Source organism: Mus musculus, chromosome 1 (genome assembly GCF_000001635.26).
Source record: "Mus musculus strain C57BL/6J chromosome 1, GRCm38.p6 C57BL/6J".
Lineage (NCBI taxonomy): Eukaryota > Metazoa > Chordata > Mammalia > Rodentia > Muridae > Mus > Mus musculus.
The window spans coordinates 120,562,687-120,804,387 of NC_000067.6; the positions used below are offsets into that span (position 1 = coordinate 120,562,687).

At 45.3% G+C, this 241,701-nt stretch overlaps 1 protein-coding gene and 3 long non-coding RNA genes across 25 annotated transcripts; 2 read left to right on the top strand and 2 right to left on the bottom strand.

Annotated features, from left to right (window-relative positions):
* Positions 1 to 6,741: 6,741 nt before the first annotated feature.
* Positions 6,742 to 9,591, bottom strand: Gm41939. Its single transcript, XR_878467.1, has 2 exons — positions 9,553 to 9,591; positions 6,742 to 7,120 (listed from the first exon to the last, which is right to left on the bottom strand). It is a non-coding gene; the product is annotated as a predicted gene, 41939 (long non-coding RNA).
* Positions 9,592 to 39,800: 30,209 nt separating this feature from the next.
* On the top strand, positions 39,801 to 45,305 carry En1 (engrailed 1). Its single transcript, NM_010133.2, has 2 exons — positions 39,801 to 41,235; positions 44,187 to 45,305. Exons 1-2 carry the CDS (start codon positions 40,347 to 40,349, stop codon positions 44,501 to 44,503), a joined length of 1,206 nt encoding a protein of 401 aa, NP_034263.2. The 5' UTR covers positions 39,801 to 40,346; the 3' UTR covers positions 44,504 to 45,305.
* A 419-nt stretch (positions 45,306 to 45,724) lies between these two features.
* Positions 45,725 to 54,076, bottom strand: Gm34352. Of its 2 annotated transcripts, XR_387333.2 has the most exons (5): positions 53,925 to 54,076; positions 52,398 to 52,523; positions 51,597 to 51,715; positions 50,879 to 51,017; positions 45,725 to 47,618 (listed from the first exon to the last, which is right to left on the bottom strand). It is a non-coding gene; the product is annotated as a predicted gene, 34352 (long non-coding RNA). The 2 variants fall into 2 exon arrangements; XR_003947972.1 differs by having other exon boundaries at positions 51,597 to 52,523.
* 2610027F03Rik lies at positions 51,968 to 200,881 on the top strand. 21 transcript variants are annotated; one of them, XR_001779381.2, is made up of 10 exons: positions 51,989 to 52,053; positions 54,536 to 54,694; positions 56,701 to 56,786; positions 98,626 to 98,810; positions 100,698 to 100,892; positions 116,232 to 116,433; positions 117,014 to 117,463; positions 125,915 to 126,088; positions 126,357 to 126,511; positions 127,423 to 127,718. It is a non-coding gene; the product is annotated as an RIKEN cDNA 2610027F03 gene (long non-coding RNA). The 21 variants fall into 21 exon arrangements; XR_878468.2 differs by lacking the exon at positions 54,536 to 54,694 and having other exon boundaries at positions 51,968 to 52,053; XR_878474.2 differs by lacking the exons at positions 54,536 to 54,694; positions 117,014 to 117,463 and having other exon boundaries at positions 51,968 to 52,053.
* The last annotated feature ends 40,820 nt before the right edge of the window (positions 200,882 to 241,701 follow it).

Here is a 241,701-nt window from a genome sequence, read left to right on the forward strand (position 1 = left end):
CACAGGCTTATGATCTCAGCTCTCTCAGAGGTGGAGCAGGTGGTTGGAGGGTTCGAAGACAACATAGGCAGCATCATGGTTTTGAGATAGGGCTTCCCATTGGCCTAGAGCCCACCAGGTAGATTAGGCTGGCTAAGCAGTGAATGGCAGAGTTGGAACTGTCTCTGCATTCCAACATTGAGATCACAAACACACACCTACACACCTAGCTTTTTTGTGAGAATTTTGAAGATAGGCTTGATTTTGTGCAGAAAGCCAGCATGAGTTCATGAGTGCCACTGCCAGGTCATGTCTAGAACATGATATTTCATGGCACTCTTTCCTTATTTATATTTTAGGGAAAAATAACGCTGTTGGAACCTTGAAAAAAAGATTTGTATTTTGGTTTGATACATGCTGCCTATCTTTAATCTCAGTGCTCAGGAGGCAGAGGCAGTTGGATCATTGTGAGTATGAGACCAGCCTCTACATGGAGTATTAGAGGCCAGATAGGGCTGTACAGTAAGACCTTGTCTAAAATAACAACAGCAAATGTGTATTTTTTTAGTTTATTTTTATTTTTACTTTTTATTAAACTAAGAAAATTTATTTTAACATATCCAAATCAGTACTGACATTTTTGTCATCAAAATAATTTGTAATAGTTAAATGCCTCTTAAATATACACAATATCTTCTGAAACTAAAAGTAATATGCATTCAACCAGTTTTTAAAAATCTATTTAGAACATTAAACATGATAGAAATGGGGAAAAAAACCTGTTATGAAGTATTTTATGAAAGGAAACTCTGAAAAGTTCCTAATTAGACAGAAACCATTCTATCTCCAAGGAAGAATACTCAGTGTAACTGTGGCTTCATAGAATGAACTGGGTAGTGTTCCTTCTGTTTATATTTTGTAGAATAGTTTGAAGAGTATTGGTATTAGGTCTTCTTTGAAGGTCTGATAGAACTGTGCACTAAACTCATCTGGTCCTAGGCTTTTTTTGGTTGGGAGAATTTTAATGGCTGCTTCTATTTTTTTAGGGGTTATGAGACTGTTTAGATGGTTTATCTGATCTTAATTTAACTTTGGTATTTGATATCTGTCTAGAAAATTGTCCATTTCATCCAGATTTTCCATTTTTGTTGAATATAGACTTTTGTAGTAGGATCTGATGATTTTTTAATTTCCTCAGTTTCTGTTGCTATATCTCCCTTTTCATTTCTGACTTTGTTGATTAGGATGCTGTCTCTGTGCCTCCTGGTTAGTCTAGCTAAGGGTTTATCTATCTTGTTAATTTTCTCAAAGAATCAGCTGCGGGTTTGGTTGACCCTTTGTATAGTTCTTTTTGTTTCTATGTGGTTGATTGCAGCCCTGAGTTTTATTACTTTTTTCTGTCTACTCCTCTTGGAGTATGTATTTGCTGCTTTTTGTTCTAGAGCTTTTCGGTGTGCTGTTAAGCTGGTAGTTTATGCTCTCTCCAGTTTCATTTTGGAGACACTCATAGCTGAGTTTTCCTCTTAGCACTGAATTCATTGTGTTCCATAAGTTTGGGTATGTTGTGCCTTCATTTTCATTAAATTCTAAAAAGTCTTTAATTTCATTATATTTTCCTTGACCAAGTTATCATTGAGTAGGACATTATTCAGCTTTCATGTGTATGTGGGCTTTCTGTTGTTTTGGTTGCTTTTGAAGACCAGTCTAGTCCATAGTGATCTGATAGGATTCATGGGACTATTTCAATCTTCTTGTATCTGTTGAGGCCTGTTTTGTGATCGATTATAGGATCAATTTTGCAGAAGGTACCACGAGGTGCTGTGAAGAAGGTATATTCTTTTGCTTTAGGATGAAATGTTCTATAGATATCTGTTAAATCCATTTGGTCCATAACTTCTGTTAGTTTCATTATGTCTCTGTTTAGTTTCTGTTTTCATGATCTGTTCCATTGATGAGAGTGTGGTGTTGAAGTCTCTCATTATTATTGTGTGAGGTGCAATGTGTGCTTTGAACTTTAGTAGAGTTTCTTTTATGAATATGGGTTCCCTTGCATTTGGAGCATAGATGTTCAGAATTGAGAGTTCTTGGTAGATTTTTTCTTTGATGAGTATGAAGTGTCCTTCCTTGCTTTATTCGATATTAGAATGGCTACTCCAGCTTGTTTCTTGGGGCCATTTGCTTGGAAATTGTTTTCCAGTTCTTTACTCTGAGGTAGTATCTTTCTTTGACACTGAGGTGTGTTTCTTGTATGCATCAAAATGTTGAGTTCTGTTTACATATCCAATCTGTTATTCTGTCTTTTTATTGGGGAATTGAGTCCATTGATATTAAGAGATATTATGGAGTAGTGATTGCTGCTTTCTGTTATTTTTGATGCTATTTTTAATGTTTGTGTGGCTATCTTCTTTTTGGGTTTGTTGAAAGAAAATTACTTTCTTGCTTTTTCTAGGGTGTAGTTTCCCTCCTTGTGTTGGTGTTTTCCATCTATTATCCTTTGTAGGGCTGGATTTGTGGAAAGATACTGTGTAAATTTATTTTGTCATGGAATATCTTAGTTTCTCTGTCTATGGTAATTGAGAGTTTTGCTGGGTATAGAAGCCTGGGCTGTCATTTGTGTTCTCTTAGGGTCTGTATAACATCTTCCCAGGATCTTCTAGCTTTTATAGTCTCTGTTGAGAAGTCTGGTGTAATTCTGATAGGTCTGCCTTTCTATGTTACTTGACCTTTTCCCCTTACTGCTTTTAATATTCTTTCTTTGTTTCGTGCATTTGGTGATTTGACTATTATGTGATGGAGGAATTTCTTTTCTGGTCCAGTCTATTTGGAGTTCTGTAGGTCTCTTGTATGTTTATGGGCATCTCTTTCTTTAGGTTAGGGGAGTTTTCTTCTATAATTTTGTTGAAGATGTTTACTGGTCCTTTAAGTTGGGAATCTTTGCTCTCTTCTATACCTATTATCCGTAGGTTTGGTCTTCTCATTGTATCTTGGATTTCCTGAATGTTTTGGATTAGAATCTTTTTGAATTTTGCATTTTCTTTGACTGTTGTGTCAATGTGTTCTATGGTATCTTCTGCACCTGAGATTCTCTCTTCTATCTCTTGTATTCCTTTGGTGATACTTGCATCTATGACTCCTGATCTCTTTCCTAGGTTTTCTATCTCCAGGGCTGTCTCCCTTTGTGATTTCTTTATTGTGATTTCTATTTTCATTTTTAGATCCTGGATGGTTTTGTCCAATTCCTTCACCTGTTTGGTTGTGTTTTCCTGCAATTCTTTAAGGGATTTTTTTGTGATTCCCTTTTAAGGGCTTCATGCTCTTTACCTGTGTTCTCCTGTATTTCTTTAAGGGAGTTATTTATGTATTTCTTAAAGTCCTCTATCAGTATCATAAGATGTGATTTAAAATCAGAGTCTTGCTTTTCCGGTGTGTTGGGGTATCCAGGGTTCACTGTGGTTGGAGAACTGGATTCTGATAATGCCAAGTAGCCTTTGTTTCTATTGCTTATGTTCTTGCCCTTGCTTCTTGTCATCTGGTTATCTCTGGTGTTAGTTGGTCTTGCTGTTTCTGACTGTGGTTGTCCCTCCTGCAAATCTGTGTGTCAGAACTCCTGGAAGACCAGTTCTCTCTTTTGGAATTTGGGTATATACAGCTATGGCACAGGGTCAGCTCCCGGGGTGCAGACAGAAACTGTCCCATGTTGCTCCTCGGTTCCTGTGACCTGAGGGCTCCAGTCAGGTCCCTCTGAGCAGAAGTGATGTTCTTACCATCACTTACAGGCTTATCAGCACTCCTGGGAGACCCACTCTCCCAGTGTCCCATGTTGCTCCTCGGTTCCTGTGACCTGAGGGCTCCAGTCAGGTCCCTCTGAGCAGAAGTGATGTTCTTACCATCACTTACAGGCTTATCAGCACTCCTGGGAGATCCACTCTCCCAGTGGTTTTGGGTAAGGCTTTTATCCACCTCTTGGTACTAAGATTCAATTTTAGTACTTGGTACTAAATCAATGTGATTTTAACTGGAAACAGGAAATACAGGGACAGTCCCTGGAGGGCCATCATCTGCTTCTTGCATGATCTATGCTTTTCTAGGTCCTTCATCTCAAAGTCCATAGCACACAAAATCCGTCTCCTGCCTTACTTTTTAATGCATTTCTACAAACAGCTCCACCTATAGGCATGAAAAACAAAAACAGTACAAAGATAGAGAGTAAGACTATTATGGTCCAGGTAAGAGACTCACTCCACAGAGTGGTAAACATAGAAGGTAGGGAGTCACCAATTGCTACAGCATTGGCCTGGATAGGGAAGAGTCAGGGAGCACAGGGCTGGTAGACACTCAGCTGTGGTTTTCAGTAAGACACCTTTCAACTCACCACACACTACGAGCCTTCCATCTAAAAGAAGCCTGATTGCCCACCCTTTTGGTGTGTGTGTTCTCAGGTGTGCACCTGTGTGTGCATAGCATGTATATGTGTGTGAATATGGAGCTCAGAGGTTAGGTTATCTTCTTCAATCACTTTCCACCTTGCTTTATGAGACAGAATCTTTCAACGAACCTGGAACTCATTGATTCAGCTAGAGTAGCTGGCCAGCAAGCGTGAGGGATCTTCTTTCTCTGCCTCCTCAGTGCCCAGATTGCAGCAGAAACCAGGAAGCCCATGACTGGCTGAGCCAACCCCCCTGCCATTCACCCTGTAGTCTTCCAGGAACCCCTTCCCATCCCAGCTTCCCCAGCCCATCCCCGCTCAAGCTTCACTTCTCATCCTCTGGGTCACAGTTAAGAAACTACTCACTGGAGGGCCCTGTCATGATCTAAGCAACAAATCCAGGTCACCTCTGAGATTTTCCCCTGCACATGCTCCAGCCCCACCTCACCCTACAAATCTTCCAGCTTCATCCAGGCTTTCATTGCCCCCTCACTCTGCTGGCCAGAAAGCCACGTGAAGGCAGAAGGTCTATAGTGGAGCTTCCTAGTTCTCCACTATAGATCTGTGCCACCAGTAAGCACTCATTGGAAGAGAACTGTACAATGGCATCATAGCCACTCTTTGAAGCCAATTAAAGCATTTCATTACAGGGGATGTGGAGATGGCTTAGCCAATTGAGAGCACTTACTGCTTCTCAAGAGGAACTGGAGCCGGGCGGTGGTGGCACATGCCTTTAATCCCAGCACTTGGGAGGGAGAGGCAGGCGTATCTCTGAGTTCGAGGCTAGCCTGGTCTACAGAGTGAGTTCCAGGACAGCCAGGGCTATACAGAGAAACCCTCTCTCGAAAAAACTAAAAAAAATAAATAAATAAAAGAGGAACCGGGTTTGGTTCTGGCATCCACATTACACCGCTCACAATCACCTGTAACTCTAATTCCAGAGGATCTGAAGCACTCTTTGGCCTCTGCAGGTAACTCACCTACATGGTACCTAGAAACATACATACATATAACAAAAAATAAAATAAGTTTGCTTTTTAAAATTCTGTTTCAGAAATATACCCTAATTTGACTACCCAGTTGTGGTGTATTTTGAGAGTTGCCACTGGTATCAATCTGTTTCCCTGTTGCTGTGACAGAATGATTGAGGGAGGACAGGGTTATTTTGTCTCCCAGTTTGAGGGGACCGTCTATAGCAACAGCCACCTCTGTTGTGGCAGCAGTGTGCAGCTGGAACTCCTCAACAGCTCACATCTTGACAGACAGGAAGAGAGGCCCAACTAAAGAACTCCAAGGCCCACCCACCGGTGACCTACTTCCTCCAGTGATGCTCTGTCTTAGTTAGGGTTTTATTGCTGTGAACAGACACCATGACCAAGGAAACTCTTATAAGGACAACATTTAATTGGGGATGGCTTACAGGTTCAGAGGTTCAGTCCATTATCATCAAGGTGAGAACATGACAGCATCCAGGCAGGCATGGTTCAAGCAGAGCTAAGAGTTCTACAACTTCATCAGAAGGCTGCTAGCAGAATACTGGCTTCCAGACAGCTAGGCTTATCCCACACTCACAGTGACATACCTACTCCAACAAGGTCACGCCTATTCCAAAAGGGCCACACCTTTTGATAGTGCCACTCCCTGGACCGAGCATATAGAAACCATAACAGGCTCTGCTTCCCAATGACTCCACCTCAAACAACATCACCCATTGATGACTGAGATTTCAAAACAAGAGCCTGCAGGAGAGATTCCTCCTTCACTTCACATCAGCTTTCTCTAGTTTTATGAATCTAGAATTACATTGAGAATTTTGCAAATTATTTGGGGTGAGCTCTAAGACAGCATCTTGAGCTAAAATTCCTAGCAATGATGTTGCTAGGTCCCCCACACACATATATTTAAATAGGGTTTCAGTTACACTGCCAGTATCTGAGTTTGAAAGTCTGGCTTCCTAAAGGGTGTTCATGTTAAGTTACACTCTTGTTGCTGTACAAAATATCTGGCAAAAGCAGCTTAAGAAAGACAGGGTTAATTCTGGCTCTCAGGTTTTTTTGTGTGTGTGTTTTTAAAAGATTTATTTATTTTACTTATGAGTCCACTGTAGCTGTCCTCAGACACACCAGAAGAGGGCATCAGATCCCATTACAGATGGTTGTGAGCCACTATGTGGTTGTTGGGAATTGAACTCAGGACCTCTGGAAGAGCAATCAGTGCTCTTAACCACTGAGCCATCTCTCCAGCTCCCTGGCTCTCAGTTTTAAGGGATACAGTCCATCATGGCAAGAAAGTCACAGCAGCAGAAACTTGAGGGATCCCAATCAAGTCCATAATCATAAAGCAATGAAGGCATTTATTCTGGGTTCACCTTTCTTATTCTACTCTTATACACTTTAGGACTCTATGCCTAGGGAATGGTATTGCCTACCATGGGCTATGTCTTTCCCACTTCAATTAAGACAATCAAGACAGTCCTCGCATAGTCATGCCTGCAGGCCAACATGACCTAAACAATTCTTCATTGGAACTCTTTTCCTGGGTGATCCTAGATAGTGTGTGGACAAGTGAAGCTACTTATCACAGTCCCTGTTGTTTTACACAGGGTATTGGAGATTAGTGTTAACCATCTTGGAGAAACTTTTCCTGTCACTGGCCTTCTGAGGAGTTACAGGAGTTCACATCTTTTCCAGAGTACCTTGAAGAAGCTGTTGTTACCTGGGAAAGAGGAAGTTCTCCAGTCATCAAAGTGTTTGCTGAGTTCCCCATCGACCCCCACAACCACCAAGCTGGAAGGCAGGGTGCATCCATTTAACAGAAAGCTAATAGAAATAATTATAAATAATAAATTGACATTATAAACATGAAAATATCTACTGTCTAATTATTGTGTGGCTATGTGCAGAATGCTTTCAAAGTCCCATTTAATTCTCAAAACAATCTACCGAACCCCTGTATTTATAATATATATATATATATACTTTTAAAATTATTTTGTTTTTGTGGGAAGCCGCAAAAGCCATTACAAGATGGCACTGGCTACCACTGGCCACTGCCCATGATTATGGGTAAACAACCAATGTGTGCATGTGCATAAGAGTTATTTTGCTGAGTCACTGCCTGGCCCGACGCATATTAATGAGGTATTGGTAGCATAGCCAATCAGGTATGGACACGTCACTCCTAGGCCTATATAAGCAGCACCATTTCTGGGCTCAGGGTCTTTCGCCTATGCAGTCAATGCTCTCCCAATAAACGTGTGCAGAAGGATCCTGTTGCAGTGTCGTTCTTGCTGGTGAGCCAGGGCGTGCGCAAGAAGTGGTGCCGAAAACCCGGGACAAGAAACATCTTCAGGCACTAGCAAAGACCCCCTGCTACAGGGAGGATTCAGAACTGCATCTGAAGGAGTGGTTAATAAAGTGTTCTCGCAAAACAGACTGCTGAGAAGGATCCGGCGTGGATGCAGAACTCTTCAGCTGGAGAACGGTGGTAATGAAGTGTTCCTGCAAAACATACTGCTGAGAAGGATCCGACTGTGTGGATTCAGAACTCTTCAGCTGGGGAACGGTGGTACCGGTAAATCTCCCAAATTGATCCCTGGGTTAAAGGGGGATATGTTTTTTAAGAAAAAGGAAAAGAAAAGGGAGGAAGAATAAAAGGAATCAGTGGTAAAGGAAAGGAAATAGTGAAGGAAAGGAAAAGGGAAAGGAAAGGAAAGGAAAGGAAAGGAAGGGAAAGAAAGGAAAGGAAAGAAAGAAAGGAAAGGAAAGGAAGGAAGGAGAGTGTTATTCGACGCGTTCTCACGACCGGCCAGGAAGAACACCACAGACCAGAATCTTCTGCGGCAAAGCTTTATTCTTACATCTTCAGGAAAAGAGAGCAAGAAGCAAGAGAGAGAGAAAACGAAAACCCCGTCCCTCTTAAGGAGCATTCTCCTTCGCCTCGGACGTGTCACTCCTTGATTGGCTGCAGCCCATCGGCCGAGTTGACGTCACGGGGAAGGCAGAGCACAAGTAGTCATAAGATACCCTTGGCACATGCGCAGATTATTTGTTTACCACTTAGAACACAGGATGTCAGCGCCATCTTGTAACGGCGAATGTGGGGGCGGCTCCCAACATCTCCCCCTTTTTCTTTTAATAAGAGCAAATAGGCCACCCATATTAATGAGAGTGGAGATAGAGGTCAAATCCCCAGTGTGTAGGTAAAGGAGCCATGTACAGGATTAGCTCTTAGGCTTACAGGCTTTTACCCAGAGCAACCCTGACCTGCTCCCGTGTCGTTTTACCTGGGGGAAGGGAACTAGGACACTGAACCTTCATGAAAGATGACATGTCTCCCTAGAATAGGCTCATATATGCCGCAGAGCCTTTCCATTGCAGTGCTTAGCCTTGCAACTCTCTCGGGCTGCTGAAGCACACTCACTCTATCTCGTGCAATGAGACTAGCCTCGTGAGATATAAGAGCTGAGTGGCCAGCGACCTATTGCCTAAGCATAGATATATCAGGGGAAGCTCCATGTTCTAGTCCTGCAAGCGCCTGGGCAATAACCACCTTGTCTCTCCTAGTTTGGGCCTTAAGCTTACAGACCAATCAAAGAAGCAACACTAATCCACAGCAAAGTGTATCTCCAAATAATATTAATCCCACCCATTTTTTAAAGAAAGAAAATGCTGAGGAGATCCAATTGGGTAATCCTTTGGTCAGGGACAGGTCCAAGCGCGTGGAGTTGACCTGAATGATGGCAAGCCTCGAAGGGTCTGTTCAAATTCAGCCATCCAATTCTGTAACATATACTGAAAAAGACTTTTTGACAAATTAGCTGCCCTAGTAAATTTAACATACTGAATGGAAATAACACACAATCCCGGAAATTTTTGTTCACATCCCTGCTGAGTTATTTGTCATAATACATCTAGTTGTATCTGGACAAGATCTATGAGTTGATTAACCAGCATGAGACCTCTCTGTATCTTGACATTAGCTGAGGCCTGTTCATCTATGACTGTAGTCACTGAGGCTGACAAAGTGTTAATGGTGTCAGTCATCTGGACCTGTCCAGACAGAACCAAGGCTGTCTGAATTAAGGCCAAACCCAGTTCCCAGTTAGTGGTAAAAAAGCAGGAGAATACTTGAGCATTATACATCACCGTCATTGGGAGTGGAAATGTCGACATTATCCCCCAACGCTGCTCTCTCTTCACTATTGACGCCCTGGACATCACCAAGACGAGGGACATCAGTATTCCCTTGGTCAGTCTGGATTTTTCGGGCGAGTCCCTCTGGTAACCAAAATGGGTTGTCTTCATTCTGTGGGAAAACACAGATAGCTCCCCTGGATCTTATCAAGATAGGATCCGGGCCATACCATTTATTATCAAGGACATTTTTCCATTTAACCATCTCATTGGGCCTATCTGGCTCTGAACAATGACGTTCAGCCGCAGTATGGCCATGAGCATCAATATTTAAAAAATTGAGTGTAAAGAGTGCCAAAGACACCGACACTCTTGGTGCTCGGGGTACAGCCTCCTCAAAAGTTCCCCTCTTCTGTTTTATAAGATAGGCTTTGAGGGTGCGATGCGCACGCTCAACAATACCCTGTCCTTGAGGGTTGTATGGAAGTCCAGTCAGGTGGGTCACGTCCATCTGACGGCAGAACTGTTGGAATTTTTGAGACGTATAAGCTGGTCCATTATCAGTCTTAAGGAGTCTGGGTTTCCCCCAAGCACTCCATGCCTCAAGACAATGTTGAATCACATGTGAGGCTTTTTCTCCGGTTAACGGAGAAGCAAACATGATGCCAGAACATGTGTCAATGGACACATGGAGATATTGAAGTTTTCCAAAGGAAGAAACATGTGTAACATCCATTTGCCAGACCTGTAGAGGTCGAATACCGCGTGGGTTAATTCCCACATGAGGAACTGGCAAGAACTCACAGCAGCTTTGACATTGAGTAACAATGTCACGGGCTTCTTTTCTTGTCAAGGAGAAACGACTGCGTAATGTTTCAGCCGTCACATGAAAATTGTTATGAAAATTTCTTGCAGCCTCTACCGGGGATGATAGGGCAGCAGCCACCACTTTAGTGGCCTTATCTGCCAAATCATTTCCCAGAGCCATGGGGCCAGGTAGGCCTGAATGGGCTCTAACATGAGTAATATAAACAGGAGATCTTCTAGATAACAAAACTAATTGTATCTGCTGAAAAATATTGGCAACTCTACTGGAAGGCTTAATCACTCCAGCCACTTCTAAAAGATTTACTGCATTAACCACATAATAGGAATCTGACACAATATTAAGGGGTTTTAAAAAGGTTTTTAAAACTTCTAAGACCACTAAACATTCTACCACTTGAGGTGAATTTTCATTATATTGTTTGGATACCACTTTACCATTAGCCACATAGGCACCTATGCCAGTTTTTGATCCATCAGTATATACCACAATCCCCTTTTTAAGTGGGTTTCTTACTGTTATTTGTGGAAACACAACAGATTGATTTTGGGCAAACTGTAAGATTGGATGTTTTGGATAATGGTTATCTATTTTTCCTGAAAAGGAGGTAACTAAAACTGCCCAATCATTAGATGCGGCTGCCAAGGTTTGAACCTGTGCAGCGGTATAAGGTACAATTAAAAGATATGGACTTTGCCCAAAGTGGGTGATTGCTGCTTTTAGACCTTTAAGGGCAAGCTGTGCAATTGCATCAGGATACCAATCTATTATTTTAGCTGGGGATACGTTTGGATGGATCCACAACAATGGCCCATTCTGCCACAAAACTGCAGTTGGCAATTGTGCTGTCTTAAAGACACACAAACTGAAAGGCTGCGAATCCTCAATACGTTGTAATTGTGCATTCTGTAAGGCTTTTTCCACTTTTTGTAAGGCCTGGTTAGCAGCTAGAGTAAGAGTCCTAGGGGAGGAGATATGAGGATCTCCTTCTAAAATACTAAACAAAGGCCTTAACTCAGCGGAAGGAATCTTTAAAAAAGGTCTGAGCCAATTAATATCTCCCAACAGCTTTTGAAAATCATTTAAGGTATGGAGGTGATCTCTTCTTATCTCTACCTTTTGGGGCACAATCTTATCTGGGGACACCACAGAGCCCAAGAATTGTCCTGTATCAGAAATTTGGACCTTTTCTGTGGCTATCTGTAAACCCCACTGACTTAAAGTTTTAAGTAGAAAAGGATATGCCTTTTGTAGCATGGTAAGGTCTTTATGGCACAGGAGGATGTCATCCATGTAAAGGAGCAAAATTAAAGAGGGGAATTGTTCCCTCATTGGCAAAAGAGCTTTTTGCACATAAAGCTGGCACATTGTAGGACTATTGGACATCCCCTGTGGTAAGACCTTCCATTGATACCTCTTATCAGGTTTAGCAGAATAAGCTCTCTGACCCGTTAACAAGTCAAAAGTCCAATCTCTCTGCTCTGGAGTTAAAGCAGCAGCGTTTGCTCGGGCCTGCGCCTGTGCCGCCTCCTGCCACAGAGCTCGCCATTCCACATATTTGGCCATACTAGGGAGAGCGGCTTTTGCAATCATTTGCCAGTCGGCAGGAGTTAGTGCCATGCTGGCAAGCCTGTCTAACTGCACCAAGGTAAAATTAGCATTGATTCCATATTTAATCTGCACATATTCTACCGGAGCGTGGACACGCCCACCCTCGGCTCCTTCAAAGACTGGAAATGCCTGTTGTATTTTCCTTTGTTCCTCTCGGGGAATGAATGAGTCTGCGCACTGCCTTTCTGCGCACTGCCTCTCTGCGCATTGCTGACGCACTACGGGCTGACGCACTACGCAGGGCGGGGACTCCGCATAGGGCGGGAGTGCACCTGGTAGCCGATTGCCCTGAGGCCAATTAGCAAACTGGCCTTCGCCAGCCGCTTTTGGCTTTTTTCTTGAATGACTAGTTAGCACTTTACTTGGCGGCTGGTATCCTTTTCTTTCATAATGAGCCGCTTTTTTCTCCCAGTCTGTTTCTTCAGAGCACAGGCTCCTTCTCCTAGAGACCTCCGCTAATTGATCTTTTTTCTTCTCCCTTTTTCCTCTTTTTCTTCTAATCTCTCTCCAGGTATTCCTACCTAACCTTAACTTTTCCTCGGGTTCAAGACCCTTGGAAAGGCCTGTATACTTACCGTTTCTCCTTGTTCCTACTCTCTCTCTCCGCTTTACTTCTGATAGACTGTCCTGAATTTCCTCTAGAATTTTTAGCCCTGCCTTAAGCACTATATAACATGTGAAAAGGAACAAAAGGGCTCCTAACACTAGAAAAAGTTCAAGGCCAAACATACCTGGTAAAGCCATTTCTCACTTCCGTTCCCCAGCTGATGAGTTCTGAATTCGGCAGTTGAATCCTTCTCAACAGTCTGCTTTACGGGAACCTTTATCACCGTCGTTCCCCAGCTGATGAGTTCTGAATTCGGCAGTTGAATCCTTCTCAACAGTCTGTGTTACGGGAACCTTATAACCTTGATTCGCAGTTCTGGTTCTGGAATGAAGTATCCCTCCTGCGCCAGTCCGGAGTTTTTTCTCGTCCCGGATTTTCTCGTCCCGGAATTCGGCACCAATTGTTATTCGACGCGTTCTCACGACCGGCCAGGAAGAACACCACAGACCAGAATCTTCTGCGGCAAAGCTTTATTCTTACATCTTCAGGAAAAGAGAGCAAGAAGCAAGAGAGAGAGAAAACGAAAACCCCGTCCCTCTTAAGGAGCATTCTCCTTCGCCTCGGACGTGTCACTCCTTGATTGGCTGCAGCCCATCGGCCGAGTTGACGTCACGGGGAAGGCAGAGCACAAGTAGTCATAAGATACCCTTGGCACATGCGCAGATTATTTGTTTACCACTTAGAACACAGGATGTCAGCGCCATCTTGTAACGGCGAATGTGGGGGCGGCTCCCAACAGGAGAGAAGGGAAAGAGAGAAGAGAAGGAAAGAAAGGATTGAGACGATAAGGTTCCCGGCTTTGGGACAAGTTAAGGTTCATGAATTATGCTTTTTTTCTCCCACTGACCCTTTGTGGGTCGGTCTGATAGTTTTGGTCTTGTTTGTTCTTGTTTGGACTCTGTTACTGTTTGAAACTGTGTGTAGAGGCAGTCAAGACAGGTCAGAAAATCCTTACAGAGCAACAAGAGAGTATGTCGGAAGAGGAGAAGGGCTTAAAAAGAAAAAAGAAAAAGAAAGGAGACACAGTGTTATCAGGTGGACAGAAAGGACAAAATAAAAGAGCCGAGGTGGAGGAGGAAGGTGAATTAGCTTCCGCACCCCCTCCCTATGTCTCCTCGGCAGCCCCATATAGAGGGACCTTCTGTTCGGAGGTTTGGAGAGAGATTAGATTCTCCTTGCTGGGATGTCCTATTTTCACTGACCAAGCAGGGCAGAGATATCATGAGCCTCTAGATTTCAAAATAATCAAGAATTTGGCTGAGTCTGTACGGATGTACGGCTAAACTGCCTCCTATATTGTGGCTCAAGTAGAGGCATTGAATAGACACTGCATGACACTGTGTCTATTGGGCAGGCTTAGTAAAGGCATGCCTTTCACCTGGGCAGTATTTAGATTGGAAAGCCTTCCTTATTGAATTTACAAATGAACAGGCAGCGGCTAACTCTGCTGCAGGAAATCCAGCATGGGATAGGGATATGCTGCTTGGTTAAGTTTGCTTTGCACAACAACAGACAGGATATCCAGTGCAGGTGTTTGAGCAGGTGAATCACATTGCCATAAGGGTGTGGAAATCATTGCCCACTGGTGTTGACGATGTTGCAGAACTCCAGAGAGACAATGAGGCACTGAATCAGGTAAGAGAGGAGCGTTCTCAATTGGTTTGGGAGAGAGGGTCTGTTTGTGTTTCCCCAGGATCACGACAACAGCTGTGGGTCCCAGAATGGCTGACCAGAGCAATTCAAAACAAGCAGAGCTATGAGGAGGTGGATGTTCCTGTGGCTGGGGGTGCTCCCGCTAGTGAGAACTGAAGAGCTCTGTGTTCCTGAAACCATGCCGTTGATGCATTCGGGTGTTTCCTCAATTCTTTACATCTAATGCCAGATTTTAAGCCTTAATGGAACTCGAATAGAACCCATCATTGTTGGCAATTTTACCTCTTGGCTTACCTCTGCATTTTCTTACTTTAAGGAATGGGTGGGAGTGATTTTGTTTGGTGCTGCCATATGCTGTGGACTGGTGTTCATGCTCTGGTTGTTATACAAATTCAGAACCCAACAAAAACATGACAAGGTGATTATAACTCAGGCACTTTTAGCTATTGAAAATGGCGCCTCCCCTGAAGTTTGGTTATCTATGCTCAAGAATTAGTCGGCATCTGAGTTCTCTGCTCTTGCACCCCACTGATTTATGGATCCATTGCACTGGGATGAGAGAGACTCAACAATCATTGATCAGCCCTTGCACATCGCTGAGGTTTCCTCATTGCATGCGATAGGGTGATCATGATTTCCCCACTAATTCATTTTTTGGCTGGCCTCTTTTGTAGAGTTCGCCCTAGGTCATTTAGCAATTACTGTCACACAGCATCGTGGTATCCAGAGACGGGCAACTTTCCTCGTGCACAGACCAACCTAAGACACGGGCCCGGTGGCGATAGGGTTACCCTATGACAGGTAAGGCTGTGACATTAGAGGAACGACCTAAAACAGGAGCCACGGCGGATGGACATAATTGCACAGGCCTAGTCCAGCATCATTTTATTAAAATAAAAAGGGGGAGATGTGGGAAGCCGCAAACGCCATTACAAAATGGCACTGGCTACCACTGGCCACTGCCCATGATTATGGGTAAACAACCAATGTGCGCATGTGCATAAGAGTTTTTTTGCTGAGTCACTGCCTGGCCTGACGCATATTAATGAGGTACTGGTAGCATAGCCAATCAGGTATGGACACGTCACTCCTAGGCCTATATAAGCAGCACCATTTCTGGGCTCAGGGTCTTTCGCCTATGCAGTCAATGCTCTCCCAATAAACATGTGCAGAAGGATCCTACTGTGGCGTCATTCTTGCTGGCGAGTCGGGCGCTCACATGTTTTATTGAAATGTGTGTAAGTATATGTTCTTGTGTATTCACTGGTACCCAAAGAGGCCAGAAGAAGATGTTGGATCCTTTGGAGCTGAAGTCATATGCATTTCTGAACTGCCCAGTGTGGGTGCTAGGACCCAAACTCAGGTCCCCATAATGGAGCATCAATAATTTTAGTCACTGAACTGTGTCTCCAGCCCATAATTAAAAAACAAACAAACAAAAGCAAAAAACAAGACACAATCTCATGTAGCCATGGCTGGCCTCAAGCTCAATTTATAGGCAACTTCTGATTCTTCTACATTCATTTCCTGACTTCTGCGATTACAGGTGTGCACTATCTTGCCTCGTTTTAAAACATTAAAAATAAAACTCAGGGCTTTCTACACCTTAGTCTACATTTATAGCCTTGTATGTGTGTGGTTTTTTTTTTTTTAGTGTGTGTGTGCATGCACACATTAGCATGTGTGTGTAGAGTGTAATGTGTGAACACAGGCTCACACACAGACGTTGAGTGTCCTACTCTATCTCTGTCTTATTCCCTTGAGATAGGGTCTCTTACTGAACCTGGAGCTAAGTTGGCAGTCTTGGCGATTCTTGTCTCTGCTTCCCACAGCATCAGGGTTGGAGGTGCACGAAGTCATGCCCAGGTTTTTTATGTGAAGCTGGGGATTTGAACTCACGTCCTCATGCTTTCACAGCAAGCCCCCTTACCAAATGAGTCTTCTCCCCAACCACTTCTACTTATAAAATGTTGACAAGTGTGATAAAGCAGTAGTATGAGTGAAAGAGTAATGTCCTCACCAGATGTGCTGGAACAACTGGAATCCTGTGCACAGACTTTCCTAAGCCTTGGGACTTCCTCAGAGTATCTGAAATGTAACTAGACATGAATCATAGGCAAAACTACAGTAGCTGGTAGGTTAAACATGACAGAAGAAAATATAGGAGGCACATTGTGGTCTTGAGTTGGTCGAGAATTTCTTTAAGAAAATGTAAGAATATATGGACCATAAAAGAAAGAGTCAAACTGAACTCGATAAGGGTATATATAGCTAAGGGCCATATATACGTATACATATACATATACATTGTGTTTATTTACATATATATATGTGTGATATATATTATATATTAATTTTATATATATAATCACTTGCCTAGCATGCATGAGTCCCTGGATTTGAACCAAAGACCAAGAATAAAAGTGTCTTCTTTTTTAAACGTTTTTTTCATTATTTGAGAATTTGTACATGTGTATAGTTTATTTGGATACAATTCACTCCCATTTCCTCTCTTGTAACCCCCACTTTTCCTTTCCAACTTCACGTGCTATTTTTTTAACCCATTGAATCTACTGAGTGCTGCCTGCATTGCATGGTGTGGAGCCATCTATTGGAACAAGGGTAGCTTCTTAGAAGTCAAACCCCTGAAGAGAACCAATTCCCCCGGCCTCTGCAGCCATGGATTACCAATAGCCTTTCTTGTGTATGTAGGGGGAATTGCTTCAGATGCTCCCGGACCTGTTTGGGTGGCTTAATCCTGTGCTGGTTTTGTGCATGTGGTCACTGCTGCTGAGAGTTTGTATGTGCAGCTTCTAGCTCATGTGTTCTCATATCCAGCAAATACTGATGCACTGTAGATAGTCCCTCCCTCTTACAGTCTTCCCTTTCATTCTGTGATGATCCTGCTCATTGGTAGAAGAGTTATGGTAAAACTGTTCTGTTCAGAGCTAGCACTACACAGTTTCTTACACTGTGTGTACATCAATCACTTGCAGGTCTCTGATATTGATCACCAGCTACTTTAAAAAGATGCATCTCTGATGAGAGTTGAGAGATGGTACTGATCTATGGATAAAAGTATGAAAATGTATGGAGTAGTTTACTACTCCATCCGTTTGGCAGAATGATAGTGTTAGGCTCTGCCCTAGGGCATGTGACCTAGCCAGTCACAGGTGTTTGGCCCACTCAGTAGAACAAGGCATGGGTTCTGGCTTGTGGAACAGCCTTGAAATACAATCAGAATATATTTGGTTACTTCTATAGCACTTATGCCACTATTTCCCAGTAAAGAATATCTTGCCAGGCCAGTTGATATTGTAGCTTACAGGGTTCACAGCTGGGTAAGATTATTGGGTGCAGAACCTTGCAGTACTCTGAAAACTGACTGGAGGGAAAGAAGCTTCCAGGTCAGTGCCAGCCCGATTTCTCTATGTTCTAAGACTCAAGTACACGTTGTCTTCAGCAGTAAGGTCTTACTGCCCAGTCCTGGAGGATAACCTACAGCACTGGCAACAGTCTATAATGTTAGGGGGCAGACTATGGCATCCCACTGAACAACAACTGGGAAAGAGAGAAACACCTGGCACTAGGCTTTTTTTTTTTTTTTTTGATAACCAATGAGAAAAACAAACCAGAGATTGGTAGTGCACACCTATAATCCCAGTACTCTGGAGGCACAGGTAGGCAGATCTCTGTGAGTTTGAGGCCAGCCTTGATCTACAGAGTGAGTCACAGTATAGCCAGGCCTGCACAGAGAAATCCTGTCTCAAAGAACCAGAAGAGAGAGAGAGAGAGAGAGAGGGAGAGGGAGAGAGAGAGAGAGAGAGAGAGAGAGAGAGAGAGAGGACAACTATGGTCATTCTCTGACATATAGTATGTCCAAGGCCATCCTGGATTACATAAGACCCTGCCTCAAAAAATACAGGAAAGAAGAAGGGATGGAGGGAGTGATGGAGGGAGGGAGGGAAGCTACTGATATGTTTTAGCATGATGGAGTCTCGAAATAGAACCCCTAAGGAAAGAAATAGGGCACGAAATGCTGTAGGCTGTATGTAGTACCATTAACTTGAACTAGAAGAGGCAAAACTGTGGGGACAGAAACTGAAATAAAGGTGGTCAGGGGCTGCTGGTTGGAGATACTGATTGCCAGGGATCGGGAAGAAACACTGGTGTTTTGAACAATTCTTACCTTAACAGTAGCCATGGCAGCGCACTGGCTACTTACCACAACTTGCAATGCACTGATAAAGCTCATGTGTTTGGCCATATATGGTTGTTATGGCCAACTAAGCTATCTATAGAAGAGAAGGAGGAAGAAGAGATGAAGAAAAGGAGGAAAACTTTATTCCTATAATAACCCAGAAACTCATAGAGGGATGTCCGTGTGCACCCAATGAATGCTCCCTGACATTCACAGCAACCTTATCAGTTACAGTGTCCACTGGGTACCAAGCTAAATGTCCATCAACTGCAAAATGCCTTACAATGTGGGGTAAGTGAACTGTGCCGCCAGACAGAAGAACTGGTAAGGATGAGTGAGCCCAAACCCTGTGAATCTCAGGACTGAGAACGGTAGGGGTAGGGCCACCTCCCTGCTGAACTCTACCTGCTCTGGAACACTCACCATGACCCCCACGCACACACTGAGGGGACCATGACATTCAGTCACCTAGCATAAAAACCTAGAGCTCCCCATGCTAACGAGGTATCTAGATAGGCCTGAGTGTTCAGCCACTGAGCTTCCCTTTCTAGACACTCCTTCCCACAAAAGGTATTTAATCTCTGGGTCACCCTAAGCAAGGGATATGCATTCGCATTTGCCATCAAATAAACCAATGGGAACAAGGAAGGATGGGGGTGGGGAGCTTCATTGTAAAAAACTCCACCTAAATCTCCTAGAGAAGGCCTTCTCTCTTGCAGCCCCTCTGAACTCTCCGCACTCACTCAGGATCAAACCCTGTTGACCCCTTCCTCGCCTCTGCTTTCTCCTTCCTACCTGGCATGTGGATGCCCTTAGGGGACACGCAGACCTGGGACCCCCATTCTGACTTGCAACTGAGTGTTAGTTGTGCCTGGGTACACAGGAGACTGGGAACCAAAGTAATTACCCCAGACCTCACTTTTTCCCATTCTGGGGAAACACAGACTGAGGACCCCCCATTATGGACACCCCCCCATTATGAACTGTGGTCTGCCTCCCTGAGCAGCGGGCCAGGGGAACTCCAGGCGCCCCAGTGGCAGGGCAGACAAACAGCCCCGGCAATACAATGTGTGCACTTTTCTGTCGCACTAGAATGCAGGAAAGCCCTCCTTGGTGGTGTACACCATCCCAGCTGGCTCTCACATCCATAATGTGGCAGTCACTCAGCACACAGTGGTATGTGTCACATCCTTACAGTCACCTGAGCTGAAGATGCAGGCAAAGCGAGCTTGGGTAAAGGAAATCTAAATTGCCCCAATTGCACTGAGGTGAGGGGAGCCTCCTGGGGTTGTAATGTTGAACCTCCACATGGAGGTGGAGCTTGCCAAAAGTGCACTTTAATATATGTTGGACCTCACTGTGAAGGCTCTATGCCCCAATATAGGGGAATGCCAGGACCAGGAATGGGAGGGTTGGGGAGCAGGGGAAGGGAGGAGGGGATAGGGGATTTTTGGAGGGGAAACTAGGAAAGGGGATAATATTTGAAATGTAAACAAAGAAAATATCTAAGAAAAAAAGAAAATAATATATGTTGGACCTCAATAAAATTATTTCCTTAGATGTGTATTCAAAAAGTACTCAGAGATGGCTCAGAGGACAAAGTACCTTCCTCAGAAGCATGGGGACCTGAGTTTGATCCCCAGAACCATTATAAAAGCTGAATACAATGGTGTCCTTGTAATTTCAATGCGGGGGAGGCAGATATGTCTGCTGAGCAGATCTCTGGATCTGCTGGTCATGTATATTAGCTGCTTAGTGAACTCCAAGCTAGTGAGAGACCCAGTGCCAACAACAAGGTTGACGGTGCCTAAGGAGAAACACCCAAGGTTAGCAACATCTTCACGCATGCACATGAACATATGATATGCACCAGAAGATATCTAAAGTCATAGAGATAAAAAGATAGATAGATGGATGGATGGATGGATGGATGGATGGATGGATGGATGGATAGATGGATAGATGGATAGATAGACAGATAGAAAGATAGACAAATAAATATGTAGATAGGGCAGGTTTGATGTTTACAGAGTGCCTAGCTCTGTAAACCAGGTTTTTGAATTCAGACATAGCAGACAGAGCCGGGCACAGGTTTTTATCTGCTCCTTTGACAAGGAAATGGATATGACAGAGAATACACTTGGCCTCCATAGAAGTGAGGACTTGTTCGACAGTTGCTGCCAGAGTTGGGAAAATGACGATCTGTGGGATCACAGTGCTTCTTGTGTTGAACGTGCTAATTACAACCCTTCCTTAACTGCTCAAGGCACCAGATTTCCCAGCCCCTACCTCCAAGGGAGGCAGATATGTCTGGTGGGCAGATCTCTGGATCTGCTTATCAAGCATATTAGCTGCTTAGTGAACTCCAAGCTAGTGAAAGACCCAGTCTCAACAACAAGGTTGACAGTACCTAAGGAGAAACACAAGGTTAGCAACGCCTTCACACATGCACATGAACATACGCACCAGAATCTCCCAGACATCTACTTGTCACCTGCCAGCCTCTAGACCTGAGACCTGGGCTGCTGAGGGTGGGCTGCTGGTTATTCAAGGCTGAGGTCTTTCTGCTGTATCCTTGAGGACAGGAAAGCTTACTGAGGTCCTGAGTCCATTCCTCATGGTGCAACTCCTTACTGAAGGTAGATCTTAGCCAGAATGGGTGGGGCATGACTGTACTCCCTGGACTCCAAAGGCTGAGGCAGGGGGATACATCCCATCTTCAAGGCAAACCTGTGATATAGTGAGACCCTGATTCAAATAGAAAGAGAAGAAGGAAGGGAGGGAGGAAAGAGGAGAGGGAGAGAGTTCATCTTGATTGAAAACCTGACTGGATCTAGTCACACTCACTTAGGAGACAGACCTCTAGGCGTGTCTATGATGGGGTTTCCAGATGTAATTAACTGAGGTTGGAAGTCCCTCCCCAGCACTGTCCCATGGGCTGGGGTCCCAGACTGAATAAAAGAAGAAGGTGAGCTGAGTGACAGCGTCCATCTCTTCTGATAGTGGATGCTGTGTGTCCAGCTGCCTCAGTTACCTGCCACCATGTCTTCTCCACAAGGATGAACTGTATCCAGTAACCGTGAGCCAAACCTTCCTTCTTCCTTCTTAAGACCCATAGTCAGGTATTTTGTAACAGCAACAAGAAAGTAGAAAGGAGAGAGAAAGATGGGAATGGGGCGGGGTGGGGTCAAGAAAGGAGAAGAATTTGAACCCTAGAAGAGTGAATTCAGTAGTTTAATGTCTCATTGTGGAGATTCTGGGTGCTGCTCATGCATATAGCTTTTTAATTAAAAGAACAATTGTATTCATTTACTGTGTGTGTGTGTGTGTGTGTGTGTGTGTGTGTGTGTGTGTGTGTGTACCACAGTATGTGTGTATCCCAGAGATCGACAACAGGTCATCACGCTTGGCAAGCAAGTGTCTTCACCTACTGAGCCATCTTTCTGGCCTATGGAATCTACTTTGGTCCACTCGGAGATCTAGTTTAGGAGAAACGGAGAAGGAAAGACCCTCTCTTTGATGGTTATCTATATTCTCTTGTCGGTGTTCTTCCAGAAACCCCTAGCTGGAAGTTGAGGCTATAGCTCAGTTGGTGTGAGCTAATTTGAGGCTGGAGAGATGGCTTAATTGTTTAGAGCCCATAATGACCTTGCAGAAGATCCGAGTTCAGTTCTCAGTACCCACATGAGGCTGCTCACATCGGTCTGTATCTTTCTGGCTTCCAAGGCCAATGCATTCATGTTCACCAACTCACACATACACATAAATTTTAAGGTGTACCAACTCTTTGGGTGATACAGAAAAGCCACCTAATTCCTTCGAATCTCGGGCCTCTCATTCTAAAAGCACCAGGAAGCAGAGGCTCATAGGTAGGAAGCTGGAGACTTTGAATGGACCACTTGTCCTCAGAAAATGCATGGGTCTGTTCAAATCCCCATACATTCCCAATAGGTATTCGCAGCGCTTGACAAGCCGCGGAGAGCAGGCTGACACTGTGGTTGATAGGCTTGATTTTTAAAGATTTATTTTATTTTTAATTATGTATGTACATGAGTGCAGTGCCCATAGAGGCAAGAAGAGGAGCAGGAGATCTCTCTCTCTCTCTCTTTCTCTCTCTCTCTCTCTCTCTCTCCCCTCCCCTCCCCCTCTTCCTCTCCTTTTAATCTGAATACAGTTTTCCCCCACTCTTTACTCCCCCAAATTCCTCCCCACCTCCCCTCCCATCCAGATCTAATCCGTATCTGTCTCTCATTAGAAAAGAACGGGCTTCTAGAAGATACCAAACAGCAGAATAAAATATCAGATAAAATGGAAAACATCATATTGAAGTTGGATATGACAAGCCAACAGAAAAACAAAAATGCACAGGAGAAGGCACAAGAATCAGAGACACACCCATTTACACGTGCAGGTGGCCCATAAACTGAAAGCTGCAGTATGTATGCAGGGGACCTGGTACAGACTGGTATAGCCCTGTGCTTGCTGCTTCAGTCCCTATAAGGTCACATGAGTTTCACTCAGATGTTTTTAGAAGGACTTGGCCTCCTGGTGTCCTCCATCCCCCTGGCTCCCCCACTTCTTCTGCTTCCTTTTCTGAGGAGTTCCCTGAGCTCTGTAGGGAGAGACTTGATGAAGACATCCCACTTAGAGCTGTGTGTTCCAAAGTCTCCCTGTGTAATATCTGGCTGGGAGTCTCTGTATCCGTCTGCTGAAGGAGGACACCTGATGGCCAAATCTCTCTCTTAGGAATCTCCCTCTCCCTCTCCCTCTCCCTCTCCCTCTCCCTCTCCCTCTCCCTCTCCCTCTCCTTCTCCCTCTCCCTCCCCTATCCCCCTCCCCCTCCCCCTCTCTCCCTCTCCTTCCCCTCTCTGTAGTCTCTGGTTCTATACTATGTGACTGAACTATCTAGACTCTGGTTCTTGGTCACAAATGTGCTCATAACAGCTGAGTGCCTCTCAGGCCACACACTGGCATTGTTATGTCCCTAAATTTACTCACTTGTAGTTGTAGCTGGATATATAATTGACATATTTTGTATTATCAAATAAGCACAGTAGTGCATAATTTGTGGGATTGTTGTGGAGGACAAACTATAAAATATATGCAAAGACTTGTCATGTGGCATACACCTTTAATCCCAGCACTTGGGAGGTTAAGGCAGGAGAATCTCTATGAGTTCAAGGCCAACCTGGTCTACAGAGTGAATTCCGGAACAGCCAGGGCCATGCAGAGATACCCTGCCTCAACAAACAAACAAATACATGTAAGGAACTGACCTCAGTAAATGATAATGAAGATTGTATTTGTGAATAATGTCACATCTTCAGAAATAAATAAATTCGGAATTAGACGCAAGAACACACAAACATACACACACACACAGCTTCTGTGTGCCAGGTTCCATGTTGTAAATATGGCGGTGATGAAAGGAAGTGAAGGGAACCGAGGGGTGAGTGAATGTATTATAGTGACAATTGCAAGAACCCGACCACCTGCAAGTGCCTAACGATTGGTGCAGTATCACAAAGTGGACACACGATGGCGCCAGAAACCATTATTTGGAAGTCAGTCCACTAGGGTTCCCAGTTTCCTCTGAACTCTCCTATTAGGGAGAAAATGTGACTGTAATTCTAAGCTGCCCATGTGCATTCCTATCAAGAGAAGGAAACTAGTGGTAAATCTTTCAGATAGCTGCAGAAACATCCAGGTTGACCTAGGGACTGAGAACTATGGCTCCTATAAAGAGGGGACTGCTCTAATGTGCATGAAGTTCTGTGTTCTGCTACCAGCAGGATACAAAAGCAGAGGTGGAGGTGCGTGCCTTTAAGCCTAGCACTTTGGAGGGAGAGTGAAAGGATCTGAAGTTCAAAGTCAACCTCTATTACATAATAAGTTTGAGGGCAGCTCAACTGGGCTACATAAAACCCTGTGTCCAAAAATAGTAGGATTGGTAGTTCAATATGTAATGTAAAGGCTCTAGCAACCACATTCAGGAAAATAAAAATAAACATGGAGCTAATTTGCATAATGCCTTGTATTTAACTCTGAATATGCAATATGATTCTGTTAGTGTGTGATCATATACAAAACATTGAAGTATTCTATGTGCGTGTATGTGTGTGTTTGTGTGTGTGTGTGTGTGTGTGTGTGTGTGTGTGTGCAGGCCAGAAGACAGCTTCAACTATTGTTCTTAGTCACTGTCCACTGTTTTTCTTCAGTCTATCATTGGCCTGGAACTTGCCAGGCGGGCTGGCCATCGAGTCTCAGATATCAGGCCGTCTCTGCCCCATGAGAGGATCATAAGCACACACCACCATGACTGGCATTTTTACTGCATGGGTTCTAGAGGATGGAACTTGGGTCCTTGTGCCTGCAAGGCAAACATGTTACCATCTTCTCTGTCTCCCCGGTCTGCAGCTTGTTGATTTGCATGGACTGCTAACTCAGTTTCCTCTAAAGCCCTTCCCCCCCCCCCCCCCCCCCCCGCGCCTCCGCCAGGAAGTCGTAATAACGCGCTATTACCTGACGGAATGCTTTTGGCTTCCAGGCCCCACCCCAATGCCAAGGAGCTTACAGTGTGGAAATGCCTACATTCAAGAAGAAATCATTTTTAACGGCTGGTATTATACTGAGAGCTGGAGAACCCGGCGGTGGGGGTGGGTGGCACACTGAAACAGAAGCCTCCAGAACGGCTTGATCAGAGGGAAATATGTTTCTTTTTTTTTTTCTTCCCTCTTATTGAAAATAGATTTTTTTCTCACATAATGCTTCACTGTGCTGCGGCGCTCTGTGTGAAGCTTTGCCAAGTAGACAGAGAGGCCCTTAGAGTCTGGATTCCCCCTCAGAAACAACAGATGAGAACTATCGTGGGCTGGGCACATCTTTCTCAGTACAGTGCCTGCCTCACATGCTGGCTGACCTAAGTTCCATCCTCAACAGCACACAAACCCAATGTAGTGGCACAGACCAGTGTTTGGAGAGGGAAGGTGGGAGAGTCACAAGTTCGAGGCCACCCTCAGCTACAGAGTGACTTGGCTTGCTGGTAGTTCTAAGCTGCCCCATGCACATATCTGTCAGGAGAAGGAGCGAAAAGTCCCCCAAATAGCTGCGGAAGCTTCAGGACTTACCTAGGAACTGAGAACTAGGGCTCCTATAAAAGGGGGTGGTCTAAAGTGCATGAAATTCTCTGTTGTGTTACCAGCAGAAGGCCAGCTTGGGCTCCAGGAGACTGTCCAAAAACAAAAAAAAGTGATACTTTGAAGGAGTTGTTTCAAGTTGAAGCAAAGTGGTAGCTGGTTTAAACTGGGAAACTGCATTCAAAGCTGCATATACTCTTCTGGAATGGAACCTTTATACCAATTTTGAAGGAGGGCGTGTCCACACAGGGCTGAAAAAGCTGAGTCATCTTAACAAACTAGAGAAGACAAAAAAGAGGGAGCCTTGAGCTGAGGAGACTTGCATTTGCAATTGTTCCCCAAGTCAAAAAGGGAGACTGGGGTGAGCCAAGGGTGAGGAGCCCCATTAAAGTGTGGTGGTTACTCTGCTAGCCCTCAGAGGCCCAGAGATTTCTGGGTGGAAATTTCCCACCTGCCCCAACCCCCCCCCCCCCAGCCTCTGTGGTGAATCATGACAGTCATCTGCCCTCAAAGCCCCATTGGTTTCGGCAGGCACCAGGGCCCCAAACCACCACTCGAGCAGTGGCAAAGAAGCTTCTAGAGAGAGGAGAGGAGAGGGAGGGGTGGGTGGTGGAGGGAAATCACCTCAAGCCTTGAGGCTTGGAACTTCATCAAACTAGAGAAATGTGATGGGTGGTTAGAGGCGTTTCCAATCAAAAGCTCCAGAGAGGAGACTGGACGAAAGAGATGGCTCAGGGGCCGCTCTTCCAGAGGACCTGGGTTCAGTTCCCAGCATCCACAGGTCCACTCCCAACTGTCTGTAGCTCCAGTCCTAGGGGATCCAACATTCTCCTTTGGGTGTGCATGTGATGCACAGGCATAAATACAGGCAAATCAGCCATACACATAAAATAAAGCTATAAGGAAAAGAAAAATAGTTCAGAGAAGCCAAGTATCTTAGGAAGTAAGTGTGGGCTTAAATCCCAGCACTCAGGAGGCAGAGGCAGAAGTGCAAGGTCAAGGCTCTCCTGAGCTACATAGCCATCTTGCAGGCAGTTGGAGCTGTATAGTAAACAACGTAAGGAAGATGAGAGTAAAGGGCAAACCGATTTGTACAACACCTAATACTTAGATGTCAAAGTGGCTGGGGTACAGCTCAGTTAGTGGTGGGCTTGCATGGTAGGCATGAAGGAAGTTCAGGGTTCCATTCTCAGCAGAGCATAAACCATATGTGGGGGTGCTCACCTGTGATCCCAGTGCTGAAGAGATAGAGGTAGGGGGATCAAAGGTTCAAGGCCAGCCTTGGTTCCATACATTTTGGAGCCAATCTGGGCTTCATGGGACAGCAACTCGAAAAGAAAGCAGGGACTGTGGGGCACAGCTTTAGTTCCCACACTTGGGAGACTGAGGCAGTCCAACCAGATAAGTTTGAGGTCAGCCTGGTCAACATAACACATTCCTGGTTAGTTGGGACTATATAGTGAAACCCTGTCTCAAAAACAAGGGGGGGGGAGGGAGGGAGGGAGGGAGGGAGGGAGGGAGGGAGGGAGGGAGAAAGTAAAGAAGGAAGTAAAGAAAGGAAGGAAGCAAAGGAAATGAAAGGGAGAGGGAGGGAAGTAGAGAGAGGAGGGTGGAAAGAAGAAAGAAAGAAGAAGGAAATGAAGGAAGTTGAAGAGATAGCTTACAAACTGGGTGCTCCAATTTCTCACCCACACTGTGAGAACAGAGAGGAGTTCGAAGAGCTCTGATCTGGTGTGAATGTGACTGAAGCCACCAAAATGTACCCAGAAGAACACAGGTCAGGGGTCAGATGCAGCCATGTCCTGAGTGTCCCATGTTGCCTGTGCAAGCTGTCATCTAGCATTCTTCAAGACCACGTCCACTCCCCCCAGCCCTGCTCACACCTCAGAGAAGCTGAGAGGAGTTCAGAGGTCAGGGTAGGAAGGAGCCTCCTCCCTGTCTCCCCAGAGCCCTTCAATCAAGTCATTGCATCCTGGTGAGGTAGAGGCAGGAAGGGGAGGGGAGGGAAGGGGAGGGGAGGGAAAGGGAGGGGAGGGAAAGGGAGGGGAGGGGAGGGAAAGGGAGGGAAGGGGAGGGGAGGGGAGGGGAGGGGAGGGGAGGGGAGGGGAGGGGAGGGGAGGGAAGGGAAGGGAAGGGAAGGGAAGGGAAGGGAAGGGAAGGGAAGGGAAGGGAAGGGAAGGGAAGGGAAGGGAAGGGAAGGAGGGAAGGGAAGGGCAGGGCTCAAGGCTGAAGAAAGCCTAAAGCCCATGCCCTTTTGGCTTGCCAGCAACTTGACTTGACCTTCTTAGAGGGAAGATCGAAAAGTGGGATTATCTGAAAACCCAAATTTGCACAAGGACCCAGGATCCCAAACAACAGGTCAAGGATACACAAAATTGGAGGCAAGTAGTATCTGAACCCCAAACCACAGGGGCTGGGGAATCAGTCAGGGCTCACCTGGTCCCTCCTTACTCTCTAGTTGATGTTTCCCCTAAGTGCCTAAGTGATCTGTTATTATTGTTATCAATAATATATTGTTAACCATTCTGTTATTCAATCCATTATGTCTCTCCAGCCTATATTAGTTCAGGCTTATAGGCAACTGGCTCCAGGGTCAGAGGCTGCAGTTATTTAGTGAAGAAAGCCAGGGTCCACAGTGTTACCTTCCAGGCAGTTTAGGGGTGGAGCCTCCACCTATGCTGAGCTCAGCCTCAGAAGAAGCCAGGCTCCCCAGGCTCCTCCTAAGACATATTTGAGCTCAGCACGAGGCTCTCTGTGAATGTGCTTCTTAGAACATAATTACCACCATCAAGATTATTGTTTGAATTAGGCATTTACATGACACTTAATATTTCCAAAGCATTGTGCTCCCATTTAATTAGTTTTTCCTTGCGACATTCCTGTCGCACCCACACTTGATAGCTTGGGAGACTGACAGACTGAAGAGATAAAGAGTAAACCCCGATGGAGTGGGGGCACACCCTGTACAATCTCTAGCTTCTGGCCTCTCTGGTGACCCAGCCAAGAAGAGCCACCCCCCATCTGCATATCTCTCACCCCAGCCCCCAGCCGCCTGAGGTCAAGGCGGAGAGGGGAGGAGGGGGGCAGAGTCTCTTCCCAGGTAGATTTTTGGCACAAGGTCCAAATACCCTTCAGAAAAAGTTCAAGTTCATACCGCAGACACCCTCGGTCTCTTTCCAAACCTTTCTATTAAAGGTCCCTATAAAATTCTGAGGCTGTGATTCCCAAACCAAGGAGTCTCCCGGAGGAAGCTTTTAGCGTCTCACAAGCCTAATGGGCCTGTTAAATGATGGAGCAGGGCAGGTCAGCGCTGGGCTCATGAGACCTGAGACAGATTTCTCTGCCTTGAATCCAAGCAGGATGTTCAAAAGTCCTGAATCGGTCTCCTCCCCTACCCTACCCCCACCCCCTCAGCTCTAAAGCTTCCTCTCCCCCCACCCCGCACCCTCAGATCTAAAGCTTTCCCCCTTCCTCCCCACCCCCACCCCTTCAGCTCTAAAGCTCTTTCTCTCTCTCTCTCTCTCTCTCTCTCTCTCTCTCTCTCTCTCTCTCTCTCTCTCACACACACACACACACACACACACACACACACACACACACACACCCGCACCCTCAGTTCTAAAGCTTTTCTCCAATTCTCTGAAGGAGAAACTTTATGGAAAGACAGCCGAGACGCTACTCTGTGGGGCCCACCACCCAAGGACGGCAGCAGCCCTCTTCTGTCCAGCTCTCCACCATAGCTAGTAGCCTCCAGCCTTTTCTCTGCCCAGAAAGCCCTGAACCCTCTCGGGTAGCAGAATAGAGAAAGAAGCTCCACCCACACTGATTCTGGGTTGATCCAGGTCCTGGGAACAGATGGGGTGCCCTGAATTGTGTAACCTGGGTCTTCTGGTAAAGCTGTGCCTTGGTGTCATCCTTGCTTGCAGCCTGAGTGTCTTTTCATCCCTATCTCATGCCCACTCACCACCGGGAGGTCTCCAGGCATCAGGTATTCCATGCAAGATGCTGACAGACAAATGGACAGCTGCAGGAACAAGATTGTCCAGAAGGGTCTAGAAAGTCTAGATTCCTTTGTTGTTCAGAAACCCATTGGGAAAAATCTGGGTCCTGGCTGTAGTCCTGCAGTAGGGAACCCCACTGTGAGCTGGGGGGTCTACTCAGAGGGAGTATTTCTGGTCAACCCACTCGCAGCCCTCAGGACCTCTGATCTTGGAGGCCATTCGCAAGAAAAGAAGCAGACAGCAGTGTGAATGGGGAAGGGAGTAGGATCCGTGTTTGTGCCTGTGATGGATTGGGGAGGTCCCTGGCCCATTGTTCAGTCCTGTTCCTGGAGCCTACAATGGCAGCTGGACCTGTGAAAAGAGGAAGGACTAATGACTTGGAGAGATGAGTCAATGACCTTGGAACCAGGATCGTAAGTCCTATCACTGGCATGGGTCTGCAGAGCCACATGTCCCCATCTGCATGCCCTTAGGCCTGGTTATGTCTCTCAGTCAATTTCTGCCACTGTAGACAGTGGGTCTTGTACTGTTCTGAGGTATGTCAGGCCCAGAGCAAGCCCGGCCTTACTGGTTAGTCTTCCAAAAGGAGTGATAGTCAAACCGCCCCACCCGTATGCCTCTCCTGTCTCTCATCTCTAGGCCTCTCTGTCTCCACGTTCTTTCTATCTTTTCATCTCTCCTCTGAGCATGGGTAAAGAAAACCCTCCTGTCGCTCACAGAGGAAGGTGGGGCATGAGTGGCAGTCTCTGGGTTCTTGATGGTTCTCTGTGCCCAAGCTCGAACATCCTTCTTCCATCTGCTTCGTCTGGGTTCTGAGGACTGCAGGGAGTAAATACCAGCTGCTCTTGGGTCCCTTCAAGGCTCCTCTTAGTCACTGCTGATCCTAAAGTGCTAAGGCTGCCATCCGGGTGGTTTGTAGTGTCACAAGCCGGGTGTAGAGGACAAGGACCACCAAACATAGAGATACCACAAAAACTCAGCCAAAGAGTTCTCTGTTCCCTCAGGTCTCAGCTGGTGACCAGGTGGCCACTGTGGAGGACAAGTGACCAGACTTCTGGGACCCACACTGTATCTAAATGAGACCGGAAGTCACCATCCTCAAGCTATGTGATGCCCACAATCTAACCCCTATGGGAGCAGAGCAGGGGGTGGGGGGAGGATGGAGAGCAGGTGGCCTCAGAATGGAACTCTCAGGGTTGGGGAGAACCTGACAGGGTTCCTCTACACTGACAGTGACAGGGAAAGTCCCAGGTTTGTGAGGTTTTAAAGGAGCCTCCCTGTGAAGGTTTTGTGAGCAGGCTAGCCACCCCAGTCACCCTGTGCTTCAAATCTAGATCTGACCTTTAAACCAAAGCTACTAGGTCTGCCCAGGGAGATTCTGTCCGGTTAGTTGCTGCCCAGAGCTCCTGGAAGGGGCATCCCCGACTTCAGCCCCAGCCACACAGTGCTGGAGTCCCTGGGTCCCTGCTGGCGCGAGCTGGTGCCACTCTCAAACTTCCACAAGCTCAGCGCTGCGGTCATACTTGAGCCTCCTTCCCACATCCTATTTCTAAATTTTGATAAATCGGAAAGGGGAGAGAAAGCAGCTTGAGGCTTGATGCATCCTCCCTGGCTCTCTGCACTCTCTTTTCTTCTGCTCCCTGTCTGTCTAACAGGGATCTCATGACCTCAGAGGGTGGGGGCGGAGTAGGTCTTTGCTCTCTGTCTTGCCTTGGTCTCTGCCAGCCTTGCCCTTCTGACTGCCACCTGGGCGGTGTCTTCTCATTTAACCCCCACCCCCACCCCATAGCCATTGGGTGTCCATAACAAAAGTCCTCAGTGGACATCGTGCACAGTCAGCAAAGTCCTGTTGCATTAAAACTAATTAATCTAGGGGCTGGAAGATGGTTTGGTGGTTAGAGAGCTGAGTTTGGTTCCCAGCACCCAAGTTCAGCTATCACTTGTGGCTTCAGCCAGGGCATCTGACACTCTCTTCTGGCTACTGCAGACTCCACTCAGATGGAAGCTTGGGGTAACTGCGAAAGCTCTGACACAATTGGAATGGTTCTACATTAAATATATACAAGAGATTAGAGCAGAAAAACAGGAAAAAAAAAACTAGACACATGCTGGCTATATAATAATGTTTGAGGTGAGTGTTTGATTCAAAGTCAGGATTGGAAGCAGATCTATCCACTCCACTCCTCTGCGTTTGGAAAAAAAGGAAAGGGAGACTCAGAGACAACTGGTGTCACCTCCCAGGTCACACAGCACAGCTCAAACCAAGTGCAATCTATTGTCATTTAAGAATTTTTAGGGGACTCTTTCCCTCCAATTTTGCCTCTATTAGATGGGAAGATCCGACAGAAATCATTTTTTTTCCAGGGAATTTAGTCTTTCTCTTCTCAGATATCAAAAGCCACCTGACTCAAACTCAAACCCTGGCTCACAGCCGCGCCCGTGCAGTTCTCCAGATGTGTCGACAGGTGGCACATTTCTCACAGGAAAAAAAAAACCACACATGGCAGGGAATCCTCCTCCCCTCCCCTTCGCCTAAGGGATGCCCTCCCAAAAGCAGAGAAGGGGAGGGAATTCTCCCACTGATTACAGAAAGGTTGGAAAGCCTAGACCTTAGAAGCTGGGTTCTAGCTGTACAGTGTGGAGAGTTTTCACGGTCCACCTTAACAGAGGCCAACGAATATCTTTCCAGGAAGGCTAGGCTCACCCATGGGAGGTGTGAGCGTCCCTCAGCTAACAAACTCCCCTTCCCAGACCAGTAGCTATCTCCCTCATCTGCCAGCCCCAGCCTCCTTGGGTCCCCTTTTGTGTGGAGGAGGGGAGGAGAGGGAAAGTGCGTGCCTTTTCAATTGTGGAGATCATTGTCCTAGAGGTAGGTTGCTTAATCTGTCCATTGATTATCGACTTTGCCTATAATATTTGGCTTGGCTGCTTTGCTCGCTGAGAGATCACACTCTTGACTTCTTTGAATAATAATTTTGAGGTTTGGGACGGATGTCTTAGGTGGCCCAGGGAGGGGTGGTCTGGGAACTTCGTGGGGCCTGCCTTTTACTCCTCTACCCCCATCTTTCTCCTTTTTGACATCCCCCAACTCCTGGCTCACTAACTACCATTCAAGTCTGGAAAGTTCTAGTACCGCTGTAAAAGAAGGGACAGTCTTCAGAGGATTAAAGAATGCCTCCTCCCCTTGCCCGCATCATCACCAAGACTGGCCTAGCTTCCACTAGGCACACATGGGAGAAAGTGATAAACTTTGAGGAATGAATGGAGCATAGGGTCCTTACTGGAGACCACAGTTCCTTGTCCTCTCCTGGGACCTAGACCCAAAGACAGTCCAAGGCTCCTCCTGGCAGCTAACCAGTGCTTGGAGAGCCCTGGGGCCAGTGGCCTCCTTGGGGGAGGTGACTTATGTTCTCCCGTCTCTGAGTGTCTTTGAGCCTACCCAAATCTCCCAGGTCTCTTCTGCTCTTGACCTTGGAATACACTGCCTAGCCCTCCACACACACAATTCAAGTCCATCGTTGCTGAGTTGAGTTTCCGTTAAAACCCAAAAAGTCAGTGACTGTTTTAATCTGGATTTAAGCAGCCTCTTTGCAATTTTCAAAGACAGTCATAGGGGAGCTGGGGAGGAAAGAAAAGTCTAGGCCTCCAGCAGCTACTCTGGGTAAGGGGTCCAAGGTCCTTGCCTGTTCTTCCATGGGCTTCTAGGGCTCTCACTTACAGATAACCTCGACACCCTCCTCAAAGTGCACGCAAACGCGACACCCTCCTCAAACTGCACGCGAACGCGTAGAAGCGTACAAGTGGAGATCGTTCATTCCATTCGCACAGACACGCGCAAATCCTGCTTCTAGCCTATAAAGACATGGACCCATTGTCACTGCCCACAAGCATAAACCAAGCACAACTCCTCGAGGTATACACTTTCATACATGTGCATTCAAACTAAGTCCTTTATGATGAGAATCACACACAAACACACCCCAACACCCCCCAGTTCTGCTGGAGCAGGCCAAGCAGAAAGGTGGTCCAGAAAGGTCTCCACAGTGCAGTGACTCTGACCCAAGTGAAGGAATTGGGGCGTGGGGAGGAACCCGAGGAGACCTCTTTCTGACCATACCCCTCAAGTTCTTGAAGCTTTTCTTTCCTGACGTGCTCACCTCCCAAACAAAACTTTTCGGGTTTCCCAGCCAGTAACCCCTGCCGCACCGATCTCTAATGGACAGACATTGCGGTTTATCCAGCACCTTGCCCGGAAAGAGTTTCCCCACGCTGCAGCTCCGGAGGGTTTAAGGAGGCTGCGATTTCACCGCCGGCCTGTGGGGAGGGAAACGGGAAGGCGCTGGCCTGGAGCCTGGTGGCGTTGGGAGCGGGTTCTCGGATTTCTTCCTCCTTACCGGTCAGTGGGAGAAGAGCCAGAGACGGGAGACAGCCCACGTCCCTATGTGTGCTGAAGGAAGGAAGAGGAAGACAGACCCCCCACCTCGACAAGGAAAAAGAACACGGGCTTTGCAGTCTTCCTCACTCCCCCCCCCCCCCTTTCCCCTCTTTTTCTCGTTGATTTTTATTTATTTATTTAATTTTTGTCTCGGACTTTCGAGACGGGTCTAGACCTCTGCGGGAGCAGGAACCGATACGGGGGACTACGGCAAACCCGGAAGCTGCTCTGGCCCCTCCTCGCTCACTCCCACCCCGCATCCTCCTCCTGCTTGCAAACACTCTAAGCACCGAACCGAGCCGGATCCAGGCGGAGCAGTCACTCGGACAGGTGGGGACTGGAGTAGGTCAGTGGGTCCCCAAACCTTCTAAGGAGGGGAGAAAACTAAAGAGGGAGGAGGCCAAAATAAAGTGTCAGATGAAATGTCTAACTAAATTAATTCTAAATACCCCGCCTCCGCGCCACAGAGAGGAGTTGAGTCCAAATTGGAGTTTGGGTGCTAGGGTTTGGGAAGGGTTCTGTGTAAGAAGACAAACGGGAAGCCTGATTAAAGAGACATATATATTAGAGAAGTGTGCGGAGTCTCCTTGATTTTAGGTAGTACTGGCTTTAAAATCCTCCGGGCTGGCACCAGTCTCGCTGAATGGTTCAGCTCAAGAACCATTTGGGAGGGCTTGGGAGGGGGCAGGGATGAAGACTCTGTTTTCCGTAATGGGAGCCTAAGGGCCCTGCATCTCCACTCCTTCCTCTGGCTCCTTGCTCTCGGAAGTACAGCCTGAAAGTCGGGAGGAAACCCGCTAGCAGCGATGGGCTGGCTGGCTTCAGCGTTCCCAGGGACCAAGCAAGCGGGTGGGCAGTTGGTCTAGCTCCTGGAACTCGGGGGCCCCAGGAGACCCTTTGGAATGAATGTTAGGGAATCAGTACCCCACCCCACACCTCCATTTCCCACAGTCAAGGAAATGGCATGTGTATGAGAGAGAGAGAGAGAGAGAGAGAGAGAGAGAGAGAGTCCAGAATAAAATGTCTCCACTCCTGCTGCAACTACTAGAGGTGGTTGTGGTGGTGGGGATACACCCAGATAATACTGGCATAGTCTAAGGTGACAGCCCCACTGACAGGCTTTTTCTTGAGCTTTCTAGGAAAACAGATTGGGGGTGGGGGTGCGTTTGCTCACACACAGAGAAGGTAAAAGAAAAACTATCACCTCAAAGCCTTCTCCACACCCACCCAGGACTTTCCCGAGGCTTGCAAACAAAACTTCCTCTCCTCATTTCTTGGGTTAACTGAGAAATTTATTTTCAGAGATTTGGCTTCTGAGACTGCCCCCAATTCATTGGCTTCCTCCCACCCCTTGTCTGCCTCTTCCAGTGCCACTCTTGGCTTCTAACAAAATTCCTGAAGACCCTTAACCAGTACCCAAGAAATCCCCCTCCAGCACCCACCCACCCCATATTGTCATGCCCTCCAAATGAAGACCGAAGCCCTGAGCGCTAATTGAATTAGTCTATTGAAAAGACTGTCAGGTACAATCACGCGGCTAGAGGCCTCACATTTCCCAAGGTCTATAGGCTTTGGGGACCTGCAATGTATAGTCTGACCTTCTGGCTCACGATAATGCCCGCACTTGTACCAGAAATCTCCCTGCATTCACTCCCAACAAAACCGCTGGTCACCCAGTCCCCGTAGGAAGGCTGCACGCTATTGTGTTGGGACAACTCATTCATGTCCCGCACCACGAGGCCCCACCGCCATCTGATCTACACTGGAAATGGGATTACCACCGTGTGCAGGCAACACCACCTACTGCAAGCCCACTGAGCTCTGATTCTGAGCCGAGAGGCTTGGCTTTTAGATTTGCACTCACCTCTCCCACCTCCATTTTAAGGTGGGAACTGGAGGGACCTCTTAACTTGTCTCAACACAAACAAAATTCAAAACTCGTTAGAAAACCCTTCCGAGTAGGAGATTTCCCTTTCTGAACCATCATGCAAGGAGCTCTCAGCAAATGCGTTACAATTCTCTGTAGGCATTGGTGAGGCTGACTTGGGCCCAAGTCATTTGAGGAGCTCCTATCCTCCACAGAGTTACACACCAACACACAAGTAATGCATTTGGAGACTGGGTTTTCCGTGGATGGCTCTCATGCACACAGGGGAACAGACATGAACACAAGCACATAAATGATTTGTGGCTGTTTACCAGGTTGGAAAGAGGGGAAATAGATACACTTTCTTAGTTTTCACCCTTAGAAAAACTCATGTCTTCCCTTTGTCTGATCTCAAAGTTCCCGGCAGCTCTCCCTTCCCTAAGCACACATGCACTTTTCCCTCTGCTTGGCCAGATGTCTTTTGCATGGAAGCCAGAGTTGAACCTCTAGGAATGGAGGATGTTCAGGGACTAGGGAGGGTTGGAGGGTTTAGGGGGTCTCTGTATTCAGTGTACCATGCTCCCCAGCCCAGGGGGGGGTTGCGTTGGGGGTAGGAGGACTATCTTACACTCTCATGCATTTTTTGGTATTTGGAATTAAGCAAAAATCCTTTCCTTCTTTGTCGTTTCTCCCACCCCCAGTTCATTTGGGCTAAATATGAAAAGGTGGCAAGGGAGACAGTAAGTCTATGGAGGAGGTAATGCCCAATCCGTGGCCTTCTGTGGGGGGTGTCTCTTGCAGGGGGTAACCACAAAGCTTAAAACAGCAAGGCAATGGAAGGACATGCTGATCTCCATTCCTTCCTGTACTTGGGACCCCAGAACTGGACCCGTTTGGAGCAAAGGGCTGCATTCCATTTCTGGTCGGTTCCCACATCTTCTTCCTGCTGCCTTACCTGTCTGCCATCCTGGCCTGAGCATTTATCAAATGGCAAGACATCCTCAACTACCAAAAGGCAGAGGGGAGTATCTAAAAAACACGAGTACTCCAAGGCAGTCACACTGACATGCACCCTGCACACCAACACCAAGCCCCTTTCCCCATACTTGAACACACCACTCACCCTGCCCCCGCTGTAGCTTCTCACCCACATGCCAGCCCTGGGCTCCGAGATCTCTGGACCCCTCACACAAGTGTCTCAGCCAATATTTGCTCACTCAGCCTGCACACACCTCTCGCCAAGGCTTGCCAGGACGTCAGCACAGGCACATATAGTTCCCAACAGTGTGTTCAGTTTTAGGAGGGAGAGGAGGGCGTGGAACCTGGGTGGGGGTCGTGGAGCTCGGGCGACAGGTCTAAAGGAGCATCCGTCTGGGGCTGGATCTGGGGGGTGGAGTGGGGTACAAGCCACTGCGCTGCAGAGGAGCATCGCCTAATCCAGCCGGAGCTCGTGGGCCGCGGGTGCATTTATCATCCTATTACTGTAACAAATCCGAGCTCTACTACATGAAAGGTAAAATGAATTACCGACGTTAAGCCGTCAATAAAGTCATTTCTGTAAATGGTGTCTCCAAAGGGCCGCCGCATTATTCAGCTGGCTTTATCAGCTGGCTGGAAATTACGTACAGGACCGGGCCGCGCGGCGCGCGGGGCCGCTCACTTTGATTAAACGTCTTGCCAGTGCTATGTGACAGAGCTTTTGACCAGGGTTTTATTCACAGGCCTGTGATGAACGCCAAGCTGATCAGGCGGAATGAAGAGTAATTAAAACCTATAAATTATCTTCCGCAGCCCTTCTCACGGCGTCTCCTGCAGGCGAGATAAGGCGTCGAGACCCTATTTACGGCGCTGAAAGGGACCGCGGCGCACAAAAGCTACGCGGCTAAATAGGATATTGATAGTGTCCTAATTAGAATTTAATTAAGTACCCACGGTCGCTTGTGGGATAAAGATTTCAATTTTGCGAACTTAAATATAAATAAAAATCCCACCCCTATTTCGGGGGGAAGGAGTGAGGGCAACTGGAGATTTCGGGGAGCCCTTGGGTTAGAAGCAGAAGGTAACCCACAAGAAAGCACAGTAGATGTGGAGAAGCCTCAGAAAGTTGGAGAGACCGCGGTGGCCCCAGAGACTCAACTCTGGAGAGGTTCTTGCCACCAAGCCCCAGCCCAGTCCTTTTTGGAAACCCGGCCCAGAGAAGTCGGGAGATTCTCGGCTGAGCCTGAGAGGCAGCCAAGCAAAAGGCGAATTCTGTTCTTCGTCCAGGACAAACTTTGCATCATTGCTCCGGTTAGACTGGTGGGTTTGGTTGTATGTTCTTCCCAATCTAGCCTCTGTGTAAATAAAATCTTACTTTTTTTTTTTTAACTAGGGGTAGAGAGTGTAACTCTTATGAGGTAGTCAGAAACTATGACATTTGGGGATGGTGATCAGGGAAGTGTAGTTCTGCCAGGATCTCCAACAGGACATTGGGTGGGAAAGGCCTCCTCTGTGGAAGGCTTTCTTGGACTGAAGGCTTCAACAGTCTATTCGTACCCGACCCTCCAAAACAGCTCTCCAGGAAATCTCTCCGGCGTCCAGCATCACCCTTCACTCTCTAACCTGGGTTGAGGAAAAACTTTTGAGGTATTTCACTCGGGAAAAGAGGAAATGCCCAGAATACAGCAGCGTGGAAGCGACTGGAGGCGAAAGTGCTCAGGGCCCCACCCCAAGATGCCCAGGAGTGGGCAGCAATTCCAGCGAATTCAGCTTAGAATTAGGGTAACCCGTTGTTGAATCTTCAGCCGGCCAAGGCAAACATTTGAAGCGCGGTAGTTTTATTGTTCTGATTTTTACTTTGCAGGGAAATCTAACACAGAGGTTTCACTGAAGTTGAAACCCAAACCTAGGCCTTGCAAGGAGGCACATCATGTCGCCTGGCTTAGGTGCTCTTCTGAGACAACTCTACCGGGCTAGGGCAATCCGGATTTCCCTTAGCCAAGGAAGAAAAGGGCAGAATGCACTAGGGCTCTTCTATGGCCTCTGGACGTGGCTCCACAGCGTCCGGACAGCTTGTGGGTGTTGGTGATCCAGACAGGGAAGGGCATAGTTACGAATCTCTCAGCGACAGTGTGGCTAGCCACTGACACAAACCAACAGTGCCAGCAAGGTGTAGCAGGCCTCTTGGGTTTGCCATTAGTGGGAAACAAACGACACCTCTGAAGGTAGCTAGCCCTAAGTCTTTCGCTCATGCCCGATCTCTTGGTTTTTCACACACACACACACACACACACACACACACACACACACACACACACACACAGAGAGAGAGAGAGAGAGAGAGAGAGGGGGGGGGGAGACAGAGAGAGAACGTGGGAATATAAGAATATAAACTAAATCGGCGACCGGGGATGGGGAGGGGGGTGTATGGTATCCCAAATCCCTGCCGCTTCTCGTTGTTCCCAGCACACACGAACCCATAGTCCTGTATTTCTCCAACAAGTTGTGGACTTGCTTCTCTTATCTGTCTACATCCCAAATTCTAGCTTTCTCGGATCTCTTCATGCCCTCTTCAGTCCGGATCTGAAGGGGGGAGGGGCGTGGGCACAAATGGGGGCAGGGCAGGCCGGACGTACGGGGCCTGAGCCTCTGCACCCCCTCTCCACCCACGGCCGCCGCCCCCGGATTATTTATCCGCAAAGTCCCGCGCGCGCCCATTGGGCCGAACCCTGAGTGTCAGCGCGAGTTCTGGCTCGCCATTGGTCTCACACACGTGCGGCCCTGACTCACGTGCTTCCGGTTTGAAGGCAAAAAGTGTGCCTGGGTGATTTTTTTTTTTTTTAAGCGAGAGAGTTTGTGCAAAGATCCGAGCTGTCAGAGATTTCAGGGGGGAAAAGGGAGCCCGGCACTGGCGGAGACGCGCTCTCCCTGCAAAAAAGCAAAGACGATTAAAGGCGCTGCCAGCCTCGCTCTCTGGGCACAGCTGAGCGTGACACTGGGGAAGTCAAACCCCTCTACTGCCTAGGAAGATGGCTAGACTTTAAAGATTATTTTTTTCCCTTTAAGGAAAAAGTCTCGGAGCTTTAAAAAAAATTCCTTTTTCTCTTTTTTTTTCTCCCCTCTTTTTTTTTTTTTCTGAGCCGTGGCTTATCCCCCCATTAAGACCAATCACTGAAATCTTGTTGCTGAAAGAAAAAAAAGAAAGAAAGAAAAAGAAAAGAAAATAATAGCCAAGTGTCTTCACTGTATCTGGATGTCTACAAATTAGAGAGAGGGAGAGAGCGAGATTTGCTCCACCAGAGCGGGCGAGAGCCAGGCCAGACGCTCGCCTTTCTTTTTTCCGCCTGCATCCGCCCTGTGCCTTCGCTGAGGCTTCGCTTTGCCTTCTTCCTCTCCGCGCACCCCCACGGGCCCGCTGGCAAAGTGGGGTGGGGAGCGAGGCGCGGGGGGCGGGGGCCGGCGCCGCGGCCAGGGCTGCCGGGCGGCCGAGCATGGAAGAACAGCAGCCGGAGCCTAAAAGTCAGCGCGACTCGGGCCTCGGCGCGGTGGCAGCGGCGGCCCCGAGCGGCCTCAGTCTGAGTCTGAGCCCAGGAGCCAGCGGCAGCAGCGGCAGCGATGGAGACAGCGTGCCGGTGTCCCCGCAGCCAGCGCCCCCGTCGCCTCCTGCGGCACCCTGTCTGCCGCCCCTGGCCCATCACCCGCACCTCCCCCCGCATCCCCCGCCCCCGCCGCCGCCGCCGCCGCCGCCACCGCAGCATCTCGCGGCGCCTGCTCACCAGCCGCAGCCCGCGGCCCAGCTGCACCGCACCACCAACTTTTTCATCGATAACATCCTAAGGCCCGATTTCGGTTGCAAAAAGGAACAGCCCCTGCCTCAGCTCCTGGTGGCTTCGGCTGCAGCCGGAGGAGGCGCAGCAGCAGGAGGAGGAAGCCGCGTGGAGCGTGACCGAGGCCAGACTGGTGCAGGTAGAGACCCCGTTCACTCTCTGGGCACACGAGCTTCGGGGGCTGCCTCGCTCTTGTGTGCTCCAGATGCGAACTGTGGCCCACCCGACGGCTCCCAGCCCGCCACCGCTGTCAGCGCCGGCGCATCCAAAGCCGGGAACCCGGCTGCTGCGGCGGCCGCGGCCGCAGCAGCGGCTGCAGCGGCAGTGGCGGCAGCGGCGGCAGCAGCCTCGAAGCCCTCGGACAGTGGCGGTGGTAGTGGAGGCAACGCGGGGAGTCCCGGGGCGCAGGGCGCCAAGTTCCCGGAACACAACCCTGCGATCCTACTCATGGGTTCGGCTAACGGTGGGCCGGTGGTCAAGACTGACTCACAGCAACCCCTAGTGTGGCCCGCCTGGGTCTACTGCACACGCTATTCGGACCGTCCGTCCTCTGGTGAGTACCCGAGCCGGGATGTGCATATGTGTCCAGGCCATGCTCTAGAATTTCAAGCCGTCACGCCCGGGAGAGTCCAGTTTGAAGCTCCATCAGCTTCACGTTTTATTTCTCTTGCCCCGGGTCCTAGTCACAACCGATCCTGTGCTCGATTCTGCCCTGCCATGTTGGCCTATTCGACCAAGGAAGTTACAGCTATTGGCACGCACAGGAGGCTCCAGTTTTTGTCCTTTGATTTTACGAACTCTGAGCCCTGAGGTCATTTTTGTATTTTATTTTATTATCTCGAAGAAAGATATCTAATTACTCATTGATCTATTTAGTAGGGAAAGGGCGCTTTGAGCTGGCGGGAAGATAGGCCTAGTTAGTGACTTGGTTCTGCGTCTACCACCGTAGTCCTGTCCAGAACTGTCTTTAGCCAGGGAGATGAACCGGAGAAATATTCTTTGCCGTGTGTTTTAAACAAACACTATGGATATTATACTGTGGAGAGTCCATTTGCATAAAAACAGATATGGGAGAGACAGAAAAGAGAAAACCTCCATCTCTTGCGCCCAGCCCGGGAATGGGGAGTCAACCCGCGTGGGTAGAATGTAGAGGAAGGCCCTAGCCAGAAAGGTGAGTAGCCTCTGCTCGCTGGTGCTGGCAGGCCGTGGGAGAGCAAAACAAGCAGGCTACTGGAAGATTTGAAATCTGGACCATGGGCAAGGGAATCAGCGTGTGCCTGGCAGGGCTCCCCTGTCCCTTCGGCCTGGGTTTCATTCTTTTACTCTCTCTCCTTCGCAAATATGCCCGTTAATGGCTATCTGCGTGACTTAGGACAATTCTCTGCTTTCTTTTCCTTTGCTGGAGCACCTACCTACCCAAGGTCAGCTGCTGGGCCCTAGAAGAGGGGACTCAGGCCTGCTTCTCCTTGCACAGAGCGGGCGTTTCTAGGAGGCCAGCGCCGGTCCCCCGAGGAGAACAGCAGGGGCTTGGGTCCAAGGTCAGCTTTGGGCCAGGCAGGGGGCCGGGCAAAAGGTAGCCACAGGCGCCCCACTGCTGGCTGGTGTCTTGCAGCCTTGCTGCTTCGGGCTGGGTGCGGATCGATGCGCGCTATCAGCCCCCGCCATCTCGAGCCCCGTTATTGACAAGTCGGGCTCCCTGAACCTCCGAAAAGCTGCTTTGATTGACTCGCCTGATGGATAGAGTGATTGAGCTGTCAGGCTGAGTGGGTCGGGCCGGCCAGGAGGCTACGATTTTATTACAAGTGTCCGTGCCTCTGCACACAACAACAACACTACAACATGCTCAGGACGCACCTCCCGCAGCGGAGTCTCTTGGAGGATGCGCACATGTCCTGGGCCATCTCTGCCTGCTTGCCTTATGACTCATCTAAACCCAAGTCTTGCTCAGGAGCAGGCCTTGTCTTTGTTCCTTGCTCCTTTTCTTTTTATAGACCAGAGAAGGCAGGGACCAGATACTTCTCCAAAGGCAGTTAATGTGGAGGAGTGACAACTTAGACGTGATTCCTACAGCCAGTAAGGCCTGGACTCCTCCTCCACACACAGCTACTGACCCTAGGTGCTGGTCGGCTGCTCCATCCAGTTACTCAATTTTTCCAGTAACTAGGTTTGCACATGCCAGCAAAGACCCCTCTCTCAGATAGTTTTAGGTAATAACAGACAGGTCAGGAACGGCCTCCATAGCTATCACTGAGGCCAGCAGTGCCCACATCCCAGCAAGAGTGCCACGAAGCAGGTTTCAACCCTCCAGCCAAGGTCCAGCCTAGTTCTCTCTCCTTGGCTGGACCCCCATACCCACCTTCCACATTAGCATTTGAGAGAGGCCTCATTCTCTTGGAGAATGGCCTTCCTACACCCCATCTTGGGGTAATAGCACAGGTCCCCCCCGCTGTGATTGTTTCTTTCACCAGCATCTCTTGGTCCTTGTTTTGCTTCTGGGTGGGGACAGCAAGGGAAGGGTTATCACCAGCCATGGGCTTCCCAATTTGTTTGTGTTACTTCAAGACTTTTGCACCCTGAAATTATGCAGGCAGGTTTAGAAAAGAGATAAGAGAACCTCCTCCCCCGCCCCACACCATGGAGAGGAGTCCTAAGGGTCCTTCTTTTTTTTCTTTCTGACATCAACCAAGAAGCTAAATAGAATGTCCCAGGCTTAAACTCATAGACCAGGGGCAGCAGTCCTAATAGGAATGGGCAGGCAGTGTCCTGCTTCGCTACTGAAAGAGCTTCCCTCAGGTCGAACAGAAAGAAAAGAAGGCAGAAAGGGATTCCTGATTCTCTGGAGTTGGGTGATTTCAGCTTCCCTGTTCTCTCTGAGGTCAATGTTGAAAATCAGGTAGGCTTCTCTCTCTCTCTCTCTCTCTCTCTCTCTCTCTCTCTCTCTCTCTCTCTCTGTGTGTGTGTGTGTGTGTGTGTGTGTAGCTTCCCAAGAATAAAGTGAGAACCAAAGTAGATCAGAGATCAGCCATTCTTCCCAGGGCCTGACCTTACTGATGTATTTATTCCAGGGCTAAGAAGACATTCTGGTTCAGTGATACCCTAAGTCTAGGTTATACCTTGGGACTCCAAGAACTCACTGTATCTTTAATTGCTCCCCCAGCCCTATTTTGTTGTTGTTGTTGGCCTTCTGGGCTGGACAGTACTGGGAGCTAGGTCTGTTCTCCATCTTTCTTGAATCGGGTGGCCCCTGCAGTCCCTGCCAGTGTGCTTGTTTGGTTTCCGAGTCCCTCCTGCAGAGGGGGGCCTAGAGATCTCAATGGTGTAGAGAGGGGCTCTTTGATGGAGATAGCGGACCCAGCAGCTGGCCTCTACAATCGCCCCGGAAACTCGGGATCCCCGCCCGCGGTGTACTCCACACAATTTTCTCAAGGCTTACTCTGCCCTCTCCCCCTCCCTCTGTTCCTGACCCCCTTCCTCCCCTCCCTGGCCCTGTCCTCCCCGCTGCAGGTCCACGCACCAGGAAGCTAAAGAAGAAAAAGAACGAGAAGGAAGACAAGCGGCCGCGGACGGCGTTCACGGCCGAGCAGCTGCAGAGACTCAAGGCGGAGTTCCAGGCAAACCGCTATATCACGGAGCAGCGGCGACAGACCCTCGCCCAGGAGCTCAGCCTGAATGAGTCCCAGATCAAGATCTGGTTCCAAAACAAGCGTGCCAAGATCAAGAAAGCCACCGGCATCAAGAACGGCCTGGCGCTGCACCTCATGGCCCAGGGACTGTACAACCACTCTACCACCACGGTTCAGGACAAAGACGAGAGCGAGTAGCTGTGGCCAGCTCCGGGGCCCGCGGTCCAACGGCGCCCGTGCCACCTCCAGGCTCCTCGGGGCTGCCGCTTCACCAGCCCCACGCAGAGACGATCGCTATGGAGGGAGGCATCAATCAGGGCGACAGAGAAAGCGAGCAAGAGAAAGCAATCCTCCGAGTGGACATTCACATAGGAACAAAACGGTTTTTGAAACGGGAGTAAGACTCGGACAGGTGCTATGGGGGAAAAATAAACATCTATTCTCTAACTCACTGTATAAGATGAAACTGCGAATTCCTTAAAGCTCTATCTAGCCAAACTGCTTTCGACCGTGTATATATTTAATTTCAGGTAAGGAAAACAAATATGTGTAGCGATCTCTATTTGCTGGACATTTTTATTAATCTCATTTATTATTGTTATAATTATTATAATTATTATAATTATTTTTCCCCTCCTCCCTACCTTGCTGCACCCCCCCCCCCCAGCCCAGTTTCGTTTTCGTTGCTCTTTTCCTTTGAATGTTTTTGCTTCTCTGGGTACCTCCTGCACCCCCAACGCTGGCCCTGGTTTCTCTGGGACTTTTCTTTGTGTGAGTGTGAGTGTGTTTCCTTGTGTGTCTGCCCCTCGCCTCTTCTCTACCCACCCAGGATTCTTCTATTGGTCTTGTCTATCCCTCCCGTAAATCCCCTTCCTTTTCTGGAGACTCCTTGAGAAATACAACCCCACAGACTGCGAGACTGAACCGCCGCTACAAGCCAAAGATTTTATTATGTTCAGAAACCTGTAGTCTGAAATAAAATGTTCACTGTGTTCATGAGTTGCTGACTGCCCTCTTCTTTGTGGGATGAGAAAGAGCCCATCCAGGTACTGTGTGGCGACCACCCTGGCTGTACAGGGTGGGAGCAAAACCCTGGGAAGCTCAGCTATGACTGTAATCATCACTGCTCAACAAATGTTAGTGTGAAAGGGAGTGTATGGCACAGGCTGTCCAGGTTTGCTTTGGTCTGGAGGATATGCCGAGTCCCTGAATGTATTCTAGGCGACCCCAATGTCAGAAAGTCCAGTCCTTCACTGCCCTTCCCCCAAAGGCTCCAGCTGGCTGCTTAAGCTTGTTCAGGCTCAGCCAACTGAGTCCTCTTGTTCAACCTGCTTCCATGAACAAAACTATACCTCTAGGTCTTTTTTTTTTTTTTTTTTTTTTTTTTTTTTTTTTTTTTTTGTGAAAGTCTAAGACTAGAGGCCTTACCAGGGCCTGCAATGGTGGCAGACTGTTTGCAAAGCTGCCCAGCTTTGGCCCAGAGTCTCTTCACCTCTTCCTTTGGGCATGGGATTCCCCTCCGCAGGTAGCTAGTCTGATTTGATGCTCGCAGGGCTTCACTGTGTAATAGTCTCCTCATACTACAAAGAGGAGGCCCGTCTGTGTGAAAAGCTGTATCTAGTGATCCTGTTCAGGGGGTCTGGAAGCCCCCAAACAGCCAGAGGCCTACCTCTCCCTGACCTGAAGCTTCAGTATAGAGGTTCCTTTTCCAAATCCAGCAAAGCTTAGCCAAATTCCTCATTTCAAGGAGAGGAGATTGTACACAGAAGATCCTAGGACAGGCCAGACACTTGGCCAACCCAGAGAACCCTCTGGGGAGTTGTCAGTGAGTGGGACAGACTCTCCAGGACTGACACCCCCTGAAGCTTTCAGAGGCTAAGACTAAGAGCCTATTTAAAGGTTCCCATCTCTCTTTTGTTTAGAATTTTATACACTATAAATTCTACTCTCCTTTTTTTCCCTATATGCAAGATGCATGTAACATGTAAGCAACTATGTATAGGTATGTACGTAAATGTGCCAGATGGGTGTCCATACGTTTGTGTGCACATGTAATAGTGTGCACATCATGGTGAGCCTCGGTTCCCGGCCATTTTGTTTGTATTCTGCGTGTGTTTTTGTATTGTGCAGCTGAGTGGTTGTTACGCTGCAGGGTCTGACACATTATTGGACATTTGTGAGTTCGGGGGTGTCCGTATTTGCACTAGTGTGCATTTGCGCATCAGAACCCTTGTCTAGTGTGTTTGGGACTTGCATGAATATGGGGACCTTTCCTCTAGAGTTTATTTCCTGATGCCCCCTCCCCCAACAGGATTGATTTTTGGAAGAAATGAGAATGGTCCAGTTATCCCACTCTTTTCTTGAAAAAGTCCCCGAAATTTGGCTCAACATCCCGTTTCTCACCAGGGAACTAAAAGTGCTAGGCTCTGTACCCCAGGAAGAGTCCCACACTGTCTCTGTCTAAGGGCTTGGGAACTTGGGGTCCAGGGGCCTGGAGAGCAGTTGGAAGTCATTAAACATTCCTATGGGTCTCTTATGTCTTACTGTTGTTTTGGGGGTGGTGCCTGCACATAATTGGTGTTCAGAGGTGACTGGAAGCATCCGTCTTGACAGTGGTGCTTGGCTTCTTGAGGTTTTGCTGGTTGGCCTTCAGGTGAAGAAGTCCGAGGTCTGAAGTGCTGGCCAGCTCAGAATCTGGAGCCGTCCCCACCCCCAGCCCCCATCTCCCTCTCCCCAAAGGACAGAAAGCACATGGGGATGTGGGTTCATGGCTCTTCTACCTCCTCCTTTACCGGCCATGGCCCCTAACTTAACGGAAGCATCCACTGCCACCCATTTCAGGGGCTAGGACAGAGGCAGCTGCAGGAAGTGTCCCATTCCCGAAGCCCTCCTCCTACCACCCAGAACAAAAAGGCCAGAGACAAGAGATCTCCACCCCCTAACCCCAGGGACAGCAAAGGCCACTAGTCCAGCTCCTGGGTGTGTTGGCTAAGCCTCTGATGGGAGCGGTATTGTGATGTAATTTGATTTCTTACCCATTATCTCTCTTTATCTTCTAATCACGTGGGCAAATAGAGTTTTCTTCATTGTTCGGCAGCAGAAACCGGGGCTCTGAGAACTTGGAAGCTTTTTGTCCTCTGAGCCTTCGTCTTTTTGGAGCCCATACTTCAAAGATTTGGCCAAGGCCTTGTAGTCAAGGTCAGGACCGACCTTCCTCTTCTCTCTCCTTCCGATCTGCAATTTTCATTCTCTCTTATTGGGGCAGCGAAGAAGGGGAGGACGGATCCAGTCAGACCTTATTCAGGCACCCCTTCTTTTAAAAAGAGAGAAGGAGAGAGTAATAATGATCATAAATAGGCATTGATTTCTCGGATTTATGGGGCTGGCTTGGCGAGCTGCCTGTGTATTAAGTGGGGGGGGTTGTATAGCTACATCGAGATAAATACTTGAGCTGAGTACACCAACCCAACTTCCTCATCTTCTCCTTTTCCTCCCCCTCCCTTAAGGATTGGGATTGAACCATATACTTAAATCTTCCTCAGCCTAGAAGGAAATACAAGCTGCAGGAGTCTAAACAATATCGATTTCAAGATCTCTTTTTGAGGGCAAAGGTCTCTGTTTCCTCTCTTTTCCTACCAGGGTGGGGGGAGGGGAGGCAGTGGGAGGGATAGGATGAAGATAGGGAAGGAGAGCCTGCATGGAGGCAAAAGTCACTCGGTGAACATTCTGCCTGTGCACACGTCTGCAAGTGGACTAGCTTTGGGCATTTTGACTTGTATGTTGTGCATATATTTATTTAGGCTAGGGAGGCGTGTTGGATAGATAGGCTCCAACGGATGCCTGATTCCCAGGCCTCTATATGGGGCTGCCCAGGGTACAGAGGAGTGGCTCTGGCTACCATAACCCCATCAGTCACAAGAGATGAAGCTACCTGGCAGCCAGTCAGCACCTCAGAAAGTTCCCTTCCCCCATATCTCTCAATGAGACCAAAGTGCTGAGACAGGGGTGAGCTCTGGCCTCTCCACAGCCTGAAGCTAGAGGCACCAGAAGAGAACCTACCCCGTGCTAGACCTTCTCTGGGGTGGCCCTGGAATTTTCAATGGCCAGTTGTGTGTGTTCCAGACAAGCCATTCATCTGGTGGTAGACATGATATGATTTGCTCGCCTATAGGCAATAGGAATGGGGGCAAGGTTGCGTGGGTGGGCAAGATGGGCAGGAAGGCCATGTATCCAGCAGAACCTCCCATTTGCTGCACAGCCTGGCCTTGTTTAAGCTGAACATGACACTGTTCATATTAAAGACCATAATGGTCCCTCTTGGGGTTAGAGCACTGTTCCATTGCTCTTGACCACTGGAGGTTCAAATCTTCCCTTGACCTCTAAACTCATCTAAGAAGACTCCTACACTTGAAGACTTATAAGAAGGAGGCATGTCCATTGCAGTGCACTATTTTAATCCTAGCACTCACAAGACACAGGGAGGCAGGAGGATCTTTGTGAGTTCAAGGCCAGCCTGATCTAAAGAGTGAGTTCCAGGCCAGTCAAAACTACATGGTGATATTCTGCCTCAAAAATAAATAAGTAAGAATAAAATAATATAAAATATATAGAGAGAGATGGTGGAGGCTCTGGTTACCTTGGCCCTCCATCCCCCCAAACACGGATAATGGAGCCCCAGTCTGGGAGTAGTTCTCGGGGATGCTCAAGTACTTAAAGGCTTGCTTTATGTGTGAAAACAACCCATTCTGAGAAGGAAAGGGCACTTTTGAGAAGCACAACAAGCAGGAGGTGAAGCCCTCAGATGTGCTGTCTATATCCCATCAGGAGAGTGGTGTCAGTGGACAAGCAAGCAGGACACACATGCAGCTATCTACACATGCAAATGCATATGTACATGTATGAAGTGCATGCATGTCAAAAGCAAATATACTTGGTTCTTACATTCAGAGGTGTGATCACAGCAGGTGCAGAGACACTACCAGGGCACAAGGTTCTGACAAACACCTGGGCCAGCGAAACACCACAATACAGGCACTTACTGACACACCCAAGTCCCAACTTGTAGGCTTTGCTCCTAGCCAGGATAGAAGACAAAGGTCTCTTCTAAGGGCTTCTGCATGGTTGCCACCAGAGAGAACTAGGACTGAGAGAGATGGGTTGTTTGGGAGTCAAGGTTTTCAGTCTCGGACCCCTACTAGTAGCAATAGCACAGTGGTTGTGGGACTTCCTGGAGATGATGCTGGAGAAGCTGGAGGCAAAATGATGTGTTCCAAGCAATTTCTTAGAGAACCTGGCATGTAGCTGGCCCACACAATTTGCTTCAGGAATGTGTTTCCATCTTCAGCCTTTGACACCCCCTCTCCAGGTGGAAGAGGTCTCCTACACTATAGCAGACTTGGAACTGGGGTGCTTTGAAGACATCTGGGAGGATTCTAGGCTGAGAGGAGGAACACTCACCCAAGTCTAACCCTAAAGAGAATTCTCTAGCTGCAGACTCAACTTTGGGCAGTGGGGGTAAATTGAGGTGGGAAGGGGGCACAGAGAAGGTGCCTCTTCAACACTGCAGGGGGTGTATAAATCTACCTACTGAAATTTAGGAACTAATACCAAGAATTTTTTCCCCTGTCTCATGCAAACACATCCATCCCCATAGTGGGGATGGATTGGGATGGAGGAAGGTGGGGGTAGTAGGGTAGAGCTTCATTCCACGTGGTGCCTAGAAACCAGGGCCTTCTGTGTAGAAGAGAAAACCCAACACTCAAAAAGCACAAGAATTTTTAACTTCCTAGGGTACTCTATTGCAAATGGCTGGGATTCCTGACAGATGACAAGCTTTTCCATAGAAGACTCTGTTTGGCCTTGGAGTTAAGGGAACCCGAGGGGACCCCAAGCTCTCCTGGCCTTAACATCTTTTGTGTTGGTGAGAAGCATCAATTACAGGGATGATTTCCAGATTTCCACCGCAAAGCACATGGAGGACACAAAAGCTGTGACCTACCAACCTCTCAGCTGGCCTCTCCTTATCCTTCTCACCTCTTTCACATCTGGACATCTGAACATCTGGCAGGTCAGAACAGATGCAGAGAGGGAGCATAGCAAAAATTTTAAATTATTGTCAATATGCTCACTACTTCCTGGTGGATGGTTGAACACATCTGACATTCATCCAGACAGGCACATGTCTTTGAGATCCTTATCTGTGTATCTGTACCTATGTCTGTATCACCTTGTCCAATTTACAGATAAGAAAATGAGGTCAAGGTCGTCTTAGGAAGGTCACATTCAATCTCGTTGAAGTTTACAACGCTGGGCCTCCCCTACAGCTGAACTCTGACATTTGATAAGGATCTGAGGTGGCTGCTTTTCTGGGGCCTTCGATCTTAAGTAGGAGGAGGCTTCATTGCCTCCTTCAATCTTCCTACCTTCCCTAGATAGTAAGGAGTGCAAGACCCAAGGTCTATATTAGTTTTCAAGGGAATCCAACACTTGCCATCCTATTTTCTCTTCCCTTTGCGTTTCCACCCACATCTCTCGCACCTGAGCCTGGACTAGGCCGAAAAAGCAGGTACTAACCCAGCATTGTATTCCTTTGGCCATCCTCCAGCCAGCCCCGCCGCTGCCTGCGCACCCACAGTCCTCCGAGAGAGCTGCGCAATTCATTTCCGGTCAGCACAGACCAGGTCGCAGGCCTGGGGTCACCTCTCTCCTGTACCTGGGTGAAAATCAAACCGTTCGGGAGTTCCATTGAGGCCTCTGAGCGCACCTGTTATCTCCGCAGGGAGCCCCAGATCTATCTGTTCAGCGCTCTCGCGGCAAGGGCCCTGACTCTGCTGGGGGTTCTCTGTGAAAAGTCCCCCGCGCCACCTCTCCTACGGTTTGGGAGTGACACTCAGCCAGTCTCCATCCTGCCCGCCTCTCCCAGGCTACTCTTTGTAGGTTTCAGTTTGCGTTTGCCTCGCTTCTCTCTGCTGCTCTTTAAAGATTTAGGATTCGGTCCCTTCCTGGTTCCTTCACCCCAAAGTCTCCACTTTTGCAGCGGAGGTCTCCCTGTTGCTTTGGGACAGTTACCCGCCCCCCCATCTCTGGGACTGGGACCCCGCTTCCTAAAGTACTCCAGAAGGAGAAGGACTGAGTGTTCCTTCGATCCACAGTCCTCCCTCTCCATGGTTCACTTGGCCCAGCTCTTGATTTTGCTCAGCTGTCTGTATCCAGAGGATGCTCTGGGGGTCCAATTTGGTGACAGTCGCTCCCTCCCACTCCCGGTGTTGCTAACGTGTAAGGACTCGCTGACCTTGAGTGCAGACAGGCTGACCTCTTACGCTTCTTCGCAGCCACCCTCAGCCCTCAGTTGACTGTGTGGAGAGGGGGAAGTGGGGAGGTGGATTCCAGTGGGGGCTTCTAGGGGCCGGCCTGGGGATAGTGAGAATCACCTTTGTAACCGTACCGCCGCAGCCGCGGATGCACGAACCGGACCTGGGGCGGTCCAGGCCTGGAGTCAAATGAGGGAGGGGGAGGGCTGGCCTTCAAGACTGAGGAAAGTAGACTTTATTTGTGTTGTTGCTTCAACACGTCCTGGATAGACAACACTCCACATTCCCACCGACATTCCGCGGCGCCCAGTCCCCTTGGCTTCTGACTCTGCCCGACCAGGGCTGGGCCCCAGTCCTCTGCCAGCCTGAACTCAGGGGAGTGCTTGCTCTGCGTTTGATTGGGGAAGTGCTGTCAACTCAGCTTGAACTTCATTCTTGGTGAGCGTTTCAGAAGTCCTTTTTGGGGGCTAGGGGGCGGTGAAAGTAATAAACTCCCTCTGCCACACTAGCCTCCTTTTGTGCCAGTACAACTTGGCTGGGCAGAAACTTTCACATTCCCTCCCTTGTTTGAGCGGAGGTATCCGGCCAGTTCTCTAGTGCCTTCACCGGGCTCCAGCTTAAGTCTCCCTAGAGTTTCTTTACAACCAATTTATCTTTGCGGTCCTTCCTTCCCCGAGTTACGCCCACCCAGGTCCTACAGAGCTTCCTGGGGGGTGCTGCCCTTTTCTGTGGGTTTCAGAGCCTGCCTGGGTCCTTCCATCTTTTGCTCTCGGCGGACTGACCGCTGGCCTTCGTTCCTGGGCTTTCTGGTGTTTTCCCCGCTGTCCGAGGCTGAGGAAGAAGATGGACACAGGAGGGTGGCTGGACTCCCCCGTCAGGCCTCTGAATTTCTTCAGGGATAATATAGCCTTGAAGTAAAAAGTTGCGTGTTTGTTCTTTCGGAGACTGGCCTGGAACTGAGATATCCCAAATATCTAGAAAACGCTCAGGAAACAGAGACTAGAAAGACATCCACTTCCTCGGACCAAGTTCAACCCAAATCGACAAATATTCCCTGTGTATCTTGGTTAGAATTTAGACATGGTGGATAGAAGTCCCCTAATCCCCCCCCCCCATCTTCACCCTGTACTGACAACTTAGCTTCTCCCCCCACCACAAAAGAAAAAAAGAAAGCAAAAACCACTACCTAGAAGGAAAAAATAGCAAGTAGCTGAGGGAGGGGTTGTTTGGACGAGAGGAGGCACCTAGAAAGGGAAAAGGTTGCTGCAGCCTCAGCAGTGGGCAAAAGAGCCTCTGGAGATGGCTGGTTTCTATTCCTTCTGGACTGGAGACCTAGGAGCTTGCGGGCCTTAACTTTTCTAGGTCCCTCACTGTTCCCACAAGCTACATTTTATAACTTTACTTCCTTCACTCCAGGCAGGGAAGCTATGAGAGTGTTTGGATATGGTCCACCCATCCCGGCAACTCACATCCTGCCTGGCCACCCTGTGAGCTTCCCCAGGATGGAGTAGAGACTTTTCTCTTAGAGACCCTCTAGGGCCAGAGTGTCGATGATCATTACTTTAAATTAAAAGTCCCTCATCCCTTTCTGTCTAAGCTTCAACTTAGTTTCAGAGAATGAAGCATGAAAGCTTTGATAGAGATTACCAATGCTTCATTTATTCCCGCAAATGGCAAACACGGCCCAGGAAAACGGAGCCTCGCATGCAAGCTCCTTGTCTTGGATCCTCAACCATCTCAGCCTTCACAAGCTCATTTGGCTGTGAGACGCACTGGGCAGGGAGAGTCTTGTACAGTGGGCTTCCTCCACCCCCCACCCCCAGGGAATCCTACCGCTTAGGGCTGAGACTTCATGCTGTCCTAACAGTGTAGCTGTTGAGACCAGCCTGAGAGGGTAGGGATTTGGCACCGGGGAAGTGAGGGGGAGTGGTTCAGAGTGCACCGATCCTCAAGAGTCACTAAATGGTTATGCGACTGTGACTAAAGATTCTCACTCTAAACCCACCTTATCATTCCCTATTTATGGGGGGAATCCATGGGAAATTCCTATGTAGTGTATGGCGAGCTGGAGAGGGTCAGGAGACCACAGTTCCATTTCTGACCTATTAACATCCCATCCCAACCCCACATCAGCCCCTGGGACTTTATACTTGCCTATAAGATTGAAACCAAGCGCAGGGTTTCCTCTGTGGCTGACTTTCACCCATTTCACGCAGACCACCCTCCAGGTCTGGCACACTCCACCCCACTCAGAAAAAGTGCAGTTATTTTGGACTCAGAGCCTTTGAATCTTGCTATACAAAGCTCACCTTGTGATCCGGGGTAACAAAGTGTGCTAGGACCATTTCACAAGATAGGCATCGATGGAGCCTCCAGGAGTTTAAAAAAAAAATGTGAGTTTTATTCTTTTAGATGCAGCAGGGAAGTTTGAAGCAGGAACAGTTGCCTCCCTGGTGGGAGATCAGCCTCAAATTCCTTTGTGACACTGTATTATTAACTTCCAAGTAGGCAATGACGTCTCCACATTCCAGCCACCTGGAAGCCCCTGAAACAGAAAGATACCTTTGGGGGAAGGTAGTCAGAAAAGATAAGGGGCCCTTCTTCCTGTCACCTTAGCCAGCTCAAAGGGCATAACCATTGTTGTACTTGAAGAACTAAGTTCCATTTTCAGAACCCAATTTGTTTTTTGTTTTGTTTTGTTTTTGTTTTTTTTGTTTTTTTGTTTTTTTTTTTTTTGGTGCGATGGCACATGCTTGTCCTATCCTTGTTAGGGAGACCCAGGCAGGAAGATCCTTGGGTCAGTCAGCTTAGACTGCTTGCCAAGTCTTAGGCAAAGTGAGAGACCCCCTCTCAAAATAGCAAGATGGACAGAACAAGATGTTGATGAGCAACAGCTGAAGTTGTCTTTTGACCTCCACAGGTGCCAGCACACGGGTGGCTGTACTTACCTACACACCCCATGTATCTCTCAGAGAGCAAGGTGACCCCATAGAGCCCACAGGGGTCTCATCATAAAAGAAAGTGAGCCATTTGAAGTGCAGAGGAGTACCCAGCTCTACACTGGGGAGGAGGAATTGAGGTAGGGGCGGAGGCGGATACCTTGTGGACTCCTGGAACTCATGCTCATTTTTGACTAATTACTCACTAATTACATCATGAAAGCAGGTGAAGGCAGTTGCCACGAAGCTTGACCACCTGAGTTTGATCCCAGGATCCCCACAGAGTAGGAGAGAGAAGATCCCATGTCTACAGGCATGTGTATACGCACACAAAAGTGAATGAATAAAAATGTAACAACCCTTTTTTTTTTTTTTTAAATACTTTCCTGCCATTTTGGATTGATGGTCTGCAAAATCAGAGGAGGAGGGGTTTTGAAATTTAATTAACAATTAAATGAGTAGTTCATGAGGCACAAGAACTACTGGCCAAAGAGGGGAACTGCAGATTCAAGGACCTTAGAGATGGGTTTTGCTTTTTCTTAATGCTGTTGTTTTGGCTGTTCTAAGAGGGTCTTGACATGTGCCTGTATTTTGGATGCATGCATTTTCTGGGGCAGTGTGGTGAGAGGAAGTCCTCAATCCTTTCAAATCTAGAAAGTGCCCCTCTGTCCAGTGCTGGTGATACTGGGCAGTGACTTGAAAACAAGTTGCTTAGAGGACACAGTTCAGACCCTAATGCTGCCAGTGGAGAGTGTTCCTGTGTCCTCGTGTCCTCGTTCCTTACCCAGTTGCTCAATGTGGCTGAAAAGGAGTGCTTTTGAGAGGCATCGTCAGGATGGGCGTCAGAATGGCAAGTTCTGCAATTGCTTGCCCACCTCCGCTAAGGCTTTGACGCTTCACATGACACTTCCAGATGGTTTCATGAGTCAGATGCAATTGCAGTCCCTGTCTAGGCCCTTGGACTGCTGCACAGCTCTTAACCTCCATGAGCTCAGAGGCAGTGCCCATGGGACCTTGGTGGGTTCAACTGAGTTGAATTTGAGATCTGTTAAACAGAAAAGGAAAAGTGGGATTTTGGAACATCTACCTTAGCTTACCAAAAGCTTCAAGGGCAGGGTGAAACTCCAGTGTTAAAGTGCTTGCCTAACATGCAAAAAGCCCTGGGTTCAATCCCCAGCGCCCTGTGGACAGGATGAGCTGGCACACCTTTGTATCTCAGAGGTAGAGGAAGGCATGCTTAGAAGTGCTAAGGCTTCCTCAGCTACATAACAAGTTTGAAGTGTGCCTGAACTAGCCAAGATCAGGTCTATAACTAACTAACTAACTAACTAACTACCTGCTTTGGGAGTAAAAATTTTCCCCCAGTTTCTTCTGCACATGAACTACTGGCCAAGGAGGGGAACTGCAGATTCAAGGACCTTAGAGATGGGTTTTGCTTTTTCTTAATGTTGTTGTTTTGCCTGTTCTAAGGGGTTTTTGATATGTGCCCGTCTTTTGGATGCATGTGTTTTCTGGGGAAGTGTGGTGAGAGGGAGCAGTTGTAGGTGCATTTCAGGCATGTAACTTTGTTCTGATGTCTTATGAAATTCATAAAAACCAGAGGAGACACTGGTGAAGTTATTCCTGGTCCTGTATTGGTTTTGCGGTTCAGTTACTATTATGAAAAATACTATTCAAAATAATCACGAGCATGCTGGGCATAGTGGTGCACACATTTAATCCCAGCACTCTGGAGGCAGAAGCAGGCAGATCTTGGTGAGTTAGAGGTCTGGTCTACATGGTGAACTTCCAGGACAGCCAAAGCTACATAACAAGACCCTGTCTCAAAAAACAAACAAACAAAAAAAAACTAAAAAAGCCTCCATAACAACAACAAAAATCATAAGCATTGCATTTCTATATGAGCACAACCTGGGTAGAAATTTGAAACAACTTACTGGTCTATTTGCTGCTATTGTTAAATTACTTCTAATAAATTTGTCATTGCAGTTTGTAAAGCTTATGTTCTTGGAATTCTCAGCCTTTTCCTGGGATTCTTTTATGTACAGTCTATACATACACACTACACCATTTCTAGTGGAAATAACACCATGACATGGCACACAGTCATGGCACTATTGAAACTGCTCTCCCTCATTCTTCCTAGACCAGACTATGGGCATGAACAAAGTGGTGGCCAGAGTACAGAGTGGACCCCGAGCCACCAAGGTCTAAGAGTCTGGCAGTATGTAGGTAAGAGATGGAACTCTCTTTTAACCATTTTCTTTTGCTTGTTTGCTTGTTTGTTTTTTGTTTTCTCTGGTTCTGTACCTGGAATCTATATCACTTTTAAGCTAGGCAAGTGCTCTACCGCTGAACTACATTCTCCACTCTGTAATTTTCTTTCAATACAAAGTGGGAACTGGAGAGATAGAGCAGTCAGTAAGTTCATGCCTTGCAAGTGCAAAGACCTTGGATTCAATTCCCAGAAGCCACATAAAAGGGAGAAAGAAAAGAAGAAATAAAGAAGAAAGAGCCCAACATGGTGGTTTGTGCTTGTTAAGTAATTCCAGTGCTAGGGAAGTAGAGATGGGTAGATTTCTGAGACTCTGGCTGACCAGCCTAGGTAAGTAGGAGACTAACTTTAGGTAAGTAGGAGACAGGAGACCCTGTCTCAAGGAAATACGTGGTGACAACTGAGAAATAACACTGGTTATTGTCCTCTGTTTGACACACACACACACACACACACACACACACACACACACAAAGTGTGTATATGTAGCTCCTACACCCATGCATCCCAGTATACTAGAGCTTGCAAGTACATGTGCCTGAGCATGCATGTGCTCTCGTTTTGTGTGTGTGTTTAAAGTCTCTTTCTTCTTATTTTATATGGCCAAAGATTTTATAGAAGGGATCTTCATACTTGGGAACCTTAGGCTGTGAACTGTAAGCCTCTTTTGGGGGGTCATGAATTTCACACAGAAAGTCTAGACACCCCAACCATCAAGCAGAGCAAGCCCCAAGACCAGCCAGAATCATGGTGAAAGGCTAAGAGTGATCCTTGGATCATCTGACTCAGGACAATCAAGCGTCATTCTAATCCTCCCCCCTGCTTCTGAACTTTTCTATAGTTTTGCCACTGATGTCCAGAGAGACATTGAATTGCTGGGGAGATGGGTAAGTTGGCAGCATGCTTGCCAGGAAGGTGTTAGGATCTGACTTTGGTCCACAGTGCCTACAGACATACTGATGTCTGCACTTCTGTCATCACTGCAATGCTGTGATCCCAGTGCTGGGAGGTAGAGACAGGAGGATTCCTGAGACTCTATGACTAATCCAGCCGAATCGAAAGCTCCAGGTTCCATAAGAGGTTCCTTTTTAGAAATAAGTGGAGAGGGACTATGGAAGACACTTGAAGTTGACTTCTTGCTTGCACAGGTGCATGTACACACACAAACACACACATGAACACACAGAAACACACATACACATGAACACAATGAACACAGAAAAACATACACAAACACATACATACACACTAACATACATGCACATATACTAAGGAAACAAGTTATCCTACCATAGGACCATCTAAGCTTGCTAACTCTATATTCTATCTATCTATCTATCTATCTATCCATCTATCCATCTATCTATCCATCTATCATCTACCTATCTTCCATCTATTTATTTATTTATTCCTCTAAGTGGGGGAAGACATGAGAGGCAAAAAGGAAAGAGTTTCTGAGAGACCTAAGGCTGATCTTTTTTTAAAACTGGAGTTTTTGCTGTTTAATAAATAAAACTTGCTATGTCAGTCTGGGAGATGTGACGTTCACCTGAGTAGATGAAACATTCATGAGAGTAGCCTGGGGGGGGGGGGATGCTTGGGGTACAGTTTCCTTCTGCTCCTAGAGGAGATTGTAGGGAAGCAGGTGCCTTAGCTCAGATGGTAGAGTTCCCACCAGGCCTGGCCTTGGGAGAAGAACTCAAACTTCCATAAGGATGGGGTCCTTATCTTTTGGTCCTTTGTGAGCCTGTTGGGGCATCAGGAAATGAACCCAGGTGACTTGATGGGGAAAGGAGGAGAGGGGTGACAAGTTCTATCTGTGCTCAGTTCTATCTGTTTTCTTTTCCTTCTGTGCTGTCCCTCACCCTGTGCGACTGTGAGTACAACTAGGAAAGTATGGCCGGCAGAGAGAGAGAGAGAGAGAGAGAGAGAGAGAGAGAGAGAGAGAGAGAGAGAGAGAACTGCCTGTCCCGTCTGTCTTTGTCCTAGGTTGGGAAGGCCTCCTGGTCAATAAATACATATTAATCATGTGAGGGAATTGACATGCAAATGAAGGGCACCATTGACAAGCCCTAGATGGCAGAGGGAGAGCCCTTGCAGCTGTGGTCCTGCCTGGAGAAGCCAGGGCTACGCCTGGTGATTGGTTAGGTGTTTTTTTTTTTAGGGGGCAAAGCCTTCTTTTCCACTAAGTCTGTAAAAGGGGGAACTGGCCCTAGAGGTGTCTACAGGATCTTTTGCCTACACGTTTCTTAGCTCTGCCAGCTCTCCAGATTTTTTTTTTTTCAAAAATTAATTAAAGTCTGTCAATGGCAGGCCACCCTTGTGGATCGCTGTGTCTCTCGGCCCAACTGGAAATCTCCAAAGGTACTTTGTTCTTGTGATCAAAGAAAAGTTGAGCCAACCAGAAAAAGAGTTAAAAGCTTAGGTGCATTTTTTTAGAGGGACGCTTGATAGTGCAGGAATAATTATTACCTGCCATTGTGAATTACTGCTTATAAAACAGCATGCTGTGTATTGTTGTGGCTCTCTGGAGCAGGTACCTCCAAATAACCTTGGTATAGGCAGGACTACGTTTCAACTCAGAGTCTTCAGAATGCCTAACACCTGTGGGCACAAATATTTCATATTTTAACCTATTGTGGTAAACTGTGAATTTGGTGCTGGGGAATTATACATACAGAGCCTGGTGTTATAAAAACAAAAGAGTCATGTTGTATTACATACCCAGCAGGTCATTGTGATGAATACAGTTACTTTGCTCATCAAAATCATGGGTGCATAAACTGTTTTTTATTTTAAAAACACTGATAGTAGACTAAGTTGCCATTTAGGTTGAAATAGAAATGTACAGGGTTAATTTTGTCCACAGTCAGCCTGGCTTCAGTGTTCTGCTCAGGGGTATGGATGGAGTTTTATGGTTTAGGTTTTGAGTTGTGTCTGTGGGCTTCTATTATCTGGTAGACATGCATGGTGACTTTAGAATGGCACCATGAGCTCTTGGCTTTGGTGATGCGCCTTGGTCTAAGGATGTCAAAATGGGTCCTGATTTGGTAAACACCTGGGCCATCTGGGCTTCTGGCAAGTCAGGTCCAGTAAAGCCTTTTGTGGGTGTTCGAGCTGGGCCTGGTGCCTCTCATCTTTTGTGGTCTCCATCTAATCTCACCTAATGCTCTGCAACTGAATATTAGACATTGTTGTACAACACAGTCCTGACGGAAACACATAGGAATGTAGATATGGGAGGACTGTATTCTTCCGAAAGGAACAGTGACAGCAGTAGTTGTAAATTGACTGTCTACAGTCATGTGCAGACCCAGCCTGTTATGTGTTCTGGGTTATGTTAATCCTAATCAAGATACTGGCTTGCGAAAACACCCTTGTTTTCATTTTAAATCTATCATGGTGTTCTTTGATAGAGGTGTGTTGATCTCGAAACCCCACAGTCTGTTCAAAATTCAGACACAGACTCTCCTAAATTCCTTCGACCAACGTATGATGCTTAAAGCATTCTGCTAATATTTACCTAGATTCTAGATGGATCGAGGATTACCTGGAATTAGAATGCAGCAAACCTGTTGTCTGTTGGATTTCTCTGTGTGCATGTTTGTGTGTGCACACAGGGAAAGGAGCTGCTACTAGAGATAAATTATTTAACATGATTTTCCTGTATTGTGGAGAGGGAGGTTGGGCCTCATTTTTCGGATTATGATTTGTGTTATGAAATGCTTATCAAATGTTTTCCAAAGATTAGTTTAATTTTAATTAAATAAACCTTTCTCAAGAGGAGGCTCCCAACTCTTCCTGTACCCAGAGGCTAACGTACTTGTTGTTTTTAATTATTTTGTGCTGTTACCCAAACTGCTTTGGGTACTCCTGCCCAATTAAATCAAAGGCCCAGGTTCCTTATGCACAATATGTTTAATATTTAATTTTAATTAAATTAATTAAATTGTTTATTTAATTTTATGTGCATTATTGTGCATTGAATAATGTAAAATTCATGGGGTGGAGAGGTAAATCGCAGCTTCTCCAAACAGGCCCATTACAAGGTTTCTAGGAAAGTTTGAAGGGGAAATGTCCCAATGCCAGACAAAGTGAACTGTGAGCTACTTTCCCAGTGTCCTTCAGCTGTAGCTTCTGGAGGCTGGGTTTGTAGGTCTCCTTCTCCCGCTGGAGCTGGCCTGCCAGTCTGCAGATGTTTGCAGCTGCTTGGCAGACGCAAGAGTGTAAGTGTGTGCACACTGTTGTCACTGTGGTGACATTGTCTGCCTTGCTGAGCACACAGCCATCAGCACAGGAACTCCTAAGAATGTCAATTTTTTATTTTATTTTTAAAATGTTTACCCAGAGGCCTGGGTAAAACTTTCCATAACATCTTGCCCTATAGAAACAATCTAAGCCAGCAGGTTTCAGAAACCCTCCCAAGGCTGAGCATAAACACCAGCAGGTATGTTTTGGGATCTCACCTTTGGCCTGGAAGCAGTTTCTTCCACTTTCCAGTTTCCATCCCAGTTTGCTTGTGTAGGAATGTTTGTATGTGCACAGTGACCAGCTTTCTGTTTTTCAATGGAGGGGATAAACTGCCAGGAAACCAGCTTCTACAGAATTGGGAAGCAGAGAGACGCAGACACTAAGATAATGAAAATAAAGAGCCCCTTCTAATACTGCTCACTGTTCCGAAACTCACACCCGAGCTTGTAAAACACAGGACACTGGAGTCAGGAGTTCTGACGTGCCTGAGACGAAGGAGCCACTGAATTTTCTCTTTCCTGTTTTCTGACTTAGCAATGACTTAGAGTTATCACTCCCAGCATGACCTGGCTTTTGGGTTGTCTGAGCCAAATTTCTAAACTTGACCTCACGTCACGGAGTATTCGCTGGATTTCTTTTCATCTCGAGGGTTTGTGCCCCTTGATCACAGTTGAGTTCTTACACCTCTCCTCACTCTGTACAGTTTTTGATGAAATAGATTGAGTCTTTGTGGGTGCCTCTTGCTTATTGAAACTTGTTAGCTACATCCAAGGAAAGTTGATTAACTCGGCTGCAGGCGAAAAAAGACAGAAAGGGAGAAAAGAAAGAGGGAAAATGGGGAAGAAGGAAAAAAAGGAGAAGGAAGTAGAGAGAGAGAGAAAGAGAGAGAGAGAGAGAGAGAGAGAGAGAGAGAGAGAGAGAGAGGAGAGAGAGATTTCTTGGGCTAAGGTGCCTGGCTCTTCGAAGAGCCCTTCTAACAGAGCAGAGCTACTAAAATATAAACGGCTTTCTCGTTACTGCAGTTTATTTTCCCCCCAAGGCTGGTTTTGTTTCAGTAGATTAAATATTATCATAAAAGTAGCTGGTGATGCAGTAAATTAAAAATCAAGTTGTGGAATATTTTGCAAAAGCCTTTTATTTATTTTTTTAAACTTCTATAGCCCTTAACCAGTCACGGCAAACATTAGCTTAAATGCATTTTCCCAAACAGAACTTTTTTGGCTTGAAACAAGAATTTGGAAAAATTCAAATTCAGTTAGACGCAATGGACCTAGTGAAAAAGCTACTCAGAATTTCTTGAGAGTAAGGGTAGCGAGTATGAAAAAACCAACCAAACAAGCAAGCAAGCAAGCAAGCAAACAAACAAAAACCCCACAGAAATCTTCAAGCCCCCTAGATCACCGTTGCTTTCCATTTAGCCTGCACATCTGTAAACTCATGGACAATTTTAGTGTAAAACATAAGGCTGGCAAGCTGTATAGGAAATGTAAGTATGTGGGGACAGATGGAGCGGAGTCCCGGGCAATGCTGTGTCACCACATTTAACATCAAATTATGAATTAAACAAGAAGAATGAATAACAAATTAGGATTCGCTTAAGCCTAGCTTTGTGCAGCCGGACAATGAAAATTTATTTGAATGCTATTCCTTGATGATGTTGCAGAGCTTTCCCCAGCAGAAGATACCCAGTGAAGACAATTATTGGAAGTTCATCTTCTGGGCACATCTTAGAAACCTTTTGATGGCAACGGAAATGTCTGTGCAGATTTAGATTTTCTAAACCCTCCCCTAGTCTACTCAGTGACTGCTTCTGCTTCAGAACTCCCAGGGTCGAGGGGATTTGTTGAGCGCGTTCTGGCGGGTGCTATCAAACAGGTTAAAATTGAGTTTTGGGGGAAGGTTTTGTTTTGAGTGTGTGTGAGAGAATTATCGAATACTTGACTGCCTAGGACTTCTGCAGCATGTTAAGGACTGGCAGGCTCCCTGGACTCCAGCTGTTTGCTAAAGCTCACTTTGCAAAGCTAAGTGCCTTTTCGCAAGTCCAGCTGCACGCCTCTCACCTAGATGCAACCTGGAAATCAGGCACTCTGGCCTCCTTAATGCCTTCCCCACATGCTGAACCTCAGGCGAAGAAAGGAAAGGTGTCTGGGATATGAACCCACAGAACAGACAAGTTTGGATATACTAGGAGCCATTTCTAGTGTTACTGGGTGTGAGGAAACTTCTCAAGCCACGAATGTAACTTATGGTATATCAGCACTCGGTGTACTGAGACAAAACAGAGAAACATAATAAAATAGACAGTGATATACAACCTGCTTGGACCTAAGGAATTCAAGGAGAGTCACAAAACGCTGTCCAGCATGACTGAGGGTTCCATGTAGGAAGACGTTATGCCAGAGTAATGCTCTATTATGGTTATTATTGTTTACAAATTGTAATTTTGGGGAGTTGCACACATGCCACTGTGTGTGTGTGCGTGTAGGTCAGAGGACAGGTGTCAGGGATCAATTTTTCTTCCTACCCCGTGAGTTGGGGATTGAGTTAGGTTGCCCGGCTCAGGGGCAAGCGTCTTTACCCATTGAGCCATCTCTGTGGCCCTTAGCATTATCATTATTATTAATAATTTTTTCCTTAGATTTTCAAGAAGTTAAAAAGATGGTTGTCTTGATTTTACTGCCCCTGTGTACCGTCTGTCACTGCTGGAGTTCTTTCTCCAACGAGAGATGTCTCTTTCCAGGAGGAGTGGCTGCTGTGTAGCTCACCGAGCACACTCCCCTGCAATCCTGTCTTTTGGATCTCACACACAAAATCTTGTAGAAAATAAAAGTAGTCAGGAGATCCACTCAGTCAAAGACTGCTTTTCTAGCACACAGAGAGTCCTGGATTTGATTCCCGTCCCATTGTGAATTTAGTGTCATGGGGTTAGGAGGATCAGAAGTCCAAGGTCATTTCTTGGTTTATGGATTTCAAGGAGTGTCCCCAGGACAAATAAGACCAAGCCTCATAAAGAACGAGAGAGAGGGAGAGAGAGAGCATAAGATGAAAGAAAATAGTAGTTAAATATATTCAAATAGTACTTTGTAAAATTAAAAAAAGAAAAATTCCAGTTTGGTCAAAGAATAGCCTTTGCATTTTTAAAAAAATTAGGCAGTCCATTTCTCACCTCTTTCTTCCTCCTGGCCGGGTTGCTTCTCTACAAAATGAGCATTAGCGATAATATGAACATTAGTGTGCTCTATGTGTGTGACACCTTTGAGACTTTTATAAAAACTGGGGCAAAACCTGGAGCCTGCTCTCTGTCCCTCAGCCTGGACTCTTCCCCTCCCGTCCTTGGAAGATTTGAGCAGCTCCAAGGCCAGCCTGGTGTCCTCTGTGGTACCGTTCCATTCCGTGCCCTTGAGCAGGAGGCAGCTAATTTCCTGCCTTTGGTTTCATTTCAAAATGGGCTTCGTTTTGAGGAGTTGGGGGCTAGGGAGGTAGAGAGAAAGGAGGGAAATATATCACCCTAAGCAAAACCGTTTGGCAGAGGTCTTCAAGGATGGCCGCCCCCCTCCTGCAGCTGCCTCTGCCCTACCTGCCCAGGCCCAACATGCTAATTACATTCAGGCTAAAGGCAGCAGCAACTACCTGGCTGCAGCCCAGAGGATATTTGATTTTATTTACAGATGAGTTGTTCCCCCTGAAATCTCGATTGTTCTGGAAGCTGTGACAGAAGGCAGGCCAGCCTCCATTTTCGGCAGCTCCAGCTTAGCTGCAGCAGGACCTGCCTTAATTAGCTGTGCCATTCAGAACAGAGCCACAAGCCGGCAGGCCTGGAGGAGGGGCAGCCCAATATCCTAAAACCTGCTCCCTGCCTTTTCCGTCAGAGGGGACTCTTTTTAAAACAATTTATTTATTTATTTATTTATTTATTTATTTATTTATTTATTTATTTATTGAGACAAGGTTTCTCTGTGTAGCCATGACTGGCCCAGAACTCATTCTGTAGATCAGGCTGACCCTGAACTCTGAGATTTGCCCCTGCATCCCAAGTGCTGGGATTAAACATGTGTGCCACCGTGCCTGGCTCAGAGGGCCTGGGTCAACTCTAGACTCCCCTTGTGCTCCCCTAGTAGGACTCCCAAGTTCCCAGTTCACACCTGGGTTTGTGCCCACCCTCATCCTTTCTGCGTGCAAGGATTTCTTCATATACCCTTGTTCCTGCCAACTGAAACGCTGTAGACTTTCTTTAAAAATCTTTTTTTGTTGTTGTTTTGTTTTTTACATTTGTTTGTGTGTGTGAACGCTCATGTGCAGGTGCATACAAAGGCACATATGTAGAAATCAGAGGATACGGAAGAGAGTCAGGTCTCTCCTTCAGCCATGTGCTCTGGGGATCATACTTAGGCCACCAGGCTTAATGACATGTGCCTTTACTTAAGAGCTATCCTGTTGCCCCTGAAACTATTTTTAAGAGTTAGTTTGCAAGTGGGCTGGGGAAGATGGCTCAGTGTGGCGCTTTTTCCATACAGGCATGAAGACCCAAGTTTATCTCCTTAGCACCCACATACGAAGCCACATGTCTCCCACTCCCAGTTCTGGGGAGCACGGGTTGCATGAAGAGACACTGGCCAGACAATATGGCTGAGTCTGTGATCTCCAGGTTCAGTTTGAGACCCTGTCTCAAACAACAAACAACAACAACAACAACAACAAACCCCACAATAAAATGAACATACAAACATACAAATGAACAAAATCAACCAACCAAAAAAACCACAGAAAAGTGTAGCACCACTAAGACCTCTGGCCTCCACATGCATATTCACACTTGTGTATACACACGTTGTACAAATGTATATACTACACACACACACACACTTCACAGACCATACATATACTCTCCTTCGAAGACATGAAAAGGGTCTTGTCAGTTTATATGTGAGTCTCACTTTTGCACAGAACATCACATTTCCAAGTCTGTGGTCATTCCCTTTCTTCCTCTCACTTGGCTCAATACTTTTCTGCTCTTTTCCAAGCTTACATTCGTCCCAGGAGAGGAACTTGCCGGTTTTTTCAGAAGAGTACACAGGCTACCAGGAGAGTTGTGAAAGAGTGCTCAGAGTGAAGAAAAGCAACATACCAACTCCCAGGTTCTCTCCCCCGGAAGGGAACACAATAAATGTGGGCCTGAGAGTTCTGGGCGGAAGTTGCGTTCATGTAACTTTGTTGCCACCAAATCTGACCTATCTCATCCCACCCACCCCGAGAACCAGCTCCAGTGGGCGCTGGTGAGCTACCAAACACTTTCCCGAGAGGCTATGGTTGCGTTTCAAAGCATGTAGGGCAGGCTTATGGGACTCAGAGGAAGCCACCTTTTAAAGGATAGCAGAGATGCTGAGGATGAGGAGACAGATGCGGATGTCATTGAACTTCTGGTCCCTGGTGCTCAGAATATAGGCACGCACCACCATATCCTGTTTATTCTGTTCTGGACATAAAACCCTGGACCTTGTGCATTAGTTGACAGCAGTCACTCTGGCAATTGAGCCACATCTCCAGGACAAACAGGGATGGAGAGAGCAAGTCACGAGGGAAGCAGACTACTCCTCGACAGGCTTGAGTGAACATTGGCAAATCAGGTGCTCCCAATATGATTGTGGGGAGAAAACTGTGATCGTTTGAAATTTGAAATATGGTGTTCAGGCTCTGGGGAGATGGCTCAGTTGGTAAAGTGCTTGCTGTACGGGCATGAGGACCTGAGTCTGGACACACAGCACCCATGCAAAGGAGAGGATGCTCCAGTGAGCGCCTGGAAATCCAGTGCCGGGAGGGCAGAGGCAGAAGGATCCCTGAGAGCAACTAGACAGACTAACAGCTTCAGTGAAAGGCCCATCTCAGCAAACAGGATGGAGAGCAGATGAAGGAGATATTTGAAGTCAACCTCTGGCCTCCACACTTACATGCGCGCACGCACACACACACACAGACACACACACAGACACAGACACACACAGACACACACACACAGACACACACAGACACACACACACAGACACACACACAGACACAGACACACACAGACACACATACACAGACACACACAGACACACACACACAGACACACACAGACACACACACACACAGGCACATACACACACAGACACACACAGACACACACAGACACACACACAGACACACACACACAGACACACACAGACACAGACACACACAGACACACACACATACACACACACAGACACACACACACAGACACACACAGACACACAGACACACACAGACACACAGACACACACACAGACACACACACACAGACACACAGACACACACAGACACACACAGACACACACACACAGACACACACACACAGACACACACACACACACACACACACACAAGTCCGCACACACATGCGGAAGGGGAGTGGAAACAGAGCTCGCTAGAATTTCTCCTTCAATCCATTGCTGGTTTCCCTGGTTTGGACTGTTTGATTTTGAACTGTTGTGTTGCCTCTTGTTTCTCTACAGTGCTTAACATGGCTCTGCTTTAGCCAGAAGGCAGGTGAATTCCCCTTTTCTCTGTGTGAAAAAAGAACCCTTGTATATGCAGGGCAAGCAGCCTACCACTGAGCTCCACCCCACCCCTACCCTTGGTTTTCTTTTGGGGGGAAATGGTGTCTCAGGGAAGGGCTTGGATGCACAATGCTTTCAAAGGAAGGAAGACTTTGGAGTTAGACTAGACAAAGAGAGCTATTCATGTGAAGTTTAGACCAGCTGAGGCCAAGTCGCAGGTAGTCACTTTGGGAAAGTGTCCTAATTTTACCTTTACTGTCCTAAAACACCCTGACCAAAACAATTTAGAGCGGCCAAGGGTTTACTCAGCTCTCAGTTCCAAGTTATAGCCCACCATGTGGGAAAGCCAGGACAGCCAGGCAGCTGCCATCCCCCCTCCGCCCCCCCTCCATTCTATGCAATTCTGGATTCCTAGGTTAGGGAATGGTGCCACCCACAGGGGACTGTATCTTCATCAGTTAATAATCAAGACACCTGCCACTGGCATGCCCACAGGGCAACCTCATCTAAATAATTTCCCCCCTGTAACTCTCTTTTCAGATAGTTCTAGACTGTAGTAAGTTGACATTTTAAACGGATCATCAAAGAAGGGTAGGTACATCTCCTGGGACAAGTTCTGGCAGCTCTAACCACCAGGCTCATGAAAACAGGATATTATTTTTGTCACAGATCATTACATCGGGATCTGGGGACTAGAGACAAGTCCTACCTCCAGCTTTGTGACCTTTGAGTTGAACTCTTGCCATCTCTGTGTGGGACTCTATTAAAGGAAAGGCCAACCAATCAGGTTGACTAGTAGGGTTGACTGGACAATTCCCTAGTGTAGTTGGAGTCCTGGTTCTGAGGGAGGAAGATCACGTGACGAGCTTTAGCTTCTGTTCTCACCTCACCAAAGACACCCTGGCCAGTTACAGGATGTTTCCTTGTCTTGAAGTGGAGATGCAACAGACATACCATAAGCTTAGAAGGGCTGGCTGCTAATCCCATGCATCTTTGATTAATACAAATGGGAAAATGAATTTATTATTATGCAATGAATATTTATAAGGTAAATAGCGTTTATCAGATACCAGGCATATTGTTGGTCTTCAGTAAATTGGAGTCATTATTAGCACTGATATTATAGATATCCTGGATGGCCAACGTTTTAAAAAATGTAAGCCAGAGCAGAAATGTTGCCTCATGATGGGCAAATGGTAGGTGTTCACTGCCATGATGGGACTACTTTCTAAGTCTTCCCAGGAAAGACTGATGGAAATATGATGGTCTCAGACTCCTGGGGGCCAAGGCTTCCAAACCACGGTGAAGGGGTCAGCTATTCACTATGACTTCTGTGCTTTAAACAGGAGGCAGAATCTGAAGGTCTTATCTGAAGGATTCCCTCTACTGAGAATGATGGCCCTGATACTGGCTTCTCTTTAGCTCATAGCAGGCTTTAGCTACCACACGACTTGGGCAGGATCCGGGGAGTCTGATAGTGGAGGGTGGAGGGATACCTTGATGGATGCAGGCTTGGGATTAGAATGTGGGTTGGTGGAAAGGGTCTGACCACAGCTGGGCACTACATGGAGAGGAAAGAGGGAACCGTTGGGGTGGTGGCTTTGGGCTGACAGCAACAGACTGAGTTCCTATGCATGTCAAGCTAGGAGAGAGCTAACCTTCCTGCAGCTTTTGCCCAGATAGGCAGTGATGTTAACCACCCTTTTGGTTCCATGGTTCTAGGTACAGTAGACCTTTTTCTGTCTACAGTTGGCAACCTAGTCCCTTGCTTTCCCTCAGGAACAGTAGTCAGTCCAAGGGAAAATCTACAAGAATGCTTGTCCTCTTCCTCCTCTGTGTGTGTGCCTGTGTGCCTGTGTGTGTGTGTGTGTGTGTGTGTGTGTGTATGTGTGTACACCCATGGAGGACAGAAGTCTATCCTCAGGAACTATCCACCTCTTTTTTGGTGACAAAGTCTTTCACTGAACTCGGAACTTACCAAGAAGGCAACTGGTTGACCAGTGATCCCCGGAGATGAGAGCAGACTGCCAGTGCTTGGCTTTTTAATACATGTGCTGAGGATCAGACTCAAGTCCTCATGCTGACACAGCGAGGACTTGAACAACGAAGCTACTCTTCCAGCACCCCTCCTTTCCTTTAATATTCGCTATTAAAAGCTATCAAAAGCAATCATTACATTTTAATTTAAGAAGAACCACCCACAGCATAGTCAAACCACACAGCCATTGGAGCTGCCCTTTTCCAAAGACACTCTTTGTCTTGCCCCTGGTCTTGTTTGCTGATGTGAAACTGTGGATGCCATATAGTCTGGAGCCTTCTGTTTACCTTAACATCGATGGTAGAACATCTTGCTCTGCATTGTCTTCATTGAGCTCAAAACCATTGAGAGGCCATTGTCATACTCTCAGAGGGTATGCTGTGGCATGGCAGGTGCCCCCATCATGGGTGTGCATCCTAGTTCCTTCTTTATACTACCTCTGGTCACTGAGAAGTCTGAAGATAGGCAAGGCTGGGGAATACAGAAGAACTTAGAGACCCTTTGGGCTGGAGAAGCCTGGGTGCCAATAGGAGATTAGCTAAAACCCGGGCACCACTGAACTCTAAAGGTGTGCCTCTTTTGGAGCTACCTTGTGAGGGTGGTGTCCTGCCTGATTTATAGGATTTAGGTGGAAGCCTGCTGCTGATGTTGAAAAACTCAAATCCTCCACGAATCTCAGATTTGTCATGTGTAAAATGGGGTGCTGGTACATAGTTCTTGAAATTAGTATGGGATTAACTGAGATAATGTTTAAAAAGTGAACACTGAATAGATACTGGCTTCCTAGAGTTTCTCCTCCGAATGCTTGGAGAAGTTCTTATTTTTCTTTACTATGATTTTTAAAATTATGAGGGTATGTGCACATGAGTGCAGGTGCCTGCAGAGGTCAGAAGAGAGTGTCAGATCCCCAGGAGCTGGAGTTGCAGAGGGTTGGGAATGGCCGGAAGTAGGTGTTGGGAACTGAACTCAGGTCCTCCTCTGAGCTATGTCTCCAGGCCAGTGATTTTTGCTGTTGTAGTTTGTTTTGTTTTGTTTTTGAGACAGTGTCTTATGTCGTTCTGGCTGGCCTTAGACTCGCTATGTAGCTATGACCTTGAACTTCCCCTCCTTCCCCCTCCTGTGCCTTCCAGGGACTGTGCCACCATCACCCCTGGTTTTGTAGTACTGTCAAGCAAAGGCAGGATGCTGTGTATGATAGGCAAGCACCCCACTGACTGATCTACATCCCCAGCCCTTGTCTTAAAAGACCCATCAACAGTATCCTGAAGATGTTGTTTGGGCTTCAATCTTCTCAAAAACTCACTGAGGGTGCCTTTGAAGTGGCCTGATCATCTTTGCCTACTTTCTTCCCAGGGGAGCCACTCCTGAACTCCACCAGCAACACCTACAAGCAAAAGTATGAATATTATAGTGGTTCATAGTGACATTCAAAAGGTCCTTTCATCGCCACCACACTCCCTTTCGGGAAGAACTGTCTTCTCTCCTATTTTCCAAGCCTCTCCCAACCTTTCTCTAAAGTAGTGGGGAACTGGAAGTTAGAGATGCAGAACTCAGTAGCCGACTGAATAATCGAAGGGCACTAACAGGGCCTCGGGTTGGTAAGGTGCTGTGCTTGCACTGGAGACTAGGAAGTCTGGAGGTGACTACCCTGGCATGTTTGTTTGTTTGTTTTGTTTTGTTTTTTCGAGGCCGAGTTTCTCTGTATTGCCCAGGCTCCCCGGCTGTCCTGGTACTCACTCTGTAGATCAGGCTGGCCTTGAACTCAGAAATCCACCTGGCTCTGGCTCCTAAGTGCTAAGATTAAAGGCATGGGCCACCACTTCCCGGAATAACCCTGGCGTTTAAAAAAAAAAAACCCAGATTCTGTGTTCTAGACTTGCTCAAATCTCCTAATTTGGAAAAACCTAGAATGGTCTCTACCAAGCGTTCTGTGGAAGATCTGCCTCATGTGAAATATAAGAACCCTGTAGGTCCAGGAGAGCTTGGACTCCATTTTAAAGCTAGATACCTTAAATAGTAAGAATGATTGTGTGTAGGGGGATAACTCATTGAGTAAAGACAAGCTGTCATAGAAAACACAAGGTGACTTGGGTGGCAAAAAGTAAAATAAATAAATAAGATGAAGAGCGGTAAGACATCTCACATTAAACTTTGGTCTCCACATGCATGTGCCTATACATATGAAATATGAACACATATGTACACATATGGAAACACATACCACACCCCCCCACACACACATACACGAACGAATGGATGAGTGTGAACAAGGGAGATGACCTCATTAAAAGTGTCAGGTAGCTGTGGGGTTTTCCTCAGACTTTGTGAGGTTCAGACAAGAACAAATGGATTAATCCTGACAGCAGTCATTTGTCAAACATCACAATGACAGCTGTGTCACCTACATTATTGCTATGATTGCAAAGGAGGTAGGACTGTCTCTTAGAGACATGGGGTGACTTCTGAAGGTCACCTTGGGAAGGAGTTACAACTACAGTCTAAGTATCTCAAGGCACAACAGTGACTGAGTATGGAAACTGAGTCCCTTCTGTGTATTTATGAGAGTTCAAGTTTCTTTGAGAGTCATCTAGGCCTCAGTTTCTTTATCTGTGAAGCACAGAGCTTCCTGGTGGGACTGTTAGAAGACTTGGGGAGAAATGTTTGTGCATAGTGAGTCCCCAGTCAGTGACAGTGAGCAGGCTGCTGCTGTAAGAAAAGGTCATGACCATTCTCTAGCCCAGAGGATCACAGATGATAGGTATGAGGGTTTTGGATTTGATGGTGTCACCATTGACAACCCAGCTCTGAAATTCTGCTTTTTAAAGTGTGTGAGTAAGTGTGTGTATGTGTGTGTGTGTAGGCCAGAGGCTGTTCTCTCTCTCTCTCTCTCTCTCTCTCTCTCTCTCTCTCTCTCTCTCTCTCTCTCTCTCTCTCTCTCCTCCTCCTCCTCCTCCTCTCCCCCAAGACTTCCTCTGTGTAGCCCTGGCTGTCCTGGAACTCACTCAGTAGACCAAGCTGGCCTCAAGCTCAGAGATCAGCCTGCCTGTGCCTCCCAAGTGTTGGAATTAAAGGCGTGCACCATCACCTCAGTTTTTGAATCAAGGTCTCTTATTGAACCTGGAGTTCACTAATTTGGTCAAACTTGCTTGACAGAGAGCTCTGGAGATCTGCCCGTCCCTATTTCCTCAGCACAGGGATTAAGGCATGTGCTGCTGTGTGGATTTTTACGTTGTTTCTAGGGACTGAATTCAGTTCTTATGACATCTTCCCAGGCCCCCAAGTCTGAAATTCTGGAATGGACTTTGAGTTTCAGAATGGACAGTTGACGTCCTAGAACATTTTGCTTGGGAGGCAGAAGGATTATTCTGCCTTCCCCAGGATCCAGTTTAGCCATTCCTGGCACCTGAGACAGTGGTAGGAATATCTGCCTCCCTGTCCTGTTAGAAATGGCACCATCATCTGTCAGAGGAAGGGCTTGCTAAGAAGACTGTGGGGACACTCTATGTGGACAACCAATGGGGGCTGCTGTGGATCAGGTCCTAGCCAACCCTTATCTATCCTTGAAGCAGGCAGGAGAGCAGGCTCACACTCTGCAGGACTCAGCTATGATGACTCTTTGCTAGGACTTCCAAGATCCTGTATGTAGGAACAGGCTCCATATGGGGGTGGAGGTCCCTAGAAGGCAGCTAGGGCATGACTGAGGGGCTAAAGAGCATTGCGAGGGCCAAGAGAGGCACCATGCAATGTAGATGAGGGCTGATCCACTAGACACCTAGAGCACAGAGTTGGACAGTCTTGATGATAGTAAAATTGCTCAGTAGTGACACACTAGGTATATTAGTAAGAACATCGTATGTGCCAAGACTTTAGTACAAGCCATTAATTCATGTGAGAATATAAAGCAGGTAGGATTATTAACTCCATTTTACAAAAAGGGAAACTGAGACAGCAGGAGACCTAACCCCGTGCTTTAGATTCCAATGTTAATGCTCAACAGCTTGCCTTCATTCACAAGGTGTGATCTGCAGCTAGAATGCAGGCTTACCCAGAAGTGCAGCTTTTCCTTCTGGCTCTTTGTGATCGGTGGAGTTAGGCGTGGTGATAACATACCTTTTAACCTCCTTGGACATTTGGCTTCCTGTATGTGTGGAGGGTGATGATGTATCTGGCAAGAGGACATTCTCTGAGGGCCCTGCAGTCTTCAAGCAACCCTGCTCCTCTTCTCCCTGCTCCCTTTTGGTGTGTGTGCCTTTTGTCCATTCTCATGGATTCATGGGCAAACAGGCTTGTAACTGCCTTAAATGCATCTCAACACATAGCTCCTCTTCTCAAGGTTGCTCTCCCAAGGTGAAAATCCACGAGTGTGTCACTTGGAGTTATTTTACCCAAGAGGAGGGCCAGGGAGCTTTGACTAGACCAGGGTTCAGGGCAGCTTAGTGGGAACAATGACCACGTGACCACCTCTCTGTTTTGCCCCTGGACATTGAACATACAGTCTAATTCATTGTCTGTCTGTCTATCTGTCTGTCTATCTGTCTATCTGTCTGTCTTTCTGTCTATCTATCTATCTATCTATCTATCTATCTATCTATCTATCTATCTATCTATCTATCTATCTAGCTTTCTATGTATTCATTCATTTATGGAGCTGAGGGCTGTACCCAGGGCCTCACATGCAATCACATGCACGACCATTGAGCTATATTCCCAACTCCCAAACATTCACAAGTTTGTGTGTGTGTGTGTGTGTGTGTGTGCGCGCGCGCACGTGTGCATATTCATATATGTGCCTGTGGAGGCTAGAGGTCAACTTCAGGTGCTGTTTCTCAGGCTGTTGTCTACCTCGTTGCTAGAGACAGATCTCACACTGCATGGCACTCTCTAACGACCCCCAGGATCTGACTATCTGTGCCTCTTAGTACTGGGTTACAGACACACAGCATCATTTCCAGATATATATGTGATTTCTGGGGGTCAAACTCCGGTCCTTGTACTTGTGAGGCAAATGATTTACTGACTGAGCATTGTCCCAGACCCCAAATGGGCACAATTTTGGTGGAAGGTTTAGAAGTCATCGTCTTATTTAAAGCGGATAACTCAAAAGGTAAAAATGCTCCCATCAACCAGATCTGGGGTTGGGGCAGGGGACGCTTACATTTTGTAAATGGCCTTCCTGTATTTGTTCTCAAAGTTTGCAACTAGTTGGCTGGCCTGTGTATGGAGGTCAGAGGAAGGGCTCAGCTGTTAAACTGGGGACAGGGGGATTTTGATATCAGAAAATAACTGATGAAATAGGCTGTGGCAAGAAGGGAAGGAACGCTCCTGCACTGAGGTCCGGGTTGTTTCTGAAAGGCTGGACAGGTGTCCTTTACTAAGAGAAGCCATCCTGAAAGCCAGGAAGGGGTCCTTTGTTTCTGGTAGCAAGCAAAAAAGTGGGAGGGATGCCAGGGAGAAATGGAAATTTCTCAGGGGAGACGTGCAGAAGGGTCTGAGGGAGATGAATGTTGTTTTGGGGCTACAATCGTCACCTCGGGCCCGCGTACAGGTGACTATTTGCTACTGCTCAGGTCCTTTGGAGTTCACTATTTGGAGCCAGTCCTCCAAATTGACATTAGTTATATTATCTACGCAGCTGAAACAAAGGTGGCTGTCTGGTTTTTTTATGTGTATATTGTATATGTGTGTATGTATTTGCATGTGTGGAAGTGTGAGAGCAGATGTTTGTGTGTGTGTGTGTGTGTATGTGTGGGCACATGTGCATGAATGGGTGTGGAGGCTAGAGGTCAATGTCAGCTGCTGTTTCTCAGTTGTTTTCCAGCTTCTTGTTTATTTATAGAGGTCTGTTTGGTTCATTTATTCTCTCTGTGTGTATGCATATGTGGTGCAGTACACATGGGAAGGCCAGAGGACAGGCTTCTGGGGAGTGGATTCTCACTTTCCACCTTGTCTTGAGGCAAGGCCTCTCTTGTTTCTGCTGTGATGTTTCATACACGAGCTTTTGGGTGGGTTCCCAGAAGAGTGAAGGAACTAGAGATTCAAGCCATTGGCTTTTTTAAAGTGTGGATTTTAGGGATCAAACCCAGGTCATCGGGCTTGCTAGAAAAGTGCTCTTGATAGCTGAGCCAACTCCCTGGCCCTCCATGTTAGATTTTTGAGACAGAGCTCACCAATTGGTTAAACTGGTTAGACTTCAGGTATCTTCCTGCCCTCTGCCTCCTTAGTGCTAGGATTACGGCCTGTGCCATTACACTGGGCTGTTTTCATGGGCGTTGGGGATCAAACTTGGGTCCTCACAGTGCACTGCAAGCATTTTACTCAGTGATCCAGCTCCCCAGCCCCCAAAGTAGGCATCTTTCTACATGCTTATTGGTACTTTTTATGTTTCATCTCTCAAAATATTTGATGGAGTCTTCCGCAGTAGTTCCAGAGGCAGAGCCTGGGGGTCCTTTAAGGATACATGTGGGGTGAGTTGTCTAGAAGCTTGGGTCATGGAAGGTAGAGGTTGAGTGTTGACACAGATGTCCCTCAAACAATGTGAAAATCAGAACCAATTTTGGAGGTTGTCTTTTGTCCTCTATAGGTACATCATTCTTACACATGTGAATACACACTCACATTTCACACACATATACACACAGAGACACACACACAAACACAGGCATGCAGGGAGAGAGAGGCATGCACACACACAGACATACACACACACACACACACACACACACACACACACACACACACACACAGAGAGAGAGAGAGAGAGAGAGAGAGAGAGAGATCATACACTCTCCATTCTCCAGCTATTCTACCCTAGGAATTCTTCCTCTAAAAGTGTGCTAGAGTACCTACAAGGATACTCACTAAAGGACTGGGGAAAGAGAATGTATGAAGACACAAGAATTCTGGGGGCAGGAATTAGGTACATGTGGGACAGACACAGGGCTAGATGCCATGCAGACACCGAGAAGAGTGAGAGAGAGAGATGTGTTTGCATGAGTGGGGGTAATCCCTAATATACATTGTTAAGTGAAAAGTGGTTACAGGGCTGTCAAGATGGCTCAGTGGGTAAAGAGGCTTGTCACAGAAGCCTGATGGCCTGACTTCCACATGGTGGAAGGGAAGAATGGGCCGCTGCAAGATGTCTTCTGCATACACTGTGACATGAACCCACCTGATGTAAGAGGGAAGGTAGTATAAGAAAAGATAAACACTTAGTGCAGATAACTGAGAGTCAGTGACCGGCGTGTCTCCCGGCCAGTGTACTTACTCTGCAAGTAAGCTTGGATATGCTTCCCAGGGAGGTTGGCAGCCATGAGGTAGAGGCCTGAGAACGAGCCTGAGGGCTCAACAGTCTGAGTTGTGGGCCACAAAACACTGGAAGTGTGGAGAAAGCATAGCATTCAGAAGTTTTGAGGGTCTTCCTCCCCAGATACCATGGAACTAAGAGAGAGTTGCAAAGCACCAGTGGCTTTGAAAACAAACCTAAGAGTGAATGGACTCAGAACCTGCTTACAAGGTTCTGTTAGTCTGACTCCCCACTCCCCTGCCATTCCCTCCTCCAGGAGGTCGCAGTCCCTAGCATACAATCTGTGAAGCCTAGGAGACCACTTTGGCTTTATAAAATCTCTGGACTAGGCCCCAAATGGTGTTAGCAGCAGCTTCTCCCACCAGGTGGGGCTGGCGCAACCTGGCCTTTCTGAGGTTGGAGCAGGTGGGATAGCCTTTGCAGCCATGTGAGGACTTTCATTTGTTGGTTTCTGATTAGCCCAATGGAGATAGTTAGATCCATCTTGCCAGGCCAATGACAATCCTTCCTACGCATACCTCCAGTGCCTGGTGCCCTGTGGTGTCACAATTGCTATGGCAGATGTTTAAATTAATTCATGGATTCTGGGCAGGTAGCCTGAGTTTGAATCCCAGCTGGGCAAATTATAGTCTCTGGAACTTAGGATAATTTTCTTTACTTTCTGTGTTACATAAACAGTAAAAGTGGGTTAATTGTAGTCAAGTGCTCAGTCAAATTGTGAGGGCTAAAAATGAGATATAAGTAATGCCATAAACCATTTGGCATTGAGCCTGACTTTGAGACAGAGATAATATTAGCTACTATTCTGTGACTCTGTGTGTGTATGTGTATGTGCATATATGCATGAGTGTTTATGTGTATGTAGCTCCACATGTATGTGTTGGGAGGGTGTGCATTTTGGGTTGGAAGTCAACCTTGGGTGCCATCCAAAAATTATCACTGTGTTTTTTAAGGTAGGGTCTCTCGTTGGTCTGTAGCTCACTGAGTAGGCTGGGGTGGTAGGCCAGCAAGCCCCAAGGGTCCTCCTGTCTCTGTCTCATCAGCTCTAGGATTATAGGTGAATTTACTATAATTATCTATCTCTATCTATCTATCTATCTATCTATCTATCTATCTATCTATCTATCTATCTATCTATTGTGTTCTGTGAGTGGGTCATAGGACAATTTGCAGAAATTGTTGTCTCTTTCTAGCATATGGGTTCTAGGGATTAAATTTAAGCTTGTCAGGCTTGACAGCCACCCTTAACTGCTAAGCCATCTTGTCAGTCATACCCAGCTTTTTCTTCCTTTCTTCTTTTCTTTTTCTTTTCCTCCTTTTTTAAAAAAAATGTGGGTTGTGGAGATCTAATGCAAGCCCTTTTTGTTAACCAATCAATTTACCTCCCAACCTCCCATTCTTATAATTTTCTTGAAACACTTGAACATGTAGCCAGTCCCATGCTGATTTTAAGTTAAATTAGGCTATAGACACACAGAAGAGATGCTGGTATTGCCATTTCCAGTGTGGTGATTTGGGCTTCCTGGACTTACAGAAACAGACAGAACACGTTTAGTTAGGCCATCACTTTCTTACAGGAAACTGTTTCTCATCTGGCTACTAACCATGAGGGACCTTGTAATTGAGGACTCCCTGGAGCTTCTTTTGATGAAAATCCTGTTCAAGGGACTGAAGAGATGCTCATAGGTCAGCTGAGTGTTTGCAACACAAGTATGAAGATCTAGGTTTGGATCCCAGATCCAGAGCTGGTAGCAGACACAGAGAGGTGCATTTCTTGGGTTTATTGGCCAACCAGCCTAGCTGAAATCATAAGCTCCAGGTTCAGTGAGAGACTCTGTTTCAAAAGACAAGGTGGAGAGGGCCCCCAAGGGGATAGGAACTCCACAGGAAGACCAACAGCGTCAACTAACTGAGACCCTTGGGGGGTGGTTCTCAGACACTGAACCACCAACCAAAAAAGCATACACAAGCTGGACCTAGCCCCCTCACATATATAGCAGATGTGCAGCTCGGTCTTCATGTGGGTCCTGGACAACTGGAGTGGGGATTGTCCCTAAAGCTATTGCCCAGCTGTGGAATAAGTTCTAGCTGGGCTGCCTTGTTTTGCCTCAGTGGAAGAGGATGTGCCTAGCCCCACAGAGACTTGATGTGCCAGGGTAGGGGGATTCTCAGGGCATGCTTCACCCTCTCAGAGGAGAAGGGTAGGGTGAATTTAGGGAGGAATTTTGGGAGGGGGCAGCGATCAGAATCTAAAGCGAATAAATAAATGTTTTAAAACGGGGAAAAATGAAAAGTACAGTCATTTAATAAAAGATAAGGTATAGAGAGATTGATGTTGATCAAGGGCTTCTATATATGCCATTCTTGAGCTTGTACACACACACACACACACACACACACACACACACACGCAGAGAGAGAGAGAGAGAGAGAGAGAGAGAGAGAGAGAGAGAGAGAGAGAGAGAGAGAGAGACTGAGCCCAGAGATCCTGTTTAGATCATTGAGGAACTTGGAGTGTTTGGAGTAGCCCAAGAGGCCAGAAAATTGAATATATAAGACTTCAGTGGAAGTGTGTGTATATGTTCTCCCTATGGGGAAACTATAGACATTTTCAAGCTACAAAGTAGAAACGGAAGGGGAAGCTATGCTGAGGAGTCTGAATCAATGTGGCCATATTTCTTGGAAGGTAACATGATGAAATAGAAGAAAGTACGGACAAAAGACAGACAGAGCCTCTAGCAGAGGTTGGCCCTGGCAGAGGATGGAGAAGGCAGATCTTAGGGATCTTAGCAGAGGGAGTCCAGGACGGGGGGGGGGGCAGGTATTGAGGGTGAATGCTGGCTCAACCCTTTCCCCACATTAGACCTCTGAGAAGGGAGGCACAGAGACCGAAGACAGTCCACAGAGCCCTGTGTGGGGCTCAGTCAGAGGTTGGAGATGCATTACAGTTCAATTTGTAGAGGACTTGCCCAGGATTCAGGAAGCCCTGGTTTCCTCCCTAGTACTACAGAATCCTGGCATCGATGGTGCACAAGGTAACCCCAGCACTCAAAGGTGGAGGCAGGAGTGTTAAAGCTGTGGTCATCTACCACACAGAGAGTTTCAGGCCAAACTGCGATACATGAGGCCCTGTCTCAAAGTAAACGAGTAAATTTAACAAAAGGAAAATAGAAAAAGGGGAATGTCAGACTTAGTCGTGGCTTCCTGCTGTTAGGACACTGGTTAGAATTCAACGAAATATTTTATTTACATTTATGTGTGTGTGTTCTCTCCCTCTTTCTCTGTGTAGGTACTCTCTCTCTCTCTCTCTCTTTCTCTCCATGCATGCACACATGCAGTGCCATGGTGCATGTATGGAAATCAAAAGACAACTTCCAGGAACTGGTTCTAGAAATGTTGGGTCTGAGGATGGAACTAAAGTTGCTGGGCTTGGCTGCTGTCTCAACAGCTGATTCATTACTTTTCATCAGGACCTTTCCTGTATTCAACAAATTGATCAGGCAAAAATCCAAAAATGTGGCCATTTTCAAGCCTGTTGTTTGCTTTTCAATGTTTGTGGTGCCCCCCGCCCCAGAACCCTTCTCTGTGTGTGCACGTGCGTGTGCGTCCTCTCTGCCACCGAGTTCCTTCCGCAGTGTCTGGAGTGTTTTTAGGGTGAAAATCTGAAGGGCTTCCCTCTGCATATTCCTGGTCTCTGCAGCCTCTGCAGATCTTTCCTCCATTACCACTTGCATATCGAGGAATTTGCTACAGTAAGGTAAGGGTTTGTGAAACAAGCTTTATCGGGATCAGAAGGCTCCTGGGCAGAGCTCTCCAGTATTTAGACTAGGACCACTCTTCCTATATCATTGGCAGACAGTTGAGCATGCACGCCGTGGTCTGCTGCTTAGCGGGCAGAAAGCCTGGATTCCATCCGTTGCATGGTCTAAGCAGGTGCAGGTGTGTGGTCAGTGGAGAGCCTAGTAAGGCATCGGCCAGGGCCTACTAGGACAACTGACACCTCTCTACCCCATCTCATCGCGGAAGTGCAATTGAGTCTCAGTGTGCGGGCAAGAGAAGAAATGATTTTTTTTTAAAATTTACTACAATGAAATCTCAGCTGCAGGAAAGCTAGGACCAAAGCTTTCCTCCCCCCCCCGTCCCCCCTCCCCCGCATCCAACTTAACATTGTAAGCATTTTCCTTACAGCCTCCCAAAGTTTAAATATTAATTTGCCTGTAATTGGTGGAGAAAACAAACAAGCAATTAAAACCGCTACAGAACTGACTTTCTCTTTCCCGTGCCTGGCCCTTCCCTTTCATTTTGCTCCCACCGCCTAGAACTGGCTGTAAGACAATAGGACCCCAGGCTGTGTGGAATTCTAAGCCCCGCTTGCCTTAAAGCTACAATATGGATTTAATTTATATGCAAATGAAAGCAATAAAAAGGCAGACACTGTAGAAATTATAGGGTTCCCCCTCCCCTCCTTTTCTTAGGAGAGCACAAATCCTTTCTCTCCTCTTCCTAGGAAGACCTAATTATTATTGGTTCTCGCCACCCCCCCCCCCAACTCTGGGTGTAAACTGGGCCGTTTAAGGAAAACAATAGAATATTGGAGCATTCCGGGAATTTCACAGTCTGACTGTCTCCCCCCTCCTTCCCCCCAACAGGGCATGCTGGGGTTCTTCTGTTGACCAGCAGAACGCAGACCTGATCAAAGGCTACCGGAAGCCTTAAGTAGACCAAAATGGGGGCTCAAATATGCTAATGGCTGAGCTAAATATACTTTAATCCTGTTATAATACAAGGTAACTTGGAGGCAGGGAATGGGCCTGGTGGCTTTAGCCTGGATGGAGGGGCCCTCCCGGGGCACCCCTGTGAGTGTTGAATAGAAGTTGCTTCCTATTCTTTCTCTGGTTGGGGGTGGGGTGGGGGCTTCCTTCCTCAGATGCCCACACCAGCCCCGCCTGTCGCGTTTACAGAGTGTCAACAGTTGGGTGAGCAAACCTCCTCAGTGCTTAGATCAGTATCCTGTGACCTTCCACATTGAAGCACGCCATTCAGCCAAGCCTTCCAGCTGTTGCCTGAATGGGCGAGAGGTTTTTTTCTCATCTTCTTCTTTCTTCTTCTTTTTTAGAGTAGGGCATGGCTTAGGAGGACACTAGGCAACAGTTTTAAATTAGAACTTCCCCACCACCCAGAGCCAGGGGGAAGCCTAGCTACAGGGCTGGCAGATGTATTTTGGAATGGAGCTAAGCAGGCCTGGAGGGAAATGGGCTTCTCAATTCACTTTCTGGACCCAACATCAGTCTTCCTGCAGCCAAGGCCTTAGGCCACACCTTCTGGCAGCCTCAGCCTTATCTACTTTAGACACAGTTTGAGTTGGAAGATCTATGTCAGTTCTTACAGAGCCAGGCCTACTGCTGGTATCAGAAGGTTAAAAAAACAGCTCATATTGAGGCCTAACTTCAGAGTCAGGAGCTCAATTCCAAAGTGGGGGTCAGAGGAGTGGGGAAGGGGCCCATACATCTGTCTGTTTAGTCCAGATTCCATAGTGGATATATAAAGGTGCAATGGTGTGTTTTGGGTTGCCCGGTTTTGTGAGAACCTCAGCATGTGACAGGCAAGCTTACTTGGAACCCCCGCTTTTGCTCCTGTTTGTGCAAGGCTGTGTTTTTCCGTCTTCTCTCTTTTCTCGTTCATTCGCTGTTCCTCTTCCTTCTCCCTTCTCTCTACTCCAATTGAGCCTCCACTAGAATCCTGTAAACAGAAGCCTTCAGGTGCACTTCGTTTGGAGGTTGTTGCAAATGAAAGCCTCGGAACTGGGACATGAGCTCAGAGACCATTGCTCCTTTCCTGTCATTAAGGCCTTGCCTTCCTGCTTTGTGGAGCTAGAGAAGACTGTCCAGCAGGTGTTCGGGGTAGTATGTATGGACTCAGGCTCCCCCGGTGCTTCTTCTTTGTCCTGCTTGGCAGTTAAGAATATTACCTCAACAGTACAGAGGGGGGGAACTTGGGGAAGAAAGGAGCCACAGGCATAGAGGGAAGTTTGGAATCTGACCCTGGTTCTACCACTTACTGACATTTGGGACAAATTCTTAACTCTCCTGCCTGGGATATTTAATCTGTAAAATAAGGGAGAAAGTAGCTATCTCAGGATGTTAGGATTATGTATGATAATCTTTTCCCGGAAGCAGCTGTTGACAGGTGACTCTTTTAGGACTCAACCTTGCTCCAGCAGAATGTCATTTTTCTGGTCACCAAAGAGTCCCTTTGGTACTTTCAAAGTCAGCAAAGGGGATGATAGCTGGGGCATCTGTTTGATGTTCTTCTGCACGGGCCTCTAGCCCAATATTTTTTTTTTCTTCTTTAAGGCACTGATGTTGCTACAGCCTAGCTCAGGTGTGTAAGCTCTGTGGCTCACGATGTGTCTAAGGTTCTCTCTGAATTCTCTTTTTTTTCTTTTTCTGTGTTTCCTTTTGAATATCATCCTCAAATCCTGCCTAGAGTTAAGATGTCCTGAAATCTATGGGAGGTGGTAGTGAGGGAGTAACAACTCTATACAAATGTCTTCTGCAGACAACATGTTCTATTTCTTGCTTGAATGAAACATCTACCCCTGGCAATGGATCTCGAAGCTCAAAGCACTTTTTCTGTTCTTATAATTTATAAAATCGTTTCAGTTATGTAGTGTTTGTTTCCGAGTCAACAACATGACTGAAAAAAATGTAATCAACATTAATTTTTGTCAGAATAAGTTGGGGCCAGTCTCAGTTGAAGAAGTCAGTTACCTGGGGCATCTCACACTGCCCTTGCTGATCCCTCCTAGCTGTAGCATTAGGAAAATAGAAACCAGTTCCTAGAGGTACAAGAACCCCAAACTACCTCCAGCACAAGGCTCCAGACCCATACTGAATCTAAGGGTCATTCTAGTAATACTTTTGTCAGGAGCAAATTGTGAAACGATCTTTGTCCCCATTGTGGACAAACACAATATTATCTTGACTAGAGTGTGGTCAAGATATATCTTCTGGTTCACTTCCAAAATGCCATAGCTAATACATCAATGGTGATAGCATCTACTGAGGGATTCCTCCACTTCCTTTATTCAAACTCTTCGTGTCTCACAGGTTCATTAACATCTCCCCCCTCCACCGTGTCTCATTACTATCTCATCAAACATTTATTATCACTTCAAGATAGATAATTAAAATTTTATACAGTTATTTCTCTATATGACAATCCAGCAGATTTCCAAACCTGCCTCAGCCACCCCAGCACTCAACGGGCACCCTAACAATTGGATTAGAAAACTCACAAATTTTCAATTTGATGTACAGAAATCTTCATGACAATATCTAAGATTCATTTTTGGATGAAAGTTTAGACGTCTGGCCAGACAAAGCTTGTTCATCGAATAAATAGTTGGATTCTAGTGATAATATTGTAAGAGCCACAAACAATGTCTATGGGTGATTTTAAGGCTTCCACTGGATTTGTTAGAATTGAGTACTCCCAGACAGCAGAGGCAATAAATGTAAAAAGATTAGTGGAGAATTACCCTTTCCAGATGCCTGTTACATTTAGGATTAGAGGTCCTGATACGTGTTATATATTACACAAACTGCACAGAGCGTGAAAGTATCAAGTTCATCAAGAAGAGGAAAGGTCTTTCTTCCCTGGAATTTAAGAATGGAGGCTGGTTTTTTTTCCGGCTACTTACAGCTTGGAAGAAAATTTCCGGATGGTGGGAAGATCCAGCGTTAACAAGAAAGGCGACCTCTTACTCTTCCTGGGCAATTTCCCAGTCTAGACCCCGAACATTCATCTGATCCCAAACTCAGTCCCAAGGGGCTTGGCTCGAAATTTATCAAGTCATACGTACTTGGTTTAGGGAAGGCACAATTCCTCATTCCATTTTTTTTTTCTACCAAAAAAATAATCATTGCCAAGCTCCAGGAAGTCTGGGGTCTCTCCATTATTTTATTTTTCATAAATAGGCAAACCAGAGACTTGCCCATTTAGTTCTATTTAAATTAATGCCACTGATTAATGCAACTTTTTCTTTAGGGAAAATATGAATGCTGCCCTTCAAATACGTCTTATCCAGTCCAAAGAAGGAGGAAGCTCTGAGTTACCAAGCCACAGCTCTTACTTGATGGAAATCCCAGTCTCCTCAGGCCCTCAAGATCTCGGGGATCTCAGGCTGCCCTCAAACTCCTTCTGTTATTGAGGATGACCTTAAACTCCTGACCCTTCTGCTGCTGCCTCCTGCGTGCTGAGGTTACAGGCTCCTGCCACCATGCCCGTTTCACGAAGTGTTGGGATAGCACCCAGTTTTGTGCATGCTAGGCAAATACTCTGCTCCATTTTCTTTTCTGTGTGGCTTTTGGTTCCCTAGTAGGATGTGTGATATGCACTGGACAAGTGGGGTGGAGGTTGGATAGGTGAGGCAGGGATGTGAGAGGCCAGGGGCTTACTGTAGTCTTGACTTTTGATAGGCATTGTGCTGCCCTGCTGGCGAAGGCACTGGACTTGCCAGGATTTTGGAGGAGAGTTTTAGCAGATGCTGGGGAGGTGCGTGGGTCTGTGTGGGAATAGATGGTTATGTATGGCACATCTGACGTCATATGTTCAGCACTTGACATAAAATCTTTTCTCCTAATCACAGGGTCTTAGCAGCAATCATATACCCTAGCTACAAGGTTTTTTGTTTTTTGTTTTTGTTTTTGTTTTTATTCTTCCTCATCGTATGTGCTGTGCTCTCTCTCTCTCTCTCTCTCTCTCTCTCTCTCTCTCTCTCTGTATGTATGTGTGTGTATGTTTGTTCATACACATGTGATGGTTAGAGATCAACTTGATAGTATCCCAGGAGATGACATCCTTGTTTTGTTTTAAAAGTGAGCTAGCTTGCTTGCTTGCTTCCTTCTTTCCTTACTTTCTTTTTTCTTAACTATTCAAATTGCTAAATTATACCTCTCTCTTTCTTATCTATCTATCTATCTATCTATCTATCTATCTATCTATCTATCTATCTATCTATCTATCTATCCTCTATGTGAGCATGTGTACCACAGCATGCCTGTGGACATCAGACAACTTGGAGTTGTTAACTGTCTTCTTTCTCCATGTGGGTTCCCAGGGGTCAAACTCAGGCCATGAGATTTGGTGGCAAGAGCTGTTATTTGCTGAGTCCTCTCACTGGCCCCTCACTTTAACTGCTTAGAAAGGTTCTCTCACAGAATCTGGAGCGCACCATAGAACAAGACTGGCTGGCCAGCTTTCCCCAGGGACCTGCCTGTCTCTGCCTTCCCAAGACTGGAATTACAAGCACATTCTGCCTCACCCAGAGTTTTACATGGATGTTGGGGCTCAAGCTCAGCTCCTCATGATTGCTTATGGATTACGCTGTCCATCTGGACCAGTTGCTTACTTCTGATTGGAGACACAGTTGAAGTTTGTTGGTGTTTTGTGAGGTCATTTTCATTATAAATCTGTGACATAGACAACTCTGAACCACCTCGTAGGATGGAGAAAAGTGGGTTCCAGAATATTCTAGGACCGTTTGGGACGGTGTGGGAACTCAAATGTGTCCATCCCAGGACCTGCATTTCAAATGTGACCAAGAATGGTTACGAATGTGGCTCAATACCATTATTATTATTATTATTATTATTATTATTATTATTATTATTATTATTGCTGGTCTCCATTTTTGTAATTTTAGTGTGAATTTAAGATTTTTTGATACGTTTATGTGTGTGTGTGTGTGTGTGTGTGTGTGTGTGTATGGCAAAGAGGTCAGAAGACATCTTTTAGGAATTGGCTCTCTCCTTCTACCATGTGAGTCCTAGGTTTGAACTCACGTGGTAAGGTCTGCTCAGCCATCTCATTGGCTCTTTATTTTAAACTTTGTAGATAACAATTTTGTGTTTGCAATGTCAACAATTTGGACATGCTTAAAAGGTACCTATTCTTCTCTCTCTTTCAAGTTCATGTAAATGTTATGTATATTCATGAAAGTCTGTTTGACCTAGGACAGTCCTGTCATTGCTTCACTGGATCTACGTGTTGTCTTGCATCTTGGCAAAGGTCTGTAGCAGCAGGTGGGAGAACAGGGTTAGAACTGGAAATGATGGATCCTGACTGAGAGACAAGATAGGGTAGTGAGATCCATGGCAAACATGCAGACTTTGTCTCAAGGGGCCATGGCACATCCCTGAGAATTTGACTTTCTCACTCAGATTGCAGAGGGACACCCCAAACGTTTTAAGGTATGTTTCCATGTCCTTCTGTCCTCAGGGGTCTATGAGTTTTTTTTTCCTGTAGTCAAGATTAAGTTTCTGTGTCTGCTGTACAGATCTGGCATCTCTGGGGACACAGTGAGCCAAAGAATAGCTCTCTCATTTTAACTGGGGCCCGGAGACTAGAAACTGAGGGTCATCCAGACTGGAACAGGAAGAGCTGCCAGGATCGTATAGCAGAAGCAAACGTATGCAGTGTTCAGCTTGCATTCTTCCTTAATTCTCCCTTCGCTGCGGTGGTGTCACTGAGAAATGTACTACTTTGCAAGCCAGACACAGCCTAATGTCAGGCAAATCTGAGCTTACCCTCACCCCTACCCCGTTAAATTGGTTTGATCAGCCTGGTGGCCTGGAATGTCTGAGGGCTTTCGAAAGACACAAGGGCATTTGTTGGGGGGTCTCGCATATACTCCCAAATTTGACATGGCTCAACAGTTGCACAGCTCCTGTCTGCCTTCAAGACAGACTCAGCTCACTGCCCAGCCCCTGACTCCTGACACAGGACAGTTAAGACAGGCTGACCACCACTTCCTAGCTCCAGGCTCACTCCTTAAAACAGTGTCTGGTTTAGAATAAATTTCTCATTTAAAAAATGGAGCCAGGGCTTGGGGGAGACAGCTTAGTTGGTGAAGTGTTTGCCCTAGAAGCATGAGGACCCAGGTTTGAACTCCGGAAAGAGAGGCCAGATGAGATGGCTACTAGTTGCATTAACAGCACTGTGGAGTGGAGATGAGGAGAACTCTGGGACCCACTGGCCAGCCACCCTCCCCACTTTGTAAGTTCTAAGTTAGCCAAACACTGTCTCAAAAACAAAAGAATACAAAGTAGAAGGTATGTAGCACCTTGAGGTTGATATCTGACCTCCACGTCACTTGTATACACATGTACAGGGACATACATGTGTACCTACCCACACATGCACACACAACTAACTAACTAACTAACTAACAACTAACTAACTAACTAACTAACTAGCTAACTAACTCACTAACATAGTGAGAATTTCCATGGAAAGTAGCATATATAGAAGTATGAGATAGAATCTCCTTGCATAGCTTATAGATCAGGCTGTCCTTGAACTTGAGTGCCTCTCACCTCATTCCTCCAAATGCTGGGATCACAAGTGTGCACCACTGCACCTGGTCTATGGATGATTTATTTTTGTTTTTGTTTTTTGAGACAGGGTTTCGAGAAAGGTGTAGCCTTGGCTGTCCTGGAGCTTTGTAGACCAGGCAGGCTTCGAACTCAGAGTTTTGCCTGCCTCTGCCTCTAAAAACATTCTATCTCTGAAAATATCTGCACAAAACTCAGAAATGAGGCCAAGATGAAAGCACAGATATGGCACATCTGTGTGTATCATATCTTTACAGTGCACGGTGCTCCAGCAAAACTGTTTGTAGCTCTAACAGTGTCAATGAAACACACACACAATCACACACACACACACACACACACACACACACACACACACACACACACACACCACAGAAAGGCTAGAGAGGTCTGGTGGTTCACACTAGAAGGCAGGGACAGAATGGTTGCCACAGTCTGAGGCCAGACAGTGAATTCCAGGAGAGCCAGAGAGCTAGAGTGTGGTTCTATCTCAAATCCCAAATCTATGGCTTAAGAGATAGCTAAGTGGTTAAGAATGCTTGTTGCTCTTTCAGAGGACTAGAGTTCTGTCCCCATCACCCACATTGGGTGGCTCACAATTGCCTCTCTTTCTAGCACCAAGCTTCTTCTGGCTTTCATGTGCATCTTTATGCACATGTACACACACGCACGCACGCGCACACACACACACACACACAAGTAAAAAAATAGCATAAATAAAAACCCTTGAACCCAACAAACAAACAATCCTTATCAAAGGATAAACCTTATCAGCGACACTATGTCCCAAACTTGGAAGGATCAGCACCTGAGATTCTAAGCTTCACCTTGATGCTGTGACACAAATAGATTCAAAACTTTCATGAGTGTGCACACACATAAGCATACACACTGCACACACACACACACACACACACACACACACACACACACACACACATACACACACACATTATTAGTTTCAGAGTAATGTAGTAGAATACATTTTAATGTTAGTTTAACTTTTTTAACATTTAATTCAAAGTTCTGGTTCTAAATTCAGCTTTAAAAATACTTTGCTTTAACGAATGTGGAGCCAAGAAAAGAATCTTTGCAAACTCGCCGACCCAAATGGGAGAAATGCCCCGTTGGCTGTGCTTACTAAATCAAGATGCTCATAAAAAAAATGCAGCAATTATGCTCAGGATTTTACTGAAATTCATCTAGTCAGCTAGTCGGTTTCCATCTTCCTTAATGTCAATTTGTATAAAATAATCAAAAGACATACTTTAACACATGGGTCTGAGAGCCACTGAGGCTCTTTTTCTGGAAAATGTTTAAATAGGTTCAAAATTGTTTCCAAGTTTGGAAAGTGTTGTGAGCATCAGAGCTGTTTCTAAAGGAATAATATGTAGTCGTTCAGCAGACAGAATGGCAGAGGCATGGAGATGTCTCCACACATCTGTGCGTACACATCTTCACAGCACATGGTGCTCCAGCAAAACTGTTTGTCACCTACTGTTAGAATATCGTTTCTACCTGGAAGGGAAAGATATTTTTAAAAATTAGAAATATGCCAACTCTAGTATTATAATAGCCCATTTCTCCATAGAAAATCCTCGGATATAGAATGTGCATTTTTGTAAAACAGAAATGGGTAGTTCACCTTAAAAATCAGTTACTTTTCTCCTCCCTCCCTCCTTATCCTTTCATCCCTCCCTCCTTGCCCTCTTTCCTTGCTTCCTTCCTTCCTTTCTTTTTTCCTCTCCCTCTCTCTCCTCCCTCCTTACTTCTCTCCTTCCTTTTCTATCTCCTCCCTCCCCCTCCCTCCCTCCTCCCTCCCTCCTCCCTCCTTCCTCCCTCCCTCCCTCCTCCCTTTCTTTCATTTCTCATGATAGACCTATACAGCCCACACTGGCCTCCGACTCACTATGTAACCAAGTATGATCTAGAACTTTTTATCCTCTTTTCATCCTCCTGCCTCTGTCTCCTGAATGTTGGGATTTTAGATGTGTGCCACCACACCCAGTCCATGCAGTGCTGGAGATCATATCCAGGGCTTTGCTGCTGTACCTTTTATTGTCCCCTCAAACTCTGAGCCAAAATAAAGCCTTCCCAAGGCTGCTCTGGTTACGTATTTTGTTGCCACAAAAATGTAATTAACATGTTGGTGGAAAGGCGGTCATTGTGATGAGTGCATGGGCACTTTATGGAAGAGAGAGAGAGAGAGAGAGAGAGAGAGAGAGAGAGAGACAGAGAAAGAGAGAGACACACAGAGAGAGAGAGACAGAGAGAGAGAGAGACAGAGAGAGAGACAGACAGAGACAGAGACTGAGACAGAGAGAGAGAGAGAGGGGAACATGTAGTGCAGAGACCATAGGTCAACCTTGGAAGTCATTCCTCTGGTGTAGTCCATCTTGTTTCTTGAGACATGCTCTTCTACTTGACTTGGGACTTGCTGCCTTGTCGATGCTGGGCCACCAGTCATCCTTGGGGACACACCTGTCTTCTCATCCACAGGGCTGGGATTACAAATAGTGCCATCCCTGGCTTTATTATGCTTATTTTTAATTAACCTGGGGTTTGAGGCTCTGAGTTTATATGCTCATGATCTCATGCTTACATGGCAAGCCTTTTACAGATAAGGCTACTCCCCTAACCCCCATCCTGAGCCCCACCAGCCTGCTGAATCTAGTGAGTGACAGGGTCTGACTGCGTTTAGCAGGTTACTGTGGCTGGCATATGGTGGGGTTGAATAGAACAAGAGAAAAAAGTGTCAGGGTGGACACAGGGGAAAAGAATTCACACATTGGTGATGATAACTTAGAATAAGATTCTGCACACAGAGATATGAGAAAGATGCATGCTATGACAACCCTAGTGGTCAGTATCATGACCATAAATATAGAGATAGTAGCAGGGACTGTATGCCTTTCAGAAACATACAACCTTTTGACATTATGATGTTGTAATTGTAAAGTTTATGCTGGAAAAGTGATGTGATCAAATGAAACAACAACAACAACAACAACAATAACAACAACAACAAACCAAAAAGCCAAACAATCACAAGCTGGAGAGAAGATGGCTTCGTCACAAGTGCTGGCTTTGCAAACATGAGGACCTGAGTTTGTACCCCAAGAACCCACACATCAAGGTGTGGTAGTTTGTCATTTTAATCCTAGCACTGGGAAGCAGGGACAGGCAGACCCCCAGAGAAGGAAGCCATCCTAGCCCATCCAGGACAATGAGAAACCCTGTCGCAATGAATGGCACATGTGCTGGGTAGTTTTATGTCAGCTCAACACAAGCTAAAGCCATTTGAGTGGAGGGAACCTAAGAAGATGCCCCTGTAAGATCAGACTGCAGGCAAGCCTGTAGGGCATTTTCTTAATTAGTGATTGATAGGCAAAGGCACAGCCCACTGTTGGGTGGGACACCCCTGGGCTGTTGGTCTAGGTTCTATAAGAAAGCAGGCTGAGTTAGTCCTGGGGAGCAAGCCAGTAAGCAACACCCCTCCATGGCTTCTGCATCAGCTCAGGTCTCCATGTTCCTTCTGTTTTTGTGTTCTTGTTTTGACTTCCTTTGATTGTGAAAAGCCCTTAGGAAGTGTGAGCCAAATAAACACATTCTCCCCAAGTTGCTTTGGTCACGGTGTTTCACTGCAGCAACAGAAACCCAAACGAAGACAGAACCTAAGGAACTACATTCAGGATTGTTGTCTGACCTCTATACACATCCAAGGGCACCCTCACATACCTGTGTACTTACATACACTTGAACACACACATTACGCATACACAAACACTCTCCAAATCTCATAGTATTTTAAGCAAGTTTATGATTTTGTGTTGGACCACATTTATGGCATAGCTTTCTTTTGTCACATGTGACATGGTCAGTGGTGCACAGGTTAGACACGCCTGCTGACCGTCTGTGGGGTGATGCCTCTTATCCACCCATAGAGCCTGCCAACATCTCTTCAAACAAAACACTCAGTGATGTCACTTGGCCTCTCGGAATCAGTGAACACAGTTCCATTTACACTGTAGAAATGAGCCAATGCTATAAACCAGGGCATGCTGTTTCCTGGAGAGCCAGTTGTTAAACATTTACTAACCGATCACTACTAACATGCAAGCTCCTTTTACTATCGAGCATCTGAGGGCTCCCTCCCAGGGTGTGCCACACTGTGGCTCAGGGATCTGCTGCCTAGTCAGTCTCTCCGCCTGAGCTGGCAGCACTCCATCCTTGAGCTGTGTGTGGTGCATCTGGGCAGCTGGTGAGTACACATTCTGAACACACGGTGATTCAAACTCAGCAAACATTAATAAGCTGACACTGTCTGCTGGGAACAGCGCCTGGCACAGGGCGGCCGCTGGGATGAGCTCCGTCTCATCTTTTCTCCTTAAACCGGGACAAATGAACCAGATTCCAAGAAAATAGGTGCCAGGCCCCAGGGGAATCCAAAAATGAAGAACGAGTGAGGTTTCTGGAAGATTTGAGAGAATAATTTTTTGCAAGGGAGGAGGGTGCTAAGGGTGAGTGAGCTTTGGAGAATGAACAGGTCATCAGAGAGAAAAGAGAGTGGAAGGAGGAATTGCTGGCTAGGAAAGAGCCCAGAAGCAGGAAGGGATGAGACACGATGTTCTAGTTTCAGTAGTGTGATAGAATCCCCTGATAAAAAGCAGCTTAGGTGAGGAAAGGGTTTATTTGGCTTACACTTCCAGGTCACAGTCTTATCTTTGAGATGGAAGGAAAGTCAGGAATCTAAAACAGCTAGGCACATCACATTCACAGTTAGGAGCAGAAAGAGAATAAATGTAAATGCATGCATGGATCCTTGTTTGCTTGTTTCATCTTAGCTCACTTTCCCCTCTTATATATGGTCCAGCATTTACTGCCTAGGGAATAGTGCTGCCCACAGTGGCCTGGGTCTTTCTACTCCAATTAACAATCAAGACAATTCCTCCTATACATGCCCAAGGGGTAACGTGAGCTAGATAATTCCTTATTAAGACCGTCTTCTCAGGCATTTCTAAGTTATGTCAGATTGACAGTTAAAAATAATCAGTACACATGGCTTTGGCATAAATAACCTAGTGGTTTAAATGTTTGCATATGAAAGCATGCATGTGTATGCATCCTAGAGGAGACCTTGAGAACCATGGTTGTTTGTAATCAGTTGGAAGGAGATGAGAGTCTGAGTGTGCCAGAGGAACAGTGGTATGGCTAGTTAAGAAAACTATTCTGGAGTGCCATTTGGCTTCTGTATCCCTATATGCACTCCAATATTCCACAGACAATTTGGCCCATGCCATACACAGGAGCACTGCTGTTGGCTCTCAACAAGCTTTCAGAAAGAGGTACTGTGCTGACTAGTTGTTATCTGAGACCACTACGATGACATGGGATGATATATATATACATATAAATATATATATATCTCAAGGCACTGGCTACACTGATGCATTAGTAAGAATATGGCCTCATTGCTCCATATGAACATGCACCCAAATATATACAGACATCCTCAAACATGTGCCCAAACATGCAACACACACACACACACACACACACACACACACACACACACACACACCTAATCTGCAGAGCCAGGGTGTCAGTGGTGAGAGGACAAAGAGTCAATTCCAAAGTCACCCTCAGCAGCCCTAGGAACTCCTCCAGACTATTAGAGACCTTGACTTAGGCCAAACCAGAATTTAAACCAGAAAAGAACTTCAGGGTTAATTGGTGTGGACCAGAGTTAGGAGATGTGGATGCTTTATTGTGATCCTTTAACCTCACTGCTTTCAGGTAATGCTGGGGAAACGGCTTCCTCTGAATGTCACTGTGAGTCTCCAGCCTGATTGTGATAGCCAGGTCCCAAGCCTGTGACCAATGGTTCTCAGTGGTGGTGGCTGGTGCCAGGCGCCAGGCTATGTAGTAAAAAGTGGTTAGTGGAGTGGCCTGGTATGGACTGGGTGCTCCATCCACCAGCCAGCATTTTCACTAAGATCCTGCTCACTCACACACCATGAGTCTAGCTTGTTTATGCGTTCCACTGGCTGAAGAGGCTGCTGCTCTCAAGCCTTGGGTCCCTCACTTTAAAATGTTGAGGTTCAACAACAGAGTCTCAAAAGTGCTCTGGCTCCAATGCATTTTCCCATCAGACCACTACCTCTCTGCTTCCCACCTGACCTGTTTGACAGGGATCCCTGACAGGGAAGTGTGGACTATGGAATGGAGAGAGGGCTGAGGTCTGGTTTTAACTCCCTTGGATATTCAGCTCCTTGAAAGCATCTAGGTTTCACAGGGGGATGTAGAGGCTGGGCTGGTTCATTTGAGGTTGGAGGCAACGGGTGGCACACTAGTTTCCCATGAGAACACAGCACAGTGTGCTGCATAGGGGAGGACACTCACTCAGCGTGACCCAATTGATTAAATGATTTAGACCCTTACTATTCTGGCCTGACCTCAACTTTTTTTTTATCATATCTTGAAGAGGCCTTGTGTATGAAATACCCATGTCTCCTTCAAAAGAAGCCTTCACTCCTATACTCCTAGCCCGACCACTTGTACCACTGTGCAGGTATAAGTAACGCTATGCCACCGTTTTAGAAGGAGCTTTCTTAGACTAGTGCAGGCAGGGGAAGCAACTCCCAGGCTTTCCCCTGAACTGTCCTCCCTGCATTCCCCTCCTTTGGGATTCTGGACAGAAAGCTCTCTGCCTTCCCTCCCAGGTGCCCTATGTCCTTTGCTTCTTTGTTTTTGTTTTTGTTTTTGTTTGTTTTGTTTTGTTTTTCTGCCTGAGGTTTGGCCCAAAGATCCTCACCCTAAAGTGAATGTTTCCTCCATATAGCTATGGCTCCTTCTATCCCCCTGCTTCACCTCATCTGTTTACTTGCTTTGTATGGATCCGTTCGCGCCTTTCCATCCAGTCTCAACTTTATGTGTTCCACTGGCTGGAGAAGCTGCTGCTCTCAAGCCTTTATCTTGGCTATTTTCATCTCTCTCTCTCTCTCTCTCTCTCTCTCTCTCTCTCTCTCTATATATATATATATATATATTTATATATATATACATATATATATAAAATCTATATATATATAAAATCTATCTATTATTTATCTTTTATTTATCATCTATCTATCTATCATCTATCTTATCTATCTGTATCTATCTTATCTTTCTCTGTCTTATCTATGTATCACCTATCTATCTATCTATCTATCTATCTATCTATCTATCTATCATCTATCTTTCTATCTATATTATCTATCTATCTATCTATCTATCTGTCTGTCTGTCTGTCTGTCTGTCTGTCTGTCTATTTTCAATTGCATTTGTGTGTGAGTGTGTATGTTTATGCCATGTGTAGAGTATGGAGGTCAGGGGTAGCTTGAAGAGGTTAGTTCTCTCCTTTCATGATGTGGGTCCCAGAGATTGAATTTAGGCTGTCAGACTTGGTGGCATGGCTCTGAGCCATCTATCTTGTTGACTACATTTATTTGCATGTGTATGCATCTTCATATGTGTTTGTGCACATGTGTGTATGTATGAAGAAGCCAGAACCCGATGTACTCCTTAATAATCTATTTATTATTATTATTATTATTTTAAAAATTGAAAATAGATTTTTCATACAATAGATTTTTCTAATATAATTTGTTCTCCTCATCTTCTTCCAGATCCTCCCATTTCCTCAGCCATGTCACTTCATGACTTCTTTCTCTCTTTCTTTAGAAAACAAACAAGTAATAAAAAAAACCCAGGCAAACAAAACAGAATAGAACAAAATGGGGGGAGGGAGACAAAAAAGCACGAGAAGCATAGACATTCAGAGACATATGTACAGAAAACCCATAAGAACACAAAATCAGAAACCATAATATATGAGCAAATGACTAGTAAGGCAAAAAATGCATTAGAGACAAAAAATCTCCTCCCAAGTCATTGAATTTTCAAACAGGATCTCTCTCAGTAGCTCTGGCTGCCCTTTAACTTGCTATGTTAACCAGACTGGCTTTGAACTTGGAGATCCTTTGCCTTCTAAGTGCTAGGATTAAAAAGTGTGTACAATGCCCAGCATCAAATCTGTGAGACTTGCTGGTGAGCAAGCATGTGAATCCTCCTGCCTCTGCATCCCCAGGGCTATGATTGATTACAAAGTCATGACTCCTGTAATCCTCCCTCCTTTTTTTTTTTTAATGTGGGTTCTGGGGGATCAAACTCAGGTCCTTATCCTTACACAATGAGTACATTAGCCACTGAGTCAGTGCCCCAGCTTCTATGCAACATATATCTTGTGGGGCAGCAGCGGAGCCTCAGCACGGAGCAGACTGTGTCCTTTAGCAAGATCCCACGAAAATTTACACAAATACTCATGTTTGGGAAGCACTGGCATGATCCTCAGAGTTTCCTAGATCTGATCGAAATCTTTGCTGACCTCAGGAACAAAACAAGTGGCTTAAGAATGTATGATGAGCCCTTGAGCATCTTCACCCAGGAGAACAGCATTCTTAATGTGCCAGCCAGCAGGTTCTTGTGTTTAATCAAGTCCATATGCCCTGGGTGACCACCCCCAGAATGTAAAAATAACCCGTTACCACCTCCTTCTCCTAGTAGCCCTTTCTCTGTAGCCAAGTTAATTCCAAATAGAACATCTGGAAATTCTATTTTGTTGCCTAATTTGAACCAGACTAAGACCAATCTGCATAAAAGTTTATGAACTTTCTGGGGCCTCACACCTTATATTTCCCCCATGTGCAGAAGCCAACAACCTGGAGATTGGGAAACGGAAAGACGTAGGCACCCCTTTCAGGGACTGAGGAGTGTCAGTGGCTTTGTGTACTGGGACAGGGAGCTGTGCTGTCAAGGCAGGGGTCAGTTGCAGGGAGAAGGGAAATGGAAGTGGGAGTGATTTGCATGCAAACATATGCATGTAGATTTAAAGGGACTTTGGCTTTAAGTTGAGGTGGCAGAAGGGGTGTAGGGAATGTGGAGATGCCAGGTGAGGGGAAAAAATGGAGTGTCAGGCAGCGAGAACATGGCTTGGGGAATGAGGGCCACACTGCCAAGAATAAACTGGGAGTTAGAGTTTAGCTTCAGTCTATCAGATTCAATGGCTGAAGCAATCAGAAGAGGCTTATCCCACTTTTGATTAGACTAAAGAAGACGCTAGAGAAGCCCAAAAGCGAGGGACTGAGAGACCCTGTCTTTTGTTAGTCTGGATGAAGGAAAAGAGTTGAAATTGTTTGAAATATTGCAAGCAAAATCTCATGTGTGTACCTGTGTGTTGTGTGTGTGTGTGTGCAAATCAATCATGCTGATTGTAAAATGTATCTGGAACAATAACTGGCCATGGTGATGCATGCCTTTAATCCCAGCAACCAGAGAGAGTGGCATGCAAACCTCTGTTGAGTTCCAGGCTAGCCAGTGCTACATAGGGAGACCCTGTCTCAAAAATAAATTAATAAAAACATAGGCTAGCAAAGGACTGCCACTAGTCAAGTAAGTTATTAAGACAAACAACAAAGGTGGAGGTCTCCCAGAGCCTTCTTTATTGTTACTGTGGAGATATGGTATCAGAGACAGCGTGGTGCTGATGAGAGAGGGAGCACATCTGTGGTTTGGGTGGGAGGAAATCCACGAGGAGCAATCACACTCTTTCTTGGTCCGTGTGAGTTGCTATGAGAACCGTCATACACTCTGTGGCTTATGAGCAATACACCCTTGGATTAAGGATGGAGCTTAGTTGGTAGGGTGCTTGTCTGGCAAGCAGAGTCCTGGGTCCCAACCTTAGCACTCTTCAGACCTGGTGTGGGTGCCCGCACCTGTAATCTTAGTGATCGGGAAGCAGAGGCAGACGAATCAGGAGTTCAACATCGTCCCTGGCTACATAACAAGTTCCAGTCCAGTCTGGATTGTGTACGACTTTGTCTCAAAACAAAATAAATACTGCACCCTTAGTTGTTCCCAGTTGTGCAGGCTGAGAAGACACAGGAAGACCCCTGAGAGGGTCATAGGTGATACATCACATGATGGGAAAGATGAGGCAGATCTCAGGACATTTTTTTAAAAAGCATTAATCCTATTCCCTTCTTTTCTTTTGAAACAGTGTGACTATGTCTTTCTAGTTGACCTCAATCAACCTAAGTCTGCTTGCTGTAGCCTGTCCTGTGCTGGGGCTACAGATGCAGCACATGGTGGATTTACTAATCCCATTCTTGAGCGTTCTATCCTCACTTCCAGTGCTAGGTTTCTCTCTGCTGTGACAGAATACTGGACAAAAGCAACTTCAGGAAGATAGGCTTTATTCGGGCTTGCAGTTTGTGGATACAATTCATCATCGTAGGGAAGCCGTGGTGGGAAGAACCTGAGGTAACCGGTCATATTGCATGCGTACCCAGGAAGCAGTATGCTCCATGCATCAGGCTGTAAGTATGAATTTGTCCTTATCCATCCAACACCCTGAAGGAAGAAGCACAAGGATTTCCTCACATTGCACACAGAGAAGCCAAGGCCAGAACGGGGAGGTAGTCTTTCCAAAGGCACAGAGTAGTAGTGGCAGAAACGGGATTTGAACCCAGGTCATCTGGGTCTCACCTTCATTTCTTTCTGTTCTACATTACCATCTTGAAAGTTTGTGTTTGGGAGCTGGGCTGGGAGTAGCCTGGAGGGTAAGATGATTGCTAAGCAAAATAAGGCTGAATTTGCATCTCAGCATCTATGTAAAAAGTTGAGCCCATCTCTCACCCTGCTCTGGGGAGGCAGAGACAGGAGACCCTGTCTCAAAAATTTAGATGAAGAAAGATTGAGAAAGACATTCGGTGTTGACTTCCAGCCTAAACACACACACACACACACACACACACACACACACATACATGTGTACACTCTCTCCCACACATCTCCAATGTGGTGGTGCACACCTACTATTTCAACACTTGAACGTAGAGACAGGAGTTTAAAGTCATCCTGAACTTCATAGCAAGTTCAAGGTCAGCATGAGCTATGTGAGACTACAAAAAGAAAAAAGGAAAAAAAAAAGAAAGAAAGAAAGAAAAAGAGATGGGAGAGATGGCTCACTGATAAGAGCATTTACCAATTTGCTAACACACACACACACACACACACACACACACACGCACACACACACACACACACACACACACACACAGCTCATATGCACGTGTATGCATGTATACATAAACATGTTGCTCAAATGGAAGGGAGGGGCAACACATAGACCCCAAAGGTCACAATTCTCAAGGGAGGGAAGGACGTTGAAACTGCCTTATGTCATGCCCTCCACCAGGAGGCCCCTGATCCCTTTTAAAATTACTTTGTGAGTCTGCTGCTTTGTAAGTCACTGAGATAATCAAATACACTTTATTTTTTAAAGGAAAGATTTATTTGTGTGTGTGTGCGTGTGCCTGTGCGTGTGCGTGCGCGCACACGTGTGTGTGTGTGTGTGTGTGTGTGTGTGTGTGTGAGAGAGAGAGAGAGAGAGAGAGAGAGAGAGAGAGAGAGAGAGAGAGAGAATGTACACAGTCTGAGAGGCAAGAGGAAGGTTTCAAGGTCTATAAAGCTGGGGTTACAGAAAGATGTGGGATGGCCTACATAGGAAGTAGGAATTGAACTGGGGACTCTTGCAAGAGCAGCCAGTGCTCTTTCAATGCTGAGCCATCTCTCCAGCCTCCAGTTTACCTTTTGTTTTTTAGACAGTTTCATATAACCCAAGCTTGTGTTCAACTTGCTATGTATCTCAGGATGGCTTTGAACTTCTGATCCTCCCGTCTCTAACTTCCAAGTGCTGAAATCACAGTTGTGCACCACCATGCATGTTTTATGTGATTCTGTCAATGGGTCCCAGGGCTTTTCATGTGCCAGGCAAGCACCCTACCACTGAACTATACCCCCAGGCTCTCAATTAACTTTAAGAACTTTTGTCTTATTTTTAATTATGCATGTGCATTTGTGTCCATGCATTTATATGTTCATGTGAATGACAGTGCCTGCAGAGACCACAAGAGACCTCAGGAGCTGGAGGTAAAATGGTTGTGAACCACTCACGTGTGTGCCGGGACCTGAACTCAGGACCCCTGAAAGAGCAGCTTTTTGTTACCATAAAAAATGACCCCTGGCAATCTACTTATCAATATGAAGGTTTATTTTGTATTATATTTGTGTCTATGGTTGATGGGTTTGATAGTTTTGGGTCTACATTACTGCAGTGTGTCATGGTAGAAGCATGTGCAGCCTGGTTCTTCCATGTATGTAAAGCTCCTGCTCTGCTACCATCTCCATCCTTTCTCTTCTAGCTCCATCTCTCCTGATTCCAGGTCAACATTCGGCATAGAATCAGTCACTCAGAGGGGCTACTCAGAAGTTCACATATTAAATGGATATGGAGGAGTCTTTGCCCAGCCTTTGACACTGTCCCGGGGAGGGACATCAAAGAAGAAAAGAAATTCAACTTGGAAATAACTTGGAGATGCCTTTGAGATGTAATGGAGGTGGAGTGATGGCCTCTAAACAGATATGCTCATTAGTTCTCTCTCTCTTCCTTTCCCTCTCCCTCTCTCCCCCCTCTCACATACACAGACACCTGCACATATTCTTTAAATAAAAAGAAATAAATAAAAAGAAAAAATAGCAGCCACTTTCGCTTTGCTCCATTTCTCAGTAACTTCTGTGCAACCTCAGGAGGGGAACTTCATTATGGAGACATGATTAAGCTTACAAAAAATAGGAAATGGAGCCAGAGCCATGAAGAAATAAGCTTGCCAAATTATATGAAAAAAATGTGTTCCAGGGGCCTGATTTCCTCGGGGATGGAAGCCTGGGAGACCCCAGAGGCCATGAGGCTACAATCATATTAATCTGGCTTATGCAGGGGTGAGGGGTTGATTCTAGTTGCCTACTTGCAAAAGTCTGAGTATCCTTGTTGTGCTAAATTTTGACTCTACTGTGAATCTATGGAAAGGCTGCTTAACCTGTCTGAGCAGCTCATCTATAAAAATAGGAATGCTGGGCTTGGCGGCCACAGCCTGCTTGTTCTTTCTGCTGGGAGGTCCTGTAAAGAGTCATAGGTCTTACTAAACTCTTGCTTTACTAAGATTGCTTCCCCATGTCTGACCATCTGAGGCATCTTCAGCTAGAGGAAGAACAGGGACACCCAGCAAGAACAGGTCATTTTACTCAAGTTGGCATGGGCTTGTTCCTATCATGCCAAATTGCTTGAAGATCCACCCTGCTCCACTATAGTGTCTTCCCATCATGCTCCTGCCATCATGCCTACCATGATGCATTGTATCATCAAATGATGAGCCAAGACAGGCCTTTTCTTTCTTAGGTTGTTTTCGTCAGGCTTCTTTTTTTTTTTTTTTTTGTTTTTGTTGTAGCAACAAGAAAGTAACTAATACAGAGCTAAGTGGCTGCCCTGGGAATGGGAAAGGGATTGGGGGCCCTTCAGATGGCTATGGTCTGAGACAGGCCTCTGTTATGCTGGCCCAAGGCTCAGGCCTTCCGTGCTTTGGCCCTGGATTCTCATTTCATAAGTATAGCTTAGCTTTAGTAGGGCTAGGAGTTGGGCATCAGCTCCCACTTTGCTTTCCTTTCAATTGCTGTGATAAAATACTCTGACCAAAAGCAGCCTAGGGAAGCAGAGGGTTTATCTGGGTTACTCTTCCAGGCCACACTCTGCCACTGAGGCAAGTCATGGCAGGAACTTGAGCAGGAACTTGAAGCAGAAACCACAGCGGAACTCTCCTTATGGGCTCACTCCTAGGTACAGGCTCAACTCGATTTCTTACCCAGCTCTGACCATCTGCCTTAGGATGTACCTCCTACCATCAACTAACAGTTAGGACAATCCCGTATAGACCAGATCACAAGACAATCTGATTCTAGGAAATTCCACAAGTAAGACTCCCTTTTCTGGTGGTTTTAGACTTCAAGTTGAAGGTAATTAGGACAGCTCCCCAAAACGTTGATCTGAACCCTATCTACTAGAGTTGAGAGCTGACATCCAGAAACAGGGAACCCTCTCACAACTCCTAGAAATTGGGGTGGGAGACTCCAGGTCCAAGTGGGGGCTTGCTGAAATGTGAAATATCCCCCATGGGTTCAAACCTTTGAACACATAGTTCACAATTCATCCTGCTGTTTGGGAAGGCTGTGAGATCTTTAGAAAGTGGGCTTTTACTACGGGAAATCAGTCATTTAGGGCAGAACTCAAGGCCATATTGCTTACTCCTACTTCCTTCTTCTATGCACAGATTCCACCAACCAGCTTCCTGTTCCCACTACCATGCCTTCCCTGCAATGATGGACCATCTCTCTGGGGTTGTATGCCAACATAAGTCCTTTCCCACTTTAGGTGTTTTGTCAATGTCAACTGAAAACTAATTAAGACAGGGCTAGCCAGAAAGCCCTGACTAAAGAGCTCATGTCCATTGATAACACCTTGGCTACTTTCAGTCATATGACTCAGCCTTGTATCTTGGGATTTCATGCAAAAATATTTTAAATGCTAACATGTATTTGGTGAGTGAATGTTATCTCACCATGTAAATGCCAGGGTGAGGTTACGATTAAATGAGTTAAATACTAAAGACAGAGGAAACAGAGTGGTTCTCACAGAGACATCGCAGAGCAAGCTCTTTGGCAATAGTGTAACGTAAAGCTAGGAGAAGCTTCAAGTGAGTCTAGGTAAGAGAAACAACAATAACAACAAAAACAAATAAGAAAGTAAGACATAGGCCCTGAAAAGATAGCTGTGTGGGTAAAGATGTTAAGGCCCAAGTCTGTTGACCAGAATTTGATCCCTGGAACCCACATGGTGAAAGCAAAGGACTGAATCTTGCAAGTATGCACACACATATACATGTACACATATACAGATAAAGATAAAAATATGAGAGGAGAGATAGAAGGATGGATGGGGGAAAGGGAAAGGAAAGAGATAAACAGGGAATAAAAGGCAAAGAAGGTTCAAACATCAGGCTGAATGGAACATTAAAAGGCTAAGGTAGAGCCGGGCGTGGTGGCGCACGCCTTTGATCCCAGCACTCAGGAGGCAGAGGCAGGCGGATTTCTGAGTTTGAGGCCTGCCTGGTCTATAAAGTGAGTTCCAGGACAGCCAGGACTACACAGAGAAACCCTGTCTCAAAAAACAAAACAAAACAAAACAAAACAAAACAAAACAAAACAAAAAAACCCAAAAACCAAAAAAATTAAAGCTAAGGTATTTAATTATTAATGTCTGAATTATGATTGGTTTAATAAGGACTTCACAGAGTCACTCAACTGGAATGCAAGGATGCCAAATCCATGACACATATTTTATGATTGTTATTTGCACTCAGGGCAGACATCACTGATAGATTACAGAACTCTTCCCTAGAAAATTGAATTTGGCTTCACAGAGTGAGGTCCAAGTAGATTCCCATCTGTGATGTGTGTGAGGCTGGAAGAGGGCTCCTGCCTTCTGCTTCACCCTGGCTCCTTAGTAACTGGGTAGCTCAAAGGAAGCTAACTGCCTTGTGAAACTAAGAATTCTAGCTATTTTCTTTCCTAGCAGTAGCTGAATGACCAATTCAGTCTAGTTCAGCTCAGATTAATAGCTTCTCATCCCAGGCTTCCTTGGAGGAACACACTTTTTATAATGATGGGTACATCCACTGTTTCAGAGTTTTGTTAGGATTCTGAGTGTTAGTTGATCTCTCTCTCTCTGTCTCTCTCTCTCTCTGTCTCTCTCTCTGTCTCTCTCTCTCTCTCTCTCTCTCTCTCTCTCTCTCTGTGCATGTATGGGTACATGTGTGCAGAGGCTAGAGGACAATGGCTAGTATCATCCCTCCAATATTACCTAGGATCTTTTTCTGAGACAGGGTCTTTCACTGCAACGGAACTCACCACGTAGGCTAGGTCCCTTGGCCAGAAAGCCCCAGGGATCCTCTTGCTATACCTCTTCAGCAACAGGACTTCAACCGCAAGCTGCTATACTCATCTATTTTATATGGGCCCTGAGGATTGAACCCAGATGCTTCTGTTTGCATGACAAGCACTTTGCCAACTGAGCCTTCTTCTCTGTCTCTCTTACTTGATCATTCAGTCATTTCGTGCAGATGGTTTTAAAAGACAGGATATTGTGTCAGAGAAGTTGTGAGGTCTGTCTGATGCCACATAGAAGATTGGGGCCAGATAAGGCTGGGACCTAAATCTCCTGCCTTTGAGCATGGTGTACACCCACAATCTTAGACTGCCCGTGTTACCAGACATAGAGTCCAGGACAGACAGGTTGCTCCTTCATTGCTTGTTGCTTTCAATGGAGAACTATCTTTTTGGACATCTGTAGAACATCATGAGTTAACTTGGAGATAATAAGGAGTTTGGTTTCTGAACAGGCTCATTTTGGTGATGATGGAGCTGTAAGACCCACTCAGGCCCTCGAACGCAGTCCTGTGGAGAAGCATGATGTAGTTGTCAATGAGTGGTAGTGATTAATTACTTAACTGCCAGTCCCTGCCCACATATGACACATAGATGAGGTTACAAAGCTCACCCATTGCATTCCCCATGTTTTGAAGTAGTCATCATTTAAACTGTTCCAGATAAAAGTGTCTTCTTGTTCACTCTCCATCTTTAAGAGTGTCAGTGGAAAAGACTCTCTAACATCTGTGAGTCTAGCATTTAACAGCCCAAGTGATTAATTAATTAATTAACTAACAGGTCAAGTGATTAATCCTAACATCCAATCTATATTTTCCTTGTTGATTAATTCCTGTGTGGGGATAATGTGTGGACAGGTGTTCCACTCTGCTTCTGCTTTTTAACTTTATTTTATTGTCTTGTGTGTTTTGTTTTGGCAGCATATGTCTGTGCACCATGCATGTGCAATGCCACCAGAGGCCAGAAGAGGGTGTCAGATTCCCTAGAAATAGCATTATAGACAGTTGTGAGCTGCCATGTGGGTGGTGGGGGATCGATCCTGGACCCTCTGGAAGAGCAGCCAGTGCTCTTAACCACTGAGCCACCTCTCCAGCCTCCAACTTTGTTTTTATTATTAATTTTTGATATATCAGTAACTGAGCTGGTGACATGCCTGGATCTCCGCTCTTCAAGATACTATTTGAAAATCTTCCCGATTCTTCTCTGTATTCCTACTGTTGATTGTTCACCTTGAGAGAGGACTAAGCAGTGACGGCTGGCCTTAAACGTGTGGATGTCCCCCTGCGTCATTCTCTGAGTATTAGGGTGACAGGCTTGCCCACCATGCTCAGTTTCCTGCATTGGTTTTGATTGGGATACATCAGAGTAGTTCTGGTTATATGAGTCATTTTGCTCCCAGCTGTATGCACTGTGTCATTTCTGTTCCTGTGCAATCTCCCTTCCCCACTGAGAACAGTCACAGAAGAAGAAAAAGTACTCACGATCGGTGATGATTCGTGTTCTATATCCCTATAGCCCTGATAACTATATGTTTTCTCACTGAAACCAGACGTGCTCACTCTCTGTTTCCCCTGAATCCCAAGTCTGTGCTTTCTAATTAATTAATTACTGTTGTTTCTTTTTAAAAGACTTACTTTGTATTTTGGATTACATGTATGTATGTATGTGTGTATGTATGTGTGTGTGTATGTGCATGTGAGTGTAAGCTACTGTAGTGTCAGATCCTCTGGAGCCAGATAGAGTTAGAGGTGCTTGTGAGTTGAATTAGGAGGTGGGCACCAAACTCCGTCCTTTGCAGGAGCAGCAGGTTCTCTTAACTGCTGAGACAACTCTGGGCCTTAGTTACCAAAGTTTTTTTTTTTTTTTTTTTTTTAAGAATCCAGCTTAACACACTTCCTTGTTGCATTTAATTTTAAAGATGGAAGACATGCCTACACTGTATGTCTCGGTGATTTGGGGTGTTTCAAGAAAGACTCTGCATATTTTCTTCTTATTCATATACATGCTTACATGCGTATATTTATCCACTGTCCCGACTGAAAAGCAGAGACAGAAAATCGTGGCACAAAGCAGTGGTTTGTAGCATGGATATTCAGACCTAACTTTTTGTTCTCAAAAATGAAGAATCTTTGATAAGGGATGAGTGAGATGGCTCAGCAGAGAAAGGGGCTTGCCACCAAACCTAATAACCCAAGTTTGATCCCAGGATCCATGTGGTAAAAGAGAACTGACTCCCATAAATTGTCCTCCAACTTTTAGGTATGTACGTGGTGGCATCTCTTCCTGACTCCCTAGTGCTGGGATTGCAAGCGTATATTACACTTGACTTTTAAATGGCTCCTAAGGATTCAACTCAGGTCCTCATGCTTGTGTGACAAGTATTTACTGACTGAGCCACCTCCCCAGCACCTGATGTCTTTCCTGTACTTAGTGCTTGCCAAGCCAGACACAGTGTTTGCAGACTCAAAATAATTGATGATGTTCTTATGTTCTCATGTGGATCAGCCTTTAACTATCATGACTTTTCAGTAGCCAATAATAGCTCAGGTGTGTTTTGTGCAGGAGGGCTTTAGCAAGGGCACAGGTCAGATTCTGTCACTTGATTTGCCCCAATGAGAAGGTAACTGGAAAGAGCTGTGGCTCACCTCATGTTTTCACAAGACTCTGCTGACATGACTCCATCCACATTAGGGCTCTAAGTCAAGGTGAGAGCGAGCCCGTCTGCATTTTTATTGCAAATTAGAAAATGATACTTGAGGAAATCAAATGTCAGGCTTCTAGATTCAGCCTCCGGCTCTGGAAGCAGAAATGGGAAGAAAAGCGCTCAAACTAAGTCAAGAGGAAAATGAGGCTGTGCGCAGAGCTGGCACCATTCCCCAGCCGCCCATCTTCAAAAGGGACAGAGATGGCAGGCCCTCGCCGCTGCCACACAGCCAGGGCATTGTTCCCAAGCAGGAAGCGCCTTTTTGAAAACCCCAATTTAAGTAGCCTTTTCCTGCCTGGCTCAGGAGAGGTTATGAGAGACCCCAAAGATGAGACTCCGGCTCTATGTCCAGTGAGCTGGGAACCAACAGGGGAATTGGCCTGGAAACTAATTAAGGCACTGGGGGATGGAGCTTACTGGGTAGAAGGCTTGTCACACACACACAAGCCCAGGGTACCATTCGTCCCTAGCATGGGAGAAACCGGGTGTGGTACCTCATGCTTGTAATCCCAGCACAGGGAGGTGGAGGCAAGAAGATCAACGATTTTAGGTCATCTTTGGTCTCATATAGTGTGCTCAAGGCTCATTTGGATAAATGTGTTTGCTGCCAAACCTGACTGAGTTCTGTACCCTGACTAACTTGTACACACTCATCCTTCTTTCACAATAATTAGGCAAAAATGTAATTAAAAAGTTAAAAAGTTTGTATATTGCTGGGGCTGGAGAGATTGCTCAGTGGTTAAGAGTGTGTGTCACTCTTGCAGAGGACCTGAGTTCGATTCCAATCATCCACATGGTGACTAACAATGATAGGTATGCATGCATATGGTGCATATTCATGTATGCATATAAATATTCCATACACTTATCTTTTTTGATTTTTTGAGACAAGGTTTCTCTGTCTAACCTTGGCTGTCCTGGAACTCACTCTTTAGACCAGGATGGCTTCAAACTCCCAGAGATCCTCCTGTCTCTGCCTCTGGAATTCTGGGAGTAAAGGCATTCACTACTACTGCCACCCAGCCATACACATATCTTTTAAAGGTTTGTATACTGCAAAACACAGAGAATAAATCTTGATATAAACTGGATTTTTTTTATTAATAATGTGTATCAGAGTTGGTTTATTAACTATTACAAATGTTCCATACTGATCAAAATCAGAGGAAATCAGGGTCTCTCTGAAGGGGTGCCTGCAGACCATTTGTATTTTTCATTCAGTATTTTTCTATAACATCATGTGGCTAAGAAAATTTTATCTATTAAAATAAAATTCCTGGGGGCTGGCGAGATGGCTCGGTGGTTAAGAGCGCCGACTGCTCTTCCGGAGGTCCCAAGTTCAAATCCCAGCAACCACATGGTGGCTCACAACCATCCATAACGAAATCTGATGCCCTCTTCTGGAGTATCTGAAGACAACTACAGTGTACTTACATATAATAAATAAATAAATCTTTAAAAAATAAATAAATAAAATTCCTGCTAACAGGACAAGAAGACTGGAGTTCCCAAAAGGGTGGTGGAAGCCTCCACAGGAAAACCATTTTCTGTGTAGCACACTTAAGTCTGTCACAGATCAAAGAGTCCCTAAAGCTCGCTGGAAGATGTCACTTTCAGAGAAAGCAGTAGAGAGCAAACATTATGTGGTACCCAGGTGTCTCCTGCCAGCTTTGCACACTGAAAACTTACCAGGCATGGACAGCAGTCTCCACCTCTTCTTCTTGCCCTCTTCCCCCATGTCCACTCCAAAGCCAAGGCGAGAATTGGACATTCACAGAAAAATGAATGGAAATAAATAGACAAGCAAACAAACAAACAAATACATTTAGTATGTTAAAAAGGTATCTCCCTAGATGTTTGTTAGAAACAAAACAACAAAATAAACAAGCCAAAAAAAATAACCCACCACAAAACATAGAAACCCCTCATCTCTGACAGTGTTACAAGAGCAGATGGTATTTAACAGCCTTGTAGGACATTCCCATAAAGTTATAAACATACCTTCCAGAGATTGCCTTAGATAAACAGATACAACTCAAGCAGTTTTCCATACAAGAGACAACTTGTCCCTTGGAAGCCAAATAAAGATTCTGACATTGAGGTGCACCTGAAAAAGCTTAGGAGATCCTATCAGAGAAACTGAAACCTTGGCTGAGTCTCACGTTCTCACCCTGCCTGTCGTCTGTGGGAACGCCTGCCTCCAGTCCAGCGTGTGGGACTTGTGGGTAGGGCAGCTGAGGAGCAGCTCTTTCCACCCCTGCTGCTGTCCCTCAGCTCAAGGTCAAGACCAGCAACAGTTCTGGAGAACTCTGCTCTGTTCAGCGCTGCAGCCAACAACCATCCAGCCAACATCTGGGCGTTTCTAGGTGGTAGGTGACAGCCAGGTGCCATGCACACAGATCTGCACAGGACTGCACAGCCCAATGGGTGAAGCAGGTGTACATTCTGAGACTTTAAGCAACTGGGGTATTTGGTAAGCATCCCATGATGCTTAGTCATCTGGGCTCTGACTCTGTTCCCTTCTTGTTCTTTGTCCTGGTTGACCTTCTCCTCTGTTCCTTAGTTTTATCACCTCCAAGGAGACAACAGTACTAGCTTCAGTGGTATATTTTTATATAGAAAAGTACCCCAAATAGATTTCTTTTCTTAGTGCTGTGACAAAATGCATGGCTATATTAGTCACCTTTCTATTATTGTGATAAAACACTGTGATCAAGGCAATTCATAGAAGAAAGGGCTTGTTTAGGATTATAGTCTGGTCGGAGGAATAAGAGTCTATGTTAGAGGCATGGCCGCTGAAGCAGGACACAGTGTCACTTACATTATTAAAAGTAAGCATGAAGCAGAGAGAGCAACTGGAGATGGCACAAGCCTTTAAACGCTCAAATCCTGCCCCTAGTATATACATCCTCCAGCAAGTCTACACCTTCTAAGCCTCCCCAGCAGCATCACCAACTAGGGACCAATTGTTCAGACACTTAAACCTCTGGGGGATAGTCTCATTCAAACCATCACCCTGACCAAAGCAACTTAAGGAAGCAAGGTCTTATTTTGGCTCACAGTTCGAGCGTGCAGTCAGTCCATCATGCGGGGAAGGCTTGGTGGGAAGGTGGGGCTTGGAGCATCTGGGCACGTGGCATCTGCATTTAGGTTGCAGAGAGAGAATGACACTCAGCTTGCTCTCTATCTGTTAGGTCAGGAACCACTAGACCCAAGGGATGGTGCTGCACAGTTAGGGTGGGTCTTCCTCCCTCAGTTAATCTAGTCTAGAAATGTCCTCACGGACAAGTCCCATAGGCTTGACCACATGGTGATTCTAAATCTTATCAAGTTGCCAAACAAGATTAACTATCCCATCAGACTTTGATTTGTTCTGAGTTTTGAGACAGTCAGACTCAAATGCCTAGAGGCGTTAGTTTGGGGCAACATAGAGAGATAGGACCTGTGGCCAATCAGAAGGAACACATCTGGCTAAAGGGGTGGGTTCTAGCTGGGTCGTGGCATCTGCAAATCAGCACTGGGGCAGCTGAGACAGGAAACTGACAGGTTTGAGACCAGCTATGTGGAGAGACTGTGTCTCAAAATGTGCAGAGGTGATTCCTGCTAATTCCCTTAGTTTCCTGGGCAATGGTGGACAACTGTGGCCAATTAATGGCTATTTTAGGTGAAGTTGACTATCTGAAATTTATGTGAAACTGTTCAGGTTTTCAAAGTTACCAGGTCAAATTGAATGGCTTTTGTACTCCTGTCTTGTTCATGGTGCCCGGCTGAGGCAGCTAGACAGCACCTGGTGCAGAACTAGGTTAGAGACCCCTCTTCTGAAGCCATGATAATCTCCAGAGGAGACTCCAGCTCTAGAAAAGCCGCGTTCCTGTTACTGCCATATTTATAATCTAGGAGGTTGAGGTCTTAGGTGCTTATATATCTGGGAAGAGGTGACTTGAGGGCCTTGGAAAATGGCTTAGCCTGTAAAAAGCTTGCTGTCCAAGCACGAGAGACTGAGTTTAGATTCTCAGCACAATGTACAAAGCAGGGCATGCTTGTGTATGTCACTTCAGCACCGGGGGTGGAGACAGGATGATCCTGGAGTTAATTGGCCAGCCAGTCTAACTATCAGTGTATACCAGGCTCAGTGAAAGACCTTGTGTGTCTCCCCCCCCCCCCAATACAGTGGAGAGCAACGGAAGAAGGCACTGGATATCAACCGCCATGACATTCAGATAGACATGTACACACACTAACATCCCTTCCACATATACGATTCTCCCTCTCCACAAGGTGTCTTATCTCAAAAGGTCAAAATAAGGTATCCATTGGACTGGAGACCTACTTTAAACATGACTATGTGTCTCTACCTCCGCCATCATGTTGCCTGCCACCACCACCACAGGGCCCATGTCAAATCTAATATGTAGGAATCTAGATCACAGCAGTCAGTGCAACTCCATCACTACCTTGCTGGTTGATCATTGGTAGGTCAGCTATTGCCTTCTGCCTCAGTTTCTCTCAGCATGGATAATTGCCTAGGATAATTGAGAATGCAATAAGATCATATAGAGAATCATCATGGTGCCTCACCAGACTGAGTGTTATCAACTGTGTTTGTTGCTTTTTATTATTATTATTATTCTCCAGTTTGGGTGACAGAATATTAGCTACAGGGTGATCAGTAAGGGTCATCCAACCAGCTTGCATTGCAGAGAGGGAAAATGGACGACAGAATGGAAAGTGAGTACTGAGGATAACAAAGGTTGGGATTGGCTATGATATACCAGCTACTGTCCAATGAGACCCAGCTTCTCTTGTATTTCCTCCCCACAGAGCCAATCAAGAATGAGCTGTTTGTGGAATGACTAAATGGACTGGCACTCAAGGAGGAGATGGCTGCTCCTGACAAATCTTTGTTTCCATTATACTGCATCCTTACATCATTTACACACACACACACACACACACACACTCAGGCTTCACACTGGAAGGAGAGAACTGGCTTCCATAACTGTCCTTTGACTTCCATGTGTCTGCACTCACAAGCTGTCCTTGACTTCCTCCCCACCCCTTGCTCTTTTTCTTCTTCCATTCTTTACCCCTCCTTTCTTCCTCCTTTCTCTCTTTCCTTTGCTTGCCCCTTTTCTTCTTTTCCACCCTCCTTCTCCCTGACCTTCAGCTCACTGAAGGTTACTTAGTTCACCCCATTTTAATTGACCATCTACTTGCTGAAGCCACGATCTTCAGGCACTGTGATAGGCATTAGGTATAAAAAGATGGAGCAAAACCCACAGACCTCTCCTTTCCTGTTGCTTGCAGACTATTGAGAGAAGCCTTAATAGTCAGTTGATTTAATCAGTTCAGTGATAGGCACAATAGTGAGTAATGAAGCAATGCCTGTGGGAGGCAGAAGGCAGAGATGGGATCTGGATAGGGCCTGCCAATGAGGGCTTCCAAAGGGCATGTGTTGGAGCTGTGAACAGAGCCTACCAGGTGAGAGTGTGGGTTGGGTTTGAGAAGGGTGTAGGCTTGAGGAATGGAGACAGGATGTGTGAAGGTTCTGAGCTAACACAAGGGTAGGGTTTCCATCTGAGGGGAGCAGAGAGACCTAGAGAGATCCAGTAAGGTTTATCCTTGCTCCCCCATCACAATCACTGAGGATTGAGCCAAGTATCATGTGGGGATCAAGCACATGCTCTAGGAGCTACAACTCTAATGCTCTTTCTACTCTTCATTTTTGAAGAGGCTCTCACTAAGTTACCCAGGCTAGATTTGAACTTTCTCTGTTGCCTAGACAATAAGTCATCATGTCCAGAGGTCAACTTCAGGTGTCTCCACCTTGATTCTTTAAAATTATTTATTGTCTTAGTTAGGGTTTCTATTCCTGCACAAACATCATGACCAAGAAGCAGTTGGGGAGGAAGGGTTTATTCAGCTTACGCTTCCATACTGCTGTTCATCACCAAAAGAAGTCAGGACTGGAACTCAAGCAGGGCAAGGAGTAGGAGCTGATGCAAAGGCCATGGAGGGATGTTCCTTACTGGCTTGCTTCCCCTGGCTTGCTCAGCCTGCTCTCTTATAGACCTCAAGACTACCAGCCCAGGGATGGTCCCACCCACAAGGGGCCTTTCCCTCTTGATCAATAATTGAGAAAATGCCTTACAGCTGGATCTCATGGAGGCATTTCCTCAACTGAAGCTCCTTTCTCTTTGATAACTCCAGCCTGTGTCAAGTTGACATAAAACTAGCCAGTACATTTATCATCGTCATTGTTGTTATCATTGTCATCGTCATTGTCATTGTTATTGTGTGTGTCTCTGTTCATGATATATGTGCAGACATGTGAAGGTCAGAGGGGATTTTGTAAAGCTAGCTCTCTCCATCCACCTTGTCTTGGGTTTCAGGGATGGAACGGGGGTTGGCAGGTTTGTGCAGCACATGCTCTCAGCCTTGGCCACCATCATGCTGTGACTATAGGCATGCACTACACCTAGAGTTTGAATGTGGGTTATGGGGATCAAATGCAGGTCCTTGCGAGCTATGCACTTTGATGACTGGGCCATCCCCTACCCTTCATCTTGATGTTGACTACAGTGGAAGGCACTGCAGAGTCTTAGTAGATGTGTGTAGTAAAGAGATGATTGGCTATGCAACGGAGAGGATCCTCCCGTGGGTCAGGACTGAAGGAAGTTCAGGAAAACCATGCCCAAAGGGTCAAGACATAGGAGACAAAAGTGTCAGGATATAGACAATTGATAAGCCATGGTACATCTTTATAGAATGTCATCTCTCAGTGAGAAATCTCCAGGCTCAGGGAGGCAACAGCTTTCAGCTCCAACTACACAGAACACAGGGCTTTGAAAGCTGCTACCTCTTGTGCAGAATGGATTTCCTATCAGTCTTCACACAAGACTTAAAGAATGCCCACTGTGGGTGCAGCAAAAGCAGGGATCTCGGTACTGACTGGGGTGAGTCCTAAGTATGATGTTACTGGATGCAATATCTAGGGGACAGAGAAGATGAAATGTTTCTAGAAGTTCCCAAAGGACTTTAGATTGCTGTGGCTATAAAGATTTTGAGGGCTCCACCCATCAGCTCCACCCAGCTGAAATTGAGGGGTCAGTTTCTACTGAAAGTGGTGAACATGAGAAGAGGGCTGCATAAGCTTGGCTGCACTGTGTTTGTCTTTTGGAAGCTTGGGGCATGTCCATGGAGCATCAAAGCACAGCAATACTGGCCATTCCATCTACGTGGCATTAAATATTAAATGACAGTTGCTACAGCTTGGATGTAAAATGTCTTCCATAGGCTCATGAACTCTTGTTCCTTGGATGATGGTTCTGTCTTTTGGGAGGTTACAGAACCTATAGGACGTAAACCTTGATGGAGGATGGACATCGCTGGAGGCGGTCTTTGGGAATTTATAGCCTGGCCACACTTCCTGTCTTTCCTCTGTGATTCTTGTGTGTGGATGAGATGCCATCAGTCTACTTCCTGGCTACCAGCCCTGAACTCCTGCTTTTATGCCTTCCCCATTGTGATGGACTGTGTGTGCTTTGAAACTGTCAGCCAGAACAGACCCTTTCTCCTCTCAGTTGCTTTTTGTCAAGGTGTTCTGTCACAGAGACAGAAAAGGAACTGACACAGTAGTGAACTGTGGGGTGTGTGCTTGTGTGTAAAGGTGAGTGTGCATGAGTGTGAGTGTGTGTGAGGGTGTGTGCATTAGTATATATGAGTGTGTGAGTGAGTTGTGTGTGCCTGAGTGGGTAGGAGTGTGTGTGAGTGTGTTGTGTGTGTGAGGGTGTGTCTGTATGACTGTATGACTGTATGTATGAATGTGTCTGTGAGTGTGTGTACATGAATGTGTGTGGGGTGTGTGAGTGTGTAAGGGTGCATGTGCATGAGTATAAATGTGTGAGGGTGTGAGCATTAGTATGCATGAGTTTGAGAGTGTGTTTTGTGTGCATGAGTGTGTGTGAGAGTGTGTTGTGTGTGTGAAGGTGTGTGTGCATGACTGTATGTATGAATGTGTGTGGTCTGTGTGATTGTGTGTGCATGAGTGTGTGTATGAATGTGTGGTGTGTGTGTGTGTGTGTGTGTGTGTGTGTGTGAGTGTGTTTGTGCATGAGTGTGGGTATGTTTGTGTGTGTAGAGACCAGAGGTCAACCTCAGGTATCTCCACCTTCTCTTTTCATTATTAAAAATAATAGGTTATTTTTTTTGTTGCTTTTTCAACTAACCCACTATCAGAATACTAGGTGTAAGAACAACAAAGATTTTTAATTTTTTCTTTTCTTTTATTGGATATTTTCTTTATTTACATTTCAAATGTTATCCCTTATCCTGGTTTCCCCTCTGAAAACCCTCTATCCCATCTCCTCTCCCCCTGCTTCTATGAGGGTGCTAACCCACCCACCCACCCACCAACTCCCTCCTCCCTGCCCTGGCATTTCCCTATACTGGGGCATTGAGCCTTCACAGGCACCATTTAAAAACGTTATTTATCATCATCATTATCACCATCATCATCATCACCATCATCATCATCACCACCACCACCATCATCATCATCATCACTGTTATTGTGTGTTTTGTTCATGATATATATGTACACATGTGTAGGTCAGAGAGATTTTGTAGAGTTGGTTCTCTCCATCTACCTTCTCTTGGGTTTCAGGGATGGAACTGGGGTCTGTGTAGCAAATGCTCTCAGTCATGGAGCCATCTTTCCGGCCCACCATCTTGTTCTGAGGCAGGGTCTCTCATTTTTGTTTGGAACCCACCAACCAGGCTTGCCAGCGAGCCATGGGAATCCTGTCACTATCTCCTCAGCTTTGACATTATGAATGTGCAGAGTTGAGGCTGCTTTTTGATCCTCATGCTTGTGTGACCAACATGTTACCCGCGGAGCCTTCTCCTCAGCTTGGCTCAGGGATTTTCAGACAGCGGAGGAGTTGTTAGAACTATTATGCTATTCTGTGACACACACACACACACACACACACACACACACACACACACACACACACACACACACAAACACACACACACACACACTGAAAAATCTCACTCTGTAGCCAGGTGCACATAGGATGAACCCTTTGGCTTAATCCCTGCCTGCATGGTATTCTAGAAACCCAAAATACGTCTCTGTAGGCAGCCATTTGGTATTAGCAAACCGACTGATAACAGCTCATTTTCTGCCTGGCAGGTTTGACACAGGCATCTCCTCCTGTGCCAGCTGTGTGATGGTCTGTCCTCCACTTGTCTCACTCAGGGAGATGCTCTGGGGATGAGCAACTGACTAGGATTTTGCCCTGCTCTGCCCTGTCACCTACTGTGGGCCCTCACACTTGCCTACTGACTGGAGAGAAAGTGCCAATGAGTGCAAAGCTAAGTTCTCCAAGATTCAGGTAAAGTACAAAGCAGGGGGCAGTGCTTTCCTTTTTTCTTGTCTTTAGAGCAGTGATTCTCAGAACCCCTTGGGGATCCGAGGACCCTCTGATAGGGGTTGCCTATGGCCACCCTGCATATCAGATATCAACACTGTGACTCATAATGGTAGCAAAGTGACAGTGAGGAAGTAGCAAACGAAGTCATCTTATGGCTGAGGATCACTACAGGAGGAACTGTATTAAAGGGTTGTGTTAGGTAGGTTAAGAATCACTGCTTTTGAGAAAGAAAGAGAGACAAAGAGAGACACAGAGAGACAGTGAGAGAGAATAGGCAATATGTCAGAATGCACGTGGAGGTGAGTGAACAGAATCGGGGGTTGGTCTTAGGAGTCATCCATCATGGTTTTCAAACAGGATCTCCCACTAGCCTGGGACTCATGGTGTAGGTCGGTTAGGCTGGCTGTCCAGGGAGCCCACATGCCTCTGCCCTTCCATCACAGGATTACAAGTGTGCATCACCATGCCTGACCTTTTAGATGGGTTCTTGGTGCTACTTTTTAAAGGGGTTGCGTTTGAGTACTTCTTATTCTCATTACAGGTTCAGGAAGTTCACAAGGCTGCAAACACAATTACTGCTCAAGCTACTGAGCCAATGCTGTATCCATGACAGTATGAACAGAGAAGGAAAATGAAATGTCTGGGCCTGTGGATGGGCCTCGGTTGTGAGAGTGCTTATCTAGCATGCCTGGAGCCCTGGCTTCCAACCCCAGCACCACATAAAAGTGGCCTGGTAACGCAGGCCTGCCTGTATTCCCAACATTTAGGAGGTAGAGACATGAAGATCAGAAGTCCAAGGTCATCATTGGCTGCATAAAGAATATGGGGCTGGCTAGCCTGGGTTACATGAAACCCTGGCTCACAACAAATCAAAACAAGCAAAAAAGAAAATGAAATGCATGCAAAATTGCATTAATATGTACAAATATATTTATATCCAGATTTCTACATCCATATAAACGGCACTTTCAGGAGACTCATCTTGATCCAGGTCTGCTGCTTTTTATGCAGAATAATTTTTAATAATAATTCCACAACTCTTAGTAAACTTTCCAGTTTAAGTGCTTCTACATCTTTACATGAAAGGAATGTTAATTAGCGGTTCATCTTTGAGAGGAGAAATTGGCTAAATACTTATTTATTGTGGAGAAAAGGTGAAAGGTGATTGCCTCTGTTTCCTTCCTTCCCTCCCTCCCCCTCCCTCCCTCCCTCCCTTCCTCCCTCCCTCTCTCGATCACTATCTCCTTCCTTCCTTCCTTCCTTCCTTCCTTCCTTCCTTCCTTCCTTCCTTCCTTCCTTCCTTCCTTCCTTCCTTCCTTCCTTCCTCCTTCCTTACTTGTTTTTGGAAACCAAGTGTCCTATATATAGCCCAGGCTGATCTGGAAGGCACCATGTTGCCCTGGATGACCTTGAATTTCTGCTTCTCTTCCCTCCACTTCCCAAGTGCTGGGGTTGCAGGCATGTACCACTATGCCTGGCTTTGTGCGGTGCTGGGGACTGTACCTAGGGCTTTGTGCATGCTAATCAAGAAGTCTAGAATTTGAGCCATATTCAGTTCGTGGTTTGTTTCTTGAACTTAAAAACACATGATGAGGTCCTCTGAGCATCAGGGACTCATCTTTTGAGACATCTGCTTCCTGATGTGAAATCTTTCTCCCATCAACAGCCATATGAAAATTGTAGCCTCCACTGCACTTGTATAATTTCCTATGATAAACAACCAAGATGGATTCTAGTCAAGGCTACCTCCTGGTTCTACCTCACACAGCAAGACAAATGCATGGCCTTGGCCTGGAGCCGGGGCTTGTCATTTGCAGATGTCTTTGCTCACATTGACTATGGTATCCGCCTTCTCTCTATGAGCCTAGGACTTTCTGTTCTGGCACCTTAGCAGTCTTGCTCCCTGATTAACCCACCATCCATTGTGTTTGTCCAGGGAAGCACTTTATTCTGTGTGTTTCAGACTTACATTCCAGAAAGCAAAAGGATTCCTTCCCTATGCTTGATGATAATGGAGTTGATCCTGTGTGTTTCTCCAGGTCAACTGCTTTCCATAGACTGGGGGATGTATGACATCAAGTGGATAACACAAATGTAGGTCTTTGTACTTGTGTCTAGGTATATGCATGTGTGCCTGTGGGTTCATGTTCAGATGTGTGTGTGTGTGTGTGCACAAGAGATTGTCAAGGGACAACCTTGGACAACATTTTTCCAGTGTTGTCTACTTGGTTTTCTTTCTGAGACAGGGTTTCTCACTGGTCTGAAACTGGCAAGGTAGGCTAGGCTGGCTGGCCAGTGGGTTCCAGGATTCTGTTTGTCTCTGCCTCTGTAATGCTGAGAGAACAAGCACACACCACTACACCTGTTATTGTTTGTTTGTTTTCTTCTTTGGAATGAGCTATCTCAGCAGCCCAGGATTTTAATGTTTTAACTTTATTTATTTATTTATTTATTTATTTATTTATTTATTTATTTAGTGCTTTTGTGTCCCCCTGGGCCACAATATATATATATGTGGAGACCAGAGGACAAGCAAGAGGACTCAGTTCTCTCCCTGTACCTGTTGTGTCTAGGGATCAAACACATGTGACCAGGTTTGGAGGCAGGTGTTTTCACCCACTTATCCAGGATGCAGGCTCAACCCTATTGCACTTTAGTTTTGTGTGAGTGCATGTGTATTGGGGTCAGAGAGCTTGTATATGCACATGAGTGGAGGTCAGAGGACATCTTGCAGGAAATAATTCTCTTCTTCTAACATACAAAGTCCCTGAAATCCGACTTGCAGTTGGGCTTGGAGGCAGCCATCTTTACTTGTTGCGCCGTCTCTCCTCCTCACACATTGTTCTCCTTCTTTAATCATGAGTATTCAGACTGTAGGAGTGAATCTTTAGGAAACTAAACTAAACTAAGCATCTGGAGAAGCTTCCATATGGATATCAGGAACTGCTTACCTCAGGGCAAGCAGATCTGCTAAGATTGTTTCATTATAACTGGGAACTCCATTAACATCAGGGAAAAGGGAAGTCAGTTTCCACCATGTGAACTGGTGCGTGGTGCAGGAGTGAGCAAATTTTGCTGAGTTGGGACCTCACAGGCAAGCTTCTGTTGTTTGGTACCTTCTGTTCTTGCTGATTTGTGAGACAGGCCAGTTGAAGCCATCCTAACGCCAGCTTTATGAATATCTCTCTGATGGACCCACAAGTCTCTCCCGCAATGGCCTTATAAGGATGAACTCTGAATAGGATGTCCTGGGGTGAGAATCAATCCATAGTGAGGATGACTTTCCCCCTCCTAGGTCTCAACCTTTCATAGCGAGACGGGCAACCAGGACAGTAGGAAATGGAAACAAGCTATGTTTAGCCGAATCTTACATACCATAATCTCTTTACCATGGTCAAGCAAGGCAGGAATGCTCAGACTGATCGTTCTGGCTCAAATCCATTCCAGAGTGGAGTGATTTACGACTTAACACCATTCTTGATTTTTCCCTGAGAGTGAAGTTACATGACCCAAGCATAACATTAGTCTGCACCAGGCTGGGTGAGAATGGCCTTCTAAAGGGTGGTCTCAGTCTCAGACTCCCTCCAAAGTCCCAGCAAGCAGCCAGGAGCACTGCTGTTGTAAGAAGCTGACAGTCTGGTGAGTTATGAGATCAGAGGGAGTCTGGCCCAGGAGCCTCTGCTGTGTCTTCACCCATGAATCTTGACTTAACCCAAGCACAGGAGACACAGTCGATTCTACCTCTCTTCCTGCTCCGGTCTTGACCTACAGACTCCTCTGCCCTGTGCTTGATCTAAAAAGATAGTAAAGTTTTAGGAGGTTGGGACAGGTCATTTCAGCTCAGGCAGAGGAACAAAACCAAGGTAAAGCTGGGAGATTTGAATGATTAAAATCAATGAATATAGGGCTCGGGAGATGGTTCACTTAATACAGTGCTTGCTCCCACTAGCAGTTCAGATTCCCCAGCAAGCACACAAAGAAATCCAGGCATCATGTCCCTGCAAAGACTGGAGCTGGGGAGGCAGAGACAGGAAGATGCTGGTCCTTGTTAGCCAGCTATTGTGTCTGGATGGTTGAGCTTCAGCTTCAGTGAGAAACCCTGCCTCCATCCCAATAGGTGGAGGAGAAAGATAAAAGAAGACACCGGCATAGGCCTCTGGTCTCTATAGACACATACACTCATGCACACACATATAAACAAAATAAATGGATATAAAAAACCGAGTCCCTCAAAATAGTCCAAATTCCTCAAAACCCATCCAGCAAGACTTGTAAACAGGTGACTGAGACGCTGAAATTGCTTCAAGACAGATGCCTTTTTAAACAGTGTCCAGGACTCCCTTTTGGGGCTCCTCGTTGCACAGTTCCTCAAGCAGGAGGCACTTCATCTTCAGACATCTGCAGTTGTCAGAGAGGTGGTGTGGAGGCCCAGATGTGGAGTCTTGTGCATTAAAGCTCACAGGCAGATCCTGACCACCGTCTCAGAGGAAACAGTTGGCAGGCAGGTGGGGGGGGGGGGGAGGGGAGGAAGCTACGCTTCTGCAGACGCACCACGACCAGCCTCTGCCCCTGCTCTGCGGGCTAAACACTGACTACAAACTGTAATTTCAGTTCTCTGTTTTTCTTGCTGTGTAGTGCAGGCTGAGCTTGAACTCCCAGAGATCTGACTGCCTCTGTCTTCCGAGTGCCGGGATTAAAAGAGAGTTACTTTACCCCCACACGTGGCTTATTTTCTCAGCTTTTAGGAGTGACTAAGAGCTGGGGAAATGGCTCAGTCAGTAAGGTGCTTGCTGTGCAAGGGTGAGGACCTAAGTTCATTCCTCAGGACCTACCTGAAAAATAAACAAGCAAGCAAACGAGCAGCAAGGAGTGACGCAGCAGGCTCGTGATTCAGAGTTTGAAGAGATAGAGAAAGGTGGATTCCCTGGGGAATGGCCACCAGTGTAGCAAAAATGAGAAGTTCCAAGACAGTGAGAAATCACATCTCAGAAAGGAAGATGGATAGGTTCAGAGAAAGGACATCTGCAGTTGACCTTTAGCCTTCAAGTTTACATGCGCACCCACACACACATATACACACACACAAAACACACACACACACACACACACACACACACACACACACACACACACAGAGTGCGATTAACAGGGTCTTCTTCTCCTGTTTCCTTCAGGGGTAAAATTTCTTTTATCTCATCAAAATATAGCCCTGACATGGGCATGCTTGGTTAAATTTGTAATGTTGCCCGAAATGTCTCTCCACTTACTTGGCAAATTTGATGGGAAGGATGCTGGGACACATGACAGGGAGACACTGACAGCTCTCTGCTAATATGAACGGGACCAGTTTAGCACCTCTTTTCTTTCCCATGGTAGGCAAAGCCTCATGCTTAACTCAGACCCAAGTGGATTGCCCCACACAGCCGGAACCCTGAGGCGCCAGCCTGCCATTAAGAAGCAGAGTGTAGGTATGCAGTTCAGTGGTTGAGCAACGGTTTAGCATGCACTGGGTCCTGGATCAGATCTCCAATCCCCAAACCAAACCAACCAAACAAACCCATGAGTTCTAATGGCATCTTCATATTTCATTTCAGAGACAAAGGATTAGAAATGTTTAAAAACTGTAGCTCAGGGGACCTGGTGAGATAGTTCAGCAGCTAAGAAGACCCAAGTTCAGTTTCCAGCACCAATACTGGATGGCTTGCAACTGCCTGAAACACCAGCTCCAGTTGGCAGCTTCTTTGGGTCTCCGACGGCATCTACACTCACTTACATGCACATCTACATATTATTTAAAAATAAAACCTATTTTAAAAAACTAAGAATTATGGCTCAAGACAGATATGAACCTTTAATGCAGGTCCAGCCAGGAGTTTAGTGGAAGAAATCAAAGAAGAGAATTCACCAAGAATTCAGTTAGAAAGTCACACCATCTTCTTGTCAATTGTGATAATAAAATCAATACTGCTGAAGATAATGAGAATTTCGAGGGTTATTAATCAGTAAAAATATTTTCAATGGGTAAAGTCTTATCCACCTCAGGTACATGTTTTACCACTGGGAAGATGTGTGCATCTACATGAAGGTCAGATGGCAACTTTGGGTACTGATTCTTCAGGAACAGTCTACCGTTTTTGTATATATTTTTTAAGGCAGAGTATCTCACTGGCCTGGAGTTCATCAGGTAGACTAGGCTGGCTGGCTAGAAAGCCTCCCACGTCCCTCCCCCCCCCCCACCCCCAGGGATCCACCTGCCTTCATCTCCCATGTGCTGAGATTTCAAGCGTCTAGGACCATGTCCAGTCTTTATACACAAGTTCTGTGGGTAGAACTCAAGTCTTCATGTTTGCTTGACAAGAACTGTATTGATTATGTCAGCTCCTCAACCCTTTAATCAGTTTTATTAAGTATTTGTTTTACCATCCCCACTAGGGGATGGTAAAATTGTCTGAGGGGCCTTTGAGTTCTATGAACAGTTTTTTGATCAACAGCTGCTTGTAGCAAAAATCTTTCAGAGTTAGTGTAAAATCTCTGTCCTCACTGTTGGCTTAGTTCATCCATAATGACGCTCTGGCCATTAAAAACATCATTTAAATTAATTTCCTGGCCAATAGAATGGGAGTCCCTGGAATTTGAGCTATGTATGTTGCCTGGACCACGTTAGGGCTGAGGCAACTGGACCAGGCATGGCCTAGGGTACAAAGAGGTGGTGATTAATTTAGGGGTCAAGTGTTTAAACATCTGTCGCCTGTAGACTGCTTGCTTCAGTTCAGACACCTCTGCTTTGGAAGAAGGAGCCGGGAGGCCCCCTGCTGCCCTTATTTCCAGCCCAGTTGCCTGGTGCTCTGTCCCTCAGCTTCTCTGAGATACCAGCCCTAGGGAGACTGTGCACTGCAGTTTGTACCACCCTGTGGTGACTTTATGCTATGACATATGCTCCCTCCACTAGCCTTTCTATTATATGAGTGTCATCCCTCTCTACTGCTTGTTCCAAGGGCCATGATTTAGCTTCTTTCCTATCTCTAGACACTTTGGAGGGGCTCAGCCAATCCCGAGGTGGGTTTCCATGTCTTTAAGGACCCGAGAATCACCTGTGCCGGACTTTCACTGTCACCATGGTTTCTGCAAAGCTGATTAGTAAGGAATTAACCAGCACCAGACCAACCCAGAATGGGGGACTTCAGACGTGGCTCAGACGTAAGACCACTGGCTGTGTGAGAGTGAGGACCTGTGTTCCCATCCCCAGCATGTATGTAAAGAGCCGAGTGAGGCTGTGTAGGTGCCTGTAACCTTGGTTTTGTGCTGAATGGAGGTATGAGGATCACTGGGGCCGGCTGCCAGCTTAGCTCCTGGATCTGTGAGATATTCTGGTTCAGGGTCATAGAACAGGATCTGTAGTTGTCCCTTCTGGCCTCTGCATTCATATACCTGCATACACAGGAACTAGACATACATACTCCACATAGATAGAGCACATACACACTAATAAAATAAGCAAACTCCTCAAAACCCAGAGCACGCTCTAGCCTAAGCTCAGGGCAGCACCCCAAGTTCAACACCCACAAGAGGCTGGTGCTGAGAAAGGAAAGTGGATGGCCTCTGATGCCCACAGAAGTGTTTGCTTTTTCTCTCGCTCCACAGATCTCTCAAATGTTCTTTTTCCACACTGTACCCCCACCCCCAATTTTATACATAGCAGATGGTGTTCAAACAAGTCAAGGAGCAGAAGCTGCAAAAGGCTTAAAAGAAAAAAAAAAGACAGTGAAACTCATATATTTCTTCAAACGATAAGATGAACTACAGATGTTTGAGGACTGGAGATGGTGCCGCCTGCGACTGCAGCCCCACTTAAAAGAAGAGTCCCTTATGTTTAACGTTGGACAAGCCCGGTAGCTGTCACGGCATGATTTACGGAGGTTGTTTGTGAGATTTTATGTTACTGGGGACCTGGCAATGAAAACCTCATTCCTTCTGCCCATAGGCATTATCTCCTGGAGTCCATGGTGGACTCGTGGGGGTGAACTTGGCGCTTTACAGCCAGTCTGTGGTCCTCTGGCTTCCTGCGTTCTGACCAATGCTTCCCTTCCACCCTGGATACTAGAACTGACCCCTCTGTGGGGATCTGGGTCCTTGGAAGCGTCCTGTTCCTACCTGATACCTGCAATCAGATTACTCTCAAATTAAGCTTGACAAAGTTGTTAAAGGCGAAACAGTTGTGTGGCAGAATCCAGCTGCATATAGGAAACAGCTGCCTTCAAGGCTTTCTCCCCTTCTTCTTTTTAAGGAAGGAAAGCATCTCCATAGAATGTTTAAAATGTGAACATAAAGGTTATCTTAGAAAGGCCAGCAGAGCCTGTGATCAGAGAGTGCCATGGCTCTAGTAAAAGCTTCTTTTGGGGTGACTTCTTAGTCATAAATATCTATTACCCACTGAAGCCAGGAACCCAAGACCTTCTCCAAATGTAGATTTCATTCCCTGCCTGTGCCTCTATCTATCTTCTACAGTACAGATTCAGGGCAGGAGACTCAGGTCATCTAGCTTGGTGACTAGCAACTTCTGGGCCCCAAGGCTGGTCTTAAGGATTCTGAAAACACTATACCTTTTGGACATCCATGCCTATCCCCAGATACAGCTGTACACTCAGATTTTTAGGCTTCTTAAATCATGTGCACAGAGCCCTTCCTGCAGGTGGCCATGGAATTGGTATGAGTCCAGGCAGAGGCAGCGGGAGGAGCCCCCAGCCTTCTCTGGTCTCTGGAGCTGAAATGTGTGCAGCCTTTGAAGTTACCACAACTCAGGTGCCAGCCTCTCGCAGCAGCCTAAGAGGAGGAAATCTTTGCTTTTTCTAGCAAGGGAGCCAATTCCTAGGGCGCTGGATGTTTCCACTAAGCAAATCCTCAGAAAGCTATTTTCTAGAGGGTGAGGGGTGGGGGAGGGGTGCTGGAGTGCAGCGTGAAGGCAAGTTAGGTAGGAGGCAGCATGCACAGGACACCAAGGACCACAGGAGGAAGCCAGGAAGATAGTAAGGAGCCTTCAAAGTCAATGCTGCTGGCCAGGCTGAGATAGCTCAGCGGATGAAAAGTGCTCAATGCTCAACCCCAAGGACTGGAATTCTATCTTAGAACCTGGAACCGGTGTTTGGCATCCATTATATAAGCCCAGCCTCATAGGGAGGGAAGGTATCAGAAATGTCATGGATATGCAGTGCAGAGGCAGAAATAAAGAGAGACCTGCCTCACTAACATGGCAGAAGGGAAGATGCTACTTCTGAAGAGTCATCCTTTAACCCTCCCCCCCCCCCACACACACAGTGCACATCATGTACCCCTAATCCTCAAAATAAATCAATAAAATAATCTTAAAATTTTCACATCTCTGTGTTCAGAGGCAGGAGGATGGGAGGACTTTCTCAAATCTGATCTGCTTTCATGTTTAACACAGCCTTAACCCTTGGCTCTTCATCTTGACCCTGGGTTTCTGGTGAGAAGGAGCCACAAATCTAAGCCAGGATGATCTCATGGAGTCTTTGTCCTCCCTTCCTCTGTATTCACACAAAAGCCCACTGGGAAGCTCCTACAGCCACGTGATTCCTGCTCAAAGGTTTAGAGTTAAATGGTAAGCACACATTGTATTTTTATTTTATTTATTTATTTATTTATTTATTTATTTATTTATTTATTTATTTGGTTTTTCGAGACAGGGTTTCTCTGTATAGCCCTGGCTGTCCTGGAACTCACTTTGTAGACCAGGCTAGCCTCGAACTCAGAAATCTGCCTGCCTCTGCCTCCCGAGAGCTGGGATTAAAGGCGTGCGCCACCACGCTCAGATGTATTTTTATTTTTATGGTTTCAATTTCTCATGTACCTATTCTTTTTTGAGACAGGGTCTCAGGTAGCCCTGGTAGACTTCGAACTCCCTATGTAGCTGAACTCCAGAGGCTCCTGACTTCACTTCTGAAGTGTCAGGATGTGATGTGTGTGCAGCCACGCTCAGCTTGTGCAGAGCCATGGGTGGAACAGATGGCTTTGTGGATGCTCGGTAAGTACTTTACCATTGAAGCTGCATCTCCAGCTCTCGCCTTATACTGCTTTCCTTGGTATGGGAATTTTCCACTGTCTAAGTGAAAGTGATGGCTGGAGTGGGGAGGGAGGGTAGAGGCCAAACTGCTCTTGTGTCTGTAATTGACCAATAAGGCTATTGCCTCTCTGCTTCCCTCCTTCTTTGCAGGCTTCACTCTCCTCTCAGCCCATTTTCTCATCTTCAAAGACCAGGGGACTTTTTAAGATGATAGAAATGATTAAATGTCACTGGAGACAGTGTACTGGTTCTGTGCCTGCCACCCAGCAGATACTTAATAAACAGTGAGCATCCTGCCACCTGTGGGGAAACCCAGGTGAAAGAAAAGCCAGACTAAGGCTGGTGGGGGACACATGACTAGATTGCAGTACTGCATCATAGCAACCACAACCCGTGGTTCATGCCTATGGGGAATCTCAGTTAGATCTCAGGATCTAGATCAGTGGTTCTCAACCTTCCAATTTCTGGGATTCTTTATTAAAGTTCTTCATATTCTGGTGACCCCCAGCCATAAAAATACTTCTGTTGCTACCTCATAACTGTAATTTTGTTTCTTTTAAAAATAGTAATGTAGATATGTAATGTGCAGGACATCTGATATTCGACCCCCGTGAAAGGATTGTTCAATCCCCAATGAGGTTGAGACCCACAGGTTGAGAACTGCTGATCTAGAACCACCCTTGAGTCAAGCCTCTGGTACACCAGTGAGATATTATCTAGATTAGGTAAACCTCAAGGCTTGCCTATTAAGGATTTTCTTGATCAGGATTAATCAAGGTATTAATTAAAGTGAGAAGCCCCACCCTAAATTTGCATGGCACTTTCCTAGAAGTAGAGTCCCAGTGAAAAGCTTTTGTTTTTTTGCCTTCTAGTCTTTGTCTCTTTCTGGCAAGTGCCTCTGCCACTGCTGCTGCCACTGCGTCTGTTGACACCATCTTTCCTTGACATCAGAATCTGGTTTCTTTGGACTTTTAGCCTGGGCTGAAGAGCCATGACTATCCAAGAATCATCCATGCCCTGGGCATGAGGTTGGGATGGCTGAGGCATGTGGTTTCATGGACTGAGCAGCCCCTACACCTTCACTTTCTACAGTGTGAAGACAGCCATGGTTGGAGTATCTAGCCTTTATTGTGCAAGCTAATTGAATAAAGTTCCGTTTTTATATGCATTCATTTTATTGGTTTGTTCCTCTGGAGAAGCCTGATAGATACACATTCATCTCAGATAGCAGCATCACCCCCAAGGAGCTCCTTCCCACAGCCTGGCTGGGATCTGCCAGAATTTTTCTTCTGTCCGGGTTCCCATCTCCACATCCATCCCTTTCCTTCTCTGATTTTTGCCTTGTGGAAATGGACACACATTGCCACCCTTGGCTCCCTTTTCCTGCCTAAGCTGGGGTAATCCCAGCTCAGTTCCAGCTCTTACAGGCTCTCATTGGTTCACCAAGTTGTATTTTGTTGGAATTGTTACTTAGGTATGTTATTGCTTCTCTCTTTGGGGTGAGTAGAAGTTTGTTCATGTATCCCAAGGAAGAGTGCCACACAACACCCCTCCTGCCCTTGGCTCTGGTCCATGAGCCCCTTCAGGTTACTCACTGGTTTCTTTGATTGACATGTGAATAATGCTTAGTACTATTTGTTGAATGGATCTCCATCTCCTTCCACAATGTTCCTTCCTTGAGCATCTTTCATGTGCTTTGAGCTCTGTTCCCCAGCACACATTCCTGTGAATTATGCTGCACATGCTCAATGGGAGGTAGTCTCTATTTTGGTGCAGTTCTCACTAGCCACCCTTGTAGTTCTGTGCCACCCTTGATGTGTGTACAGATGGTGGTGAACTGGGAGAAGGGAAAGGTATTGAGCCATCATGGTTTACCCAGGGGCAGTTGCTCTCCAGTTCTGCCCATCCCTATGGGGCAGGAGGGGTTTCAATTCAAGCTGAGCCAGAGGAATGGTTTCTCACAAGGCTCTTCTCTGAAGCAAAGCCAAGCTCTATAAATATATGCTGTGCCTAAGGACAAGCTAAATCAAGAGTAAATAGTTGGTGTGATGGCTAGCTAGACTGGATTCATGAACTAGTGAAGCACACCTTGGGTGTGTCTGTGATGCTGTTTCCAGAGATGAGTAGTTGATCATGATGAGTCTGATCTAACGAGTCGATTAACTTACTGATGGATTCATAACATGATGAATATGATGGCATTATTGGGAGGTGGTGAAAGGTCAGAGGTGGGGTCTGGTTGGAAGAAGTAGGTCACTGGTAGCTTATCCTTGGGGGTTACATCTGTCCTGCCTATTTCCTGTATTTATTTTTCCCTGTTTTTTGTTCCCCCATGATATGAATTCTCCTCCTCTGACCCCTCCCTGTTGTAATAGACTAAAACTATGAGATACAGTAAACATTTATTTCTTTAACTTTTTTTCCCCTTGGGTGCTTGGTTGTAGTGACTCAAAAAGTCTGACTAATAGAGTTGGTTCATAAATCATTTCTGCTCTGCCCCAAATAGACTCTTTGAAAGTCTGAGGAGCCTCTATCCCTGTCAGGGTAGTTGGCATCCTTGTTGTGGGGAAGGAGGAGTTGGAATGCTGAGCTCCTGACATGTGCTATCAATGACTGACTAACCGAGCCAAGCTACTGGGGAGCTAACTCTTCCCCGTGGTGTCTCTCAGAGGACAGAGATGTTGGTGGTGAAGAGGATGGTGGTAATAGTGGAGTAAAGATGGTGATGGTGGTAGTGATGAGGTAATGATGCTAATGGTGATGGTGGTAGTGATGAGGTAATGATGGCAATGGTGGTGGTGATGGTGGTGATCACAATGATACCCTGCAGACAACCTGACTTTTCGGGCTGCAGCATAGGCCTAAGGTAACTGTCACATGCTTTCAAATGTATACTTCGGCTTAAAAAAAAGGACTGTACAGATGACCGCGCCCAGGTGCTTCTGCACTGCAGTGTGAGAAAGGCCCAGAAGGGGCACAGTCCACAAGAATGTTCGTTGCCCATTTTGAATCTCAAACCTTCCCCTACACAGGGTTCTAGTGAAAGAGCAAGGACTTCATCACAGCTGGTGTGGCCATTCAACCATTAGGTAGGCAAATCACGACCCTCCAATGGTATGATTTATGATAGGCCTCTGTGGCCTTTGTGTCTCCATCAGGAATAGTCCATTGTGAAAGTGTGGCTTAGGCTTGGCTTGCTGATGTTGGCAATGCAATTATGATTTAATTGATTAATAGGCATGGACGACTAGTAATTAAGGCAATACTTGTTAGCTGGGAAAAAACTCACATACCCAGCCTGTTGTTATCAGCCTACTGATGGAAGGGTGCCTTTGCTCCTGGGGATCATAGAGTCAGGGCCCCTTTGCAGGGTGAGTTATAAAGAAAACAAATGACACTCATTAACCTATTCCTGGGAACCCACATATTGTCCTTTCAGCCACTGTAAAAGGTAAGCTTTATTGATACAAAATTAGCCTCAAGCTCTGATCTGAAGGTGACCTGTCTAGGAGACAGCCTTCCTGGAGGTTGGCGTAGGTAGTCTATGTAAGTAGCCTTCACTGTCTTCCTGGGCTTCCATTGCCTTTTTCCTTCTTTGACTGTTGAAAACTTTCCTCTGTGGCTAACACTGAGGGACAATGTAACATGTAACTTCTAATTAAACTTTTCAATATGCGGCAAAATTGTACTGCATGAATAAGTAAAGGCTGCATAATGGAAGCCTATTAGCCAAGTGAATATACTCTTTTTAAGTCAAATTTCTATACCACTTTTGTATTATCTCCCATCAGAAGAGAACGTGCAATTACCAATTTTATCTTATCTGGGATTATTATGAAAAAGTAGTAAAGGAAACTTCATTCCAGGAGCCATAATGTGATTTTTGATTAATACGAGCTCTTATGTGACAAGAATATTTCTTTCCGGCCAAGTGTGCATTTGGCTTTCTGTGTGAACTGGTTTGAAAGCTATATCTCAGAGGAATGATTGTTCAGTAATTGAGCATATGTGTCTACATAGAGGTCAGACTTGCAGGGCATGCCAAAGCATGAGCAAGGCAGGTATTGTAGTCAGCATTGCCTGCCAACTTGACAATCTAACATCACTGGGGAAAAAGTCTCAGTTGAGTATTGTCTTTATCAGGTTTGTCTGTATGGGATTGTCTTGCTTGTTAGTTGATGTATAAGGTACCATTCCCTGGGCAGGTTCTCCTGGGCTAGATAGAAAGCTAGGTAAACATGATCCTATGAGCAAGCCAGCAAGCAGCATTCCTCCCTCCATGGTTTCTGCTTCAAGTTTCCGCCCTGATTTTCCTCAGTGATAGACTATGACCTAGAAGTATCAGCCATATAAATCCTTTCCTCCAGTATGTGGCTTTTGTTCAGAGTGCTTTATCACAATAACAGAAAGGGAACTGGATGAAAAGAGAATGGTTGGCTGGACTTCATAAGTACTAGTTTAAAAACCAAATGTACATGTATGTGGTGTGTGTGTGTATGTATGTCTGTGTATGTGTCTGTCTGACTACATATGTACCATAACTCAAGGATGGAGGTGAAAGCACAAGATCAGTGCCAATCATCTACATTATTTGAGTCAGGTTCTCTCGTTGTTCATTTCTAGCTTGCCTGGGAAATTCTGAGGATTCTCCTTCCTCTGCCTCCATTAAGAGTGCTAGGTTTACAGATGTGAACTACTGTACTGTCTGCCTTTACATAAGTTCTGAGGACCCAAACTCAGGTCCTCTGGCTTGACTGGCTTGTGACTCATCTCCCTAGCCTCCTACTCTAATTAGTTGGTTCTAAGCCTATCCAAAACAGCATGGATGCATGTGTAAGTGGTAAAAATTTACACAGAGATCCAGGTCACAAGTGCTTGCTGGAAGCCTCAGCCTGGGTCTCCTGCTTGAGTCAAGTCGCATTCTCTCTTTAAATTTTTAAAAAGTATTTATTTATTATATTATATGTTATGAATATTTTCCTTGCATGCGTGTATGTCCACCCTGTGCATGCCTGGTGTCTATGGAGGTCAGAAGAGGGTGTCATATTACCTAGAGCTGTAGTTATGGATAGGTGTGACCTACCTTATGAGTACAGGGAGTCAAATTTGGGTCTTCTGCAAGAATAAATGTCCTTAACTGCTGAGCCATCTATCTAGCTCCCAAAGCATATTCTTAAGGTATAAAAGGTACTTAAACACAGATGTCCATGATGTCAGCACCTTCTCCCATTCCACCTACATAAGGAAATGATTTGGTTCTGAAATCAAGTATTTTGAACTTATGCTCCTAAGAGAAGCAGACTAAATAACGTTGCTTCTACTCTTGACCTTGCATGGGAGTGACCTGTATATAGAACAGTCACTGGGGAAGTGTCAGGGAGGGGCAAGGAGGGAATTGTTCCAGTGCTCTGCAAAGAACCCAAGGAGGACAGTATCTGTCCTCACTTGTTTTCTAGAGGTGCCAGGGATTGACCTTCAGTGCCGGTGCCAGCTAATTTTGTCAACATGACACAAATGAGAGCCATCTAGGAGGACAGAATGCCAATTAAGGAAATCCTTCCATCAGACTGGCCTGCAGGCCTGTCTGCTTGGCATTTTTCTTGAGTGTCAATTGATGCGTAAGGAACCGCCCACTGTGGTTAGGGCCACCTCTGATCAGATGGTCCTAGGAGGTAGAAGAAAAGCAGCTGCTCACGACTCTATAAGTAAGCCAGTAGGTAGCATTTCTTCCTGTTTTCCGCCTCAGCTTCTGCCTGAGCCCTGCCCTGATCCCTAGCAGTGATCCATTGTGATCAGGATGTGTAAGCCAAATCAACCCTTTCCTCCTTGTCTTAGAGTTTTACTGCAATGAGCAGACACCATGGCCAAGGCAACTCTTGTAACGAACATTTAATTGCAGCTGGCTTACAGCTTCAGAGTTTCAGTCCATTATCATCAAGGTGGAAGCTTGGCGGTGTCCTCGCAGATGTGGAGGTGAAGGATATGAGAGCTCTATATTTTCATCCAAAGGCAGACAGGAGAAACTGGCTTCCAGGCAGCAAGGAGGAAGGTCTTAAAGCCCTTACACACAATGACACACTTCCTCCAACAAGGCCACACCTACTCCAATAAGGCCACATGTCCAAATAGTGCTGATCCCTGGGCCAAGCATATTCAAAATACCACATCCCCCAAGTTGATTTTGGTCAAGGTGTTACCCCAGGAGCAGAAAGAAAACTAGGCGGTTCTTGAATGGTTCTGTTTGGGACTATCACCTGCCCTGATTGTGCAAGAATCCTAACCCATCTGGAACTCTTCTTTCCTAGCTAGGAAGCAAAGATGTCACCTTCACACAAACTGTCTTAGTTAGCTTCCTGTTGCCATGCCAAATTCCTGAGGAAATTAAGTTAAAGAAAGAGAGACTGGTCTTGGCTCACAGTTTTCGAGGTATCATCTGTTCATATTTACAAGGGTGTTTCATTTCCAGGCTGTAGTGAGACAGAACATCATGGCAGGGGAGAATGTGGTGGGGGCAAAGCTGCTTACCTCATGGCGGTCAGGAAGCAGAGAAAGGGCGAAGAGAAGTGGAGAGAAGACTGAGACGAGGGAGGAAGAGAGGGGGAGGTCAGAGGGAAAGTGAGGGTGGATCAGGAAAAAGGGAGACAGAAGTAGGGAGAAGAAGGAGACAGAGAAGATGCAAAAAGGGAGACTGAGGGAGAGAGAGAAAAGGAAAGGCAGGGGATAGAGAAGGAGTGAAGAAGGAGAGAAAGTAAGCCGAGAGAAGAAGGAGAGGAAACATGGCGGTTGAAGTAGATGGGGGAAGACAGGAAGAGAATGTAGAAGGGAAAGTAATGGGAGGGAGAAAAAGAGGAGGTAGAGAAAGGGAGAAAAGGGGGAGAGAAAGAAAGGCACTGAAGATAAAAGATACTCCCACCATGGCATGTATTCAGTGACTGACGTCCTCAGATTAGGTCCCACTTCCTAAAATGTCTGCAGCTTCCCAGAAGCCTATTGAGCCCATACACCATGCACCCATGGTGCATGAGTCAGAGTCCTCAGGAGTCCCAATACCTCTGAACACTGCTACATCAGGGACTAAGCTTTCAACGCACACTGGGGGTGGTGCAGCTGCATTTCAATCCTAAAACACAACAGGCTTTACTGTGAGAACAGCGGGTGATGTTTTACATTCCGTTTCACCGTTTTGTTTTTGTGAGACTTGGTCTCAGGTAGCCTCTAAGGTCTAGCAGAGAATGACTTTGAAGTTTTGCTCTTCCTGCCTCCACTTCCAGAGCATCAGGATTACAGAAGCGTCCCAGCACTCTTGGTTTATGTGGTGCTGGGAATGGAAGCCAAGGCTGTGTGCATGTTAGACAAGTGTACCCTACCAACAGGGCTACAGAGCTGAGGGAGACAATGTTGTACCACACAGTCAAAACTGTAACAAGTGAACCATACAATCCAAGGAAGAGCACCTGGCCACATTCATCTAGACACCTTAGCTGCTCTGCGTTTCCTTCATGTTTGTTTCATCCCAGAGAAGCCTTGGTTGGTACAGGAACCCTGGTCTTGCTTGTTTCACCTCCAGCAGAGGTGGGGGTCACTGCTGGGGAGCCACACATTTGCTAAGAAAGTAGAGTGAGATTTTGGTAGAAGAATGAATACCTACAATAGCACATCACCTTTAACTAGTTTTCTTCTGGAGGTTTTTCAGAAAGAAAATAACCGGGACTGGGGAGATACTAGGTACTAAGTACTAAGTACTTGCTGTGTCAGTGTGTGATTCTCAGAACTCACAGGAAAGCAGGGAATGGTGTCTGATGCCTATAATTCTAGAGCTGGGAAGGTAAAGACTGGAAGATCGTTGGATCTCAATAGTCAGCCATTCTGGCCAAATAGAAGAGCTCCAGGCACACTGAAAGACCCTACGAAAAAAAGTGTAAAGTACAGCCGAAGAAGACACTCAACACCAACCTCTGGCTTCCACACACATGCACATACAAGTGCAACCTGAGCACACATGTCAGTACATGCCCTCCCCCATAATTATCTGGGCAAGCATGAAAGGTCTTGTACATGTAAGGATGTGCCCAGCAGCACTGTATGCAGAGCAGAAACTTGGGGTGAACAAAAACATGGTGAGGGAACCTTTGTTTAGACAGCCTGAGATGCATTTAAATTTTGGGATCCTGTCTGTCAGTTAAAGGTGATCTCAGCAGACCATCTAATGCTGTGGGACTATGTGGGGGTGGATGGGTGGGGACTCTGGGATGTTAGAGTATTAGTCACTTTTCTGTTGCTATGATAAAGGTCAACTTAAGGAAGAGTTTATTTTGGCTTATGGTTCCAGATGGATGAGAGTCCATGTCGTGGAGCAGAGTCCTTGGCAGCAAGCAGCAGGCATGGCGGCAGGATCAGGAAGCTGACAGCTCATTTTGAACCTAAAGCAGAGAGAGCAAGCTAGAAGGGACAGAGGGTAGAGGTCTTTAATCTGAAAGCCCAGACCCTGTAATGTCCTTCCTCCAGGCAGCCTGCAGCACCCAAACATCCCGACAGCCACATCTACTGGGGGCAAATAAATGTTCAAATGCCCAAGACCTTGGGGGACATTGCTCACTGGAACCTCCACATATCTAAGATAACAAACAATGAGGGGGGCTCAGCCAGTAAAAGTTCTTGTTGCCAAATTATGGGAACTGAGCTCAATAGCCTCGACTCACATAGAGGAAGGAGAAAACCAACTCATTCATGTTGTCCTCTGATCTTCACATACATGTCCTGGCACATGTGAGCATACAAACACACAGACACACACACACACACACACACACACACACACACACTCACATACACACATACATTCACACACATACTCATATACTCACAGTCTCTGATACACATATATTCACATATACACTATATATACATGCACACATACATGCTCTTTTGCACACACATGCATACATTATCTCATTCATACACACACACACACACACATATATTTACACACATCACACAACACACAAAATAAGAATAAAACAAATGTTTAAAAAAGTTATGTGTTTGAAAAAAGTCAATAATGCCTGGGAATGCGATTTAATTGTTTGGTCTGCTAGGAGGCCTGGGCTTTATTCTCAGCACCGTGTGAACTGGGCTTGATGACATACACCTGCAGCTCCAGCAGGTGGAGGCAGTGAGATCCAGAATTTGACGTCATCCTGTGCTATATAATCTGGATCGAGTCTGAAGAATAATAAAAGTTCCCATGAGAGCAGTGTGAGGTGGAGACTTCAGGGGTCCTTGTTTTTGTTTCTTTTGGAGTTGGGGATAGGACTCAGGGTGGTAAGCATTCTCTCCACCAGGAATGTTACCTGACCCCTGAGCTTTCTTAGGCTGGACATCATGCAATGCTATCCATAGAGGCCTACGCCTTTTTTGGTATATACTTGGGGTGCTCAGAAGTTAGCAGAATTCAGTGGCATTTCCAGCATCTACTTTAGGAGCAGTCCACTTCTGGCTGGCATGGGATAAACACCTTGCCCCACACAGTGACTACATCTGGTGAGACACAGGCCCTGAGAGTTAACTTGCTGTCTGGTGCACCTATGGCCCTAGAAACACCCCATAGTTCTGAGAAAACAGAGGCACTTGGAGGAAAGAGGCCTACAAGGCAGTGCGGGAGACCCCAGAACCCGGAGATGTCTTCCAGTGGACCCTGGGCCTCATCCCAGCTCGGCCACACGATTGCCAGGAAACAAAAGATGCCAGAGCTCACCACAAAGGGTAAGGGGTGGGCCCAGGCCGACCCGGCTCCTGCCTGAAGTGGGGTGGCACCAGCTTCTGCCCACTGCAGACTAGGACTTTAAAGGAGGAGGGATAAATTTACCCAGAGAGGCAGGGTAATTGGCTTCTTCCTCAGGACAGTTTCCTTTTTGAGGCAGAATGCTATAACTGGAAGGCCACAAACACTGGCTGGCTGAAGATAAAGCCACCAAGATGAGGGCGTTTGGGGGCCCCAGGTGTTGAGCCTTGTCATTAAGACCCTGGGCTGTGGTTTGGTCAGGCTTTATAAAACCTGTTCTGAATGCAACACTGGAAAGCTGCCAAGCTCAAAACCAACCTGTAGGTCCTTTTTATGAGGGGAGGCCAGAGCTGCTGGCCCTGTGACCTGACCTCAGCTGGCCTGCAGCCTGGCCAGTCCTCCCAGTCTGCCTTTCCCAACTCTCCCATAGCCACTTAGAATTTACATCAACAAAGGAAGCACCAAGCCATAAATACGCCAAGACATTTTTTTTCCTTGTGAATTTCTCAAGTTGTGTATGGTACACCCCCCCCAAATCTCATCTTTTCTAATTGTGAACCAATGTTTAAAATAGTATTTCTGCCATAAATTTTTGTGCCTGAACATGTGTGTAGTCACATTTATATGTATGTGCTTAGGTGTGTAGAGGCCAGAGGCCAATGACAAGTGTCTTCTTCAGTTGTTGTTCATCTTGTTTTGACATTGAGTCCCTCGCTTTTACATGAAACTTACTGACTTGGCTAGGCTGTCAAAGGAGCCTCCTTTCCCCACCCCTAAAAGCTGTCTTCACAAGTATGGGCTTCTCTCTCTCTCTCTCTCTCTCTCTCTGTGTGTGTTGTTGTGTATGCTTGGATGTATATATATTCCTGTGTGTACAGATGCATCTATGGAGGCCCAGAGGTTGATGGAAAGTGTCTTTCTGGACTGCTCTTCTAAGGCGCAGTTCATACTTGAACCCAGAACTCTTAAGAGTCATGCAGTCGGGGCTGGAGAGATGGCTCAGCGGTTAAGAGCACTGACTGCTCTTCCGAAGGTCGTGAGTTCAAATCCCAGCAACCACATGATGGCTCACAACCATCGTAATGAGATCTGATGCCCTCTTCTGGTGTCTCTGAAGACAGCTACAGTGTATCTACAGTGTACTTAGATATAATAATAAATAAATCTTAAAAAAAAAAGAGTCATGCAGTCTAGCTTGTGAGCTTGCTTCGGGGATCCCCTGTCTGTGTCTTCTTTCTGACCACCAGATTTGCAAGCGAGTTGCCAGGCAATTCAGCTTTTGTTTGAATGCTGGTGTTCCAAATTCAGGCTTTCATGCTTGCACGGTAGGACTTTATCTATTGAGCCATGTCCCCAGCCCCGTTTCTTATTTTTAAACAAAGAATATATTTGCGTAGCTCAAAATAGGTAGGAAAAAAAACTAGTCCAATATAGGATTCAGTGGAAGCCCACCCTCCAGTGCAGACCCTAGAGATACCTTCCCAGTCCCTTGCCCCATAGATGAAGCATGTGAATAGTCTCACCTGGGCACAGTGTTCCAGCACACCTGGATTTCCCCAGCTCAGACAAACAAGGTCACACTGTTTGCTCTATGTTACATCACCCCCATCACCACTACTTTTTAATTCAACCATTTTGTTACACAAAACTATTCTGTAAATTGCTCCGGGATGGTCCATTAAATTCATTTAGTTTCTTCTTATTAGGTCTAGAATTCTTTTGAACCAATCAATGGGTTATTCTTTCTTGAACTTGGCCCCTAGGATGGGCCTTTAGGTGGTTTCCAGGCTCCAGTAAACAACGGAGTCTCCAGTCATTTCCCAGAATTCCATGTGGGTGAGGGTATTTGTAGGATAAATTCCTAGAGGAATCTCTGGGCAACAGTCATAGCATTTCTAATTGTGATAGATATTGTCTTGCTGCCCTTTATGAAAGTGGTGATAATTGACATCCCCACAGCAATGCTGGACTTGGTTAGTTAGCATCCATCTTTGGCCCTTCTGTACAAGCCCTATAAAATGTGACTACAGGCTACAGTTTGCCCATAGGATGCCAATTAGTAAACTCTTTCAGTTTTTGCCCAAACTGTAGCAGATCTGTAGCTTTGGCCTCAGCATATGCACACTGTACACTTAGGGACCCACCTTCAACTCCTAGGTGCACACCCTTTCCATCTGACAGGGGCCTATAGGCAATCTTGGCCTCAGAGATGATTGGTGAGTTAAGCTAGACAATTACACTTGGGCGTGTATGTGCACGTGAGCACACTCAAGCACACACCAACTTGCTTGGCCTTTTCATGTAGATTCTGGGGCTCAAACTCAGGTCCTCATGCTTTTGAGGGAAGTTCTTTACTGTCGGGGCCGTCTCTGCAGCCCTCTCTGGGTTGCTTACTAGATCAGTCAGCCATTATTCTGAAGTTGCCATTTGTAGGGATACTGTGGGCATGGGGATTTGAGGGAACACTTATACTCTAAAATCCTTTCTGAAAAGACTTTCAGTTGAAACAGGAGAATAATGTAGAGAAAGGCAGCATCCTGGGCATAGCCTCGGAACTCTCTGACCAGATAACTTCTCCAGATTTCCAGGTGACTGGATCTGGTCATGTCTTTGAGACCTTGCCTTTGTCATTCCTGCCAGCTTTTTAATTGTTTAATTAACTTTTTTTGTTTAATTTAAAAAATGAACCAGGATCTCATGTAGCCCAGGCTAGCCTCAAGCTTACCATGTAGCCAAGGATGACCCAGATCGTCTGATTCTTCTCTCTCTACTTTGAGAGGGCTGAGGTTACAGGCGTGTGCACCACATCCAGTTTCTGCGGTGCTGAGGACCCAGTCCAGGGCCCTGTATGTTGGGCAAGCACCCAGCCCATGGAGTCACACAGTGAGTCCTCTTTTCATCTTTTTGTATGGAGAGACGTTCCCTGGGTTATAAAGCACTCAAGCACACATAATGTACCTTTTAAAATATGGTTCCATATGGGAGAAGAAAACACATGTACGTGAATATACCTCACCCGAGTTTATCTCCTGGATAATGTGGATTCTCAGAGCTGATGTTTTGTTCAGTTCTAGTAATGACCTGAAAATCCACCCTGCAGGCAAAGCTGGAAACTGGCTTGTTGTTCAGGAAAAGATAGGGGCTGAACTGAATCTGCTACACATCTGGGATGGTCTATCAGGAACATTTGTCCTTAGATTTAACATCATAGCAGTGACAAACCTCCCATGCTAAGGGAAAAGGGACAGAAACAAGTCCCGAAGCATTACTCTTTGTTCCAACTACATGCAGCTGCCAGTGTTTGAAGATTCTTGACCTACACAATAATAATTTATAAAAGCTAGGGAAGCAGTAATGATTTATATAAGCTAGGCGATGTCTTTGTACTTAAGGCTGAAGTGAATTAGATAGCAGCCTGGAGCTCTGGCACAGTGTTTTGTTTGAAGAAGATCCTGAGGATCACAAAATGTATGAAAAACATTGGAAAAGGACATCTTTTCTTGGTAATTCTTTTAAAGGTTAGAATATGAGTTTTCCTATCAGATCCATGCTCCCTGGAGGCCCAGCAAGCATTCAGAGCAGTCTAGCAGAGGAGCTCCAGAATCCTCACACCTGCAGAACTCAACAGCCAGCTTCCTGACTCTACCCTTAATCCTCAGACTCCCCGAGGAGTTTGCTCATCTATGTCTTCTTGGACATCCAGACCAAACCCTTTCTTCTTTGGAAGGAAAGCCAGGTTTTTAACCCAAAGGGTGTCACATGGGGCTATAATGAAAATTGTGTATGGGTATTACCCTGTGAAAACTTTGAGCCCCATTTTGAAGAACGTATTTTTTATTATTTGTATATGTGCGTGTGTGTGTGTGTGTGTGTGTGTGTGTGAATATATGCCACGAGTGTTCAAGTTCTTGTTGCAGTCAAAAGAAGGCATTGGATCTCCTGGTGCTAGGGTTGCAGGGGCTTGTAAACTGTCCAGCATAGATTCTGAGAACAGCACTTGGGTCCTCTGGAAGAACTCTGTCACACGGCACACTCTAGATCCTCTGTCTTTCTGCTCTGATGGACGATACCCTAGAACTATGAGCCAAAAGGAACCTCTCCTTAAGTTGTATCTCATTAGGCATTTTGTCACAGAAATAAATAAATAAATAAATAAAGTCTCATAGACCTGCCAAGCAGTTTGTTGGTTTGTCAAGGAACCTTCAAATCCACCCACCTCAAAGGCCGAGGAAGCAGAGCCTGTGTCATGGAAGGACTAGAGGAGTAAGAGATCTAAGGAGGCGCAGAAACATGGTTGGCTTAGAATTAAAATCTAAACTCAGTGTCTAATTTCCAGACCTCTAGTGGGAGCACTTAGTTGCTAAAGTGCTTGCTGCACAAACATGGGAGTTTGGATCCTCTGAGTCTGTGTAGAAACACTGGGTGGCTGTGTTGGTTTGCTTGTAAATACCAGCCTCAGAAGGTGGAGATGGGATCTCCAGGGTAAATAGGCTAAAGAGAAGCCATATTGACAAGTTCTGAATTTGACTGAAAGACTCTGCCTCGATGAATAAAACACAGAGCGATTAAGACCTATTTCTAGTATCAATGTTGGATCTCCACAGGTATGGTGGTCATACAGGTGGCACATGCCCCAGACACACGTAAACATGCATACATACTCCACAATATAAATATGCATACATATATGAATGCATGACACATCCACAGACACAAGAAAAAAAACCAAAAGAATGAATTACAGACACCAAATCCTGAGTGTCAGGACAGTGAAGAAAAAAAATGCACCATTCTCAAAGAAAGGTTCTGGTGAGGGAGGGCGAAGCAATTAGGAGAAGGATGCTTATTTGGTCATCTTGGCCAGGCCCCTGCAGACACCGTGTCTCTGTCCCTTGAATGCTTCCAGGCATATCTCACCTCCTTTAGGAAGGCTCTTCGGGAGACACTGTGTGCTGTGATTAAAATCTTTTAATTAAGGAAATGTTAGCACAGGATGCAGCGTGTGGCTGAAGGAGAGTTTGCTTAAATTGGAATTTTCTTCCTTCTTAACTAGAAAAATAATAAGATGAACCCTGCTTTGTGTAATTAAGGAGGACATGTTCTGAATGGGGCCTCAGGAGCTGGCTGAGAATGAATTTGTCTACGCCTTTGTTTGTTTCCTCCTGGTTCTGATTTAGCATCGCTCTTTGCTGTGACACGGCAGCCATCAAAAGCAACCTAAGGGTGGCGAGGTTTATCTGGCTCACCATTTGAGGGTACAGTCTTTTTTCTGTTGCTGTGATACCATACCCTGACAAAAGCAACTTAGGAAAGAAAGGGGTCATCTTAGCTCACAGCTCCAAGGCTACAGTCCATCACAGCAGGGAAGCCAGGACAGCAGGAGCTCAAAGCAGCCGATCACATCACATTCACAGTCAAGGTCAGAGAGAAATGAATGCAGGCATGTTAGCACGTAGCTAGTGTTCTCAACTCTTCTACAACCCAGGCTCCTCAACCAAGGAATGGTGGCTCTGAACTACAGACTGAGTCTTCATCCATCTAGACAGTCTCCCATAAACATGCCCACAGGTCAGGCGAGTCTAGGTGGTGTCTGGCTGACAATTTAAATTAATCATTACACAGTTCATTATCGTGGAGAAGACACAAAGGCATAAGCAAGCAGAGGTGCACGCTGCATTCAGCTCATTTTCTCCTTTCTTTTCAGTGTGTGGGATAATGTCATCCACATTTAAGACAAGTCTTCCCATTTCAATTAACCTAATCTAGAAAATCTCTTTCAGAATCTTGTAGGTGATTCTAGATCCTGCCAAGTTGACAGTCAGGATTAACCATCACAGTACTGTAACACTTGTTCCTTTTTGTAGCTAAAACCAAAGTTCCTTAGTAGGAACACTGTCCTTGGAAAGCTCATCTGGAGAAGCAACTAGGAAAAGAGATGAATCTTAGAATCTACTTTCTTTTCATGTCGCTGTTAGTGTTTCTACTTTGCATTTGGGGGCCCCAACATGTCCTTTCCAACTGTGTATGGCTGTCCATGTTCTAGTCAGTTGTCCTCAGAGGCAGACTACAAGCTATGCAAACATCCCCTGGATGACTGATTTTCAGTCCTGAACCTAGACAGGCAAGAGCATGCTCACAAGGACCTTGTGCTGGCTTGACTAGGAATGACCCTCATAGAGTCGTGTGTTTGAATGCTTAGCCCATAGGGAGTAGCAGTATTAGGAGGTGTGGCTTTATTGGAGTTAGCATGACCTTGTCTGAGAAAGTGTGTCTCAGTCTCCTTCCTGCTGCCTGCACATTAAGATGTAGAACTCTCAGCTCCCTCTCCAGCACCATGTCTGCCTGCACACTGCTGTGTTTCCTGAAATGCAGACAATGAACTAAACCTCTGAACTGTAAGACAGCCCCAGTGAGGTATTTTTCTTTAAAAGAGTTGCCATGGTCATAGAGTCTCTTCATAGCAATAGAAACCCTAAAAACAGATAGACTTCACCCCTTCAGTTGTACATTTGGACTAACTTCCTCCCACTAGGTGTCACCTCCTGAAGGTTCTCCCTCCACACTCCAGTAGTGTCACAATCTGACAGCCAGCTTTCAGCATGTGAGACTTTGGCTACTCTTATCTAAACCACAGCCTGCCTTGCTAAGCCTGAATCCAGTTGTGGCACTGGACGGGGATGGCCCAGCAGTTTGGATGCATCTGCTCATGCAGAGAATCAGGGCTTGGTTCTCAGCACTCATGTCAGGGGACACAAAACCCCTGCCACTTTATTTCAGGGGCACTAACACATTCTTTTGGTCTCTTCAGGCACCTGTACACATATGGTATGCATATGGTATGCAGGCACACACATACACGCATCTTTTTCAAAAGGATAATTATGAGAGTATTTTCCTGAAAGAGTGTCTCTTCATGCTCAATATCCAAAGTCTAGTCAGGAGACACAGGGGCAAGGAGGGAGGAAGGAATACATGCAGCTGTGTTTCCTGCTTTAAATCTTTATTTATTTATTTATTTATTTATTTATTTACTTATTTATTTATTTACTTATTTATCAGTGTGTGTGTGTTCACTAACATGGCATATGTGTGTGGGCATGTGTACACATGAGATCAGAGGGCTGAATGAAGTTAGATCCCAGGTATCAAACTCATGTCAGGCTTGTCATGAAAGCACCCTTACTTGCTGAGTCATGAAATCACCTTTACTTGCTGAGTCATCCTGCCAGCATCTCCTGTGCTTGTTGCATTCAATCCTCTTTTACTCGGGATCTCACATGCCAGGCAAGTGCTCTGCAAACTGACCCACATCCTCAACTGTGCTTCTGCATTCAAAGACTAGTCTACAGCTAAATGTGTGCAGAATTAAAAAAAAAATGAAGGGGTCAGGGGATGAGCTCAGTTGGCAGAGTGCTTGCTTAATACAAAAAGGTCCTGGGTTCAATCCTCAGCATAGGCTAAAACTGGGGTGGTGGCATGAACTTGTAATTCCCTTTGCTACAAAGACGCTTCCAAATGGGTCTTCTCAAGGGCCAGGCAAAACCATCTTTGGAAGTGATGTGGCCTTAGTCCCTATGTCTACCATGATGCTTACTTACTTCCTTAATGTTCCCTGACTAGAGTTCAGCAATCAATGACGTACATGCCTTTAGAACCCCATCTTTGATTCCCCAACTTTCATAGCCCAATTGAGAGAGAGAGAGAGAGAATGCCTGGGACTGTATGGGGCAGGGGTGGGGGGAGGCAGCCTCGTTTGTTGTATCAAGAAAGCATCAAGGAAAAGTCTCCACATCATGGTAGAATAAGATACACTTGAATCTAACCTTCAGAGGCCTTTCTTCCTTCCTTGACCTATTTTAGCAAGCTATAATGTTGGGTGTGCCCAGATCCTCTGTCTGGAGTTAATTGGGATTAATTACTGCTAATCCTACTGTCTCATTTAATGTTGGCTAGACTCATTAGTAGCTTTTCGAAATGCTTTAAGGATGAAAGGGTTGCTGTTTATAAAGTGAGTCCTCAGTTGTTCTATGGAGCCATTGCCTTCATCCCCAGTTACATAGACTCTGTGGCCACCTGGCAGAGCTTCTGTAGGCTTTGCACCTTAGTGTGGTGGTTTATATTGACTCTCGCCTCAATAAGACTAGAATCATCAAGGTGACAGACATCTAGGAATGTCTGTGATGGGGTTTCTGGATTGGGTTGTAATATGGGAAGGCTCACACTAGTTGTAAGTAGCAGCAGTGTTCCATAGACTTGGGTCTCAGGCTGATACAAGGGAGACAGTGAGCCGAGCACCAGCATCCCCCACTAAGGAAGTGCAGAGGTCAGAGAGGAACCTGCAGGAGTCAGTTCTCTCCTCTATAATGTGAGTCCTGGGGATTGAACTCAGGTCTTCAGTCTAGAAGGGCCAATATCTTTACCTGCCGAGCCTTCTCTCTGGTTCTAAAAGCTCCTATTCTTATCGTGAGTCAGGATTCAAAAGATTCTACAAGATACATTATCCAAACTTGGTGTGCTCTGAAACTCCCCAGGGACAGTCTGTGGATTCCCCATCTCAGTATGTTTTTAAATGCAAGAAACAAAATCATTCACTGCTTCAAAAGATACAGATTTTCCTGGTGAGCTCAGATCATTATAACAGAGTGCTGCCTTCTGGCTGACTTAAACAACAGAAAAGTGTTGTCATCATTCCAGAGGCTGCAACTCAAATCTGAGACTGGGGTGCCTGTGTGCATGAGTCCTGGAGATAGAAGGCTCTTGTCTTATTTTCTTGGTTGGCAGGCGGCTGCTTCTTGACTGTGCTGTGTGACTGTGGACAAAGATTTCTGTGCTCCCCTCTTCCTACAAGAACACAGCCTGAGTTACTTTTGCATTGCCATGACTGTAGTACAGTAGAACCTGACACGGTGCTTGTTTTAACTCAAGACTTCAGGGGATGGGGAGATGGCTGCTGGTAAAGTGCTTGCCTTATAAGTGTGAGGATCTGAGTTAATCACTAGAACTCACTTGGTGGCGGGGTATACTTGTAATCCTAGAGCAGGAGAGACAGAGACAAGTAAATTCCTGGGGCTGGACAGCGAGCCTACCCAACTCCATGCCAGTGAGAGGTCCATCTCAAACACAAGGTAGACAGTGCCTGAGGTTGGGCTCTGACCTCCGTATGCACGCGTGTACCTATGTATCCACCCTTTACACATTCCTGCATGTGCACAAATACCTCACGTATGCTCTCCATCATGTATCTTTTAAAAGAAATGAATGGAGTTTATCTGTAAAACTCATAACAAATCTCAGAAGAAAGCAAGAAAGGGTTTCAGCTAGTTGGGCCAGCAGGAGGCTTTGGAGGCTAGAAAAGCTCCACCTTCTTGCTGAGAGGGGCATGTGCTATGTGCTAGGCTCAGCCTCCCCAGCTCCCTCTATCTGGTCTCTGTTTTTCACCAGGACAGTGTGATGCTTGTAGCCTGAGCCTGGCCCTGACTGACCGAGGATGCTGGGACATTCAGAAGGTGCCCTGTAAATCAGACCTGTAAAGGAAGGATGAGAAAGTCACGGTGGGCCCCCATTCTAAGGACAGCAGAAAATGAATGCACTTATTGGGATACACGAATAAGGGGACTCCAAGTGTCTGAGGGACGAGTTAGCAGGTACCAACTTCATTCAGGGAGCCTCAGGCTTGCCCGCTGCCATGGTGACAGTTGAAGTGAAGCTGTGAATCGCAGCATATGGTTCCAGCCAATGGTGGGTGTTTATAGACTAGCATCTGCTTCAAAATAGCTATTTCCCACTTTCCATTTATTAATACAACTTGGAAGTCAAGTGACTTTAGATACATTATGGATCACCTACTTTCTTAGGCACCAACTGCATACATGAATTAGACAAAGTGTAATACAAAATCAACAACTAAAAGCCATATGGAATTTTAAAGTTTGCGAAAACAAACCCATGTTGGAAAAGATCGGCTCTGATCTCCAAAGGAACAAGAGGGAAGGTTATTCTGGAGCCAAATGTGACCTAAGACACAGATATGGGTTCCTCTCAGTCCCTCAGTTCTGTGTTCTAATGTGCTAACAGGTTGGTTGGTTGGTTGGTTTTGTTTTTTTTGAAACAGAAAACAGAACAGAGAGATAGATAGATAGATAGATAGATAGAGAGAGAGAGAGAGAGAGAGAGAGCTCAGCAGTTAAGGCTGCTGCTTACTGCCCTTGAAGAAGAGCCAGGTTTGGTTACCAGTTATCTATACTGGGGAAATTATAACCACCTGTAACTCCAGCTCCAGGAAATCAGACATTTTCTGGCTTCCATTGGCACCTTCGCTCACACAGACACCTACATGTACCAGTACACTTAAAAATGAAATTGTAATAGTAATAGAACAGAGACAATAGTAAGTAAAAGTATTTTTAAAATAAAGAGGTGAGGACATTAGGTAGGTGGTGACAACAAAGCAGACATCTATTATAGGTCTCAGATGCTATCTGATGACATTCTTCATCTTTGGCTTGGTGACAGTTAGTAACCTTGTTAGTACATTGCTATAGGATTTACCTAATACTCACTTGGATGTGAGGTCACACAGAGAAGTACAATGAATAGCTATTAAGGTGTCTAGGATAGCTCAAGATAATTTGGATCTAGATCTGCAACATTCCAGCTCTCCGTAACCACAGATGTTCTAGTCAGTTAAGCAGCCTAGTAGAATCCTTAACAAGAGTACAGCTTGTTTGTTTGAGAACATAATTTCCTGATCATTATTCTTAACCAAATGTCATGAGGGAGTTGCTGCACTGACTGGTTCATGGGATGACTGATCCATTCATTCTTCCATGCAAATTGTTGATGGGACACCCCCAATGCACCAGGCATTCTCGAAAATTGGTAAGAAACAATCCCTGCTAATATTAGAGCTATCAGTCAAGAGACAGAACAGAAATAACAAAGGCAGTTTCAAATGAGTGTGATGGGTAATCTTGACGTCAACTCAACAGGACCTACAGTCACCAAAGAGACAAGCCTTTGGCATGTAGATTGGACATTTTCTAGAGGTTTCTTGAGGTTGGCAAAACTTACCGTAAGTGTGGTAGTACCATGTTGTGGTTAGGGTCTTGGACTGCATAATAAGGAAGTGAGCTGAGCACCCCTGTTCATCTCTCTCTGCTTTCCAAATGGGGATGCAATGTGAGCAGCTGCCCCTTGTTCCTGTTGCCATGACTCCCCATCGTGATGGACTGTGCCTTCGAACTGTGAGTCAGAATAACTCTTCCTTCTCTAAGCTGACTATGCTGGGTATCTTGTCTTAACAATGAGAAAAGCAACCGATATATTCAGGAAGAAAAGGGGTACTGTGAAGAACCATGGAGTGGGCTGGAAATGGGAGACAGACAAGGGCTAGTTCAGTGCAAAGAACACTGACCACAGTTAGAGACACTGTTTGGCTCTTAGGTGAAGGACAAACTGGAGTTTCTGGACTGTCTTCTAAAGTTTCAGCCTCAGATAAATGAAATGACTTTCTCAGAACCACAAGATCAGGTGACTGCACAGCTTCAAAACTGTGATCTGTCTTCCAGTTTTAAAACTCGTGCCCAGGTAGCCCACAGCCACCTGTAACCCAAGTTCTAGTTTTAAAGCTGGTGCTGGGAATGCAGTTTGGTTGATGGGATGCTTGCCTAGTGTACAACCCCCACCCCTGCTCCATCTCTAATCCTAGCACTTGGTAGTCAGGACAGCCAGAAGCTCCAAGTCATCTTCTGTTACATATAAGCTTGGGGCTAGCCTGAGCTACATGAGACCCTTCCTTAAAAAAAAACAAAAACCAAAACCAAAAATGCTTCTCCAGGAGGCTTGCAGTTTAAGCATGAGATACAGCCCAGAGCCTGCGAATGAGTCCAGAAAGAATCCCCCAGCAAACTGAGCACAGAGTAGGGCTTGGCTATGAAGACCCAAGCTGCACAGGGCTGGCTAGGAGGAGGAACCGAATGGAGACCTGTTTATACATCTTTTCTTGAAGGGAAGCAGTCATATCTGAGGTCACAGCATGGAAACTGAGTCACCAGTCTGAGGTAAAAAATGTGAGAATTCTCCCACCTTTCTATTAAATTATTTTTAAATTAGATATTCTCTTTATTTACGTTTCAAATGTTATCTCCTTTACTGGTTTCCCCTCTGAAAAACCCACTTTCCCCTCCCCCTCCCCCTGCTTACCAACCCACCCATTCCTGCTTCCTGCCCTGGCATTCCCTTACACTGGGGTATTGAGCCTTCACAGGACCAAGGGCCTCTCCTCTGGTTGATGACCAACAAGGCCATCCTCTGCTACATATGTGGCTGGAGCCATGGGTCCCTCCATGTGTACTCTTTGGTTGGTGATTTAGTCTCTGGGAGCTCTAGGGATACTGGGTGATTCATACTGTTGTTCCTCCTATAGGGCTGCAAACCCCTTTGGCACCTTAGGTCCTTTCTCAAGCTCCTCTATTGGAGAGCCTGTGCTCAGTCTCATGGTTGGTTGAGAGCATCAACCTCTGTATTTGTCAGGCACTGGTAGAGCCCCTTAGGAGACAGCTATATCAGGCTCCTGTCAGCAAGCACTTGTTGGCATCCACAATAGTGTCTGGATTTGGTGACTGTATAAGGTATGGATCCCCAGGTGAGCAGTCTCTGGATTAAAGGCCAGCTTGGTCTACAAAGTGAGTTCCAGGCCAGCCAGGATTACACAGAGAAACTCTGTCTCAAAAAAAAAAAAACCCACAAAATAAATGGTTTAATTTTTTATGTATATGTGTGGGTTTGAGGATGTGAGTGCAGTGCCCACAGAAGCTTGGAGAGGGCGTGGGAACCCTTGGACTGGAGTTCACAGTAGTTGTGAGCTGCCTGATATGGGTGCTAGGACTTGAGTTCTGATCCTCTGCAAGAGCGGTACTCAGTCTTAGCTGCTGAGCTAGGCCTCCAGCCTATATAAATTAGCTTTGAAAAGGACTGAGTAGCAGTTTTCTATCCTGGTGACCTTTAGAATTTGAACTGTGAACTTCCATCGCGGAGATTGACTTTCATCTGCCTTGCTGGAGAGTGAACTGGGAAGTAGAGAATCAGGATGGGACAGCAATGCCTGGTCTCCATGTTTATTGTGAGAACTTTGTCATGCGCACAGTTCCAGGAGACACCAAAGGACACTGAACAGAACCAACAGGCAAGATAGAGAATGACAAGCAGATTCAAGAGTCTGCTCCTGGATAAAGAATAGATATCCAGAAAATGTTAAAGACTTCCTGCCAGCCAATCATAATAAGAAACAGACAGCCCAACCAAAGAATGCATTGGAAGCAGTGGAGATGGCTCAGCCAGGGATGGCTGTACAAGCCCAAGGGCCTACGTTTGATCTCCTAGAACCATGCAGAAAAAGCCAGGCATGGTGCTGCACACTTCTGATCTCAGCTGGGGTTAGGGGGCAGGAAAGATAGAGAGCAGTTAGGGAAAACACTCGATATTGACCCCTGGCCTTCCCATGCACATATGAACATGAGTATGCACACATAAGAGAGAAGACACAGAAAACACACACACACACACACACACACACAGGGGGTGGGGAGGGATTAATCTGGGCAAAAGATTTCATTGTGGTTAGGGTATGAAATTTCTCCCATAGGCTCCTGTGCGTCAACATTTGATGCCCAGCCTTGTGCTGTTTAGGAATGTAATGGGACCTTTAGGAGGTGTAGTCTTGCTAGAGGAAGCATGGCCACTGGGAATGGGTTTGGGATGGTGATGATTGTATCCTGGTCCTACTTCCTGTACTTTCCCTGTGTGGGGGAGAGATGGAATCTCTCTACTTCTTGATTGCTAGCCCAACCTCATGGTCCTACTGTCATCCATATCTTTCCCACCACTATGGGCTCTGTAAGCAAAAAATCAACCCTTTCTTTGTAATGTTGCTTTTTTTTTGTTTTTGTTTTTGTTTTTGTAGTGTTAGGGTATTCTTCTACTGTAACAGAAAAAGTCACTAAGAGATACTAGTAAAGATCCTTCTAAATGCATATACAGTTCCATGGCCAGTAAGCACATAATAAAATATTACTGGTCATTAAGGACATTTGAATTTAACATGCCACATGCATCAGGATTGCTGCTACAAAAAAAAACCCAAACAAAACCAAAAAAAAAATAGGGAAGAACTGATGTTTTCAGATATGGAAGAGTCAAAACGTTCAGCATTGGTGATGGCAATAGAATACAAGGCAACAGCCCTAGAAAGCACAGTGGTGGTTCATTTAAAAGGCAAATAGTGGGCTGGGGAGATAGCCAAATGGTTACAGTGCACACCACACAAAGAATAGGGACCTGAGTATAGATCCCTAGAAATCCACACAAATGTCCCCATGGGTGTGGCAGCTCGCTTGCAATTTTAGCCTCTGAAGACAGAGAAAGGGCATGTCCCTATCAAGCAGATAGCAAGACTTGCCATATTGATTGAGAGGCCCTGACTCAATGAATGAGGTGAAAGAGCCATTGAAGATGATTCTGGATACCAGCCTCAGCCTTCACCTGCACATGTATCCATGCTCACCCACATGCTCATCTACACACACGCAGCACATGCACACACAATGCACATCTTGAAAATGGAAAAAAATATAAATAGAACTAACACATGACTCAGCAGTTCTGAGAGTGTATCCAAAAGAGTCCAAAGCAGAATACTGAACATATCTTTGCAGTATGTTGTGATATTAGAAGGTTGGTCACACATTGATGGGTTTGACTAGCTTGAGAAGATGAGAGAAAGCTCTGGAAGTAGGCCCTAGGGATAGTTACACAACAATGTAAATATACCTATAGCAGTGAGCAAGGCACTTCAAAGGGGTAGAGTGGTAAATTTCATGGTATATACTTCTAAGCACAATTAAAAATATTCGTATATATATGTCATATATATACATATACATATACGTGTGTGTGTGTGTGTGTGTGTGTGTGTGTGTGTATACTGTGAACCTTTGTGAGTTTGTGTGCACCTATGCATGCAAGAGCCTATAGTGACCAGAAGATGGCAGCAGATCCTCTGGAACTGGAATTTTGGGTGATTATGAGCTACTGTCTGGGTGCTGGGAACCAAACCCAGGTCTCCTGCAAGAGCAGTAAGCATTCTTCACCACCGAGCCATCTCTCCAGCCCCCAAATGATTCCTCTCTCTCTCTCTCTCTCTCTCTCTCTCTCTCTCTCTCTCTCTCTCTTTGGCTCTCTGTTTCTGTCTCTCTCTGTCTCTCTTTGTGTGTTCACAAATGTGACTGTAAGTATGCACATGCCATAGCACAGATGTGGGAATCAGAGAACAACGGTGGTTTTGGGTCCTCATCTCCTACCTTGTTTAATACAAAGGCTCTTTGTTGCTTGTTGCTGCATACTCCAGGCTAGCTAGCCTAAGAGTTTCCAGGTTCCTCTCTCTGCTTCCCATCTAGCTATAGGGGTGCTGAGATTACAGATGTGTACCACCACTGCATCCAGCTTTATGTGGGTTCTGAGGGTTTGAATTCAGGTCTTCACACTTGCACAGAAAGTGCTTTTTTTTAGTCTCAGTTAAAATATCGTAAAGTCCCTAAACCACACCAGTCCTGTGATTTCCCCAAAGGAGCCTTCCATGTACACTGGTCTTCTCATTCCACCCATGTCTACTCATATTTCTATCTACAGATGTACATCTTTGTCTATTGTGCTTCTGCCCCTGAATTTCAGGTGGAACTCTAACTTAGCTTTCCCAGCCTGTACTCACTGGATCTGAAAGTGTGAATATTTAAAAAGCGTTTAAGTCAAATTAGCAAGATGTTTCCTACTCCCTAGCTGGCCACCCTTCCCAGTGGGTAGATGCCATTTTCCCCAAATGGCCTTCAGCTGCATCCCCAGCTATAGACATCCATTGCAGATATTCATGTGGTCTTAAGCATCCAATAGAAAGGGTGTGGCGGTGTTTTTACCCTGGGAGTCAGCTTCAGGTCTTCTTTGGTAAAGGAGTCCGAAGTGGACATTCCAGTGGAGCGCAATGGGCCGGAGTCCTGATGGCTTCTGAAATTGGCAAGAAGTCTGAGAAGTGAGGCTGAGGGTGGAGAGAGACCTACCCCTGAGTCTGCACTCATGGATGTTAGCATTGGTGCCTAGGCTGGAAGCTGTGAGGAGGACTCAAGGAAACTGAAGCCCTGGAATTTCTGAGGGAGGGAGGAGGAGGGAGACTCGGCCCAGCAGAGGCAGAAAGCTGAGTGGTTAAGAGTGGGTTTGGAACCCTCCCTTTGTTTATGAACAAGTCTCCGAGATACACAATCCGAGCTAGGGAACCCTGGAGAGTGGAAGGGCTTGTCTAACATCTTGATCTACTTTCCTAAACTTTTTGGAAAGAGAAAATCCCCCAGCCCCAGTGCCAAGTCACCCCTCCCTCCACCTCTCTATTTGTAAAAACCCATCTGCAGTTCAAGGGAAATCAGATTCATGTGTTTTCAATTCATTTACACTTAACATATTAAAATATTGCTTTGTAAGAGCTATTTGATGTCCAGGAAGCCATTTGAGTCTCTTAAATAAATCTTTAAAGTCCCTTTTTCTTAGAAACAGGAAATTGCATTTTGCCAAATGCAAATTAACTTGCACCTCATAAAGTTCAAGTTGAGCTCAGAACCGAGTGAGGGTCGAGTGGGTTGCAGACTTGGCAAGCGATTGCAGGGTTTAATGGAAACCAAAAGACAGCAAATGGAGCTCCACGGACATTCCAAAGGATGGTATTATTGGATTCCTTCAGCGAAAGTCAACTTGACATCCACTTACACTGCTGGTTCTTCAGCTCCTGGTCATCAGAACGTCTCCTCTATTTTGTCTCTTCTCTCAGGCCTGAGCCACAGGACAAGTAGACAAGTTCGAGGTTCACGTGGGCCAAAGACTATGCACTTTGATGGTTTTCCTCTGACTTTATTTGTTCCCTATCAAGTAACAGTACAGTGTCACTCAGAGCATCTGCTTTTCTCTGCTCACAACCCATGTGGCACAGGCACCTTCTATCCTTTTCATCTGTCTGGGTGAAGTAGAGCAGGTTGCCATTGTGACCTTCCTTCAACACAAGCGAAAGAGAGGGCCATCGAGCTAGGGAGATGACTCAGGCAGTAAATTGCTTGCTGTGCAAGAACAAAGAACCGAGACCTGAGTTAAATCCTCAAACCTAACATAAAAGGGCTGGACAAGGTGGTGAATATTTGTATTTTAGTGCTGGTGCAGCCTTGGATCCCTCGAGCTCACTGGAAGCACTCAGACCCCCACAGTGTATTCTAGAGGAACATGGAAGAGGCACTTGGCTGGACATAGGTTCTGGAATACTTTCTAGGGGAGGAGCCCCCTGCACTAGCCTTTGTGATGAGCAGTTTCCATGGCTTAGAGTTTCAGATGGAAGGGAAAGCTGGAGTGAAGGCAGAGAGCTCAGATGTAGCAAGATAGAAGCAGAAAAACGTTAAGTCGATTGATTGTAACTACAAAAGCAAGATGGGAAAAAGGGAGGGGAAGAGGAACAGCTGTACCAGCACTTGTCTGTCCGTCACTCTAAACTTGATCATTGAGAATACCACTCAGTAGCCTTCTATGACTTTATGAGATGACCTGAGTTTTGTTCCTTAGGAGAACGATAACAAAAGGCCTTACCGGAGTAATTTATGAGTGGCAATAATCTATTGCTCATGGTCTGAAAGCCAGGCTCAAGACATTCTGTTTAGTGTATCCAGAGGTCTCCTTCTGCATCTTCATCTTGTCTTTATCTTGTGTTTTCACATGTAGAAGAGTCTGAGAACTTTCTTTTGCCTCTTTTTGTAAACTGTTATCTGTATTTGCTGTCTGTAAGTGTTTTGCTTGTACATATGCATGTGCACTACCCATGTGCGGTGTTCATGGAGATGAGAAGAGGGCGTTAGATCTCCTGGAGCTGGAGTTACCAATAATAGTGAACGGCTGAAGTGGATTCTGGGAACCAAACTCATGTCTTCCACAAGAGCTATCACTCCAGGCCGCCTTTAGGCTTCTTTATAACGGAATCTAATCATCTCTGATAGCCCTTACCATTCTCATACTACCGTGTTGGAGGTTAGTTGTGAATATATGAATTTTGTGATGGTGTTAAGACCACTGAAATGTTCATCAACTTTTGAGAAATCCTTTCTTTCTCTATTTTTTGACTCAAAAATTTGTTTCAGATTCTTAGTTTCCTTTCCTGTTGCTGTGATAAAGCATTTGGAAGCAACCTTAGGGAGGAAGGGTTGATTTAGCTCACAGCTCAAAGTCCATCGTGCAGGGATGTCAAGCAGCAGAGATGAAGCAGCTGGTCACATTAAATCTACAGTCGGAAGGGAGAGCAGAATGCACACAGGTGCTTTGCAATCTTCTCTGTGCAGTACAGGCTCCCAGGCAGGGATGGCTCCACCCACAATGGGCGGGTCTTATCACCTCAGTATAATTCCCTAACAGTTGTGGCTAGAGGCGTGTCTCCTAGGTGATTCTAGATTTCGTCAAGCTGGCGATCCTAACATCACAAGCTTTTCCGTTCCTGGTCTGAAATCACAATTTGCCTCCCTTCTCTCCCCTCTTCCATTTTTCTTTTCCATCCCTCCCTCCTTTCATACAGGAGTTACTTGGGCCAGGTTGGCTTCCAACTTTGGTACTCTCCTGCCTCAGTCTTCTGAGTGCTTCAGTTCCAGGTAGAAAATGTGTATATTCTTGTCAGTAGAGAGCAATGTTCATGAACCAAGATGGTGTCTCATGTGTGAACATCGTTATAGTGCATCAGTTCTGCCCTCAGGGAACAGAATGTGAGGAAATATGTCTATTATTTAATTAATTAGTTTATTTGCTTTGTATTGCAACTGCAGTTTCTCCTCCCTCCTCCCCTCCAAGTCATTCCCCTACCCCACCCTACCCAACCCCACCATCCACTCCTCTCTCCCTTTCTGTTCAGAAAATGAGAGGTGTCCTGTGGATTTTAACCAGCCTTGGCATATCAGGTTGCAGTAAGACCAGGCACATCTTCTACTGAGGCTAGACTAGGCAGCCCAGTTTGGAGAAAGGGATCCAAAGGTAAGTAACAGAGTTAGAGACATGCCTGCCCCCACTGTTAGGAGTTAAACATGAAGACCAAACTACACAACTGTTACATATGTGTAGAGGGCCTACGTTAGTTCCATACATGCTCTCTTGTTGGCAGTTCAGTCTCTGTGGGCCTCTATGGGCCCAGGTTAGTTGACTCTGTAGGTTTTCTTGCATTGTTCTTGACCCCTCTGGCTCCTACAACCCTTCTTCTCCCTCTTCTGGAGGATTCTCCAAGCTTCTCCTAATGTTTGGCTGTAGTTCTCTGCATCTGATTCCATCAGTTGCTGTGTGAAGCCTCTCTGATGATGGTTATGCTAGGCTCCTGTCTTTAAGTATAGCAGAAAATCATCAATGTATCAGGATTGGGGTCCTTCTCATGGCATAGGTCTCAAACTGAATGAATCATTGGTCATTTTCTCAATTTCTTCTCCATCTTGTACATCTTATAAGCAGTAGAAATTGCAGGTCAAGGGTTTTGTGGCTCAGTTGATGTCCTACTCCCTCCACTGGAAATCTTGCCTGTTATAGGAGATGGCATGTTCAGGATCCATATCCTCCCTTGCTAGGAACCTCAGATAAGGTTACCCTCATAGATTCCTAACAGTTTCCATTGCCCTGAGTTTTAGCTTGTCCAAGAGATGCCCCCCTCCATTCTAGTTTTCTCTCTCAGTACTCTCTCCCTCCATCTGGTCCCTCTTATTCCTATCCCCACCTCTCTCCAATCCAGTCTCCATGACCACCCCTGCTGTCCACCCAAGATGTCTATTCTATTTCATCTTCTCAGTGAGGTTGAAGTATCCCCCCCCTCCCAACCTCCCTTGTTACTTAGCTTCTTTGGGTCTGTGGGTTATAGCATGATTATCCTTTACTTTATGGCTAATATCATGTATAAGTGAGTGCATACCATATGTGTCTTCCTGGGGTTGTGTCATCTCACTCAGGATGAGCTTCTTTAGTTCCATCCATTTGTCTGCAAATTTTATGATGTCATTGCTTTTAATAGTTGAGTAGTATTCAGTTGTGCAAGTGTATCACATCTTTAAAATTTTTATTAGATATTTTCTTCATTTACATTTGAAATGTTATTTCCTTTCCTGGTCTCCCTCCGGAAACCCCCCTCCCTTATCTCCTCCCTTCTCCCCCTGTTCACCAACCCACCCATTCCTGCTTCCTGGCCCTGGCATTCCCCTTCACTGGGGCATAGAGCCTTCACAGGACCAAGGGTCTCTCCTCCCATTGATAACTGACAAGGTCATCCTCTGCTGCATATGTAGCTGGAGCCATGAGTCCCACCATGTGTACTCTTTGGTTGGTGGTTTAGTCCCTGGGAGCTCTGGGGGTACTGGTTAGTTCATGTTGTTCCTCCTATGGAGCTGTAAACCCCTTCAACTCCTTGGGTCCTTTCTCTAGCTCCTTCATTGGGGACCCTGTGCTCAGTCCAATGAATGGCTGTGAACATCTCCTTCTGTATTTGTCAGGCACTGGAAGAGCCTCTCAGGAGACAGCTATATCAGGCTCCTGCCAGCAAGCACTTGTTGGCATCCACATTAGTATCTGGGTTTGGTGATTGTATATGGGATGGATCCCCAGGTGGGGCAATCTCTGGATGGTCATTCCTTCAATCTCTGCTCCACATTTTGTCTCTGTAACTCTTCCCATGGGTATTTTGTTCCCCCTTCTAGAAAGGATCAAAGTATCCACACTTTGGTCTTCCTTCTTGAGTTTTATATGGTTTGTAAATTACATCTTGGATATTCTGAGCTTCTGGGCTAATATCCACTTATCATATCATGTATGTTCCTTTGTAATTGGGTTACCTCACTCAGGATGATATTTTCTAGTTCCATCCATTTGCCTAAGAATTTCATAAATGCATTTTTTTTGTTTTTGTTTTTGTTTTTTATATATAGCTGAGTAGTACTCCATTGTGTAAATGTACCACATTTTCTGTATCCATTCCTCTGTTGAGGGACATCTGGGTTCTTTCTAGCTTCTGGTATTATAAATAAGGCTGCTATGAACATAGTGGAGTATGTGTCCTTATTACATGTTGGGGTGGTATTGTTGGGTCCTCAGGTAGTCCTATGATCAATCTTCTGAGGAACCAAAACTGATTTCCAGAGTGGTTGTACCAACTTGCACTCCCACCAGCAATGGAGGAGTGATTTATTCCAAATTTTCTGAGAAACTGCCAAGTTGATTTTCAAAGGAGCTGTACAAATTTGCCCATTCACCAGCAATGGAGGAGTGTTCCTCTGTCTCCACATCCTCACCAGCACAAGCTATCACTCGAGTTTCTGATCTTAGCCATTCTTATGGGTGTAAGGTGGAATCTCAGAGTGGTTTTGATTTGAATTTCCCTGATGGCTAACGATGTTGAACCTTTAAGTGCTTCTCAGCAATTAGAGATCCCTTTGTGGAGAATTCTGTTTGGATCTGTAACTCATTTTTAAATTTGATTATTTGGTTTTTTGATATCTAGTTTTTTGAGTTCTTTACATATTTTGGATATGAGTCCTCTGTTAGATGTGGAGTTGGTAAAGATCTTTTCCTATTCTTTAAGTTGCTTTTTGGTCCTATTGACAGTGTCCTTTGCTTTCCAGAAACTTTTTAGTTTCATGAGGTCCCATTTATTAGTTGTTGATCTTAGTTCCTGAGCTATCTGGTGTTCTGCTCAGGAAGTTGTGCCAATGAGTTCAAGACTATTCTCCACTTTGTCTTCTACCAGTTTCAGTGTATCTGGTTTTATATTGAGGTTTTTGATCCACTTGGACTTGGGTTTTGTGTAGGGTGATATATATGGATCTATTTGCATTCTTCTATGCAGCCATGCTGGACCTAGCACTTCTACATATAAATATCCAGTTAGGCCAGCATCAGACAGAGTAGCTTTTGCTTCTTTGTCCAAAAATCAAGTGTTCAAGGTGCATTGCTTTTACGTCTGGGCCTTCAATTTAATTCTGTTGATCAACCTGTTTGTTTTTATGCCAGTACCATGCAGTTGCTTTTTTAAAATTATTATTACTATTGCTCTGTAGTAATCTTAAAATTAGGGATGATAATACCTCCAGAAGTTTTTTTTTTTTTTTTAATTGTATAGGATTGTTTCAGATATCCTGGGTTTTTTCTTTTTCCATATGAAGTTGAGTATTGTTCTTTCAAAGCCTGTGAAAATTTTTGGTGGAATGTTGATGGTGATTGCCTTGAATCTGTAGATTGCTCTGGTAAGATGGTCATTTTTACTATGCTAATACTGCTGATCCATGAAAAGATCTTTCCTTCTTCTGATATTTTCCTCAGTTTCTTTCTTCAGAGACTTGAAATTCTTGCCATACTGGTCTTTCAATTGCTTTGTTAGAGTTACACAAAATATTTTATATTATTTGTGGCTATTCTGAAAGGTGTTATCTCCTTAATTTCTTTCTCAGCCCATTCATTGTTTGTATAAAGGAGGGCTACTGATTTTTTTTTAGTTAATTTTGTATCCATCCACTTTGCTAAAAGTATTTATCAGCTATAGAAGTTCTTTGGTGGAATTTTTGGGCTCACTTATGTATACTATCATATCATCTTTGAATAGAGATACTTTGACTTCTTCCTTTCCCATTGATATCCCCCTGATCTCCTTTAGTTGTCTTATTGCTCTAGCTAATACTTCACGTACTATATTGAATAGACATGGATAAAGTGGACAGCCTTGTCTTGTCCCCGATTTTAGTGGAATTGCTTTAAGTTTTTGTCCATTTAACTTGATGTCGGTTATTGGCTTGCTGTATACTATCTTAATTATGTTTATGCATGTGCCATGTATTCCTGATCTCTCCAAGATATTTATCATGAAGAGCCATTAGATTTTGTCAAATGCCCTTTTCAGCATCTAATGAGATGATTATGTGTTTTTTTTTCCATTCAGTTTGTTTATATGGTGTATTATATTGATGGATTTTCATAGTTTTAATTGTCCGTTTATTTCTGGGACGAAATCAACTTCATCATGGTGGACAATGTTTTTGATGTATTCTAGGATTTGGTTTGTAAGTATTTTATTACGAATGTTTACATCAGTCTTCATAAGGAAAATTGGTTTGAAATGTTCTTTCCTTGTTGAGTCTTTGTGTGGTTTAGGTATCAGGGTGTCTATGGCCTCATGAAATGAATTTAGCAATGTTCCTTCTGTTTCTATTTTATGGAATAATTTGAGGAGCATTAGGGTTAGTTTTCTTAAAGTCTGGTAGAATTCTGTGCAAAATCCATCTATCCCTGGGCTTTTTTCTTTTCTTTTTTTTGGGGGGGGGGTTGGGAGACTTTTAATGATGCTTCTGAAATTCGTCTATTTTTTTGTCTTATATATGTTATAAATAAATTTCAATTTGACATCGTTCCAATAGAAAAATTATCACTCCCAAGACCCTTGAGATACTTGGTGAATACCTCTCTTGATATCCATATCTTGGAACTATGGGTTTCTTTCCCTGGCAGAGATGCTCTGCCCTGTACCGTTGTTGTCTTCAGCTATCTCAGACTCCAGCATTTCATATGAAGACACTGAAGTTACCTCTCCAGTGTGAAAAAATCCCTTCACACAGCTCAGGACCATTCTCAGGAACACCAAATATGTTTCCTAGTTTTCTTTACTGTTCTTTGGACACATGTATCCACAAATACCTGAATGCTAAAGGATTGTCCTCAAATAATGGCCTTTGGAAAAAATCTTTAACAGTTAGAGCCTGGAGGGTGAGCTCTTTCTATCACTGTGTGTGCCCTTGAAGGGAACATAAGACACTGACTTCTTCCTCACTCTAATTCTTTTGTTTCTTTTGTCCCTTCCTTTCCCTTCCCTTCCCTTCCCTTCCCTTCCCTTCCCTTCCCTTCCCTTCCCTTCCCTTCCCTTCCCTTCCCTTCCCTTCCCTTCCCTTCCCTTCCCTTCCCTTCCCTTCCCCTCCCCTCCCCTCCCCTCCCCTCCCCTCCCCTCCCCTCCCCTCCCCTCCCCTCCCCTCCCTTCCCTTCCCTTCCCTTCCCTTCCCTCCTTCCCTTCCCTTCCCTTTCTTACTTTCCGACAGTGTCACATGTATTCTAAACAGATCTTGAACTCTCTATAAAACTTAACTCCTCTTGATTGTCTTACTTCCATTTCTCAAGTGCCCCATCATGCTTAGTTTATGCAATCTGTGAATTAAACAGGGTTTCATGCATGCTCAGCCAACACTTTATCCCATGATCCACATTTCCAGCCCCAGATGGGATTATTACTAAGACCCATGGACATCTGCTTTTTTCATCATGGCACCACACTCAGTGAGAGATCCTGTCTCAAGGGAATAAGGCAGACACCCAGCATCCACCTCTTCCTCCGTATCACATATGCATACAGTATCTGTACTGTACAGTACAGATACATACCCTCCTACACATACACTAAAAAGAAACAGCAACAATTGTCTACTGTAAAGAGCAAACTCATAGATACCTGCCCAGACACAAACATTATTTGCCCCATGAATGTTGGCACATGGTACACATAATTTAGGATTTCCCTTCTTCACTTAAAATTTCATCTTCTTTAGTTTTCATATTTTGGTGGTCTTCTGGTCTCTTGCTATACTCTAGACTAGAGTTTCACAACCATACATCTGCCAAACACTGAGTTTGCCTAAGTTTAGCCAAGGTGTTAAATTGTTCACATCCCATAATAATCATTCTTGATTCAGTTAGCAGAAACACAAAATGAATAAGGTGGCTTTCCCCCACTTTGACTTTCTGCCAAGACTTTCATTGAAAGTATTGGCTCTGTTGTCATATGGACACACTAGACTTTAACCCAAAGCGACTGCTAAGTTACTATAGAGTTATACTTAGTTATCAACAGATGAATCTGCAAAAAATTTTACAAAGTCTGGCCAAGATCCTTGGCCTCGCAGACCCCACTACTTTCTTACTTTGGGCATGCCCCAAGGGTGTCTAAGATACAGTGTTTAGTTACACTAATGATTTGGACTTGAAGTAGCTGTCAGAGAATGGGTGCCAAGCTAGACCAAGCACAAGGTGGATGGTAGAATTGCAAAGCACTAGGGGCTGTTGGGAGATGATTGTAGAAAAGTGGGTATGTGGAGAATGGGGACTTCTCACTATCTGCAGAGCAAAGGGAATTCAGGGGTTAGGTATGCTAGGAGCTCTGGAAGATGGCAACGCTTCCTAGACCCGTTCAGGGAATTTGCTATGCAGCTATGAATGACCTTGAACGACTCATTCTCCCTATATCCAGCCCTGAGTGATGGGATTACAGTTATACACAACCATACCCAGTTTATTGGTGCTGGTGACAGAACTCAGGACTAGGCAAGACACTTTACCAACTGGGCTATATTCTTAGTCTCTCTACAAGACTGATTCTCTGGGTCAAATGGCCTAAATCTCTGGAAATTCATCTGTATTTGCTTGCAAAAGGTCATCCTAGCTGAGCTTATTGACTCTTTATATCGCCCCATAGTGGGGCAGGAAGAGTCACAGGACCGTTCTTGGATTTCACACCCAACTCCTGCACCATTCAGCACTGCAGGGAAGGGAGGACATCCATCTACCTATATACTGGTCCTGTGCTCCCTTCTTAGATGCTGGTGGACCCCATGATTCCAAACTGGCATCCTGTGAAGGATAATCTTTGCGAAAAATGGGGGATCCCTTAAAAAATGTACATGGGAAAGCCCAACACAATCTCCAACAAGCTGTGTTGTTCAATGTCTGAGAAACTCTTAGAGAAAAGAAAAAGATGTCGGGGATGGAGCTCCATCAGTAGAATGCTTGCCTAGCATGCACAAAGACATGGGTTTCATACTAGCATCACATAAGCCAGGTGTGGTAGTACACCTTTATGATCCTATTGTGTGGGAGGTGGAAGCAGGAGGATCAGAATTTTAGGTTTAATCCTCATTAACATAGGGAATTGGAAACCAGACTGGGTCACATGAGGTCCTATTTCAAACAACAACAACAACAACAACAACAACAACAACAACAACAACAACAACAGAAACAAACAAGAAAAAGTGGGGAAAGGGGAAGGTGACCCTTGTCAATATATGGTATGCCAGGTGATACCCGAGCCTGCCCTCTAGCAAGAAGATTCAGTATTTCTTCCCAGAAGGTCACATAGGTCAAAATGACTGACAAACACCTAACAAAATGCAAGGTATGGTCCTTTCACCAGAGACAAAATAAAGGTACATGGAACCATGACTGGTAAGTTAGGCAATGGTGAGGTTTTTTTTTTTAATAATTAAAATATACACCTATTTATCATTATTTCCATGTGTATGCATATGTGTATGTGAATTTGCATGTGTGTAGGAGCATGTGTGTTTGCAGGTGCATATAGCCTTGTGTGTGCATGTATGTAGACAAGACTGAAGTTGGTAGTCTTTCGGGATTTCTCTGCATCTTATTTGTTTAACCCAGCGTTCACCAGTACTAGCTAGTTTCGCTAACCATCTTGCTCTGTGGATATTCCACCTTTGCCTTCTGAGCTCTGGAATTACAGGCAGATTGCTATGGCTACCCTTCATTTACTTGGCTTCTGGGACTCCGAACTCCTGCCCTCATGCTGGCTGCTTCTTCAGAAAGTGCTTTAGCTGTTGAGCCATGTTCCCCAAGCCAACAGTGAGAATTCAGGTGGGAGGAGTGGTGAGAAGTATATAATAGGTGGCTGGATCTTGGATGAGCATGTGTGGTGAGCATGTGTATGTGTGCATACACATACGTGCTTTCTCCCTCAGAGAGTGGTGAGATGTTTAGAGCAGCATGAAGATATTTCTGAGGGACACAGGGAGGAATAGTCTGTTTCTAAAGCTGTCTAACCCCCCCCCCCCTTTTGAAATGTAATTTTTAAAAATTAGCTTAGAAACTGTCAGGTTTTCTTATGGCATTTTCCTAAATACTTAGTTTTGATCGATCCTACTCTCTGCTTCCTTCCAGCCCCCATCGCTGACTCTATCCCGCTGAAACGCTTCCCTCTCCCACTTTTGATTATATATGTTCTATGCATGTGTATTCATTCATATGCATGCATATGAGGAGGTGGACACATGTATGCACAAGCACATGCATGTGGAGCCCAGGGGGTGACACTAGGTGTTTTCCTCAGTTGCTGTCCACCTTGCCTTTTGAGGCAGGGTCTGTTTCTCACTGGCCTGGAGCTCACCAAGTAGACTGGCTGGTTGGCCAAGCAAGCTCAAGGGGTTCACCTGTCTCTACTTCCTCAGTACAGGTATGGCAAGCACGCTACCTGGCCTGGCTTGTATGGCCTCTTGAGTTTGAATTCGGATCCTCATGCTTGTCTTTCCAAGTGAACTGTCCCCTCAATCCCTTATCTGTTTTGACCTGGAGATCTGAGATGGGCACCATCTTTCCCCCTGCCTTGAGTTGGGTCACTGTTATGGCTGGGCTTTGTACTCTCATTATTCTCTGCTTCAATTCCCCTGCACCAAAGAACCCCTCAGAGCCTGTGGATGGCTCAGGACTCTAATGGGGGCAGATGAAAAGGATTGTTTCTTCTTGGCTTTTCAGACATATTCAGGTCTTAGTTTGAGATGTAAGAAGTTCAAGAATATAGGGAGGATGAATGGATGATGGATGAGAAGGTTTGTGTGTGTGTGTGTGTGTGTGTGTGTATGTGTGTGTATGCGCGCGCGTGCATGGGTACACATGCACACTTGACGTATGCTCCTTTTTGTATAGGATAGGTAAGAGGTGAGGGCTGGAATGGAATGTGCGGTGAGGACAGCAGGGAGAAGCAGATGGGATCTTCATTCTATCCACAGGCCTCCTCTCATCTGCCCACAGGTTTCTTCAGGAGGCTGTGGAAGATGTCAAACATAGCTCTCCGGAGGGACAGTGAGACACTGAACAGTGACAGGCTTGCTAGTCACCTCCCTCCCTCCCCTTCCCTCCTGTCTCCTCCTCATTCTGCCCATCTCAGCCTTCTTCTGTCTGTCTGCCTGTCTCTAATCTTTCTTTGTGTGTCTCTTTTACTCTCTCCTCTGTCATTCCCTCTCTCATTACTCTTTCTCTCTCTCAGTTTTTCACTTCTTTCTCCTTCCTTCTCATCTCCATTTCTCATTGTCTCTTGTTTTCTTCTCTCTCTGACTCCATCTAATTCCCTCCTTTCTCAATTTTCTGCATCTCTGTCAGGTCCTCCAATTCCTCTCCTCTAGCATGCTTTTTTTGTTGCTCTCATCTCTCTTTCAAATTGCTTCCTCTTTCCCCTCTCTTCCTCTCTCTCGTTCTCATCTCTCTCTCTCTCAAGTTTTCTCTACGTAATTCTTTCCTCTCCTCGCCCCCTTTCCCTCACTCACCCTCATTTGTCTCTGCCTCTCTGTCTCTGTCTCTGTCTCTGTCTCTGTCTCTCTCTCTCTCTCTCCCTCTCTCTCTCTCTCTCTCTCACACACACACACACACCCCTCAAACCTCTGTATTAAATTACTGTTGAATGTCTCCAGCGCTCAGCACCAGGGTCACGTGACACAGCACACGGGGATTTGCTTTTAAATCTCGCCCAAGAGAGAGAAACGAAAATGACTTGCAGGATTTTGACACAATGATCAGACACAATTTTTTTATCCCCCACCCTTGAATAAATAGGAGCTTGTCAGATGCCATTACCGTATCACACAGATCAGAATTCGTCTCAGCTTTTTTTCTTTCACTTTTTTTTTTGGTGGTCCTACAAGTAATAAAGAGTTATAACTGCATTCCAAGTTATCTTTGGATCGTTGACGGTTCCATGACCAAAGATTTGTCTGTCCTGAAGGCGGATGGAGTTTGAGTTGATTTATCCCCTGGAGCTTGAGGCCTGTCTGCTGCTTCATTGAGTCATAAACTACCACAGTGGGCTCTGGCTCTGATCACCATGCTCCAGCCATTGGGCCCGAGTTTTCTTTCCTTTAAACAATTATTTTAAAGTATTTGTGTATTGTGATGTGTGTTTAATGTATGTAATTGTTGCACATGTGTATAATGCATGCATGCTATGTTTGTATATATAATGTGAGTGTCATGTGTGATGCGTGTATGTATAATGCAAATGTGTGATATGTGTCTGTGAATTTGATATGTGATATGTGTGTGCGTGCATGCGTGCATGCGTGTGTATTCATGCCTATTTCTGTGTATGAGTGTGGGTGTTTATGATCATTTGCATATGGTGGTCAGAGAACAACGGTGGGCTGCCTTCCATCTTTTTCAAGGTGGGGTTACTTGCTGCTCACTGACTGAGTACTTCTAGAATCCTCCTGCCTCTGCCTCTGATCTTGTTGTAGGACTGCTTGGGTAACAGATGTATATTACTCCATCCTGCCCCATGTGTGTTCTGGGATTTTGAACTCAGACCCCCAGGCTCATCTGGAAAGTAAGTGGTCCATCTTCCACCTCACTTTGAGACAAGGTCTCAAGTTGTTCAGGCTGGCCTCAAACTTACTCTGTAGCTGAAGCTGACCTTGGCTTTCTGATTTTTCTGGCTCCACATTCTGCATGATGGGATTTCCGATGTGTACAACCATGTTGAGCTCAATGGGCCTCAGTTTTCTGATATGAGATCTCTGTAGCCGAGCCCTCGAGGTTCAGAGGTGTGGTGGCAGCGGTGGTATGCTTGGACTCATTTTCTATTTCTTACTTCTATTTGTTTGGAGAGAAGAAATACCTATTCTAATAGAGACTTCTGTATGAGGCAAGTGATGTTCAGAAATTACTCCTTACCATTGCTGCAGTCAATAAAGAAATTGCTGCTATCTCTGATTCTTCCCCAGGGAACACTGACAGATTTCTGATGGGTAACTTCCGGTTTAAAGTCATACTTGGGTTTTCTTGCTTGGACAGCCTTGATGATCAAGTCAAGCAAAAGGTGGAATACCCTCAAAGTCACGTGAGGACAGAGGCTCGCTGTCCTGATCCAAGTCTCCACATCTACCCCATTGGCTTCTTTCTAATGAAGACAGATGCCAGGTAGCTCTGGTTTATCCAGCCACTCAAAGGTGTAACTGACTTCCCAATTTATTAACAATGGTGATTCATTACCATGACAATTGGGAAGAAACTGATTACCTTTGAATATCTGATGAGGTAATCCTGCCTCCAAGCCCAGGTAATGAATCACCGGTTTCCCTCCCTCCTTTGACCTAATTTTCCAAACCATGTACCTGTATAAAATATTGTGCAGAGGGGGGAGCATCTATTTATCTTACTGGGAGTCTCTCCTTCTGAATTCAAGAGAGAAGACAACCTGGCACCCAGGAGAGAAGATTCATGAATGTTCTGGGTCTGGAACTCACAGAAGCTCAGGCTCCTACAGTCAGTTTATGGAGTGACAAAATATTCTCCTTCTACGGTCCGGGGCTTGGAAGTGTGCTCCTGAGAAGTGTCGGAAGTCTAGTGGGACAGTGTGCTTCCACTTTGCTCCATGGACGCAAAGGGAATCCCAGCCTCGATCTTTGTTACATTTTATTTATGTGTGTGTGTGTGTGTGTGTGTGTGTGTGTGTGTGTGTGTGTGTGTAAGGTGAGGCATGTGGTGATCAGAGGATATTTGCTGAAGTCTATTCTCTCTTTCCATCACATGGGGTCTGTCCTTCAACTGTAGGCAGTTGGGATTGGCTGCAAGCACACTTGCTCACTGAGCCATCTCATTAGTTGACTCTCCCCCAAGCTTTAATCTTATAAGGCTTGGGTGTTTTAGGATAATTTGTGAGTTTGTGTGTATGTGGTATGTGAGTATGTATGGGTGTGTGAGTGTGTATGGGTGTGTGCATGCATGCACTTATATGTGTGCCTATGTATGAGGCCAGAAGACAATCTTGACTGTCATTATTCCTCAGTTCCCAACCATCTTGGATTTTGTTTGATTTTTGAGACAAGGTCTCTCATTGGCCTGGAAATCACTAAGGAAGTTAGGCTGGCTGTTCAGTGATCATCAGGGATTCATCTTCCTCTACCTCTCCAGTTCTGGGATTACATGTACAAACTCACTCCCCCCCCCCTTTTTATACTGTCTCCGGAGATTGAATTCAGGTCCCCATGTTGACACAGTACACATTTTACTTTCTTTACCTCCCTGGGTCAATGCTTTTTTCTTCCTTTTTTTGGGGGGTGGGAGTGGGGTTCCGAGATAGGGTTTCTCTGTGTATCCCTGGCTGTCTTGGAACTCACTCTGTAGGTCAGGCTGGCCTCAAACTCAGAAATCCGCCTGCCTCTGCCTCTCAAATTCTGGGATTAAAGATGTGCGCCACCACCCTTTATAATGTCTTAACCGGGAAGATGTAAAACCGGGAGTCTCACAATTGCTAGCTTAAACAAATGGTTCCATTGGTTACACATGGGCCTGACTGCTCGTGGTCAGCTGTAAAGGTTGATACTTGCAAGCTCCCACTCAGGTAAGCATAGAGGTTCTCAGACATGGATGTCTCCCTTGGTAGAAAGGTGCTATTGACCAAACATGTGGGAGTCACTTTCTCTTGGGTGGTGTGTGTGAGTGCAGGCATCACACACACACACACACACACACACACAGAGCTTTGGTGAGGGCCATGTTGATACATTTTCACTGTGTTTTTATTTGTCCAGGTTCTTAATCTCAAAAATGGAGAGTCTGGATCATAAATGTACATAAGACTATTTACCTCAGATAGAGAATCCACAGCAGTCCAAGGTAACAATTCTACCAACGTTCACGGGGTGACTCAGGGAAGCTGTGTCCCTGGAGTTCTCTGAACAACTTGGAGGCAGCTCCACAGGTCACATGATCTCACAGCAACCCTGCTGCTCAGTCTCCTACCGTGGTCTCATGGGAGTGGGCCTCATGAATCTTCTAAACTCAGCTTTTTCAGACATTTGACATTTATTTGCTTCTAGAGTCTTGAGCCTCCCTTTTAATGGACCCTCTCAACTTGTTGAAATTTGCTACATGGTACTTCATAGCTAGGAGCAAAAGAGAAGGAGGAAGGGACCAGGATGCCACAATTCTCTTAAAGAGCACACTTCTTATAGGTCAGACCCAGGACAAAGCCTTGGTTGTAGAGAAGAAAGGAAGAGTGGTGAAACTTTTAGCCTCATGTCTGGAGAGAAAGTTCAGTGATTAAGAGCACTTGCTGCTTACGCAAAGGACTTGAATTTGGTTCCCAGCACTGACATGTGATGGTTCACGACTGTATCTCCATCTCCAGGAGATCTGATGCTGCCTATTGACCTCTGAGTGCTCTTGTACTCTGTGCACATTCCCACACACCTAGCCATGATTAAAATGTAAACAATCACCGCCATTCCTGTCCCTTTTGCTTCTGCCTAAGCAGAAAGAGATGCGATGTTGTGTTCCTCAGTTGCCTAAGCCCTGCTGGTCTTTTTTGTAGCCGAGTGACAACCTGCTATAGCCTGCTGCTTGGATGTTCACATCTATTTGCTGAATGGACGAGGGCTGTATTTCCATTGTCTTGGTTTCCCTGTAGTTTGCCTTGGAAAGCTCATGTATCTAGAACTAGTTCAAGATCTGAGGGCTCCATGGTCCAGGTTAGGTTCCTTCTCTGTGGTTATTTTCCATTCCTATGAACCTTAGAGCTGTACTTTGGCTCTGGGATCTCTGAGTTGGGTCCTCATGATAAACTTTTCTGAGCAGCTCATCTCCTTTTCTTTTAGTTGAGTCCTAGTTCATGGAAAGATGCTGTCCATATTTAAGGTGGGCTTCTTAGTGGTTAAACCAACCTAGAAACTCCCTCATAGACATCACTAGAAGTTAGTCTCCTGGGTGACTCTTTAGGATCCAATAATAAAATGGTATCATTCACACACACACACACCCCAAAAAAGAGAATATTTGTCACTCATTAGATTTGGGAGAGGGCTGGTTCAGGATAGAGGCTGATCTTGATAATGGAAGACATTTGCAGTGTTGGAGTTAACTGTGGGCCACAAGTTGGGGGTAGGTATTTTTGCAACTGGTGGGTAGAGGGAGAAGAGAGATGTAGCTAAATATGCCATTATGAACAAGGCAGACTTTCCTCTTACCCAAAGCAGCAAAGCATTTAGCCATATGTCTCTATGGCTTAGCTGCAGAGACCTGAATCCCAGAGACAAAGGGAGAAAGCTAGGACACTGGATTCAGGGAAGGGGTGGGAGTGGAAAGGCTGATTAAGACACACGAAATGCAAATCACATGTTTCTGGATCAACTGAGGTAGATTTCCATTTGTAGCCTGCAAGGCCAGAATTTTCATTCTGTCAGATAGGGAGTAGGTTCTGGAGCCCAGAGTCTGAGGAAGAGAAATTCAAGGCCCATCTCAAGACAAACTTCTAAACTTCCATTGTGAAATGTTAGGTATGATGAACAGACAGTTGAGATGGTGACTTGTGAAGACCAGCCAACCTGGGTCACAGAGAATGCAGCCCCTGGGGTCAAAATTGTGAGCATTTGAGTCTAGAGCCCTTGCTACAGAGGAGGATGGACAATGGCTATGTTGGTAGGATTATTATCAGATAAGGGAGCAAGTAAGAAGAGCCCTGGCCAAATGGAAGTGCCTCCCCCTCCAACTACCCTGTTGTTAACTCAAAACTTTTTCTGGAGCTTTTTTTGTGTGTGTATGTCAGCCTTTTGGAGTTGGAGGCTCATCTAGGGCTGGAGTCACAGATGGAAATGCCTTCAGGTACTGGCAGATGCTATGAAAGAGCAAAGGACATGCTCTACCAGCTATGGCCAATGCAAGGCCAGCTGGCAGCGTGTGCCCAGAGCTTTTCCTTTCGCTTCCCCTCTGCTCCTTCCCCCTCTCTTCCCCATGAAGCCGCTTCTCCCCACATCAACATTCTGCAGAAAACAAGAACAAAACAAAACAAAACAAGAAAATCAACAAAAATGACAACTTCCTAAGCCTGCTAAATGCATGAGCTTAATATTCATGTTCCTACACAGGCAATTCATCCATCTGACTATCACATAAGATGAACATTCAGTGACCATTCAGAACTTCAGCACAGCAGATGCTCACCCTGGCAGAGTGGAGAGCCAGAGCCCTTGTTCTCACAGCACTTTCAGTTTCATGGAAAAGATAAGCATCACACGAGTAATTGCCCAACAGAAGCTAAGAGTTGAGTGTTGATGGGTGAGGTGTACAGAGCTTGAAACAATAAGGTTGCTTGGCAGGTGAGTAGGGTGCAGAGAAGGGAGCACAGAGCTCCCTTTTGGTAGGAGTGAGGCTGTTGCCAAGATGAAGGAGAACAGAGATGAGCTTACACTGAAGCTGGATGATGGTGTCAGGATAAGGGCCGGATGGAGACCTCTCTTTATGAGCAGAGGCCCAGAGGATGCATCCCAGAGCTGGTTGGGGATGATCATGGATGCTGAAGCTGGAACGGTAGTCAAGGGACAGAGGGATGAGTACTCAAGGATCCACAGGGGCTTTGGGGCTCTAGCTTGAGCTCATTGTGTGGTTGTAAGCAGCTCTATGTTTACACAGGCCCTAACTGTTGTTATATGAGCTTATTAGAAGGGATAAGTGATAGTACAGGGAGATCTCTCAGGAAGGCTTTTCATGGGTCCAGATGGAGAGAGGTAAGGACAACTTGCGTGAGGCTGGTGGTGGTAGGCGTGGAAGTGGGGATGGATTAGAGGGCCATTATTAGAGTATACTCTTTTTCCTCGAGGTATAACATGCTCATTAAATTGTCATCTTCAATCAGAGATTACTATGGCTTGGTAGCCATGGCAACTGAACAGAACAGCACAGTGTTAGTCAGGCCTATGGCGATGGTAGTGGAACCCTTAATACTCTCTAGTAGAAGAGGCAGGGTTACAGGACTCTGGCTGAGATTGCAGCCATTAGTCCTTTTACCTTGTTCCCCAGCTCCAAATGATCTTGGGAGACGCTATATAGAAGCTGGAAGGTTAACTGAATGGAGGACTCCATGATGCAGCTCCATTGAGCTCATCCATCACTCATGATTGGTAAGTACTTTGTGGTGATGTAGCTGGGTTTGGTTTACACATGCTCCTGTATGTAACTTTTCACTTGCACGCCCTTAAATAACCCCAAGAAACTAACTGGACCACCAAGTTGTACTTCAATAGAATTGATACTTTGGTCTGTTGTTATCAGTGCCTGCTCTACGGTGAATAGTCCTTTGTTCTTATCTCCCCAGGAAAAGTTCATACAATTGACATGTAGGAAGAACCAGGAACCCTGGTTACTGATGGCTCGGGGAAAGAAGACTGAGATACTGATGGTGACACTACCCACTTCAAGTTTCTGGTCTGGGCATCATTGGGTGCAACAGGTGGTTGGTGAGAAGGAAGGCAGCTGCAGGGCTACCTGATGGGGAGGAGGAAGAGGCCTAGCTCTGTCATGTTGGGTCTCTCTGCTTTTTCTCTCCATCTTCATTGTCTACCCTTCTCTACTGTTTTTGAAACACAGTTGCATGGGGTCAGATTGGATGCATGTTTCTGAGTTGGAGGGTTTGGTTTGAGTTGAGGTAGCTGCATTCCCACCCTTCCTATCCCCCAACTCCCCCTGCCCATGCCAAGTGAAACCAGATGTCTAACAAGGTCTTGGCACCAGAAGGCTCATTTAAACCAGGATCAAGGGCTGGAGTGATTGAGGGAGGGCTGGGGGGAGGGGGTTGGTTTGAAGTGTTGGCCACATGAGATGATGTTTAGAAACTGCCTAACAGCAAGGCTCCTCCTCTGGCCTTATCTTTGTTATGACTGTAGCAGCCACAGCAGTAGCAGAGGCCTGGGGAGGCAAAGACCAAAGGGCTGATTCATTGCTGGTGGTCACAGGCCTCCTGGGAACAGGTCTGGACAGGAGGCAGGGATGGAGAGCTGTTGATGCTTTACTTGGGGAGGTGGAGAAGGAAATGTATGCCTGCTCCTGGGGATTGTGATGGAGTGTATATCTTAAATGAGCAATAGATACCAGGCCAGGGCCCATCTCCACTGCTGTGCAGAGCTACATCTCAATGATGTCACAGGACCTGAAAGAGGAGCCAGGAAGATGGCTCAGTGGTTAACCATCTCTCTACTGCCTGCAGTACCTAAGTACCTAATGAAAGAAGAATGCTATGCAAGTGGTTATATATTTAGGGTATAGAGATAAGAAAAATATGAACACATATATTACAGCTGCATTATATTCAAATAATTTTTACTCAAAGTTGGTTCAACCCACAAGTGAACTAGGGAGGAGTGAGCTCCAGGAATGTTTGGAGATGCTGTTAAGCTTGCTGCCCAATCCTTCTCATGTACAGTCATGGGGGACATGCCAATAGAGATAGATAAAAGATGGATGATAGAAAGTCAGATGACAGATTGACACTTGAAGGTAGATAGATAAGCAAAGAGATGATAGATAGATGATAGGCAGATCTTTAGAATTCATGGAGAAGCTTCCTAGTAGTGCAAGCACCTGAAGTCCCCATGCTCCTATGGTGAGGTGGGAGGCAGAAACAGAGAATGAATGTGAGATGAGAATGGATGTGGGTTTTGGTATCTGTGGAGTTCTTGAAATTATCCCTGTTGTTCCTGATTGAGATAAGACTGTGGAAAAGGAAAAGCACCAAGGTGCCAGGGGAGAGGCCACCAGTGTGGAATCCACCACAGTGATGGGTTCTCTCTGGCTCATGTGTATGGAATTACAGACCGGGGATCTTCCCAGCATATCTTGGTGCCACATGATGCAGAAAATCTACTTGAGCTTAGGGATTCATCTGCAGAGAACGTAGAAACAGATATGCTTCCGGAGGAAAAACCAGACTAAGAGTCGAGGGACCAGGATCCCAGGCTGACTGTGCTGCTAAGTTGCTGTGCATCCTCCTGCCGATGCCTCTGCTTCTCCCGACCTCCTTTCTGCAATGGCATATGCCACTTCTGCTGTGCACCACTAGAGTTTCCCTGTGGGCCCCAGACCTGCTCTTCTCCCTGCTTTTAGATCCACTGCAGTCTCCCTTCATTTAGAGCAGGCAAAGGAAAAGCAGGTTGCAGAGAGTGATGCTAGTTTCTCCTCCTGGTGCTCTGGGCCTCACTCCTCCTGTCCTTTTGCTCTGCCACCACTGATAGCAGCTTGATACTGAGGGGCTCCTTTGTCAAGCAGAATTCAACACAGGCAGTCCTCATTTTTGGCACTCAATGGCCTGGGACTCCCCGGATGCAGCTGCCTCATCCTGTATCAGAAGCCTCTGTGCTCTTCTTTCTTTGTTCCTCTGACTCCTGCTCAAAGGCTCTGAGTTATCCCACCTAAGCACACGTGTCCCTCTGGGATCCATTTCCCCACTGGACCTTCTGCTTTGTTAGGAGCTACCTGTTGGCTTTTCCTAGGAAGGCAGTGCATTGTCCTGGCGGCCCCACTACCTCCCTCACTCTGTGGGTCCCCTGCATTTGCAGTCTGTGTGCTGTGATGATTCCCCAGTGGGCTCTTTCATTTCCTGCCACTGGTCCTGGTCCCTGGTGGGCATGTGCCCAAAGACTCCTGTTCTTGGCACTCTTCCCCTACTATCGACTTCTCCTTTGTTATGGACTCACACAATCAGTAGGCCTTCTTAAGTCATTCAGACTTCTGCACTGTAGAGGAGGCTCTGAGCAAGAATGTTGTGCTGTTCTGTCTTTGTCTACCCTGTGTGTGTGTGTGTGTGTGTGTGTGTGTGTGTGTGTGTGTCTGTGTGTTTGAAACATAGTGTGTTAGTTATTTTTCTATTGCTGTAATAAAACATGATCCAGTCAACTTACAGAAGGAAACTGTTGTTTGGGCTTATGGTTCCAGAGCCATGAGAGTTCATCACCATCATCTCGGGGGAAGCATGGTGGCAGGAGGCATGGTAACTGGAGCAGCAGCTGGGAGCTCACATCTTAAACAGGGAAGATGAGGCACAGAATACACTGGGAATAGCACGAAGCCCTTTATACCCCCAAAGCCTGCCTCCTGTGATATACTTCTTCCAGCAAGGTCATTCCTTCTAATGCCTCCCAAGTATCTCTATGAACTGGGAGCTATGTATTAAGAAATCTGAGTCTGGTGGGAGGGGGCATTCTCATTCAAACCACCACTGATAGATAGGTGATTGATGATAGATGATGAATAGAGATGACAGATAGATAGAAGTTAGTAATAGATGACAAAGGATGAAGATAATAGATACATGGTAGAGAGATGTCACATAGACAGAATAGAGATGGTAGAGAAATGATGGAGAGACAGATGATAAGACAAGGTAGACAGATGCTGGAGAGATAGATGATAGATAGACTCTGGAAGATGGCTGGAAGACAGGTAGAAGTTAGTGCTTCACTGTGTGAACACATGGAAAGCCACGCCTCACACAGCATATGCTGAGAAGCAGAGCGTTCTCACGTGTGAGCTCACCCAAGGCCAGACTACAAGGCCTCAGGCTGTCATGAGGGGCAGATGTGGAGGAGGACACTGTGCTCCTTGCTACAGGCCTCCCTGGCACAGGTGGATGGGTTTACTCTGTCATGAATCTAGGGTGTCAGCTGGGCTCTAAGGAAGCATTGCTTCCTGTAGCAGAAACTGAGAGCCTGAGGCCTTTGGAAGGTCATGGGTAGGAGCCGGACCATGGAGACAATCTAAAGAGAGACTCAATGTTTCCTCCCCATTCTGGTAGTCTTCCGACTGTCCCAGTGCAAGGGAAGTATGCCCTGGAAGGGGTGATGGGTGGGGAGGGAAGGAAGAACCCAGACCTCATAATCCAAGAGCTAGAAGTAGATCTCCTCAGAAGAACAGACTGAGCCTCGGAGCCTTGGGCAGGATGGCTGGGACATCTTAGAAGCCTGACATATTGTTCTGGCTAGTTTTTTTTTTTAATTTTTTTTTAATTGGGTATTTTCCTCATTTACATTTTTGTCAACTTGACACAAGCTAGAGTCATCAGGGAGGAGGGAGCGTCAGTTGAGAAAGTGCCTCCATGAGATCTGCCTATAGGGCATTTTCTTAGTTCCTGATTGATGGGGAGGGCTCAGCCCTTGATGGATAGTATCATTCCTAGACGGATGGTCCTGGGTTATATAAGAAAGTAGGCTGAGCAGGCCATGGGGAGCAGGCCAGTAAACAGCACCCCTTCATGGCCTCTATGTCAGTTCTTGCCTCCAGGTTTCTGCTCTGTGTGAGTGCTACTCCTCATGGCTTTTGATGATGAATTGTTATGTGTGTGTGAAACAACCCCTTTCCCCACAAGTTGCTTTTGGTCCTGGTGTTTCAGCACAGCAGTAGAAGCCCTGAATGAGATAAGACTCCTGTGGATTCGGAGAACCTCATAGTTTAGTGACTTCTTTGTTTTGACACCTTTTCAGGCCCCATGTTTTCTTCCTCTCTTCCTTCTTTGCCCTCCCTTCTTTCCATTCTTGCATTGATCCTTCTCCCTTCTTTCTTCTTTTGTCTCTGTCCTCTCACTGGCTATGTAGCCGAATATGTCCATCATGCCTTTTATCCAGTACTAGATGGCACTCTAGGGGAGCACTCTATCTGCTGGCTGCATCCCTAGGCTCTCTGCTTGATGTGTTAACATACATGGGGTTGAATCCCCTGTAGTGTTTTTTTTTTCTTTCCAAATTTAATTTTGTTTAGTTTTGGACAGGGCTGGTCTTGGTCTTGAACTTACAACAATCACCTTGCCCCAGCATTGAAATGCTGGGGTTACAGACATGAGTTCCCACACCCTGGCCCCTTGCTGTAGGTACATCTGATAGCTCTCCTTCAGAAGAGTCCAGAGCACTGAGGGGAAGACTCACTGTCCTCCTGTGGCATTCAGACTCACCCATAAGCACAAAGTGTGAGAGGGGACTGGTCCCCTGAGCAGTAGGGGAATACCTGTCATTCAGGGGCCTCTCTTTCTTACTCTGTCAATGTCCAGCTGAAAGTCCTTCCTGTTGAGTTCCTGTAAAACTTTATTATTCCTTGTTGATGTTTCTGTGTGAGTGTGGTATTTAGGAGTAGTGTGTGTGTGTGTGTGTGTGTGTGTGTGTGTGTGTGTGTGTGTGTATGTGAGTGCATGTGAATGAGCAGAGGCCACAGGGGGACACCAGGTGTCCTTCTCTATCACTCTCCAGCTTAGTCCCCAAGTTAGGGCTGCTTTTTGACCCTAGAGCTAGGCTGGCATCCAGTACTCCCAGGATTCCTCCTGTTTGTGTGTCATACTGTACTGAGATTGACAGGTTCACATGTGACCACGCCTGCTCTACATTAGGTCCTAGGACATCCTCATGCTTGTGGACCAGGCGCCTTACCACTGTTCTATCACCCCAATCCCTCTCTTGAGTTCCTAATCCTTCTGTCTGAGTTTGGGCAATGTGTTCTGTGGATGGTGACCTTTGATTCTTCTCCGACACATCTGTGAAACAAGTTTTGAATGAATGAAGGCATCTGTCCTGGCATGAGGACCTTTGGAGCCTCTGTATAAGAAGTGGTTGTCACCTGCTGTGCACATGCTCGCTCTTCACTGTGTCAGGGAAAGCCCTCTAAAGTTCCCACCCCTTCTCTTTCAGACCTCCTTCCCCTCAGCTACGAAAAGCAGGGCCCAGGAGAGTCATGCCAGGCGCAGGGTGACTTGCTACATCAGTAACTACAAGGGACAGAAACATCTGTCAGCACTCGATGTCACTGATCACGCACATGGTTTTCATCCTGGCTGCTGACATTTGTAGCTAAGCCCAGAACTCTGGGATCTGAGGTGTTGGTGTCAGTGGGAGGTCGATGTCAGTTCAGCTTGGTAAAATGCCACTTAGCTTGCTTGTGAGAGAGCTCTGTCTGCCATGTAGCCTGGCCCAGGGCAGGGAAGCAGGCAGGCCACTGACACAGGTGACCATGATTGAAGCAGTAAGGAAGTGGGTACCACATACTTTCTGGGTTTAAAGCGATATATGAGGGCATCTCCTAATACTGCATTCTTGCTGACGACTTGTACTCTGACAAGTTATGTCAAGTGACAAAGGTTTAAAGATGTCACAGGAAGTTTAGTCATAGCTTATCTGTGGAGAGCCAGAGGAGAGGTCAGATATAAAATGAAGAGATTCTGTGAGTCAATAACAAATTTTAGTGAAATGAAACTGACAAGGAATTAGCCTTCATATACAAAAAGTACTTACAAATCAATATAAGCTATGCTACAATAGCTGTTCAAGATGAAGGAAAAAAGCTTCACGAAAATAAAGCTGTAAATGAGTAGAGTACTAGACATAGAACTGTGTTTTTGCTCTGTTAATAATAAATTTACATATAGATATTAAAAATCTTAATCTTAACTATTAAGCTAGCAACAATATTAAAAAAAAAAAAACAAAAAACAAAAAACAAGGCCACGGAGATGGCTCAGGTGGTAATGTGCTTGCTGCATAAGCATGCAGACCTGAGCACAGACTCTCAGCATTCATATAAAAATCCTGGGGTGGGGCACACTTCAATAACCCTAGTTCTGGGGAGATAGAGATGGGCAGTTCTCTGGGGCTTGTTGTCTAAGCAACCAGGAAGCTTCGAGCTCAGTAAGAGACACTATCTCAAAAAAGCAAACAAGCAAACAAACAAGTAGGTCACAAGAGGAAGACACCCAAGACAGCCTCTGGCCCTCACACAAGCACAGGTGAACACAGGAGGGCATGCCCTGGCATACGTGCAGAGGAACAAGCGTGCATGTGGACACACACACACACACACACACACACACACACACACACACAGAAGACAACCTTGGCAAACCCAGCATTTTATCTGGCCTGATTGCTCAGGGAGCCAGGAGGCACACTGTAACAAGTAATGAATTCCTTCACTTTCAGAATAGAATTCTAGTGTGTGCTGGTGGTTACCAGACCCCTGCCTCATCAGGACCAAGGCCCATTTCCCCTGCGTGGGAAGTCCTGGCCCCCACTGGACAGGAGCGAATAGTGATTTATTCTTAGTCCATCGAGGTGTTGGGGGGACATCTGGGGTAGTATGGAGGGCAAGCTGGTTTGTTTTCCTAGTGCTATGGCAAACCCAGGCAGCTTCCCCAGCTGGGCCAGGCTCCCAGCAGGTGGCCAGGGACTCCTACCCTCAGCAAATCTTTATCTGGCCCACCGAGGACCATGAAATCCAGCCAGACCCTGCAAAGATGACCCTGCAGCCCCCATGCCCTCTGAAGCACTCAGTCAGGCTGGCTTCCATTTTGGGTCCAGCGTGGCCACTGAGGAATGCCAAACATCTGGGCGCCTGGCAGTCACGAGGTCACCAGGTGTTCAAAATCCCCCCAACCCCACCCCCGGGTCCTGCAGGAAACTTCCCAAGCCTCTTCTCCAATTTAAGTTTTGCCGTCCTAAATCTGGACAGAACCTTAGCTCTTTGTGGGCAGAGGGAGAGCAGCAGAGTCCCACTGCGTGAAGACTACCATTTCATAGGGAAATGGTCGGGCTAATTGGACCCAGGTGTCCCCAGGTGCTAACACGCATGCTCCCACTGGAAAAGTGGGTGAGAAGTGAAACCACATGGGCTACTTACAAATAAGTGAGGTGTGAGCTTCGGCCCACGCTTTCTCCCTCCCTCGCCCGCCACCTGCCTTTGCCCTGTAGGCTCGGGAGGAAGGCCCCCACACTCACACATTGCACAGTATGGTCGCGGTTTCCTGGCCAGTGATTTGCCCGGGCGAGGAAGGAGCAGGACAAAGTCTGCTCTGAACCTGCTGGCCTGGTGTGGGCCTGGAAATCAGGGGACTCAGCATGGCGAGGGGTTCTGAACGTCCTACACGGGGACAGGTACTGACCTTCACAGGGAAGTTGAGGACAGTCAGAAAGTAGGTCCTCGAAGATGAGCACCGGTGAACGTGGGCTTTTGCTTCTGGACACTCGAGGATCCTGTGAACACTTTTTGTTACTCTCTTTGTTTTTGAGACAAGGTCTCAGTTATCCTAGGCTTGTCCTAAACTCAGTATGCCCCAAGGAAGACCTTGAACATCTGCTGCTCTGACCTTCTGCCTTTATTCCTTGAGTGCTGGGATTACGGGTGTGCACTGTCATGCCTGGCTTATGCAATGCTGGGGGTAGAATTCAGGGCTTTGTTCAATGCTAGGAAGGAGCGGTATTGGCTGAGCCACACCCCTGGCCTTATATACATTGCTTAATGAATACTCAATACACCAAGACAGGCAACCTTTTTTCTGTCGGTTTTACAGATCAGCAAACTGAGCACTGGTCAGAGATGCCCAGTAAGGACTTATCTATAGTTCTCTGACTAGTAAGAAACAACGTGGTGGTGGTTGGTACATTAGGGCTTGCTGTCTCTTATTCTAGGCTGAGAGTATCCAGCTTCTGATCTTGAAGGAGCTGACCTGCTCTAGAGACAGGAATCGCAAAGTCATAGAATGTCTTCCCGAGACCAAAGCTCTGATTTTCCAATCCTTCTAAATCAGATGATTTCACTCAAACTTCATATATTCCTATGTATCTCTCCTTTTTTTAAAAAAAGAAAGGAATTTTAATTAAATTTAAAGATTTAGACATTTTGTGTGTGTGGGTATCATGCAGGTGTGTGTATGTGTTTGCATGTGTGCATGTGGTGGTGGGGGCACATGCACACTTTTGAATTCCTATGGAAGTAAAGGACAGCTTGAGGTGGGGGTCATTTCTTTTCTTCCACCATGTGGATCCTGGAGATCCAGCTTAGGTTGCTAGACTTGATGGCAGGCATCTTTTCCAGATGGCCATCTGGCTGTCCCCAGCCATGTATTTTGACTATCATCCAAAGTCCAAGACAGATAGATGTAAGGATTTTGATTACTGGGCCCCAATCTATGGATGTTATGAGGCCCTGTTGGACACTAACTCAGCTCTGTTCAGGCCCTACTTCAGGTTTCACTCTGGGAACAGTGACTTTGTCCATTGGTCACCTGTGTGTGGCATGTAGACCCGGGGCTCATAGATTCCCTGAAACCAGGCATGCCTGCATAGCTGATAACTCTGGTTTTAAAGCTTGGAGCTATGTAAGCTCTGGATTGGAGCTTATCTATGAAGTCCAATTTTGTTAAAATTACCTTTTATTTATTTTGAAAGTGTGTGTGTGTGTGTTTGTGTGTGTGTGTGTGTATGTGTATGCGTGTGTGTGTGTGTGCACGACAGTGCACATATGGAGGTCAGAGGAGAACTTGTGGGAGTCATTTCTTTCTTTCCATCTTATAAGGCTATGTTTATCCGAACAACATGAATCAAACTAGGACACTAATACACTGGAGAATAGGCACCTAAACCAAGAACTGCTGAGCTGCCATCTTGCCCACCTCTGCTTCACCTGGATTTGTTGTTGTTGTTGTTGTTGTTGTTGTTGCTGTTTTTGAGATGAGCTATCATGTAGCCAAGACTGACCTTGAGCTCCTTACACAGTCATGGATGACATTGACGTTCTGATTCTCCTGCCTCTACTCCCCAAGTGCTGGGAATACAAGCTTGAACTATCACACCCGATTAATGCCCTTCTGGCTATTGAACCCAGGGCTTGACATGTGCTAGATAAATACTCTACCACCCAAGCCACAGGCTCTGCCCAATCAATCTACTGATATTTCAACTGCAGAGAGAACATCCCCCAAATCAAACGAGCTCTCCAGGTGGAGATTCTGCCCCAGGTGAAGAGGGCTCTTGTGGTCTAGACACTGGTTCAGCGATGTCTTCCATGTGGATGCAACATCTACCAAGAATCATTTAGCAGAGAGGGCAGACAGAGGTTCGGGAATGGACGCACCAAACTATGTCATCACCTGCAGAATGAGTTCTCAATTTCTTTTTCAACATAGGTCACACCTTGGTTGAGAAGTCTAAGCACAGCCATTCTGTCTGGACTGTTGCCTACCCTGAGAGGTGGTGGGTGTGTCCCATGAGTGGGCCTGAGTCTTTGCTGGGGATGTTCAGGCTTCTACCTATCAGCTTGGTTGGCAGCCTGGGGCGGTTCACAATGTGCCTAAGGAGACTCAGAAGCACCCACGGAGAGCAGCCATGTGCTTTCTTTTAGCCCATGTTTTCTGACCCCCACTTCTAACTCTGCTTCTCTGAGTCCAGCCTGGGAAATCATCACTAGTTTACTGCTCCTCTTTGGGGAGAGAGAAAAAGCGTGTGGAAGCCTGTCCCTAACATGACTCTGCTGGCTTAGAGTCAGAAACACTAATAGCTAGGGAGGCATAGCTCAGAGCATGTATGGAAGGGCATAGCCGATGACCCACCCAGATGAACAGTATGTGTCTAACATTTTTTAAATTTATGTATTTATTTGTGTGTGTGTGTGTGTGTGTGTGTGTGTGTGTGTGTGTGTGTCTGTGCCAGTACATCTGCAAGTGTGTGGGAGTGAATGCACGTGAAAGACAATGGTCATTCTTCAGGTGTTACCACCTTGTTTTCCAAAGCTGGGGTTTCTTACTGGCCTGACATCATCAAGTCGGCTAGGCTGCTGCCTGTTCATGAGCAGGAATCCACCAGTCTTCTGCCTCACCATCGTGGGGATTATATGCATGCACCGCCATACCTGGCTTTTAAAAAAACCATGTAGATTCTGGAGCCCAAACTCAAGTTCTCGTGCTTACATGGCAAGCACATCACCAACTGAGCCATCTCTGCGGCCCCTAAGACAACAAATGTCTTGCTCAAAGATAGACATATGCATCATGCTATTTATTTCCAGAGCCTGCCTAACTCTTACTGTGTCCTCTGACTAATGACACTGGATCAAAACCATAGTCACTTGGCCATTCCTTTAGTCCTCCAAGGTTGAAGATATGCACAAGGCTGTTAACATCACGCATGGTAGGCAGAAAATGCCAATAATTCGATTGTGACCCTGGCGTTTGTTTTCACGTCTGTAGTCTTTATGTTGGTGCTGGGAATGTCTTGCAGGGTTGAAGATGAGCAAAAGAAAATAATTCCAAATCTTATGCATGCAATCACCTCTAAAATTCACCGTTCAAACTTAATGACATTTACATTATAAGTCTGCAACTCCTTTCAAGTTTCCTAGGAGGAACACAAAGTAATTCAGCCCTCCTTTGATTGGCTGGTCATGACACAGGTGACTCTGGAAGCAGCTCTGGCCCTGTGTTAACACGGTCTCAGCTAACTTCAGAAGTAGCAGAGCACATTTGTAATCCTGGCGCTGGGAGAGTGACATGGCTGTGGTGAGTGTCTGGCTCGGGCTCTTTGTGCACAGTAGAGAACACATGCTACCCTGATGGGTTCTGGGACAAACCCTCACCTGCTAAGATTTACTTTACAGCAATTATGTAGTTAGTAGTCTGTCAGAAACAGTGTTTTTCATCCTCTGAATTAAAATGATAAGTTAGACAAGACAGAGAGAGAGCACACAAGTATGCATGTGTGCGCACACACACACATACACACACACTCACTCACTCACTTTAAAATGTCAATAAATATGCCACCTGTCAAGCCATAAGGAGAGACTGTTCAATTGAAAGTAGCAATTATTTGAAAAATAGGTCACAACCACATCCATCAAAATTAGCCTGTTTTTTCTTTCTTTCTTTCTTTTTTTCTTTTTTTTTTTGAGAAGACTGAAATCCCTAAGGCAGCAATTACTCATAAAATCCATAAATATAGAAGAATTAGTAACAAAATATTGTAATAACAGCACATGTAGACAGTGCTCTCAATGTAGTGGGCACTAGTCTAAACGTGTGTATGTGTGTGCGCGCGCGCGCGCGCGCGTGTGTGTGTGTGTGTGTGTGTGTGTGTGTGTGTGTGTGGTGTATGTTGTATGTGTGTCTACACTTGGATATTTGGGTGGATATATCATGCTCATGTGCACAGAGACCAGATGGAGACATTGGATATCTTGCTCTCTCATTCTTTGCCGTACTCTTTAGGGGCAAGTTCTCCCACTGAACCTTGGTCCCCTCAATTCTCAGCTGGGCTGGTGGCTAGCAAGCTCTAGGAATCCTTCTGTTTCTGCCCTTGCTCTTTAGTACTGTGGTTACAAGAGTATGGTTATATCCATCTTTTTTTTTCATAGGTGCTGGGGATTTGAACTATGACCTTATGCTTTTGCTGCAAGTGCTCTTATCCACCGAGTCATCCTTCAAGTTATTGTCCACATACATTGCATGGATCAATCAGCATAACTTTTGTAACACTCTGTAGAATAAATACTGTCTCACAGAGCCCTTTTTACAGATGTGAGGAAAGAGGCACAGCGGGATTAAGGAGCATCCTGAAAGATAAATAGCTATGAAGCTCTAGATACCCAGTGATCTCCACATCAGTCTATTGACATAGTCTATGGAAGGAAGTAGTGCAATTCCTAGTTAAAAACAGCAACAACAACAACATAGTCATCTGGGGGTGTAGCTCAGTCCAGTATATATGAAGTTCTGGGTTTAATTTCTAGTACTGTATAAACTAGACACGCAGGAAGGAGAAACAGGAGATTCAGAAGTTCAAGGTCATTGCCCCACAAATAGCAAGTCTGAAGTTAGCCTGAGTGCCATGAGATTCTGTTTGGAATAAAATAAAACAAACAAGCATACATAATCATGAAGAAAGTGATACTGAAAGCCTCCTCCACTATCCCTGCCATTAGCTAAACTTCCTCTGGGTTTATCAGAGAGATGTCCCTGCAGAGAGCAAAGGACAATAGAGCAGCAAATGGCTATCTCTGAGGCTCGAGCCTGGCAGGTGGCTGAGGTTTCTCCGCTAAGCTGTATCTCTATGCCTGTCTCTTCTTGGTTTCTGTTTTGAATTCTGCCTTGCTTACATGGTGGTGTTGGGTGGCAGAATTTGCCCTAAAATTTTATCTGGAGACAGTGTGGCTTCATGTAACACATACTGTGAAGATATCCTGTGTCTGGGGCAGAGAGACAGCTCAGCAGGTACAAGCACTTGAGGGAGGGTGGCCACCTAGGACCCAGGTAAAGGTGGAAGGGGAGAAACAACTTCACACAGTTGTCCTCTGGCCTCCATATGCACGTTGTGCCATGCCTGTCACCATGTCATACACTCATATACAAATATAATAATAAATAAGACTTTAAAAATGTCCCGGTCCAAGTCCTGGTTCTTCCCCTGGTTTGATTATTTTGCAAACATTTATTCTTGGGCTTTGTGCTTCATTTTCACTTTAAGAATGGGGAGTTTTCAGGGTTTATGTGACAGTCACATGGTTCAGTGTGGGTCAGGCATTGTGTGCTTGGTGTACACTGGCTGGCTGTTTTCTTTCTTCCTTAGCTTCTTCCTCCCATTCTTCCTTCTCTTTTAAACAGGAGGCCTCAGAGGCTACATAGCAGCCATCTGTGACTGTATCAAATCCCTGGTCTAATCAAGAAACGAAGAGGAAAGGGTTACCTTGGCTCACAGTGTGTGAGGGTTCAGTCCACAGTGGAAGACTCCATCGCCCTGGGAAATGTGCTGAGGGAACAAATGAACTGTCATAGGAAGGGGCAGAGGGGAACTGCTGAGCTCAATACAGAGAAAGGGGATTGAGTGGGGGGAAAAGAGATGGAGGAGAGGGGAAAGGAGAGTTGAAAAGGGAGAGAGGAATAAAGGAGAGAGAGAGTAGGGATAGGAGAGGGAGAGCAAAGGGAAAGTAAAGAACAAAGGCAGATAGACACACAGACACATAGATATGTATGTGGATAAACTGCAGATAGACAATCCCCAACTGCAGGGAACCTTCCTCCTAGGCCCCACATCTTAGAGTCTTCATCACCCCCTAGTAGCAACATGGATCTGGACTGTCCCCCAAAGATCCACATATTAAAAGCTTGGGCTCCAGCTTGGCACTACTGGGGAGTTTGGAAACCTACAGTGGTGTTTTTGATGTCGGGACAGTTGTCATCTGTAAAGTTCAGGACTAAGTCCCAAACAATCGAGTCAAAAGCTCAATGTGTTTTGAGTGAGTTCTTGATTTGTGGGTGGGTCAAATTCATAGCTGTCTTTGGCCACATGTGGACCACAGGCATAGGGTTGGACACATCCATTAGGTAGGCCCAGTGGAGGTTTCCTGGCCCCTGGAGGCTGTGCTCTTAAACGTTAGTAGAATCATGTCCTCTTTCTCTTCTGCTATTTTATGTTCTGGCCATGAGATAAAGTGTTTTCTTTGTCATATACTCCAACCCTATGTGTTGCTTGATAACAAGCCCCAAAGCAATGGACTCAAATGAACATGGACAGGCATTTCTGAAAACCTATGCTCAAATAAACCTCTTCTTCTAAAAAGAATTTATTTTTAGTCCATTTTAAAATTATGCATCTACGTTTGGTCGTGTATGTGGCTCTGTGTATGTGACTACGGGTGCCTGTGAAGGCCAGAAGCATCAAACTCCCCTGAGGTTACAGGCGGTCTTGCCATCTGATGTAAGTGCATGATAGCAGTGTGCACTCTTATCCACTGGGCCATTCGAGCCCCAACCCTTTTCTTTTCATAAGTTGATCACCTCAGGTGCTTTGTTACAGTAATGGGAAGCTGACTAACATAGTGACTGATGAAGGTATAAGTGAATGGAGAAAGATAACCTGCCTGTCCAACATGTAGATCAGTACTGTGAGTCAGAGTTCAAGAAGAATACTGCAGAGACATTTCAACTCTGACCCACGATGACTGGGGCTGGCGCTGTGGGGCCAGAGGAAACATTTTGGGGGGGGGGAATTTTAGCTTTCATGCTGGTACCATGTCTGGTCTTGATGGATGCAGGAGAGGGTCCTGTGAGGCTGCTCATCAGAATGTCTATGTGTGACCTCAGTCTCATTCCCTCTTCCCTTCCCTTAGCCCTAGGCCACCCCAACTGGGATGGAGCAGTGGGGGTTCAGCCTTCTAGAGCACAGCTTGGGAATGTAGGTGGCAGGGACTATACAGACAGACAGACAAACACAGAGAGACAGATAAACACAGATAGTGAGAGAGCAAGAGGGAGAGAGTCAGGGGTAGGGGTGGGGCAGAGGGAGAAATCCTAAACATATGTACTGAATACATAGGGAATGCGGCTCTGAGAGGTGACGTCCAGGGCTCCTCTGTTCCAGATAAGCCTCTTGACCTCATAGCAGGCATCTGTGCTCTAAGACCATGCCAGTACATGGGATGAGGTGCTCCCCATCAAGCCCTCTGGCGCCAGGCCTAGAGGATGTCCCAAATTGCCCTGCAGCTGCCTCTCTGAAACATTTCCGACACTCATCAGTCCTAACAAGGTCTCTGCACCAACTCGCCCTCCCCAGCGCACTGTTTCTCATTGCCAAGTGTAATTAATGTGAGACATTGACTTAGGGCACAGCTAACAAGCACATATTAATTCTGAAAAGTCAGGTTCTCTCGCTGGAAAGGAGTTGCTGACAATCACCTACCACAGGAGTTTAAAAGTGCAGGAAAGGGAGGAGGTAATTATGGGCTGGCATGGCCTTGCTGGTCTGTGTGCTTCTGCCCCCTGGAAACACCCAGACAGTGACTGATGCTTCCCCACCTCCAGGAGGGGTGCTGAGAGAGTCTCGCTGGTATTATCTCCTCAGTGCCCAGTATTCTCCCTCCCTGAGAGTATCTTGTTTTTAACCAGGCTATGTGTGCTGCAGTCTTCCTTTGGAATCTGGATCTTGAATGGTGCTCTACCAGAATGCTTCTCCCATTGGGTGTTTATGGGTCCACTCCTCAGATGCTTCCAGGGACCCAGGTGACACATAGCAACAAGGAAAGTAACTAACTCAAAAGGGAAGTGAGACTGTCTTCAAAGTGAGGATCTCCTTAGCTATTATAGAGGACTGGTTGTTGTTGTTACTCAAATTACCTATTTCCCTACTTTTTTCAGCTTCCTGCTCCTAACTTGACCAATCCTGCTTTACCTGAACACCCTGAATGAATCACTGAAAAGCTTCATTGACAGCTCTTATGGCGACTCCTTAGCTTCCGTCTACTAAGCCTTCCTGTCCATCGGTAGAATCACCATTGAAGCTGGGTTTAAAGGCTCAGGAGGTATCTCAGTTATTAGTGCCTGCTTTGCAATCACAAAGACCTGAGCTTGAGTCCCAGGAGCCTTGTAAAAAGCCAGACTTGCTGTTACATGCTTGTAGTCCCAGCTAGAGCTGGATGGGAGGCAGAGGCAAGCAGATTCCCAGAGCTCCCTGGCTAGGTAGTCTAACCTACTTGGTGAAGTTCTAGGCCATTGAGACACCCCCCCCCCCACACACACACACGTCAAGCACCTGAAGATCACACCCAAGGTTGTCTTCTGACCTTCACACACAAGTGCACATATCTACACATGCACACAAACAATCACCCCCCCCACACACACACACCAAGTTGGATTCAAGTTCAAGACACAATTCCCAGTCCCCTCAAGCGGGAAGTTGAACACATTCTACCCACACTGATCCCGCCAAGTTACTGACAACAGGACCCTGAGATCTCAGCCAAAGCTGGACCTCTGTCAGAACTGTTCTGGGGTCCTGTAGCCCCTGGGATGTTGGCTGAATGTATCAGAGTCTAAGGCAAGGATGGTGTCCTGACTTCTCTTTTTACCCTTACATCAGTTCTGAGGACATGTGGGATAGAAATAGGACCAATAATTCTTTTAACTCCCTTGCTTTAATAGCTATCAGATGGGAACTTCGGTTACTTTATTAAATGAATCTGGATGTCACCCTGATAACTACTGTGCCATATGGTGGAAACTGGATTCGGCTTCTGTTGGATGACTGTTTCCTCTCTGTCTCTGACCCAGTTTAGATGGGGCATTCTCAGGCAAGGTAACGCTCCAAGTTCCCCTCAAATCTGCCAGCAACTAATTTGATATAGAAAGCATCTTGAGTCTTAATTTGGAATTTGGAGAATGGGTCAGATCAAGCCTTTGAGAAACTAAATTTTACCAAGTATTTTGAAAACTAAGGAGACATGGAGCTGGAATCAGCATATCAAGTCAGTGGGTCAAGAGGCTCTCCTTGGCAAGTGTTGGAAACACCAGTCTGTTGATCTTATCTTTCTTCTCTTGGGATAATTTAAATCTCACCTTTTGGCCGAGGAAAGGGCAGAATCACTATGCACTTGAGCCTATCCCATATATGAGGTCACTTGAAAGCTTTCTATCAGGAGCCTTTCTTCCAGTGTGTATGGCAGAACACACCTGCAATTCCAGCACTTGGGAAGCTGAGGCTGGAAGACCTCAAATTCAGTCTTGGCAACTTAGTGAGACTGTCTATAAATAAGATTATAGCAACAACAACAACAACAACAACAACAACAACAAAAACAAGAATCCAGGTAAAGAAGCCAGGTGTTAGCACAGTCCCTTAATCCCAGCACTTGGGAGGCAGAAGCAGGCAGGTAGATCTCTGCGTTCAAGGCCAGCTTGGTCTACAGAGTGAGTTCCAAAACAGCCAAGGTTACACAGAGAAACCCTGTCTTGAAAAACAAAACCCAACCAAACAAAAATTTTAAGAGAGAGCTGGGGGTGTAGTTCAGTCATTTGTAATTGCATGGCATTTGTGAGGTGGGGAGTTTAATCCCTAGCACCATATCAAGCAAACAAATAATCAGGCAACCCTTGTGTAAATGAGGTCCGAGTTTGAGATACTAGACATGGAATGTCAACACACACACACACACACACACACACACACACACACACACAGAGAGAGAGAGAGAGAGAGAGAGAGAGAGAGAGAGAGAGAGAGAGAGAGAGAGAGAATGAGCCTGGCATGGTGATAGGCTCTTAGAATCTCAGCTCTAAGATGGGAGGATTCCTGGGGCTATATGGCTTACCAGACTACCCTGCTTGACAAGTTCATAGCCAATGAGAAACTTTGTCTCATAAAAACCCCATAATAATAAAAAGAAAGGAAGAAAAGAAAAAAGAAAGAAAAAAGAAAGAAAAAAGAAAGAAAGGAAGGAAGAAAGAAAGAAAGAAAGAAAGAAAGAAAGAAAGAAAGAAAGAAAGAAAGAAAGGAGAGAGAGAGAGGGAGGGAGGGAGGGAGGGAGGGAGGGAGGAAGGAAGGAAGGAAGGAAGGAAGGAAGGAGGGAAGGAAGGAAGGAAGGAAGGAAGGAAGGAAGGAAGAAAAAGTTAGTGGGAGGTACTTGAGTTACAGAAGAGATTTTCCTCTAGCTTCCACATTATGAGCACACACGTGCATACATGTGCGTGGACATGTACCTGGGTAAGTAAGAACATGCACTGATAATTTCATTGGTGTGTGTGTGTGTTCCTCTGAGTAGGTAGGTAGATGTGCACATGTGTAGAGGACCAGAGCGTAACCTCAGATTAAGGCAAAGTCTACCTCCTTTTCTGAGATAGGCTGGCTGGCTCGGCCATTGAATCCCAAGAGATCTGCTGGAGTTCACCTTTCCACAAGTAGATGCCATCCTGACTGGCTTTTTCTTTTTTTTTTAAACATGCATGTGATACTTAATGTTATCAACTTGACAAGATTAGGATACAAGTCTCTGGGCATACCTGAGGTATTACTTAACCTCTCAGCATGCCTGTGAGGGACTATGTTAATTAGGTTAATAGATGTGCTGAAAGGTCCACACTGTGGTTATAACATGATCAGCTGTCTGAAGCTCTGCTACCCTTCCTCTTGACTTCTCTGCCTTGGACTGTGTCCTTGAACTGTGAGGGAAAACAAACCCTTTCTCCTTTGTGTTGCTTCTGTAAAGGTGTTTTGTGCACAGTCTTTCGTGTGTTCATGTTGATTTCCCTGCATTGGGAAAGGTAACTAAGACAGTGGGTTCTGGGGATTGTGCTCAGCCCCTTGTGTCCCTGTGGCCAGCATCTTACCAGAGGAAGTCTCTCCTCATCTCTCATTGACCTCTTGAACAGACTCCATCCTCTCCTCTTTTAGTGGAGAAAGGAATAGTTCTCTGAGTCCGAGGCTAACGTTATCACCACACCCAGCAGGCTGACCACAGTGGAGGGAGGGGGACTACCCATCCTCTCTGGGAGCTCTCAGAGGTCAATACAAACCTCTTTTGGTCATTGTCCAGATTGAAAAACATTCCTGCTTCCTCCAGATCATTATTAAGAAGTTTCTAGGATCATACACAATCTTCTGCCTCACATACGGACTTAAAGTCCCAGGGAAAAGCTCATCTCCGAGTATTGGGTCATAAATTATATGAGGTACATTTCATTATAAAGTATGATTCTTTCGTCCTTTATGAATGTTCTGCGATTCCCCATGGGGGTTGTAATGTACACTGACATCTTACTTTCTTCCCAGAAACATTCCCCTGTATTGTTTAGTATGTGGGGCCTTACGGGTCAAACAAATCCTCCTTTGGAAGATGAAAACGCTTGGCTGGGGTTTAATGGACATACAATCATACATCTATGCCTGGGCTCCAGGGAACTCACATACCATCTATAGAAAAACCAGGCAAGTAAACATAGATGGGGAAGGAGGCTTTGTAAACAGCACAAACACATAATTGCTAAGGCTTGAAAAAACTTGGAAGGCAAATGATGCTACAGGCAGAGAGAGAATGTGTAGTTTAGAACAAGCGGGCCCTTGTTCTGTCTGATGGTGAATGTCTCATGCTTTCCTGGCTTTGTCCATCACTCCCTGGCACTACCCAAACTTTCCTGTGGTAATTCATTTTCCTTAAAGTGAAGAAGCAGGGGCTGGGGAGATGGCTGAGTAGGCTGTAAAGTGCTTGCTGTGTAAGTATGCACTTCTGAGTTGGTTTTTCAGTACCCAAGGAAACAGCTGGTGCATCACAGCATGCATTGGCAACCCAGTGCTGGAGAGGCAGAGATGTGTAAGATTTGTAAGCCTTGCTGAGTTGACAAACACCCAGATCCCAAGACCCAGTGAGAGACCCTACCTCAAAAAACAAGGCGAAGAGGCAACAGAAAGACACACAGAATTGTAAGGATAGTAATTCTTTAAATAAGGTAGACTGAGAAACGACACTCAACGTTAGCCTGTGGTCTCTGCCTACACACTTGCATAATCATAGGTACATTCAAACACACACGCACATGCACACACACGCACATACGCAGAATGGGGGACAAGAATAGGTAAAAAGTCAAGCAAATCAGAGAGGGCCTTGGGTCCTCTGCCTTTTCTTCCATGAACAAAGCCAGCTGTAGCCTCTGCAGCGGGCCCTTGGAACACTCTGTTTCTCAAGTACTGCAGTTTTACCTTGAGAGATCAGAAGCCCCCGGCTCATCAAATTGAACTCAGCTGAAGAGCGCACCCCATCTTTGGAGTGCTACTAAACAATCTGCCAATTATTTAAATTAAACCCAACCCCAGCCCCTTCCACATCTGCAGGCAAAATGCTTAAATTCCAAGCACAACTTTACTGGCATAAGAAAATAATAAGGGAGTTCCATTTGTGTCAGCATGGCTCAGGAAAATAAGATATCATGTCTTCCTGTCTGCTTGATGTCAGCTTCTCAGATGCAAGCCCTAATGTCTCATCCTAGACTGTCCACACCAGGGCCTGCCAAACCCCGAAGTTCAGCCAAAGTTCACCAGGCTACTACCAAATAGCTTTCCTTTCTCCTTTCTCAGCCATTAGGAACCCTCTGCTTTATATTGTGCACACGTGATGCATTTACCTCTTTAAACAGATATAACTCTATTATCTGCCTCTGTTCTCGGAGAACCCTGTAAAAATCCCTTCCCGAGACTAGCTAGCTGTGCTTTCGGCTCACAGTTACTCTGCTCCTTGACTTCCACTGCAGAGACTGAGTTCTGTCTGGACTTCATGGTCAACACACAAATAAAATCTGCAACCTTTAAGAGAATTTGAATAACAGCAAAAATATAAAAAGCCCCACGTCTAATACCAAATAAAGTGGAGAGGAAATGACACAGACACTGGTCACTTACTCACCAGGATGGTTTCCAAAATGCTTTCTCAAGCCAGATGTGGTGGCACATACCTGTAATGCCAGCACTTGGGAGGCAGAGACAGGCAGGTCTCTCTTGAGTTTGAGGCCAGGCTGGGATACATAGAAAGTTTCAGGTCAGCCAGAGCAACATGGTGAGACCTTGGTTAAAGCAAGCAAGCAAACAAACAAACAGCCCCCTCAACAACAAAGGATCCCCCAAATGCTTTCTCAACTCTGCTTCTTATGCAAGCTGAAGCTTGCTCAGGATGGGCCCCAAGAACCTGCCCTAAGTTTAGCAGCCAGCCCCCTTGGAGGTCAGGGTTGGGTAAGGCAAAGGGTTCCAGGCTCAAAGCTCAGTTCTGTTCTTCCTTTCAGCTGGGAAGTGGAGATCGCAAGAAGGGCCGTTTTTCTTTTCTTTTTTTTTTCTTTTTTTTTTCTAGTCCTTCTTTAGTCTTGATTGACTTTACATGGTGACCCTCTGTCACTACCCCCACTGAAGCTGTGGACTCATTCAAGGATCACCATTTCTGTGCCTAGGGATGATGTATCAATTTGGAATCCTGGCATGGCCAGAGAGCTAGAATTTCACTCCTCAGCAGACGTGCGGCTTTAGTAGGTGTGTGGAGACAAGTGCACTGACGCCTTTGATCTGTCTCATAGTCTCTAAGATGCCTTTCCCTGCAGTGTAGCATGCCACTTAACCTGGGCCCAGATTCAGCATCTTTCCTCCAAATGTAAGCTTTCTTTCCCCTTCCTTCCCTTCCCTACCCCATTCCCTCTCCTCCCTCTCTCCCCTCCCCTTTGTTCCTTTTTCCTTCATTCCTCTCTTTTCTCCCCTTCCTTCCTCTTCCTCCTTTCCTCTTCCATCCCTAACCTTCCCCTTACTTCTCTTCCCTTTCTTCCTCTCTTTCCATTTTCTCCTCCCCTCCATTCCTTTCCTATCCCTTATCCTCCTCCTCCTCTTCCTCGTCCCCCGAATTCTTTTCCTATGCCTTTTCCCTCTCCTCTTCCTCTTCCTTTTTCTCCCTATTCCTCTGATATTTACTGGGAGGAGGCGGTGCTCAGGTCTCACTATGTTGCCTAGGCTGGCCCTGAACTGTTGGGCTCAAGTACTAATTCTCCTGCCTCAGTCTCCTGTGTAGTTGGAACTGCTCAGGTACTTGGCCTCTTTCAAAGATATCAGCACTCAGAGCAGCCTTTTGAGCAGAAATGCGTGCTTCCATTTAGCGATGGAGGTTGGGATGCTGTGGGTGTGGGAAAGCTCCACCCAATGAAGTACTAAAATCTTTAAATACTCATGGCCTTATTACCCTCATAATTCTCTTCAGAACAATGGAAATAGCAGTGAAATCGCTTTTGAGGCAGGCTGCAGCTAATTATAAGAACTATTTTAAAAAGTATGTGTGTGCATATGCCTGTATATGTATGCCAGTGTTTATAGAGATCAGAGGTCAATGTTGGGTGTCTTCTTCAATCTCTCTCTACCATTATTTTCCTCTTTTGAGACAGTCTCTCATTGAATCTGGGGCTCACCAATTAGCTCCAATGGCTGGGCAGCAAGCCCCAGAGAACCTCCTATCCCCACTGTCCCCAGGTATGAGCCTTCAGGTATGCAGTGACACTCCTGGGTTTTTTAATGGGAGCCAGGGATTCAAGTGTGGGTCCTTGACAAGCACTTTACCCACAGACCCATCTCTCCAGGTCTGATTATAATTATTATAATAATAATTATTAAAAGGCATCCTGTATGTTTAGTGTCAATTCAGAAGTATTTGTCATTTCTGATCCCGACTCTCACACTGTCCCAGGCTATGATTACCCTCTTCCTCCAGCCTGCTAAATCCTGAGCTTACAGGCGTGTGCTACCATGCCTGGCAAACACCCTTTAGTACTTGGCCTCCAATAACTGAGTTTGGTTTAATTAAGTAATCAGATGGACTATCACAGATAAGCCAGTCCTGAACACAAACAACAAAGGAAAGTACTTCTAAGACACAGCCATTCCTGTCAGGTTCTGATCACTATCATCTTGATGGTTTTTATCTTTTGTATCATAAAATAATTCATCTTAAACATTGCACTTAAAGGAACTTGACTGCTGATTCATATTTGAGTTAATCTGGTATCAATTACTGGCTTGGGTTTGGAAAATTCGATGTCTGAGCAGATGAAATACTTCAATACCTTAGATAGAGCTGGTTTCTGGATCCAGCCTGCAGTGGCATGGTCAGAAAAGTTTAAAATATTTCTGCCAGATTCAAAGACGAGCAAGATTAAAAATTCCCAAATGTGTATCCTGGATCTCCTCCAAAAAACATTCCATCTTTATTCATTATTGGATATTGTCTTGATTAAAATTCCTGTTGGTTTGTCCTTGGTTAAGTAGTAATCTTGTAGCCTAGCATTTGGAATGTATTGGGATCATGTGACACGCGTGAGCCCAAATGAATATAGAGAGATCTCTTTCACAAGTCAGCAAGGACGACTAGAACGAGTTCAGATTTCAGCAGCGCAGCTTCAGGCGGGGGGAGGGGAGGGAGTTATCTGGTCGGCACATTCTTTGCCAACATGTGAGTCAGAAAGAGCTGTTCAAAGCAGGATGACTTTCCCCGTAACACCAAAGTCCTGAATCCAGGCCGATTTCTCCAGAGAACTTGAGATTCTCCCCCTTCTTCCCCCTTTATCTCTCTGTTCTATTTCTAGCAGTTGCTAACTTCACCCAGTAACATGTGAAAAATGCAGTCCACAATGGGAAGCAGATGACTAGGCCACCATCTTCTGAGTCACCCTTCTGTCCTCTGCATTCCTTTCAAGACTGAGGACTGATTCTGAGGAGGGGCTGAGCAGGGAAATCCAAGGGAAATTTGGGTCTCTTCAATAACCCTGAAAGAGAATGTGTGTATGTGTGTGTGTGTACGTGTGTCTGTCTGTATGTGTGTGTCCACATGTTTATGTAGAAGCCAGAGGACAGCCTTAGCTGTCCTCTCCTTCCAGGCACTGTCCACCTTTGAGACTGGGTTTCTTAAGGACCTGTAGCTCTCTGATTCAGCTAGGCTGGCTGGCCTGTTTCTGCCTCCCTCGTATAAGCATCTACTACCATACTTGGCTTTTTAACGAGGGTGCTGGAGATGTAAACAGAGGTCTTGCATGGTAAGTACATCACTGAAAGAGCCATCTCCCTACCCTCATGCAGATGCTTTTTTGGTTCCCACAACCTGCCTGGTACTGATCCCCAGGGACTCCAGTCTAGGTCCTGATGCTTGTGGAAGATCAAGAAGAAAGGGAGGGAGGCTGTGCAACATTGGAAGGCCCAGCTGGCCTTTTGTTTTGTTTTATATTAATGGGCACTGGGACATGAAGTCTGTCTCAGAGCAGGGAGGGACAGAATATTGGCGAAGGTCTGAGTCCCCAGAGATGACAAGAGCTGTCAGCACCTCTCTTGTGCTGGAAACATATCCGTCAGCTAGAAAAAGTCATGAGGTGGAGCTGGAGCCAAGCGTTTTGGGATAGACTCAACTTTAAGGCAAGCTGTCGGGGAGTCAGTTCAAGGCTGTGTAATCCCCAGTATGGCCGGTAAGAATACCACGGGGGCCTGGAGGAAACTATGCTCCTGCTGGCTCCAGGAACTGGGTCGGGATCCTCAGGAACAAAGCATCCAGCTGCAGTGATAGCTGCAAAGAAGCTCAAAGGGGTGTGTATGTGTGTGTGTGTGTGTGTGTGTGTGTGTGTGCACATTTATGAAGGTCAGAGGTCAATGCCAGACATCTTCCTCAATTTCTCTCCACCTTATTTGTTGAGATAGGGTCTCACCCTAAACCTGGAGCTCAGAGATTTGTCCAGACTGGCTGACTGGGAGACCCAGTCATCCTTTGCCTCTGCCTATCAAGTGCTGGGAGTGTAGGCAGGTAACTCCAAGCCCAACTTTTCATATGGGCGAGGGGATCTGAATGCAGCGCCTCACACTTGTGTGGCAAGTGTTATCTCATCAGCCTGACACTTCACAGTATCGTGTGACCCTGGCCGCCCAGCTTCTGGGAATCTGGCCTGCTACTTACAGAAATGAATGAGTCAGCTCACTTCCCATGAGGCCAAGCCTCAGGCAGTCTTCTTGGGTTTAGAGTGAACTTGCCTTCAGTCTCTCACCCACGTGCAGAAACACCAGTCAAACCAGGATGCTGAGTAGTTAGTTAAATGGTAGCTATGAGATGATCAAGGCTCTGTCTGGTTTCTTCAGATCTGTAGGCCCCACACCCAGAATAGTAACTGCATATCCATATTTGAGATTGAGTAAATGAATAAATGAATGAATAATATCAGATTTGTGAATAAGAATCTATGGTGCAATAGTCAAATGGTTTTGAGCACATGAGCTGACAAATGCATTTAATATTTTAACACATATATATCATATAACATAATACTTTAGTTCATTCATCTTTTCCCTCTCCATTCTCTTCCCTTCTTCTTTCTTTTTTTCTCCCCTACCTTTGTTCCCTTTTCGTTAAGGTTTCATTATGTAGCCCAGGCTAGTCCCAAATAATCCTCTGCCCCAGTCTCCCGAGGGCTAGGATTACAGATGTGCACCACCACACCCAGAGGAACACATCCTTTCAACAAAGGGAAACTCAGGACAATTGGAGTAAGGAAAGGATCCCTAAGCTACTGTGAATTACTTCCTTTGCAATGCTAAGCAGGTACTGTCCCATTAACCCAAGGAGGAAATGGAGGCCTCAAAAGGTGAAGTCCTTTGCCTAAGGTGCCTGAGAGGAAAAGAGGTAGCATGGTTCACACACAAGGCTCCCATATCAGAACTGTCTTAAGGAAGGAATTACTGGTCATTTCCTTATGGTGCTACTGCGCCAGCGTTTGGGGAATTTGGACAGCGTACACACAGCGCTGGAAAAGAGTTTAGAATGATTTCTTTTTATGGGAAGATTTTCGAATTTTGAGATTCAGATCAGATTAAGTAGGTGAAAGTGCTTTTTCAGGCTGCTTGGCTTGATGCTAAAACACAAAATAATATTTACAAAAAATTGTCCTGGATCCAAATCCCATATAAATGCATTATTATTATTATTTTTTTTTTAGCCAAGAGCTCACAGAAGCAAGAAATAAATCACCATGCCTCCAAATGAGGCGGTGACTGGGAGTGAGCCGGGTGTTTGATGAGGTCTCTGAGGGCTCATGGTTTCCTTCCAGCTCCGTAGCACACAGCTAAGTCACACCATCTCTCCTGACCCCACTTTCACTGATGTTCCAATTAAAAGCTCCTTAAAAGAGTAATTATTTTCTTTTCAGTTGTTTATGTTTGTGTATATGCGCATGTGTACGGAGGCCAGAGGGGGAGTTGGAATTACAGGAATTACAGGGTGAGCCATCCTCCGCGTGGATGCTAGGAACTGAACTCAGGTCCTCTGCCAGAGCAGCAAGTGCTCTTAACTGCTGAGCCCTCTCTCAGCTCCTCCAACATCATGTTAGCAACCCCTGCTTTGCTCCCCCCCCTCAATAGCATCAGAATCAGGAGAAGTCATGCAAGATGGAGGTCCTATATTCTATGATTATGAAATTTGATCCCCTCCCTTACCTAATTATATACTAATTAATCTAATTTTCACCTCTAGGGGAAACAAGCATTTCTTTCCTTTAGAATTCTTTTCTCCCCAAGACAGGGTCACATGTGTCCCAGGCTGGCCTTGAACTCAGTGCATAGCTGAAGATGGTCTTGAACCCCTGTTCCCCCTGCTTCTTTTCTTGAAGACTAAGATGACAGGCATGCACTTCTACACCCAGTTTTGCATGGTGATAGGAACCAGAGCTTCATGCATGCAAGGCAGGCGTTCTGCCGACTGAGCTACATCCGTGGTCCATTTCCTTAGGACTTCAGTCATTTTCTTTGAGTTCAACTGGATTTTACCTGTGTCATTTGTGCAGATCCCCCCAGTTTCCTCCTTTCTATTTTATTTTAGCTCTATGAAGATTTACTATTTTTCCCCCTCTAAGGAGGTAAGCCTTCATCTCCAGATTCACCTTAGAAGGCTCAGAGAGAACTGAGACAACACCCCCTGGGTTCATACGCTTTTAGGGTTGGCCCCAGTTATAAAGTGTAATTATGGTGCCTTCTTGCCTGATGCTAGAGACAAGTCTGAGGAGGCCTCTCGGACATTCCTGTGCATTCCGTGGGCCTGTAACTAATTGCAGTGCTGGTGATGAGCAAGTCCTTCAGAAGGCCTCTGCTGCTGAGGCCTTGCTTTCTGTAATGCCTACATACCCCGTGAATTTAATTACCACCGTCTTGGTGCCTGACAATGTGCTTCACTTATAAACCTTATATTTATGTTTGGATAGGACTGGAGGCTGTGTGTGTTGTAACCACTACACCCCAGACATGCACGAAAACAGCCTTTTGAACTCACACTGAGTATGTGGTTTAATGACCCGTAGCATGTGATATTCTTTTCTTGGTTGGGAAACTATTTTTCAAGTTCTGTTCTCTCGAAACCCCTTTTTTCTCCCTTCCTGCCTCCCTCTAAATTTTTGTAATGCTGTGTTTCCTCTGGAAAGATTAGGTAAGAGGGAACACGTGTGTGAAGTCCTGGCTGACTCCCCTGTGCTGCAGGCTGGTGAGACAGAGGCCAAAGGCCAAATGACTTCAGCACCTGACGAGGGTGTGGATCTCATTATAGCTGCAGGGTCTGGGGATCGAATGGGTGGCTGAAAAAAGTCAGCGGACTTGCTTGATGCCTGGTCAACAGTTTGTGCAAAAGCAGGTCTTCGGCGTGGCCAGTCAGTCATTCCAAACTAATTTTGTTTCAGCAGAAAGCCCCTCCGCCTGCCCCCGTCCACAGCCCTTTTCCCTCACATAGTGATTTGTGGACTTTGGAGGAGATTATCTTCTTCAATCTTTCTTTTATAATAAGTAGGCTATTATTACTCATCTCACTGCAGCGAGAAGTATATGACAGAAGGGCCTTAGGGAAGAAAGGGGTTATTTGGGTTCATAGTTTGAAGGTGCAGCCCTCCATGGTGAGGAAGGCGTGGTGATACAAGCACGTATCCGCTGAAGTCAGGATGCAGAGAGACATGGGTACTGGGGAGCAACTCACTTTTTCTCCCTCTTATTAAATCCACGCTCCCAGCCCATAGGACCGTGCTACCCACACCATCTTCCCGAGGTCTTCCCACTTCAGTCACCTTAGAAACTCCCTCACAAACACGGCCAGGGCTTGTCTCCTCTGTGATTCTAGATCTACCAAGTTGATAATCAGCATTAACCATCCCAGATGGTCCTTGGAGAGTTTCCCTAGGTCTCAGAATTGGCCAGAGCACTTTGGTTTGTGTGCACTCTCATGAGTTGGTGCACATGGATGCAAGACACATGTCTTCATGTCCTCTGATCTAAGCACTTGGTTCATGTTTTGTGAGATACTGCTTGGTCCTCAAGATCTAGTCGTGGCCTTTAAAGAATGCACTGAAGACTGGGGAGTTGAAGCTCACAAGGATTAACACGTGTGTAGCCGTGGTCAGCTTACTCTGCGGTGGAGTGGTAGAGCAGCACCATAGGGTATGAATGAAGCTGAGGAAGGATGTCAGTGGACAACCAAAGGGAAGTGTAGATGTAGCCTCTAGGAGTGCCTGGCCTCCAAGGTACAAAGCTCAGAGCAACAGAACAGGAATGAGAGTGAGCCACTGGGCAACCATGGAGGCAGAGAGTGCATTTGGCCCCACAGGGCAGGAACACAATGTTCCTGTGAAAGTCTAAGGTGGCTGCTTCTTGGCCCAGGGGATGGAGATGTGCCAAAGGTTTTAAATTAGGCAAGGGGGAGGATACAATGAAGATAACTTGTTTTGGGCAATGGCATCATCAGAGACATGGCATCAGCTTGGACTTTTGGACAGACTCTCAGCATAGGCGACACAGAATATTCTGGGGGGGGATATCTCACTCTATGAGTGCTCTGTTCGTGTGAGATCTGCAGCAAGAGCTTTGAGAATGCCTGAAGTCATTGCTTCTTGTCATCTTGAGAGGTTTGTTCTGATGGTTTGTTGTAGTAGGAGAGTCAAGGGCAGTTAGGATTCTCCCTATTTAGAAAGGTAAGTCAGAGGCAAGGAAAGAGAGACAGCTACCCCTGAGGCCAGGAGCTATCAAGTGAGTGGCATGAGCCGGCTGGCTGCCTCTAACCTGACCTCACTCATCCCAGGACTGACTTGCATGTTCCAAGTTGTGAAGTTCTTGGCTGCACTTTATAGGTCCAGGAAGGTCTGCCTAACTGCCTGCCAGCTTGTGTGAGGGAGGGTTCAGTGTGAGCATGGCATAAAGAGCATGAAGGGGGAGGGGAGGAGGACACATGTTCTTCTAAGGTGTCACCTGCTTCTGCCTTGCCATTTGGAGCCTCCTTTGGATTGTCTGTTCACTTTTGGCTTTGTTTTGTCTTCCATTTAAGGAGGAGAAATGCAGCCGGCTTGAGGAGGGTCCTGTTGAGCTGATTACCATGAGCCGCCCTAAACCAGAACTGATCAAGCTCTGCTGGCAGCGTCTTTAGAACTTGGGTGGCCCCATTCAAAGCTGAAAAAAAAATCAACAAAAGGGCAAGGGTGGGGAGATTTCATGCACATCCTTGAATAAAGGAGTGATGGTTTTCAAACTCTATTTCTGATACATTTTCTAAATTTTGATGACATCTCTGGCTTAAGCCCTGAAAATTTGTGACATTCTCTGATCAAGCATTTTCTTTGGAGATTGGCTTGATTATGGGCTTGGGTCCTGAGTGATTTTTTTTTTTTAAACATAAGAAATCAGCTCATCTAGTACTCAATAAAATCCCCCTTTCCAAAGGAATGGCCCTGTGCTGGAAGATGTTATGGCTTGGAGCAAGAGAATAGGGCACTGTACTTAGGGAATCTCCACATTCAGGAGACAGAAGATAATTCAGAACTTACTTATTTTAGCACAGCTATTTATTTTCCCATAGGACCTATGATCTCCCCTGCCATGGGATTTCGACTGGTCTCACAGGATTCCTTCCTGCAGAGTGGGCCTTAAATCCAGTCAGAGAGCAGTTAGTGAGCTTCATAGTCACCCTGTCACTAGTGCACTAGGCATGCGTTGCCTGGCAGGGTGTGTCATGGTCGGTGACCACCTGGTCTAAAGAGTAACAATGTGGACATGTGGATAGGAAGGAGATTTACTGAGTTCTTGCCATGGTACAGACCCTGATGTTCATTCTGATTTTTCTGGCACTTTATGGCTTTTTTCTGGAAAGCTATAGGAATCCAGTAACGGCAGAGGCACAACCTTAGGCATAACTCTTCCTGGCTGCCACAAAGAGGATGGGATTGAACCCAAGGAGGAAGCAGAACAATTGTGGACAACAGAAGTCTCCTCAATTTGGCAGGGGCCACGGGAAAACAATAGCTTTTCTGAGAGCGGCTCTCCTAACATTTGCTTCCTGTGTTCCCAGCATCCAGTGCTCATGAGATGACCACGCTCGTCCTCTATCTGTAGCCCAGCTCACAATGCAACCTAAGTATGTTCAGAGATATAAACTAGGCTATAGCTGTACTGACTTGAACACAGCCAATCTTGTCACAGATGTAACCCAAACTTCAGTCTTCAAAGATGTTTACCATACCATGAGTTTTATTTGTAAAATTACAGAAAATATTTATATGTCAAAATGGGAAAGTCTTTTGGTTTGGATGGAATGTTAGAATTTGGAAAATCATGTCTAAGTGACTGGTGATGGAGTAAATTCTACTAACATAATAAGTACATAAGCAACACACACTAATGTGTCTGGTTCTGCTTCTGTTCCCTCATGGATATACACCCAGAGCAAAGGAAGAGGGGACTATGGAGCGGCCGGTCAAGAGGTCCTTAAGTTTGACTTAGGAACATTGCCATCCATTCCTTCTACAGTATCCTTTCAGTTTTATACTGAGGAGAGGTAGAAGTTTTCAAATCAGAAGATTAAAAAATTATAGCAGAAGAGGGCACAGACACCACAAGAAGATGGGTCCCACGTCAAAGAGTTCAGTGCTGCTAGCCTCTATTGCCCACAGCTTCTTCATCAGTAAAATGCATGCAGTGTAATGTATCTTGGCTAGTGATAGCCTGTACTGTATGTCAAACATAATACATGACATGAAGGTGCTTTGTAGCTTCAGGAGCACATGAAGATATATTGTGTTATTATTACACCCCTTTCCCTCACTGTGCGTGTAAATGGCTACTTAGTTTCCTGGGTGAACCTCAGTAGGTGGAAGCCTAGTGGGGAAAACAGGGTGGAGGGGGCTGTTCATCAACTTCACACCCCTGTGACAAAATTCCCCAGAAAGTCAACAGAAGGAATGATGCCTTTAAAAGTCTTAGTTTTAGCCCACGTTAGGATGACTGTTAATTTTGGGCTTCTGATGAGGAGTGTTTTTAATCTCATGGCACACAGGAAGCAAAGAAAGAAGAGGTGCTGGGCCTAAGGAAAGAGAGTAAATAAACTCCATGCATAGGTATTAAGATTTGAGTTTGATCCCTTAGCCCACATGAAGAAGCTGGACATGGCAGCATGCACTTGCAATCCCAGTGCTGGGGAAGTGGAGACAGGGCTGGTACTCACTGGCCAGCCAACCCACTCTACTTGGTGAGTTCCAGTCCTGAGAGAGGCTCCGTGTCTAAAAACAAGGTGGGTGGATCCTGGAAAAGAACAGCTGAGGTTGTCCTCTGGGTTCTGTATGCATAGGCACATATATACATGTGTACCACACACAAATTAACATGTATGTACCTGGATATATATATATATACACAGGGAGAGAGAAGGAGGAAGAGGAGGAAGTAAGGTCCTCATGCTCCCTTCAATGACAAACTCTTCCCCAATGATATCACTTCTCTCTAGTCCTCAACTCTGAAAGGCATATTCCTTTGGGGTGGGTATTTAGACGTAAACCATAGCAAGTTACTTATCTTGGCTTAAATGGGGACAGTCAGGTCTGGACATATATAATTTCATTATGTGTAAGAGAGAAAGGAAAGGGGTTCTTGGGATTTTAGGCTATTAGGCAATGAAAGTGGGCAACAAGGGATAAGTGTGTGTGTGTGTGTGTATGTGTGTGTGTGTGTGTGTGTGTGTTTTAGGAATGCTTGCGTGTGTGTGTGTGCAGGCACATGTAAATGTAAAGGCAAGAGGTTGACCTTGGATGTTATTCTTCAGGAGCAATCCACCTTATTAGTTTAGATGACATCTTTCACTGGGACCTGAGGCTTGCCTAGTAGACTAGAGTGGCTGGCTAGTGATTCTCCTGACTACACCTCCATAGCATAGAGATAACAAGTGCATACTACCACACTTAACTCTTTATGTAGGTTCTGGACGCTTAGCAGAGTATACTTATATGCCAAGGACTTCACTATCTGACCCATCTCCTCTTCCCAATGGGGCCTTTTGCCATCATTGTTAACAAAACATTTACCATTCAGGTGAAGGGGACCAAGAAGAGGAAGAGAACCCACACCTAAAATGGTTACAAGGAAGACTGAGGAGACAAGCCAACAGTTGTGAACATAACCAAATGGCATATACAAAATAACACCATCACATCTACATTAAGTGCAAGTCCTAGTCCATGTTGACCCTACCAAGCATTGATTCTGGTTCCTGCCAACCGTGAGACATACAATAAAGATACGGCTAAGACCACCAAGAATGTATGTGTGTAAATGAGGACCCAGGACACTGGGGAGGCCTGGGAGAATGGGTGATCAGAAAAGGACTTGGGCTTAAAAGTAAAACGCCCAGAGCAGAGAGAACAGGAGACACACAGATGAAGATGTATTTAGGGGACAGGAAATAGGCAACTTCCTCTGGTTTGAAAGTCTCTAGTTGAGTTGTTTTGAGCAGGTCGTTGAACTCAAATCTAATTGTTTCTTCAGTAAAAATGGGGCCAACAATATTTCTTAAGCTGCTGGGCTGATTAAATGAGGGCAGAGACCAAGTTCCAGGCATAGAGTAAGTGTTCAAAAACATTAATTTCCTTTTCTTTTGCTTTCCCCCCTTTTCCTTTGAGGCACATAATGTCTAGTTCAGGACCAATGATTGCAAATTGGTGGCTCATGAGCCAGACCTTGCCTGTAGATTTGTTTTGCTTGGATTGCAGAATTCTGGCTCACACTAGGTCTTAAAAATATTTTGAATTAGTTGGCAACATTTGAAAATTAGAAGATTTCATATAAATATACAAATTTCTGGCTTCTCTTGAAAAATAAGACCTGGCTTCAGCAGGCCCCTGCATTACCACTTGGCAGCACAACCTGAAATTGAGTTGGGCTGCTTCTGTGAGTGAGTCCCGTGTTCCCCAGTTCTGCACAGTCCCATAACTTCCTGTGGAGCCCCTAACAGTGAGGCAAGTGTCAGCTGCAATTTATCATTGCGTCTATACTTTTTTTTTAATTCTTAAATTGAGTTAAGAGCAGGGTAGAAATTCTTTTTATAAGAAAAGCAGAAAATTGAGAGAATGGCCAAGAACATCATCAGTTTCAAAAAGAAAAGGAGAGAGTATATTTCTCTGAGGAAGAAAGAAAATTCCTATTTAGTATCCAAAAAGAACATAACTGTATTCAGAAAGTTATATGGCCTGTCTCACTCACTTGTGTAACATGCCTGGTGTTTATGGACATTTGAGTTCACGGCTTCTGCCACGAGCCCTTTCTAAGCAGTCCTATCTATTTGTGGAAAGCACCAACACCTGAAACTTATTTCCATCCATGAAAGGGAAACGTAGCCAAAGCTGAAGGAAGAGGGGCTGGAGATGACTCAGTGGGTAAGAATTCTTGCTCTGTAAGCATGAGAATCTGAGTTCAGAGCTTCAACATCCATGTCAAAGGCTGGGCACAGGTGAACACCTGAAAGCCTCAGCTCTGTGGAGGGCAGAGGAGTGAGGATCTCTGGGGATTTCTGGCTGTTAGCCTCCTTCAGATTGAGAGAGTGAGACTGTCTCAAGGAAAATGATGAAGAAGATGGAGCAAGACACCTGATGTTCTCCTCTGGCCTCTGCACATTCACCCCACACAAACAACACCCTGCACCTCAACATGCCCCCCCCCCCACCTCCATCTAAAAGACAAAACAGAAGGGAAGAAATGAAGCTGCAGGAACTCATGGTGGTTGACATGAAGTCCATAAACTGGACTTCTGGACAAGGTTTATAGGCTCCCTGGGCATCTGTCCATTCTCCATGAGACAATGTCCTTTTGGATATTTTGATGTTTGGTCCTTCAAGAGTTTCCTGATTATGACCCCAGACCTAAGGTGCCTAGCAGAGGGAAAAGAAGACTTTTGAATATCACCTTCCTATGGAAATATAATAGAAATTTCCTACTTTACTTAGCTAAAAGGAACTAATGAGCTTAATTTTAACACATTATTTTATCTTACCAGTATGGTTGCTCCTTGGTGGACCATGGGGTTGCATCCCAACAAACATTAAACATATCAAAGTGTCCAGCACTGAAGACACATTCAAGCTCAGTGCTGGAGATGTGTGTAGGGGAGGGATCCTAAGGACCTGCTCCACTTTGGATTAATTTTTAGGCAGTTAATGGGGGCTAGAGGGGATACTTTCTTCAGTGATAGAGGACACGTAAGCTGCCGAAGCTTTGTTAGTAACCTCAATCAAACTCATTGTTCGCCAAATTAGCCTTGAGTGGAATAATGTCTTCACTCTGTCCTGTGGCTTAGCTTAGCTTATTTCTGGTGTTGTGACAATTATCTCAAGACAAAGCTACATAAGAAGAGGAAAGGATTTATTTGGCCCAGATTTAAATTTCAGAAGTTTGGGTTTTACTTGTTATAGATTGCGTTTGTCCCACCCTTAAGTTGAAAATTAGTTAAGAACTAGTTAAGTATCCAAAAGGCAGTATATTATTTGTGTGTGTGTGTGCACATATGTTGCATGTTCAAGTGTATGTATGGACACATGTTTGTGGAAATCAGAGGACAACCCTGGCTCTCATTCCTTATGGGCTGGCTACCTTGTGTTTTGAAACAGGGTCTCTCATAGGCCTGGAATCCTCCAAGTAGGCTAGGTTGGCAGATAGCTAAGTCCAGGGAATCCACCTATCTCTGCTTCCTTAGTTTGGGGACTCTAGGTGCTTTCTTTTCAACTTAATCAGTAAGCAAGTAGTTTGAGGGCAATATCATATACTTCTTCATTGCAAACTCTTCTAGAGAGAAGCATGAGCTTGGTAGATGACAGTCAGTAAAGTAAGGTACAAGAATTTGATCCCTAAAATCCATGTAAAAAAAACTGGATGTGGAGATGTATTTATAATCCTATTGTCAGAGAGGCAGAGATGGGTCGGTCTGTGGCACTGGATGGCCTGATAACCTAACCTAGCTAGGAAGCTCCAGGAAAAGGAATGCCTCTGTCTAAAAAACAAAACAAAACAAAACAAAACAAAACAACAACACCCAAAGTGAGTGTTTTCCGAGGTACAACTGAGGCCATCCATCCTCTGATGTTACAAGCATAGATGCACATAGACACACACATGCACACAAAATAGACTCCTCAGAATGCTGATGACATGGGATGCTATAGCAAGCCAGATTGTTTTCCTTGATCAAGAAAATATCTAATAAAAATTATAGCTTTTTCATTCAAATAAAACAATGAGTTTTTCCATGATGGAAAAGTCACAGAGCTAAGCTTTCAAAACAGACATTGACTTTTGGCTGCTCCCGTTGAACCTTCAAGGTCAAAGATCCAATTGAATCTGACATTGGGTGTCAACAGGCATTCATTCATTGGCCCAAAGAATCATTAGCAAACATGTCAGACACCAGGAATTCCACAGATCACAAAAGCACATTTATGACTCCATCCCTCCTCAATAATTGTTACTCATTATGAGAAACAAATGCTGTTTCACATGGCAGATGGGACAATGGATGTAGTGCCAGAAAGTGAGAGAGGAAGGACAAGGATGCAGGAATGTCCATCCATATGGAGAGGAGTGGGAGAGTTTCCTAAAGGAAGCGAGGCTCTTCAGGTCTCTCCGGAATGAGCAGACACATTCCCAAGGGAACAAACAGGAAGGGCACGAACTTAGACTTGTGTGGCCAGCATATGCAGGACTAGAGGAGGGAGCCCCAAATGGGGGCTGATGGTGGAAGCAGATGGACCTGCTGTGTCTTCCCATAATGGGTTCATAGGTGAGGCTGCAGACCCCTAACCCCCATGTGCACATTCTTTTATTCTTTGCTTTGCTATGACTGTTTCTAGATGCTACAAGGTGTGAAATACTCTATTACAGACTTGAGAGTTCTTCCTCATCCTCCTCCCCCCTACTGGGTGATGTCCATCACAGAAATACAGGCAACTCCACTTGTTTATATCCAAGGACCTTTTGGACCCCATCTAAAAGACATTTCTAGGGAAGTACTTTAAACAGATTTCTGAATAACCCTTAAAATTAAGCACCGTTAAACCGTAACCAAGAAGTACATGTGGACTAGAGATGTGTCAACATGTGTTTTGCGTCTTTCACTTGTGTAATTTATGTATCTTTCACGGCCCCTGGACAGACCCCATGTGCTGCACACATGGCTGGTACTTTTCTTATTAGAAATGGTATAAGGAGGGTCAGGGGGGAATCAGACTACTGTATTGATAAACACTGATAAAAAATGGCTTCCGAGACACTCCCTTTAATTTGAAGAACATTTATCTGATGAACATAGAATTTCATGGCTAAAAGTGACCTTGGAAGAATATGGTGCAAACTATACATCTAGAAACTGAGAACTGTATTTAGGGGCTACCTGAATCCCACCAGCTCTTCAAATATTAGTCGCAAAACAAGAATGTGAACGTAAGCTTATAGTCTATTGTGCTTTCAGAAATTACATTTGTTTATTTGTGTGTGTGCTTATGCACATGTGCGCTGTGCATTCTGTGTGTTAAGATCAGAGGACAGCTTGCAGGATTTGATCTTCTCTTTCATCACGTGGCTTCTGGGAACTGAACTCGGGTCATCAGGCTTGATGATAAGCCTACTGCATCATTCCATCAGTCCCAAGAGGTTGCTCCTTTTTTTTTTTAATTTTACTTTTTTAATGTTCATTTTTCCAAACTGGTCTGCTTATAATTTTCATTAGAAAAACATTATTATTTTCCAGCTTAAAAGGATTTCTGAATAGTAGTTCTAAAAGATACCCATCAGCTCCATCTCTGAGGATAGGGAAAAGATAGAAATCTATAGAAACAGCACGGTGCTTGGTACATAAAGATTTCTTAATTAGTAATTGAGGGAATTAAGAAACCACACCAGCAGCCAGGATGGCAGCCAGCTCAACGACCAGCATTGGTGGGAGTGTCCATGACAATTACAAGATCTATAAAACTAAAGGAGAACCACAGTTGGGGACCAACATAAGCTTTGCCAATGAAAATACAGTGTCTCTACCCAGAGGTGAGATTCAAGGCATTTAACAGCCCTGACCACACAGGCACTGGCCTCCCCAGCTGCTGTGAACAGTCATAACCAGAGCCTACCAGCTACACCCAGCTCTTGTCTCTCCTGTGAGATCCTTGTGGAGTGCACGATTGCCTGCCCCTCCCACCCAGTAACTTCCCCTTTCATGTTCCCCCTGAGACAATGAAACTCCAATAAAACAGCAAAGCAGGCGAAGGAAGGAAGGAAGGAAGGAAGGAAGGAAGGATGATGGATGTGCCTGTTAGTGTATGGAAGATGTCAACTGGGTGAGGAACATTCTGCAGGTCGGAGAGCCTGGTAGCTCAGTAGCATTGCGTGCTGGAGTTAATTTGGTGGTGCTTCATCATTTCTGAGTCTCCGTGAGTCAAGGCGCTGAGGACAGTATCTCCTAATCTCTGGAGCTCAGGAACCTCTGCGCACATTGTCCTACCTGCCAGTTGTATGATAGGAAATTGTTTCACCGAGACCAAAACAGCCACCAAGTGGGATAAACAGAATATGAACAACCCACCGGGTGAACAGCCTTTAAGTCTGGATCTGTCTTTTCTAAAGTAGGAGTCAATACAGGACAGGTTAAAGAGATACGTCCCTAGTGGTGTGGAATCAAACCTTAAGAATTCTTTGAGGAGGAATGTATGAAGGCTTAGTACCCATGAAAGAGTAATGAAACATCATAAAAAAAGAAATAGCCTGATGTGTTGATAAAGATGGAAATCAAGCAAGCACACAGTTGGAAAATTCACTACTGGATCAATAACATGGCCCATCAGGTAAAGGGGCTTGCTGCTGAGTTTGATCCCTGGGTCCAACAGTGTGGAAGGAGAGCACCGACTTTCACACGTGGTTCTCTGATATCCACCTGTATACTCTGGCATGTGCACATGCATCCATATTCGCGAGCGCGCGCGCACACACACACACACACACACACACACACACACATGAACATACACACACAATTAATAAATAATTGTAATTTTAAAAATTAATGAAGATAAGCAGTAGAAATGGCTCAGTGATTAAGAATGCTTGCTATTCTTGCAGAGGACTGTGTTCAGTTCCCAGCACCCACATGGCAGCTCACAACTGTCTGTAATTCCACTTCACGGAATCTGAGGACCTCTTTTGGCATCTAAGTTTATCCAGCATATGTGTAGCACCCATTTAAACATGCACACAAACACTATACTCCTAAGATAAAAGTAAATAAATCTTTTAAAAAAATAAAGAATTTTAAACCTTTATGAAGCCAGAAAACAGTGATCTTGATGAACCCAAGTACTGCATTATGAGAAACACAACATATAGCTGAAGAATGCCATTCTTGTGTGCACGCAGGCGCATCCAGCCTGCGGCCCTGAGCTGTATGTACTCGGGGTAGCTATGGATGCAGTCCAACCCCAAATCATGAACATATTTAAAATGTGAGAATTGCCTTGCATTCTCTGGCTTGTATTTTGCCTGTATGCTGTTCACTAGAATGAACTCTGTAAAGTAACACCTTCGTGCATGATGGTGCAGTGTCATAGGATGAACATGTCTGTGTGACACAAAACAATGTGAAGATTGTGTAGTCTTTTAAAGGAGGTGGTGCTGGAGATTCATTTCCTGCTTCTGTGCTTTAAAGCCCATCCAGATACAGAAACGTCCATATTTGGATCTTTAGTCCCATAGTACCCAGAATAATAGTTCATCCGAGGTGTTCATTTTTCACACATGCAACCTGTGAATGTTTCCTCATATGGTAAAGGGTGTTTGCAGACATGAGTGAGGCTTTTTGAAAACGGGGAGATTGTCCTCCACCAGCCAGGTAGTCCAGTGCAATCCCAAGGGCCTTTTGTGAAACGATTAACTTTTCTTGTCAACTTGACACAACCGCAACCTATCACCACGGAGCAGAGAATCTCAGTGAAGGGCTGTTTACATTGGGTTGGCATGAGGGCATGTCTGGGGTGATTGAATTAAGTTAACTGGTGTGAGAAGACCCAGTCCACTGTGAGTGGTGCTATTTCCCAGGTAGGCAAACCTGATCTATATGGTGGAGCTCAGCACAAGTAGGTGAGTGACTGTTTATTTCTCTCTGTGCTTGACTGGATGAGATGTGAGTAGCTGCCTAGAGGCACAAAAAAACTTGACTATCACACAAAGCCTTTGGGGGTATATCAACTTAACAGACATGAAAGGTTTTGGATTTGGAGTTCAAGGGCGTGTGTTAGTTGTAGCAGGATTTTCCTTGTCCAATTAATTTGAATATGAATACAATTAGAAGCCTGTGATTGGAAAGGGAAAAGGAAGGTGGAACTAAGAGTTGCAGAGACAGGGAGCGACAGAGAAGAGGAAGAGGATGAAGAGGACAATTCAGATTCCGTGCGGCCTTAAATAGGCACAGGTAGTTATCATATAGGGATAGAATAATTAGGGTAACTTGTCTAATCTAGATGGGAAGCTTGTACCATTATCAGTTAGCTCTGAAATTATTGTGTGGGGATCTTGTGAATTGAGAATTTATTGATATATAAATCTGACTGATTAATTATAAGCTTCAAGAGTTTTGATTTACTGGGTTAAGGGGAATTGTTAACCACCGACCACAGAGGGTTTATGGCTGAGAAGCTAGGAGACAGGAAAACCAGAGAAGGGAAGACTGTGGACTAGGGATAGCTAGAGGCCACGAGACCGCTGGGCAGAGAGTAGCTGGGTATAGCTTGGGAAATGGCTGTTCTTTTTTAATATTTCCTGCAACATTAGTAATTTTTTATTGTTGTGATTAGACACCATGATCAAGGCAACTTATAGAGGGAAGAGGTTATTAGGGGCTTATGGTTCTGGAAGATTTGAGTTCATGATAGTAGAGTGGAGGAAGCAGGTAGAAGGGAGCCGGAGCATAAGAGAGAGCTTACCTATTGAACCACAAATAGGAGGCCAACAATATGAATTCAAAAATAGTAGAGTCTTTTGATACATCAAAACTCACCAGTAGTGACATATTTCCTTCGGTAAGGAAAGTCACACTGCCAAAACCTCCCTGTGTTGGTTTATATATGTTGGGTCCAGGGAGTGGCACTATTAGAAGATATAGCCCTGTTGGAGTAGGTGTGGCCTTGTTGGAGTAGGTATGTCACTGTGGATGTGGACTTTAAGACCCTCATCCTAGCTGCCTGGAAGCCAGTATTCTCCTAGTAGCCTTCAGATGAAGATGTAGAACTCTCAGCTCCTTCTGCACCATGCCTGCCTGGATGCTGCTATGCTCCTGCCTTGATGATAATGGACTGAAATTCTGAACCTGTAAGACAGCCCCAAATTAAGTGTTATCATTATAAGAGTTGCTTTGGTCATGGTATTTGTTCACAGCAATAAAACCCTAACTAAGACACTCCCCAAGTATGCATCCAGGATCCAGATGCCTGAGACATAGGGAGTACATATCATTCAAACCATCACAAGGAGGGGCACTGGGGGAGGACTGGTCTTTCATGGTAGGAGGTTTATTAGAAAAGTTACTAACACCATAGACAGACAGGTAGAGATCAACATGGCGGAGCTGCTGAGGAAAGTTCAGGCTCATGAAACAGAGCCCCATTTAATAGCTTTCTGAGAACAAGGGAGGTTCTATGCCATTGGATGAGGAGGACCCATTACAGTCAGGCTGTCTCTGAGTCAACTATGACAAAGACAGGCTAGACTCTAGATAAACAGGTTACCATGGCTCTAGAAATAAAATTGCTATAGTTTTGGCAATTATCTAAGTTCAACCAAAATGGGGGAGCCTCACAAAATATTGTGAACCCTACTGACAAGACTACCAGCTTCTACTGACCTCAAAGCTGAGAGTGCTGTGAGATAACACCTGACGCCTACAGCCGAGATTTCATTACTCGCTGTAGCTCATCTACCTGATGCTCCCACCAATACATTTGTATGACTTTGTTTTGTTGCTATAAATTCTTCATGAAATTACCTTGCCAGAACATAGAATTTGGGGTAACCTATGTCTGTATTCCTTGGCTGGTCATCGTCACTTATCTTTGGATCTAGAATAATTACCTTACCCTTTGAGATAAGAGTTGTTTTTCTATGTCAACAGTTAGGACTTCAAACTCTGAACAACTTATGGCTGTGCACTACATGCATGCAGTAGCCGCAGAGGCCAGAAGAGAGCTATGGATTCAGTGGACCTGGAGTCACAGGTGGTTGTAAACCACTATGCAGGTACTAGGAATTGAACCTGAGTCCTCTAGATGAGCAATCAGTACTCTTAACCACTGAACCATCTCTCCATCCCCACTAAATTATTATTGAAGAGTCTGTATGTACATATATTTATGTATGAGGGTGTGCATGTGCACATGTGTGACATGCATGTGAAGGACATGGGACAACATTTACTGTCATTTCTCAAGTGTTAGCTTTTCCTTCCTTCCTTCCTTCCTTCCTTCCTTCCTTCCTTCCTTCCTTCCTTCCTTCCTCTCTCTCTCTTTCTTTCTTTCATTCTCTTTCCTCTTTTCTTTTCTCCTTTCATCCTTTCTTTCTCTTTCTCTTTCTCTTTCTTTCTCTTTCTCCTTCTCCTTCTCCTCCTCTTCTTCCTCTTTTTCTTTCTCTCTCACTCTCTCTCTCTCTCTCTCTCTCTCTCTCTCTCTCTTCCTTTCCCTTTTTCTTTTCCTTTCTTTTTATTCCTTTTTATTCATTTTTTGAGAAAGCATCTCTCAGAGGTCTGGAACTTTCTTGGCCTATGAGCCCTAGGGATCCTCCTGTCTCATTCTTTTCAATGTTGGGATTCCAAGATGCACAAATATGCCTGCTTTTTAAAACAAAACAAAACAAAACAAAACAAAACATGGGTTCTTGTCCTTGAACTCTACACCTTGTGCTTGCAAACCAAGCACTTTACTTACTGAGCCATCCCCCAGCCTCTGTATAAGAAACCAAGGTGAAAGTCACGTGACTCTGTCACCCACAGTGACATATAGCCTGGTAGCATGTGCTGCCTTCATAGTGCCATGCCTATTTTAGCTCTTCATTGGCTGCCACCAAGCCTAGCCTAGTTCTTCATTGGTTGCCACCATGCCTAGCCTAGCTCTTCTTTGGCTTCCTTCCATGCTATCCTCTATCCTTGGACAAACAGTATTTTTCATTATTCATATCCAGTCCAATTTATCTTTCCTTTCTTACATTGTTTGTGCCTTTGATGTAGAATCTCAGAATCCACTGTCAAATCTGAGGTCATAAAACCTCTTTCCTTTACCTCAGAAGGAAATCCCCACCCATCAAACAACCACGTTCTATTTTAATATCCATATCCGTGTACTATCCCAGCAATCAAACCTCCAGTCTGCTTTTCTGTCCCAATGGATTTGTCTATTACTGGATCTTTTAAATATGAACCACAAATTGTATGTCTTGTTTTAGTCTGGCTTCTTGCTGTTAATCCTGTGTGTGTGTGTGTGTGTGTGTGTGTGTGTGTGTGTGTGCGCGCGCATTCATGTTTATGTGTGTAAATTCAGGTATGCACAGGCCGTGGCTTGTATGTGGAGATAAGAGAGCAACCTCATGCATCAGTCTTCACCCTCCACCTTGGTCGAGAAAGGGTCTTGTTCCTTGTTTACTGCTACACTCACTGGGCTATCTGGTTCACTGGTTCTTGAACCAGACCAATGACTCATTGCAATGAACATGTGCAAGGAAAGCTATTTGGTCCAATGATCATTCTGTATGAAACACCACAGCTTCCAGGATGAGATTTAAAAAAAAAATTTTTTTTTGTTTTGTTTGGAAAGATGTTGCAAGGGAGGAGGGCAGATAGGAAGGAATGGGGAAATGAGTTGGCTTGGAGTGCATGCTGTGAAATTAAAAAAGAATCAATAAAAAGTTTTTTGAAAAAGGCATATAGCCTACCCAATCCTCCCGTATTTTTAAAATAATCTCTGTATTACCTATAACATCAGGTACATTGCCAGTCCTATCTAGATAATCACTATATTGTATGTTTAGGGAGCATTGGCAAGAAAATTTTTTTCTGTCCATGTTCATTACACACACATTATTTTGCTGATTACTTCTGATTGACAGTTGGTTGAATCCACACATCTACAGCCCACAGATATAGAGATCTGGCTGTATTTAATTTGTATTTCATATATTCCATAGGAGTAGAATTGCTAGATCACATAGTCACTGTAATCCATATGCTAGTGCTTAGCTATTTACACTTAACTTTTTGAGGGGCTGCCAGAAAAATAGTGCTCACAGTGGCGACACTATTCATAATCTGCCAGCAATGTACAAAAGTTCAAATTTCTCTGAGTTTTTGCCAACACATGTTTTGTTTCTGCTCTTTGGTTACACCATCACAATGAGAACGCAGTGTATATCAGTGGTTATGCAGCATATATTACTGTGGCTCTGATCTGCAGTTTTTTAAATGACCAATGATGTTGACAATCTTTTCTGTGTTCTGGTGGCCATTTGGAAAGAGATATGCTACAGTCTTTTGCTCATTTTAAAACTGTATTGATTATGGGATAGTAATAGGCTTAGCAGCTAAACCATTTGCTAAACAAGAGTGAGGGCTGGGGCTTAGATCCCAACACCCGCATAAGTGGTGGACAAGTGTATCAGTCTGACTGTTATCCAAGCATGTGGGAGCAGAGATGTGATCCCTGGAGCAAGCTGCCAGCTAAAGTAGCAGAAGCAATGAACTCCAAGTTCAAATGAGAGACCTTGTCTTGATACATAATGTGAAGAGTGATTGAGGAAGACACCTAACATCAACCTCTAGCTGCTATAGACTTTCATATGCAAAATTGATGATCTATTTACCATTATAGTATATGAGTTCTATACATGATCTGGTTATCAGAAATAACCCTTTATTAGACAAAAGACAACATCTCTGTGTTGGAAGATTTTAGGTTACATCAGTGCTAATTTGTTTTTATCTATTTATTTAAATTCACTTGTGAAGTCATCTGGCCTTGTGCTTTTCATTTTCAGGTGTATTATTATTATTATTATTATTATTATTATTACTAAGGAAGGTTTGTCTATAGGTATAAACATGAACAGTAAGAATGCAGCTTGACTTTGTCCTGAGGGTGCTGTGCAGGCTGCTAGAGGAGACAAGGCACCAGTGATCTTGCCCTACTGTGACTCCCATGAGTCATGAGATCAGTCTGCTGAAGGAGATATATAAGCCTGTGCAGTAGTGGTGCTGCTGTTGTGTAGGGGAACAACTATTTTCTGTTGTAGAAAATTTTAACCCCCATCTGGGGTTTCTACCCTACCTTTAGCATTAAAATACAAGCAGCATCAGGCCAATCCACTACAATTCTCTGGGGATGTTTTTTTAATAGAAAATTTGATTGTTGGTCCAATCTCTTTCGTTCTAGTAATTTGAGGTTTTCTAGTTCTTCTTGGATTTGTATTAGCAATGTGTGTATTTTTGGGAATCTGTCCATTTTACATAAGCTATATAATCAGTTGATATGATGGTTGGTTCATAGCATTCTTTCACAACTTATTTAGTTTCAGGAATTTTGATAGTAATATACTCACATTTTAGATATACTCATACTGGCTACTTATTCTCCTCTTCTGATGTTACTATAACTCAAGGCTTAAGTGTTTTAAATAAGATTATTTATTTATCCTCTGTCTCTCTCTGTGCCTCTCTCTGTCTTTCTCTCTGTCTCTGTGTCTCTCTCTGTATACCCCTAGCTCCCCTCCCAACAAATTTGAAAAATATTATACACTATTATTGACTACACTCACAGTACTACACAACATGTCTCTTTGTAATTTAGCGCTCTTTTATTTTCAAAGGATAGTTTTTCCAGACTCAGAATTCTTTTGTTAGCAGGTATCCCTCCCTTAGCATTGGGTCTCAGCCTTTATACTTTCTTATAAGAAAATAGCTGTTACCCTCACCAAGAAATATCTGTGCATTTTGAGTTTTCTTTTCTTCCTTCCAAGACTTGTCTCTTTTAGTAGTTTCTTAATACATCCTAACATAAATCTGATTATGTATATCGTCTTTGGAGCTTGTAGAAATCTTTTGATACTAATATCCATATATTTCAATAAATTTGATGTTTCAGCCACTGTTTCTTTAGATCTCTGTGTTGCCTCTCTCCTGATCTTGTTCTTCTCATACTTTTGAAGCCCATGTATTAGACATAGAGTCCTGTGCAGTCATGATAGAGTCTTGTGTAATAGTGGTAGTCACATTTGCCGTCAACTTTCCTTCATTCATTTTCCTTCCCATTAAATAGACTAAATAATTAATTTTAATATATTCTTCTTCAGGTTGACTGATACTTGTTTCTGTTTTCTCAGATTTGCTGCTGAACATTCTAGAGAAATTTTTTTTTCTGCACACCGTCTTTGCAGAATCTTTTTTGCTCAGTTATGGTCACTTTTCTGATTTGTGTTAGGTTTTTAGTTTTTGAGGGGAAGGACACATTTAAGATAATTAAAGTTTCTGTCTAGTATATATTTTCTGTGGATTGCTGTGTTTACTCAAATGATTTGGATATTTTGTTAAGGATTGGACATTTTGAGCTTTGTGTTGTGATAACCCTGGAAGTCAGATCCTCCATGTCGTCCTTGGCTGATGTGCTAGCTGGGTAGTGACATCCATGGGTTTAGTGAATTTCTCAAACTAAGTTTACAAGTAAGTTATTTCAAGAGGTGTATGGTCACAGAGGCTCCTCCTCTGTGGGCTCTGAAGTCAGCCAAGGACTTTCTCTAATAAAACAGAAGAGAAAATTTAAGGGTGTTCTATCTTCCAAAGGACTCCAGCAAATAGTGCGTAGGAAGTAGCATCAGCGTCTGGGATGTGAAAGAATGACCAGCTACTGTGTCAGTCCCTAGTAAACCTCCAGGTGGAAAAACATAAACCACAGATCACTGATCCTTAGAGATCAGGGTTCTTATTGCCTAACTCATCACTAACAAGCTGCATGGGAATAAACCACCATTTCCACATTTCATTCTGATTCTCTCTCTCTCTCTCTCTCTCGCTCTCTCTCTCTCTCTCTCTCTCTCCCTCTCCTCTTCTTGTGCTAAGCTACTACTTATTGTCACTACCTAGAAAGCCCTCCTCATATCTGTATGTAACATAACTGGTTGCATCTGATCACTTCAGTTCAAACAAACAAACAAACAAACAACCACTGGTCACTAAGTTGGTAAGTGGAGTTCAAGTGTAGAAGGAGAGAACTGTTTTCTGAGGGTTGTTTTCTGATCTTCACATGTGTGCTATAGGACCCTGGCAAGTGCACGTGCATATACAACTAATAAGTCTGTAATGAGCATGCTTTAAATGTATGTAAGAATTAATGCAATCAAGTTTAAGTCACTTCTCAAACCCCTTTGAAAGGCTGGAAGGAAATACCAAGAATTATTGGCTCTAACCATAGGACTACAGGTAAAACTGCAAAGATGGGGGCAATTTGAAGCCTTAAATGTCTAATAAATTCTTTTTATGAGTCAGAACTTCCAAATACCAATAATTGAAAAATATATGTAATAAAATATTCTAGAGAAATTAAAAATAGCTAGTGATAAAATGAGAACAGTGTCTGTATCATGTAGTCCCGTCATGGAAGAAAATGAAGAGCTGACTACAAAGAAGAGGGAAAGGACAAGGAGGTTTAAAAACAGAAGGAAAAAATATTTGAAGAGAGAAAACTAGGAATATAATCTTTGTCTTTAAACTATAATGATTTTTATCTTATTAAAGATAAACTACTGTCAAATGATTATAAACATCTGCCTATATATTATATTATATGTAAGAGATAGTTTATAATGACCAAAGGAGATATTTAGAAAGTATTAAAACAGTGTGAACCAGTTCATCGCACATAACTGTTATGAACTCTAAGAAGTCAAAGCAGGGCGAGAAGGCTGGGGACAGACTGCTGATGGTAGAGAGTGCTCACCCTGAACGCACCAGGTCCTGGATCCAACCTGCAGCCTGGAACAAAGATATCAAGATGGAGAAGTAGAAGAGACTAGGTCGAGGGACCTGTTTTTGGATGTGAGATACACTACTTTCAATTCTTGCATAGCGTGGGTTAAAATGATGCCAGGTGTCTGGCCTGCCACAGGGCTAGGGCCTGTCATGGAGGCGGACACGGAGTTTGACTATGGGCACCCCACGCCACTGCCAGGTGGGTGTCGAGTTGTTAGAAGTTGCAGGACCCGGCTCTGGGGGTGGGGAGGCATAGCCTGAGGTCCTTGGGGACTTGCTGGGAGCCAGCTCGAGGGTTCTGGCCTACATGGAGGGACAGCAGGTTCTAGCTCTTAGATACTACAGTTGCTGCTGGATGTCACTGAAGAGCTGAGAATGGAGTGGGGCCCACGGGGCTGACTCTGGCCTGGGGCCGAAGGTTAAAGGGCAGGAGGAGAGCTCCAGCTTGTTCCAGCAGGGCTGAGAGTGCAGGAAGGCCTCCCGCAGATCAGATGTGTGGCTCTCTAGAGGAAAACCTGCTTTTTTTTTTTTTTTGAGACAGGGTTTCTCTGTGTAGCCCTGGTTGTCCTGGAACTCACTCTGTAGACCAGGCTGGCCTTGAACTCAGAAATCCACCTGTCTCTGCCTCTCAAGTGCTGGGATTAAAGGTGTGCACCACCATGCCTGCTCCATTGCTCCAGCACAGCAGATTCTGATGAGAAGAGCACTCCATGGTTTTAAGGCATGTATTGTAGAAAGGCAGAGAGAGGGAGAGACCAGGGAAGTAGAGGCCAGCCATGGTCATGTGGGGAGAGGGGAGCAAGAGGACAAAAAAGAGAGGCAAGATGCAGGAGTAAGAGAGTAAGGGTAAGAGAGTAAGAGAGGGAGGAGGGGGTAAGCAGCCCTTTTTATAGTGGGCCAAGCCTATTATAAAAGGTAATAAGAGAAACATACCTGGCTATTGTCAGGTAACTGTGTGGGTGGAGTCCAGATAGAATACCAGGGGCTTGGGGCATTGCCCTATGTAACTGATGGCTACAGAATTATGGAGAGCTGGGGCCTGGTGTCTGGGGATGTGGCAAACTTCCTTCCATTTCTTGCAGAGTTATCTGCTGGGTCTCCGGGGTTTTAACCTAGCTCAACCAGAAAACAGGCTGCCTTTCATGGTCCCACAGTATATACAGACAAACACGCCGAGAACCAGTACAATATAGTTAAAGAACATAATTAATTTGCATAGTGTTCTAGTTTGATTTCTGTACTTTGATAAAACACTATGACCAAAGCAACTTGAGTAGTGTTGGGAGATGACTTTGTGCACTGTGTATTTCAGATGTCAGGAGGACACACATAGAGCAGAGAGACACAGGAAAAGATGCAGATTGCAGGTAAAGGACACATGGCTGGGAAGAAAGCAGTCATAGGAGGGTTAGCATAGATGCGCATCTGTCCACCATAGTGTCTACAGCTATTTAATAAATTTATTAGGTCTCTGTGTCATCTATTCAGGAGCTAGACCAGGCTAGAGCAAATGCAGAAATGGCAATCATTACTTGGGAGCAAAAAGGGTGAATTAGAGCCCCCAGAATTACTTCTATATTGAGAAGGAAGGAGGTACACTGCTAGGTTACAGTCCATCATTGAGCCGAGTCAGAACAGCAACCCAAGCAGGAACCATGGGGGATACTGCTTACTGGACCTCTCCTGGAGTTCATGGTCAGGCACCTTCCCTAGACACTCCATGTCCGCCTGCCTGGGGATGGTGCTGCTCCGTTAATCATGAGTCACGACAGCCTCTCATAGACATGGCCACAGGCCAGCCTTATGGAGATACTTCTTCAGTTGACATTTTTTCCTGCCAGGTAACTTTAGATTTGAGCCCAAGATCTAACCAGGACAAATGTTACATGGTTATTTTCTTACTAATAAAGACTCCATTTTCCCATTCCCCATCAAACATGCATTAAAAAAAAAAAAAAAAGATCAACCAAAAGGAAGTTGGAAAACCTAAGTAAGTGGGAAACTGCTAAGTTTTTCTACTGTACTGACCTGAAAAGGGAAGTGCAGAAGAAAGGAGACAGGAAGCAGGAAAAGGAAAAAGAAAACCTCACAAAGCAAAGTTCCCATAGGCAGCAATTTTTAATATTTATTTTTAATTATGTGTAGTGGCATGTCTGTGTGTGGTGAATGGGTGTGTGCACATTGGTGTGATGCCTTGCGAGATCAGAGGCGTCGGATCCCCGGGATCTGGAGTTATAGGCAGTGATGAGCCTCCTGGTATCATTGTTGGGACGCAATTCAGGTCTTCTGCAAAATCAGTATGTGCTCTTAACTGCTGGAACACCTCATCAGCACCCCACATTTTAAAAAATGTAAATATTGATTAAAACCCAAAACTTTTTATTTAGAAAATTATGAAGTTTCTTTTGAAAATGATTATGACATATCAATAACAATGTTACATATCAAGATGGGAGTGCCTTACCAGTTTCCTTCATTAGTGTATTTGTTGGCCTTTAGTAGTTGAATATATTAACATTATTATATAACAAAGAGTAAGCTATTTGTAATGACAGAAGTTAGGAAAATCCACCTTGAGTAAAACAGACAGAAGAAAGAAAAGATTAAGATTAAAGGATTAATAAAGAATATTAACATACTAAATGTAAATATAATAACAACATTTGAAAAAAGGGCAAATATCTCATAAATAGAAGAACACAAATAAAATTAAGAAAAAGAAAATAAACAAATCAAAGGATACAAACATTTGCTGGAAAGATTAAGCAAATGATGTGTACATTTCATAGTTGACAAATAAATCTCTCAAAGGAGAAGATAATATTTTAGGAAAATATAGAGGATCAACTTTGATTAAAGAAATGGAAAATCAGAAGCATTCAACAAAAATTTCCGTGAAAAAGACATGGCTTGGCAGCTAAGTTTGCTGTGGCTGCTCTTCCAGAGAATCGGGGCTTGATTCCCAGCACCCAGGGGGTGGCTCTCAACTGTCAACTATCTGTAACTCCAGTTCTAATGTAACTGATGGCCTCCATGGTCACTGCACACGCATGATTCACAGACATACATGCAGGCACCACCCACAAATAAAAATAATTAAATCCTTAAAGTAAAATAAAAATGCTCATGAAAAAAAATCAGTTACTTAAATAGGCTGCAGAGACAGGTAAGACACCAACATGCTACTGCAACTTTCTAGAGATCACATGCCGGAAAGAAAACATGAGAAGGTAACCACTTCATCCATGAAACTAGAGACACTAATACATTCTATCTATCTATCTATCTATCTATCTATCTATCTATCTATCTATCTATCTATCTATCTATCTATTTATCTATCCATCCATAAAGGAGCCATAAGATAAACTCATTTGTGCAGCTGGTGAGATGGGTCACACCTGCCTCTAAGCCTGACCAGCTGAGCTCCGTCCTGGGACCCATTGATGGAAAGCAAGAGCAGATTCCTGTAAACTGTCTTCTGCTCTCTACAAACACACTGGTGAATGGAATAATCCCTCTCACACACAAACAACATAAATGAATGAATGAATAAATGAATGAATGAATGAATGAAATTTTAAAACACTCATTTGTATATAGGAATTTAAACCTTAAAATAAAGTTGAGCCAAACAAATTTAAATAATAAGAAGTACATTTCCCCACAAACTCATAGAGCCTGCCATTCATGACCTACTACTAGAATATAAATCTCATTTATAAAAATGGGCCTTTTCTATGTGGCAACATTTTTGAAATTATGATGTATTTTATAATTGATGAGATGTGGTACTGTAATATTACATGTTAATTGCTTTGGGTGCTAAAGGGTATTAGACAGAATTAAGCATCTTCTTATAGGTATGTAAATATGTTCATAGATGTGTGCATGTGTGCATGTAGGTACATGTGTCTATGTGGGTGTGTGTGTACAAGAGCATGTGTGGAGATCAGGGGAAACCTTAGGTGTCACTTCTCAAACACTTGTTGTTTGAGGCAAGGTCAAGCAGTTAGGCTGGCTGGCCAGCAAGCTCCAGGGTTCTGCCTGCCTCTGCCTCCCCAGCACTGGGACTCCATGCTCACCCTTATTTTTACAGAAGAGGCTCATACTCAGGATCCTATGTATGCAAAAGTGTATTGCTCCACCCTCACCTGTACTGCTGCTTCAAAAATGTTTAGAAATCCAGCAAAAAAAAAGGGGGGGTATTTTTAACAGTGGAAGAATACCTAATTTATCACAACATCTTACATCACAGTAGTAAAACTAAAGTATTTTCATTAAATATCACAAATAAAACATTGCTTCTTACCACTGTGAGGATGCCCAAACCCACACAACAGAAAGCAGTGTATGAACCTTTGAGTAGGATAACACTTGTTACCATTCTTGGTCCATCATGGGCTCATGTCAGCAGAAAACTCTAGGTAGTTGATGCATCATCCTTTAGAATTAAAATAAAGTTCACTAGACTTGCCTGACAGGAGATAAATATGTGACAATCAATACATTTCCTAGTGCCCCTTCAGCATGCACAAAGGCAATGAGTTAAGGAAAGAATGGGGTTAAAATTGTCCAGCAATAAGGGAAAACATAGTGTTTAAGTCCAGCCACTGCTTGGCATCTACAGAAGAAAATTCCCATTTCATGCGCACACTCGAGGATTCTGAGCAACCCTGTGGCTTTGAATGGGAAAACTGTATGCTGTGAACTGCATCACCTCCAAAGTCTGTCCTAGTTTAAAACAGACCTTGTTAAGTGTGACAGAAGAGGGTGATGGATCTAGGTAAATGTAAGGAGCTGAGTGGAGCAAGTGTTACTGTATCATATGCACTAAAGCCTTGTTCAAATACACAGACTAGCTGTGGCTGTAGCTTAGCTGTAGAGTGCTTGTCTCTCAGGCACAAGGCCATGGGCTCAACCTCCAGCACTGAAAAAGAAAATATGAAATAAACCCTCCTAAATGCAAACAGCAGGATTTTTGAAAGGTTTCTGGACATAAGAGATAGAATAACCTAAGAGGCAAATAAACAGACTTGTCAAAAAGAAGAAATATTCACACTTAACTGTGATATAATGACATGAATTGTCATTTGTTAAAAACCTCAACATGGGCTGGAGATATGGCTCAGCAGTTAAGAGCACTGGCTGCTCTTCCAGAGGCCATGGAAGAAGTTACAGAGACAAAGTTTGGAGCTGAGAAGAAAGGATGGATCATCCAGAGACTGCCCCAACCGGGGATCCATCCCATAATCAGCCACCAAACACAGACACTATTGCATATGCCAGCAAGATTTTGCTGAAAGGCCATGCATGGTGGCACATGCCTTTAATCCCAGCACTCGGGAGGCAGAGACCAGCCTGGTCTACAAAGTGAGTTCCAGGACAGCCAGGGCTATACAGAGAAACCCTGTCTGGAACTCCCCCTTGCCCCGAAAAAAAAAGATTTTGCTGAAAGGACCCTGATATAGCTATTTCTTGTGAGGCTATCCCAGTGTCTGGCAAATTCAGAAGTGGATGCTCACAGTCATCTATTGGATGAAACACAGGGCCTCCAATGGAGGAGCTAGAGAAAGTACCCAAGGAGCTAAAGGGGTCTGCAACCCTATAGTGGAACTAACCAGTACCCCTAGAGCTCATGTCTCTAGCTGCATATGTAGCAAAAGATGGCCTAGTCAGCCATCATTGGGAAGAGAGGCCCCTTGGTCTTGCAAACTTTATATGTCCCAGTACAGGGGAATGCAGGGACAAGAAGTGGGAGTGGGTGGGGATGGGAGCAGGGTGGGGTGGGAGGAGAGTATAGGGGGCCTTCGGGATAGCATTTGAAATGTAAATGAAGAAAATATCTAATAAAAAATTGAAAAAATATTTTTGGCAAAAAAACAAGCAAATAAACAAACAAAAAACAAACCTCCAAAATGGTTTGCTTCAGCCCCCCCCCCCCACCCCAGTTTTTGGTTTTCTTCTTACACTTTCTAGACTTCTCTTTTGCCTTTGCCCCTTTCTGAAGGATCTTTACTGGGAAACTTCCACATCCGTGTTTGACTCAGTGCCCCAGTGGGCTTGTAGGCTTCCTGGGCTCAGCCTCTGGTTCTGGGAATCACTCACTGGACAGTCACACGGTGATGACTATGAGCCAGACCCTGGAAAATCAGAAAATCAACAAATTTGCAGGCATCCATGTCACTTTGGAAGGCTAACTCTAAGGAGAGGCCTGGCCTTCAGGATTCCTTGGTACTCATCAGATTTCCTTGCTGCATCAGGTAGGGCTTTCTAGAGGCGAAGACCCGATAGGATGATGTATACTATATAAAGGGAATTCACTAGGTTGGCTCCATGACAGGGGTTGGGTAGTCTGACAATGGCTGGGTGCATGGTGAAAAGGCTGAGAACGCAGTAGTTGCTCAGTCAACAAAGTTGGATGCTTCTGCAATCCCAACCTGGTGTTGGAGGCCGGGAGGTTTCCTGGAGCCACTGGTCTGTATTCTCTATTGGAAGGCAGAAGAAGCTGAGTGCTGATGCAAATGAAGGACTATGCTGGCTGCAACAGCAGCAATGGCAACAAAGGCGGGCGAGCAACCCTGTGTGTTCCTTAGGCATACATCTGGGACGCATCTGGGAGATGCCACCTACTCTGAGCGAGGAGACCCTCCTCAGCTAATCCTTCCTGGAAATGATCTCACAGACCCTCTCAAAGCTGTGTCTCTATGTTGATTGAAGAGCCCGTCAAGTTGACAATCAAGATCTATTATCACATACTTGGGGTGCTGGGGGGCTCCAGTGTCGTGGTCAGGAATGCTCAGTGGGTCTGGAGTTCAGCACAGGCCATGATTCCCTACTATTCCCAGGCAAATCAAGAACTGTTGATAAGGGACATGTAAGAAAGCAGCCTCACTCATGGGTGGGCTTTGCTCAAACTGGTACGCCAACAAAGACCTTTCAGTACAGCTTTTACAGAAGGTGTTGGGACCCACATGACTTAGTTCCCAATACAAAAATGGAAGGGTCACTCTTTCCCCCTTTGAATGGTGAACTCAAATGTCTAACAAAAGCAGGAGGAAGGAATGCAAGACAAAAGAGTCCAGCTAGCCAAAAAGAAAGAAAGAAAAAAATCCAGTCAATTAAGGAGCCAGAGGAAAGGACAAACTGTTTCGTTGTTCCATAGTTTATAGTACCAAAAAGTCTTCCAGCCAGGGGCTTTCTGTCCTGGCCATTTTTATTTCCCATCTTGTCCAAATTGGAAAAATCTATTCTGTCTAGAAATCAATGTTTTAAGGCTGGAAAAGCCATTAAAGGCTTTCTGTTTGAAGAAATATTCATTCTCCAAGACAAAAGAAGAAAGGAAATAGAGGAGTATGGTTTGATAAACCCAGGAAGCATTGTGTGCATTGCTGCCATTCAGACTTCTTATAGCCCTGGACCTCGGTGCTAATTAGCTTCTCTTCTTGCTATGACAGAGTATGGAGCAGAAGCAACTTAATGGAGGAAGGGGTTATTTGACCCATGCCATGGTGGGGAAGGCACTGCAGCAGGACTGGTCCTGTCTGTGACATAGGGAGCATGTAGCAGTTGTTTCTTCATGTATCTATGTATTGGAAGCAGAAAGGAGACTGGACTATGGCGCTGGCTATATTTCTTTTTACATTTTTTTTTTAAGATTTACTTTTATTTTGCCTCTATGGATCTTGGACCTGCAAATATGTGTCCGTGTCATGTGAGTATAGTGAGGGCATCAGATGCTCTGGAACTAGAGCTACAGTATGAGCTGCAGTGTGGGTGCTGGGCACTGAATCTGGGTCATCTGGAAGAGCAGTTGGTACTCTTAACCTCTGGAATGGAGAAGAACCTCTCAGGTCTTGTAAGTTTCAGGAATCCCCTTAGTAGAATGTTTGAATTCAGAGGAAATTGCTAGGCTCAAACTGAAGAATAAAGAATCACTTGAAATGATGGAATTTAAAAATATTTTCATTTTCAATGGATAACATAATATTATAGATATTTATAAAGCACAAGGCAGCATTTCGGTGTATGACTATACACAATAATCAGATTAGGGTGACTGGTGTTTCCACTGCCTCAGACATTGATCACTTCACTGTGTAGAGAATTTTTTCTGCTAAGCTATTTTGAAATATACAATTACTTTGTCAACCATAATTGTCCCGTTATATTCTAGGGCATGAGAAGTTTTTCTTTCTGTGCAAACATGCCTTGTGCTTGTCAGCTATCCTCTCTCCATGCCTTTCTTTCCTCCTCTCCCACATTTTTCCAATGTTCCATGTCACTCAGGTTGGCCTGTCACTTACTATGTAGCTAAGGACGATTTTGAACTTTTGCTCATCTTCAGTTGCTGGAGATGCAGCTAAGCATCCCTATGTTGTCTGTAGTGCTTGGGGATCAAACACAAGGTTTCATACATGCTAAGTGAGAACTCTATCAATTGAGCCTCCACTCACACTCCCTCTGCTCTCTAGTTTTATAACTCCAGTGGACTTCTGAGGTAAATACTTTTTAATTTGGATCATTTATTGAACATTCTGATATATATTTATCTATACATGTATGTATGTATGTATGTATGTACATATGTACGTACGTATCTATCTATCTATCTATCTATCTATCTATCTATCTATCTATCTATCTATCTATCTCATGGTGATAATAAAGGGATTCTAATAAATTAGACCTTCACTGGATTTAACTTGAAACCATAAACAAAATCCAGCCGAACAAGAAAATGCCAAGTTTATATAACCTTAGTTAGGGTTTTACTACTGTGAACAGACATCATGACCAAGGTAACTCTTATAAGGACAGCTGGCTTATCTGGGGCTGGCTTACAGGTTCAGAAATTCAGTGCATTATCATCAACATAAAGGTGGGAGTGTGGCAAAATCCAAACATGGTAGAGGAGGAGGTGAGAGTTTTACATCTTCATCTGAAGGCTGCTAGGAGAAGATGGCTGCCATGTGGTTAGGAGGAGGGTCTCATTACCCACCCCCACAGTGACACAATTCCCCCAACAAGACCACACATTCTCCAACAAGGCCACACCTCCTAATAGTGCCAGTCCCTGAGCCAAGCATTTCAAACCAAATAAATATACATGAAACCTTAAGCACAGTAGTACTTTCAGGAAGACAGGAATATTATGAACCTTCAACTTCAAATAGCTAAAGAGGGTCAAGAAAAGACATAAATCCCAATGTGGAAAATAAATGACAAGGAATGTTTGTTGAACCAGACAAGATGTGTCGGGAGAGCAAGATAGATGGACCAGAAGTCAGAGTTTGGTTAGAGGAAGATTTGATGTGACAGTCAAAGCAAGAAGTAAAATAACCATGAATGTCAGGGCCTGGCGAGATAGTGCAATGGGTAAGAGCACTGTTGCACAGTGTGGGTGAGGACCTGAGTTTGAATCTGTAGTTCTCACATAAAAAACAAGCATTGGTTTGTAAGTGTCTGTAAACTCAGGGCTGTAATGGGTGGAGAGATAGACTTCCAGCTTCATTAAGTTTCAGTGAGAGCCCCTATCTCAAGGACTAAAGCAGAGAGTAATAGACCAGGACACCTGATGCTGTCTTCTGGCCTCCACACACATGTACATACATGCACATACACCTCACTTCCCCAGTGCACACACACGATGTAGGAGAGAGCTAACATTTTCTGTCTATATGATTGTAGTTCGCAGATTCCTGCAATTTCTACTGTGGAACCTTTGGACACTGTTTGTTGCTAGGGAGGAAACAGGTTCAAACAGGAGCCATGTCCCTAGCTCAGGGTGGTGGCCACAGCCAATGCAGTTATTAGGTAGCAAGGAATTCCTGTGCAAAACTCCTTCTAAGGGACCGAAGAGGTCCAGGAGCTGGGATTTCCATGCTACAACTCCTAAAACATCTAGAGTGATGATCCAACAGGTCCTCTATTTTGTAATGTGTTTACATTTCAGTGTTTCCCTAATGTGAGTTAGACCACACTGTATGCTTTTCCTTTGCCTAACATCATTAACTTGGTTCCTCAAACCTGCTTCCTGAGAGACAAGTTGTTGAATGAAGGAAATTCTTTCATTATTTTACAAGGAAAATTTATGGGTCATTTTATCCAAACTATTTTCACTAGTAGAGAATACATCAAGCGAATGATAGATATATATTTATATACATGATGGAAATACTTTGAGAAGTGAAAATGTAGAGTTTTTCTTAAAGTAAAAAATCATTAAACTTGACCGGAGAATAAGAACTTGATGGTGGAGGGAGTGGATAGTTCTCTAGAACGTTCTGGGTGATTTGTGGTTACCCTGTGCTTGGCCCTGTCTTTAAGAAAAGGCATAGTTTGCTAGTACACTTTTAATAAGGTTTGGTTTGCCCACGTTTTAAGAAATAAGGAAATAATAGCTAGTCATGTTATGTTTGAAGAAAAGGTGTAGAAATGGCTCCTGAAATCGCTGGGTCTTCATTGCCAGCTTCATCACATTTAGGCAACTGCCACACACTTTATATTTCTGGCCATTCTTCCTCACTAAAGCATTAGTTTTCAGAGTCAAGTCAGTGGTATAATCAGTTTCAACAGAGAATGTTGTGTACATGGCATCTAGTACATCTGAGTAAGTATGTACATGGGCAGTACCAGTCAGAGAATGATAGAAGGATTGGGTTTCCCAACTTTGGAAACAGCATCTGGGAAGTGTATTAGTTATCGTTTGCTGCAGTAGGAAATAATCCCAATGGATTACAGTGCTACATATGCACTCCTCACTCACACTAATGTGAGCTATAAGCTGACAAAATTTGGAACAAGTTGTATTTAGATGAAGTTTGGCTCCATGCATCTTCTAACTTGGGACCTTGATCTTTAAATTTAAAACTTCTGCTTAGACACAGCAGGGAAGTGTATGTTGTTGGGACATTCCATAAGTTATGGCCAACCAAAATGGAGATATGCTCTTTACACGGGTTGAACATGGACAGTTGTAAATAAAATACAACTGATTATAGCAACTTTGTATTTTCTGACCTCGGTGAATGAAGGGGTGAAGGTTGAATCTGGGAGGCATGTGGAATTTATGTGGGAACCATGAATAAGTTTCTCCACAGTTCATTCCTAACTGATCTTGAGCTCAGATATGAACTCATCTGTAGTAGTATTAGTTATTTTTCTTTGCTGCCATGACTGTGGTCACACACTTGTCAAAAAGCAAAGTGGGGAGGAAGACTATATAGAGAGTGTGGCTTATAGTTTCAGGGGACACAACCCATCATGGCGGGGAGGCATGACGGCAGGAACATGAGTCACTTGGTCACATCACAGCTGCAGGCAGAAGGTAGAGAGTGGACTGAGAGTTAGGCCAGGTTGTAAAACCTCAAGACCTCTGCCTAGTGACATTCTACTTCCTCCAATAAGCTTGTACATTGTAAAGGCTCAGAGCCTTCTAAAACAGCACTTTCATCCAGGGTCCTCCAATATAGACACTGGGAGATGTTTCATATTCAAACCACAGCACTAGCTAAAGTCTTCTGAAGATTTTCAAATGAGAAATCTCAGTCTAGGAGTGTTTGCCTCACAAGCATGAGGACCTCAGTTTGCTTCCTAGAGCCCATATAAAACAGGAAATCCGGGCATGATATAATACCAGTTCTGCAGAGGCAGAGAAAGTCTCACTGGTCAGTCAGTCTAGCCAACTCTATGAGCTCCAGGCAAAATATTAGAGTTCATGGCTCAAAACATAAGAGAACAACTGAGAAAGACAGGTAAAATTCATCCTGGTCTAAGGACACACACACACACACACACACACACACACACACACACACACACACACACACACACACCACATTTACATTTGCATTCTTGAGGCAAAGAGAACTCAAGACCCTGTGGAAATTTCTGCTTAGGATTTAGTAATCTATCTTCATAGCCAGTAGGAAGTTGAAGAACTTGGAAAATTATGCCATATAAATCAGAGAAGTGTGCTAAAATCTCAGCCAGCACTGAGGAAATCTATAAAATCCGCCAGCCTCACGATGCATCTTTATAGTGTGTTGAATGGTGTTTACACCTAAACCCACACTCTTCAGGAACCTCAGAAAGTAAGGTTTGAAGATATTATCAGTTAAAATGATGTTCGATTGGGGTGGTTGGGTCCAAAATTCAAGGACTGGTGTTCTTTATGGAGAGGTGTACAGATGGAGACACCCAGATACAACAAAGAGTGGTGTAGCTACAAGCCAAGGAGCGACTACAACTTCTATAAACTGAGGGAAATGAGGAAAGATCATTTTCAAAAACCTTGTTGAGATAATATCCTGCAGAAAGTTTGCTGTCTGAGTTCTGGCTCCCCTAACTACAAGAGAATAAAAAAATTCAAGCCACCTAGTTTATAATGATTTGTCATGGCAATCCTAGGAAATTAATACACTCCCCCAAATTTCACATTAACATGCCTTGGTTTCTTGGTTCTTCCTTACCAAGTTTTGCCTCACCTTGCTCACACTCATTTCCATGAATCAGATCTTATTCTAAATTTTATTTTTTTTCTAAAATTTCCATTTTGCTCAGATACATGAAGACTATGGTGTGAAGTTGCAGAGACTGTTTAGTCAGTGAAGTGCTTATTGAAGAAACACGAGGATCTAAGTTCAATACTCAGCAGCCATGGGAAAAAAGCAGTCCGGGTGACACTGCCTGGGGAGGTGGAGATGGAGGATCCCTGTGTAGCGTAGCCCACATGGTAAGTTCCAGGCCAGTGAGAGAACCCATCTCAAAACAAAGCAAAACAAAATAGAGCACCCGAGGAATGATACTTGAAGTTGCCCTTTGCCCAAAACACACACACACACACACACACACACACACACACACACACACACACACACACACACAGAGAGAGAGAGAGAGACAGAGACAAAGTCAGAGACAGAGACAGAGATACACACACACACAGAGACACACACAGAGAGAGATAGGCAGACATAGACACACACATTCGGAAAAACAGTCAGACACACACACACGCACACACACACACACAGTCACACACAGAGAGACAGACACACACAGACACACAGACACAGAGAGAGATAGAAAGACAGGCAAACAGACACACACACACACACACACACACACACACACACACACAGAGTGTTGTATGACTTTATCTCTTGTTAAATGAATGCCTACTCTGAATTTTCCTGTTTTACCAAAGTAGCTTACTCAGTTCTGCCTGGAAAATGAGCAAGGTCTGAAACTGTCTTCTCTGGGGAAGTACCGTCTTGTGGAACTCATGTTTCAGATGGCATCGGGCTGCTGTCTGATTCTATCAAAATATAACTCTGATTGACAACATTGTGGGATAGACTTTCAAGCATCCTTCAAACTCCTTCAAATGTCCATGTGATACAAATAAATTTTAGCTTTGTAAAGCAATGGTAGAAATGAAGACATCCAAAGAGAGGCCCATTGAACTTGCAAACTTTATATGCCCCAGTACAGGGGAACGCCAGAGCCAAAAAGTGGGAGTGGGTGGGTAGGGGGGTGGGGGGGGGAGGGCATGGGGGACTTTTGGAATAGCATTGGAAATGTAAATGAGGAAAATACCTAATTTAAAAAAAAGAAAAAAAAAGAAATGAAGACATCCAAATAAATGTGAGCCTTGAGTGGGGGGAGGGTGTCTCATTGCTTTGGCATCAGGGTGCTTTGGCAGGCCATAGGCAAGCTGCCTTGGTAGCAGCTGAGGACACGAGAGTTTAGTGATGGTGCGTACTTCTTTATTTTTTCTTCTCCTACTTACCCCCACCACCCCACACACACCTCTCTGCCTCCACCTTCTCTTCCTGTCCCTCTCCCTCCATTTTCTTCTTCTCTTTCCTCCTTTCCCCCTTTTCTATCTCTTTCTTCTTTTTCCCCCTTCCCAGCCTCTTTCCTTTGCTATTCAGCTGGAAGCATATTGCTGACTCTCAAAGCAAAATCAAAGCGGGCCCCCCTTGGCACTAGAGTGGAGCAACCCCGTTGTGAACCAGCAGATAGCCCCACGCGGGCGGTAGGAGTACTGCACAGTGTGCGGAGTGCTTCCAGATGGCAGAATAACGGACAAGGCTCTAAACAGGAACACTGATCATTCCGTTTTCTCTAGACATCGCTGCCTTGCTTTGGCTTCGATAATGGTTGCTTCTCCTAACGGAACTTTTTGCACTCATCCAGAGCAAGAACAGCTTTCCTCCGAAGGTGTGGTCGCCCGCACTTTATCCCCTGGGATGGGCTTCCTTTTAACAAGCTAAAACAGACATAACTAGGGCACCATTTCAGGCTGAGATGACAAATGTGAGCCTGAAGAATATTGAAAACCGTTTGAAAGTCGGTTTGGTAGAAGACAGCGCTGTATAATGAAAGCAAATGTGCCGATTGGAATTTTGAAAGAAATCCTAGCACGAAGATAAAAGGACATGAGAGATAATAAATGTTGAAATGATCCACCACCTAATGATATCCTGTCAGGGGGGTGAAGATAATACAATCACTTTCAGAAAGTCTCTGAGCCTCTCTAGGTGCTTGACCCAGAGTTTGCAGAGAAACAATCTTTTTATTTCATCTGGCTCATATTAAAAACAGGAAAAACACCACCAGCAGCATTCCCTCCCCACTCTCACACAGATGGTGGAAAAATCCATGCAATTTTTAACTGTCTGAAATTCTTTTAAAGCAATATAAGACAGAAAGAATTATTAAATCACTTTTCCATTTCATATAATGAAAAACTGCACATCCGCAGTGGGGTTGGGATCCATCCATTTCGGTACAAATGGGAGCTCCTATTGGTCCTGCAGGTAATCCATCACCTTGCAAGCCCAGGGCCCTATCTCCAAAGCCCTCTTCCTGGTGGAAAAAGAAACCTAGAGAATCAGAAAAACCAGTCAGGCAGTTCGTGGACGTCTGTGTAACTCTAGCTTTGAGGTTTGTGTAGTGTGTCGTTTACAGAGGTGACATGCATCTGCGTTTGCGGCTTTTGCTCACATCAGACTCATTTGCTCATGAGTGCGTTCTCTCATTTGTTGGTTATTTACTTGTCAAAAAAAAGCAGCTAGTCACTGCTGCTTATGTTAGGAGTCAAAGACACAAAGCTTTGGTCCTTGCTTTGAGCTCAGGCTTGGCTGGTACTGAAAGACAAGAAAGACGAACTAACGGACTGCATTTTGTAAAGTGAGAGGCTGCTTGGTTTATTTGATCATTTTTAGGTCCTTAGGGGACCTAAACAGTTCGGAGCTGTTATCGGGGTGACTGGGGGTACTAGGGAGATGGTTCGGTTGGTAAACTGCTGAATGTGGGAACACAAAGATTTGAACTTGATTCCAAGCACCCATGTAGAAACTGTGTGGTGGTATCTGCTTATTGTTTCAGCACTTCAGAGGTATGTACACACACACACACACACACACACACACACACACACACACACACACACTCACACACACAGGGAACTGGAATTTATTCAACATCTTCTGCTGATCCATTTTCCTTTTATCCTGTGTATATATAATGTGCTCATGTGAGTGTGAGTACACGCCCCACAGTGTGAGTGCACCATCAGAGTGCAACCTCAGGTATCATTCCTCACCTTCTACCTTGTTCTCAAGTGAGGGTCTCATTGATACTGCAGACACCAGGCTAGGTGGCTGCAAGCGTCTGAGGGTTCTCCTGTCTCTACCTCCCAGCTTAATCTAGGAATGCAGGAGTTACATATTCACATGCTGCTGTGTCTGCTTCACATGGATTCGGGAGATCCAAAGTCAAGTTCTCTTGTGTGTGCAGCAAGCACTTTATCCACATCTCAGTCCTGTTTCTTATTTACTTCTGCACACAGACATCCCTCCAATACAAAGATCATATACTTGGCACTTCTGTGAACATGGCCAAGATAAGCCACTTGTTCTTTAGGAGAGCATCTGATTAGAAGCTGTGACTCAAATCAGTAGATCTTCCTGGCCCAGAGATGTATAGAGTCCTTTGTTAGCAGCAGCCTCTAGGCACAGAAATCACACCAACTATCAAGGCCCTGATGCTCTTGATTCTCATGTCTGGCTGGAGAGCTTGGACAGGCATGAAAATGTTATCCAGCCACAAACAAATCATCTTATGGTGTCTCAGTTTCTCCATGTAAGATACGGCTGATGCTCATTGTCACAAAAAACAGCTAGAGACAGAGAAGAGTTTGACACATACATGGCCGTGCAAGCACGCATTCTTCCTGGAGATGTTTCTAACTGTGATGGTTTTGTTGATGTGACACAGTTTAAAACCACTTTGGAAGGTAACGTCAATGAAGAAGTGTCTAGATAAGGTTGGCCTTGGGCATGTCAGTAGAATATTGTTTTAATTAAAGACCCAACAGAAAAGTGAGTGGCTCCATTCCCTAGGCTAGGTCTTGGTCTGTGTGAAAGAAGAGAAAGTGAGCCAAGCACTAGCAAGCATGCATTCATGTCCCTCTGCCCTTGACTTCAAATGTGACATAGCCAGCTGTTCCAAGCTCCTGCCTTGATTTCCCTGCACTGATGGACTGTAACTTGAAATCGTGATCCAAAATAAACCCTTTCTCTTCACAGTTTCTTTTTGTCAGTGCATTTATCACAGCAATAAAAGTCAAATTAGGATGCTACCCAAGCCTACCGTCTAAGAGCTGAACAGGCTCATGAGTGAACAGCAGGGAAATGCAGTCTAGGTTTCTTTTGCACCTCTTTGTACATGCACAGGCCACATTGCTTTTGTGTCTGTCAAGGAATTGGGGTTCCTTGGGATTGGCACTATCCTTCTCAGTGCATTCTTCTCCAAGGTAAATTTCGTGCTTCTGTCATCTGAGAATTTAGATCATTAATGGTCCCCCAAATCCCATTTATTGAAGGCTGAGTCCCAAGGATAGCCCTGTTGGGAAGTAATGGAACATTTATTTAAGAGATAGGTCTAGGGCTTGAAAGGTGGCTAAGTAGATAAAGTGCTTATGACGTGATACAGGCATTGAAAAGAGGAGTTCCAAATCCAGAACTCAGTGATTCTGGACATGACAGCACATGTCTGTAATCCCAGTATTCCTACAGTGTTGATGAGCGGTGAAGATAGGAGAATTCATAGAGGCCAGGTAGCTTGACATACACAACGGTGAACAAAGAGATCCTGTAACAAAGAAAGGTGGAAGGTGAAGAACGTCACTTGGTGCACATGTGCACACCTGTGTGTTTATGAAGTAAGTGGTTTTGTTGTTGTTACACTTTCCCTCTGTATTTGTTGTCTCATTGCAGGTCACAAAGCAATTGGATCAATCAGTCATGGACAAAAAATCTCTGAAGCCACGGCCCTAAGTAAAGCTTCCTTCGTTATAGCTGATTATCTCAGGCTTAGTTGTGTAGTAATGAAAATGTCCACTGACTGAACACTTAGGATGGAATGACTGAAGGGGTTGATGGCTCATTATCTGGCCTATGGGACAGAAAGGGAGCAGGTTTGGATTCAGCAAAAGGTGGTGTTAGGGTGTGAAGTAAAACATGCTTGGAAGATGATTTCAGGTAGGGAGAACCCTGTTGCTTGGTGAGGCGTGGCAATGAGTTCAGAGTGCAGGAGCAGGGTGAGAAGACACCTCAGGGTCTGTTTTACAAGCCCTTTCCTATTTATTTGCTCCATAATGTGGCACATGGAGTAGTGGAAAATTCCTTAGTGAAATTTTTAGAATCGATCCATGGAACTGTGACAGAAGTGCTTGGAGAAGCTCCATCAGAATAGCAACACTTGCTGTCTAAAGAATCGAGAGTCATCTGAGAGATGGTGTGGTCCAGAAAGATGTTAGGAGATGTAAGACTCCCAGTGTGTGGTTGGGAAAATGATATTTTGGGCTATTAGGAAGCATCAAAATGAGGATCTGGGCTGCTTGTAGAGGCGTAAGAGGAGAAAGTTCAGCATGCTAAACTCAAAGCACAGCCTGACTGAATGAAGGGAAGTTAACTTTCAAAAACTGAAGGAAAGTGAACATTCTCCTCTCAGGTCGGTAGCCTGAATTTTCTGATTGTGGAAGAGAGACATTTTTTGTTTGTTTGTTTTAAAGATATGCAATTGGGAACAAACCCCACAGCATGGACAGACAAACCCCACAGTGTGGACAGAGCCATATCATCTTCCTTTATGCTGCTCTGCCATGAATCTCTGACAGAAGGAACTAAAAGGGGAAACAAAGTTTTAGCTCATATCATCAGAGGGTTTCAGTCGACCATGACAGAGAAGGCATGGCAGAGTTCATCAGCTGCCAGAGCATGAGGCAGGGGCTCCTCATACAGGGAGGATGGAGAAGGAGGTGGGAGAGAACGATAAACATGCAAATATGTAATCTTGTGGGGGATGTTGAAGATTTAAACCATAAGGGAGATGGCATTAATAGATAGGGGTGTGGGAATTTATAAATGGGGTGGGGCTCCAATCCATGACTGCCACATGATGATGTTTCACACATGCATATTATAATGTATATTTATCTAATATACATATAATAAATATTTATATATACATATGCCACCCCCTTGCCATCTCTCATTGCCTCTCACTCCTGCTGACCCCCCCCCCAGCACTAGTCTTTACACTTTTGTGTACTTTCTATGGTGGTGTGATGAATTTAATTATGTTGCTTACAGGGGAATAGGTGAGAGGATTTTTACAGGAGCATGGGCAACCTGGAGATGACTAAATTGCTGAAGAACATATCTCCCCCTTTCAGCAGCACTCGATTGTCATCAGATCCTCATTGCTGGTCCTTGATGAAAGGCTGATGGGCCAATCTTGTACAGGTCTTGTGCAGCTTCCTACTGCTGCTGAGCATTCAATGGCCAGCAGTTGTGTGTAGCTTTTGCTACCCCACCTTAACTCTGGGAATGGCTGAACTACCAGCCCCTACCCAGAGAATATTGGATCTGCAGATGGAAAATCACAGACATACACCATTGTTCAATTTCAACTTGTCTTCTTGGAGAAGACAATCAATACTCTTAGCTTTGCACATCTCCACCTGCCCTCAACTTTAGTTGCCCAGTTACATTTAGCCATAGCCTAACATCCCCAACTGCCTGCCTATAGAAGTGGCTACTTTACCTGAGATCTCACATAGCTGAGATCTCACATGGTGAGCTCTCTCTCTCTCTCCTGTGTCGTTCTCTTGCCTGTGGGGATGTGGAAGTCCTGCCTATTCTTTCTGTCCAGCAATTGGCCCATGTTTTCTTTACTGCTAAATCAAGAACCAATTGGGGAACAGGACCTTAGCATCAGAACCAGCCCTATAGCCAGCCTGGATGACAGTGCTCCACAGTACTCCACCCCTCTTCCTGTTCTTGTGTTCTTTCTGCCCATCTTCCATGATGGTCCTTGAGCCTTAGTAGATCATGCAGTTCTTTAGGCAGTCAAGAAGGAGGGAACTCAGGTGATGGTGCCAGAGCCCAATGAGGATCAGTGCCTGTAGGAAGCCAGGGGAATTCCATGGAGGGCCCCCTGACTACATTGCTTAGACACATTAAAGTTTTAGGCTGTCTCAGAAATAACAGTGTCTTTATGCAGGGACTCCAGAAGCAGATTGCACATCAGACTCTTTCTTGGAAAGTGGGAGGTTTTCTAGTAAAACCTGGATGATGCCCCTGCCTCTGAAAGCATCACTTACACCCATAGTGCCAACGCCTGGTCAGCTCTAAGCATCATGCTCGGTCTTTCAGCATGCTTCTGATGAGAGGTTGTTATGCCTAGTCACATGTCAGTCAGTGAGCATTCAGAGAGGACATTGAGATTGGTGCTGAGAAGCTTGCCTTAGTTGGGAGAGACAGATAACTCTGTGTGTTTGTGTGTGTGTGTGTGTGTGTGTGTGTGTGTTTTCCATGCTGGGTGTCTTCCTCAAATGCTAAATCCTTTATTTTTAATGCAGGGTCTCTTACTGATTCTGAAGCTTGCTAATTAGAGTAGAGTGCCTGGCCAGTAAAGCCCAGGAATCCCACTGTCCCTGCCTCCTCAGCACTGGGGTTACAATGCTCCACTGTGGTTGGCTTTTTACATAGGTGTGTGTCTCTGTGTGTGTGTGTGTGGGGGGGCAGTCAGCAGCATGTCTCCATTCTTGTACAGAAGCATGTTACTAACTGATCCATTTTCCCAGTCCCCTAGCCCATCTCTTTTTTTTTTTTGGGGGGGGGGGGCTTCCTAGCTACAACTAGCTTCTCTAGGGAACTCCTTGAATCCAGCCTAACATGAGGCAACCATCTTAGCCTATGGAAGTTAGCAGGGACATAAAACCAAGAATCAGAGCCATGCTGGAGGGAGCCGAGGCGGCCCTGAGCAGGGTACTATTCATCAGCATAGAGCTTCTTTTGCCTTTTGTCCTGGGTTGCTGAGGAAGCACTAATCCACAGGATCGCATGGCCGGCTTCACACCTGTCTGCTGCCAGCCGCTGCAGTGCAGATTGTGTTCTGGTCTCTCCAGACACAGGTGGGAGAGGGATATTTCTGCCTTTGCTTGCAGAGAAGGATAATCACCTCAGGAAAGGGATTTCACAGCTCTTTGAATTGAGTTGCATGTTTGTTCTGGGTTTTTTTTTTCCTTTTTTTCTTTCTCAGCCTCCTAATATAGTATGCGTTTGCTATCAAGTAAATATTGATCTTGTTGCGAGTCAGCGTGTGTGCAGGAAAGATGCCGAGAAATAATCAGTTTCGCTAATCAGCGCTGTACTCTGGGATGAGGGCGAGTGTGGCATGGCTGCTGTCAGGCAGGGCTTCGTCCATGCCACAGACAAGTCAATCAACATTCTCTAATCAGTAGGTTCATCTCAGCCTCTTAGAAACAGATGAGCATCCCAGAATGACACTACTTCCTCATAGCCATGGGTGAGTCTGTAACTCCCACACAGCTCATGTATACCAGAAAGCAAAAGCTTGCTCTCTCTCCTTTTCCCTTTTCCTCTCCCTCTCCCCCTTCCCTCCCTCTTCTTGCCCCCTCCCTCTCCTTGTCCCCCTCTTCTCCATCTCCTCTACCTCCCCCTCCTTCTCTTTCTTCTGTCCTCCTCCCCTTTCTCCCCCACTCTCTTCTCTAGTGAGGGCATGCATTTGCCATGTGCACAGATGGAGGTCAGAGGACAGCCTCAAGTATCAGTTTTCCTTCCACCTTGTTAAAGGCAGGATCTCTTGTTCACTCCTGGGTATTCCAGGTCAGTTGGCTCCATGAGTGTTTGGGATGCTCTTGTCTCTGTCTCCCATCTCCCCATAGGATCACAAGGATTGTAGACAGGGCCTACTCTGTCTGACTTTATGTGAGCTTAGGGAATATAAGCTCAGATTCTTTTGCCTCTATGGTGAGTGCTTTGTTCACTGAGCCATTTCTCCAGTCCATTCATTAGTTTTGTTGTTGTTGTTACTGCTTTCTAACTATAGTATTTTATATTCATTTTTAGATGATTTCATACATGTACATATGTACAAAGTTCCTATTTTATCACATCTACCCTAAATTCCTCCAGGACTCTGCCCCCACATCTTTCTCACTTTACTCCAACTTCATGCCCTCTGAGTAACCCAGTGAGTCTATACTGCTGCCTATGTGTGCCTGAGCCATCCCTGGAGTATGGGAAACCTACCAGTGGACAGATTCCCAAAGAATAATTACTCCCCCTCTTCCAGAAGCTTGAACAACCCCTCAGATAGTGGAGGGGCCCCATGACCAATCTCTAATCCATAATGGAATTTTGACTAGCTTGATCTTCTGCAGGTCTCGAATAGGTAACAACAGCTGTTCTGAGTACATCCAAGCAATGATCATGTCATCCGGAGAAGTCAGCAATTCACAGCATGTCTCCTCAGCCTCTATAACATTACCTTCTTTTTACCCCTTCTTCCATCATGCTCCCTGTTTCCGGGTGTGTGTGATATAGATGTTCCATTTCATTTAAGGAGTAAATTGCTGGCACAGCTGGGCTAGGTTGAAAGATGACAGATCCCTCTGGCTTGGGAAGGTTCCACAGGAGGCTATATGGCAGAAGGGGTGAGACACTGTCTTCTACAGCCTTAGTGGTGTGTAGGGGAAGGGGGTTGTATGTCTTTTCCCTGTAGTTTTCTTGGACTGGTGCACTCTACCATAGCCTCTTCTGATCCTGTAGTTCCAGTGCATGTGAGAAGCAGCCCACGTCCTTGGGTTTCTACTGCAGTCTTTGAGTAGGCAGGTGTCTGCCCATGGAGAGGGCTTCCAGTTAGGCTGCCCTCTCAGCCTCCCTGCAGAGGTTTTATCTGGCTTGTAAGTCCTTCACAGACCCTGTCTCCTGCAGGACAAGAGCTAGGTATTATCTTAGCTCCTTTCACAGAATTTCGCCAGTGGGGCTTCTCCTCAGCTACCTTTCCCAGAGGTCTCTGCTTTGGATTTCGATGAGCTGAGAAACCTGCAGATAGAATCACAGATTCTTTGGTCGTGTGATACAATCCTTTAGTTAAGGTCCTGCAAATGTTAAATAAATGGTAGTGATTGTGACCAAGGACAAGCTCAGCATACATCAAAGGAATTGTTAAAAGAACGTAATAGTGTCCTCAGCAGGGCTCTCAGCTTGTTACTTCTAAGTTCTTCACTCGCTGTGATAGTGTTTTAATGTAATCGTCTAGACCCTGATGTGTGGTACTCTCAAATCTCTGTCCTTCCCTTCCCTTTCTACCCCTCCCCTTCCCCTCTCACCCCTCCCCTTCACTGCCCTCCCTCTACCAATTGCGCCCCATCTGTAGCTCACCTGTGCTGTATACATTTCAAATCTCAGGTTCTCTGGGCGAAAGAAGCCCACACTGTACAATGCAGTTGGCATTTTGGACGGTTCTAATGAAAGCATTTCTTTGGTGGAGCCAAAATTGTTTTCTTACTTTGTCACCTGCTGTATATAAAGTGCTTATTCTTCTAGATACTTGTAGCTATAAATGATTTTGTACATTTTATCTGCATGTAGAATCCAGGCTCTCAAAATGCCCTCCCCTC

Excerpts from the sequence above, each read along its gene's own strand:
- En1 (NM_010133.2), top strand. The coding sequence starts at position 40,347 with ATGGAAGAACAGCAGCCGGAGCCTAAAAGTCAGCGCGACTCGGGCCTC. Across the intron at positions 41,236-44,186 it reads TTCGGACCGTCCGTCCTCTG|GTCCACGCACCAGGAAGCTA; the intron begins GTGAGTACCCGA and ends TCCCCGCTGCAG.